At 52.3% G+C, this 265,571-nt stretch overlaps 21 protein-coding genes and 5 non-coding genes across 31 annotated transcripts; 14 read left to right on the top strand and 12 right to left on the bottom strand.

Annotated features, from left to right (window-relative positions):
• Nucleotides 1–2,346: 2,346 nt before the first annotated feature.
• On the bottom strand, nt 2,347–6,032 carry PLP1 (proteolipid protein 1). The gene is made up of 7 exons (XM_054388847.1): nt 6,018–6,032; nt 4,993–5,210; nt 4,368–4,524; nt 3,317–3,485; nt 3,050–3,123; nt 2,879–2,944; nt 2,347–2,418 (listed from the first exon to the last, which is right to left on the bottom strand). The coding sequence occupies exons 1-7, from the start codon at nt 6,030–6,032 to the stop codon at nt 2,347–2,349; spliced, it is 771 nt and encodes a 256-aa protein (XP_054244822.1).
• Nucleotides 6,033–25,191: 19,159 nt separating this feature from the next.
• LOC128972684 (glycine receptor subunit alpha-4) lies at nt 25,192–31,742 on the top strand. The gene is made up of 8 exons (XM_054388780.1): nt 25,192–25,306; nt 25,641–25,708; nt 26,419–26,642; nt 26,775–26,857; nt 27,026–27,166; nt 27,252–27,466; nt 27,753–27,902; nt 31,455–31,742. The coding sequence occupies exons 1-8, from the start codon at nt 25,228–25,230 to the stop codon at nt 31,740–31,742; spliced, it is 1,248 nt and encodes a 415-aa protein (XP_054244755.1). The 5' UTR covers nt 25,192–25,227.
• A 7,497-nt stretch (nt 31,743–39,239) lies between these two features.
• GLA (galactosidase alpha) lies at nt 39,240–44,347 on the top strand. The gene is made up of 7 exons (XM_054388846.1): nt 39,240–39,409; nt 39,734–39,908; nt 40,129–40,306; nt 41,646–41,737; nt 42,627–42,788; nt 43,382–43,579; nt 43,793–44,347. Exons 1-7 carry the CDS (start codon nt 39,240–39,242, stop codon nt 44,054–44,056), a joined length of 1,239 nt encoding a protein of 412 aa, XP_054244821.1. The 3' UTR covers nt 44,057–44,347.
• Nucleotides 44,348–45,582: 1,235 nt separating this feature from the next.
• Nucleotides 45,583–48,249, bottom strand: RPL36A (ribosomal protein L36a). Its single transcript, XM_054388712.1, has 5 exons — nt 48,206–48,249; nt 47,793–47,898; nt 47,511–47,578; nt 45,727–45,849; nt 45,583–45,646 (listed from the first exon to the last, which is right to left on the bottom strand). The coding sequence occupies exons 1-5, from the start codon at nt 48,206–48,208 to the stop codon at nt 45,626–45,628; spliced, it is 321 nt and encodes a 106-aa protein (XP_054244687.1). The 5' UTR covers nt 48,209–48,249; the 3' UTR covers nt 45,583–45,625.
• A 4,281-nt stretch (nt 48,250–52,530) lies between these two features.
• On the top strand, nt 52,531–60,707 carry BTK (Bruton tyrosine kinase). Its single transcript, XM_054388710.1, has 18 exons — nt 52,531–52,707; nt 52,912–53,010; nt 53,252–53,320; nt 53,888–53,969; nt 55,473–55,601; nt 55,691–55,758; nt 56,302–56,483; nt 56,782–56,844; nt 57,100–57,154; nt 57,416–57,498; nt 57,607–57,734; nt 57,871–57,945; nt 58,266–58,437; nt 58,711–58,927; nt 59,563–59,627; nt 60,082–60,200; nt 60,332–60,489; nt 60,636–60,707. Exons 1-18 carry the CDS (start codon nt 52,567–52,569, stop codon nt 60,705–60,707), a joined length of 1,977 nt encoding a protein of 658 aa, XP_054244685.1. The 5' UTR covers nt 52,531–52,566.
• Nucleotides 60,708–61,171: 464 nt separating this feature from the next.
• TIMM8A (translocase of inner mitochondrial membrane 8A) lies at nt 61,172–62,545 on the top strand. The gene is made up of 2 exons (XM_054388683.1): nt 61,172–61,294; nt 61,719–62,545. Exons 1-2 carry the CDS (start codon nt 61,172–61,174, stop codon nt 61,878–61,880), a joined length of 285 nt encoding a protein of 94 aa, XP_054244658.1. The 3' UTR covers nt 61,881–62,545.
• A 1,535-nt stretch (nt 62,546–64,080) lies between these two features.
• Nucleotides 64,081–67,697, bottom strand: LOC128972562 (magnesium transporter NIPA2-like). The gene is made up of 5 exons (XM_054388609.1): nt 67,559–67,697; nt 66,955–67,011; nt 66,180–66,270; nt 65,856–66,016; nt 64,081–64,712 (listed from the first exon to the last, which is right to left on the bottom strand). Exons 1-5 carry the CDS (start codon nt 67,695–67,697, stop codon nt 64,081–64,083), a joined length of 1,080 nt encoding a protein of 359 aa, XP_054244584.1.
• Nucleotides 67,698–68,029: 332 nt separating this feature from the next.
• On the top strand, nt 68,030–73,424 carry TAF7L (TATA-box binding protein associated factor 7 like). Its single transcript, XM_054388610.1, has 11 exons — nt 68,030–68,147; nt 68,846–68,924; nt 69,061–69,194; nt 69,534–69,660; nt 69,868–69,926; nt 70,930–71,002; nt 71,395–71,508; nt 71,639–71,827; nt 71,929–72,041; nt 72,353–72,412; nt 73,016–73,424. The coding sequence occupies exons 1-11, from the start codon at nt 68,082–68,084 to the stop codon at nt 73,058–73,060; spliced, it is 1,059 nt and encodes a 352-aa protein (XP_054244585.1). The 5' UTR covers nt 68,030–68,081; the 3' UTR covers nt 73,061–73,424.
• A 572-nt stretch (nt 73,425–73,996) lies between these two features.
• Nucleotides 73,997–79,750, top strand: LOC128972738 (aryl-hydrocarbon-interacting protein-like 1). Its single transcript, XM_054388845.1, has 7 exons — nt 73,997–74,092; nt 74,775–74,954; nt 75,118–75,306; nt 75,386–75,562; nt 75,688–75,829; nt 76,295–76,578; nt 79,715–79,750. The coding sequence occupies exons 1-7, from the start codon at nt 73,997–73,999 to the stop codon at nt 79,748–79,750; spliced, it is 1,104 nt and encodes a 367-aa protein (XP_054244820.1).
• A 959-nt stretch (nt 79,751–80,709) lies between these two features.
• On the bottom strand, nt 80,710–100,578 carry DRP2 (dystrophin related protein 2). 2 transcript variants are annotated; one of them, XM_054388411.1, is made up of 23 exons: nt 100,471–100,578; nt 96,666–96,799; nt 95,744–95,900; nt 94,921–95,041; nt 93,242–93,510; nt 92,606–92,752; nt 92,038–92,116; nt 90,795–90,855; nt 90,386–90,447; nt 90,020–90,094; nt 87,224–87,425; nt 86,951–87,036; nt 85,888–86,045; nt 85,566–85,732; nt 85,133–85,244; nt 84,616–84,752; nt 84,276–84,341; nt 83,404–83,469; nt 82,963–83,106; nt 82,059–82,296; nt 81,796–81,916; nt 81,551–81,637; nt 80,710–80,729 (listed from the first exon to the last, which is right to left on the bottom strand). In XM_054388411.1, exons 1-23 carry the CDS (start codon nt 100,576–100,578, stop codon nt 80,710–80,712), a joined length of 2,817 nt encoding a protein of 938 aa, XP_054244386.1. The 2 variants fall into 2 exon arrangements, with proteins under 2 accessions (XP_054244386.1, XP_054244385.1); XM_054388410.1 differs by lacking the exon at nt 80,710–80,729 and having other exon boundaries at nt 81,501–81,637.
• Nucleotides 100,579–108,290: 7,712 nt separating this feature from the next.
• On the bottom strand, nt 108,291–143,110 carry CENPI (centromere protein I). The gene is made up of 27 exons (XM_054388844.1): nt 142,915–143,110; nt 142,107–142,244; nt 140,239–140,357; nt 139,030–139,137; nt 137,108–137,156; nt 136,761–136,807; nt 135,992–136,081; nt 134,612–134,731; nt 134,194–134,355; nt 133,859–133,979; nt 133,584–133,675; nt 133,144–133,261; nt 132,981–133,045; nt 132,414–132,511; nt 131,691–131,826; nt 131,024–131,148; nt 129,489–129,537; nt 129,093–129,326; nt 127,417–127,458; nt 126,556–126,660; nt 125,409–125,416; nt 123,317–124,071; nt 122,046–122,509; nt 120,854–120,925; nt 120,381–120,656; nt 108,548–108,620; nt 108,291–108,418 (listed from the first exon to the last, which is right to left on the bottom strand). The coding sequence occupies exons 1-27, from the start codon at nt 143,108–143,110 to the stop codon at nt 108,291–108,293; spliced, it is 3,990 nt and encodes a 1,329-aa protein (XP_054244819.1).
• Nucleotides 143,111–146,514: 3,404 nt separating this feature from the next.
• Nucleotides 146,515–149,798, bottom strand: TMEM35A (transmembrane protein 35A). The gene is made up of 2 exons (XM_054388783.1): nt 149,679–149,798; nt 146,515–146,901 (listed from the first exon to the last, which is right to left on the bottom strand). The coding sequence occupies exons 1-2, from the start codon at nt 149,796–149,798 to the stop codon at nt 146,515–146,517; spliced, it is 507 nt and encodes a 168-aa protein (XP_054244758.1).
• Nucleotides 149,799–152,339: 2,541 nt separating this feature from the next.
• On the bottom strand, nt 152,340–160,505 carry TRMT2B (tRNA methyltransferase 2 homolog B). The gene is made up of 12 exons (XM_054388842.1): nt 160,072–160,505; nt 158,555–158,609; nt 157,946–158,065; nt 157,445–157,544; nt 156,410–156,480; nt 155,804–155,950; nt 155,566–155,660; nt 154,801–155,015; nt 154,594–154,695; nt 154,293–154,412; nt 153,275–153,374; nt 152,340–152,519 (listed from the first exon to the last, which is right to left on the bottom strand). Exons 1-12 carry the CDS (start codon nt 160,503–160,505, stop codon nt 152,393–152,395), a joined length of 1,686 nt encoding a protein of 561 aa, XP_054244817.1. The 3' UTR covers nt 152,340–152,392.
• A 521-nt stretch (nt 160,506–161,026) lies between these two features.
• On the bottom strand, nt 161,027–162,238 carry F8A1 (coagulation factor VIII associated 1). Its single transcript, XM_054388737.1, has one exon. The coding sequence runs from the start codon at nt 162,236–162,238 to the stop codon at nt 161,177–161,179; it is 1,062 nt and encodes a 353-aa protein (XP_054244712.1). The 3' UTR covers nt 161,027–161,176.
• A 1,029-nt stretch (nt 162,239–163,267) lies between these two features.
• Nucleotides 163,268–173,424, top strand: DKC1 (dyskerin pseudouridine synthase 1). The gene is made up of 15 exons (XM_054388597.1): nt 163,268–163,300; nt 163,531–163,592; nt 163,902–163,988; nt 164,546–164,637; nt 165,153–165,337; nt 165,810–165,874; nt 166,438–166,564; nt 166,942–167,072; nt 168,304–168,447; nt 168,861–168,981; nt 170,206–170,324; nt 171,262–171,365; nt 171,804–171,870; nt 172,494–172,652; nt 173,101–173,424. Exons 1-15 carry the CDS (start codon nt 163,285–163,287, stop codon nt 173,167–173,169), a joined length of 1,548 nt encoding a protein of 515 aa, XP_054244572.1. The 5' UTR covers nt 163,268–163,284; the 3' UTR covers nt 173,170–173,424.
• LOC128972778 (small nucleolar RNA SNORD17) lies at nt 165,973–166,220 on the top strand. Its single transcript, XR_008489275.1, has one exon. It is a non-coding gene; the product is annotated as a small nucleolar RNA SNORD17 (small nucleolar RNA).
• LOC128972781 (small nucleolar RNA SNORD83) lies at nt 166,779–166,854 on the top strand. Its single transcript, XR_008489278.1, has one exon. It is a non-coding gene; the product is annotated as a small nucleolar RNA SNORD83 (small nucleolar RNA).
• Nucleotides 167,245–167,379, top strand: LOC128972784 (small nucleolar RNA SNORA36 family). The gene has a single exon (XR_008489281.1). It is a non-coding gene; the product is annotated as a small nucleolar RNA SNORA36 family (small nucleolar RNA).
• On the top strand, nt 169,196–169,444 carry LOC128972779 (small nucleolar RNA SNORD17). Its single transcript, XR_008489276.1, has one exon. It is a non-coding gene; the product is annotated as a small nucleolar RNA SNORD17 (small nucleolar RNA).
• LOC128972777 (small nucleolar RNA SNORD83) lies at nt 170,787–170,862 on the top strand. Its single transcript, XR_008489274.1, has one exon. It is a non-coding gene; the product is annotated as a small nucleolar RNA SNORD83 (small nucleolar RNA).
• Nucleotides 173,425–175,728: 2,304 nt separating the features above from the next.
• Nucleotides 175,729–197,123, bottom strand: MPP1 (MAGUK p55 scaffold protein 1). 3 transcript variants are annotated; one of them, XM_054388504.1, is made up of 12 exons: nt 197,022–197,123; nt 191,090–191,233; nt 190,714–190,792; nt 189,707–189,792; nt 188,483–188,551; nt 184,603–184,799; nt 184,253–184,359; nt 183,328–183,408; nt 182,741–182,821; nt 178,369–178,571; nt 177,680–177,754; nt 175,729–176,047 (listed from the first exon to the last, which is right to left on the bottom strand). In XM_054388504.1, the coding sequence occupies exons 1-12, from the start codon at nt 197,121–197,123 to the stop codon at nt 175,871–175,873; spliced, it is 1,401 nt and encodes a 466-aa protein (XP_054244479.1). In that variant the 3' UTR covers nt 175,729–175,870. The 3 variants fall into 3 exon arrangements, with proteins under 3 accessions (XP_054244479.1, XP_054244482.1, XP_054244480.1); XM_054388507.1 differs by having other exon boundaries at nt 184,603–184,739; XM_054388505.1 differs by having other exon boundaries at nt 191,141–191,233.
• A 3,291-nt stretch (nt 197,124–200,414) lies between these two features.
• F8 (coagulation factor VIII) lies at nt 200,415–230,197 on the bottom strand. Of its 3 annotated transcripts, none has more exons than XM_054388802.1 (27): nt 229,854–230,197; nt 225,917–226,041; nt 225,286–225,408; nt 224,713–224,925; nt 223,660–223,731; nt 222,339–222,446; nt 218,850–219,071; nt 218,370–218,604; nt 216,697–216,871; nt 215,653–215,746; nt 214,562–214,773; nt 213,948–214,098; nt 213,601–213,810; nt 210,991–212,605; nt 209,878–210,711; nt 209,442–209,607; nt 208,430–208,636; nt 207,584–207,812; nt 207,119–207,301; nt 206,829–206,945; nt 205,634–205,705; nt 205,241–205,326; nt 204,652–204,807; nt 203,065–203,209; nt 201,901–202,049; nt 201,003–201,179; nt 200,415–200,794 (listed from the first exon to the last, which is right to left on the bottom strand). In XM_054388802.1, the coding sequence occupies exons 1-27, from the start codon at nt 230,003–230,005 to the stop codon at nt 200,639–200,641; spliced, it is 6,384 nt and encodes a 2,127-aa protein (XP_054244777.1). In that variant the 5' UTR covers nt 230,006–230,197; the 3' UTR covers nt 200,415–200,638. The 3 variants fall into 3 exon arrangements, with proteins under 3 accessions (XP_054244777.1, XP_054244775.1, XP_054244776.1); XM_054388800.1 differs by having other exon boundaries at nt 209,442–209,610; nt 209,878–212,605; nt 229,854–230,030; nt 230,151–230,197; XM_054388801.1 differs by having other exon boundaries at nt 209,878–212,605.
• A 6,415-nt stretch (nt 230,198–236,612) lies between these two features.
• FUNDC2 (FUN14 domain containing 2) lies at nt 236,613–243,089 on the top strand. Its single transcript, XM_054388814.1, has 5 exons — nt 236,613–236,643; nt 237,116–237,266; nt 238,623–238,698; nt 239,820–239,954; nt 240,462–243,089. The coding sequence occupies exons 1-5, from the start codon at nt 236,625–236,627 to the stop codon at nt 240,537–240,539; spliced, it is 459 nt and encodes a 152-aa protein (XP_054244789.1). The 5' UTR covers nt 236,613–236,624; the 3' UTR covers nt 240,540–243,089.
• Nucleotides 243,090–244,148: 1,059 nt separating this feature from the next.
• On the bottom strand, nt 244,149–248,436 carry CMC4 (C-X9-C motif containing 4). Its single transcript, XM_054388525.1, has 2 exons — nt 248,379–248,436; nt 244,149–245,200 (listed from the first exon to the last, which is right to left on the bottom strand). The coding sequence occupies exons 1-2, from the start codon at nt 248,434–248,436 to the stop codon at nt 245,031–245,033; spliced, it is 228 nt and encodes a 75-aa protein (XP_054244500.1). The 3' UTR covers nt 244,149–245,030.
• A 1,110-nt stretch (nt 248,437–249,546) lies between these two features.
• MTCP1 (mature T cell proliferation 1) lies at nt 249,547–250,361 on the bottom strand. Its single transcript, XM_054388755.1, has 4 exons — nt 250,142–250,361; nt 249,865–250,035; nt 249,659–249,710; nt 249,547–249,577 (listed from the first exon to the last, which is right to left on the bottom strand). Exons 1-3 carry the CDS (start codon nt 250,247–250,249, stop codon nt 249,663–249,665), a joined length of 327 nt encoding a protein of 108 aa, XP_054244730.1. The 5' UTR covers nt 250,250–250,361; the 3' UTR covers nt 249,547–249,577; nt 249,659–249,662.
• Nucleotides 250,362–254,458: 4,097 nt separating this feature from the next.
• Nucleotides 254,459–260,403, top strand: BRCC3 (BRCA1/BRCA2-containing complex subunit 3). The gene is made up of 8 exons (XM_054388493.1): nt 254,459–254,563; nt 254,910–255,029; nt 255,630–255,717; nt 256,776–256,864; nt 257,570–257,625; nt 258,101–258,232; nt 258,791–258,834; nt 259,612–260,403. The coding sequence occupies exons 1-8, from the start codon at nt 254,459–254,461 to the stop codon at nt 259,761–259,763; spliced, it is 786 nt and encodes a 261-aa protein (XP_054244468.1). The 3' UTR covers nt 259,764–260,403.
• Nucleotides 260,404–265,571: the final 5,168 nt, after the last annotated feature.

Raw genomic sequence — 265,571 nt, 5'->3', positions numbered from 1 at the left:
AGCAAGTGGCTCCTACAAGACTCTAGCTTTCCTCTGAGTGGCTGGAGGAGAAATAGAGATTTTAAGAGCTGCCCAGCTAAGACCAAAGATTTTGAAGTCAGAGGTCTGAGCCTCATGGGGAAAAGGGATGGGCAGAACCCTGGAGGGGCTACTGGCCCCCAGATGGGGCTGCTCCTTTAGGACTTTCTCCTCTTCAGCCCCCTCCCCTCCACCCCACTCTTCCCCCACCCCGAGTTCTCTACCCTTTATTTTTTGTTTTTGGCTCGGGCAGCTTGAGTGGCAAAGCCAGCAAAACAAACGGACAGCTAGACAGCCAGCCAGACAGATACCTTGTTCAGAATGTTCTTAATTTTAATTTATTTTCTTTAATTTTTATAAAATACATCTTGTAAGATAAGTCTTTAAAAACTTGCTCCTTTTTATTTGCTTGTTAACAAGTTGAAATTCTAGATCAGAAACGAAGGAAACACTTTCAGTTGATTAACTCTCTTTGTGTATGTGTGTGTGTGTGTGTGTGTGCAGAGGGGGATGTGTGTGCACAGGTGTGTGTGTGTGCAGAGGGGTGTGTGTGGGGGTCTGGGGACAAGGGTGGGAAGGAGGATCTGGTTATTTTTTGTTAAATGGATACAAAAAAACCCCCAAACAAAACCAAACCCCCCAAGAGAGATGGCATTGATGTGAATTTCCAGCTCTTGACTGGTTTCTCCCTACCCTGCCACCCCTCCTGGCATGTCCCCCTCCCCAGCCTGTGTGCGTTGGTAGCCTGGCCAACCCATTTCAGCATTCCCAGCGGCAAGGATCCTTCAAATGCTCTGCTCAGCAGATCTGCTCCTTTATCCTTGCCTCTGCTGAAACAGGCACTTAAAAAAAATAGTAATACAGACCCAAATTAAAAAAAAAATCCATGCAAGATGGAGCTACAGTAGTTTCTTCAATAAATAAACAAAAAGATTAGCATTAAGGAGAGGCAGGGAAAACTAAAATACCAGTTGGTGGGGAGGACTGGAAACAGCATTTTGGCAGATCTGGCTGGACCCATGCTACCCAGCCAGAGGGCATTCCTCCAGCTGCCATGGAAAGCACTCATAAGGGAGAGGTTGTCTCTACCAAACCCCTTGCCCCACTCCTCCTCTCCCTCCATGGAAAAAGGCTGAACTGGCACCAGAAAGAATCTAGTTTGCAGAGATGGGCTGTGTTTCTGCCCTGTGACCCCCAAACCACAACTGTTCCTTCCCTCCTCAATTCCCTCATGGGTTTCAGCTGGAAGCAAGATGCTGCCAGTCCTTCCCACCTTGGCAGATACAAGACAGTTGTCCTGACTTGCAGGAAACATGGGGGGGGGGGAGAAGGGGGGCAGGAAAAAGTGAGGGAAAGAGTGGGACAGAACAAGGGAAGGTTACATTTGACATGAGTGAGAAACAAATGAAGCTCTCTGACACAGTGGAGGTTAGAGAAGCAGACGTCACCCCAGAGAAGAGCACCATTACGAAGGGACAAGAGCATGTGGTGAACACGGCGCTTGCAGGGCAGGGCTGGGCAAAGGGGCACAGTCCAGAGAGTCATCCCCTGCCCATGGAGGGATGGCTCTGGCTTTACACTCCCAGGGCATGGCACAGAGATGTCCCCTTTTGGTCAAATCTATCTGATGCCTGGAGGGTAAAGCTGAGAGTCCCCTTTGCCTACAGAGACACCAAACTCCTTTAGGCTTTAATAGGAGCAGCTGGGTTAGGGCTTTATCAGCAATGGGGTCAGCACTCTCTTCTCCACAACGGGAAGATCCTTGCCCTGAACTCCCTTTGCCTTGGCTGCAGCAGGCAGTTTAGGGTAAATTCATCTTTCTTTGCTATGGGGAAAAAAAAAAAATCCTTCTCTTATTCTCCATCCACAGGTGGTGACAGCAGACAGCTCCAGGAGAGTCTCTAGCAATGGTACCAGGGCTGGGCCAACTTCCTTTTCTCTCTATGTAGCCTCCTGCTACTCATGGAGCAACCTACATGGATTTCCTCTTTCCAGAAGCATGAAGGCCTCTGCTCATCCCTAGGCAGCACCGGGACACTGGAGTAAATCCCTCCTCTTCTCTGGCTGGTTTTTGATGACCTTGGCCCTAGAGTGAACCAGTTATGGATGAGCAGAGAGAGAAAAGTGCATGCAGAGGTGTCCATTGGTGGGAAGCTCTCCTTCCTGGTCACGCTCAGCTTGATGACGGATGCGAGGGAGGAAGAGGAGGGGAGTCAGCGGCGAAGGCAGAGTTAACGCAGGAGACCTGGTGTCAGGTGGCTGCAGTGTTAAAGCCTCAGGGTTAGAGCAAAGAAGGGCACTTGGTCTGACTGGGCTGGACTCAGTAGGCTAGAACTTGGTGCCTCGGCCCATCAGCTTGAGCACGGCAAAGTTGTACGTGGCGGCGATGATGAAGGTGAGCTGTGGGTGGGAAGAGAGTGAGCAAGAGGAGAAACAAAGTTCCTATGGATGAGGAGGGCAAGCAGAGTGGGACTCCTTGCTGAGCTATGCCCAAGGTGGCATCTCCCCAACCCAGCATCCCAAAGGGGCAGTTGCCCTGCAGAGCCCCATGGCTGCACTGCACTAGCAGGACACTGCAGTGTCTCATCATTGGTGTAAAGCAAGAAGAGAACCAGGGAAAGGCAAGGGACTCAGTGCATGGGCAGCAGAACCTTTCCCTGGTGGGTTCCTAAAGCTTCTCCAGATCCCCTCCAGCACCCACCCCTACCTTCTTATGGCCTGAATTCGCCATCTGCACCTATGTGCCAGAAAATGCCACGAGCACAGGTTCTGTCACATCCATGCCCACCACCTCCGTTGTCCTCTGCCCCCACTTCCTCGCCGGGCGTAGCACTGCCGGGCAGAGGGAGCACCAACTCACCAGTGACACCAGTGTGGCGGCTGCCCCGACGAAGGCCGCGATGAAGAGGTGGAAAGTCATCTGGAACTGTAAGGGAAAAGGGGATTGAGCACCCAGGCTCCTGCGTGCCCAGCTGGGGAGGCTATGGCCAAGGCTGAGGGGAGCGCGTGGGAGGTGACAGGAGGTGCTCACCTCACTGGTCTTGCAGATGGAGAGCAGGTTGGAGCCGCACACTTTGCCAGGAAAAGCATTCCAGGGTAGAACACCTGGTGAGACACAGGGAGCTGGGTGAGCCAGCCACAGACTGCCAAGCCAGCTCAGCCTCGTGTGTCACACACGCCGCAGTGTTCTGGGACTCTTCAGCACTTGCCCCTACTTCAGCCCAGCCTTATCTGCCTGGGCCCCTCTTCCATCCCTTCTCATCTGCCCTGACTTCTGGTCAGTGAATCTGGCACTCACCATACATCCTGGCATCTGCACACAGGGTGCCAATGCTGGCCGAGGTCTTGCTGGGGTTGGCAATGGACTGGCAGGTGGTCCAAGTGTTAAAGTAGATGTAGACAGGCACCGCAGAGCAGGCGAAGACAAGGAGCCAGATGATGGTCAGGACGTAGGTAATGCCCACAAACTGCAAGGGGCAGGACAAGCCAGGGCAGAGCCGTGGTTAGCAAACAGCCAGGGACATGGACAGGGGAGCGCGAGGGTCCCCAGGCAGGAGAGGGTGTGGGGCAGGCATGGGACTGAGATGCACCTGGCTCCCCACCTCCCACCAAAGCCAGCATATCCCCAAGGAGCCAGCACAGAGCAGCAGCCCGAACTGGGTGCCTGCGTGGCTCACAGGGCCAGCGCCGGCTTTGTGACCAGCTGTGTGTGCCTGGGAGCGACCAGCGGTGGCAGCAGGATGGCTGCCACCTTCCGTGTGGGGAGGGATGACCCTGGCCATGGCCAAGCAGGGTTTGGTCTCTGCGTGAGGGCAGCTGCCAAACCTGCCTCGGCATGCAAATGCAGCGCTCTTGCCCTCCCACTGCGGAGCCACCCCAACAGTCCCCCAAGGGAACCGCAGCCGCCCCCCTCTGCTCCCCCTGGCCACAGGCTCCCCTTGTCAGCACTTTGTCACGGTCCCCAAGCTCAGCAGCAGGGAGGACAGCCCTGGGGGCAGCAGGCACCGGAGAGCCTCAGGCTGCCAGCACTGTGGGGACGCTCATGGATCTCCATGCTCAGACATGAAGCAGTTTTGTTAAATGTGGCCATTTGGGCTGCTTTGGTCCCCAGGGGCCACGGCGGGCCTGGGGGAGGGCGTCTGGGCTGCGCTTCCCTTCGGGACGCCCCCAAAACCCGGACAGCCACCGTCTCCTGCCCTTCATCCACCCCGAGCGAAGGGGTGCCAAACCCCGGTTAAGATCACCTTGTCAGGATGTCCTAGCCACTTTCCCAAACACTGACACACCCGCTGCAAGGAGTGAGCTCGCTGGGGGCCTCGCGCTCCCCTCCCTTTCGGGCCCCCAGTTACCGTTGCGCTGAGGCCCTTGCCGCAGATGGTGGTCCTGTAGTCCCCGAAGATTTGCCGGACGGCGCCGGTGGTATAGAAGCCTTCAGCTAGCAGCAGGGCTCCGTAGAGGAAGAAGAAAGAGGCCGTGCCGTAGATGACGTACTGAAAAGCATGGATGCTGCCGAGAAGAGGAGAGGGCAGGGATGCTCAGATGCTGGGGCAGTGCCAGGGAGCTCAGCCCCATGTGTCACATGGCCAGGGCAGCCTGGCTGTGGGTGACTTATCTTCCCCATACCACCTCGGAGGGCCAAAACGGAAGGTGAAGCTGTGAGAGGAGCAAGCAGGGGCAAAGCCACGGCAAGCAAGGCTGTGAGCTGCTGCCAACTTCCCTGTGCCCTCTACACCTACCCAGTGCAGAGCTCCAGCATTAGACAGGGTCATGCAAAACAGGCATGACATGAAAACAAGCAGCCCCTGGGCCCTGCCATGCAGTCACAACACCGCACATGGCAGAGGTAGCTGGGATTCTGCCTAGGTGAGGGCATTGCCCTGGCCAGCCTGGCCAGCCACCTCCTCCTGGCACAGAGCAAGACAGAGATGCCAGGGGCCCTGGTGTGAGGGCAATACACCACAGCAGAGTACTTACACGTCGATGAGATACTCGTAGTCCTGGTAGTTTTTGGAGAAGTAGGTCTCAATGAGCTGCTCTGTGCCTGTGAGGGCTTCGTGCCCACAGCCACAAAACAGTGCCACCCCGAAGAAGCACAAGCCAGTGGCAACCAGCGAAGCAAAGGGTGCCCCGATGAGACATCTGGCACAGCACTCAAGCAAACCTAGGGAGAAGAGAGGTGAGGTGGAATGGGACTGCCAGGACCAGGAACTCTCAGAGCCTGCAGCTCAGGAGCAGGCAAGCATGGGGGAAGGAAGGTGCTGGGCAGGAGGAGGGAAGGAGGTGGAAGGGAAGCCTGGAAACGATTCTTTGCAATGCTGGAGAGGCAAACCCAGCAGCTTCCCTGAGAGCTCTCTAAGCAGTCGGAGAGGATTGCACCCAAGTGCCCAGGGACAGGGGGCACTAGCAGCAGGGGCCAGCAGGGTTGGGAGGCAGCCCCTGGGTGTGAGGCAGATGGGGAGCCGAGGAGAGGCAGCCGTGCCAGGCCATGCGAGACAGGATGGGAACACAGAGCGACGTAGCGTAATGCCAGTGGGATCTGGCAAACAGGCTGCTAATGGCTTCCCTGCTGCTGGCACAGCCCAGCTGCGGGCCGCAGCGATGCCAGCTGCCTGCAGTTTAGTGTTGCCATCAGAGAGGGAGGACAAACCAGCATGTCCACAGAGACAAACCCCAGCGGAGATCCAGCAACGTGGGGTACAGTCCTGGGACAGTTTGGGAGGAGGTGGCACACATCCTGAGCACCCCAGGCTGCCAGGGGGCATGCTGGGTCACACTCCTCTCCCAGCTGTCCAGGCTGCAGCAGTCCCATTATGTGGGCAGCTGTGCTTATGGAGTGGAGCCATTTAGTGCCCTGAACCTTAGTGCTTGAGTTAAAGACAGAGTCCTCCAGGACAGGTATTTGGCACAAGGCCATGTGTACCTGTTTGTGGGTAGGGACAGAGAGGGCATATGCCAGTGTGCTGCTTGGATTGCCACTTCAGCAGTGGGGTCATGGGCACCTGCTCCTTCTGCATGTTGGGGCTCTAACATGCAGGATCATTAGCTCAGGTTGCTGATGGGTTGCTGCACTCCTGTCTAATTTGGGGGCAAGCAGCCAGGTGGGTTTGCACACACTGACATCTGGCTCCAGAGAATCAGTTTAGCCTCAGCAAAACTGCAATAACCTGCTGCCCTGGTTGCAACAGCCCTGCACAGCAAAGCTACTCAATTTCCTCAGGCTCCAGCATCCTGCTCTGGGCATAGCAGTTGCCTGGGCACATCCCATCTGGGCATAGCATTTGTGCCTCGAATGCCAAAGAGGCACTCGTGGGAAGTGTTCCCAAACCCACGCTCCCTCCGCAGATCCCACAGTGCTTATCTCCTCCCTCAAAGGACAAGAAAGCCACGGGGTCTTGGCCAGCAGCGCCCTCCCCTCCACACTGGGAGCAAGGTCGTGGTGGCACCGAGGACAATGGGGGATTGTCCTGGCACTGACGCCCCGGCTGCTACCCCGTGCTGAGAGCAAACAGGGAACAAAGGCAGCGCTATAGGAGAGCATGGAGCCCCCTCCCACTTGTTTGCCTTGGACATGGCAGGTCCAGGGGACGTCCTGCTCCTCCTGGCCAGTGCTATTCCCTGAGCTTTGCTGGGACCCATGGGGATGGCCCTGTGCACCCAGTGGGGCGCTGGACTAAATGCCTTTCTTTGAAAAAAAAAATTCATTTTTGGTCACCTGGGAAGTGGCCTGGCAGTGCTTGGGACTGGGGCATGCTGGATGGACCCATTCCTGGGGCAGGAGGGTGGGATTAGGGTCCTGAGGAGCAACAGGGCCTGGTGGGCTCCTGCCACAGTTCCATCCCCTTGCGGCTTTGGGAAGCCACGCTGGGGAAGCCTGGGAGGGGATGGGAGGAGGGAAAGAGCCCATATGCCATACAGTCCTGGGCCTTGTACCCAGGCTCAGCTGCTGCTGGAGCCAAAAGACAGAAGGAGGAGGAAGGGTGCCAGCACCCCACAGCACCCTTGAGAACAGAGCACCCCTGATGCCCTGGGGGGGTTGCTGGTAAAGCATTGGCTCTGTTGTAGCAACAGGGAAACACGGGCACAAGCCATGCCCCCGGTTTCCCATGGCTGCTGGCAGATAGGTGGCAGGAGCTGTGGCAGGTCTCATTCCCCTGCCTGGACCTTCCAGTTCTTGCCAGCCCTGGGCAAGAGGTCTCCACTCTCCAGCCTCTGTGGAGAGGACTGAGGTGGGGCTGAGTGTGGGGACAGCAAACTGTTTTGGGAAAGAAAATGCCATCCCTGGGATGCTGAGGCATCCTCCTCTGAGTTCTCATGGCTGGCATGGCCATACTGTGGCCACTGGGACCTGACTGGTGCCAGAAAAAAGTTTCAGGATGCTCTGATCTGGGACAAGGTCTCCGGAGCCACCAGTGACACCTCTCTAAGTGTCCACCACCCTCAGCCCATACTCACCCATGATGCTGGACTTCGTCTGCTCCCCCGACCGCCTGCTCGGCTGCTTTGGCGCTGTCTGCGGGAGCCTTTGCCTGCCTGGCACTCCCTCGCCCTGTATTTCCCCCTCTGGGTGCCTGTCCCGCTCTCCAGCAAAGAAAAGGGCTCTCTGAGTGACAGCCACCCCCCTTAAAGGGACAGGACCCCGCCCCTCCCCTCTAGCCCCACCAGCAGCACCCCTTGGCTGCCAGCTCCTGGGTGCCTGGTGGCTGTGTGGGCAGAACCACCCCACGGCCCTGCTCAGGGCTTCTGGGGGAAAAGGCTCTCCTAAAAGAAAGAGAACAGCTTTGTGGGAGTGGGGGATAGTGGAGTGTCACCTCATTGGTGACTCTGGGGACACCCCGGGCGCAGCTGAGCTGTGTTTGCCCCAGGCTGCCCGCCCTGATAGTGTGGGAGACCAGCCCCACAGGACAGTAGTGATGCCCCTCTGTCACTTCCCCGGTATGGGAGGGGGATTTCAGCTCTCACACTGTAACAGTCCCCAGAACCCATCACCAGAGATTGGGAGACCCCCATCCCAGGGACCTGCTTTCAGCCTCTGGGGCTCCAAAACGGGAGGTTTTTTTGGTGGAAATCCTTCAGCTGCTTCCCTTAGCCCTTTGGCTCCCATGAAGGAAAGGTGGTCAGGTAGGCACAGTCATTGGGTCCCCAGGTGAGGAGTATGGCTCCAGGGCTGCACAGATGGAGCCAGCTCCCTCGGGTGCCCCATGTTCCATCAGTGCTTCAGCTCCCCTGGGTGCTGCAGCTGCAGAGCCAGTACAGGGCCCTGGAAGCCTGCAGAGGGCAACCGGCCCCTTCCCGGCAGGCACAGGCTGGACAAAGCCTCGCTGTGTGCCTCAATGCCCTGCTTTGTGCCAGGCAGCGAGGTAGCAGGGCCTGGCTGTCCCTGGGGCTAGGGAGGCTGGCAGGCTAGGGGGTTCCTGGGCTGTGGCAGACCAGGAGCAGGGTAGGTTACCTTGTGGGGACTCCTTCCCATTCCTCTCTCGCCCAAACAGCCACCCCTTGGCTTGCCTGCTGTTGTGTTAGGGGAAGCATCACTTGGGCAGCTGTGCAAACGCTTGCCAGGGCTTCATGGTGGCCAGCTGCACCCTACATCAGTGGGATCCAGCTGCTGCCCCCTTGGCACCTCTTCCTACCTTTGTTTCCTACTGTGAGGCAGGGTGGCAGAGGGCTGTCCAGTGCCCCCAGCCACCTGTGTGATGGGCTGGGAAGGGACAACAGAGCAGGAAGCCTCTGCCTCCACTGTGGACTGCATCCTTGGGCACCTTTCTTTCCCATCCAGGTGTCACCCATGTGGCCTGGCAGTGATGTCACCCAACCACAGTCACCTTGGGCCATGGGAGGGTGACAGCCTTGCAACGTCCTTTTGGAGGTAACCCATGACTCTTATGGCCACTGGAAATCAGCAGAGCCCAGCCTGCACCCCAGGGCAGTGAAGAGAGACCCCTGGACACCAGGAGGAAAAAAAAATGTGACATAAATAAACCCTGTAAATAGAGCATATAAAATATAAGAGAGAGAGATTGGTTGATATGATATTGGGGGGGAAATGTAAGTCCTTCTTTTTCTTTCCATAGAAATCCCAATATTGCCAACTCTGCAATTTCTGAACACCCTGAGGGGAAGCTTTACCTCATCAGGGAGAAGGAGGGCAACCAGGAGAGACTAATGTCTGCACAAAGTGGCTTGGTGATCAGGCAGTTTGTCAGTGAGGGTTCCTCTCCTGGGATGGCATCTCCTCATCACTGCAGCTAGCATCACCCTCTGGCAGTAGGGACCAGCCTGTCCCCCAGCAGTGAGATGAGAAAAAGGGGGAAATCCTCCCCCTGGATTTCTGAGGCTTGAGGGAGAAGAAAGCATGCAGGGAAGTGGTTGGAGATGCCTTTCCTTTGCCAGCCCAGCATGCAGCCTGCGCTGAACAGCTGGGTGGGCAGCCAACAGTGCACCCCAAACACTGCACCCTGTGCCTGCACTGAGGAGAGCAGAGCCCCAGGGGTATGTGTGGCCATGGAAATGCTTGCTGAGATCTTCTTGCATCCCTTTGTCTTTGCATTTTAGTTGGAGAGGTCCTGAGAGGATCTCCTGAAAATCCTCAGTGTGTAACCACACGCTTGGAGCAATCCTGCAGCTCAGCCTCTTCCTGGGTGAGGCCCCGAGGTCAGCCTTGTGGCTGCAGGGAGCCTGCCAGCCCACATAAAAGTTTCCTTGTCTGCTCATCCCTGCCAGAGAAAATGCTGCTAGCTCTCATGAGGGGAAGGGGAGATGCACTCCTGTTTGCCAGCCAGGAGAGGGCCGTGACAGGCTGGCAAAAATAAACATCTTTATAAATCAGCCTGGAGCACCTTGCAATTTGTTCTGACTCTTGGGACAGTTACACCCAAAGCCACCCCCCATGAGGACAGTTAAGGGTTTAGCTACTGGTGCTCATTAACAGAGCCTGGGAACTGCCATGCTGCCCCCTGCAAGGTACGCCAGGGCTGGGATCAGAGAAGGCCACCCACCTCTTCCTCAGCCACCCACCTCTTCCTCAGCCACCCACCTCTTCCATGGCCACCCACCTCTTCAATGGCCACCCACCTCTTCTTCAGCCACCCACCTCTTCAATGGCCACCCACCTCTTCCTCAGCCACCCACCTCTTCCTCAGCCACCCACCTCTTCAATGGCCACCCACCTCTTCAATGGTCACCCACCTCTTCAATGGTCACCCACCTCTTCCACGGCCACCCACCTCTTCCACGGCCACCCACCTCTTCAATGGCCACCCACCTCTTCCTCAGCCACCCACCTCTTCCACGGCCACCCACCTCTTCCATGGCCACCCACCTCTTCAATGGCCACCCACCTCTTCCTCAGCCACCCACCTCTTCCATGGCCACCCACCTCTTCAATAGCCACCCACCTCTTCCTCAGCCACCCACCTCTTCCTCAGCCACCCACCTCTTCCTCAGCCACCCACCTCTTCCATGGCCACCCACCTCTTCAATGGCCACCCACCTCTTCCTCAGCCACCCACCTCTTCCACGGCCACCCACCTCTTCCATGGCCACCCACCTCTTCAATGGCCACCCACCTCTTCCTCAGCCACCCACCTCTTCAATGGCCACCCACCTCTTCAATGGCCACCCACCTCTTCCTCAGCCACCCACCTCTTCCACGGCCACCCACCTCTTCCATGGCCACCCACCTCTTCAATGGCCACCCACCTCTTCCTCAGCCACCCACCTCTTCCATGGCCACCCACCTCTTCAATGGCCACCCACCTCTTCCTCAGCCACCCACCTCTTCCACGGCCACCCACCTCTTCCATGGCCACCCACCTCTTCAATGGCCACCCACCTCTTCCTCAGCCACCCACCTCTTCCATGGCCACCCACCTCTTCCTCAGCCACCCACCTCTTCAATGGCCACCCACCTCTTCCTCAGCCACCCACCTCTTCCTCGGCCACCCACCTCTTCCTCAGCCACCCACCTCTTCCTCAGCCACCCATTCTCTTCCTCAGCCACCCACCTCTTCCACGGCCACCCACCTCTTCCTCAGCCACCCACCTCTTCAATGGCCACCCACCTCTTCCTCAGCCACCCACCTCTTCCATGGCCACCCACCTCTTCCTCAGCCACCCACCTCTTCCTCAGCCACCCACCTCTTCCATGGCCACCCACCTCTTCCTCAGCCACCCACCTCTTCCATAGCCACCCACCTCTTCCATGGCCACCCACCTCTTCCTCAGCCACCCACCTCTTCCTCAGCCACCCACCTCTTCCTCAGCCACCCACCTCTTCAATGGCCACCCACCTCTTCCTCATCCACCCACCTCTTCCTCAGCCACCCACCTCTTCCTCAGCCACCCACCTCTTCCTCAGCCACCCACCTCTTCCATGGCCACCCACCTCTTCCATGGCCACCCACCTCTTCCTCAGCCAACCACCTGCATGAAGACACTAGAATGGGCTCCTCCAAAATGAAGTCTTTGGAGGAAAGCACACATGTACACCTCTGAACACAGCTGCATGGTAAGGCCTCTCTGGGGTGCTCATGGGGTCTTCAGTCCTTGGTGCTTTGCACCTGTGACTCAGACTCAGGCTTTCCCCAGGCCATGGGGAAGGCAAATCTGGGACTGAGGTGACAAGCAGGTGACAGCAAGGGTAGAGCCTCATGGGCACCACTGATCTCCACTGCTCCACCACATGCACAAAGAAAAGAGATGGGGAAGCAAGCAGGAGCATATGGGGCAGAGGACCAAAGCCTCCTCCCTGTGCCCATGCCCATATGCAGCCTCCTCATCCCTAATCCCTGCAGACAGCCTGTCACACTCGCTCCCATCATGCTGATGCCACAGGACAGCCTTCTGCTCACCCTGCTCCCCCTGGCACACATCAAGCACACTGGGCAGCCCTCCCCGGGGTGAGCTCAGGGGCAGCATGGAGGCCAGGCACAGTGGGGGCCACCTGGGAGGTTTTCTGGTCTCTAAGAGTAGCCACAACCCTGCAGTTTCAGGGAGGACTTTCTTTCCCCCTAATTGATCGTGTCCCCACAGGCTCATTTTCTGCAGTGCCCCGGGCACGGGGCTGGATTTTCAAAGCTGCATGGTGTCCAAAATCACACACTTTAGAGGCTGCCAACCCTGCAAAACACAGCAAGCCCCTCCACTGTGCACCCCCAAAATGCAGGCACAGCCCTGGCACACCCAAGAGGAGCCGGCACTGGCACAGGCAGTGCCCTTCTCCATTATACATGGGGCAGCAGCAGAAATCCCAGTGTATCTTGTCACAGCTGAGAACCCTGCTGCTATTTTTAGGCAGCCACTTCTCTGGCCAGGCTGAATTTCTCATTACCTGCTGCTGGTTTTAGCTGTCCTTGCTCACCAGCTCGCTGCCTCGGTTCAGCCATCAGCGAGGCAAAACCACCCCAGCCAGGGAGCTTGAGATGCGTCCTGCTGTGGAGTGCCCAAGGGCAGTTCCGTGGCCAGGGTAAGCCAGGCAGCTGCCTGTGGCACCCAGGGATGCCTAGGGATGCTCCTGCTCTGCGAGGCAGCCCCATCCAAGTGGATGGAAGACAGCAACTGTGGGAAGGTCGCAGTGGCACCGGCAGCATCTGTCCAGCTGCCTCTTCCTGCGGTGCCAAGGATGCCCGCGGAGCCATCCCAGCTCCCTGCTGCCCAGGCCTGGCTGCACTCTCTGTCCTATTTGTATTCCTGGGTTGCTGCAAGGCTGCAAAATGTGCTAATAAAAAATTGAATTAAAAATAAAAATAATTAAAAAAAAAAAAAAGAAGTTGGCAGAGGCTGTCAGAGGACGAATGGAGGCATGCTGAAGGACAGATGGACAGGCCAGTGCTGTGGGATGACAGAGGAAGGGCAGGGACTGTTCAGGAGAGGAGTGAGATGGAATCAGAGCCAGGCTCAGCCAAGGGCTGGGCAATAGGCACGAGCTTTGGGCATGGGAGTTGGTAGCAGCAAGACCCCACACCCTCAGCCCCCTCAGAAATGCTCCAAAGCTCTCCAGAGCTCCCCAGCATGCAGGGCTGCAGGCAGTGCCACAAAGCCCTGCAGGATAACCCTGGGCAGAGCCCTCCTCCCAGGTACCAGCACCCATTTCCTGCCTGCATCAGCTGCTGGACATATCTGAGACCACAGAGGCAGCCACAGAGGTACCAGGAAGCTGAGATTACACCCAAGGTGAGTTCACCTTCCCACCTAGCCACCTTCAGAGAAGATGAGCAGTTGCCCACACCTCTTTTTTGATGTGCCTGGCCGATGTTTCCCTCTGCAAGGGCCTGATATGCCTTTAAATATTAAGCTTTAAAATTGGGAAGGTCTTTTGTCCAGCCATGCACCATGCCTGGGCTGGCTGGTGTGGAAGGAGCCACTAGCCCAGGGGTCAGAGGAGGTCACTAGCCTGGGTGGCAGAGGAAGCCACTAGCATGGGTGGCAGAGGAGGGCACCAGCTATGCTCAGGGCAAGGTGTCTGGCATGCCAGAGGCAACGTGTGCACAAACCCTGCTGCCACCCTGCTGTCCCCACATCTGCCACGGGCTGTGAAGTCAAGGGTAGCAGGGTCACACAGTGCAGGGGAATCAAGGATGCTGGCAACTCAGTGCCCAGGTGATGTGAGAGGCAGCCCAGGCACCCTTTGCTGCTCCTTTTACCCACCCAACAGCCCTGTTCCTCACTGCACAAACTGGCCTGCTGAGCCAAACTGCTTCCTTAGTCTACTTTCTAATTTCATCCCCAAATTCTCACCGAGCTCCTCGTTCAGTGCAGCCAGTCCCCTGGGTTAATTACATGCTTGGGGAAAAGGTGATTCCTTTTTTTTTTTTTTCCCCATGTCTGATTTTCCAGCAGATTTGCCTTTCACATCCACTGTCTTTCTCCTTGATTTTTTTCTTCCTAAAGGAGCATAAACAAACGCCTCATGCTGATGTTCTCGGGGCTGTTCATTAGTCTCTTGCTCTGCTGTTCATGGGGTCACATTCTTGAACTGTTCTCATTTACCTTGCAGAAAATCCTGAAGGGGAAAGACAAATATTGTTCTGTCTTCTTGGATCTGAAGAGCAAATACAGCCCAGGATCATTGTTTCTCTCTGTGGCTTCAAAGCCAGAGCAGGCTCTGTAAAGGGAGAGTGCAGGTAGCACTGGGGACAGGCTCTGCTCCAGGGCAACCCCATTCTTGCTGCTCATTTTGAAATGCTCAGGTGGATTTGTGGGCCTCCAAAGAGGCAAGGAGCTGCTCACTTGTCTTACACCCTCCCTGAGCCCAGAGGAGGGAGAGTGATGTTGAGGAAGGTCCTGGGTTAGCCAGGATGGTCTTTGGGAAGCAGAGGTTGTGCCCACAAGGTTTTGCCTTGGATTTCTATTGAGAGAGGAAGGTTTCCCCCCGTATTGCCCTGAGGAGCCTGGGAAAGTCCTTCTCTTCCTGCATGCCTCCATGCTAGCCACAGCCCCAGCTCACCCATGTGTGCCAGGGGTGATGCCCCTCCCATGGATGAGGGGACATGGTCTGACCTGGGTGCTCCAAGCCCTGTCCCTGGGCTGGTAAAACCCTTCTCACAGCCAGTGGGTGCCAGCTGTGGCTGGCAAGTGAGATGAACAAGTGGGCATCAGGAAGGTGACAGCTGGGATGAGCAGCAAAAGGACAGCAGTGAGAGCCCCTGTGTGGCATTACTGTCACAGCACCTGTCACAGCACCTTGTGCCCAAAGCACAGAGAGCATGCTCTAGTGCTTCCTGGAGAGCAAACCCAATGGCAGGAACAAGAGGTGGGTGTGAGAGATGGAAATATTTCCAACCCAGCACCCACTGCCTCTTCCCAGAGCTGCAGACACAGGCAGCTCTCAGAGAGCTGGCTGGAGAGCAGCAGCCACACAACAACCCTCCTGCAACCCTCTGCAGCTGAGCTGAGCAAAACCAAGCCATGACCACCACGCAGGCTCCTTTCTCCAGGTGGCTCTGGGGACAGGGGACTCATTTGCTTCTCCAGTTGGCACATTCACATAGGTGATGCCACTGTGCAGCCCCTACGTGCCAGCAGCTCACAGGGAGAATCAGCCTCATCCCCTGGGGATGGCAAGGTGATGGCATGGGGACAGATGAGAAGCTTTTGCCAGGATTCCACTCGCAGCAGGGATCCCTGCACAGCCACCTCAGAGCCCATAACAGCTTATGAGGCAGCGAGTGGCATTGGGGAGTGAAACCAGGAGTCACCTAGGCTCCTTACAACACAATCCTCTGCAGCCACATCACCACCACCAGGTAGCATCTAGCACCCACCTTAGACACGGCTTTGTTGGCACAGTGGCACCCACCAGCTCCATGGCATCCAAGTGCCATCATGGCAGCCCCACAGCCAAGATTCCCGAAGGAAGCAGCTGCTGCCTGAGCTGCTGCTGGCATCTGTGCAGCAGCAGGAGGATTTGCTGCCTAATTACACAAATCCTTCCTCTCCACCACGGTGGCCATGCCAGGGGGAAAGCAGCCCAGGAAGGTTGCTTCCTTATTCCTTCTCCTCCCTGCATGCTGCTGGATTTTGCAGAGGGGTAATGCTCCATTTTCCAAACTTGTCCCTCTTGGTGGGGGTGGGGGTCTCTAGTGGGAGAAAAAAAAATAAAACCCAACAATTTGCCATCCAGTGAGGAGGAGGCAGGCAGCCTGCAGTCAGCGCCATGCAGCGCTGCCGCACATTCTGCTCCTGCTGATCTCCTCCTGCTTTCATGCCTGGAGTCCGCTGGGGCCCAGGGCAGGACAGCTGCAGAGGCAAGAACAGCAAACTGAGCTACCCAAACCAAGCAAGCCCTCCTGCTGCAGCCAGGGATAAGCATCACCATGGCAACCATGGCCAAGGATGCACAGTGCTGGGTACCCTGAGTGGAGAGGAGACTGAGGGACCACACTGACCCTGTCCCACGATCTGCCACCACCAACCCAGCACTGCCTGAGGCACCAGTTTTGTACAGCAGCTCCTCTCCTTCCCAGGCTCTGGCAGGGAGTAGAGCTGTGGTGGGGGGCTAGAGGAGGCAGAGGTTAGGAGCTGGGGGGTACCCCAGTGTCAAAAATAGAGTAGAATCTCCCCAGAGTAATTGGAAATGCCAAAGGCAACTGAAGCAGGCTTCAGGTCAGTGCTTCACCCCAGCACCACTCCCCACAGCTCCCCAGCAGTTCCCAATCCTATCCAACTGCTGTTCTCACCAAAGCAGTGCCCTTTCTGGGAGCATCTTCAGCCAAGAGACAGCTCTGTTCCATTCCAAGCTTCCTCCCTGGAACTCCCATCCTGCACCCCCGGCCTCAAGAGGAAACCAGCTTGTACTGCAGGGCAATGGGGGAACAAGGCAGGCAGCAAAGGGGTGACACATGGGAAAGCTGGGAAAGAGCCAGGTCACCCTGGGAGAGAGAGGTGCCCACTGAGGGTTTTGGAATCTGTGCCAGGCTTTGCTGCTGGCCCCAAGAGTCATGCTTGACACTTATCTAAATTAAATCTCCCCATTCATCGTGCCCAGCTTGCCAAGGTCACAGGATCAGCCTGTATTGTTGCTCCAGCCTTCCCTCTGTCTGCAGTTCCCTCTGCACTTCTTCTCTCTGCAAATATGATCCATGGAGCTTACCCAAAGCAGAGCACCACTGGTCCTGGGAGGCACAAGGTCTGCAGGAGGAGGGGAAAAGGTAAGTTAGGACCATCTAAGCCTTGTCTCCAGACTATGATGGGACTTCCCTGCTCAGACATGGTAAATGTACATGAAACATTTCCTTGAGAACCTGCCATGAAATATCAGAAACATGTCAGATGCATGAGGATATGTGCCTGTTAGATGAGGGTTGGTTTTGAAGGACAAGCACTGGACTCTCTTTTCTTTGAGAGCTTTCAGGAGAGCAGCATCCAAAACCTGCATAGAGGATGCCCAAGGGCAGTGACCAACACAACAGAGCACAGAAGAGCTGCAACATGCCCTGGCCCTCCCTCAGCTGCCCAGCTGGCTCCCATCCAGCACAGCATCCAGCCCCGATGACAGCTACACTCTGCCCATGTGGCCTCCATCACAGCTGCCCTCAGGGTAGCATGACATACTCCAAGGCTGCACAATGGCACAGGGGACTGAATCCCTGTGGATGACACTGAGAAGTCCCATCATGGAAGCAGACATGGGCCCAGGGCCAGATCCTGCATTTCTCATTGCCCAGCTCTAAGCAACCTGCTTGTGATAGTTGAGTGGTGCAAGGGCTGAGTTGCCCCACATGGCCAGGAGGGTGATGAAGGTGGATAAGGCTGGCCCAGACAGATCCTGGCATGCTGGGTCTGCCCTCCAATCCTGGGAGATTGCCCTCCAACCCTGTCTCTTCAGTCACCTCTTCATGTGTCTCAAACTCAGCTTCCCAGGAGGGACAGATGAGGTCCCTTGGCCCAGTGCCACCTGGGGCACATTTCTTTAGCACATGCAGCAGCCCCACAGCCACACTGACGGACTGAGCCCCTCAGGCTTCACTGCCCCTCACTGGGGAAATGAGCCCTGCTGCAGCATCCCTCTCCCAGGCTGGCTCATATGAGCCAGACACACCCTGAGGAGCACCCAGAGGAGTCAGTGTGTCCTAACCACAGCTCCCAAGGTGCACCCCAGATGAGCCAGTGTGACCACTCAAGATCAGCAAAGGACACAATGTTGGGCTGAAGCACAGCTCAGAGGTCACTGAGGACACTCTCTCCACACAGACTGCTTTTGGGGACTTCTGGCTGAGTGGTTCCATCTGGCACAGCCCTGCAGAGAGGTGTCAGGTCACCTCGGACCGGGAGAAGAGGTGACCTCTGTGCCTGGCTGCTCAGGGAGCACCAAGGGCCAGCCCCGTGGCCACTGCAGGGCAACCCAGCCCCAGCAGCCAGCTGCCCTCGGCAGCACAGAGCATGCCTCTGCAAGCTGCTGCATGCAGCACCCGCACCACACCACCAGCAGGGGTATTTTTAGCCTGGAAATGTGCCACAAAAATCATAGAGTGACATTCGCTGGAGTTGGGACCAATGTCTTTGTTCCCCTTGCAGTCTCCTCTGGGTCACCCTGCCTGGCTTGGCAAGGCACCACCGTATAAGCACCAAGCACCTGCTGGCCTCCCCAGCACCGCTGCCATCCTGTTCCCTCCTCCCAAGCCATGGTGATACATTGCCCTAGGAGCAGCCACAAACCCCCTGGCACCCCATGACCTCCCTGGGCCAGTGGCAGGGAAGTCCTGCCCTGTCCTGAACTGTTGGTAACTACATCCAAACCCAGAGCCCACTCGCCCTGCTAAGACATGGTGGAGATTGGGCTCTCAGCTCATGCTCTGGTGTCAGCAGGGCCCCAGTTTCCCCACCAAAGAACCATCATAGTTATTCATCTCTTAGCCATGCATTTATTGCCCTGAGATGATTTTTGCTCCTGCTGGGAAAGGAAAGCACTCTGGGGAAAGATGGAGACCAGCATGAGATTAAGGAAGCAGAGGAATGTGCCATTAAATGAGAAGGAAGTGCCCAAGCTGGGCACACACCAGACAGCCAGGGAGAGCTGCAGGCTAGCAGCAATGCACAGCCACCCTCGAGAGTGTGCTTTCTCCAGCATTCATTTTACACTCAATTAGACAGCTCAAAATGTTTGCTTCAGGGGAGTCTTCCACCACCCACCCTGGGGCAGAGGGGCTGTCCTGTCCCCAGATGCAGGCTCACAGGGGTTTCCTATTTGTTTTGCTGCTTTCCTTAGGAAACAGTGACAAGGCTGAGTCTGTGCTCCCTTGCTTTGGTTGGAGGATTAAAAAACAGACAGGGGAGCTGGCATAGCCCTAAGCTGAAGGCACAGAGGCCTTCGATCTTTCACAAGGAGCACTTTGGTCCCCAGTGCTCATCACACATTTAGGCAGTCAGTAAGGAGCAGAAGCACACATCAGCCCTTGCACACTGGCTGGCAGAGCCCTCTGCACTCAGTGTCTCTGTTTCATGCTTTGGCTTCTGAAAACAAAACAAAACAAAACAAACAAACAAACAAAAAAACCAACAAAAACAAACATCCTAGACCTGGGGCAAAAGCGAAGCTGAGCTGGTGGAGCCTTGGGAGGAGGGAAGGAAAGCAGGAGGAGATTAGGAAACACGGAATGAAGGTGCCTGCTGTGTGGCACTCTCTGATTAAAATAAGAATCTCCTGGAATGTTTCTCTCTGCTTAATCACAGAGTTCTTTAGTGGAAGGCTGGCCACCTGATGGTGCCTCACTGGGGGTGTGGGTATGAGATGCAGAGCAAGCAATGCTCTCCAGAAAGGGAGCTGCCTCTAAACTGCTACCAGTCCCCACCCCTGGAGACCTCTCCCTGCAAGCCTACTGGAGGGTAGCTGAAACAAGTTGCTTAAAGCCCACTGTAAACCTATGCGTACCTGAAGCTTCCACTCCTCCTGGTGCTGCAGGTTCTCCTGGCTCCAGAGCAAAGGCAAAGCTTGGTGGTGACTCCAAAAGACAGACCAAGGAGCAGCATGAGCTGCCACATCCCAGTCCCTCACACAGGGCTGCTAGCAGGGGAGCCCAGAGGGGTTTTGTGCCCCCCTAAGAAGAGCAAAGTGCACTCCTTCACCTGCTGCCCTATCCCAACACAGATAGCATAAAACTGATCTTACAACTCTTCATCTTGAGATTGATCTTAAGCACCTCCCAGCCTTCCTCTGGAAAAAAAAAACCAAAAAGAACCAAGCCTGTTTTCAAACCCTTCAGAATTATGTTGTCTGCAAACGTGCTAGAGGGTTTATCAAGGGGGATTAAATACGTCATGAGGCAATGAGGGGTCTGAGCAGCAGAGAGAGGTCAGGACCTAGATACTGTGGACTGGCACAGCCCTCCTCCAGGTTCTAAACCCAGGCAGATTTGTGGTGCTTAAGTCTCCGGCTCCAGGAGAGCAGTCTGATATGGGTTCAGAGATAGTGGAGGAAAGAGAATAAAAGATAGTGCACTTTCCTTCTCATCTTAGTAACCCCAGCTTCTGCTGCCTGCATCTCTCCTATTAGCAGAGCCTGGCACCATGATGGGGATGGCTTTGGGGCAGGGATAGAGGGATCCCCAGAAAGGGCCATGCCAGTGTCATCCCTGGGGACTTTTCTGCCCACAAACCAGGTCAGAGTGTGGTCCTTGCCCCCTCTGGGCCTCCTGCCCCCGGGGAGAGCAGCTGCAGGGCAGCCTGGCAGCAGATGCCTGTCTCCATGAGCTCTTCACTAGCAGCTGCCTGCTGGCTGGCATCTTTGCTCCTTACAGAAAAACACCTCATGCTCTGATCTGAGGAACGTGGGGGAGAAATCTGTTCTTGTCACTCCCAAAAATCCCCTGGCCAGGATGCAGAGCAGTGCCTGGGGTCCCCCAGGGAACGGCTGGGCTCTGCTTTTGCAGCTCCTCCTCCACCCCCTTGACCCAGCTGGCAACAAATCAGTGCTGCCTTCGCCTTCCCAATGGGATGCTCACTGCCTTCATTTTCTCCGTTTATTTTCAGCACTGCTTTGCTCCTCATTGTGCTGGCTGCCTGCAGAGCTTCAAGGCAGGCAGGGGGGCTATGGCTGCACAGATCCCTACAGCTCTGCCTGTCAGGTATCTGTGTGGCCACATTGGCTTCACTGGCCTCTCCAAGGGCCTTGATAGCTTGGCCCCAGTGCCCTGCTGACCACAGCATGTGCAGCCATTGAGAGCTCATGCTCATGGCCACCTGCAGAAACAGAGAACCAGCTCCACAGTTGCCCCAACCATTCCCAGACCCTTTTTTAGAGGCAGGCACGGATACAGGTGAGGACACAGGCATGGATGCAGGCACAGTGTGAGAGTGCCTCAGTTTCCCTGGAGTGCCGAGAGGATGTGGCTGGCTCCTCTCCTCCCGACAGTGTCAGATCCACTTAGGTCGGACAATCTCTGGAAGAGAAGCTGTCACACAGCGTGCGTTTGCTGTGTGCCCCGGGGCTGCAGATCCTGCCTTGTGCCTCCCAGCACGGCGGCACCGTAAACATTAATGGCAACGGTAATCGGAGGAGACTTCTCCCAGCTCCTGGTCCTGGGAGAGATGATGAATGACGGCGAGGACTTCTGCACACTGCCTTGCAGCTAAGCGCCCACTGCCTACAGTCCCCTGTCCTCTCCCCTGCATTGGATAAGGCTCCCCGGGCTCGGCTCCACACAGCCTGCCCTCACTCACGTTGCCTCCCTACAGCAAACTCAATGGGGAACTCTCAAAATCCTGCTCTGGCTTTCTGCCGAGGAGAAGCCGCTGCAGAAGCCTCGATATGGCCTGGGGAGAGCAGGGGCAGGGGGTCTCTTCCTCTTCCGCTGAGATCCTGCTCTACGAACCCCTGCAGCAGTGGCTTTGTGGCTCCTAGCCACTTCCAAACTGCAAATAAACGACATGAGCTGGCCACAGTAGGATGCATGATAACCTGAATAACATATCCGCCGGGAATCATTTATTCTGCGCTTTTCTCTCTTTTTAATACTATTCACTTCCTTGAAAATTAATCACAGATTGTCTAGGACCAGATGTGACTGCGGCTTGGCAGTGTGGTCTCAAGGGACTGAGCAGAGGCAGCCGAGCAACCCGAGCCTCAGCTCTGCCTATGGCACCCCGGCTAATAAGCAGCTCCCCTCGCTCTGCCTCGGTTTCCCTCTGCCTGGCAGGCACTGCAGCTCTCCACATAGCGCAGCCATGCCTGGCCATCCTGCCTTCTCCGAGTTTACTTGCTGCTGAGGACAGGGAGATCCTGAGGGACAAGATCACCCACCCCTCCCCTGAGCCTCTGGCAAAGACGAGTACAGGGGTCCCAACAGCAGGGCTGAGCCCACCTGGATCTATGCCCCTGCTTGCCAGCGGGATGGCCATGAGCTGCGGCCCAGGGCAGGCGGCCCCGGGCCAGGCAGAGGGAGGAAGGACACCTTCTGTGCCCAGCCGCCCCCTCCCACTCAGACGGGCAGTATCACCAGGGCACCCCCCAGCCCCTGTACAGCCCTCCATCCCAGCACGTCTCGTCCCCGGAGCACCCCTCAGCTCTGCTCATCCTCTAATCTCAGCACAGCCGTCAGACCCGCACACTCCAGACCCCCACACATCTCTCGGTCCCAGGGCTACATCGCTTCCGTCAGCCCCGGCGCCCACGGACCCTCGCACACTCCGCAGGGAGCAGCCTCCCTCCCCAGCACCGGGGCAAGGCCCTGACGCCCCTTGCCGAGGAGCCCGCACGGCGATCGTGGGCTCCGGGACAGCCCCGACGGGGCAGCAGAGGTCCCCGAGGCGGCGGGGAGGAGGCGGGGAGCTCCCCGCCGCCGTGCCCGCCTCCTCCCCACCGCGACAGGCGAGGCTCCGCCCGGCTCCCGGGGCCCGCAGCCGGCCGGCGCCCACCCCGCGGCGGGCTCCCGCTCGCCCGGACTATGAGGAGCAGGACCCGGCGGGGGGCGGCGGCAGCGGCCCCGGTGAGGCGGGAGTGGGAGCGGGGGCGCCGCCGCCGCCGGCCGGGTCATGCCCGTGCGCCCGGGGCGGCGGGGCTGCGGGCTGCGGCGGAATGGGCGAGCTCCGGGCCGGCGCCCTCGCCTTCCTCCTCCTCCTCCTCCTCGGCTGCCTCCTGCCCCGGCGCGGCCCGCTCAGGTGAGCGCACGGTGCGGGTCTACTCGCGGGACAGGGGCTGCGGGGGCCGCCGCTCTCCGCACCGTTCCCCCGGACCCTCTTCTTCCTGTACCCGGACCCCCCTTCCTCCGGTACCCGGCCCCCAGTCCTCCGGGAGCCACATTTCCCCTTCTGGACTCCTGGCATCACCCTCTCTCGGAGACAAATCTCTCCTTCGAGACCAATGCATCCCCCTTCCAGACCCGGCGGGACCCGTACCCTCAGCCCCTATCCGGACCTCTCCAGGGATTGCTTTACCCGTCCAGAACCCCGATCCGGAGCTTCTCCAAACCTGGCCTCACCCTTCTTACCCCAGGACCCTGACCGAGCACCCCAGAGACCCACCCGAGCTTCCCCCTCCAGCCCCAGCCATGCAGAGACGGTGTCTGCCCGCTGGGGATCCTTGCCTCGGTTGGAGTAAGGGTGATCTGAGGCAGATGATGGCCCAGGTAGCTCCTTCTCCAGGGCTGCAAAGACCTTCTCCTGGCTTAGGGTGTTTGGGGGGGACTCAGGACAGACCCTGACCCCGGGTCCCATCCGTGCAGGAACAATTCTTGACCCACTTGGGTGGAAAATCCAAAGCCCCCAGGTGCCCCTTTGCCTCTGGCCACTTTGGGTGCAATCAGGACAAAATGGGATGCAGGTGAGTGGACCAGGCAGAGATCGGCTGAGGGGCTGTAGTGCCCCTGGACTGAGCTTGCTCCCTGCCCCTCCTCCCCCCACTCGACCAGTAGGGCTGGAGCAGCTCGGGTGGGAACCGCAGGGTTTGTGGCAGGGAGGGGGGAAACTGTATCAAAATGTCATCGCTTTACATGCCGGAACTGCTTGTCTCGGGGTGGTGTTTTCAGAGGGACGTGACCCTTTTCCAGCCCCACCACTCAATTGCTCCATGGAGGTGCTGAGCTCCAGGGCCCCGCAGTGCCTGGGCCAGGTTAGTGGAATATTCCCCCAGGGCAGGCAGTGCCTGGACTGGGGAGCTGCAGCCAAACCTTGAGAAGAGCCAGGTCCCAGGGGCTGTGCCCAGGGGCTGTGTGCCAGCATGGCCCTGTCAGCGATGCTGCTGGAGGTGGCTGCACCTGGGGCGTTTCCACACCTCCCGCAGTCCCCAAGGTCCAAGAATCTCTGGGGCTGCAGATCCACCGCTGCTCAGCCAGTTAGCTGAGCCTCCCTCTTCAAGGAGCTAGCTGCTGAGCACCAAGGGAGCCTTCCTCCCACACACTCCAAGGGAGAAAACCCTCAACCTCCTCTCCAAAGGAGGAGGATGTGGCTAATACCTATGTGGCAGGAAGAGACCTGATTTAACTCTTTGTTACCCTGGCCTTTTGCAGCCCTCCTCTCAAAGACACACCTTTCTAATGCAGCTCCTGGAGGGAGTTTTTTGCTCTTGACCAGGGTACTGAGTATTTTCTGCTGCTCATCTCCAATTAAGGAAAAATCTGCCAGGCTGGATCATTTTGGGATGGCTGTAGTGGCTATCCTAGCTGGCAAAGATGCACATAGGCTACTCCAGGACGGATCTCACTTCTCTGAGAGGAGATAGGAACAAGGACCCCAGAAGGTCCCAGCTCCCACCATCATCCTCTGTTTTTGATAATAGGGTTGTAGCTCCAAGCAGGGATCTACCTGGGCATGGCCCTTGCAGAGTTAGAAGGCAGCATGCAGCAAGACCGGCTGTGTGCTCAAAGCTCCCTTTGTGTCCAGAGGTCTCCAGCTAATTCCTCTCCATCACAGCCACATGCCTGGCAGTCTGGTGAGCAAACGTCTCACATTGTTCCTTGAAGTGATCATTATAGACTGATGGGGAGAGAGAAACTCATGGGCTAGGATGCATTCACAGAAATACCCCCTCCAAGGTCACTTTAAATAAGTCTCCATCACGGTTGGGAGCGCTGCGTGGGAGAGCTCCTGTCATCTCCATACCACAGCCACTACCGAGGTGGGCTTTGCTGCTTCTCTCCTGCCATGTGGTCTTGACCTCTGGCAAAGCGTCACAGCCCCAGCTGTGCTCCTCAGCACCTCCTCACTCACCCCAGGCCAGCCCATGGCTCAGGATAGGGTGTTGTGTCTCCCAGTTCCACCCCAAGCCATGAGTCTGTGCCAGGTATGGATAACTGCTGAGCAACTCAAGTTGGGGATGGTGATTGGACCCAGGAGGGACCCTCTTCATTTTCCTCCTCCAGCACTGGCACAAAGCCTGGTTGCTGTGCACAGGGCCATCATCTGCTGTGTCCCATGCCCACTACAGCCCTGGAGCCAGGAGGCATGTGGCTCTGAATGCCATGACAGGGGACAAGGCACGCAGGGGCTTTGCTGGCAGAAGACATGCAGAACACAGGCACTCAGGCTGAGGCAGGAAAGGGGACAAACTGCTGGGATCACAGCAGGAGAAAGATGTATTGGGGTCAGTGCATTAACTTGAAGCTGGAATCAATGCAGAGTGGGCACAGCCCCCTGCCCTGGCAGCTGGCAGTACCTGTGGGATGCCAACACGGGGATGCCTACAGACCCCTGGTACCAGCAGACAGTTAACTTGCCTCTCTGCCCAACAGGCTGGTCTCAGGGCGGGAGGAGATTAAAGCTGCTTCCAGGAGCTTGCCGCAGCCCATGTCACCCTCTGATTTCCTGGATAAGCTTATGGGAAGAACATCAGGCTATGATGCCCGGATTCGACCCAACTTTAAAGGTAAGGGGCGGATGTGAGGCTCCCAAAACCTGACAGCAACCCATGCCTAGGGTTGCTCAAAGCCGGGGAACAGGCGGGTGTGGGCTTGAGGGCAGGACCCTGATCCAAGCCCCTCCCTCCCTACACCTTCCCCAGAGTCCCGACTGCTCCTGCAGTCCCAGCTGCGCTGCCTGTGCCTGCTTTACCTGACAGTGCGGGCAGCTGCCGTGCTTGCAGGCTGTGCTGGGGTTCACCCCGACACACTATGGGGGTGACCTCAGCGGGAAGAGGGTGCCTGTGCAGTGCCTGTGTCTCCCCAGCCGGCAGTGAGGGGAGACTTCATGCTGTTTTCCAGGTCCTCCTGTCAACGTGACCTGCAACATCTTCATCAACAGCTTTGGCTCCGTCACTGAGACCACCATGGTGAGGGTTTTGCCAGCAAGACAGGCTCCTCTCCCCCTGCCTCAGGGCTGGTAGTCACTCTGCTGGAGAGCACACAGGTTCCATTGCCTGAGCCCACAGTCCTGTGGGCCTTTATTCCAGAGCTGAAGCTGGCACCATGCTGGGATCATGCCAAGCCATAGCAAATGGCTGTGGAATTTCTGGGGTTGAGCTTGGCTGTGTGGGCCACATTCCCTGTGCCTGAGCTAGAAAGAACACCTTGAAGGGTTGGAGCAAGGCAGCTGGCAGTAGCCCTCTGCTGTTTGCAGGTTCAGCAGATGCCTCACAATGCAAGCAAGCTCTGTGTACCTGCCATCCCCAGCCTCCTCAGGTGCATGAGGAATTCCTCTGAGGAAACCCCAGAGATAAAAATTCCCAATTTGTGCTGCTCCAAAGCTTTAATATCATCAACCATCACATCAACCCCCTACAGGGCCACATAGCCCTGCAAGAAACATTATAGGCAGCAGTTACTAGTCCTCCTCCTCCTCTTGGCTGCTGTCGCTTTGGCTTTTTAATTTCCCTTGGCTGCTGAAAGCGTGGGAAGGCTCCTCAGCTGTCCCTGCCCCAAGTGAGGTTACTGGCAGGGCTGAGTCTCGACCAAGAGACCCCCTTCCACTTTCTCCTCCATCTCTTCCCTTTCCTTGAGCACCGTGGGTTGCTCCCAGCTGACACGGTGCCCCCTGCCCCAGGACTACCGGGTGAACGTCTTCCTACGGCAGCAGTGGAATGACCCCCGTCTGGCTTACCATGAGTACCCTGATGACTCCCTCGACCTTGACCCCTCCATGCTTGACTCCATCTGGAAGCCAGACTTGTTCTTTGCCAATGAGAAAGGGGCCAATTTCCACGAGGTCACCACTGACAACAAGCTGCTGCGCATCTTCAAGAACGGCAATGTGCTCTACAGCATTAGGTAGAAGCCTTCTCCTCTGGTGCAGTGCCCAAGTGAGGAGGCAAAGATTTCCTCTTGCCTCACATGGGGCAGCTTTCCCCCACTGACTGCTCCAGCCCTCAGCATCTCCAACCTTTTCTCTGCCTCCTTCAGGCTGACATTGATCCTGTCCTGCCCTATGGACCTCAAGAACTTCCCCATGGACATCCAGACATGCACCATGCAGCTGGAGAGCTGTGAGTACCTAGGAGGGGTTCAAGCTGTGCTTTGTCCTCCCCCATCCTATCCCAAAGGCTGGCATCTCCCTGCTTCTGAGAGGGGTGAACAGGAAGGATCAATCTTTCAGAGTGGGGATGAATGAGCTGCATGCCCCCCAGTCCCATGACTTCCTCTGTCCTCTGCAGTTGGCTACACCATGAATGACCTCATCTTCGAGTGGCTAGAGGAGCAAGAAGCTGTGCAGGTGGCAGAGGGCTTGACACTCCCACAATTCATCCTCAGAGATGAGAAGGACCTGGGCTATTGCACCAAGTACTACAACACAGGTGAGCAACCCAGGGACATGCTGCCAACCCCTCCCACTGTGGCCTGGGGGTCCCTCTTGCCCATTGGGGCTCTTTTTCCCCACAGGCAAGTTCACCTGCATCGAGGTGAAGTTCCATCTGGAGAGGCAGATGGGTTATTACCTGATCCAGATGTACATACCCAGCCTGTTGATCGTCATCCTCTCCTGGGTCTCCTTCTGGATCAACATGGATGCAGCACCAGCCCGAGTGGGCTTGGGCATCACCACCGTGCTCACCATGACCACACAGAGTGCTGGCTCCCGTGCCTCCCTGCCCAAGGTCAGTGCTGGCTCCATCTCAGGCTTCCACACTTCAGCCTACCTGGGGCACTTAGGGTGCCCACTGCTGCCCCTAGTGCCCCAGGGGCAGGAGCAGCCTTGCCATGGGATTGGTTGGGTCCATAGCCTTGCTCTCCAGAGCACCATGTGTGCTGAGGGGGCACATGGCACTGCTTGGCTGGGCAAGCTCTGGCCCACGTGTCCCAGCCCAGAGGGCAAAGTTGGCAGTGAGGAGGATGAGCGAGGTAGGGGGCAGCAGGTCTCTGAGCTCCCTCTCCTCCTCACAGGTCTCCTACGTGAAGGCCATCGACATCTGGATGGCCGTGTGCCTGCTGTTCGTCTTCGCCGCCTTGCTGGAGTACGCAGCGGTTAACTTTGTCTCGCGCCAGCACAAGGAGTTCATGCGCCTGCGCCGGCGCCAGCGGCGCCAGAGGATGGTGAGTCCCTCCTGCCACTGCTCTGACAACATCTGCCCGTCCTCAGCCACAAAGGAGAACCTTTGGTGCTGCAGGGCCAGCTTCTCAGGGCTCAGCGCTGGGTTGTGTCCCACAGCCTGGCCCCTCGAGCACACCAGGGATAGCCTAACCCTGCCTGAGCAGCACAGTGCACGGCACTTATGGGTGCCCCAGGTCCTGCTGGCACAAACATGCCCAGCATGCCATTCTCGGGCTCTCCCTCCTCTAGAATAGCAGAAAAACAAACAAGAAGCCCAGGGGAAGCAGCCTTTCCCCTTACCTGCAGCCCCAAACTCAGGCTCCTCACTGTGCCAATGGATTGGGGCCCACTGCTGCATCAGGGTGGTGAAGCACCAAGGGGACTTGGTGGCACCAATGGACAGAGTCTGGGCTGCAGATGGGAGTGCAGCAGAGCCTGGAGAGGAAGGGTCCCTTGCTGGTGGGACAGCTCTCCCCTCTGTCAGCTCAGCAGCACCAGGCCTGCGAGATGCTCAGGGAAGGCACATAGCTGCCCCACTCTCATGATCTTGCCACAAGCACACCACAGGGCACCAGACCACCATGGAAAACACAAACACACACCCCCACACACAGCCGACAGGGACCTGTGCTTGAGCCAAATCCCTTTGGCACATGCTGAAGACAGATCCTGGCACCTGGGCATTACTGGGGGAGGTTTCCCCCAATGCAGAGCCCGTGCCCCTCCACTGTCCCCATCCTGGCCCCCAGAGCCGCCGTCCCCAGGGCCAGGGCAGAGCCGTGGGTCACCCGCTGTCCTATTTCTGTTTGGTGCGTGCTGTCAAAGGGCCTGAGCAGCGGGACGGCCAGCCTGGAGTCCCTGCGGCAGCCGAGCGGCCGGCACGGCGGCGAGCACACCTACGCGACGCTCTGCAGCTCCCGGGTAACGCACGGCCCCCGGCGGCCCCCGCGCCCTGCGGCGCAGCGCACCCCCAGCCGGCCGCACGCTCCCCGCTCCCCGAACGAGCCCCGCAGGGAGCCGGCCCCACCGGCCAGCACGGGCACAGACTTTGTGCCCGTGAGGATGGAGCTGCTGCTGCTCCCTGGGCTGAAAACGGATATGAGAGAGGGATGGGAATGGAGCAGATTTCCCTAGAGATACCCTTGCTCCGTGCCTCAGTTTCCCTTTCTGTAAAGCAGGATACCAGTGCAGCCCCCTTTGCAGAGGGGTGAATGATGCAGGGGCAGACCAGTGTGTGCTCCTGGGCTGCTGCCCAGCTCCCCAGGCTGTGCCCACACCTCTGGCAGGGTGAGGGCTCTGCCTGCCCAGCTTTCCTGATGCAAGCAGGTTTTGAGGCACTTGAGGCTGTCTTCAGGGGCAGTTGCTCAGGGTACTCAGGCACTGTGCAGCTCGAGGTGTAGGGAGGAGTGGTGGGACTGGGCAGGCTCCCAGGCTGTGCTGGGAAATGACCACAGCTCCAGGGAGGTGATGAGGTCTGGTACATACTTGCCTCCCAGCCCAGGCAGCCTTGAACCTCCCTTGTGCTAATATCAGCCCTTGGGTGCTGGGAGAAGCTTCCTTGCTCCCTGCCCTTCACAACCCCTGAGCTCCAACTCCTGGAGATGAACACCCACCCAGCTGGGGCACAGAAGGCAGGATACTGCTGAACCTAGGAACCATCTGCCAGCTTAAAACAGACCAAAGTGCAGCTGCACAGAGGTGGAGGTTGTAGAGCCACCCAAGGGTGCTGCTGACAAGGCACTGGCTGCAGGCAGAAGCAGCCCTTGCTGTTGCTGGGTCAGAGAGGGACCGGAACTCTGCTGCCCACAGCTCCTGTGCCAGCAGTGCCTGACACAGCATTGCCCAGATGCTGCAGCCCGACAGTAAATCCCTCCAACAGACCCTGCACAGCCATGCCCAGGGAGCTCTCTGAACCCAGCCTCAGGTCCCAATAAGTGCCCTGGGGCTGCTCCAGCCCAGAGGGAGCCAGCTGGGATGACCACACTCCCACTCTGCCATGTCCCCCAAACACCCTGGCTGTGGACCTGCTGGAGATGGATGGAGAAGGGCTGCTGACCCCCAGGGCACTCCAGCATTCCACCGCATCCCCCGGGCCAGCGGCGAGCGCTCGGCCTGGGCCAGGGCAATAAAGCTGCTGCAAATGAGAGCTCAGCAATCTGAGCCGCGGCTGCTCCTCCCGCTGAGGGATCTCGCTTAGCCGGCGGATTGCTGAGTTAAATCAAGATGCTAGAACAAACGCGCTCCGCATGAGAGCCCCCTGCCCGCTCAGCGCTGACCTCAGCGGGCAGGCTGCTCTCTGCAGTCTGGAGGGCAGTGCCGGTCACAGCTGGCGTTTGGGATCCGGTATCCAGGCTTCACGTGGGCACGGGGCGAGCCTGCAGCACGCCCTAGCAGAAGAGACCCACTACAGACAGAGGTGGCACTGCAAAGGGCAAAGGTGGGATGAGCCACAGAGATGAAGTGGCCCAGGGGCTCAAAGAGAAGCCAGATGTGCAGCCCGGGCTTGCATGTGCTGCTCCTTTGACAAATCTTTGCACACACAACCCTCCCCAAGAATAAAAGAACAGGAGGAGGCAAGTTGCAGTGGTGTGCTGATTGGGAGGAGCACGGGCACCAGAGCTGGCACCCAAAGGGCTGCAAGGCGAGCAAGGCTGTGCCATGAACAACAGCAGCTGGCTGCTACCTGGGGGTGAGGTCAGAGAACTCACTCTCATGGCACTCTTGCAGGCTTGGTCATGGGCATCTGGCCCCATGGGCACACTGCCCTCCCTGCAGCCCCCACCAGCATGGAGGGAGATGTGATAAGCAAGGGCAGAGAGACCCGCAAGGAGTCCAACTCTCTCAGACTCCCTTCTCTGCTGCACTGAGCAACCCCTGCCAAGAAGCCATAGGGAGAAATGGAGGTCTGGGCCCTAGGAAGGACTGGAAGGTCCTGCAAGCCCTGGTGGTAGCCAGGCTCCTGCATCCCTGCCCCAGACTGCCCCAGCAAGCTGCCTGCCCCCTCCTGTTCACTGGCACTGGCACATTTCCACCATCCAGCAAACGTGGTTGCCACAACAGTGCCTGTACCCCTAAACTCCCTGCACCCCAATGCAACCTGCAACCCCCAGTGCACCTACACCCCTATGCAACCCACATCCCCTGCATCCTCATGTGTCCATTTCTCCCCCCCCACATCCAGGTCAGCTGTTGTCCTCCCAGCTGCTGGAGAGCTGGGCTTCCCGAGCCCTAGAGCTGGAGCTGGGAGGAGGCCAGGGGTGGATTAGTGTCAGGCTTCAAAGCTTGGGGTTGCCCCTGGATGCACCCTTAAAACACAGGCAAGGCAGTTGGTCAGGGCTCTCCCACACACACCACACACAAGCACTCTGCCACCTGCCCCTGCCCGCAGCCCGCCGGGCACCACGCTTTTGCCTGCATGCTTTGGGCTCTGTGGAAGGGCAGCCAGCCTTGCAGTGGGCACTCACACAGCCACATTGCCCAGCAGGAGGGTTTGTGCAGCCCTGCAGTACTGGTGCCCACCAGCTGCCCTGGCTGACAGCCTTTGCTTTCTCCAGGAGGAAGAGCTTGTCCGCGAGAGCCGCTTCTACTTGCGAGGCTATGGGCTGGGCCACTGCCTGCAGCCCAAGGATGGGGCTGGAGAAGGCCCTGGCATCAACAGCCCCATGCCAGCCAGCACGCTGCTGCGGGAAGGGGAGAGCCTCCACAGGCGCTACATCAACCGGGCCAAGCGCATCGACACCATCTCCAGAGCCATCTTCCCCTTCACCTTCCTGGTCTTCAATATCTTCTACTGGGTCGTCTACAAAGTGCTGCGCTCAGAGGACATCCACTCGATGCCCTGAGGACAGGACAAGCATGACTGCCTCCCAGTCTGACCCCTCAGAGTGCACCCTGGCACCACGAGCTCAGCCAGAACCATGTTTTCCTCTGGCCTGGAGCAGTGGCGCAGCTTGGGGGGAAACTTTGGAACCTGGACGTGTGGCAGCCCCCACATCCCTTTGGATGCTGGAGCACCGAGGGAGGTGGGGATTAGCAACCCCAGGTCCCCATGGTCAGCTGGAGAGAGACCCTTCCTTCCTCCTGCATGGTGTCACCCCCAATTACCCAGGGAAGCCCCAGGTATGCAGGGATGCTTCATTGCTGTGGCACAAGGGAGCCCCCAGTACTTTGGGATGCTGCACAGCTGGTGGCCAGGGAACACCACCTTCCAGCCAAACACTCTGCATCTTCCATGTCAGGCTGCTGCTTCTCCAGGCTGACTGCATCACTGAGCTGTGGGCCATGAGCTGCCAGGTGAGAGGCTGCAATTCTCTCTCCTTCCCCGGTGCAGAGCTTAGTTGCAGGGAACAGCAGGTAGCACCCTTGCCTGCACCCAGACTGTGGGGAGTGCTGCCTATGACCCCATAGCCCCCAGCCCAGGAACAGACAGGGCCTCTTCAGCCCCCAGCCAGCTCCAATGCACAGCAAAGCAGCAGGTCAGGGAAGCTTCCCTCCCTGCAGAGACCAGAGCTGCTCATGATGCCCCCAGTACCATGGCAGGGACACCAGGCAGGTGGCTCCATCTCCTCTGAGGCTACACCAGCCCTGAGGCAGACAGCAGGTGAGTCTGGATCCACTGATGGTGAAGGAGTGCAGGTGGCCATTGCAGCTGCAGAGAGGAGCTGCTTGGCACTGGGGATTGGCACTGCCACCACTTGTCCACAGCTCATCTTCAAAGGGAGATTTTTTGGGGATGAAATTAGTGGGGGCAGCTTGGCCAGTCCTTTTGTAGGAGCAGTGGCATCCCCAGACTGCTGCATTTCCACGGCACCACAGTGCCAGCAAAGAGCCAGGGGTAACAACTGCCCTGTTCTGTAGCTTTTTGTTCACCCTAGCCCCAGGTGCAGTGTCCCTCAGGCAGGATCAGCCCTGCTGCTCCTCCACCAGAGAAGAGAGCATCCAAAATCTCAACAGGACAAACTCAGCAAGGCTTCCAGCTCTCCAGACCTGGATATCCTCTGTGCTTAGCAGGAAATAAAAGCAGTAGGAGATGTTTATGTAGGTCCTACAGAGAGAAATGCGTTGATGCTCTCTTTTCCCTCTGCTCACAGCCAGCCCAAAGGGCTGGCAGGCCAGTGGGGTCTGTCCCCCCATGACTCTGGGTGCAAAAGAGAGCACAGGATCTTCCAGACAGGGCAGGAATGAAATGGGATCTACCCCTTTCCTTGGAGGCTGTGGTACCTCTATGGCATGGTGAGAGCCCCAGTGACCCACCTGTCATGGCAAGAGGGACCCTGCAGGACAGGGGCACATAGATGGGAGGCTGTCACTGCCTGCTGAAGCCACATCCAGGCAGAAACCCCCACCATGGCCCTTGGCTGTGCCCCTCGGGCAGGCATCACCCACTCCCTCACACCTCACCAGAAGCAAAGCCCTGCACCCCCTGCCCCAGCACCACAAATCCTGCAGAACACTCAGCTGCATGCATCCATTTCACAAATGGGGCAGGTGGAGACCCAGCCCCACGTCATGCCCAGGACCCAGCAGGACAGGCTCCATCCCGCTACCATGCATGCCTTCCCCACTGCAGAGGGTCCCCACAGGGCCCCACCACTTGCCTAGGCCAGGCTTCTGAGACTTCTTTTGGGATGCCCCATTTGGAGGCAAAGGAAGGGGTGCACCTCTTCTCCTTGGCTTGCCTGGCACCTACATCCTCTAGGTGGCACTGAACAGGGAGGTGCCAGCACCTGGGAGCATTCATAGGTGCTGGCTGGCCAAGCCACCCTCTAACAGTGATGGGTTTTTAAACAGCATCAATCTTCCTACACAAATAAAGCTTTTCTTGGATTTTCAGTGGTGTGCTGGGGGTTTGTTTCTGCCAGGGACCCTGTGGTGGTGACTGTCAGGTTTTATCTCCTGCACAGGAGATGCCAGCAGGGCTAGGCAGGAGCCTCCACCTCTGTGAGCTCCCAGCCCCAAACTCTTCTCCTCCTCCCAGCTTTGTGGGGTGCTCCCTGAGGTCACCCCAGCTCCTTTCCACCACATCCAGGCTTGGCCAGGGGACAGGACCCAAGGTAGGGCAGACACGGGCCTGGGGGGGCTCCAGCTCCGTGGTGGAGCTCAGACATCCACACATGGGTGAGCACCCTGGCAGGAGAGCCTCCCTGCACAGCCCCTTCGTGCCAGTTGCTGGGTGGGCGCCAGCCTCACAGAGCTGTCAGCTGTCCCAAGGGCACTTACGCCAGCCCTGCGGTGCCATCCAGGGCCGGCGCTTTTGTCCCCAGCTGGCACAGAGGCAGGCAGAGCCTGCAGCTGAAGGCCAAGCACCCAAGCCAGCATCAATCTCCCTCTGTCCTCCTGGCCAAGTTTCACAGACTGGCTCTGTTGGTACCTCGCAGCCCCATCACCCACCCAGCCCCATCAGGGTTTTCTGCAGTGGGGAGAAGAGAAAGTGTGGTACACCCATGTTAGTTTGGTGCTCTTGGGGTTGTTCCTTAGATGGGACAAACCAAACTACCTGAGGTCTTGCTCCTGTCCCCAGCCTAGGCCTAGAGAGGATGCAGCCAAGGGGACAGCCAGGAGCCACTTCACATCAGGGTGATGTGCCCAGTTTCTTCACTTTCGCTGCCTGCTCTCCTCTCCCTCCCTTGCGAGGTCTGGGCACCTGGCATTTGTTGGGAGATCAGTGTTACAGTCAGCCCTAAGGCACCTGGCACGGGGAACTGGCAGCTCCCATTAAAACAGTAAAAATACAACACATCTTCCTCAGCTAAAGCTCCCAGGTCTCGTGCTGGTCGCAGCAAGGAGGGGGAGCCTCAGTGCTGAGGACCACATGGCACTACAGACTCTCGTGGCTTGGGTGTCCCTGGGAATGGGATTAGGGGCAGAACAGCACTCAGCCCCTGCTCCTGGCCCTCCCACCAGCCTAGTTTGGACTGGGAGCTGCTAGGATTCCCACACACCCACAGGGCTGTCACTGCCCTCCAGCACACATCTCCAGTGAGTGCCTCGCATCCAGTAGCAGCACCCAGACTTGGGGTGCTGATCCCCATGCTCTCCCACAGGTCACAGTGTGACCAGGGGCCAGCCAAGGTGACTTCATCCCCCAGCAAAGCCTTCAGAGAGTCAGTTTTCCATTTTCTGCCTGAGGGTGTGCATTGGGGGGATGCATCTCAGCCACCATGGGAAGCAGCTGTGGGCATGGGACCAACAGCTGTGGCCAAGTTAATTGCTGCTTCAAACAGAAGTTAACGGAGTTACACCATGTTAAGAGGACTCCCAGATAGTAAAATGAGCATCACCAGCACTGGCAGCTTCCTGACAGACTGCCAACAGCACACCTAGGGCTGGGCAGCCATGGGCACACACAGGTGAGGGGCAGCACGGCCCTGGGTTTGGAATCAGGCTAGTTCGATGCAGCAAGAATAAGCAACAGCTCTGCTGGGGCTCTGGGCACTCAGCACCCTTCAGATAATGCCTGGACACAGATTTTTTAATAGAAAATATCAGGCTCCAAAGTCAGCCAGACAGTCCTGAGCGGGCCAGGGCTGCCCCTTACAGATGAGGAAACCAAGGCACAAGGAAGGCAGCAGGAGCTGGACTGGCAGTGTGCCCATGTTGGGAACCAGCCATAGAAACATAGAATAATAGAATGGTAGGTATTAGAAGGGACATCTGGAGATCATCCAGTCCAACCCCCCTGCTAACACAGGGTCACCTAGATCAGGTTGCACAGAAAGCATCCAGGTGGGTTCTGAAAGTCTCCAGAGCAGACTCCACAATCTCTCTGGGCAGGCTGTTCCAGTGCTCCTGCACCCTACAAGTAAAGAAATCTCTCAAGAATCAAGAATCAAGAAGGTTGGAAGAGACCTCAAAGATCATCAAGTCCAACCTGTCACCCTAAACCTCATGACTATCTAAACCATGGCACCAAGTGCCACGTCCAATCCCCTCTTGAACACCTCCAGGGATGGTGACTCCACCACCTCCCTGGGCAGCCCATTCCAATGGCCAACCACTCTCTCTGGGAAGAACTTTCTCCTCACCTCCAGCCTAAACCTCCCCTGGTGCAGCTTGAGACTGTGTCCTCTTGTTCTGGTGCTGGTTGCCTGGGAGAAGAGACCAACCCCCTCCTGGCTACAAACTCCCTTCAGGTCATTGTAGACAGCAATGAGGTCTGCCCTGAGCCTCCTCTTCTCCAGGCTAAACAGTCCCAGCTCCCTCAGCCTCTCCTCACAGGGCTTGTGCTTAAGGCCTCTCCCCAGCCTCGTTGCCCTTCTCTGGACATGCTCCAGCAATTCAACATCTTTCCTAAACTGAGGGGCCCAGAACTGGACACAGTACTCAAGGTGTGGCCTAACCAGTGCTGTGTACAGGGGTACAATGACCTCCCTGCTCCTGCTGGCCACACTATTCCTGATGCAGGCCAGGATGCCATTGGCTCTCTTGGCCACCTGGGCACACTGCTGGCTCATGTTCAGGTGGCTGTCAACCAGCACCCCCAGGTCCCTTTCCACCTGGCTGCTCTCCAGCCACTCCGACCCTAGCCTGTAGCTCTGCATGGGGTTGTTGTGGCCAAAGTGCAGCACCTGGCACTTGGATTTGTTGAATGCCATCCTGTTGGACTCTGCCCATCTGTCCAGCCTGTCAAGGTCCCTCTGCAGAGCCTTCTACCTTCTAACAGATCAACACCTGCTCCCAGCTTGGTGTCATCTGCAAATTTACTGATGATGGACTCAATCCCCTCATCCAGATCATCAATAAAGATATTGAACAGGATGGGGCGAAGCGAAACCTCCTGTGTTGTAGTTTGTACCATCACTGGTCACCACTGAAAAGAACCCAGCCCCAACCTCATGACCTTCACCCTTCAGATATTTATATGCTTTTATAAGATCCCCTCTCAGTCTTCTCTTTTCTAAGCTAAAGAGTCCCAGGTCTCCCAGCCTCTCCTCATAAGAGAAATGCTCCACTCCCCTCATCATCCTCATGGCCCCCCATTGGACTCTCTCCAGTGGTGTGTCGGTGTGAGCTGAAATTCCCCCCCCCCACCAACAAGTGGTTCCCTGTCCCTCTTGAATTGGGGAGCCCAAAACTGGACACAATACTCCGTGCCACGCCACGATGCACAGGGCCCTTACAAGACTGCAGACCTGCTTTGATTGGCCCCACAGGGGCAGGATCCTTCCACCATAGGGAAGGTCAAGGTGCAGGGTGCTCAAGCAGCATGGCTATGCCAACAGCCACAGCTGTGCCAGTGGTGCCCCTTAGACAGGAGTCCCTGGACCCAAAAGACACTTTGGCCCCCATCACACCACAGCCTATCACCTCCACCCATTCAGAGGGACTTCACCAGTGCCCCACCGAGCCTCACGCCCCCGCCAGTCACATCCACACCCCCACCCCCAGCAGCAATCTGGGACCTGTCTGTGTTGCTCAGGGGAAACCAGGAGTACATGCAGGCTGTGGGGCACCCCACATACTCCCAGTCCAATCAGTGTGCCAGGTACTCCTGGAGGCTGGTAGGACAGCTGGCAAGGGGCAGCAAGGGAACCTAGAGCCAAGCAGGGATCAGCTCCACAGTGCTCCCAAGCCCTGGGAATGGAGGATAGCTGCCTGGCTCTGGCCTGTGGTTTTACACAGGCAAAAACAAAGCGAGGCTTTCCACCTCCCAGAGTGGCTTGTTTTGTCCAACTTTGAGAAGCCTCTGCGCTTCAGCCCCTCAAGGGGCAGAGAGAGGACCCTGGCACTGAAACAAGCAGCAATTATCACATTGCTGGCTCTGAAGACCTTTTGTTCCTTGGAAGCCCAGAGCAGGGATCGGAGGACACCTAGCGAGATGCCTCAGTGGCCCTGCGCTCCAGCAGCAGCCAGAGACCAGAGCCATGGCAGCCCCAGCCCTGCAGCGGCCCCATCCAGCTCCCCTCCTCCTGCTATGGCAGGGACCACGGTGAGAGCTCCAGTGGGGCTGCAGGGGCTGGTCCAGCCCTGGGGGAGATGCACAGCAGGGAAGAATTGGCTCCTTGTTTCCCATTTCCCACTGCTCTCACTATTGCCTTGGCAGCGAGAGCCTCCATGCCTCCCCGACAGCCACATGTGCTGCCAATGCTGATACCTTCAGCGGGGTGAGGCTCAGCACTGCCCACAGCTGTCTGACTCCTGCAAAAAAAAGGGACTACATTTAGGGTTAATTTCCACACTGACTGGAATGCAGGTGCCCCTTAAAGCTGTCTCCTGTATTCCCAGATGTTCCTGTCTCAACCTCCAGAGAAGATGATTTTATTGGTGCAAATGGGGCAATACTCAGTGAGTATGATTTATTCTTGTGGCTGAACTTGTTTGAAGAGAGTCTTTGAGTGCAAAGATCTGTATGGGCAAAGGCACCCAGGCAGAGACACACTGGATCCAGCCCATTAGGGATCTCCACAAGCAGGCAGAGCAGCAATTAACCTGCTGTCTATTAGCCTGGCCATACCCCACCTCCGAATAGGCCTCTTGCCATAACTGGATACAGCTCTAGGCTTCACTCTAATCCTTGGACCCCTGCAAGAGGAGAGCAAACTCTGCAGAAATCCAATAACCCTTCCTTACCTCCCAACCTACAGCACCACACAACATCCTGAACTCACAGCAGAGACCCTGCCGGCTTCGAAGCACTGCAGAGCGCTAAAGAGACCTTATGCCCTAAACAGCCCCAGGCAGTCAGGACAGGCAGAACAGCAGACGGCCTGAAGAAATGCTGGCACACCAAACCCCTCCTCTTCCACTGATGTCGGACAAGCTGTCACGGTTAAGGTAAGGCGAGGAAGATAAATCTGGCAGGGGGTCTCAGAGGGGTGAAAGAACCCAGATTGGTTAAAAGGGCAGTGGTGACACAGGAGGAAAGAAGAAGGGAAAAGAAAGCACTCCGAAAAGGAAAGCTCTCTCAGAAGGTTCATTCAGGACCCGCTCACAGGACCTTTTTAGGCGGGGCTGAAGAATGGACTCAAACCCCGCTTCCACGGGACCCGTGCTCACACGGTGAGCGCTGATCAGCACCACGGAGCACGCACAACCACCCAGCCTCTGTGCTCACATCAGCCCCAGACCGGCCCCTCGGGGCCTCACTACAGCAGCCGGGAAAAAGCAGCCGCAGCCTGGTCCCGATCTCGGTCTCGGTCCCGGTCCCGGTCCCGTTCCCGCTCCCCCCGCAGGTCCCCGCACGGCCGCCACCCGCCCTTCCGCCTCGCTCATGTGACCACGACCGCCGTGACCGCGCGGGGAGAGGGCGGGCTGAGGCGCGCCCGCTACCGGGATTGGCGGAGGCGTAGCGGGCAAGGCGCAGTGATTGGCCGCTCGGACACCCCTTCGGCGCGGCGGCTATGGCGGCGGTGCGGCGGGCGCAGCTCTCGGCCCTGGCGGCGCTGGCAACGCTGGCGGCGGCGCTGGCACTGGACAATGGGCTGGCACGGACGCCGCCGATGGGCTGGCTGCACTGGGAGCGCTTCCTCTGCGCCACCGACTGCGCCACCGACCCGCATCGCTGTGTCAGGTATCGCCACCGGCGGGCGGGGATGACCCGGGAGCGAGGTGGGACCGGGGATACTGGCCCCAGGGGAGTCCATGTGCCGGCAACTCAACCGAGTGCCAGGGCTGGGGACAGCCGGCCCGGCACGATGCCCTGTCCGCTGGCGCCCCAGTGTGCCATCCCTGTGTCACGGCGGACAGAAAGGCTGGTCCCGGAGCCGGCGCCTTCCTCGCACCCCTTTGCTGTTTGGGTGCTCGCTGGACAGGCCGCACCGGTTGCCGTGTCTGTGCTAGAGATCAGACTGCCACGTTCCCCGCGTTTTTCCTGATCCTGCCTCTCCGTCCCCAGCGAGCAGCTCTTCGTGGAGATGGCCGATGTGATGGCTACCGAGGGATGGAGGGACGCAGGCTACGAGTTCGTCTGCATCGACGACTGCTGGATGGCCCCGACCCGGGACAAGCAAGGCAGGCTGCAGGCTGACCCAAAACGGTTCCCCAGCGGGATCCGCAAGCTGGCTGACTACGTGAGTTCTGCCTGCTGCGGTGCAGAGGAGGGACGGCTGTCAGCAACCCAGCCTGCCTCCGTGCTGGGAGCAGAGGGGAGGCTGGGTGGGGAGCAGAGAGTGGGGCTGAGCTAAAGCCCAGCCTGCCAGAGCAGTATTTTGCTTCCCTTGCTGGCCTAGCTACTCTTCCTCCTGCCCCACAGCTGCCCTGTTCCCATTTTTTTCCTGTCTATAAGCACAGGTTCACTCCAAGGGGCTGAAACTGGGAATCTATGGTGATGTTGGGAACAAGACATGTGCTGGCTTCCCTGGCAGTTACAATCACTATGACCTGGATGCCCAAACGTTTGCCTCCTGGGGTGTGGACCTGCTGAAGTTTGATGGCTGCAACTCTGGTTCGCTGGAGCTACTGGCAGAAGGTAGCTGTGGCTTCAAGGCAGCCCTGTGCCACAGGGTGGGAATACTCTGTAGGCAGCAGCAATTCTAGGCCCAAGGTGGGATCCAGGGGTTTGCTTTTCCCTGAGCATACTCATGTAAGGGATTTGCTTACAAAAGCAAGTATGAGACACTGCTCCCCAGCCCAGCATCAGCATTGTACTCTGGGGGCTCTCTGCACAGACTGCTGCCCCAGCAATTAATGAGGCAGAGGCTTTGCCCTTCTGCACTGCCTTTACTGGAGAACTCAAAGCATTTCACACACTTCAGTCTTACTCCCTTTGGTGAACCCATGTCAACACAGATCAGCTTGAAGCTAGAACAGCTTGTGTCAGCCATAAAAAGGGAGGTTATCAGGGCTTTTAACAGGAGAAAAAAAAAGGGGAATTCTGGCATGAAAATCCTGCTGGGGGTTTCATTTTAAAACACACCAGTGTAAGTCTCAGTTCAGGAGCGATTTGCACTCAGGCTAGCAAGTCAGCAGCTGAAAGCTCAGTCATTCACCGTGCCAACGGGCCTTGGCTGCAGACTCTGTGCAAGATGAGCAAATCCCAGTGCCACAGGAGCAGATTTGTGGGAAGAACGATGCAACTCTCAGGGCCATTTTCTCTCGACCGAGTTCTCGCTGCTGGCACAGTCAGTGTTTGGCAGCAGGAATCCTGGCTCTGCCTGGCAGGAAGAACCTACCCAAGTGACAGTCCCACTGAAGCCAGTTGGTGGGGCATATGTCAGCTGCCACAGCCAGGAACACAGCACTGTAAGTGACAGCTGAGCCAAAAGCTCTTGTTGGATCTTATGTATAACCCAGATACAATCCAGTTGTATTGAAGCAGTTCCAGGGGAGACAGCAAACTTCATTCCCTCTCTGCTGATTTAAATGGACTTAGCAGGGCTGACTGAGGACAAGGACAGGAAAAATCTAGTGCTTTTGCATTCCTGCCCACTCCATATGGTGCAAGTGTCTCATAAGAACATACTCCTGCAGCATTACCCAGCAAAGCTGTACTGAGCAGCTTTGAGAGCTACCAACTTGTATTTCCCTAGGGAAAAAATGCCATAGAGCAAACTGCAGCCTCTTCCCATGGCTCTGTGTACAAAGAGATCAGCAGTCTCAGAGCAGTGAGCGTGCCCATGACCTGTAGCAAAGCTGCAAAGAACTCACCTGTCCTTGGAAGGCAGGTACCTGGCTGCAGTCTGTGCACTTCCCTGTCCTCCCTGTGCCATCTCAGCCATGATTTTGCAAGAGTTGAACTGAAACCTGAACCTGAGACACTAGGTGTGAGCTAGGAGATTTTGTAACCTGCATCTGTCCTCTTCCTTTAGGGTACAGGCGCATGTCTGTGGCCCTGAACAAGACTGGAAGGAGCATTGTGTACTCCTGTGAGTGGCCTTTCTACCTGAGGCCTGTGCAGCAGGTAGGGAGTGTTTCTCAAGCCTTACCCTGGGGCTAAAATTGGGAAGAACAGAAAAGCGTTAAAACTGCAAAACAGCCTCTTGAGAAACTCGCTGCTCACGGATCTGATAGAAAAAACAAGACTAAGGTGGAGGAAAACCACTTTTTCCTCTAGAGCCCTGAAATATACCTGAGCTGAGTCATGACTCTGCTGGAAAGAATTCAGTAGGATCCTGCAGGATGAAAGCATAGCCAACATCTATCTGCTTTGTCTCCAAGGAACCAAGCAAATAATCACTGGCAATGCAGACACAGCTGAAGGATAGCTCAGTGTTATTCCTCCTGGATACAGAGTGCTGCAGACTCAGCCTTACTGTCACCTCTGGGGACCAGAAGAGAGACTTTAAGACAGCCTATTTAATAGGAATTCTCCTCATTGTTTACCAACAGATTTCTGCCAGCCAGGGCCATGCCCAACATGTTGCTCTCCACCCATAGCTGGCTTCCCCTGTGCCACCAAGACAGGATGGTGCCATTCCCTCCCACTGGGAGTTAAACGCATTAATCACCAAAGGGTGTAACCCAAGAAATGGTAGCACACACTGGGATGTCCAGTTTAATCCCACTGGCCCCCATGGCACCTTCAGTAAAATAGCACTCCAAGGAATTTTCCCACAGAGCTGATGGCCACAGCTTTCTCCTGAGAGAAGCAAGAGTGTTGTCTGGAGTGTGGCAGACAGGATGCCTTATGTGCAGTAACTCCAAAGGAACCAACATGCACAGATCAGCTGGGAATGGAAGATGTTACCATAGTTCTTCCTCGTATTATCCCTAATCCAGTCTAGCCTTGTGAATGACCTTGTTGTTGTACAGCCAAGTGCTCTGGCTAATCACACTCATTGTTTTGGCAGCCCAATTACACAGAGATCAAACAGTACTGCAATCACTGGAGGAACTTTTTTGATGTCTATGATTCTTGGAGCAGCATCAAGAGTATCTTGGACTGGACAGCTCTTCATCAGGACAGCATTGTGAAGATAGCTGGGCCAGGGGGTTGGAATGATCCTGACATGGTAAGTAGAGCAACATCTACCTTCATTCAGCACCAGCAAAAAATCCTCTCTTTAGCTATTAAGCTAAGAATGGGAAGGGAGAAAACTGGGGGTGAAACATTGAGGGGAAGGGCTCTGATGGGGCCTTAGATCAGGAGCCTGAGAGGATCTCTGACTGGAAAGAGAGTGAGAACTACAACTACAGGCAGCACCAAGAAAGCACTGTCTCTGTAGAATGCAGCCTTTACCAGTAATGCCAGTTCTGAACCCAAGCATGGCAGTGGGAGTCTCCAAAATGCTCATCTCCCACCAGAGGGAAAACCCCTGGGTGGCAGCATTGCAACAAACAGCTGCATCCAAAAGTAGATTCCTAAATGCTGCCCAGCTCGCGAAGGATCCCTTCTTTACCTCCACCAGTGGTTCATCCTGAATTGCCACACCAGTCATCCCTGCCCTTCCCAACCAGCTGGTCCTGCTCTTAGCACTCAGCTTATCTAAACCAGTCCCCCAACAGGGGTCCCACCCTCAGCATCCTGTCATTTACCTCTGCTCAGGCTGGCCCAATTTCCCCTTGGCAGGCAGTGCTAGCAGGCATCTTTGTTTTCTTGTCACAGCTAGTGATTGGAAACTTTGGGCTGAGCTGGGACCAGGCAGTGACTCAGATGGCAATGTGGGCTATCATGGCAGCTCCCCTCTTCATGTCCAATGACCTGAGGCACATCAGTCCCGAGGCCAAGTGGCTGCTCCAGAACAAAGAGGTCATCGCCATCAACCAAGATGCGCTGGGCAAGCAGGGATACCGAATCACCAAGGTATGGCAGTACAGGCTGGGGCTGCAGTGTGGGGCACAGCCAGACAGCCTCCTCAAAAAGGGGGAACGTGGGGGTATGGAGGAGCGCTCAGGGTTTGGGAACAAGAGCCCAGTGAGCCCACTTGTTCCTGAAGCTTGCTTAAGCAGACAGGCATGAAGACTGTCAGTCCTGTCTCCCCTAACACAAGCCTTGGATTTGTTTTCTTCTTGGCAGGACAAGAACTTTGAGCTGTGGGAACGGCCCTTGTCTGGCCAAGCCTATGCCGTGGCAGTGCTGAACCAGCAGGAGATTGGGGGACCTCAGAACTTCACCTTCTCTCTCTCCTTCCTGGGCAATGGGCTGGCCTGCAACCCAGCATGCTCAGTCCAGCAGGTCCTGCCAGCCAGCAGGGAGTGGGGGGTTTACAGCTGGGTCTCCTCCCTAAGCGTGGAGGTGAACCCAACAGGGACTGTACTGCTGAAAATAGTGGCACTATAGGAGAAAAACTTTGTGAGCCTCAGCCTGCCTAAGCTTATCTCAAGGAGCCTATCTCCTCCCTCCAAGCAGGGTGCCTTTGTTCTCTCTTGGGCATTCACTATTCAAGTGCTTCTGCATGGACTTCAAACCTTCAGCCTAACATGACACCCATCACTCCATCACCAAGAGGTAACAGAGAGAGGGATGCTACTTCTCCTCTTTGCCCTTTCTCTGGCACTTCACCTAAGTTGTTCTCCAAGGGGCTGCAAGGGCCCCAGCAGGACAGCAACTCCTGTTAACACCCACTACCAACCAAAGAAATGCAAAGGATGTATGCAGCATCTTACAGCCCTGCTTGAACATTTCAGGGACAACAGGGAAGCATCCAGGCTGCCTTGCTCTTGCTTTTCCAGGCTGGGGCACACAGTTCCAAGACCAAGAAAAGCTGCTCCACCCAATGCTCTCCTCAGAGCATGGACCTCTTATTTCTGTCTTCTGACACCTCAGGGACTGGACAAAATCACTTCTTAGCAACTGCTTTCTTTATAGCTGTCTGATTACTATAAATGTTATTAAGTATCAGGACTCAGCTTTTGAGAATTTCTTATCTCAGAAGTCTGTCTCAGCAGTGTGTCACTTCCCTTTACAAGACAATTCTCTTTCCAGCCTTCATAGGGCCACTGGAGTCCCCTTCCTCAGTGAACTGCCTTCCAGAAATACTTGTGTGCTTTGTTTTCCAGGCAGTAGCCTTTGTGTCTGAGGGACCACACAGTCACAGCCACTACACATGTGAGCACCTGCTGGTGCAGCACTTAATGCACTGCCTAATGGTGCAGGTGATACTTCATCAGATGAAGCCCCTGGTACTAAGCTCACTAGCTGCTCCAGGGCCTTTGCTCACCTTTTGCCCCTTAGGAGTGCAACTGTTTGTAAAAAGGGGCCAATAGCCAAGTCCAGAGGCTGTTTGGGGAGTCTGGATTACTCTGGTCCCTGCTGCCTTGAAACCACAGCTAGGTGAGAGGACTCCTACCTACCTCTCCTCTTTAGCAAGGGCCTGGAGAGCAAAAAGGCCTACTCAGGTAGCTCTGCTTTTTTTTCTGAATCACTGCCTCATCTAACAACAATTCAGATACACCACAGCATTCCGGAAATGGAACCACTATGAGAGAGACATGTTTTAAATTTTTTAAACTGTTTTAAATTTTAAAAGCTGCAGAACTTTAGAGGAGGCTCTTCTGAAGACAACCTTCTACCACAGAAGCTCATAAAGAAGCCTGGGGAAGAACAGCAGCAGCACAATGCTCACAGATACACCACTGGTGCAAAAGCCATCAGAGTCTCAGCCTCTAAGTATATTCTAAATCACCTCTTGGTAGCACAGTAAGGAGCTCTTAACCTTCAGCAGGTCCTTTTCAAAAGCCTTCAGATCACAAACTGTTCACTTACCAAACAGCTTTGCAAGCAACCCCTTCCTGTTGGGCCGATGTACTTTCAAGTCCCACTCCACCACCAAGGCAAAACACAGAAAACCAAGCAAGGGATCACTTACAGATACTTTAATACAGATCATAACAACACATAGGATGGACCTCAGAACTGGATCACCTGGCCCTGTAAGAAGGAAGGAGTGAGTTTATTCACCACTCAATCTCACCACCATTTCTCAGCCACTCCCACTACACAAAACCTACCTTTCTCTTCTTGTCTCCACCCAGTTCAAAGTGCTTGCACCTCTTAATGGCCAGCATCCTCTTAGACCTGCAGTTAGGTTCCACACACTCCAGCCTCAGCACAATCTTCTTTGTGGTCTTAGCCTGGGAGGAGAGGATCAAATGTTCATTTGTATCAATGAACAAAATGTTCAGAAGCAGACAAATTACTGCTCAGAAAAACCTTGTTGTATGTACTCATGAAGATTCAAAGTGTAAAGAAAAAGATGACCAACACAGTTGGGCTCACTCCATTGGAAACAAGAAGGCACCTTAAGGACGAGTACAGGAGCACAGTGATCTGTACCTTCATGACAAAGGACACCAGCAAAAGCCCTCAGTGGGGCTGGGCTGGTTCCCTGCAGAGATCAGCCACGCTGGAATAAGGTCTGTACCAGGGAGCACACCAAGGAAGCAGTGCTTCAGCAGTGTGGGATAACACTGACAGTGCTCAGGATAAGTTCAGCAGAAAGCTGGACAGAAGAAATACCTGAAAACAGCACAACTGATGAACTTCGCCCAGGAGCAGCGTCATTAACATGCTCGATCTAGACTTGCAGCTACTCAGAAGTTAGATGAAACCCAGAACAATAGAGGGAAGAATTCAAAGGTGCAAGGCTCCTGTAGCAGCTAAAGAGCTGTAAGCACCAGTTGTAAACCTCAGCCAATCACACATACAACGCTGACTAGGAAGAAAGAGAAATGAGCATGGTAATCTCCAGGTGGAGAGTGCCAAACCGCAGAACAATACAGCTGCTTTGTGCACCCTGCTTGCAGAAGCACTTTTGCAAGGTCTCCCCACTTACTGGCAAAAAGTCAACTTGAGAGACTGCAATCTCTTTTTTTTTTTTTTTCTTCCTGCTGGAAGACTTCCTGAACATCTCCAGCAGAATACCAAGGCTTTCCAGCCAAAAGCCAAGGAGCACTATAAGCAGCGTAACTAAACAGTTCACACAGAAACTGTAACAAATCAGCTCCTTGGGTTTTGTGTCCTTTTTGTAAGCACAACATATTTCCCCCCCTGCCCCCTCCCAGCTCTTTGGCAGAGGGTACACAGAGACATAGAGAGTAAAAGTGCTGTAAGACTAGTTCCAGGTACCCAGACTGAAGGGGAAGAATGACAGCAGCAGGTTTCTGCAGCTCATCTGTAACAGATTACATTGCTGCTCTGAGGCTCTCGGGAAAGACCTAACACAGCAGCTCTCATTTACTGGCTCAGCGATATGGATTTCCCTGGAGACAGCAGGCTGTAGGAAAATGATGTCTACCCACAGGAGCAGTTCTATCATACCCATCAGTGAAGACACCCTCACCATGCAGAGGGCCTCACAAATCTGGCAAAAAGGTCCAGTCACTAACTGCCACTTCAAGAACATAAGCAATGCAAGCATCAACCTCCCTTTCCCTTTGATGTTCACTCAGCATTTGACAAGCAATAAGGAAAACTCCTTCCATTGAAAGGATCACTTCTAATGAGGCACTGTTCCCCTAAAGCATCACAGCTCCCTGCAGAGCATGCTCTGCAAACAAATCTTCCATTACTCCTCCGAAAAAAAGGAGCATTTCCATGACTCTGGAGCAGCAGGGACGATGAGCAGACCGGGAACTTAGAACCACCCCCCGAGCACTACCTGCACAGAGCTGCCATGACATGGCTTGAGCGCAAGGAGCACGGCAAAGCAGCAGGAGGCTGATGTGCTGATCTTCAACTAGACATGCGGGTTGCTAAGGAACTGTCAGGTCCTTCTTCCAGGAACAGCACTCACCTTCTTACGGAAGATGGGCTTTGTCTGGCCCCCATAGCCACTTTGCTTCCTATCGTAGCGTCTTTTTCCTGTGGGAAGAAACGGTTCTTTTTAAGTAAGCGACTCAAGGCGTGCTACAAGCACAGCTGACGCCCTTTCTAAACCCTAACAGGCCTGCAGCAATCCCACCTTCTCCCACAACCACATACTCATCCCACGACCGTGACCCTGGCGCAAGGTATGACCACCCGAAGCCCTTCCTGCGGGCCGTGTCCCAGGCTCCTGCCGCGCACCCATTCCTACCCTGGGCGTAGAGGGAGTCCTTCCCCTTCTTGTACTGCGTGACTTTGTGCGGCTGGTGCTTGCCGCATTTCTTGCAGTAGGTCCGACGGGTTTTTGGGACGTTCACCTGGAGGGGCAGGAACAAGTCGGTCAGCACAGCCGCACAAGTAGCTAAAGAGACGCCACGCCATGCTCCAGGGGCACCCTCGCCCCGACGCTGCGGAACGCAGCCCGGCCGCCCTTCCCTCCCCCTCTCCCCTCCGGGAGGCCCTGCGCCACCATCCCGGGCTTGTGGCCTACACCCCCGCCTCCCCGACCCGGCCAAGCCGCCGGACAAGCATCCACCGCAGCGGCCGGCGCCTCAGGGGGGCAGAGGGAACCGCCGCTGGCGCGGATGTCAACAGATGGACGCAGCCCGCTACGCCAGCACTCACCATCTTGTCGGCGGCGGCCGGAAGAGAAGGGGCAGCCTGGAAACGGAAGCAGATGGGAGCGGGGACACCACAGAGAGGAGGAGCGCAGGGAGGGCGAGCGTCGCGCCAGGCACTGCAGCTCCCTCTATCGACGCCAGGGCGAGGCGGGGGGCCCCGGCGGGGTGTGCTGCGGGGTGTGCTGCGGAGTGCGGGTTTGCATAGAAATAAAGAGTCATTGCGGCTGCAAAAGACCTTTAAGATCATCAGGTCCAACCGTCAGCCTAACACCACCATGGCCACTAAACCCTGTCCCGAAGTGCCATGGCCACGTATTTTTTGAACACCTCCAGAGAAAGGGACTCCACCACCCCCCTGGGCAAGCCCGTTCTGATGCCTGACCACTCTTGCAGCTAATATCCAATCTAAACCTCCCCTGGTGCAACCTGAGGCCATTTCCTCTCACCCTGTCACTGTTACCTGGGAGAAGAGACCGAAACCCACCTCTTTACAAACTCCTTTCAGGTAGTTGTAGAGAGCAATGAGGTCTCCCCTAAATCTACGTTTCTCCAGACTAAACAACCCCAGGTCTCTCAGCTGCTCCCAGACCCTTCACCAGCTTTGTTGCCCTTCTCTGGACCCACTCCAGCACTTCAGTGCCCTTCTTGTAGTGAGGCACCCAAATCTGAACCCAGTATTTGAGGTGCAGCCTCACCTGTGCTGAATAAAGGGGGATGATCACTGCCCTGGTCCTGCTGGTCACACTATGGCTGACACAAGCCAGGATGCTGTTGGCCTTCTTGTCAGTGTGGGGAGCTGCAGAGGAGTGGGGGTGCCGGGGTAAAGGGTGGGGGTTTGTGACTGCAGGGGTGCCAAGAGGTGACTGCAATGAAGGGTCTGTGGGATGTGCAGTGTGAGACATGGGGCAGGCAGCCATCAGGGACATGGCACTGCCCCCCACCCAGCCTCTTTCCTGTATTCCAGTCTCCAAGTCCTGGCCTAGCACCCCTGGACCCATGTCCAGGCTCCCCATGCCCTCCATGATGGGCAAGCCCTGGCCACAGCCAGAGCCACGGCAGCCTCATGGAGGTGGTCCGACTGCCTCCAGGAGGAAACACAGCTGCTGCTTTTGAGTCAGAAGCCAAAAAAAGGAGAACTGAAAGGGTGGGGTTGGCTGGCCCTGTCCTTCCTCCCTGCTCGGCGGGCTCTGCTCTGCCTCTCTGCTCCCCGACCCGCCAGGCTGGGCCGCACGGGACAAGCAGGGGGCAGCGGGCGCCCAGCTGGCTGGAGCAGCACCGGGAGGGCTGGGTGAGTACAGCAGGGTCTGCAGGGCCAGGGGAGTTGTGTCCCAGCACTGTGTGGCACAGGGAGAGGCACAGTGGGAAGGTGGCAGTACCCCGGGTGTCAGCATGGCCCCATTAGCTTCGCTGGGAGGGAGCCATGGCAGCGGGAGGCAGGAGCATCCATGTGGCATCCCTGTGGAGCCTTGCATCTCTGCTCACCTGCTCGGTGGTGCCAGGGACCATGGCATCTGGTGGGGGGCCAGGAGAGCCATCCTGGGTGCAGGCCACATGCTGCCAAGCTGGGAAAGCTCGGCCCTGTCCCACAGCCTAGCCAGCCCTGAGCAGGCAGCATCTGACTGGGGTGGGACAGCTGCCATGGGGGCACAGCAGAGCAGGGCAGTGTGGGCGTGCCAGGGGCTGCAAGGGTGGACTCTAGGGTCACACAGGAGCAGGAGTGTGGGGTGTTGGGTGGATGTTGAGGTTCTGGGGCTGCAGCAGGGCATGGGGCAAGGCTGCACCCAAAACACGGTGGGGCTGCAGAGTTTGTCACCCTTCCCACTCGCCCTGAGCTTGCTAGCCCCCCACCACCCCCATCAGCCAGCAGTGGCAGACAGGCTCGACTCCTTATCAGGACTTGTGCAGGGGCCAGGCAGTCTGTGGGGGAGACCATATGGGGCACAGTGTCTGGTGGCACAGGGCCAGTGGTGTGTGCTGGGCCTGGTGATGGTGTCAGAACACACTTGGCTGAGGTGTGACAGAGGCAGGAAATCACGTTAGCTGTGAGGGACACACAGGACATGCTTTCACCCACCCACTTGCCACCTCTGCTGTCACAGCAGCGATGACTGGCTGAGGGGTCGAGTCCTGTGGATCACCCCCTGCCCCAAAGACAGGCAGGGCCAGGAGGGGCCAGTGGCAGTTCCAAGAGAGAGGGTGTGACCTGCTGGGGACAACGTGGCAATGCTGGTGACAGGACAGTTGTGCCATGCCCCCTGAGAACAGCCCTTCAAGATACTCGAAATTTCTGGTGGCAGAGTGAGGACGTGTCCCATCTGCCTGACATTGCTGGCAGTGACCCTGCTGCTGCCACTCAAGGTCAAGGTTCTGGGGAGCAAGCACTGCAGCTGGGGTGGGCTAGAGCCCAGGGCCACTCTGCTTAGCCTCTGTGTCTGTGCCAGGGAGGGCAATGGAAGCCCTCCTGCTCCTGGGACACAGGACCAGTAGCCACGTTTTATAGCTAAGGATATAGAGGCATAGGGCTACATGGAGATGCTGGGGTCACTCTGGGCTCATCCACCACCCCACCAGCAGTCCAAGGTCAGTGGTCACTCCAGTCACCTGCTCTGTCTCCAGCAGAGACCCCAGGTCCTTCCTCCCCAGCCAACAGAGGCTGTTTTTTTTTCTGAAAGACTCATGGCTCATTTTAAAGTGTCTTTTTTTTTTCAATCACCCAAACAAGCAGGAAAGGTCTGAGCCATGGGGCCCACAAGAGGAGGGAAGGGTGGACCTTGGGATAGAGGGAGCCCTGCTTGTCCCTAGCCTAGCTAAAGGCACCACAGTGGGGCAGGGTCAGGACTACACCAGCAGTATCTGTGCTGGGAGGCTGAGGGCATCATCAGGGCTGGGGTATGCCCTGGAGAGAGGCACAGAAGGTGGGAGCAGCTTCTGGCATCTTTGGTCCTCACCTGGTTCCTGTTGCAAGTGAGCCAATGCAGAGCAGGAGTGGATGGTCTGTCTAGACAGATTTCAGGGTGGGCTCAGACCCTGATTCTGGCCCACTTCTGAGCTTCCTCCAGAGGAGATGGGCTGTGAGCAACAGGAGAGGGATGCAGCTTCTCCCAGATTGCCCTCCAAAGCTGTGTTTATAGGAGAAAAAAAGGGAACAACATGGAGGTGAGAGGGGAGAAGGGCATGTAGGTACTGGGGAAGGAGACACAGATCACAGTTCAGCAGTGGCTCCACATAGCTCCATCAGCTAGGTCCAGGCTGGAGTCAAGTATTGGTTACAGCCCTCAGAGGAGGAGGTGCCCGCAGCTGCAGCCACATGGCCCTGTGGGTTGCTGGAACTGTCTGGGTGTCACAAGTGCCTGGGTGCAGCATACAGGGACACCAGGCAAGATGGACAAGCTGCTTCAAGAGATGGGCCAGGGCAGATATCCAACCCTCTGAAGGCAGGGCAGCAGTGGGACAAGGGGCTCTCACCTCAGCCCTTTCCTGATGGACCATCCCTGGAGAAGCTCATCAGGAAAGCTTCACTGAGAAGGGCTAGGGGAGGACTTAACCCCTCTAGTTGCTGGCTGGAGGCAGCCCTATGAGCCTGGCCTCCAGCAAGTGCTGTTCACAGGGCAGGTAAGGGCATTGAGCATCGTTCCTGCTGCAGGCAGAGGGAAGGGAAGACTTTATGGCTACTGTGTGCTCAGCAGCACAGCACTGCAGCTATTCAGGGTCATGACCTACCCAGAAACTTTTAGGGACTGGCCTCCCATGGCTGTCCCTTGCATGCTGCCAAGTCAGCCTGTGCCTGGCACAAAGCCTCTGCGGTGTGGCAGGAGGAAATGGCCCCCACAAACACACAGCAGTGTTGGAGGGGAGGAGGGAGCCTGCTGGGTGTTGCTGCTCAGGCTCTGTGCTCCACCCCAGGGCTACGCTTCTCACAGCCTCCCTGGCTTCCTCCCTCTCTATCTGTGGTGTGTGTCCATCTATCTGTCTGTCCTGTGTGTCTATCTATCTATCTGTGGTGTGTGTCCATCTGTCTGTCTGCGGTGTGTGTCCATCTATCCGTTCACACATCCGGGGAGCCTCTCCAGCATCCGTTGGGAGCTGATGCTGGCTGGGTGGTCACTTGGTCCACAGTCTGGTGTCGGAGTGGGGACAGGAAGGTCACACCACAAACACCCTGCACTGACCTGCCCATGCACTTCTGCAGCTGACTCCCCCTGTGGTGGTCCCAGCTCCCCCTGGCTGCCCTTCAGGCTGGGGACAGAGCGTACCTGAGCAAGGTCCAGTGGTGGGCAGGTTTTCAGCCGAGCCAGTGGAGCATCAGTGCTGCCCTGTCCACAGCAGCCCGGCGAGCGTGGCGCGGAGGCAGCCGGGAGGACCACCATGGCCAGCGTCATCCTGGAAAGCATCTTCCTGAAGCGCTCACAGCAGAAGAAGAAAACCTCTCCCCTCAACTTCAAGAAGCGCCTGTTCCTGTTGACAGAGAGCAAGCTGTCTTACTATGAGTACGACTTTGAGAGAGGGGTGAGTCGGTGCCCACAGAGGCTGTGCCATGGCAATGCCTATGGGCCACCAGTTGGCCCTTGCCCAGCCTGAAGGCTGGTTGAATGAGAATGGTGGTTGGATGGGGATGGTGGTTGGATGGGGATGGTGGTTGGATGGGGATGGCTTGAGTCTCCTCAGGTGTCCACCTTGGGCAGTCATTTGAACTAACTTCATCTCTTGTAGCGCCGTGGCAGTAAGAAGGGCTCAGTGGACATTGAGAAGATCACCTGTGTGGAGACAGTAGTGCCTGAGCACAACCCTCCCCCTGAGCGGCAGGTCCCGGTAAGGAAGATCCTGGAGTCCCCACTTGTGTCCTTGCTGGGCACTTAGGGAGTGTAACCCTTCCTTGGTGTGGTGAGAACGGAGGACAGCCTGGCTTGGCATGGAGGGCTCTGCACCCACAGCCTGTACCATACCAGTTTGATGCAGGGCAGGGGGGAATGCCAAAAGCTGTGGGTTCCAGGGGAGATGCCAGGAGCTGAGCAGCAGGATGCCAGCATCCATCTCTGCCTCTCTCTTCCAGAGGAAAGGAGAAGATTACAACAACATGGAGCAGATCTCAATCATCGAACGCTTCCCCTACCCTTTCCAGGTGAGTCCTTGCTGTACCCCTTCTGCCAGTCTGCCTCTGCTCAGCTTGCAGGGTGCTGGTGGGAAAACTCCAGAGGAACCTGGGGCCAAGCATGGCATTGCTGCCCCCAGGTGTCACTCAGCCATTTGGGGACACCCTGCTGCTGTCTGCACTGAGTGAGGCAGGCAAGTGAGCCTCTGTGAGCTCCAAGGAACTGGGCAGCTCTGTTTAAGGAGGCTGCTTAGACAGAAACCCTCTTCTGAGCTCTGCCCCTTTTGGTCCCCTGACCAGTGCTGGAGGGATGCCCTGTGCCAACTGCCCGCTCAGCTCCCAGCCCAGCTGCCTACCCCTGCTGGCACCCAGCATGGCCCCTGACACACCGAAAGCCAGAGAAGGAAGTGGAAAGTCTTGGGGGAGGGAGTTATTTATAACCTCTCCGTTATGGTCCTGCGAGCACCACGCAGGGCCAGCACGCACTGGCATGGTTGCTGCTCTGCACTGGCTGTTTGGGTTAGCCATAAGGCTCAGGTGCCCCCATTCCCCCCGGGAGACTCCCCGGGCAGGACAGTGAGGTGTGTGGTCCCGCAGGTGGTGTATGACGAAGGGCCCCTCTACGTCTTCTCCCCGACAGAGGAGCTGCGCAAACGCTGGATCCATCAGCTGAAGAGTGGTGAGTGTGGGGGCCCCGTGGCTCCCTCAGACAGCAAACTCACCAGCTGTGTGTGCAGCACAGCCCAGAGCCCCAGGTTTCCGGGGACTGCTATCTCACGGTTACAGTAACCCATGTCTACAGAAGAGAGCAAGCTGCTCAGAAACTTCTCCCTTGAAAAGTTTCCCCTGTCCCTACGTGTGTGTACTAACATCCCTGAGATGACACCAGCCACTCCTACCTAGGAGAGAGGGACACCTCTGTCACCTTCTGACTTCTGCAGCACCACAGCCACCTCATCTGAGGCTTCTCACCCTCTTTCAAGCCTGCTCTAAATTAGCTCAGAAGTTATTGAGGACAAGAGGAAATTGCAGATGTGGCCATGCAGCTGTACTTGCTATGCAAGGCGAGGGCTGGGCCCCCAAGGCTTTATGAAGCACTGACAAAAAACTTTCTGGAAGCCAGGGAGCATCTCTCCCAACCCATCCCAGGCCTCACTCAGTGCTATGGAGCTAGCACTAGGTACCACCTCCTCGAGCAGAGAGCATGTGGCAGAAGCACTGTGCAGAGACGCTTGGGTGCTTGCAGTTGGCCCAAATCTGCTGTGGCTACCTGTGCCTCTTGGTGCCTGAGTCTCTTGGTGCCTGTGTCTCTTGGTGCCTGTGGCTTTGTGCTGGTGATTAGATTAGCTGCTCAAGTGACACAGGGAAGTTTGCCCGAGCGAGGCGGAAGCAGAGCAGGCTGATAACAGGGGAAGTCAGTTCTTTCACCAGGGCCCCGCTGCTCTGTTCCAGCAGGCAGCCAGCCCTCTCCCCACTTCCCTGCTACAAGAGGGGGGTTGTTATGGCAGCTGAAGCAGTGTAGAAGCCACAGGGAAAAGGAGAGAGAAAATGCTAGCCTTTTGCTGCTGGGATGCCCTCAGTCCTGCTTCTCCAAAGAGGAGGAGTCCCTGCACCCTGTGGAGCTGCTGTGGGCCAGCGCCATGCTGGTGGTGTTTAGGTACAGTTTAGGCACATCCGGTTGTTCCTTTAGCTTGTGGAGAAGTATGAGGAAACTGGCTGACACCTGCCTGGCAAGGAAGCAGTCTGCCAGCAGGCCAAGTCTCTGAGCAGAAAGGGAATGGGAGCAGTGCTCTGCTCTCTCCATGGGCCAGCCAGGCACAGAGCTGGCCTCCCTCCCTGCTTCTGAAAGAAAAGGGTTTAAAAGGGCTGTGAACCCTGGGCCTCAGCAACCTGGCAGGTGTTGGATGTTTCAGCTGGCGGGAGGGCTGTTCACAGCAGGACTTGGTCCTCCAAGCATGCTTGTGTCCCTTTGCAGAGCTGCTGAAGAGGAGAGGCCTGGCCCTCCAGGAGCTTGGGGGTGTATGGTACAGGGTTTGCATAGCCCCAGCACTGAGACAGGAGCAGTGAGCTGAGCAGCAGCAGGGCCACATGGATGAAATGATTTAGTGAGACTGATCATCCAAGGAGCAGAGGGCTTTCTGCAGCGGGCTGGGTGACAGACGCCTGCCCTCCTCTGCCGCAGTGATCCGGTACAACAGCGACCTGGTACAGAAGTACCACCCCTGCTTCTGGATCGACGGACAGTACCTGTGCTGCTCCCAGACAGCCAAGAACGCCATGGGCTGCCACATCCTGGAGAGCAGGAATGGCAGTAAGACACTGGGCACCCTCCCCTTGCCTTGTCCCCAGCCCCTGGAGACTACCATGGCAAGGCACATTAATGCCTTCTCTCTCCTGAAGGTTTAAAAGTTGGGCGGTCGCATCGCAAGACAAAGAAGCCTCTTCCCCCAACTCCTGAGGAGGACCAGGTAGGGGCCAGGGTCAGCATCTGGGTTTGCTCCAAGGTGTTTAAGAAAGGTCTTCCTGGAAGTTGACATGTTCAGTGACTGACAGGGCATTGCTCAGAGGTGTACAGGCCAGGGCTCGTCTCTGGAGAGGAATGTCAAGGTGGTGTCCCAAGGGAGAAGGAGCTTAAATCGGGATGGAGACCAAAGGCCTGGAGAAAAGTCAAAGGATCTCACCCTTGAGGTTCCCCAGGGGCAACTGGGAGGATAACGAAGCCCTGATGTAGGATGGAGGAATCATGGGTTAAGCCAAAAGGCAGACAGAAAAAGCCTTATCTTTTGTGAGGATGGGTCCTCAATGGGAGGTCTCCAATGTGAGGAAATGTTGCAACAAAAAGCACTGGAGGGGACTGGTCCCCTGGTGGAGATGCATGGGGGAGCTGAGACGAATGCTGCAGTGACCTGGCCTGAGCCTACTGCTCTGCCAGGCCTGGGGAAGGTCTTGCCTGGGAAACAGTGTGCCTGCCAGCCTCACGGTGTCCCACACTCTCCCTTGCTCTGGGGAAGATGGTGATGAAGCCCCTGCCTCCTGAGCCTGCCCCCAGCACAGCAGGTGAGATGAAGAAGGTGGTGGCCCTCTACAACTACCTGCCAATGAATGCACAGGACCTGCAGCTGCAGAAGGGTGAGGAGTACTTCATCCTGGAGGAGAGCCACCTGCCCTGGTGGAAAGGCCGTGACAAGAACGGGTGAGATCTCCCCTGCCCACAGCACTTGCCCTGCAACGGCGCCATCTCCTGGTGCCAGAGCACTGTGGGCAAACACCCCCCAGCAGCACCGTGGGGTTAGGAGAGGCTGTGGGCTCCTGTCTGGGATGGCCCATGAGGGGACTGAAGCAGGCTGTGGTATCAGCCCCCCCCAAGTGTGGACACCAATGGGCTTGCACCAAGGATTTTGAGCTCACTTCTGCACAGGCTTTGGGGACAGGAACCTGCTTTCTCCTTGGCCTTCTCCATTAATGTGTGACCAGCCCCTTTTCCTCTGCAGGAGGGAAGGATACATCCCCAGCAACTACGTCACTGAAACCAGCAATTCCCTGGAGATCTTTGAGTGAGTAGGAGAAGGCACAGGGACATGGCAAGTTGTGCTTGGTCAGAGAATTGTTGCATCCAGTTCTGTTTACCTGTACAGGCTGTGAGCCCAGCCTGGCCGGGCCACTCTCCCTCTTGCACACCCTTGGAGAGCCTCTGGCCCCATGACAGCCATCCCTGCCCTGCTCCCTGTACCACCTGCCCTGGCTGGGGCGGGTGGCTGGTGACTGCAGTGGCTGTGGGCATTGCCCTGATGGCTGTGTCCCGCTTCCAGGTGGTACTCAAAGAATATCACTCGGAGCCAAGCAGAGCAGCTGTTGAAACAGGAGGTAAGCTTTGACTCCTGAGGCTGACTCCCCTCCACTCTCCCACCCCCCACGGGCTGCTGCCACATTGTGTCCAGCACAGGACCAACCCTGGCTTGCACCAGGAGGGGAGTGTCACTTTACTAGCCCTGGGGACTGGAAGTGGGACTTCTCTGATTCACCACACCCTCTCCAGCCCTGCTGTGAACTTCACTCACTTAAGTCTTTCCTGTTACACTCATGCCTCCCCACACCCACCGTGTTCCTCCTCCCTTTCTGTCTTAGGGCAAGGAAGGAGGCTTCATTGTCCGGGACTCCACCAGCAAGACAGGCAAATACACTGTCTCTGTCTACTCCAAGTCTTCTGCGTAAGTGGATCTGAGAAATCTGGTTCTTGCCTCAGAGAGCCCCTCCAGGCACCCATCACCTTCTGCCCCTTCTCCCCATGGCACTGATGCCCTGTAATGTGTCTGCAGAGACCCTCAAGGCACGATCCGCCACTACGTCGTGTGCTGCACGCCCCAGCACCAGTATTACCTGGCAGAAAAGCACCTGTTCAACACCATCCCTGAGCTCATCACCTACCATCAGCACAACTCTGCTGGTCAGTGTGGGCAGACAGAGCGAGGCCAGGGCTCTCTGCACTGACACAACGCTGCCTTCACCTTCCTCTGCTGAAGGCAGGCGGCTTGTGTTCCCTGCTGGAGCCTGCAGTGCCACTCTCCCTTTCTGTGTTTCAGGGCTCATATCCAGACTGAAGTACCCTGTGTCTCAGCGCCAGAAAAGTGCCCCTTCCACAGCTGGCCTCGGCTATGGTAAGCTGGCCTCAGCTACCTCAAGGCTCCCTGCTTGCAGGGCCTGTCTACACCAGCAGGAACTCTCCAGAGCTGAGATCCTAGCTGTCCCATGGCAGCAGGGCTCACAGCCTTCTCAGCAATCACGTCCCAACACTCACCAGCCTTCTAGAGATACCACAAGCTACTTTGCTCCCCATCCCCTGGTGGAAACAGCCTCAGATTCTGTAGATTTGGGGAGGTTTTTACAGGCAGCACATGGTTGTGAGCTCTTCTTGGACTTGCTAGATCAGATGACTGGGAGCACCCTGCAGTGATGATACTTGCACTCTCTGTCCTAGGGTCGTGGGAGATTGACCCAAAGGACCTGACCTTCCTGAAAGAGCTGGGGACAGGGCAGTTTGGTGTGGTGAAGTATGGGAAATGGAGAGGCCAGTACGACGTGGCTGTCAAGATGATCAGGGAGGGCTCCATGTCTGAGGAGGAGTTTATCGACGAAGCCAAAGTCATGATGTAAGTGGTGAGCAGCCTGAAGCTCAGTGCTGGATATGCCTTACCAGAATGGCTGCACTCCTATGTGACATGGAGGCACAGTCTCAGATAGCCTCACGCTCTGCAAAACACTTCTGAGAGCCCACTGCCATCGTGCTGACTACCCAGTGAGCTGTGCCACTCTTACCTGGGCCAGAAGTACTTTTTCTTCCCAAACTCTCTTTATTCATGAATGCTTCTATTGCTTCTTGGCCTTCTAGATGCTCAGAATTGCACTTCTTGTCCCCAACACAGGAACCTGTCTCATGAGAAGCTGGTGCAGCTCTATGGAGTCTGCACCAAGCAACGTCCCATCTTCATCATCACTGAGTACATGGCCAATGGCTGCCTCCTGAACTTCCTGAGGGAAACTCGGCAGCGGTTCCAGCCTGCTGAGCTGCTGGAGATGTGCAAGGATGTCTGTGAGGCTATGGAGTACCTGGAATCCAAGCAGTTCCTGCACCGAGACCTGGTAGGGCTGTGGCTGAAGGACACAACTCCAGCTCAGTGGAGAGCCACAGCATGTCCTAGAGAGAGTCCAGCTAGTTCATCAATGTGCTGAGAGGCAGCTCTGCAGCCTTCCCTGCAGAACATCCCTAAGGTTCCCTGCTCACCTGAGCATGGGCAGGATGCTCTGAAGTCACTGCTCTGCAGCCAGTTAGCAGAGCTTGCAGAAAGGGCAGGACTGGGTAGCTTCCCACGGCATGGGAAATGCATCTGTGGCTAGGGCAGCATCACTAGTTCAGACATGAAAAGGGACTTCCTGACCACCATGAAAAGTTGAGCCTACAGTTTCTCAGGCCTTAGGATGGTATTGCCAGCTTGCAGTCCTGTTGGGTGCCATGCCTGAACTCCCAGTGCTGCTTTGTTTAGGCAAAATCCCACCAGGGAAGTTGCCCCTCCATAGATAAACAGGATGCCTGGAGTCCTTCCTCTCTTGCTGTCTTTGCTGAGGACTTTGTAGCGGGCCTCAAGTCCAGGTGAATCTGCAGGACTAAGTAAGGCAAAGTCTTAAGTGCATAGGAGCAAGAAAAGTTCCAGATGGTACCAGGGGATGGGAGAGGCAGGAGCAGGTAGAAGTGACTGCCTCCATCTCTCCACCCACAGGCTGCTCGCAACTGTTTGGTGAACGACCAAGGAATTGTGAAAGTATCAGATTTTGGGCTTTCCAGGTCTGGTAGATATGTCTGTGTCATCTTCCTGTCTCAATCTCTCTTCTCTTCCTTCAGTCTCTTCTACATTTGAATCTTTCTCTCCACCATTCTCCAGCTGTTTTTCCTCCATCTTCTCCTGTCTTTCTGGAAAGGCTCATCTGGCCCAACATTCTGCTTCTCCAATATCCACCATCCCTGCCTTACTTCCCTAGTCTCTTTTCCCTCTCTTTGCTTCTTCCTTCCCCCACCTCTAGTCTCCTGGCTGCAGCTTTCTCTTTACATCCCCTTTTTGCTGTGCTTCTGTGTCACCCTATCCCTTCCCCAGTCTTGACTAATGTAAACTTTGCACAGGGACCTCTCTGCCTGTTGAACCTCTGGTCACTCTGAGAGCTGTCAGTTCCTTTTGGGGCTTGGTCAATCTGGTGCAATGTGAAATCCAGGAGAGGCACCCTGATCTGTTCCTCTGCTGTAGGTATGTTCTAGATGATGAGTATACAAGCTCCATGGGGTCCAAGTTTCCAGTGCGGTGGTCTCCCCCCGAAGTGCTTCTGTACAGCAAGTTCAGCAGCAAGTCCGACGTCTGGGCTTTTGGTAAGAGCACAGCATCAATGCCTCAGAGCTCAGGAAGAGAGGGTGCCCCACCAACAATGAGCTCCTCTGCAATCCAGCTTCAGGCAGAGGTGCTCCCACGCCATGCACTGTCCCTGCCCTGTCTGTCACAGGCGTTCTGATGTGGGAAGTTTACTCTCTGGGAAAGATGCCCTACGAGCGGTTTAACAACAGCGAAACAACTGAGCACGTCATCCAAGGCCTGCGCCTCTACCGCCCACAGCAGGCCTCGGAGCGGGTCTATGCCATCATGTACAGCTGCTGGCATGAGGTAAGCTGCTCTCTCCCGCGGTGAGCCCCCGCGGTTACCCTGCGTGGGGCTGGCACGGCTCTGCGGCGCCTGCAGCGCACGGGAGCGGCGGCAGGGCGGCAGGCTCCAGGGCCGGCAGGCTCCAGCGCGGCTCCGCTGTCTCGCAGAAGGCCGAGGAGCGCCCCACCTTCACTGCGCTGCTGGGCAGCATCCTGGACATCATGGACGACGAGCCCTGACTCCGAGCCGGGACGGTCTGGCCTGCGACACCTGCCTGGCCTGTGACACCTGCCTGGTGCCGGCGGCTGGCACTACGGGGCCGGTGCTGCCCCGCTGCCCGCCAGGATGGACCTGCGCACCGGACCTCGACACCGCTGTCATGAACACGGCATCAGCCACCCCGCGGGCAAGCAGGGACCTCGCAGGGTGCTCACGGCTGCCATCGCAGCTCCCGTGACCGGACAGAGCCTCTCACAGCCAAGGACAGAGGCAGAGACCCTTACGGCCCCGCTGGGCCCCGCACCACACCCGTGCGCAATAAACGGTTCCCGACACCGGCTGCCGGTCCGCCCGTCCGGCAGGGGGCTCCCGATCAGCGGGGACTGAGCGAGCGTGCGCCGCGCACGCGGAAGGGGCGGGGGCGGCGCGTGCGCGGCGGCGGCGCAGCGCGGCACGTGAAGGTCGCGGCGGCACCGGTACCGCGATGGACGCGCCGTCCGCCGCCGGGCTGGGCGGCGCCGACCCCCAGCTCCAGCGCTTCATCGAGGTGGAGACGCAGAAGCAGCGCTTCCAGCAGCTAGTGCACCAGATGACTGAGCTGTGCTGGGTACGGGCGGCCCGCGGGAGGCGGACGGGGGCTGCCGGCTCCGGTGACCGCGGCGGCGGGAGAGAGCGAGGGAGGCGTAGTCGCGGTGGTGGTGCAGGCAGATACGTCGCGCTGACCCTTGTCCCCAGGGGAAAGAGGGAGGACAAAATGGAGCTGCCGTGGCAGCGTTCCCGGCCCCATTGAGCCTCGGGGGAGGGCTCTCAGGAAGGGGGAGAGGGGGGAGGAAAGCGGAGGGTAGGGGGGGACCAGCTGCCGACAGCCCCGGGCGGGTGGGGCTAGGTGCGCCCAAGAGGGTGAGGTTACCGACGGAGGATGTTGCCCGAGGGCTGGAGGAACCCATGAAGCACAGTCTCGATGCGCGGGGTGGGACGGGGGTGTTGGGCTGCGGTGGTCCCGGGACCAACGGGTCCCCCGCTGTGTGCAGGAGAAGTGCATGGACAAGCCGGGTCCGAAGCTGGACAGCCGGGCCGAGACGTGCTTCGTGAACTGCGTGGAGCGCTTCATCGACACCAGCCAGTTCATCCTGAACCGGCTGGAGCAGACACAGAAGTCCAAGTCAGCATTCTCGGAGAGCCTATCCGACTGAGCAGGACCCGCGCCCCGGGGGACACCAGCCAGCCCCCCACGAGGCCGGACCCTCTGCCGTGCTGGCTTCTGGTCACTCTGCTGTCTGAATGAGCCAGGATCAGGTCTGGGGTTTAGGATTTAATTGAAATGCCAGTCTCTAGGAAGTTGCAGTCAGATGAGAGCCCATAACAGAGACACAGTCGCTCCTTGTCATGGTGGCATGCTGGGACCTCCTGGCTCTAGCAGCTGTTTTTGTGCTGGGACTCCAGGGCCGCCGCTGCTCTGCAGGGGGTGTTTGAAACGTGCCTGCTCAGCTGCAGAGGGCTGGTGATGCTCGGTCAGGCTGCTCCCAGCGCTGATGTGAATCTCAGCCCTGGGTAGGGCCGGCCTGCAACCACTGCCTTAAACGATGCTGCACGACGTGAACCCTCCTGGGTGGATGCTGACAAGCCCTGCAGGTGCCATCGCTCTGCAGTCCAGTCCAGGTACGAGGAAGAGTTTCTTGGGCACAGTGATCAATCCCAGGCAGTGTCACTACTGGAAAATACTTTCAGGCTTCCATAGGTAAATCATTCATGTGGCCAAGTGACAAAACATTCAAGTTGCAGCACAACTCTGTCAATACTGACTTGCTCCATTAACTGCTTTCCCCTGGTCAATGTAATAAATGTTAACTGGGTCAATTTTTAACATGACATTCTCATTTGTACAGGGAGATGACCACTGAGAATTGACAATCTGGCTACCTTGTCACTCCCCTTCCTTCCCAGTGGTCCTGTTTATTACCAGATTAGTAAGGATGGGGCATAGTTGCCTTCTGATTAGAAGGTCTGATCTGAACTCTGATTTGTTGCTCAATTAATTTGGTCCCATTAATCAAACTTATTTGTGGGAGAGGCTGTGGCCTTTTCCTTCTCTTCCCTAAAGAGTTAACAGCTCACGTTGTCCTGTGTAAAGAGTAGTTTCTTTAGGGAGACTAAACACAGGGAATAAGTAACCAGCTACTTTACAACCTTGTGGAGATCACTGGAGGGACACCTGGGGCTGTGTCTTCTGGACCTCTGCCCCCAGGGCACAGAGATAAAGTTCTAATTGGAAAACCAACAAACTACTGATCTGCCCTCTGGAAAGGCAACACAGCATTTCAGCATGGTTCTGGGAAGCCTGGAGTGACCCACTGGTGCTGGCTTGTCGCTCTGCAGAGGAACCTGGTAAAGCAGTTCTGCACATGTCCATTTGCTGTGGGTGGCTGGATGGGGTCTGTGGGTTCCCATATGGGTGGCCTGTAGCCAGCAGCCTTCCTGAGAACAAATTCACGATGTGTCAAAGCAGAGCCATGCAGATACAAACCCATGTAAGTGACACACAGGTGCCTGGTTATCTTTCAGAAACTTGCCTCAAGAGCTAAGGTCACTTCTGTTCCTAGAGAAAGCAATACCCTCTCCTGGCATGCTCTTGAGTTTCTCTTGAGCAGCCACACAACTCCTACCCATTCGCACCATTCAGTGCTGGCCCAGCTCTGGTACAAATCTATCAGTAGCCACTCAGTAACTGAACAGATTGGGCTTTAATAGAATGCAGTGAGCAGGCACTTCATCAACCTGCACAGCAGACACTGCATGAAGAGTTTGGTCCCTCTGAAAGCCACAGCAACATGTGTCAGCACCACTGAAGTTTTCCAGTTTTGGTTGTATGCTGTTCTTGGGTGTGAATCTGAAAATAAATCCTAGCAGAGTGAGCAAAACAAGTACTTGACAGGAATTTTTAAGTTAATGCTCTGGGTATGTCATCTTTAAAGCCAGACATCTGTCTTCTCTCCATATAATCCTAGCACCATGTTAGATTATTATCTTGTAACTTCTACGTTTTTCAAGTGCTGTGAGGCCTCCCCCCAATGCATGGCCCTCACATGCAGCAAGGGTTAGAACTGTGTTAGTGCTGCAGGCCTCTGTGCAGCTGGAGCTTGTGTTCCAATGAGGGGGGATCAGTTCTTCATGGAAAACAACAGTGAAGAGGCACCAGATCTCAGGAACTGGATGGGTCCTAGAGCACCTGTCTGTAGCCACAGGAGATTGCTGTCTTTGTCAGCCTCCTGGCAGTGGCAGGTTACTCTTCTCCCACCTGGGGCAGGTAGCCACCAACTGCCAACTGCTAGTGCAGCAGTAGCAGGACAGCTGCTCAAGAAGTGGGAACAGAAAGCTACCAGTTCAGAGGCTTCCTCACACACTTTCACCTTCCATTTCTTCCTCCTCTGTGCTCTGACAGCCATTGTCCTCTGAGGGCAGAAGAGGCTGGTGCTGATGTGACTGATGTCTGTCTGCACTCCTCCACGAAGACTGCAAGTCTGCCCTGCCTTGCTGCAGGAAGAGGGGCAGGAGGTCAAGGGTGAAGGGCACATCCCTGAAGGCATGCAGGAGAAAGATGCCAGCCACGATGGTGAGGAAGCCACTGATGGTGCCAATGATGTTGTCTAGCACCATGTGTTGCCACTCCCTGAAGAGGATGGCAGAGCACGTCATGACTGCTGTGGTGAAGAGCACATAGTATATGGGTGTGACCAAAGAGGTGTTGAAGATGTCCAAGGCTTTGTTCAGATAGTTGATCTGAATACTGATGCAGATCACCAGGCACACCAGAAGCACCCAGCCCAGTGGTTTTTTCAGGACTGGCTTCCCAGAGAACAGTTCTTTCAGGGCAATCCCTAAGCCTTTGACACAGGACACAGAAAGTGAGCCGATGGCAGAGCAGACCAAAACATAAACCAGGACGTTCCTCTGCCCGTAACGGGGTCCAGCCACGAAGACGAGCAGGAGAGAGCTCACCAGGACACACACAGCAAATGCAATGAATCCTTGGGAACAGGAATTAAAGAGCTCTGTCAGGGAACAGCAGCACCATTGACAGATGTAACTGAACAGCAAGTAGGGGTGGAGGAGAGGCAGGTAACTGCTCCATCAGTCTCTCTTTTTACCCTCTACCTGTAGGGATCAGAATTGGTCTCCAGCCTGAGCCAAGGTGTAGAGACAACAGCAGCTCTTTACAGTGCTGATCACAGCACTGCCTCACAAGTCAACCTGTCAGGGGATACTGCTTGTGCTGGAGTGGGTAGGGGCACAGCCAGGCTCTATGGTACAAGTGGAGCCAAAGGGGCACAGCTCTGCAGAAGGCCCAGGAAGGACTCTGCCACACCACTCCCTCTAAGGAGCAGCAGTTCTACTTTGCTTTTTCCCTCATGCTTCCTTCCTCTACCTTCTGTGGCTTATTTTGTCCAAATCACATCCTTGCAACCTGATTAACCCTCTAACATAAATGCCAGGATTACTTCAGCTTAAGTGTAACTCCCTGAACCGCTCATTCATCTGTGTCTGAAGTTCCTCTGTCTTCCCTCAGACACACCACTGCCACCCTCATGTACAGGAATTCCCTCTCCTATCCTGGCACTGCCACAGCCCGACCCCTTCTGATGACAGCTACAGCTAATTCCCATGCTCTTCCCTTTTTGCATCTATATCTCACAGTACCAAGAAACCACACTTGGGAACTCTTAATGCCCCTAGTTCTCATCCCTGCTTTGGCACAGCCCCAGTGACTTGGGAGTATTACCCAGACTCCATTTCTTTGAAGCAGGTTCCCATCTGCTTCTTTCATCTGGAGTCAAGAGGACTTGACTGTCCTAAAAAGCCATTCTGAAGCTGTCCCTGTGTATTCTGAGCTTTTCAATAAGGTGTAAATCCTCTGAGCATGTGCATTAAATGTTGTTTAACTGTCTCCACTTTTTCATGTTTAGAACATGAAGACCTCAGCCTTTTCCCACCACAGCAGGAAAGCCACAAGCTGTCCTGGACACAGGGGAACATTTCTTCCACTAGTGCACAGAACAAGAAACAGCTCAATTACTCTTTAGGTCAGTCCTTCCCAATCTAGCCAAGTTGTATCCCATCTTCTGCTGTCATTTCTAAGCCTGAAGTTGTCAGGACTCCTTTTATTGAAGTACCTGGATCTTTCAGCTTCTCTGCCATTGACTCCAGGCTGTTAACCTCTTCCTCCTGTGGAGCATGGATCACCATCACTGTGGAGCCCAGCATACTCAGGATGCAGCCAATCTTCCCATGAACATTCAACTGCTCATTCAGAAAGGTGGAAGACAGAACTGCACTGAAAGATAGTAAAACAAAACAAAAACCAAAACACCAAACAACCCCAAACCGATTAGGTCAAGAGATGGAGTACTTGAGGGAAGAGACAGAGGAGAGCAGAGTGACTGCTTGCACCACTAAGGGGTAGTAGGTGAGGGAAGGGTGTTTCTGAGGCTGCATACCTGACAAGGACACTTAGAGCACCCAGTGGAGTTACCAACATTGCAGGGGCAAAAGCATAGGCAGCAAAATTTGCTGCTTCTCCAACTCCCACTGCAAGAGAAAGTGTCAGTTGAGCATCAAAGTGGGAGCATTCCAGCATAATACAAGTTTGAGTGCAGTCAGAAGAGTGCCTTGGTTTCCATCTGAGCATTCTTGTTTCTCCCAGGCATACTGTGCAACCAGGAAAGAAAACCACCAGCAAAGAGTAGAAGCCCACTATAGGTTCTCTTGGGAAGAAAGGTCCCAAGGTTATGCATGATGATCCTTAGTCACACATGGCTATGCAGCTGAGCAGTAGGCACAGAGAATTATTTTCATAATGTCCTCAAAGCTGCAAGGAGTTTTGACTGGTTTTGTATTTCTAAGTCAACGTTCTCCTGCAACAGATTTTACAGCTTTTAAAGGGTAAATCAAGTTCAATTGGTTATTAATGTTAAAAAGTGTAAACTAGGTCTGCTGCAGTTGCTGTAGTACTAAAGGCATGATGCAGGATGTGCTGTTAACTACATTTTCTGGGCAAGCCATCCCAGTTAGACCAGCTCCTCAACTCCTGTTTAGCAGGGAAACTGGTAATGCACAAGACTTTAGAGTAATTTTAGGAGTTGCAAGTAGATCAACAGCATCCTCAGATACAAACCAAGCAGTCAAACAACGAAGATAATAATAAAACACAAAAGCAACTGGAAACAATGACAGTCGCAAGCACATCTTGCTAGTTTCTGAGCAGGTACTTACTGCACAGCAGCCCTGCCCACCAAAGCCATTCTTTCAGGTACCCGTGGCCTCCTTGCCCTGAGCATGGAAAAAAGAGTAAGGAGACAGCTCAGGTGAAGCTACACAAAAGGCTCATTATCCTCCCAGAGCTACCACGTAGGAGCAAGCAGGAGCAGCCTATACATGCCTTGGGGCTCCCTGCCTTGTAACGCATTGGCCTGACCCAGACACGGACAAGCACCAGTTCTTGCACACTGAGATTTAATCGCTTGGTTCTCCTTCGTTTGAAAGAGTACTTTCAAGAACATGTGTGCAGTTCTAGAAACAGGTCTCTTTTGTCCGCGATGGGCAGTGGCTGGCTAACCTTGTGGGAAAAGTCTGTCTTAAGACCCAAACGCCCCACAAGCACGGAGCGGGGCAGCCAAGGCCCAGCGCTGGCCGGACTGGGAGGTGTCTGACGCGGCCTGCGGTGCCCGGGCAACACACCTCCGGGGCTGCAGCGACAGCCCGGGGGCTCTGCCCACGGGCCAGAAGCGGGAGGGACAAGCCGCTGGCAGGGGAGGCACCGGGGCGCCCTGCGCTCCCCGCCGCCCCGCTCCGCCCCCCAGCCTGGAGGCGGCGGTACCTGCCCTGGCGCGGCCGCGGCGGCACAGCCGGAGCAGCCCCTTTTTCTTTAGGATGAAGCTGCTGCCGATGAAGACGCTGGAGGCCAGGGCTAGGCCCAGCCCCACGTAGAAGCCGGCCCGCCCGGCCGCGGCCCCCATCGCAGCGCAGCCGCCGCTTCCGGTGAGCGGCCAACACCTTCCCTGCTCCGGAACGGGCGGGACGGAGCGGACGGGCACGGGGAGGTTTTGTCGGCGCACCAGGCCTGGCTTCCGGGCGGGGTGGCTGCGCGAAGCGGCTGAGCGCTGCCGGGGCAGGCTCTGGCAACGGGAGTCGGGGCCGGTGGCGCCCTGAGCGCCGGACAGGTCCTCCCGGGGGTGGCATCCCGGCCCGCCGGCAGGCCCCGATTCCCCGCGCCGTCCCCTCCGCGCATGGGCGAGAGCCTGGCCCTGGCGGGAGGGGGTTGGGTCGGGTCGGGGTTACCTGTGGGAGCCTTCTTGAGGCCAAGGTAGTTGTCTCTTGTTTTCCCAGCTGAAGAAGAGAGGATGAGTAAGAGCAAAGACGATGCTCCGCATGAGCTGGAGAGCCAGTTTGTGCTGCGACTGCCACCGGTAAGAGCCCTTTCCGCCGGGTGCGGCGGAGGTAGCTGCCAGCGCACGGCTCTGTCCCGCTTGCTTGGCGGGCACCGGGCGTGGGAAGAGGGATTAGCAAGGCGTGGGAATTCAGTGCGAGATCTGCAAACTTGGCAAGGGGTGTGGAAAGCAGGTTGCTTGCTTTTGGTCTCGTATAGTCCGTTTCCATTCACTTGAGCAGATCTTCCACGTCCTCCTCTTGAACAGATGCTGCAGCAACGCAGAGCAAGAGGCTCGGAAGACAGCTTGGAGGATTAAGGAGAAAGTTTCTGTGAGGGTAGACCTTTAGCAAGTGCTGGGTCTTCAGCTGCTATGGGTGTCAGTGCATTCGATACTATTTGTTAGATGCTAAAAGCTGAGACTGTATCCTGCTGAGAACGTAAGAGCTTGGTGTGGGGAGCTGTAAATTCCCCAGGGCTGTGGTCTTCTGGAAGGGTCTCTCTGTCAGGAGTCTCACACCACTGTCACAGCTGCATTATGGGGTATGAAGGGCACTGGCAATAGCAGAACCACATGGTTAGTGTGTGGTGTTGAGAGAAGGGTGCAGTTGCATTGCAGCTCTTGCTGTTTCTTTTATTGAGATGGCAGGGGTAGGTTGGGTAGGATGGACAGAAGCCTTTGGTAATTCTTGGAGGAAGCACTCCCAGTCTTGACATAAGTCTGTCCAACCTTCCCAGGAATATGCCTCCACTGTGCGGCGGGCAGTGCAGTCTGGGAATGTCAACTTGAAGGACAGGCTTACTATTGAGCTGCATGGTGAGTGAGCACGGTCAGAGCAAGTGAAGCCCTGCAACTTGCATGTGTTTTCCTGTGAAACTTCTGCTGTCCATTCCTGTGTTGCTCAGTTTAGCTGTTGAGCAACAGCACTGACCTGTGCCATGGCTTTCCACAGCGGACGGGCGCCACGGCATTGTCCGCGTTGACCGGGTGCCGCTAGCAGCCAAGCTGGTGGATCTGCCCTGCATCATCGAGAGCTTAAAAACCATTGACAAGAAAACCTTCTACAAGACAGCTGATATTTGCCAGGTATGGGCTGACCTCCTTTCCTGCCCAGCAGTTTCATTCCTTGTTCCCCTCTGCAGCTGGACGCCCAGTATAATGCCACCAGTTTCTGTGTTCTCACATTAGCAGTTCATAATTCCCCACCATTTCTGAAGCATGCAATGTGATTGTCCTGGGAGCAGCTTGACTGCTGCTGTGTTTAGATATGAACTGAGCTGGGTGTGAGACAAGATGTTCCTCATAGCCCATGCCTGTGATTCCCTCTGGCTCCCAACATGCAGTGGCAGTCAATATTTGTTTCCAGAAAAGCTTTTTGTCCTTGAGTTACAAGAAGCATCCTCTCCGTTTATGTGGGGATTCCAGATGCTTGTTTGCACTGTGGATGGTGATCTCTATCCCCCTTTGGAAGAGCAAACTGTGAGCACTGACCCCAAGGCAAACAAGAAGAAGGACAAGGACAGAGAGAAGAAGTTCATCTGGAACCATGGCAGTGAGTAGAGGCTGTGCCAAACCTTCCATCCCACCACCCCGGTGTCCTCACAGCCATGCGGGGGCTCACCCACTGCCATATCCTGGCTGTGCTGCTGCTCTGTTTTTCATGTTTTCTCTGTTCCTGAAGGGATCTTCTCCCTTTGGGCACACAGCTCTCCCATCAGGCCATCTGCCTGACTCATGAAATCTGTTTCCTCTGTCACAGTCACTCTTCCCCTGAAAAATGTACGGAAGAGACGATTCCGGAAGACAGCTAAGAAGAAAGTGAGTTTCTTCTCATGCAGATGCAGTAATCAGAGGATAGGGAGGTAGAGACCTTAGAGCTGGAGCTGTCTGTTAGTTCAAAAGATGTGATTTCCTAATATTGTTTCACATGTTTCCTTGCCCAAGGTGCACGTGAAGGGAGTGTGATAGATTTAAACGTTTCTTTGGGTGCTTCCTCTATGTTTTACGAGATGCTCTTGAGGGGAAGATCCTCTGTGCAGAGATCTGCTGGACTCCAGTCTTGTGGCTATGTTTCCATAGCCTATCTCTTCCTGCTTATAGAGAAGAAAGGAAGATTTGCAAGGAAATGAGGCTTCACTCATTGCTTCTTTTCTCAACCAAAATCTCCCTATGCATGGCTTGTTCACTTCCCCAGCAAGCAGTGCCACAAATAGAATAACTCATTTCAGCTGGGGGAGTGACAACAGATGGAACTCAGAGACTCTGTGCATATAGAGAAGCCAAGCAAGGTACTGGGGAGATGCAGCACTGAAAGGCTGGGAAGGCTTCATCTCTGCTTTGCAGTTTCTGAGAACAGAATGAAAGTGCTATTTTGCATGACATTTGGGAAACAAATTGCTTGCAACATTCTTATAGTCCGCAGGAGGGATTTGTTGTCACTGCATTAAGGTTCCTGGTTAACTTAAAAGTGAAAAATAAAACCTTTTGAGTGAGATAGGGAGGAGTTGATTTAATGATACATCAGGAAACAACACCTGAGGGACTTCCTGCATACACACAGTCTTATTTCATAAGTAGTATAAGTAGGAAAGTGAGAGCATACAACTCACCAAGGAGCTCTGCACAAAATAGGTGGAATGCTTTTGGAGGTGCATAAATTATGTTTAGGTTGAGCATGAGCAAAGGCTGAGCAGAAAGCACAAGAGAAGAAAAGCTTGACAGAGGGTTCTGTCTGGGGGCGAAGGGTTGGAGTTGAGCAGCTCCAGCAGGATGCACAAAGAATTTAACAGTGTCTCTCTTCTCTTTCCTCTCTCTGGCCCAGTATATTGAGTCTCCTGATGTAGAAAAAGAGGTGAAGCGTCTCCTGAGCACAGACGCTGAAGCTGTCAGTGTCCGTATCCTTTTAAGACTGGAAAAAAAAAAGCTATGCATGGACCTGGGAATTGTGAAAAGGGGAGACAAGTTCACCTTTGTGTGGGTGTGAGACTGGGACATAAGCACACAAGAGGCACTGAAGTTTTAGGTCTTCATCTTTGCCTTGTTCGAGGCTCACTGTTTCTTCATGGTGGCCTTCCTTGCAAGACTGTAGAGCTGTACTGAGCAGGAACTTCAGTAAAAGCAGAGGGGAAGCCACAAAAAGGGGGTTGGGGTGGTTTGTGCTGGATATCCATAGCTGCAAAGCCAGACTTGTTGGAGGGCCAGTGATCTGCAGTTTTTGGCATTCTTTTATCCTGTTGCATCTTTCATGTTCCTCTTTTTCCCTTGACTTGTCTGATCCTGCTCTCAGGCTGGGAAGTCATTGCTGAAGATGAAACAAAAGAAGTAGACAACCATGGCTCTCTCACCAGCCTGGACATCTCCTCCCCAGGGATGTCAGGACATAAGCAAGGCCATGGCTCAGGTGCAGTGGGGAAGGCTGTTGTTTTCTGTCTAGCCTCTGAGTAATCAGTTGGGTCAGGGAAGCTGTCCCTGGCAGACAAAGGGTGCTGGGAGGTCATCAGCTGTGTTTTAACTCTTTGCATCCCCTCTAGAACATGATGAGCTGCGGGAGATATTTAATGACATCAGCAGCAGCAGTGAAGATGAAGATGAGAGAGATCATCATGATGACGAGGACCTGAACATCATGGACACTGAGGAGGACTTGGAGAGGCAGCTGCAGGACAAATTGAATGAGTCTGATGGGCAGCAACAGGAGAATGAGGGATCCAACCAGATAGGTGAGTGGGTGGCAGAGTGCAGCAGAATCACTGAGGTGCCAGGCAGGCGCTACAGCCCAGTTCTGCTACTGCTCTGGGTTTGAACTCACTCTCCCTTCCAGTCATGGGGATCCAGAAACAGATTGACAACCTGAAAAGTAAACTCCAGGAGACTCAAGACAGAAGGAAGCGTCAGGAAGATCTCATCATGAAAGTGGAGAACCTAGCTCTCAAGGTAAGAGCTCTCCTGGAATCTCTGAAAGTCCTCTGCTTAGCACTGACTTCCCATTAGATCCAGCAGGGAATTCCACTGCTGTCCCAGAGAAGCCAGGGTCCTTTCTCTGCAGGGTTGAGAGCCATTGTGGTGTTATCATATGTACTCCAGCATTTCCCCATGGAGGCAAAGCAATCCCTGAAACTGCAGGGAACAAGGGGGCTGGTTGTCAGTGCAGCTTGGGGCTTGCTGCACTATTTGGCATGCTGTGCCTGCACCCATTCACTTGAGAACACCTTGGTAACTGTGGCCTGGCATGTTTGTCTCTGCAGACCCGTCTCCAGGCTGTGTTGGATGAGTTCAAGCAGCAGGAAGAGCGAGAGAAGCAGCAGGTGAGGAAACTCCCATAGTGGAGTGGGAAGTACTGGGGCACAACACGGTTCTAGGCCTGGCCTCTGGCAGTTTCTGAATCCTGGACCACCCCAGCTGCTTTGCACTCCAGTGTTACAGGGCAGGTGTGGTTGTCCCTCCGCTGCAGTTGCATGGAGCATCCTAAGGCCCAAGGAGATATAGGAAATGGGGTTGATTGCAGCCTTCCTTCTGGAGAAGCAGTGAGCCAAAACATGTCTGATCAGCAGTCCAAGGCTGCTAGGACTGCTGCCTGGGATGAAACATGACACAGGAACCCCTTAACACCCATGCAGAAGCAAGCCAGTAGCTGTAGGACCTTGGCAGATTTCCTGCCTGGGCACCTCTGCTGAGTTTCAACCAGGTGCCAAGGCAGGAGGTTCCCACTCCCAGGTTCCTGTTGTGCAGGTTCACGTTGTGGGCAGCACCAAGTTCTGCCCCTGAGGAGCCCAGGCACAGATTCCTGCCATGTACAGGCAAAGTAGCCACTGGCACAGGTAGAAGATCTGCAGAAACACAGAAGTGCTTGGGCTAGAGCTGCCAGGAGTCCCAGCCATGCCTTATTGTAATTTCTCACTCCTTCCCAGATGATGTCCCTGCAGGAGCAGCTGGAGTCCCTCATGGAGAAGTGAGGAGCAGGCCTGGGTCTTTGTATCTGTGTACAGAGCTGGAAGTGGTGTTCATCTGCCCTGCTGAAGTCTCTGCTCTAGTCACACACCTCTGCTGCCTCAGGTGCTGCTGGGCAGTGCCAGAGGCTCTCACATTGTGCTGGGCTTGGCTGGTGGAGCTAAAGCATTGGCCTATGCCTGTGAGAGCAGCCAAAACACTGAATTTACTGTAAATACTCAGCACCATTCTCCCAGAGGGGTTTAGTTCTCCCTGGGCTAGTGCAGTGCAGCCTCCTGCATCTTGCTGAGTCTTGGACGTGATGGGCTGTGGCCTGGTAGGAGCTTGTTCTTGTCTCTGCGGGATGCTCATGTCTGCAAACCAGGCTCAATAAAGTACCATTTCTAACCACAGTCTGTTCCTCTTCAGTCTCCAGAGCCAGACTGGCACTACCTCTTGCCAGCTTGTGCCTGACCACACCCAGCCCCTAGCTGATGCTGGCCCCAGCATTGCTGGGCTCTTTCTCTGAAATGTTTCTTGCAGGGCTGGGTCAAAGGGGGACTGTGTGACAGGACCCCCAAGAGCTGTCACTTTGGAAGGAACAAGCTTTGGCCCCAGCCCCAGAGAGCTTCTTTAATTCCTCACAGAATAGGCAGGCAAATCCCAGATTAACCTGGCAGAGTGGAAAGAGGATTAGAAAGGCAGTTCCAGAATGCAGCAAAGGGCACTGGGGGCTTCAGCAAGGGTGCACCACAGCAGGACCTTCCTCTTGCAACTTAAAGGGGAAGGGAAGAAGGCTTCCGAGCTCTGTCCCCAGCACAGAAAGCAAGAGGCCAGCAGCAGCCCTGGGAGATGACCTGTGTGTTCAGATAGTCACTGAAGGTTGATAGCCTGAGGAAGACACAGCTCAGGGAAGGCCCTGCGTGCATGCGACCTGCTTCTGGGGGCCAGCAAGAGTGGCAATGGAGGAAACCTACCTGCTGAACGTTGAAGGGGTCAAAAAGAAGATTCTGCATGGAGGCCAAGGGGAGCTGCCAAAGCTGCAGGATGGAAGCAAGGTAAATCATCTTGATTGTCTCCCTAAAGCCCTAGGAGAGCAAAGTGGGTCTGACACCTCCACCCCTGTTCAGCATTAGATTCCCTCCTCATAAGCTGAGGTACAGGGAGATGCCGTCTCTAGGAGGTCCCTTGCAAGTGGGAGGCAGGCAGCCACATTACCCTCACAGTGGCTAGTGACACCACCCACAGTCTTCACCTTGCCTTAGTGCTGTCACCTGCCTCCTCCCTCTGTCCTGGCATCATTGGAGTTCAACAGCCACAATGGGTAGCTGGAAATCTGCCTTTCCTGATGTGTGTCGAACAGGAGTGCAGGGGTGCCAACAGGGAGCTGCTGGGGGGTTCCAAGACTTCCCATCCTGTGGGTATGGGCTGATCAGTGTTGTTCCACCAAGTCCTGGTGCATGCTGTTGGGAGCACTCTCTACTGGTTTATAAAGGGGGATCCAGAGAGTGCAGCAAGATCCAGCACTGATGGGTGCTAAGACACTCCACCATCTGCTTGCTGCCTAAGACAAGGGGATAGGAGGCACAGTCTCCTGCTGCAGATGGAGAGCTGCCAATCAAACCAGCACCAGTGGGAGCAGGCTTGGCCTCACAGCACTGGGATTGGGGGCCAGTGAGGGGATGGAGGTGTCTCACTGCAGTGCCTGTCCATCTTAACCCAGAGTTTTTTCTGTGGCAGATCACCTTCCACTTCCAGACGCTGAAGGATGACTTTGAGCGGACGGTGATCGATGACAGCAGAGAAGTTGGCATCCCCATGGAGATCATCGTGGGCAAGATGTTCAAGCTGGAGATCTGGGAGACACTGCTCAGCTCTATGAGAGCTGGGGAGGTGGCCGAGTTCTGGTGTGATACCATTGTGAGTGAGGTGCCAGGGAGCACCCCACAGATGCTCCAGCCTTGCCTGGCACGTGCAGAGCAGGCACAGGTGTCACTCAGCGTTGGCACCAGGGGGACTGCCCCAGAGGAGGGGGTACAGGGTGGCCCAGCGTGGCTGAGCAGCATGCTCCCCATCCTTGCAGCACACAGGCATGTATGCCCTGGTCTCCAGGGGCATGAGGAGGATCGCAGAGGGCCGGGACCCCCTGGAAGGGCAGAAGCACCGCTGTGGCATGGGCAACATGTTTGACTACCACAGCACAGGCTACCCCGACCTGGATGAGCTGCAGCGGACACCCCAGCCTCTCATCTTCATCATGGAGTTGTTCCGGGTAAGGGAGACGGAGGGAGGGAGGGCTGCCAGCGGGGGGAGGGCCAGGGCTGGCAGCTCAGCTCCCGCTGCCCTTGCAGGTGGAGGAGCCCTCGGCCTACAAACGAGACACCTGGGCCATGAGCAAGGAGGAGAAGCTGGCAGCAGTGCCCGTGCTGCACAGTGAGGGCAACCGCCTCGTCCTCCGCAAGGAGTTCGCACAGGCGGCGGCCAAGTACCAGGAGGCTGTCATCTGCCTAAGGAACCTCCAGGCCAAGGTGGGCAGGGCTCGGCCACCCCCCTCCTGTCAGCCCTGCCTGGGTTATCTCAGCAGAACACACGCCTGTGGGCCCTGGGTGCCCAGCTCACAGCTGTGAATTGCTCACTGTGGCTCTCTGGACAGGAGAAGCCATGGGAGGATGGCTGGCTGAAGCTGGAGAGGCTGGTGACACCACTGGTGCTCAACTACTGCCAGTGCCAGCTGGAGCTGGGCGAGTACTATGAGGTGCTGGAACACACAACAGAGCTCCTCCAGAAACACAATGGTACCTGTGCCCTCTGTCCCACCCCTGCTGCTGTGCCCATGGCCCCTGAGGCCTCTGTCTTCTGGATCCCCCAGTCGTGGCCATGCTCATCCCATGTCCTTCTGCCTGCGATGATACCTGTGTCCTCTAGATCTCCATGCCCGCTGCAGAACCCATGTCCTCTGCCCATGACAGTGCCTATGTCCCTGGTTTCCCCTGCACCCACTGTCCCCTAGGACCCCCTGCCCATGATGTTGTTTTATCCAAATGTTTTCCACTTGCCTGTGTTGCTCCCTGCACCCCATGTTCCCTGGTGGTAGATGCGAGGCCCAGGTCTCTCTGCTGCTCTGCCTGCAAGAAATGTGTCCACTCCATGTTCCCCTGCCTATGATGGCACTTGTTCTCCTTGAGCCCTGGGTTCCCAGCTCCTGTGGCTGGTGGCCCTGGGCTGCAGGACCCCTGCCAGGGGCTTTCCTCTCCCGGCAGACAACGCCAAGGCCTATTTCAAGCGGGCAAAGGCTCACGCTGCTGTGTGGAATGAGCGGGAGGCACGGGAGGACTTCCTGCGGGTGGCTCACCTCGACCCTTCCATGGCAGCTGCTGTGAAGAAGGAGCTGAAGCAGCTGGGGGAGAGGATGAGGAAGAAGCACGTGGAGGATCGGAAGCGCTACCAGGGGCTCTTCCAGACACCCCGAGGACCACGGGCTAGTGAGGGGCAGGAGAAGGAGGGCAATGAGCCAGTGCAGCAGAAAGAGGCACTCCAGGATGAGGTTGGGGTCCTAAAGACCCCTGAGCAGGGGAAGTGTGGTGCAGGGACTGAAGAAGCAGAAAAGCAAGGGGTTGAGCAAGCAGAACAGGGAATGCCCAGGGCCAGGTTTGAAGGGGCAGGAGAAGCAGCAGCCCAGGGGCAGACTGTTGGGACAGAAGTGAGAGTGAGTGATGGGACAGGACTGGGAGAAGTAAACCTGGATACCTCTGATGCAAAGCCAGGTTGCTGGGGAGCAGCAAGAGGGGCAGAGGAGGAAAATAAGAAAGAGGAGGAGGAGGCGGCGGCGGCAGGAAAAGAGGAGGAGGCGGCGGCAGGAAAAGAGGAGGAGGAGGGGGCAAGAAAAGAGGAGGAGGAGGGGCAAGAAAAGAGGAGGAGGGGGCAGGAAAAGAGGAGGAGGCGGCGGCAGGAAAAGAGGAGGAGGAGGGGGCAGGAAAAGAGGAGGAGGCGGCGGCAGGAAAAGAGGAGGAGGAGGGGGCAGGAAAAGAGGAGGAGGAGGAAGGAAAAGAGGAGAAGGAGCAGGAAGCTGAAGAGGAAGAGAACCCAGCAGCAGACATGGAAAAGCAGGCTGTAGGGCAATGCAAGGCAGCAGGGTGGACAGAGGCAACAGGCCTTAGGGAAGGGCTAGAGGGGGAAGCCAGTGGGTCAGAGAGTGCTGGCACAGGGAACGGGACTAGGACTGAGCTAGGCAGAGCCCCACAGCCAGAGCCCCCCAGCAAGGGGCTGGGACTATCTAAGGGGCCCCTGAAGCTGGAGGATGAAACACTCAGAAAGGCAGTGGAAGAGGGGAGCTGTAGGGAGCTGCAAGCAGGCAACATGCCCCCTGGCAGCTTCACCCCTGGGGCAGTGCTCCAGGCTGGGCATTTGGGGGCAGATGAGGAGCTGTGTGGAGGGGCAGAAGTACCCCTTTTCCCCACAGCATCCAGGGAAGGGGGTGATGCATGCCCAGGGAAGAGCTGACAGCTCAAGGCTACAACCTGGAGCACAGCCAGCCCTGAGCAGGGCCCATTACCCCTCGATGAAGGAAAGGCTGCTGGACCACAGCACAGGCAGTAGGGCTGCTGTATGCTGAAGGAGAGCCCTAGAACTGGGGACTGCAGTGACACAGGAACAAAGCTGTCCTCATGCTGCCGCTGCCGTGCAGCCCTGCCTGCTGCCTCCCTGCCCCGACTCATCGGCTCCAGCGCCTTTCAGCTGGGTCCTGCTGAGCTTTGCTGGCTGAGAAATAAAAGCTCTTCCCTGGCACCATGTGCTGGATTTGTTCCTGGACGTGACGAGCTTCCCTGATCACAGCCTGAACCTCCTGCCTCACCCTGGAGCCTGTGGCACAGGGCTTGGGTGTTTTGCTCTCCCCGTGAGAGAGGGAGTTGCAGAGGCTGCATTTCACCCCTGTTGAAGCTCCTGAATCGCTCCTGTGTGAGAGCTGCCCACACTCTGCCCTGCAGTGGCACCCTGTCAGGCCTTTGTCCAGCACTGCCAGCCCTCCCAGGCAGGGCTGAGAGCAAGGCCAGCCCTAACACTATCAGTTCTGAGCAGGCTTCACCATCAGCCGAAGCTGGGCTTGCACTCCGTGCAGGGGGGAGGGCATGAAAGCCCCCAGCCTTACCCTGGGCTAGTCCTAAACTGAAGCCCTCACTGTGACATGGGCAGCAGCACCCAAACACCTCTGGGCACTGGAGACCTAATTGGGGCTCCAGGGAGAAGGCACAGAGGGAGAGGACTGCCTACTCAGCATCCCACTACTGCCTAAGTCCTTCCTGAGGCTGATGGATGTCCTACAGCAGAAGCCCCTAATGGAGGAAGAGACATTATCCCCACAGAGCTCCTGTCCCAGCCCCAGGGCTGTCATAGGGCAGAACTTGCTGGAAGAGCATGAAGGAATGTGGTGGCTGGGACACAGACCTGTGTCTGGGGAGCCCAGAGCTCTGCTCACAGCTTCTGCTCTGCCTCAACCGGTGTGGACAGCCAGGGTGACACCGAGCACAGAGCCATCTGTGTCCTAGCAGCTCTGCAGGAGCAGTGCTAGGGTGGCATAGCCCTGGGAGGTACCCCTGCCTCAGCTGAGGTGTGTGGACAGAAGAGGACAGAGCACTGATCGGGGGCTCAGTATAAATACAAATTTATTTTCTTTCCAGAGCAGAGATGGTGCAAAGCAGTGAGGACAGCAGCACCTCAGTGCATGGTTACCAGAGCATTAGCCAGTCTGCTCCCCTCCCTGCTGCATCCCAGCTCCCAAGCACAGTCCAAGCACCCAGCCTGGTCACCACTGCTCCTTGCACCCAGTGCTTGGCCCAGCAGCTCTGTCGTTATCCTACCTTTTCTTTCCTCCAGCTCCCACCAGGCTGGGTACTCCAGCCCCCATCCTCAGGCCAAAGCCTTGCTCCTCCCCATGTTCCCCCCCTCCTGCCACAGGGATAACAGCCACAGACTGGCATGTGGTCCCTCAGCATGATCAAATAAGAAGCCTGACACAGAATACTCACAGCAGCCACAGTGCCACTGCTACTGCACTCCTGCCACTCACCCAAGTGTGAGAGGGAACAACCAGGACAGCAACTGGCACTGCTGCTGGTGGATACAAGGCCATAAGGCTCACACAACCCACTGCCCATTGCTGGCACTGCTCCACACCTCTGCCAGCACCCTGAAGCAACTGCACAGCCCTGTGCCCCTACACACTGCCTTGGTCCCAAGCTCCCCAAGGAGCTCACACCACTGCATCCCACCCCAGCCACCCTAACCCTAACCCTGTCCCTGTCCTCACAGCAAGCCCTGTTTTGGGCAGGATGCTTTGCAGCAGCACGAAGCCCTGCCCTCCACAGCCTGTAGCCCCAGAGCATCAGGGTTAGCTCAGCCTCTGCCCTGGGGCACCCCACAGCACCTGACTCTGCCTCTTTCTCGACATAACACAGCACGAGACAGCCAGCTTGAGGGAGCCTTTGGGACCAGGAGCCACCACCACTGAGGTGCCCTCCCAGCTTGCAGAACAGCCTCCTCCACTGCCTAGTGGGACTTGTCTGATTCCAACAAGTGCCTCCAGCCCCTCAGCCCAGCTCAAATTTGGGGTCAGCAGTGGGGCAGATGTTCCTTGGGGGCAATAAGGAGGTGCCTGCCTGCCCTGCTATGCTCCTGCTTCACAGCTGAATGTCCTGGTGGTCCCAGGGCTGGAGCTGTGACTGGGCAAACCCCTTCCTGCAGTGCTGTGGGGATGGGCAACTGCAGGAGCTGAGGCTCCCCAGGGAATGGAGCTGGGTCCAGGCAGGACAGGCTGTCTATGCTATGGTGCTCCCCAGAAAACCAGGCAGAGCAGAGTACTGCTGGTCCAGTCCTCTTTTGAGGTCCCCTTGCAGCAGCCTTTCCCCAAGGCAAGATGGGGAAGGTCCTCAGGGGAGCAGATGTTGAGCTGGCCTGAAAGTGAAGGGCAGCTACACTTAAGAGTATTAGAATTTAATGGAGTGAGTCCAGGAGAGTATTTAAGTACAGAACATGTATATAACATAGAGAAATAAATGCAAATTAAAGGATAAGGCTCTGTTATAAAGACCCTCTCAAGATAAGGCTACTAGCTGGGCTGAAGCTCTACCATGGACTCATCCCTACTCCCTAAACCTTGCAGACTCTCTGTATGTGCCTGGCTGGCTGCAGAGCCCTAGGTAGCAGAGACTGTTCCATCTGTAAGGCTGGCAGCTGGGTGCTGTTAGAAAGAGTTCTTATAAAAACTAGTTGGCTCCAGGAGGTTTTTGGTGCCTAGAGACCTGGATGTGTCTGGGCAAAACTGAAGAGGCTGGAATGCTGAGCTCTGCCTCCCCCAAGAGCTGCAGTCAAAGGCAGCAGCCCATGAGTGCTGGGAGAGACAGGCAGCTTTCACAGCTCCAGTTCTGTCTTCTGAACCTTTCCACTCAGGCTTAGGCACTGTAGCCAAGTGGCTGAGACAGCCTCCTAGGGAGCCCATGGTCCCACTCCTGCATGGCCTATGTTCCCCTGAGATCTTCTGGAACTGCCAAGCATCCTGCACGACCAGCTTGGAAGGAGTCTGTGCGAGGTCTGCTGCAGCACAGGGAGCATGGCAGGGAGAGGAGGGGGAGGAAAGCAGCCAGGTAGCTGGTTAGGAAAAGCCTCTGGCTCACAGGAGGTGTTAGATAAGGGAGGTCATACCTGAAAGAGAAATGGAGAGGTCAGGAAAACAGGACCCAGAGCCACCTGGTTAGAATGAGGGTGCTGCAGACTCAGGAGGGTCTTGCTCAGGGAAGGCAGAAACTGGGTGAGGGTCTGCATGGGCAAAGAGGGCAGCTCTGCACTGTGTCATGTTAGTGATGGCACCAAGCAACGTCTCCCCCCAGCACATGCATGGGCAGCCTGGGCAGGGGGCCAAGTGCTGCCTCTGGGCTGGAGCACGGGGGTAGCAGAAAGACCAACACCAAACCCCACCAGCTGAGTGGAGCACCATCCACACATGCATCCCCTAGTCCCCATTCCTGCTGGAAAGAGCTGTCCATGAGCAGTTAGGAGAGTTGGCACCATTGCTTCCATCTTGCACCATTGCTTCCATCTTGCCAGGTAACTGGGACCTTGACCTCTCCTGAACAGGGGTCTGGACAGGGATGAAATGAGGAGGTTGCTCAAGGTGATCACTGCAGACTTGATGCTGGCAGGTCTGTCCATCTTCACAGTGGAAAACCCTGCAGCGTGTGGGGTCCTGAGCAGGGCAGGAGGCTGCCTTGCAGCTCATCTAAGGGGATCTAGTTGGTCTGTGCTCTTGGCAGCTCTGATTGCCTCTCCTTGCAAATGTGAAACCTCATCCTTTGAGCCCAGGCCACACACCAGTCCCAGCAGTGCAGTGGCAGCAGAGCTCTTGGCTGCAGGTGCTGTGGGGGATCATCCGTGGCAGGGAAGCTGGGATTGGGGCAGGGGTCTGTGGGGAAAACCTCATCTGAGGGAGCAGTAGGAGGCCATGGAGGGGGATTTCACTCGAGTACCTCGAGAGCTGGGGAAGGCGCTCCGCAGCTTCTCCATGATGTCTTCCAGGCACACGCTGACTTCCTGGGTTTTGGCTTCCACCTCATCTGCAGCAGGAAAGAGGGTGGGTGGGGGTGAGCAGGCTCTCTGGGCATCTGCCTCGCCAGCCAGCATCTCTGCAAGATGGCAGGGCACAGGCAGCAGCTTTCCTCAACAATGAGCCAAGGGACCAGGACCCAGAACTCAGGTGAACCCCAATCCTCACCTGCAGCTTCGGTGTCAGGGGTGTTGTGCTCTTTCTCCTTTGCCTGGCTGTCTTCAGACTGATGCAGAGTTGAGGCCAAGGAGGAGCCTGCTGAGCCATTGCCATCTGACTCTGCTGGAGGCTGGAGAGAGAAGGGGCTTGTCACAATCTTCTGTCCTTGTCCTCCCCACTTTTTGACCATCCCTTTCCACCACTGCCCCAACTCTGTTATGGCAAAGTCCAGCCCAAGGACAGGCTTGCCTGAATCCTTGCTCTGAGAGTACCTGCAGCAGGAGCTCCCTCAGTCGGTGCAGCTGGGACTCCAGCTGCTTGTTGTGGTCCTCCAGGATCTGCATGCGAGTCTCCAGGCGGCTCTTGTGCTGCCGGAGGATTCGTGCTTCTGCCAGGAGCTCATCGTTATGTGGGTCTTGCACTGATTCAGGGGAACCTGTAGCCAAGGTTGGAGACTCCACTGCCTCATCATGCTGCCATTTCAAACGTCTCAGCTCTCCCTGGAGGATTCTGCAAGACAGCCTAGGTCAGCATCACTGCTTTCCTCTCTAGAGACTGCTGGAAACAGCTGCAGCTGTGCACTGGGGATGGCCCTTGGCTCAAAGACACAACGTCATGGCTTTGCCAGATGTGAAGCTTGAGGACTAGCACACTCCTAGACGTCGTCCCTGCACCACATGGTGGCCTGCCTGCAGCTCTACTCCACTCCAGTGGTTTAAAATAGACATGCAGCTCTTTCCTAAGAAGACGAGGACAGGGGCAGGGAAAGCATCACCTCCTAAGCTGATCTGCTCTGCCTAGACTCTCACCACCTGTGGTCCAGAGCAGTGCCACCACTGCTTGTGAGGTGCTCAGGAACAAAAGGGTCAGCCAAGGTCTGGGCTCATTTCAACCAGTTTAGAGTTCAGGAGGGTAACAGGTTCTGGGGAGGAGTGCAGAGCATTTTGGGGAACAAATTCTTGTCCTTTCCTTAGAGACCGTGCCCTCCCCCAGCGTACACATGAGGGTTTATGGCTCAGCCTAGACACCCTCCAAACCAGCCCACTCAGCTCTTCTGATCCCCCTTCTCCAGCCTCAGCCAGCTACTCCCTGGTTCCACTCTGAGCTCTGCCAGGCTTCTCCAGCTACTTCCCCTTCAACTATAAACCCCACTTTCAGAGTTGTCCATATCTCTACCTGTTTTCATCCTCTAAGTGGGCCAGGATTCTCTCCAGATCTCCCTTGTCATCCATGTTGAGGCTTCCTGGGACCTGCTGGTTGCCCCCAGGCTCTCTGTCCGTGATGGGGCTGGAATGACGTAGCAGGTACTGGTCCTCATCCCTGTTGCAGCAAGTGAAGAAACGCTTTAGTGAGGAACATCATTCCCATGGGATTTAGCTGCCCTTGGGGAAGGACAGCCTGGAGGGAGGTGATTTCTTATGGGATCTCATTCTGGCTGCTCCAGGTCTAGAGTTCAGAACTGCCTCAGCACTCCTGGGTAGGCAGGGATGCCCAAGAGCCTCAGACTCAAAAGAGCTGTGAAGGAAAGCATTTCTGTGCCCTGGCTAGGCAGGGATTGAGCCACAGAAGCCCTGACTCAGCAGGAGTTGAGGAGAAGGGAAAGGAAGTAGAACTCACAGGCTATCATCAGGGGACAGGCTGTCACTGAAGAAGGAACAGTTCTGGCTTTCCATCTCTGCAAGCCTGGAAGAAAGAGAAATAGATTGAAATATGGTCAGAGACATCCTGAGTGTCTGCTCAGTGCACCTTACTTACAGCAGCCCCTGCAAGCCCCTGTCTGGCCAGGTCTTCCATCTGGCCTGCACCAGTTTATCTTTATAGTCTCTGGAGAGTTCGTTTTTTATAGAAAACAAGACACTGCTGCTCTGTGTGACAGTCTCTGAAATAAAGGGCTGCTGCCATGCAGCTGGCTCAGCCTCCTCTTGCAGAAGCACAGGAAAGAGGTGAAAGCCTACCAGCTCCACCCCAGAGCCTGAGTCACAGACTCCCTGTGCTCCTTCAGGTCCCCAACTCTGCCTGGACCCATGGTGAGGACAGAGGCATTAAAAACCCAGTGCTGTTGAGGCAGCAGCACTGGGAAAGGCAAAAGCAACACTGGTGAGCACATGGGCAGGCATTGAGGGATCTACCCGGTGAGAATCCAACCAGCAGCTCATACTGGGAAGAGCAGGAAGGTACACAGAGGCTATTTCATCACTAAGACATTGGCTGTCAAATGCATGGTGCTTGCTGCCATCTCACGTGGCATCAGCTGTGTCCCAGGCAGGAGCAAAGCTGTTGAGGAAGGTTTGCCAGGCCCTGAAGCTGCCTCTTCCCAACAGCACTGCAGCCTGAGCCACCACAGCTGGCTTCTGCTTGCCTGGCAGCATGCTGGGAAGCATGGAGGGGGCTGCAGGCAGGAGATCAGCATGCATCTTCCCAAAACCCCCTCCACCCCCATCAGAGTCATGCCCCATGCCCTGTGGTGGCAGCAGTGCCAGTGGTGATACCTGCTAGCAAAGTGCTCGATCCGGGAGTGGGTGTCAGCATGTGGTAACATCGGGGAGGAGGCTGGGCTGCAAGAGAGGCACACTGGTCAGCACGGCTAGGCAGCTCTCACTCAGAGCTAGGGCTTGGAGAGGCTGCCCTGCTCTCACCCCAGCTGAGAAAAACCAGGGCTGAAGAGGCAGACTGAAATCTCCTCCTAGGTGCTGCACCATCCTTAGATCAAGTGCCCCATCCAGCCCTCCCTTGGGAGCCTTTCTCTCACAGCTGAGGTACAGCTTCCATCTGTGGAACTCACACATCAGGCAGGATCAAAAGACACAGCCTGGGGTACAGCTAACTCACGTTTCAGAGAAGTCAGCCTCAAGCACAGACTGGACAGGCAGGTAACCTCTCTGTGGGTGCTTGCTGAAGTACTGCTTGGACCGGAACTTGTTCTTCAGCGTTGTAGCAAAATCTCTCACGTTCTCGCTGGATGTAGTCTGTGAAGACACAAACACGACCAAGGTGGTGCTTAATGCAAAGTTGGGGACCACAGGTCAGCATCTGCAGGAAAAAAAAAAGAAATCTCTTCTGGGCATGAGGAAGAGACAGACAAAACTGAGGACAAAAGGAGGGCACACAGCAGCTCTGTCAGCCTGTCCTGGGGTCTCACACAAGCCAAGCTGGGCGTCAGTGGGAGCCATGCATCCCCCTCATCAGGAGTCCTAGAACAGCAGGGTCAACCTCCAGCATGTGGAAGGAACAAAACCATACAAAGGATCCACTTAGGGGATGCACCACCCTAAACATCACAAGGCTGCTGCCATTGCTGGGGACCTGACGTGAGGTGGGACCCTTCCAGCCCAGCGCAGCTCCATACCGGGGTGTAGTACTCCATGATGGGGTAGTGCAGCTTGTTGCCCTTGCTGGCTCGCCCGGTGAGGAAGCAAGTCTGGCAAATATCCACATTGAACTGCTTCAGGCTCCGGTACCTGGAGAGACCAAGAGGCCACAGAGAAGCAGTGAGGGTCAGCAAAACACCCCACAGCATTCTGGAGCCCAGGAAGAGCTCTGCCTTGGACAGAGGTGGTCTGTGCTGCTCTCGCATCCCACTGATCCCATACTGCTGGTGGCTGAAATCCCCAGAAAAGCCTCTTTCTCCTCCCCCTCTGCTGGCACATGGTCTGACTTGCCCGAAGCATTGCTGCTGCAGAGGTCTAGGCTGCCCCAACAGCACAGAGCAAATTCAGATCTCTCCTGAAGGGCATCATGCCCTTCTCCTGGGGACCAAGGCCCCATATCACAACCCCTACCTGAAGCCCTTGATGGGGCACTGCCGGCAGACGGAGCACTTGGTCTGATGCTTCACCTGCTCGGCCATGGTCACCCGGTGCAGCACGGCCAGCCACACCATGGACTGTGGCTCCAGGTTGGCCCACTCCAGGAACTGGGATGCCTCAATGGTGGACTTCCCATTGCTCTGGGGAGGGGAGAGAAAGGAGCTGCTCAGAGCTGAGATCCATCTGCGATGGGATGCAAGCTCTTTGCCATCTCCGGGAGCCTCTGCCCAGCAGGGCTGCTGCAGAGGGCAGGGCGCAGGCCATGGCACCCCACAGACCATGGCACCCCACTCACAAAGCGGAAGCAGCTGCGGATGCTGGGCTCCACGTTGCTGCCTCCAAAAGCTGCCACCTCCCCCAGCTGGCGTGGGACCTGGATGGCCTCGTGGAGCAGGACGCCGAGGTGCCTCTGGTCACACAGTCCCCCAGCGTTCGCCACTTGGCTGAAGAGATCTGCAGCAGGACAGACAGAGCCTCATTAGAGACACAGCTGATGCCCTGGCACACCGAGGAGGATGTGGGCACATGGGAGCCATGTGCAGATCACACCAGGGGCCCCACTGCCTGTCTCCAGCAGGGAGCTTGAATAAAGCCTGTAGTGATAGGACGAGGGGCAATGGCTTCAAACTAGAGAAAGGGAGATTTAGATTGGATGTTAGGAAGAAGTTCTGCACCATGAGGGTGGTGGAACACTGGAGCATGTTGCTCAGGGAGGTAGTTGAGGCCCCATCCCTGGAGATATTCAAGGTCAGGCTCGACATGGCTTTGGACAACCTGCTCTAGTGGAGGATGTCCCTGCTGACTGCAGGGGGGTTGGATTAGATGACCTTTGGAGGTCCCTTCCAACCCAAACCATTCTATGATTCTTGAGAAGAGGTTCCATACATCACTTCTTGAACAGCCACGGCTCACCTCTGCCCAATCCCTTTATTTAACCCCTTGGTGCTTCCTATGCTAACCCCTCCACAGCATCCCATGGCAGAGATGACCACAGTTAAAACACAGCAAGGAAAGAGGCTTCCTTTAACTTGTCTGAAACCTTCTTCCCAGCCACACATCCTCAGGTTTTATTTCCTTCTGGGAAGCACTGGGTAACTGTTGCTTGTTAGCTTCTCCTTACAGTGCCACGGAAGCAAGGTCACCACAGCACCAGTTAGTCTGCAAAAACACCTCCTGATTTAGGCAGCATAGGCCTGGGGAGGGAGGGAGGGAGGTGATGTAAGCACATTAGTCACTGCAGGAAAGCTGTTTCTCTGCTCTTTCTGGGCAAAGAAGAGCTAAGCCAGAGAACAAAAGCACTTCCCCTTTCCCTAGTTTACACCACACCAGGCCCTGGAGGAGGGAGAAGGGGCACTCACACTGAAACTTCTCCTTGACCTCTGTCCCACACAGACATGCAATGCCTGTCTTGAAGGAGAGAGCTCTCATCTTCCCGCTGCGGCCACTGCAAGGGGAAGACATTGCACAGGTTTGCAAACGTTCTGGAGGGGCTTTATGCAGAGGGGTCACCAGGCACCCCCTCGCCAGTGGCCAGGGCCTCTTTGCAGCACTGCCAGCTGGAACAGCATCATGGAGGCTTCCTTCCAGGCACGGCAGCCCCACAGCTCAAGAAGATGCCAAGAGATCAGTACCTGTCAAAGACATTCAGCAGCCAGTTGAGGCTCATGTCCACACAGAGTGGGACATTCACCAGGATGCCCCTCTCCTCCTCCAGCCTCTCGTAGAGGGCAGTCAGGCAGTGGATGACCTCTACCACGTCCATTGCCCGGTCGCTGGGCTGCAGATTGTGCTCGTTGAAGATTTCCAAGGCTGTGGTCAGGGTCACCATGTCCACTGTGCAGAAAGCCCAGGAGGGTGGATCAGAGGCAGAGAGGAAAATGGAAGACGTTAAGAATCAAAAGAAGGGAGAGGCAGCCTTACCTTGACCTGGGGCATCTCAGCCCCACTGTGATATGGAAAAGGCTGACAGGATGGACACAGCTCCCAGGGTTACTCTCTCACCCATAAACCCCTCCCAGAACATCCACATCTCCACCTATAGTCATTCTGTGTGACCTTCCTCCCCTGTTGCTGTGGCCAGCCATGGTCACAAAACTGCTCCCCATGAAAGGCACTGCTCAGAGTCCCAGACACCCAGGGTGTGCCAGGTCCCTGCAGGGCTGGCCTGGGGAGGTGAGGGAGCACAGAGCCACACAGACCCCTATCAGCAGCTGCCCAGAGGTGGAGCAGTCCTGTCTCAGCTCTGACCTGCAGCAGGTGTCAAGGCACAAACCTGAAATGGAGCTAGGACAGTGTGAGCTACCCTGCTTTCAGGTTCCTTTACAGGCTTTATGTGTGGCTGTGTTTAGCACCTAGCAGTCTGTCTTTCCTGAAAGTCTTTCCCCGTTCTGAAAACATTCCTGTTCTCAGTGCCCAGGGGATCATGTACCACTTCCACACTGTAACTTCATTCTATGGAAAAGTCCTCCCTTCTTCTGTCAAAGCTGCTGAGTTGCTCTGGGGACACTCAATTCACATGCCAGTGAGTGTTGCTCCTGCTCACCCTTGCATCCACACTGCCCACGACTGCATATGGTTCTGACATGTCCCACACTGCTCTTTCCTCTTTTTTTGCCACTCACTCTGTCAAAACTCTCATGAGGAAGCCTCGGCAGCCTCCTTGCCCTTCTCAAGTAAGTCTTGAACAAGAAGCACTTATTCACGTTCTTCCACCTCCTTTCTGGGCTTAGAAGAAGCTGCCAGCACAGCATATGAGATGCAAGAGAGGAGCAACCAAAGATGCACAAGCAGCACATGGAAAGCCTCTGCTTTGCTCTACCTTCTTCCTCACCATGTCTGGTCTTTCTGCAGCTGCTGCTGCGTGGAGGAAAGTGGCTAAAGCTAACTGCTGTGTTCCCCCATTTGCACTATATTGTCCCTGAATGCCCACAGGTATAGGACAGCCTGGTCATGAGTCAGGGTTCAACTCTCCTAAGTACCAAGCCTCTTCTCACCTTCACTCATTGCCTTCAAGGCCTTTCACAAGATGTCAAAGAGCATAGGTGTCCCTGGGACCCCTCTGCTGTCTGGCTGTATCTCATCCCCTTCAAGAACAACTAGTTCAGGAGGAGGATTTCCCTCATCCTGATGCTGTTTTATTTTGGCAGGGCCTTGGATGAGAGAAGTCTTGCAGAAATGTTTCCAGCAGCTGAGGGGGCCCCATCTCTCAGATTGCCATTTGCCTGCTCACCAGTTCCCCTAAAGCAGCTGCCTCTTCAGAGAGCCACACATGGTGTTGAACTCTGTTGCATTAGCTTCACCTGGCTATTAAAGCTCCTGTCAACTGGAGTCAGTTCTACTGATTCTCCTTCTCCTCTTAAAGCAGTGGAGCCCTCTCTGCCCCTGCTTGCAAGGCTGGTTGCTGCTCTAGGTTAGATCCACAGCTTCTCCAGGCTCACTTGGAGCTCCCAGGAGAGCCCCTGCCTGATCCCACAGCTTTGTAACTCTGAGCCAGATCACTTTGTTCTCAAATCCCTTTGACTTGATATCAGCCCTTGAGGCATCCTCACCTAAAGCCTGCTGTGGTAGTTTTAGGCTGTGCCTAGAAAATTTTCCACAGATCTTGAGTAGAAAAGTGGTAGAATGTAAACAAATTACCACTGGATGTAAAAAGGAAAATAATGATTAAGGTCTACATCATAGAATCCTAGAATCAGTCAGGGTGGGAAGGGACCTCAAGGATCACCTAGTTCCAACCCCCTGCCGTGGGCAGGGACACCCCACACTAGATCAGGCTGGCCACAGCCTCATCCAGCCTGGCCTGAAACACCTCCAGGGGCTGATTGCCAACATAAAGTTAGTTTGGTAAATGAACTTTCTCTCTTTTCAACTTCCTTTGCTCAAGCAGATACTAGCTCTGGCTTCTGCTGGCTTGCTAACCTTGGCTGTGGTTAACCTTTCTTGTGGTTAAGTACTAACAGCAACTCTCTCCTCTTTCTTTTACCTTGCTCAGTGGGGAAGGGAGCAGGGAGGGAGAAGCTGTCGGTAGCCCCCCTGGTTTTGTCCAGGGGGGTTCTTGTGTTGTTTACAAATTGTAAATACATGTAAATATTGCACATTTTGTACATATTCATTGCATTCCATGTTTTAGATTGTAGCTTTGCTTGTGAATACAGCTTCATTTGCTTTCCAACTGAGCTGGTCTGGCAATTTTGTGCTGGGGGGGGTTAATTTCAAACCACCACACCTGCAAAGAAAGGAGCTGACACAGACCCCTCGCTGGTGGATTTGCTCAGTTTCCAGCCACATGCTTATCTTCCTAGCGCTTCTCCCCTCGGCTACCTGTCCCCTGGTGGGCTCCTGCCTTTGATGTGCTGACAAAAGCTTGTGTTAGTTTAATGCCTTTCTCGGGAGAGGCTCAGCAGGAGGGCAACGCTTCCGGCACTCACATCGCAGGGCTTTTTGCACTCGCCGCAGTTTCATAGCCGTCCGATAAGCTGAGAACTTGATGTTGTTCAAATCCGCTGCAATAACACAGGAAAAGGAGAATAAACCCGCAGCTTGACAGCCATTTATCTCCAGGGCAGGAAGCAGCAGTTGCAGCTCCCAGACACCAGCCCCACCAGCAGAAGCAGAACGCGTGGGGCAGGGGCGGGGGGAGGAGAAGAAGGGGCAGAGCCTGGCAGGGGGTTGCACCCTTTGCAGCCCTTTGCTGGGGCTGAGAGCCACGGAGGGAAGCAGGTGGGTGGAGGAATCTCACACAGCGCCCCACGCTGCACGAAGGTGCTGGAACGGTTTTGTGGCAGCCTCCTTACCCAGCGTCTGGTACAACTCTGTCATCTTCGGGTGGTCCCAGCATGTCGTCTGGGCCTGGTGGCTGGAAGGAAACCAAGGATCAGCCTGGGAGTTGAGCAACTTGCCATGAGAGATTTAAAAAAGGACCCATCCAGCCCTGGTACTGAGTCTGCAGATGCTGGAGCTGCCGCACCCCAGCCAGCACACTCCTCAGCCACAGCAGCATTGAGGATGCCCCCAGCTTGCTGCCAGCGCATTCCCTCCTTCCAGCTAGCATCCCTCTTCATCTGGAACATCTCAGCAGGCAGGGAGAGCCTGGCTCTGGCAGGCTGAGAGTGACACACTTTGCTGGAGGTCAGCTCACTGCCTCCCAGTCCCTGTCCCACTGGGCCAGAGCAGACGAGGGGCTGCAGGTGGGAACACACTCACTTGATGTAGTATGGCACTTTGTTGGGGGAAATGGCTCGCTCCCAGGGGACCTGGACAGAGGCTGCAAGGAGAAAGACACAGATGTCAGAGCAGCTGCAAGCATCCCTCTATGTTGATGAAAGCCCAGTGGGACTGTGCCAGCAGGTGGGTACCTCTGAAGAAGCTGTGCCTGCCCAAATTACCAGCTGTGGGTGTTGGAGCAGGCAGGCAGATGCTGCCTATAAGAGAAACAAGTCTGCTGGGCTTGTCAGAAGTATCCTGCCTCCCTTGAGACAGGGGATCTGAATCTGGATGAGCTCAGAAAGAGACACTTACTGATGATTTTGATGAGGCCCAAGGCAACGCTGTGGTCAGCAGTGGGCAGGGCTCACAGCAGCTGCATTTGGGCACGCACAGAGCGCTGTCTGATATGGCCAGGCTTGGGCACCCATAGCATCTGCTGTTCTCATTACTCATGCTCTGTGTATCAGCTGCAGGACTGCAGATGAGGACACATCCCATACCAGTTGCCTGCCACCTTATGTTTGTGGTCTAGAGGATCAAAGTCCTCTTATGACCCTCAGCTATTTTCCCTTGTCATAGGCAGCTTATCAATTCCAGCAACTGGAAAAGTTGTTCCTCCTTTCAGATGGGAGGACATGGTCTGCAGAGAAACACAGGCCCACAAGCCCCACTGATCTCTGGAGATCCTGCAGGGCTCAGCATCTCTGAGGATGGATCCCAGATGCTGAAACACAACCTGCTTTTCGTCCTTTGCAGGTCTGAGAGCCAGCAGCCAGCAGCAGCTCAGCTCTACAGGAACAGCATCCCTCTGCCTCACCACGAGAAAGTCTCCTTAAAGCATACATTTCTGGCCTTCAAATGACTAATATGGGATACAGGACACTGCCTTTTTCTGCCATCTGTTTTCTTGCCCACTCAGTCTCTGGGGCTGGCACAGTCTCAGCATCACCTGGAAGCTGCTGCCACAAGTGTCACAGCTCTATGCTCTGAAGGGGAACCACACTCGTGTCCCACTCTTAGTTCCAGAAGGTGAGGTAGCACAAATCTAACTTAGGGAGATGCCTCCTGCTCTGGTTCCTGTGCACCAGGCACTGACCTGAGTGTCAGTGTCTATTTGTGTGTGGTTCTAGGAGCTCTGGGTACAGCAGTAGAACTCTGCACTCCATTTTCCCATATCACAGCCCATGCTAAGCCACTCTGCAGTCTCATGGCAGGAGGCCAGGAGGACACAACCACGTACAGGAGAGGAAGTGCTGGGAGCCTGGTCCAAAGTCCCGGTGGGCATCTTGGAGCTGCTTCAGGCGTTCGTTTATGGAGGCCTGGAGAACAGGACAGGAGAATTCAATGGTAGCCCATCAGGCATTTCAAACTGAAGCCCCATTCAGGAGGGTTTGTGGAGGGACTCAGACATGCTCCAGCATGCAAGTCTGCTTTTGTCCTTGCTTGCTTTGGTATTTGCCCCAATCTCTTCAGCCCTCTACACCTCCTCCCACAGGCTGAGGTGGCACAGGCTGCATCTCCAGCTCCCATATATCCATATCCAAAGTCACAGCTGGTACTGACCCCTCCATCAGATCCTGGGTCTCCTCAGACAGCTTCCTCTGCTCCCCCCATTGCCTTTTCTTGCTTAAGACCTCCACAGATTTACCAGCCACTTTCCTCACACTGCACTGGTGCTCTCCTCCTCCAGGAACACCAGCTGTGCCAAGCCTTACTTTATCATCCTTGGAGCTCAAAAGTGACAGCCCTTCCCCAGTGTGCCCCTGCCTGTGATATATTCGCAGTGCTTGATTCTGCCTCCTTCCCACCTGCAGCTGCTTCCAGCGCGTGTTGATCTGCTCCAGGGTGCGGGAGTTCTCCATGGACAGGTGGACATCTGAGATGGCAAGCTGGTGTGCAAGATCATTGACCACTTTCACCCCATCCTTCATGGGGGAGAGCTCCTCTTTGAACAGCTGAAGTCCCACACCCGGGGGGGAAGAGACACAGGGCAAGGGAAGAAGAAAAAGAAGTAGGCAAGTAGTCAGAACTTGCATCTGATTCCTCTGCTGCAAGCTAGGGCAGGCTAGTGGCTGGCAAGATGCTGCTGACTAACCCTCTAGCGTGGTACCTTAGCAGGCAAAAAACCCCCACAGAACAAAGCAGTCAGGCTGGAGATTACTCAAACCTCCTAAGAAGTGAGACATGGACAATAGCTCATCTCTGCTGAGCCACTGTGCCTGTGAAGCTCTGTGCAACGACACAGTGCTCAGCAGAGCAGTTGCTCAAGACTCTGTGAGCCAAACCCTCCCTCACAAAGCCAGAAGGCTGTCAGAGGGAGGACCTGGCCCCTGAGACCCCAAGTGACAAGGCTACCTCTGACTGAGCAGTCAGGAGGAGCAGCAGTGCCCCCCTGGAAAGCGACATCTCATCACCTCAGGGGTCAAGGCTGGAGCCAGAAGTACCTTTGTCGACTGGATGTGTTCTGGCAAGGAGTCAATGAAGAGGTCCCCAATGGGCTCCCAGGTTTCACGCACGCTTTCAGCCTGGTCTAGCGTTGTGCTGAGCTCCTCCATGGCCCCTTTAATCTCCAGCAGCTGCTCCAGAGTCCGCTCGATGTGACGGTGCTGGTCCACGCAGCGGGCGGTGAGCTTCTCCCAGAGCTCGCTGGCCACGTTCGCCTGCTTCCAGACGAAGCGGCTGAGGTTCTGGATCCGGTGCCGGGGAGAGACATCTGCGAAGGCGAAGCAGGGGAGCAATGGAGAGCAAACATGAGAGCCCAGAGGAGAGTGGGCAAGTGGTAGTTTTAGGCTATGCCTTCAAAACTCGTCACAGATCTTGAACAGAAAGTAGTAAAACGTAAATAAATCACTACTGGGTGTAAAAAAGGAAAATAATGATCATTCTAAGCAATCCCACTGGAGAGAGAGCTACCATGAGATGTGGTTCCCAAAACAATCTCTTCTCACTTCCTTGGGCTGGGAGAGACTAACTTTGTGCTTCTGCTGGCTCCTGCTTGACCTTGGCTGCATTGCTTTGGCTAAGTCTAACATCTCTCTGCTCCTTTCTCTTGTTTCTCTTGTACAGGGGGCTAAGGGGGAGGCAGGGAGGGAGAAGCTGTTGCAGCTGTCCTGGTCTTTGACCAGGGAGGTCCTTGTGCTGTTCATTAATTGTAAATATCTGTAAATATTGTAAATATTTGTACATATTCATTGCATCCCATTGTAGATTGTATTTTTGCTTGTAAATACAGCTTTCATTTGGTTCCAGCTGAGGTGGTCTGGCAAATTTAATGTTGAGGGGGAATTTTCAACCCACCACAGTAAGAGATGGAGGGAGAGCAGGGGAAAGGGAAATTTTTTTTAAAATCTAGGGGAAGCTGTGAAGAGGAAGGGAAGCCAGGTGACATCCATCTGCACACCAGCTCCTCTAAGCATCCAACCTGCCCACAGACCTCTGCTCTGTCCCCTGCTGCCATTTAAAAAACCTACCCTAGAGCACATCTGATACTGCCATATGAGATGAACCCCATCATGTTCTGCACCAACAGCCTCTGCCTTCACCCGGGACCCCTATGAAGAGAGACTGAGAGCCCTGGGGCTATTTAGTCTGGAGAAGAGAAGACTGAGAGGGGATCTGATCAATGTCGATAAATATCTGAGGGGTGGGTGTCAAGTGGAGGGGACCAGGCTCTTTTGGGTGGTTCACAGTGATAAGCCAAGGAACAATGGGTTCAAACTTGAACCTCAACATGAGGAGAAACTTCTTTACAATGAGGATGACAGAGCACTGGAACAGGCTCCCCAGGGGGGTTGTGGAGTCTCCTTCTCTGGAGATTTTCCAAACCCACCTGGATGCATTCCTGTGCAAACTACCCTAAGTGATCCTGCTCTGGCAGGGGGGTTGGTCCTGATGATCTCTTGAGGTCCCTTCCAACCTCTGATATACTGTGAGACTGTGAAGCACTGCCCTGCACTGCTCTGATCTTTGGCCAAAGGACTGGAAACAGCCTGGTGCACGATGGCACGAGGCAGAGCACTGACACGCTGCCTGGTGCCACACCAACCACCTTCATTTCATCTTCTCTGGTCCAGCCCAGCAGGAGCTGTGCTGTGAAACACAAGGAAGGGGGAGCTCCATGGACCTTTGCTTTCTGAAGTTGGTTCTTCTAATTCCTCAAACGGATGCTGGGAAAGGAAAGCCTGTGCCGACTCCAGGACAGAGTAAATGTACGGTCCCCGAGACTTCACTTCTTCCATGAAAGCCTAGAGCAGAGCACAGAGATAAGAAAGCAGGCTGAGCTGGACAATTGTGCCCCTGTTGCCCCCTCACCAAGGGCTGCAGTGATTTATTCACTCAAGACCCAAACCTCATTGGAGATACAGAGAGAAATTAAGAGAGAAAGCAACACTTCAGTTTTGTTTTCCTGTTAAAAACAACTAAAGCCCAACAGCCTCAAACTACCACACAGCAAGAACAAAATGCTGTGATCAGGGAAGCAGGAAGCTCTGATCTGTCTGGGTTTACCCCAGTTTCAGATGTGGTGATAATGTGTGCTACTGCAGGAATCACTCGTGTCCTGACCACCAGGTCATCTTCAGGCAAAATGGCCCCAGGATCCCAAAAGCAGAGGAGAGTGAGAGGCACCTCCCCCTGTTGAAGAGGTAGGGCATAAGGAGGAAACTAGGAGAGAAGGGATGTGGCCCACTACCAGCTACAGCACCTGCAGATGACTTGAGAGTGTAATGTGGATTTGTTGTCTGAACAACAGATCTGGGGCGTACCATGGATATTTGCATGGGACTGAGGCTCTGCCTTTCTGTGGGAAGCAGAGGTGGAGACAGGCAAGGACTGGGACACTCACAAGCTGTGGGCATGAGACCCCTCAGTGGGGTCCCAGGCAGGGCTGCCCAACTGCAGCTCATAGTAGCACAGAAGAGCAGCAGGGGAGGTGTGAGGAAACCTACCGCATGCATCTCCTTCTCCTGCTGCACCAGAAGGACATCACCCCGCAGGGGCAGCTGTGCTGAGAGCTCCTCATCCTTCTGCCCCAGCCAGTCTATGATTTCCTGGAGAGGCACCTGCAGCTTCCCACTGTGGTCAGAAAAGGCCTCCAGCCGAGCCCTGGGAGGAGAGCAGGGACAGCAGGATGGTGGTCAGGTGGACAGCAGAGGAGCAGACTCTGCAGGGAGGGGAGGCACAGCACCATAGTTGGGGTGGTGACTCCCAGGCAGCCCCAGGACCTCACTCATGACTGTGCACAACCTTCAGCCAGCACAGACACTGTACTGCTAGGTGGGGTGAAGCGTGGAGTGTAAACTTTGAGGCTGTTCATCACCCTGGAACCCAGAGCAGAGGACAGTTGCTCCACATTTGCCTGTAGGTCAGGACTGTGCTCTGCTTAGCAGAGGGGGCTTGGCTCAGCATCTACATGACTGAGTAGCTTCCAGAAGCCTTGCATTGAGGCAAGAGACAATTAACACGCCCCAGTTAAGCTCTCTGTCACGCTGGCTCTGGAGCTGCAACCTCTGATGGTCTGGAAGGTGGTGCCCCCCATGAGGTGGAAAGGGCTCCCAGGGAAGGGACAAGCTAGAAGAGTTGGCAGCAAGGTGGTGAGGTGAAAAGAGACCTGCTGTGGGCACAGCAGCAGTAGAGGATGGAGAAAGCAGCAGAAAGCAAGCAGAAGAGGAGGGGGTGGGAGACAAGGATGGGATGGGTGGAAATGGAGGCAATGCTTTTCAGCATAGGGAGAAAGACTCAGAGGTCTGTGGACAAGAGGGGAAAGCTGAGTCAAGGGCAGCATGAAGTCATGTGGCTCATCAAGCAAAAGTTGAAAAAGCAGCAGGCAAGGCTGGAAGGGCAGAGCTGGCTGCAGGCAGGGACCCTTACCGAAGGCTGTGGGATTTCTTTTTTATCTCGTTCCAGCAAAGATTCATCTCCAGAGGGGCCTGGGGCCCAGCAGCACTGCTCAGAGCCCGGGGGGTTATGCACGAAGGTCCTGCACCATCCTGTGAGACATCAACCTAGGCAGAAAGAGAACCACACTACAGCCAGAGATCACTGCCTGGTGCTTATGGCACCAGACTGTGGATACCTACCCTACTTTGTCCTGACCCTGCCTGGCTCCTCAGCTCACAAGGGAGGTGTCCTGTCCTCAGAGAGGTCTGCCAGCAGCTCCAGGGAAGCTCATGGCTAAGCCTGGAAGAAGGATGCAGTGCCAGCTTCAGCAGTAAAGGCTAAAGGAAGGCCTTACCCCACATCTGCTCTGCACATTCTCTGTATGCCTCAGTTGTCCAGCAATGACCTTATCTCACTGACAGGTATTAAATCAGAGCTGCCCTTGTGTGTCACAGTCCCTGCAGGGCTAACAGCCATTCCTTTCCATGCCATATGGAGCTGCTGTCCTTTGAGAGGAGGTAGCACTGTGGGTCCTGCTGCTTCTAGGGACCAAGGGGACCTGTGAACCTCTTTTATGTCATCTCCAATACTGAGAACTAACACTCCAAAGCACAAGGATATTCCCAACCTGCACAGCAAACCTGAAATGCTACTTCTCCTGCACACCTCTCCAGAATGAGGTGCAGTGGGAAGGGTGCTCTGAGAGGCCATGGAGCAGATGACAGCAAATCCTAACCCAACCACACAAAGGAAGCTCTCCTTGTACCACACCACTGGAAAACCAAATGCTGGTTCCTGGACAACAAATCCTCAGTAGATGAGGAAAGGAATCCTCTCATAAGCCTTTAGCACTGCACCAAAGACAGCAACAGGACTTAGAGGCATCTCATTCAGGACTGAGTGGGTGACAGGGGATTTCCTCTCCACAAACCAGTTTGTTGTGCAAAGCAGGGTGTCACGTTGCATTTCCACAATGTGCTTTCCACTGATGTGCTTTGCTGTGGGAATGGCAGCATTTCAGTCTCATGCTACTTTGATAGCAGAGCTTAGTCGGGATAATTATCCCCAGGTGATTAATCAACCATAATTAAACACATTAGCACTTCCTGAAGAGGACATACAACAGGCACCTCTTTGCCAGAGAAGGGAAGCCACTTCTGGGGAAAAGCAGCAGCTTTTCTAAGGGGAACTTGTCACTGGTCCCTGTCCAAGGGCTCCCAGGAGTCCAGTGGACAGATCCAGCCAAGGAGAACAACAAGTAAGAGGAAACCACCAAACAAGGAATTTGGCCACACAGCTAAAACGATACCCTCCCCACACCACACCTCTCAGAGAGAAATCAAATGGTTGCTGCCATTGGTGCTGAGCTTTCTTCATCTAAAGACATCTAACATTTGCCTCCTCACCCTGTCATTCCAGGGCATCAAGAAAACAGAAAAAAAAACATCACCCACAGTTCACAGGAATCTTAGAGCCATGAATAATAAACTGCTCAAGCTAAAACTGCTGCTTGCAGGTAGGAAAATCAATACTCTCCATGTGCACATCCCCATGATGCTGAAGTAGGTTAGCCCCACAGTGCAGCCAGGGAACACTCCAGCCCAGCCCACCCATCCATCCATCCCAGAGGATACCAAAGGAGGAGATCAGCTCTGAGTGCAACTGCAGCACAGCTCAGCAGGCAACACAATCTTCCCAGCTTTAAAAAGTTAAAAGCCCATCAAGCCTTTGCAGACCGTGCCCAGTATATGAGCCAGGAGCAGTGGCTAAGCAGGGGCCAGGTGTTGAACGTCTGTTCCCTGTGGACAAAAGCCCTGCAAGCCAACAGAGGGGAAAAGCAGAGCTTTGCCTCTAAGCATCCCCTTCCCCAGAGCCCCAGCCTGGATCTGCACTGCCCCTCCACCCCTGAGCAGTTTGACGTTCAGGCACAGAACACTCACACCAGCTCTGGAGCACACCTCTACCTGTGCTTAGCCACAGATCCGCCGCAGGGCTGCCCAGCTTGGCCAGAGGAGCGGGCATCGCCCGCCCGCCCCTCCGAGCGCCGCGGGCATCGCTTCCCGTCCCTCCGAGCGCCGCGGGCAGCACCGGCAGAGAAGCAGCCGAGCGCTGTGTGCTTAGCGGAGCGGGGACACCCTGACCACTGACCCCCCAGGAATCTTCAGGGAGGCGGCATTGCCTCAATCCCAGCTTTGTCCGACGGCATTCCAGCAGCCTCCAACCTGCCTTAACCCCGATGGTACCATTGTGGCAAAGCACAAAGGGATCTGCCCGCCGCAGGACATCCCGGCGTGGGAAAGCCCCTGGCGGGAAGTCGGCTGTGCAGAGAGGGATTGCTCCAGGAAGATCCGTCTCTGCCAGGGCATGGCAAAGGTGATAGTGGGTTGAGATGGGGTCACCAGCAGAGACCTTGCCCTCAGATGCTGGAGCACATGCAGGGCACCCAGGAGTATTTGCCAGGCAAAAGATTTAAGCAGGTAATAACCTCAGCAAGCTTTGGCTTACTGGAAGGTAAACAGTCAGGTCCTTGAGACCTAACCCTCAAGAAGTCAAAGACACCCTCCTTGCCCACCACATGCCCCAGCACTGGGTGCCAACACAGATGTTCCTGCCTGGACTGGGTGCAAATATTTGTTTTTGCCAGAAGGCTCTGGGCTGGCTCCCTGTGCCCCCCGCAGTCCTGCTGCCCGGCATTGTTTACGTGCTCTCCTCCACCTACAGGGAGGCGATGAAAAGCTCCCTGTATCTCTCCCTCTCTTCCTTGCCTTCCCTGCCTGCACATCTGACTCCTGCTGTTCCTCCCTCTGGCACCAGCAGGGTGAGCCTCCTCTCCCCACCACCTCCCAGGCAGAACAGACGCAGGACCAGCTCCCAGACTGGAGGAGGAGGCTTCGGCAAGGCCAGGGCACAACTAAAGATGTGTTGTCTGCAGCCTGTCGAGAGCTTTCAGGACAAGTGAGGAAAGCTGTTTCCTAGGTGACAACACCTACACCTGTGAAGAGGACATGGCAGACCCTTTGAACAAGGCAGGTTGCCATTACACTGCAGGAGCCAGCAGCCAGCTGGTGCATGGAACCCACCACACTGACAGCCACACAGCAGAAAGCTAGGATCAGGAAGCACTGGGGGAAACCCGTGGTGCCTGTGACCCAAGCAGGTGATGTTTGCTCCCTCCTCAAGTGCTGCCTCCTCTACTTTACCCTGGGGATCCCACCAACCTTCACCTCCCTGCCCAGCTTTGGTGAGGAATCTGGCCTGCTGGCTCAGAGATCCTGAGTGAAGGAGGAGGAAGACCAGCAGTGTGAGCACCCACACTCTGTTCTTCAAGATAACTAGACTGGAAAGAGGTCAGACTCCTCCTCTGCCTTCCAGCTTTTTCCAGGGGCTTGTTTCCAAGCTCTTCTAACCAGGAAGCTTAGAAACCTACATTTTCAGCAAAAGCTGATGTTCTTCCAAGTTCTTGGGGAAAAAAAGGAAACCCAACCAGATACACAAGAGCTGTTAATGGTGGCATCTTGCTCTTTTGCTTGAAGGAAGCTTGAAATCCAGCTCTGCAGGTTGTCTCTCTTGCTCTGCTTTGGGAAACACTTTGCAGCCAAAACGCTGAAGGAGAGCTAGCACTCATTAAGTGCAAGCTGATGGGGAAAGGGGGGAGGGCAGTGCTGATGGGGGAGGGCAGTGCTGGAGCTAACAGCTTTCCTTGCCACCAGGAACAGAGGTCCTGGCTTGCTCCACGCATGCTTACAACTACTGCAAGGGAAGGGCCACGAGAAAGGCTGCCAGAGCCAGCTCTTACCTGAGACAGCGGGTGGGCAGTGCTGTTGTGCTGCACCAGCTCTGGGGCATGCCACTCAGGACACCGTGGGAGGACATAAGGCCATTCCTGCATCACCAGGGGCTGCATCAGAACCGATGTTCATGGGGATGGAGGCAGCTCTGGGCACCAGCACCTGAAAAGCAGCAGGAAAGTCCCTAGGTCGCCTTGTAACTCCTGCTGGAGTTGAGCCCCTTCCTAGCTGCCTGGTGCACTGCCTTCACCCAGGCTGGAGACTAAAATGATGCAGGTTTGGTTTTTCTTTCAATAAATTTGTGCTAATGTTGCAATTTAAGTCAAACTCTTTCCACCCCCCCCCCCGCTTCCATCTAGTTATACTATTTGCTGTAATGATTTCCTGTCCTCATAAATTCCACAGATTGTGTTGTAGTTTTAACAAGGGGTTGGATTTCTTGAAGTCCAGGAGACACCCTTATGCTTAGACATACTAGACATAATTTTCAAACATACTATTTTTTCCTGTTATGTTCAGAAGGAAAATTGCCTAGAGCCTCAATCCCCCATACATGCATCTCATACTATCAGCTACTTTTTAATGAGTTTTTAGTCATTATGGGTTATAAAATTCACCTTTTTTTATCCCATTTTTAAAACTGTATGGCCCATAAAGTCATTTAGCAATGGGCCCTTGTCCATTCTATAGACCTGAATCACAATCTCAGGTCACAATGCAGCTCTGGACTCTGAATAAGCTAAAATCCTGATTTGCCTCACTCCCAGCATCATCTTGCTTTACACAAAGCCATGAGCAGGTAAAGCCCAGAGAAATCAGTGCATCATTTGCCTGTACCTGGCAAATTTCTAGAACTGAGGCACAATCCTACAACTCTACCTTTGGCCTGTGGTGGTGCCATGAAAGCAGCTGAGCACTCAGAAGTTCACAGCAGGATAGAGAGCTAAGGTACAAGAGCTGTGAATGCTACACAGGGCTTTGCCCAGGCCAGACTCCACATGTCTGAGATCAGAAGAGCAAATCAAGAGTACTGCTTGAGAATGCTGCCTGTGATGGGTGAGGCACTCTGCTGTCTCCTGTCCAACCCACTGCCTACCTTAGTGATTGTTTTCCTACTTTTAGAAGTCAATTATCACCTGGCTCCAGCAGCCAGACATCATGTCCAAGTGGAGATGGGGCTGCTTCCAATGTACAGATGGAGCAGTGCTGCTGGAAGAAGGTCATTGGCTCCTTTATACCCAGCTCACTTGGACCAGCTGAGAAAATACCTGCTTGGTCCTGGCAAGGCAGGAGCAGTCAGCATATCCTGCATAGCCAACAGTCCCACTGGACAGCCAGGGTGAGGAGAAAGCCCCCAGGTCCTGGTACACACTGCCCACCTCTCAGGCTGTCGCGTCCCTCACTCCCCTGCTTGAGCTTTCACTGCTTCTCCCTCCTCCATTATACACATTAAGAGCACAGCTTATCACATTATGATTCTTTTAATCCCTTAGCAATTTCTACAGTCATAATTCTCTCCCTCTCCAGCAGAACAGCCTGTGCTGAGCTCTCCAACATGCAGATAATCCAAGGTCCTGGCCTCTGCCCCTCCTGCCCATTTGCACAACTGAACACTGTGCACAGAGCAGTGCAGCGCTCTTGCCCTGCTCCTTTTCCACACAGGTAGGGTCAATCAGGACACATTAATAGTTGTAAATTCCAGGGTCTTAAGTAACTCCAAGGGTACCATCCAAGGAATGATTTCTGTCTTTGACAGCAGGTAAACCAAATCCTCCAATCCTTGTGCTACACTGAGCTGTCTCCGATCCCCTGAATGAGGCTCAGGCTATCAGAGATGCAGTTTTTAGGGCATGGAAAGTCATTTTACCTCAAAGCCTCCATCAGAGGAATGCCATTGAGCTCTACTGCATGGCTAGGAAATCCATGGCTCCTACTGATGAGCTTCTGTGATGTCTCACTGCAGCTGCCATCCTGAGGTTTCCCTTTTCCTGTGCTGCAGGGCAATATAACTGCAGTGGTGTGTGCTGGCCCGGCAGGTTCAGCCAGACCTCCAACACCACACACACAGGCTCCCTGCTCCCAGTCCTCCCAGCATAGTCTGGTCTCTTGTTCCTCCCACCAGTGCTGCAGAATGGAAGCAATACTGGGGAGGTCACTAGCTCTGATCTTACTGCATTTTGCTCAAGGCTAAGTCTCCATGCACAGGGTGAGTGCAATTCTGGAGGCAGAGGTGGGTAAAACACATCCACCTGTAGGACACTGTGTGTTTCCATGCTCTCTGCCAGCATTGTGGAATGAAGAACAGCTCTGGGCTCACCTCTGGAGTGCTGGGCTCATGAACTCCTTCAGCTATGACAGAGTCTATCAGGACATGGAGCCCTGGCATGAACTGAGAAGCTAAGTGCCAGCAAAGGCCACTGTCCCAAGCACATCCTGTGCCACACTTTGCTGACACAGAAATCTTATTGCAGGCTTGACAGAAGCAGCTCAGCTGCTCTTTGCCTCTATGCAATAGCAAAGGCAAAGCCCAGATATGGAGAACCCAAGATAATGTGGAAATAACTCAGCTACACAGCAGCCAGCCCAAAGGAGGACATTCAGTGGCAGAGAGAGACACTACCAGACGGTGAGGCATGACTGCAAGCAAACCAACAGCTACACATGGTGTCTTGCCAAATCCCCTGCTATTATAGGAACCAGGCAAGGAGAAATGCTCTTGATCTTCCCTGCTCCTCTGTTGTGGCACATGAAATAGCTCTGACTCTCGCTCTTTTACTTTATTGCTTCATTGTGGTGCTGTGTCTGGGCACTGCAGCATGTGGAGCAGTTTATTTGTGGATGCTTTTCAGCTACATGTTTACTGCCTGCTGCCTACACCTGTCAAGAACAGAACCTGTGATCCACCTAGTCTCTCCCACACCAGCCCTCGCCCTCTGCACTCGGCTTTGGGTTGGTGCTGGAGACCCAACATGCTACAGCCAAGGGACAACATCAACCAGTTTTAAAGCAAGCTTGGTCCCCCAGGCACATTTCTGTGCAAGAAGGAAAACCAGGAAGGCCTGTGTGAGCAGAAGCAAGTGAGGACTTCCACAGGAGGACATCACAAGAAGCAGTTCTTACAGGAAAAAACAAGGAGTGAAACCTTTCACCTGGTGTCTCTCACCTGGTCTTTGTTGGAGGTGCCCAAAGGTGATCAGACCCCCCTCAGAAGGAACAGGTACAACCTCATTACATGATGCTGGTTTGCACCCTCCAGCATTTAAAGCACCCAGCACTTGCCTCTGCTCTTAATACACCTCAGGAAATGAAGCTTTGGATGTTTCATGGTGCTGCATTGCAGCTTCCAAACACTTTAGTAACCAAGCCACTACCTTTTAGTCTAGATGGAGACCATGATGATCCCCTGATTGAAAAATAAGACAGCCAAAAGCTTTGATGTTGCATTTCACCTTTGAGTGCTTGGACATTAGGGTGCATTCAAAATGAAGTAGAAGTGTTTTTCCTCCTCCTCCTCCTCCTCCATGAGCTGTCCCTGTTGCTAATTCAGCATTGGAGAGCCTGGCTCACCACACTGTGTCTGCCAAAGGCAGCTGGAATGGTCTTTGCTCAGCCAGTTCTGCTTTCAGCTCTACCACACAACTTACTGCTCCACTCGGTGACCTCTGCACCCTTGCTGCTGACAGATCTGTTGCAGCAGCAGAAGGAGCTGGCTGGAAAAGCAGTGCTTGGGTGCACAGCCTGTGCCCCATCTTCTGCAGCAGCTCTTCTCCATCCCAGGCAGCAGGAAGGTGACAGCCTGCCACCAGTGCACATGCTGCACAGCACGTCCCTGACATTTTGCTGCACTTGTTCAAAACCCTCCCCATGCAAACCCTCCCTCAACTCTCCCAAACATCGAGGGAACTACCACCACAGCTGATCTGCAGTGCTGAAGGTAACTCCCAGGATCAGGGACTTGCCACAGAAGCTAGAGTGCAATGTCAGATGTTGAATTTCCAGCTCTTTACCACTTCTATCAGCAGCAAATGCAGCATATAGGTCAAGAGATCTCTTGATCACAAGGCTTGTGCTTTGAATTGCTAATTTCCTCCAAAATGTTCTTTCTGGGCTGAAACTTTCCACTTCAGATCTTGGCCTATCAGGAAAAAAAAATGGCAACATTTTGAGGCAAGGCATCTCAAGCCTTTATCCCACGAGGGGAATGGAAATCCAAACACATTCCCTGCTGCTGGAGATGTTAATGGCTTCCTTGTTGTTTAACTTACTGTACAAGAGAAGTAATAACATCCTAGCTCAGCATGCTCAGTGTCCTTTAAGGGGAAAGGTGGGAGGCTTGTGGCTAGTTCAAAGTTCAGCTCCCATGTAGATGCTAACAAAGGGAACATTCCCAAGCTGTCAGACAGCAGGACTCCCTTGGCAGTGCACGAGCACATCCTGTTTCAGCAAAAATTGTTTTCTGCAATGGAAGTAAATAGTTGAAGCCTGAGATAGAGGGGCCAGCAGACCTACTTCCCATGCCCCTGCTAGGTCAAGGTTTGATGAGAGAGAGGGAAGAGAAGTCTTTGTCCCGCTAGGACCGAGTGTACAGGCAACATAACTCTTTCTTAGAGCATGGACCCTTAGTCTCCATCTCTTTACTAACCAGGAAGAGATACCCAAACAGGCTCCTTACAAGAAAACCCACCCCACCAGTCTCCTGGTTCTCACTTGCTCCTGTGTACAAGGAAAGGGGGAAAGGACTGTCAGCAATCTTCCACACTTGGCAGGTGTTCAACCCTGTCATCCAAGAGCTGAACAATCCAGGTGCCAAAGCTTCAGCTGGGCTGCACACTGCACTTTCACCTAAGTACCAGGTCCCCTTTGTTAATTAGAATGAAGAGTCCTTCAATTAAGCAGCTGTCCTTAAGAGTAACATCAAACCTTTGCTGTGCCTGGCAGTGAGCAAGTGGCACCCTGTCTGAGGGTGGCTGAAGTGGGGCACTCCTGCTTCTAATCAGCTGCCTTCTTAAATGACCACTTAGACTTCCAGCTCATAGCCAAAATGTTACTTCAATTCAGTGGATAAAGAGGTGCCAGAGATCATAATAAAGAAGCAACATCACTTGTGCTTGCTCCCCATTTTCCCAAGCCAAAGGACATACATGTGCACACAAAAGCTCCAGCTGAGAAATGGCACCAGTGAGTCTTGCACCCAGAAACTGGGACAGTGATGTCCCCAACTAACCAGGCCCACAACATGGCCATGCAGAACTGACTGCTCCTCTCTCTGTTTAAAAATAACTTACAGAAATTTATTTAGGAAGACTGAAATCTAAATTCCTTCCACACACTCTTCCAGACTGCCAGCTGGGTTTTCAGCTGCTCTCTCCAAAACTCACTTTGCCTAGCAATTCTTCCCATCTCTTCACCTTCCATTAAACAAGGACTACAAATAACTACCTGAGCAGCTTGAGGACCCAAGCTGTAAACACACAGCCCAACCATGCTGGACACAGAGAAATTGCTATCTGATAGACCTGACAGACAGAAGGAGCAGGGGAAGCAGCAAACATCCTTCAAGTCTCCCAAAAGGGACAGCAAAGGCAGCAGTAACTTGCCTAATGATTGCACCAGCCATAAAAATCAAACCCAGTTCTTCAGAGACTTGGCTGTGTCCTGCAGCCTTGAAATCAACCTTCTTAAACATGCTCAAAATCCTGAGTGTTCTGTCTTTGCTTTTCTCCTCCAAGAACCTGAGCTTTCCCTTCCCTGCTGTTACAGGCAGGAAACAAACCTTGCTGCATGGTGCAAAACACCCATTTGCCACACCATATAACTGAGCAGCAAGAGTGGGAAGAGCACATCCACCACACAGAGACAGCCAAGGTAACTGTGCTAACTTCCAGCTTCCTTGGTATTTTCTCTCAGTGTCAACCTAGCATCTGTTTCTCTGTGCTGAATATTCTGCCTGGCCCCCCAAAATGCTTGGGTTTATCACAAACTCCCAGCCAAAGCATGGGGCTCTCTAGCCCTCTGAGGCCATGCATTTCATAAGCAGGCTGTGTGCCACATGAAGTCACATTTCCTTTCTTTCTTGGGAGGTGTAAGAGCAGTCTTATTCTTATGCTAAGGGAAGTTGCAAAGGAAAATGGCATGGAGCTATTTTGGTTGAATTCTGAAAAGTTCAGTTTCATCTTTATACACCCTGTGAAAATGAGGGGTTGTTGGAAAGTTGAGTTCTTTATGATCAGTCTTGTTCCTTGAGCCTTACAATTCCTTTTTTTTTTTTTTTTTTTAATGCTTTTATCACAGGCATCCAGCCTCGGGTGGAAGCCTTGGATAATATTTCTCACAACAGCATTATAATCAGAAATTCCTCACACAGCTCCAGAACTCAGGGCTTTTGTTTGAACCAATTCATTTAATCCTTTCTCTATCTCACTTTGTTTAGTTTTGAAAAGAGTCACTCCAGCCTGAGCAACCCCCTTCGTGGTTACAGTGGCCAGTTTGAGCCAGGAGGATTGATCTCTATCTCAGGTATTCATCCAGAGAGAGATGGTCCTTGTCTTCATTTCCACAGTTAACAGTGAGGACCTGAACACAGCATCACATCACAGCACCCACTCCAACACCTTCCCACTCCAGCCCTCTAGGCACCCATATTCCTGGGCACAGAGCTGTGAAACAAGATAGTTGGAAATAGCACATCCATAGTGTGATCCCTTTCCAGAGTGCCATCACAAGCTTGTCACCAGAGCCCTGCCTGGCCAATTCCTGCAGCAGCACAGAAAGTAGCTTTTAGCATGGGGAACTGGCAGGGGAGAATGTGAGGTGGCACCAGAGCTACAGCAGGCACATGTGCTACACATGGCTGCCAGAAAAACAGAAACCCTCTTAGCACAACTGAGCCTTGGGGCTGGGACTCAGCAGAGTGTTTCTGTAGGGTGCTGTGGTCAGGCAACAAAGGCCACCAAAGAGAATAATCATGCAAGAACTCCCATGGCTCCAGAGAGATCGATGAGCAGTGGAGAAGGTGTGAAGGACCTTGGATTAGGGCGCAGGTAAAACACAGACTGACAAAGATTTGCTTAGAGATTTTTTTTTTTCCTTCCCAACACTAAAACCCCAAACCCAAACAAACATCAGTTTCTCCCACAGCATTTGAAAGCGTGGGAGTAATTGCTCCTCATCTCTGTCTCTGCACACCGGCAATCTCAGCACTGAGACCCCATGAATGTGAGGCTAACAATTGTACCAGTGCAGCTCTACACCTGCAGTGCTGTGCAGGAAGGCTGAAGGAAACTGGCTGAAGTGGGCACTGGTAATAACCTTGTGCAAACTGGCAGTAAATCTTGCAGGGCCACTGCCCAGACTTCCCTATCTGGCATGGAGAGGAGAGCAGAGACTGAGCCCTGGGGAACAGGAAAGGTCCTCCTGCAGGCACTTCTACAGCCAGCTGAGGCTGCTCACATCAAAAGGAAGGTCAGTGGAGGCAACACAAGGCCTTGAGAGAGGAGGAGGAATGGGTGAAACGGGGGAAGCTGAGGGGGGGAGGCTGGACACATAAAAACGCAAGGCTGGACTGGGCAAGATAGTGAATGAAACAGGCAGAGCTAGGACTAGAGCCTAATCCCCGCTTACTACTCGAGAAATATTTAGGTCCCTTCCTTGCTCTGCTGTCCAATCCTCCCAGGAGGATGCCTGAAGGCCACCATGCACCCTGCCCGGAGCAGTCCTTTGGGTCAGGCCAAAAGACTGTCAGTGTAAATAAGCCTTCACTGTGCAAAGACCCAAAGCTGGGGAAATCGGGGTGCTAGCTACTATTGTTTGCCACGGGAACCTGCATCGTTTACTGTTTCCCAGCCTCTCCCTTGTGCAAATGGGTCTTGGCCACCTCTCTTGTTCCCGCTGTGTCCTCCCTGACAGCCGTCCTTTCGCCTCTGTGAGTCCTCACGGACACATCCACGGGCAGCGCTGCTGTGAAGGAGCACAGCCATGCACACACACGCCCAGGGAGTGCATTTCCGAGGTGAACCGGCCGACCATTTCCCCCTTTTTCCAGCCCAGCTAGGATCTGAGTGGGAAACAAATTTTGTCATGGCCTACCTTCCAAGTCCACCAGGTCTGAGATGCGGGGGCAGTGGCCGCCGGGCTTCGGAAGCAAGGCTTGGGGCTGCCTCTGTGAATCAGCAAAGGAGACCCTGTGACAGGGATGCATGCTGAGGCTGAGCGCTGCTGGCTGCACGCTGCCTGCCTCTCCTCCTCCACCGCCCCGCACTGCTGTGTTGCTATGCAATCACATCACCAGGAGTAACAGCATCTCTCCGAGGCGGCAAGGAGCTACCCTTGACTCGGCAAACGCCGAAGAACAAGGACGATTCCACAGCCTGGCTGGCTCTTTGGAGGTCTCCTCGGCCAGCGGGCGAGCGATCGATCCGGAGGAGGGGAGGGAGATGAGTGGAGATGCAAAGAAAGACATGAACGGGAGGAGGAGACAAAATACACATGGAGAGGGAGAAAGAGAAGGGAGGGGAGGAGAAATACGAACGCACAAAGGCTCTGGGGTCTGACCTCCGGAGACCTGACACAGACTGCCGGGCTCAGACATGCTTCCTGCTGTTCGCCGACATCTCCCCACCCCCTTTCAGGACTGGTTGCTCTCCTTTCAGGTTAGATATGGCCAAGCATGTGCTGGAAAAGCCCAGACACGGTCATCAACCTCTCTTAACCACAGGACTGGTTGCTCTCATTTTAGATTAGATACAGCCATGAAATGTGGTGGAAAACCCCAGACACATTCATCACCTTTCTTAACCACGGTTTTGGTGTCTGGCATAAGATGCCATAACTTTAAAATATCCCAATTTAAAATTGCAGAGCAAAAAAAACCAGCAAAAAAAAACGACTTAATTTTGGATATGCTTCCTAATCTTCTATGAAAAAAAAAAATAAAGGAAGAGCTAATTCTCCAAGCCAGCAAGAAATCCTGATCCAAGGTTTTTAAAATGTCAGGATATCTTCAGAAGAAACAGAAAGATTTGAGTTGCTGCTTTGGCTGAGGGCAGAAGCAGAGCTGGATTTGGGATTTCAGTCTGTACATAACAGTTAGCAGTTCTGCAGACTGTTCCACCCAAGGATTTCAAGCTGCTCGAGGTGCCAGGGATGTTATTCCCATATTACACAAACAGAAACACTTAATTAACTTGGTCAGAAAGAGGATTCAAATCTGATCACAGCCCCATGCTTTAGCCATTAGTCTGTCTTGGCCTCTCCCTGGGAAAATTAAAGCTTGGTCCTTTTCAGAACAACCTTTAATGAGCCCTAGCCCTTATTCTGCCAGAGCTGACAGAATAAAGATGTTAATTTTGTACTCACACAGTCAAATTCTGCAGAAATAATCACTGCTGTTTGTAAAGGTTGCCCATTTTCATTCCATTTATTCCTCACAAAGGGTAGCTTGGGTTTACCTCAAAATGCAGGTTCACCTGGCTCACTCAGACCCAGGGAATGGAGATGCAACAACAGCTTCACAACTCCACTGTGCTTCTGAAAGTAATTTCTGGGCAAGACACTTCTCACAGCAATGGAAAATGAGGCTGGCAAACTGCTCATGGTGCCACAGGGCTTCCCACAGGCCCTACCTTGAGGAACATGGCTCAGGAAATGTTGTTGCATAGAGCAACAGTGCCCAACCCACCTCATGTTGCTGACTGCTGTGGCCAGCACAGTGGGGAGGCCAAGCCTACCCTTTCAGCCACTTTTGAGACTCTGAGAACAAAAGTTTCTAGTGTCACACCATTGTTAGAAGGTGGACATGAACAGATGCAAAGCTTTTCTAGGGCACTGCTGTGAGCTCAGAGAAGGCAGTCAAAACACAACTGATCTTCAGTAAAGTACATTTTAGAGAGAGTCCTCAAAAATCAGCATGTTCCTCAGGTAGTGCCTGCTAGAACCTGCAGCAGGTGAATGGCTGAGCCCAAGGTAGCTCTTTTTCCATCCTAGGTAGGTGAAGCAGGAGCCAGGAGCAGAGTTGATCAGCACCCAGTGAGAAGGATGCAAAGAAACCTCATGTAACTAACTACACTGAGAGGAGATTTCTAACTAGCAACCTCTTTGCAGTTGGCTCCAGTAGGAGCAACACCAAATATTTGGAGTACCAGCTCAACAATATGTACCCATTCCACACACCTTCTGCCTTTAAAAGCTTCCTCAATAGCTTCTGCTTCCACAAGAGCTGTGCTGATGTAGCAAAACTCATTCTGAAATGCTGTATTTGGACCCCAAAAACCAGGGATGGATAGGAAGAGAGACATGAAGGAGTCAGGTTGTTCTTGGTGATGCCCAGTGACAGGACAAGGGGCAATGGGTGGAAGTTGAGGCATAGAAAGCTCCAGGTAAGCATGAGGACAATTTTTTTTTCCCTGTGAGGGTGATGGAACACTGGAACAGGCTGCCCAGGGGGTTGTGGAGTCTCCCTCTCTGGAGATATTCATGACCCACCTGGATGCACTCCTGTGTGATCTGCTCTAGGTGATCCTGCTCTGGCAGGGGGGTTGGACTGGATGAGCTTTCTAGGTCCCTTCCAGCCCCTGGCATTCTGTGAAGTCCTGGGTTAAGTAAGAACACTGAGGGAAACCACAACAGAGTGCTGGAGGGGCTGTTCAGGCAACTCCAAACACACCATTCTGGAGAGATACTTGGCCAAACCCAGCTGCACTGTGCCTCTGTCACCAAGAGTATCTCTAAGGGACAGGACAACATGGATAACCAAAGTGAGTGGATACCAAGCCAAGTTACACACCCACACGAGCCAGACATCAGCACAGAGACATTAACAGCACAAACCAGTCTGAAACCACAAAACCACTTTGCAGTGCATCCATCTTAACTTATTGATAATTGAGGGGCAGCAAAACACAGCAGGAAGAAAAATCTCGTGTCAGTGTAGCTTACATTTTGAGACAAGCCAGAATCTCTGGTGAAAGAGCTGGTTCCATGGCTGGGAGCATCTTCCTTGTGGCCCAGTACCTTTTGCTTTCAGGATCTAACAAACAGCTGAGCAACTCAGAATTCAAAAGCAGTCAGGGAGGCAAACTCAGATTTGTCATAAGTGCAGCCTTCCATGAAAGCACTACAACTTTTTAAAGTGTATGGGAGGGTTTCTGAGATGCTAAATTTGCCTTCTGAGGAGAATTTAATAAATAATAATAACAAAACCCCCTGAAACTTCCCAAGGAATTCAAAAAATCTTGCTTTGGGAAGACACAGAGGTACCTACTGTATGCCTTTCTCTGACATTTCAGACATTTTATGTTTTACTCAGTGGCAAAGATGTAGCTTGTCAGCAAAATTAAAAATCTCCACCTACCCAACAGGGACATCTCAGTGTGAAGAATGCTAAACAGAGTGTACAAATATGTGATAGATAAAAATCTAGACAGGTTTCATAAAGCATGAACACGGAGCTGAAATGAAATTAGAGTCTTGATTTACATCAGAATCACTCCCTCTAAACCGGTGGAGTTTAAGTCAGTTGAAATAACTGAAAGAGATTCCAGTTTAGGCTTGTGAAATCAGAATCAGCCACACTGACTACCCAGAGAAGGTGACAAAATGCAGAATATCCTGAATGCAATTGGATGTGCTGGAAAATGGCTGGTGAGAACTGTGCTCTGGGGAGATACAAGTGACAGCCCAGTCCTCTGTTGTCTCAAAACAACGCCTGTGGCAGGGCAGAGCTGATAGCCCTCTTGTACAGAAGTGCTGTTACCACCCTTTGGAAGCTTCATTAGCTCCTTTCCATTTCTCAGTAAAACATTTTAGGGAATAATGCTTTACCTAAGACCCTAAAATGCAGACTGTGCAAGAAAATGAATTTCCCAGTGTGGAATAAATTCCCCCAAACCCCTCTGAGAAAGCACTACCAAGGAGCACACCAGGAATGCAAAGTGAAGAAAGACTTCAGGGAGCATGATGCAGCAGCTGCAAGGAAGGCAGTAGGTTAAGGCATGTTCACACACCTGCATTCAACTGCTCTTTGCCCTGTGCAGAGTGATGTGGCAACCCCTGAGGAGGAACCCCTGAGGCATTTCAACTGGAGAAGCAGCTGGTGGAGCCTTATGAGCCTAATTTCCAAACTAGTGCTGGAGAAGCAGTTAAGGTTGTGAAGTTCCTACACACAGAAACAAGGCATGGATAACCTAATGGCTTCCAAACCCCAAACACCTAATCCAGAAAACAGAGCTGAACACTGACGGGGACTATCTATGCTAAAAAGAGAGTGAGAAGAGAGAAAAAAAAAGCACTTTCCTCAGAGCTGTACATTGATCCTTTTGGAACCAGCTGCTGAAAAAGAGTTTGGTGAAAGGTTTGTGGGCCAGGACAAGATCCCTTATGGTTAGAAGAAATCCTATTTCTCCCCAAAAGCACACAAATCCCTGTTTTCCCAGGATAAAGGGCTCACTCATCTGGGTCTCCTCCTAACTGAAGAGATGAGACTAAGTTCTCAGACAGCCATCCACATCAAAACAGCAGACATTCACTCCTGATGCAGGATCACTGACCTCAGTGGCTGGGCTGTGCCTACCTGTGAAAGCAAAGCCAAAAGAAACAAATCCAAAAGAAACAAATCCCACCCAAAGGGACAGACCTGCCCATCAATTCCAGTACATCATCTGGGCAAGCATGCTTGTGAGTAGAGCACAATGAGCCTCTTTTCAACAAGGAATAAAAGCAGAATTAGGGGCCCCACATTCACCCTGAGAAGAATCTAAGAATAGTTGCACTGATATTGTACCATCCTGTTCCTTCTTTTGTTTAGATAAATGATGTCAGATAAATAACTGCACCTCCTCTGCTAGCATCAAAAGGCACAAAAAAAATCTTCCATGTACAGATTCTACCCTGCCAGAAGCAGTTAGGAAAGCAGTGGGATACTTTCTAAAAGCCAATACCTGGGGTGAGAGAGAAGAATGGGTGGAGAACTGATACAAGCAGACAGCTGATGAGCACTCAAACAGAATGAAGCTTCCTTTTTTCATTTCTCCCTGCAGAGAGATTGAAACGAGTCCCCTGAATGAGAAATGAGGACTGGAGGGGAGAGAAGGAGTCTTTTCAGAGCAGAGAGCACCCAAAGATGAGGGGTGGGTGTCAAAAAGAGTGTAAATGAATATGGGCCAAGGATGGAAGAAAAAAAGAAGAGAAAAAAAGGAAAGAAAAAGAAAAGGAAAAAAAAAGAGGAGAAAATTAATAGAAATGGGGGGTGGGGGGAGGGGGAAGGGGAACCCAACCAACCAAAAAACATGCAGGAGAGGAGAAGAAGGCAGCCAGGTGGTTTTCAGGGGCTGTTTTGTTCTTCAAAAGCTGTCAACACATTTACAATGTGCTTTCCATCCCCCTCCTTATTTTCCTGGGCTGTGCACACAAAGGAGCAGGAAAGCAATTGCCTTGGAGCTGCAGAAGATTCACTTCAACACAGAACAGCAGTGCCCTAAGAGAAAGAAAACTGCTTAGTGATCCGTGTACAACAAACCATGATGGGAACGTTACAGGCTTCGGCTCTGGAGAGAGGGTTGGGAGAAAAACCTGCAGAGAGCAGCCTCTTCCTGCAGAGCTCACACTCAGGGACTTGGAGGCAGCACAGATACTGGAGGAGGAAGTCAAACTGCACGGGCAAATAGAACTGCCCACAAACACTGCATATAGGAATGCACATAAACACAAAGGGCTTAGCACTGAATTCTTCAAAGGAAAAGCCCAAGTGATTTGAGGCAGAGAATTAAACGTTCACAAGTGTCTGCTGCAACTTGCTGAGGCACAGGAGCTGAGCCATGTTAGGCTGACTCAATACCCCATCCCTTAGCCTGGAGCAGAGCATTCCATTTGGTGTCACAGCTCTGGCAGGTACCAAAGCTTGCCCTGATGCATGCTCACTCAGTTGAGCTGCAGAATGGGATCCCACCTGAGCCTGCAGATCTCTAAATGCTGTCAAGGTTCTAAGAGCATTTAGAGCCTGGGTAAGGTACCTGCAGCTTTTTTTGAAGACCAACTGTTTTGTTTTCTACATTTGTGCAAGACTGCACCGAGCCTGAAAAGGGAAATGACTTGCCAAAATAATTAAAGCATTAAAAAAAGAAATTTACCTTCTGCTATGCAGGTTTTTTACTCCTACAAGACAGGAAACTGAGAAGCAAAGAAGTTAAGCAGCACCACAAGATATGCACTTTACCAAACATTATTTATGTGCTTCCTCCTCTTGCCAACTCTACCTACTTGGGAGTGACTCAGGCAGGCGTAACAATTAGATACAGCTCTCAGGAATCCTGTGCTGAAAACCACATCACCATATGCTAAGAAGGTTATAAAAGACCTTCATAGTCAAACCCAAAGTCTGGTGAAATCAAACCATCATCAGATCCAAACCATTACTTTTATTGAAGAAAAAAAAAAAAAAAAAAAAGCAGAACCATAGAGGGAAAGGTTTTAGTGCAACATAAATAATCTTTTCTGGAAGCAATGTGTCCTTGTGGCCAAGAATGCCAAGGTCATCCTGGGGTGTACCAGAAGGGATGTGGTTGAGAGAGGTTCTCCTCCCCCCCCCCCCCTTTACTCTGCCCTCGTGAGGCTGCACCTTGAATGTGTCCAGTTCTGGGCACCTCAGCTCAAGAAGGACCTCAGGAAACTGCTTGAAAGAGTCCAACACAGAGCTACAAAGATGCTGAAGGGAGTGGAACATCCCTGGGGCTCTTCAGCTTGGAGCAGAGGAGCCTGAAGGGTGCCCTCCTTCATGTTTATTAAGATGTGCAGGGCAGTGTTGGGAGGATGGAGCCAGGCTCTGCTCAGGGATGTCCAGTGATAGGACAAGGGGCACTGGGTGCAAGCTGGAGCAGAGGAGGTTCCATAGGAACATAAGGGAAAACTTTTTCACTGTGAGGATGACAGAGCCCTGGAACAGGCTGCCCAGAGACGTCGTGGAGTCTCCTTTTCTGGAGACATTCAAACTCCACCTGGATGCATTCTTGTGTGACCTACTCCATGTGATCCTGCTCTGGCAGGAGGAGTGGACTGGGTGATCTCCAGCGGTCCCTTCCAACCCCCAACATTCTGTGACAGTACTTTGAGACTTTGTTCTTTCAAGGTATTCATCCTCCAGAGCAAGCTCATTACCAATGCCTGTTGTTCTTCACCCAGACTGGATGTATCCTCTAGCTGAAGAGCACATAAAGAGCTCCCTCATCTACTCTCCCAGGAGTCACAGCATTATAAACACAAGCAGTCCAGTGTGCATTATTAATGACAAGATATCAGAGCATCTAGCACCACAGCCAGACAGGAGTTTCACTGTGCTGAGAGGCTGTAAACAAGATGAACCCTTAAGCTAGGTCAGAGCCCTCAGTTTCCCTTATTCCTCTCTCCTCTGTGCTAAGATTTGTACTAAGCCATTTTGTCACAGCAGCCAGGAGGCAACTGCATGGCCCTAAAGGGCTTGCAACTGAGTTTAACTAAAAGACAAAGGGAGTCGAGTGAGGAGATCCTGGGGAGAGACATAAAAACCTTAAATGTTACACTGAAAAAGGAAAAAAAAAAAGAAAAGGCGAAGTGAATTTGATTTTGGTAGCAGTTAAGTGTTATTAGGAGTGTTCAGAAGCACACATATTGACAGTTGTTAGGGCTGCTCTACAAGCCTCAGAGGTTCAATTTGCTGAGTGGCTACAGCTGTACCACACCTTCTAAATCCTTGGGTCCTGATTTATTCATGGCATTAGGAATGCAAAATGCAAGCAGAGGGAAGTAGGCCAAGAAGAGAATAGAAAACAGGGACACAGAGGAACCAGTTTCTTCATTCCAGCTGAAAACAGGTTGAAAATTATTAACTCTTTCAGAGCAAGCTCTCTCTGGAAGGGCAACACAGCCTGGTGCATAAAAATACACAGATGAGCCTCTCCCCACAAAACAAAGTCATGATTAACAGCAACAAAGCAAACATGGCTTCAGAAAAAAAGAAACAAAACAAAACAAACCCCCACCAAAAAAAAAAAAAACACCCACAAAAAAACCCACAACAAAAATCCCCCAAAAGAATCCAGCTTAGCTCTGGCCTTTTCAGCTGCAGAATGCTCAGGGCCAAGGTGCCTGACAGGGGAGGGGTTGATGGCTTTGGTTCTGTGGACTGTGGACCAGATGTTCAGCTGGTGCAACTCAACATAGATCCATTAGGTACCAGTCAAGCTGTGCCTGCTTACCCTAGACAGGGTTCTGGCCCTGTACATTGAAATCCTACCTAATACCCACTCAGATTTTTCTGAAGGGAGGAGCCTCAATTTTTAGAGGCATCTAAACAGGCTACCAGACAAGCTGCAGCATGTGCTTAAGTTGCAGTGACCACTTCCCTGACCTGCTTGTAGTAGTACAAAACCCCCTGCATCAGAGGCATATAGAAGCCTCCTGAGAAGTGAGGCCAGACAGGAACTGGAGTAAGCCACCAACATGTGCTCCTGGGGAGACAGGACCCAAATCAGCATTTCCAGAGATCAGCTGGTAGTAAAAACTCGGATCTTGAAACAGCATCCTCCAGGAAGGGAAAAAAAAAAAAAAAATCCAGAACCACACTCCAGAGCCAACACAAGTGACAAAACCATGCACTCTCTTCCAGTTGAATTGTAGATTCATGGAATGGTTTAGGTTAGAAGGGACCTTAAAGATCATCTAGTTCCAACCCCTCTGCCATGGGCAAGGACACCTTCCACTAGCCCAGGTTGCTCCAGGCCTCATTCAAACTGGTCTTGAACACCTCCAGGACAGGGGCATTCATGACCTCCCTGGGCAACCTGTTCCAGTGTCTCACCACCCTCACTGGAAAGAACTTCTTCCTAACCTCCAGTCTCAAGGTGCCCTCCTCAAGCATCAACCCATCCCCTCTCTTCCTATCACTGCAAGCCCTTGTGAAAAATCCCTTCTCAGTTTTCTTGTAGCCCCCTTCAGGTACTGGAAGGCTGATTTAAAGTCTTCCCAGAGCCTTCTTTACTCCAGGCTGAACAGCTCCAACGTTGTCAGCCTGTCCCCATAGGGGAGGTGCCTTAGCCCCCTGATCATCTTCATGCCCTCCTCTGGATCTGCTCCAGTGGCTCCATGCCCCTTGTATGCTGGGGGGCACCAGAGCTGGAAGCAGTACGGCAGGTGGGGTCTCACCAGAGCAGAAGGGCAGAATCCCCTCCCTCATCCTGCTGTTCATACTGCTTTTGACACAGCCCCGCACCTTCTGGGCTGCAAGTGACCATTTCCAGCTCATGCTGAGTTTTTTTACCAACTGACACCCCCAAGTCCTTCCCCTGGACACTGCTCTCAAGCCTCCCCTCACCCAGCCTAGATTTGTGCTTGGGATTGCCCTGACCCAGGACAAGAGGCAACAGGTGCAAGCTGGAGCCTAGGAAGTTCCACATGAACATAAGGAAAAACTCTTTCCCTGTGAGGGTGACAGGTGGCTTACCTTGATGCAGCTTATCCTGACTGTATTATTATTTTTCTTGTTCTTCTGCTGTTTTATAAATAAAGTAAGAGAAGTTTGTTTATTTATCTGGGTGTCTGTGTCCCTTGTGCTGACCTCATCAACTGGCAATACACCACTCTTCTATTCCAGTGGGATGTTTGTGTAGGCAGGTGTTTGGAGAAAAAGAAACAATATCCAGCTGTGAAAGACAACAAGAACTTCCAAGGCAGACAGAGAAGCTAAAAGGAATTTCAAGTGCCCAGGAATGCTAGGCAACATCACTGCTGTATAAGAAGGATTTTAAGCAGCCATCTTGACCAATAAAGTTGAAATTGAAGGAAATTTACTGCCCTGTTGCTTGATTTCTGCACCTGCAAGGATCCAGCCTGTGGACATGAATGACAAAACTGTGCATGACCTGCTCAAAGACCTTTGCAACACAAGGGATAAGAGACCTGTGATGCTGCAACAACGATCTGCCACAATATGATTTGGTTTTCTCAACCAAACACCAACCTCAAGGGAAAGCTGCTCCCAGGGACCAACAACTATACAACATTCAGTGGATCCCAAAGGATTCTGCTATGAAACTATACAACGTTCAGTGGATCCCAAAGGATTCTGCTACGAAACTATACAACGTTCAGTGGATCCCAAAGGATTCTGCTACGAAACTATACAACATTCAGTGGATCCCAAAGGATTCTGCTATGAAACTATACCTCATTTAGTGGATCCTAAAGGATTCTGCTGTAAGACGTTGTGGTGGTTTGGCCCTGGCCTGGAGGCCAGATGCCCACCAAAGCCGCTCTATTACTCCCCCTCTTAAATGGACAGGGGGAGAGGGGAGGAAGAAAAAAAAAATTGACCAAAGCTAATAATAAGATAGAAGCTAATTTAATAACAATAATAGTCAAAAGCAATAGACCGCGCGGAAGCAAGAGAGAGATGTTAGTCTCTACTTCCCATCAGCAGGACGATGGTCGGTCTCGGGAAGCAGGGCTCTCTAAGCTTGATAGTTGCTTGGGAGGATAGACGCCATGGACCGATCCCCCTCACTTCCTTCTTTTACTTCATTCTTATATCTGAGCTGACGTCATATGGCATGGAATACTTCTTTGGCCAGTCCAGGTATGCCAGCTCAGCCATGTCCCCTCCCAAGATCCTGCCCATCCCTCAATGTACTCTTGGGGCAGGGAAACATTGAAAAGACATAGCCTGGGTACTTATTCAACAGTAGCCAAAACATTGCTATGTTATCAACTGCTGCTGCAAAACACAGCACTGGAGAATTAACTCCAGCTTGGCCAAACCCAATACAATCTCCACCCCTTATTCCATACCATTTGCGTCACGCTCAGGTTCTACACAATTCAGTACCTTTCATCATCTCATTTGATTCTCATGCTTAAATCCTTTCTTACTCGTACTCGTGATTCAATCTACATACTTAAACCATCTCAATATTTCACACAAAGAGACCCATATAAAAATATAAAAAAAAAGTTCTTCTGCTCCTCCAGATGTTACTTAGGAGTGTTCAGGATAGGAGAAGCAGGATATTCCACTCTTGGACACCAACACCAGCTTGGTCTCAGCCATTGGGTCGCTCTTGTTCTTTGCAGGCCTTCATCAGTTTGAATCCTTCTCACTTTCTGACTTTCTGCAACATACAACTCACATTACTCACGTCTCAAATTACCTTTCCCCCAATGTCATATCTCCTTGAGGCACACACTGGGTTTCCCCATCTTTTCTCATTACCCACCAAGTACATCCAGGCCCCTGAGCAAAGACAATCCCACGAATGGGTTTGCCTTTCCCCATAGGAGGAGCAACCCACACTGCCTTTCCCAGCCACTTTCCCATGTGCACTACAGGGACTTTATCTCCCCCCACAGTGTGCAAGGGTTCTGTTTGGGCAGAGCCAGGACGGTTAACAGATCCTCGGGAATTAACCAGCCAAGTAGCTTCTGCTAAATTTGCCTCCCAGTGCCTCCATGCCCCATTACCCAATGCCTTCAACCTAGTCTTTAACAGTCCGTTATATCTTTCAATCTTCCCAGAGGCTTGTGGGTGGTAGGGAATGTGATACACCCATTCAATGCCATGTTTTCTGGCCCAGGAACTGATGGCATTGTTCCTGAAATGAGTCCCATTGTCAGATTCGATTCGCTCAGGTGTACCATGTCGCCACAGGATTTGCCTTTCAAGGCCTAAGATGGTGTTCCGGGCAGTGGCATGGTTTACAGGATATGTTTCCAGCCAGCCTGTAGTTGCTTCTACCATGGTGAGGATGTAGCGCTTGCCCTGGCGTGTTCATGGCAGTGGTCCGATATAGTCAATCTGCCAGGCCTCACCGTAGCGAAAGCCCAGCCACCGCCCTCTGTTCCAGGGAGACTTAGCTCTGGTGGCTCTCTTGATGGCAGCACAGGTTTCACAGTCATGTGTGACCTGCGTGATGGCTTCCATGGTCAAGTCCACCCCTCGGTCTCGAGCCCATCTGTACGTAGCATCTCTTCCTAGATGTCCCGATGTTTCATGGGCCCATCGAGCTACAAACAGTTCACCTTTACGTTCCCAGTCCAGATCCACTTGGGCTACATCGATTCTGGCAGCCTTGTCTACATGCTCATTGTTTTGATGTTCTTCATTAGCACGGCTCCTAGGTACATGAGCATCAACATGGCGTACCTTCAGAGTCATGTTCTCTATTCGAGTGGCAATATCCTGCCACAATGGAGCAGCCCAAATAGGCTTGCCCCTGCGTTGCCAGTTGGTCTTCTTCCACTGTTGTAACCATCCCCACAAGGCATTAGCCACCATCCAAGAATCTGTGTAAAGATAAAGTATTGGCCATTTCTCTCTCTCGGCAATCTCTAGAGCCAGTTGGATGGCTTTCACTTCTGCATACTGACTCGATTCACCTTCTCCTTCAGCAGCTTCAACAACTTGTCGTGTAGGACTCCATACAGCAGCCTTCCACTTTCGATGGTTTCCTACCACACGACAGGATCCATCAGTAAACAGAGCGTAAGGCCTTTCATCTTCGGGTAACTCGTTGTATGGTGGTGCCTCCTGGGCACGAGCCACCTCCTCAGGTGATGCTCCGAAGTCTCTGCCTGCTGGCCAGTCCATAATCTCTTCCAGAATTCCTGGGTGGTTGGGTTTCCCTAGTCGAGCTCGCTGCGTAATCAGTGCTACCCACTTACTCCATGTAGCACTAGTCGCATGATGCGTAGAAGGGACGTTCCCTCTGAACATCCAGTGCAGCACAGGTAACCTGGGTGCTAAGAGGAGAGGTGCTTCTGTACCCACTACTTCTGAAGCAGCTCGAACTCCTTCATAGGCTGCTAGAATCTCCTTCTCAGTTGGTGTATAGTGGGCTTCTGATCCTCGATATCCTCTACTCCAAAATCCCAATGGCCGACCTCGGGTTTCACCTGCTGTCTTCTGCCAGAGGCTCCAAGTAAGACCATGTTCCCCGGCCGCGGTGTAAAGGATATTTTGCACCGATGGTCCTGTGCGGATGGGCCCAAGTGCCACTGCACGAGCTATCTCTTGCTTGATCTGTTCAAAGGCTTGTTGTTGCTCACTGCCCCATTCAAATTGATTTTTCTTCCGAGTTACTCGATAGAGAGGGCTCACAAGCTGACTATATCCTGGGACATGCATTTTCCAGAACCCCACAAGGCCTAGGAAAGACTGTGTCTCTTTCTTGTTGGATGGTGGAGACATGGTTGCTATCTTGTTGACCACGTCCATAGGTACATGACGGCGTCCATCCTGCCATTTTATTCCCAGGAACTGAATTTCTTGTGCAGGTCCTTTGACCTTGCTCTTCTTTATAGCAAATCCAGCCTTCAGAAGTATCTGAATAATTTTTTCTCCCTTTTCAAACACTTCTTTTGCCTCGTCACCCCATACAATGATGTCATCAATATATTGTAGATGTTCAGGGGCATCACCCTTTTCCAGTTCACTGTGGATCAGTCCATGACAAATGGTGGAGCTATGTTTCCACCCCTGGGGCAATCGATTCCAGGTGTATTGTACACCCCTCCAGGTGAAGGCAAATTGGGGCCTGCACTCTGCTGCCAATGGAATTGAGAAGGCGGCATTGGCGATATCGATGGTAGCGTACCATTTGGCTGCCTTCGACTCCAGCTCATACTGGAGCTCTAGCATATCTGGTACAGCAGCACTCAGTGGTGGCGTCACTTCATTCAGGCCACGATAGTCAACCGTTAATCTCCACCCTCCATCAGACTTCCGCACTGGCCAAATGGGACTGTTGAAAGGTGAATGTGTTTTACTGATCACTCCCTGGATCTCCAGCTGGTGGATCAGTTCATGAATGGGAGCCAGGGAATCTCGGTTTGTGCGATACTGCCTCCGGTGCACTGTTCTGGTAGCAATTGGCACCTGTTGTTCTTCAATACGAAGCAATCCCACAACAAAAGGATTTTCTGAAAGGCCAGGCAGGGTAGAGAGCTGCCTGATTTTCTCTGTGTTCACTGTGGCCACACCAAAAGCCCATCGATAACCCTTTGGGTCCTTGAAGTACCCCCTCTTGAGGTAATCTATACCAAGAATGCAAGGGGCCTCTGGGCCAGTCACAATGGGATGTTTCTCCCACTTGCTCCCTGTTAGACTCACATCAGCTTCTAATACAGACAGCTCCTGGCAGCCTCCTGTCACTCCAGAAATCCAAATGGATTCAGCACCTTTGTGCCCAGATGGCATCAGCGTGCATTGTGCCCCCGTGTCTACCAATGCCTTATATTTCTGTGGCTTTGATGTGCCAGGCCATCGAATCCACACAGTCCAATATACTCTGTCATCCCTTTCCTTCTCCTGGCCAAAGGCAGGGACCCTCTACTCTTGGTCTTCATCAGAATATTCAATGTCTGATCCAGGTGGTACGTGGCCAGAGGTCCCCTCATCAGGATCAAGGGGTGTAACCTCAGTTCTTTTCCTCCTGGAAGATCGTTTATTACTCTCCTGGCTTTCTACAGCAGATACCTTTGCTGCCTTCTTAGATGATCCCTTTTTAACCGCCGTCTTCCCTCTTAGTTCACGAACACGAGTTTCCAGTTTATAAGTGGGTTCACCATCCCACTTCCTCATGTCCTCTCCCTGGTCACGCAGGAAGAACCAGAGTACTCCACGTGGCGTGCGCCTGGGTCTCCCCTTCCCTCCAACTGGGGCAGAAGGGGACTGTTTTCTTGGGGTACACCTAATAGGTGAGGCACTGGTTCATGGGAATGAGTTGGTGCAGAGGTTATCTTCAAAATTCTGGAGCCAGGCTGACACTACCTCCACAGGCCGTGTGTCCTCATCTAGATAGTACATCAACGCTAGGCTGCTTGAGTACAATGCTGGAGCACCTTGGATCACTTTCCTCCACATGGCCCGCGTGCATGGGACATCCTCTGGGTCTGTGGAGACACTTTGATCATCTAAGTCACCATAGATAACTTCCAGCACCGCTAATTCTCTTAGGTACTGGATGCCTTCATCTGCAGTGTTCCATTTCCCTGGAGAGCTCATAAGGTCCTCCTTGCATGGGTACCTTGCCCTCACACTTAACAAGAGTCGTCTCCAGAGGCTACATATGCCTGTCTCCTTTGCAATCCCTTTTTCAATACCTCTGTTTCTGGCAATGGGACCCAGTTGTTGGGCCTCTTTCCCTTCTAGCAGTTGACTATCAGCCCCATTGTCCCAGCACCGGAGCAGCCAAGCAGCAATCCGCTCTCCTGGCTGGCGGCTGTAATCCTTGCGCAAGTCTCTCAGCTCTGCCGAGGTTAAGGACTGAGTAGTTTCTGCTTCTTGTTTGATCTCGCTCACTGCCTCTGATCTGCCAGTTGATGGACCAGCCTCTTGATCATAATCTTCCTCATCCCTTATCAATCGATGAGAGGGACCTGTTGACTTCCTTGTCCACTGTTTCTTTTTCACTACTGGGGCAACCTCTTTGGCTGTCATTTGGGTCCCCATCTCAACCATGATATCCTCAGGTAATGTTTGAGTACCTGCCTCAGCCACAGTTTTCTTAGAGCACTGAACTGTGGCTCGGTAAGCACAGGCCAGGCCCCAGTAGAGTGCAAGAAGTTGTTGGTTCTCATTGGGATAGGCAAGGCACCTTTGTATCAGATGGTGAGTCAGCTTAGTGGGATTGCTCAGCTCTTCTGGGGTAAAGTCCCAGGCTATGGGAGGTGATAACCGTCCTAGGAATCTGCCCAAATCCTTCCACACTCCCTGCCACCCAGGGACCGACCACCTCAGGGCACGTTTCAATATATCCCCACCCAAGGGCTGTTTCCTGTCATACCATGATGGAACCAAACTCCACAAAACCCGTAACATGCCAGTGACGTTGATTAGCAGTACTAGAGAGCTCACGTAAGGATGGATCAAAATCTTGGGGGCCTGCATAATAAAATTCTCTATATTCATTTCAGGCGGGGAGAAAGAAATGATAACCTCTCCAGCATAGCTCCCACAGAACAGTAGCCCTACAAGTAGGAGAAACAAACACATAGCCATTATCTGCCTCGGCATGTTCCCAAACAACCGAAACGTTTCCAAAACAAAGCAAATATTATCAAGAAGCCACGTGACCAGCACAGAAGCTTGTATCTTCAGCAGGCTTATAGAAAAACTGCAGAGTTTACAGCTATATTATGTATATATGTATTTTATTTTTCTTCTTCCCGGGTTTCGGCACCAAAATAGACTGTGGTGGTTTGGCCCTGGCCTGGAGGCCAGATGCCCACCAAAGCCGCTCTATCACTCCCCCTCTTAAATGGACAGGGGGAGAGGGGAGGAAGAAAAAAAAAAATTGACCAAAGCTAATAATAAGATAGAAGCGAATTTAATAACAATAATAGTCAAAAGCAATAGACCGCGCGGAAGCAAGAGAGAGATGTTAGTCTCTACTTCCCATCAGCAGGACGATGGTCGGTCTCGGGAAGTAGGGCTCTCTAAGCTTGATAGTTGCTTGGGAGGATAGACGCCATGGACCGATCCCCCTCACTTCCTTCTTTTACTTCATTCTTATATCTGAGCTGACGTCATATGGCATGGAATACTTCTTTGGCCAGTCCAGGTATGCCAGCTCAGCCATGTCCCCTCCCAAGATCCTGCCCATCCCTCAATGTACTCTTGGGGCAGGGAAACATTGAAAAGACATAGCCTGGGTACTTATTCAACAGTAGCCAAAACATTGCTATGTTATCAACTGCTGCTGCAAAACACAGCACTGGAGAATTAACTCCAGCTTGGCCAAACCCAATACAGACGTTTCCATACAGCACACTCAAACTAGAAATTAGCAAGCAGCACTGATAGTAGCTGCAATAACCCAGCCAGATGAGAAGGGATGACACTTCAGTCTCAGATCTCTCTTGCAAACCTCTCTCTTCCCAAGTCTTTAGTGCAAATACATACACACATATAAATAGAGACACACATACTAACCAGATCACCTATGGGAGACAAGAAGTATGGTACTCAACCTAAAGGCAGTCTGATTTGGAGAGGATGTAGAGACCAAACTTATCTTTGGTGGCTTTAGAGTCACTCTCAGGACTGATTCCTCCACTGGGTTGGAGTAAATATTCACAATGCAAAATCCATTTTCATACTCTGAGCTATCTTTAAGTGGTTCCAACCTCATTTTAGAGCAGTGAAATAAAGTCCACTCCAATTCTGGAGTCTTAAGTTCTGTTTCTCCTAACTTCTAACTCAGCATTAAAAATGAAATGACAGAAGATAAATTTTTTAGCAGAGTTCCTTCAGAACAGCAGGCTGGAAACATTTTACAGAATATAATTTATTGATCTATGTGCATGGATAACATACAACACTTAAAGAGCTAAAAAACCCCAAGACACAGAAAGGAACATCCCCATCCAACCCCATTTACACTTATCAATAGAAAATGGTGACCTGCTGGCTATGTTGTTCCAAGTGCTCAGATCATCAACAATTTATCAGCTGAGCACCAATTTCCCGGGTACTTTAGAAGAAGAATTAAAAACAATGGTAGCACAAAGTCTCTTTTGGAAGCTTCATAATGAAACTGAAGTTCAGGAGGGTCAGTTTGGTCAGCCTGTTTAAAAACCAATATATACACAATGCAAGAGGGAATTGAGAGAGTCACAGTGCTCCAGTCCAGTACAGACACAGTCCCCCTGAAAAGTTCATTAAGTTGTTTCTTATTACCCACTGTAATGAGCAAGACAAAGCAGGTCAGGGATCAGCATTGCTTATAGATGAAGCAGCGTTGCTCATTGCAGCTTTGAGAAGAAAAATGTTGTTGTTGGGGGCTTTTTTTGCCCCTCAAAGCAGATACTCCAACAGAAAAGTGAGGCTAAAAAGTGTAGATGATACAAAACATCTGAGCTCAGGCAGCTTCAGACCAATTAATTTCAGCAAGGACAAGAGGGGGTTCAGCGTTAGTGAACCAAGCCAGCCCAAGCAGTCCAGGTCTTCACTTCCCTAAAATAAGTATCAGTACAAAAATGCAGATGAGGGTAATTGCTCTGCTTCTGTCCTCTGAGTAAGGAAGAATTAGTGGCACAGTTCAATGCACTGTCTTCTCAGTCATGCTCCTCTGCTTTACCATGTTGGCCTGGGACACACGATTGACGCTGCTTTCGATGAAGACCTTCAGGCCCTTTAAGCCTTGTGCATAAAGATATTCCAGATACTGGTTCCACTTCTTTCCCTACAAAAACACACAGAAAAGAGGCAGATGTGCAGGACATTCTATCAATCTATGACATATCTTTGTCACTTTCTTCAGCCAATCCAAGAAGGTCTTCAAGTATTCCCTTGCACGGTTTGCCAGCATGCAGCCTAGGTATTAAACACCCACAGACACACAGGGTATCTGTGTGCCCAAATGCCCAAACACTGCACTTCTGTGTTCCACATTCTTAGCTTGGGCATGACAAGCAGCACAGAAGGCCAATGGCAGCCTAGGCTGCATCAAAAGAAGCGTGGACAGCAGACGAAGAGGTGATTCTGCCACTTGGCTCTGGTGAGACCTCACCTGCAGAACTGTGTCCAGCTTTGGAGCCCTCAACACAGGAAGGACATGGACCTGATGGAAAGGGTCCAGAGGAGAGCCATAAAAATGATCATGGGTCTGGAATACCTCTGCTATGAACACAGGCTGAGAGAGCTGGGGTTATTCAGCCTGGAGAAGAGAAGGCTCTGGGGAGACCTAAGAGCAGCCTGCCAGTACCTGAAGGCAAAGGCCTGCAGTGACAGGACAGAGGGCAATGGTTTGTAATTAGAGGAGAGGAGATTTAGATTGGATGTTAGGAACAAGTTCTGCACCATAAGGGTGGTAGAACATTGCAACAGGTTGCCCATGGAGGTAGTTAATGTCCCATCCCTGGAGCTATTCAAGTCAGGCACAACAAGGCTCTGAGCAACCTGCTCTAGTGGAAGATGTCCCTGAAACAAGAAATCTTACCTTAATTAAACTGAAATTGAAGGTGGCATCATCTGGGAAAGCCTTAAGCAGAGGGAAAAAAACAACAACAGTCTCAAGTCAGATAAAAAGTATGTCCAGAGTAGATGTGCCTCTGCTTCCTTCTAAATCAGGAACTGCAGCTGTGCAAAGAAACTTTTAATCATGCCTCAGAATGGGACTTCAGGCATGGGACTGTATCCACAAGTGGTTTAGGTAATGTGGAAATCATCTTGCTCTGTTGCAGCATTACTGGACAGCAACAGAGATACAGAAATATCTTGAACCACTGCCTTTCTACAGCGTAAAAGTTAACCCCTTCAAAACATTGTAACTTCCAACAACGAGAAAGAAAGCAAGAGGAAAGAACCTCCTGCCACCTACATTACTGTGGTGGAAACCCCAACCCTGAAGTTTTTAAGGCCAGGCTGGATGTGGCTCTGGGCAACCTGATCTAGTGTGAGGTGTCCCTGCCCATGGCAGGGGGGTTGGAACTGCCTGATCCTTGAGGTCCTTTCCAACCCTGACAAATCTGTGCTTACTGTTTGTGTTCTGAGTGTGCTGCAGAGCAGTGCCCTCTGGTGCTCAGCACTCAAGGGTTGAAGAAAAGATGCCATTGCAGCTAAATATATTTTTTTCCTGTCTTAAGACACATCAATCATAGCTGCTAAGCAAATTTGGGGGTTTTGGGGTTTTTTTTTGGTGCTGGTTTGTTTCAGGTTTTTTATTATTATTGAGGTTTGTTGTTTTTTTTTGTTTGGGTTTTTTTTTTTTGGGGGTGGGGTTTTGACTTACAAAAGCTACAAAGAAGAATCAGAAAAATTCAGAAAAGCTCTAGACAAAATATATGAAAAAGTAATCCTGCTACACCAGGAAAAAGATCAAGGAAAAGCAGTTTCTATATCATAAAAATAAAACAGCCTTCTCTGGCAAAGAGAAGATATGGATTTAAGAGACAAAGTACCTAGATTCAGGACTTCAAGTGTATCAATGAAGGTAAATTATATAAAATATGAAGATAAATTTATGAAGAGCTCCTAATCAGCAGTCTTTGCTTAAAGCTGAACCTCGGGTATCACTTCCTTCATTCCAGCAGCCACATTTACACATCCCTTCAGCCTGCCAGTGTTCCTGCCATCTTTGTGCACCCCTTGCCCTACAAAAGCTGATCCCTCAGAGCAGCAACAACTCAGGCAAGCTGCATTGAACACCCAGAACTGAAGACAGCTCCTAACAGAACTCATGCAAGACTGCACCTTACTGCTGCACTTGAAGTAACTATTTCTTTAATAAACCATTCTCAAAAGCTTCTGCAAGAGCCAGAAAGTTCTGCTAACAAGTTCCACTGTGCACATCTGTACACAATTTAACTCCTCATTTCTTGTTTTTCTGGAGTTTTAAATGTTAAGGTCAGTCTATATTTTGTGGGGCAGGATGAACTATTGGGAAGTTTTTACTGAGTGATTTCTTTCATTATTCAGCTACTTTAGGGACCATAAGCACAAATTCACATTTAAAATGTACATTTATGCTTTTGGATTGTGCAAACAAAGACTCTGACACTGATCTGAGAATCCCATACCAGCTTTTGAAAGCCCAGTTGCCTCTCCAAGTCAGCCTATATATTGAGAGACACATCTGGTGCTGCCAAAGGCCCAGCTGGTGGTCTGCACCATTACCTGCTGCAGGAATGAGACAGCATAGCCAATCATGGCTGGGTGGTAGACAATGTTAAAGCCGGTTTTGAATTCCTGCACTCCAGTTGTCTTCAGCAGTTCATCATCCATCCGAAGACCTTGAGGATGAGAATCCATCTGGAATACATTGGATGTCCACAGACAACCTACCATAGCTATTACATACTGGTTGTACTCTTGGTATGTCTGGCTACTGATCTTGAACTGCAGTGTTTTCTGAGGGACAAGAAAAATCAAAATCATTAAAACCATCCTCAAAGCAGCTGGGTGTGCTCCTTCCAGTCCTTAAAAGAATGCCATCAGAACCCCTTTCCCCTCCATCCAGCCCAGCTCCTCACTAAGGTCTGCTCCAGCACCTAGCAGGTTTGCCCCCAGTACCTTTTCACTCAGCTCATTTTCTTTTGCAGCCACCAAGTTGGTTCGATATCTGAAAATAAAATCAACAAGACATAAATTTAGGGGGCTGTAATTTTTTTTTTCTACCTACAAGAGCTGAAAAAAATCTGGAGAAGAAAGCATGAAGAAAGATTATTTTCCTCCATGAGAGAGATCAAAACCATATCAGTGAAAAGCAAGATGGAAAAGAATTCAAAGGGACTTTATCACTTGGCATAGACCCATCCTTTCCAGGAAGAGTAGGGGGACACAATACTAATCCCTTGAATGTTTAAGACACAACTGATTTGCCAGGCACAGTCACCTTCATGAAGGCAACATGTAAGATTTGACAGGCAGCCTTAAAATCAGCAAAGCATGCAGTGTATTTTTGAGGGAGGCTTTCATTCACTAAGCAGAGAAACAGAAGCCACTGGAAGTAACGCAACTTGACAGTTGTTCTACATAATAAGCATTAGCTCCTCTTATTTCCCAGAGACCATCCTGTCACATTAATTACCCTGCAGACTCCTTAGAGAAAAAGCCACATGGAGAGCCCTGCACCAGCTGTCAGCAGTTGGCTACTCTTCTTCTCAAATGCAACCACTGGAACTAACAAGGCCCAGAACAGCAGCCATGATGGTGGATCCTGCAGAGAGCTAAACACTGCTGTCTTTTGACCTGCAGGCACCACAACATTCCCTTCTCTCACAGAATCTGGAGGTGGCAGAAGTGCTTCCTACTCAGCACTCCACAGAATTTGCAAAGAAAAGTCTAGTGGTCAAAGCATACAAATGAGAACCTCTGCTGTGGGGACAGGCAGAAGGAGCTGGGGCTGTTCAGCCTGGAGAAGAGGGGGCTCCAGGGAGACCTAATAGCAGCCTGCCAGTACCTGAAGGGGGCCTACAAGAAGGCTGCAGAGGGACTGTTTATATATGCCTGCAGCGATAGGAAGAGGGCCAATGGTTTGAAATTAGAGAGGAGTAGATCTAGGTTGGACGTTAGGAACAAGTTCTTTACCATGAGGATGGTAGAACAGTGGAACAGGTTGCCCAGGGAGGCAGTTGAGGCCCCATCCTTGAAAATATTCAAGGTCAGGCTTGACAGGGCTCTGGGCAACCTGATCTAGTGGAGGATGTCCTTGGTGACTGCAGGGGAGTTGGACTGGATGAGCTTTGGAGATGCCTTCCAACCCAAACCATTCTATGATTCTATACGTTTTATAACTAACTACTGTTCATTCCAGCTGGCTGACTTGAGTTCTCTCAAAACAATAAGGGAACTCCTTTCTTCACATATCAAAGATATGTAACTAACACAGGAAACAGATCAGAATCCTGCTATTTTGGGTAAGAGCCTGAAAACAGAGAGTGTGAACTACATCTATAAAATCCTGCACCGTGAAAAATGGACACAGCTGGAAGGTTCACTTTTGTTTTGCATGGCAAGAGAAAGTAGACTTCAGATTTTACAAAGTAATTTCCAAAAGGCTGAAAGAGAAGACAAGGAGTCCCTACAGCCCACAGGGTTTGTAGTACCTGTACATAACGTAGCAGAGCTGATTCAAGCTGACAGGACTCATGCTGACAAGCGCTGGGTAGAAAACTCCAGCAGGAGGCAATATCAACAAAGGCAGATGGTACCTCAGGTACATGTCACACACCTGCAGGAATGAAGCAAATCCTGGTGGATTATTACTGCCATTAACAAACCCTGAAGCATCTAAGAGCAAAACAGAGCATGATACTGCATGTCAGTCAGCTCTATCAACTTCACCTAGGAGGGAAGATCAGGGTGAAGCAATTCCATTTGTTTCCTCTGCAGGATGAGGCATATTCATCAGTTCACATCTCAGTGACTGCCTAAACCATTGAGGTATATACCACATGTCCCTGCTGACTGCAGGGGGGTTGGACTAGATGACCTTTGCAGGTCCCTTCCTACCCCAACCCGTCTATGATCCTATGACTTAAGATCAACCACTTTCAGGCAGTGTATTTAATTCTGGCTATGGCTGCAACAGCAACAGCTACCACCTGTAGATGGAGCAATAATTTGGAACATCCTCGAATCACACAGTTCTGTCTCATGCAATGAGGAAGGCATTTTCATGCTCCAGCTTCAAACTTAAAAAAGGAAAAAAATCATGCAAACAGCCTTAGAGCGTCGGGATCTTTGTAAGACAAAATGAATGGGATGCATTACAGTTTCATAGAAACTCAGGATGAAGTGCAGCAGGAAGCAAGAGTTGTTTTCCAAATGTAAAGCATCTGTAGAAATCCGTCCAACAAAGCGGACCAGCTCAGCCACCGCGTTCAGCAGTCCAGACAGGGTGGTATTCCTGCAGCAATGACAGGGTACAATGTTAGGACAGACAGCTCTTTGCAAACAGGAAAAAGGAAAAGTGATAAAAAAAAAGTTTATCCATCTGCCCCCCCACTGAGCATTCAGCAACATATATTTCCTCTTCCATAGACCCAGTGAAATATTGTTACCAACATTATTACAAACATTTCTTTACCATGAGGGTGGTGGAATACTGCAACAGGTTGCCCAGGGAGGTGTTTGAGGACCCATCCCTGGAGATATTCAAGGTCAGGCTCAAAAACACTGAGCAACCTGCTCCAATGGAGGATTGTCCCTGATGACTGCAGGGGTTGGACTAGATGGAAGTCCTTTCCAACCCAAACCATTCTATGATTCTATGATGAGGCAGCTGTCAGTGTTACAAGGATTTTGACTTCTGGACATTGCCATTTTCAGTGCCAATAGAAACACTTTTAAGGAAATAGAACAGGATTGATGAAGTAGCTTACAACACAGCAGATGTTAACTTTGCAGTCAGTCATTATGCTGGGTAACGGGGCTGGAATACACATTTAAACCCACTAATGAAGACTGCATTGCATTTCTTTCAGACAAACTTACAAAGCATGGGCTTGAGATTCAGACTCTGAATCTAGATGAAACAGATAGGAATTTAAGCAGTTCTGCAGCAGCTCTGTCAGGCTCTCCAGAAAACTGCACTGCAAGGGGCAAAAAGAAAACAGGTTGGTGGCAATTTACAGAAGTGAATAATACTAAGAAAAAAGAAAGAAAAAGCATGAGAATTGATATGTACAGAAGAAAGATAAAGAGTTTCTCCAGCTGACAGAGTGCCTGTTCCATTGAACTGAAGGTATGTGTTAAATAGTTTGTCCTGGAGAATGCAAGTTTCAAATACTAAGTTAAAATGGCAGTAAAACAACCCAGCTGTTGCCTGCTGTACTATCAGCTCTTTTTAATTCCACTGCTCCAGTTTAATTACAGTCTACAAAAGAAAATCTCTTACAAGGCACTCAAACTCCCAATGTTTTGTGAGTACATGTTTTGCCCTCATGTGGGCACAGGCTTCCCCAAAAGAAGTTCCCTATAGGAATCCCTCAGCTGTTAGACCTGACAGAAGTGCAGACAGCAATATCACCCAGAAGTAAACAGCCACTGTACTCAAATTACCTTAAAATAAAGTGATGATGTGAAAAAGAGCTGTGCCAGGGGATCATAGAGCTGTGACTTCATTTCTGAAACAAATGGAAAAACGTTGTGGTACCTGTGCACAAACTCTATCCCTCAAGATCAGACACTGTCTAGCCTCACCCAAAGGACCTGCAGCACATACCAGAGAAGCTGCTCAGGGGGATCCAACTCACAAGTCTGAGGATTTGTGACTGGCAGCAGACACCATCCCAGAGAGGAAGGCTCTTATACAGGAACTCTTCACAGGAAAGAAATCCCTCCTACAAAGTAGAAAATGAACATGCAAAAACTCATCTCCTATGCCTGCACCTTTTCATTCTCACTTCACCCTGGAGAAAGAAAGAGGCTTGGACTTTCTTCCTGCCATACAATTCACCAGGATATTTAAATCATCCTTCTCAGGTTCTCTTTTCTGTAGAAAACAAGGCCATCTCCAGAATATTGACTTGCTCTAAGAGTCTGGATTTTTATTACTTGAGACACTGTCACTTCTCAGAGACACTACTGGAAACAGGCAAGTCCCAGAAGTACTTTAAGGTAAGACTTTATCAAACCCTGTGCTTCCACAAAGCAGGCACTTACCTGCAAGAAACACTCTGCCTTATAGATAGTTTCCAGGAAGTTCTTGAACTCTTCTTCATTTTGGTGATTATCAGCCACACACCAGGTGCATTCTAAACAGGACAGAACACTGTATTTGAACATGAGTCCAGCAAGAATAAGTTCTTTTCCAGTAGTTGTTTTAACACTGTGTGACTATCACTATAAATCTGAACAGCGAAGTGCCACTCTTGAAAAGTGGAAAGCCTCAGACATCCTTTACTTCCCTAACATCCAAGGCAACCCTAAATACCTACCTTCCTGAAGAGCCTGGCTCATCCAAAAGTAAAACCTCAGGTAAACTGACTCATCTTTGACACAATTCATGTAGTGAAGCAGTAAAGGGTTTGTTAGCACTGAAGCCATCTGGGAAGGAAACTGCAAGAGAAATCAGACAAAGTTAAGTATCTACATCAGCAAATTGCCAGATAACCTCATTCTATGAGCTGCCCAATCCTTTTACCAGCACCAAGCATCCTCAGATAGGGCTGGATGCTTTGTTAGAACTGGGTAGTCCACACACTATGCACATGAACAGGACACAGAGGAACACCTTTTGATCTCTCAAAACAGGAACAGAACAGAAACTCACCTCTAGATGGTGGATATTTTGTAGAAGCTGAGGAAAAGTCTGCAGCTGCTCCACTGGAAAAGACTGACTTGTACTGTACAAATCAACATTGTTTCCCCTGCTCTCTTCTAAATTGTTTTTGTTTGTACTGCTTGCAGGTACAATCAGCTGAGCATTCCATTTCTGTAGAAAACCATAAATGAACAGCAATGACTGTTTGCAATGCAATCAAGTGCACTTCTTATCAGTGCTCCCATGAAGACCTTGTTTGCAAAAAAAAGGTCTCCAGGCTTTTAATATAATGGAAATGCTGTTCCTGTATAGCTACTCCACCCTTCCCAGTGCTTAAACAAAGCCTGGCTTCCATTGTTTGTCAATATTCATCATAAAAAACAGCTGCTTGGCACTGTCTGGGGTTTGCCCTAGGCCTATAACCTACCCTTTTTCGTGACTGAGGTGGAGCTGTGCCTAAAACCAGTGGTTGGTGCACTGGGAAGTTTTTTCGCCCCACAGTGTTGATTGCTGCTTTCCAAGGGCCCTCTGCACTCCTGAAGAAATTCTGAAAACATCAATCAGACATCAAGGCAAGATGCTAAACTCAGACAAATTGACAGAAAGATTAGTTTCTATTCTGATGTCACCACAGGGATGCACATGCAGTCCTCTGTGCTTGACAGACCATGAGGCTAGATTTGCACACCACAGAACTCTCATTCATCAGGTTCTTTACCTTTCGACTGTAGTTCAATAGTTGTAGAAACATAGAATGGTTTGGGTTGGAAGGGGCCTCCAAAGGTCATCTAGTCCAACTCCCCTGCAGTCAGCAAGGACATCCTCCACTAGAGCAGGTTGCTCAGAGCCTTGTTGAGCCTCACCTTGAAGAGCTCCAGGGATGGGAGCCCTCCCTGGGCAACCTGTTGCAGTGTTCCACCATCCTCATGGTGCAGAACTTGTTCTTAACAATCTCCTCTAATTTCAAACCACTGCCTCTCATCCTGTCACTGCAGGCCTTTGCAAACAGTCCCTCTGCAGCCTTCTTGTAAGCTCCCTTCAGGTACTGGAAGGCCTCAATAAGATCTCCCCAGGGCCTTCTCCAGGCTGAACAACCCCACCTTAACAGCAAGACTGCCAGGAGGAACACTAAAGTAATCCACATAAGGACAAAGGTAGAGGTCATTCCATTCCAAATCATTGCATTGTGCTGAAGAGGGAACAGAACCCAAGGCAAAGAATCCTCTTCTAAGTCTCATTTTAACTTACAGCAAATAAGAAATAGAATTAATTCTTCACTGCTAAATTCTGCTATAGCTTAACTGGAATGGGTCCAGAAGCAGGCACAAAGATGATCAGAGGGCTGGAGCACCTCCCCTGTGGGGACAGGCTGAGAAAGTTGGGGGTGATCAGTCTGGAAAAGAAAAGGCTCTGGGGAGACCTTAGAGCAGCCTTCCAGTACCTGAAGGGGGCTACAAGAAAACTGAGAAGGGACTTTTTACAAGGGCTTGCAGTGATAGGATGAGGGTGAATGTCTTCAAGCTTGAGGAGGGCAGACTAAGACTGGAGATTAGGAATAAATTCTTTCCAGTGAGGGTGGTGAGACACTGGAACAGGTTGCCCAGGGAGGTTGTGGATGTCCCCTCCCTGGAGACGTTCAAGGCCAGGCTGGATGAGGCCTTGAGCAAGCAGGGCTAGTGGAAGGTGATCCTGCCCATGGCAGGGGGAGATTTGAACTAGATGATCCTCAAGGTCCCTTCCAGCCCAAACCATTCTGTGAATGCTCTCATAAATACTGGTTCCAAACAGATTAAGTCTAATTCCCTACCTTCATTTTCCCAGGAAGGGTTATGGTGACCAGCTCAGGACAGAAGAGTTTGTAAAGTGATAGTAGAGCCTGTAGATGAGACTGCATTCCCTGTCAAATAGCAGAAGAAGAGGAACAAATACGTGGGGTGTGCTTTTAGATTAGAAAGTGATTAAGGCTTTCCAGAAGCTAAAACCCCACAGTGATTACTAAAAGCTTTCTAAAGTTACATATCAGTAAGTAACCACAGAATAACACCTAAAAAAAAGAAAAGTCAAACCAAACAACAGAAAATGTGTCAATGAGACATAGGAAGGGGATTGAAGAAGGCACTTTCTGTAGTCATAACTGTAATAAACAGGGAATTTCACAATTAAAACTATGGAAAAAAAAAAGTCTTCTGCTCTCTAAATGCTCCAAAAACATTATAGCTACAAATTTTTTCTTACAAAAAAAAAAAATCTTCTGCAATTGTATATTTCTCATTTTTGAGCCCATTTGAAAAAGATTAATATAAAATTAAAAATGGTAATAGAAAAAAAAAAAAGAAACTTTTGCCTCAGAGTTTTTACCACACCTTGGCATAAACCATATAGCATGTGCTCATAAAACACAAATGAAATTTAGGCACACACATTCAAGACAGACAAGGCAAGACTACAACCTGCAATTGTGAGCCTAATCCTGTCCTGGGACACTAGCCACTCTTTTCCATCCTGCAAGGACACTAGGCTCACAGACTGCATTTATAACCACTGTTCAAACTCTACATGATGTGCAATCAACTCACCATTTTTGCTTGGAGGTCAAGCAGTCTCCTAACCCGAAAAGGCTTGACTGGAAATACAATTAAGAGCATAATGTATTTAAAAAAACCACTGTCTCAGGCATTTAAGCAAAAAGGCAATAGCACTTTCATGACAGACAGCCATGACGATGCAAGCAGAACCCCTCCTGTTTGTGGATGAGTTTCCAATTTACCAAGTCCCACAGCTCAAGGTGAACTACCACTCATGTTTCCTTGCCTTGAAAGCAATGTGTTAGTTAGCCATTGCATTAGCTCCACTGGAAGGAAAGGCAGTGCCAGCAAACAGAAGAAGAAACAAAATGGTCTGAATGGAATACAATTGGACTCACCATTTTCTTTCTTGGTCAGCAGATAGAGCAGGTGGCAGACATAGGGGCACTGCAAAGAAAATGCAGCAATGAAGCACCTTGTCAGTGCAGGCTGCTAACCAGGATGCACTAAAGCAACAAAGAAGCTTCACAAGCCAACAGTTTCTTCTGCTAGCTGTCTCAAGTCATCACTGTACTCCCACTGGGGCAGAGCATGCCTTCTGCCCCTAGGAAGTAGCATGCTTTTCACAAGATACATGTCATTGGCACAGTGAGAAGGGTTATTGACCTGGCTAATACTACAAATTAAACTTTTGGATTTAAAAACAAAACCAACCAAGTAAACTTTCATTTGAACATTGCTAGAGATCAGTGAGGAACTGGGAGTTTCTTTTCTGCTCATGCAAATATTGTTACAAGAAAACAAACAATCAGTGGCTTTTTTCCATGCTTGAACTATTTTGTCCTAGCAAGAAGACTTTTTTTCCATGTGTGCTTCAGGCAGGGCTAAAGGCTGCTTGGGCATCTCATTTAAACCTAGATTTAAACCGTGACCTACAAAGGTTGAACCAGATGATGCCTGAGGTCACTTCCAACCTGGCATTCTGTGATTATTTGCACTATGATCAGTCCTATAGTAACCACTCTTCTATGAGCTTGGATCTTGGGACACAGTCTGGATATTTCAGGAGTCAACAATGACATTAAAACTACATTTTCAAGAAGAAAAATATCTTTGAATCAAAATAATTTATTTGAGCTTCTGACTACAGCTGAGATTGTAAGGGTCTTAGCTTCACAGTAACTCAGGTACACTCCCCAGTTGGCCCATCATGCCTGAAAATGCTCTTTTAAACACTAAGAAGCTCAGTTTTATGAAAAGATTACATCTCCATTATGAGAAAAGGCTGAGGGAGCTGCATCTCTTCAGCTTGCAGCAGAGGAGCCTGAAGGGTGCCCTCAATCATGTTTATTAAGATATGAAGGGCAGTGTTGGGAGATGGAGCCAGGCTCTGCTCAGGGATGTCCAATGACAGGATAAGGGGCAGTGGGTGCAAGCTGGAGCAGAGGAGGTTCCATGTGAACAGAAGGAAAAACTCTTTCACTGTGAGGGTGACAGAGCCCTGGAGCAGGCTGCCCAGTGGAGTCTCCTTCTCTGGAGACATTCACAACCCACCTGGATGTGTTCCTGTGTGACCTACTCTGGGTGATCCTGCTCTAGCAGGGAGGTTGGACTGGAGGATCTTTCAAGGTCCCTTCCAACCTCTAACATTCTGGAATTCTGTAATGTTAATCTAAAACTGCAAGAAATGTAACTCTCAACTCTTGGAACTTTAAAAACTACAAAACATTATAAACTGAATGGATATTCACAGTTTCATATCTAACATTATTGTCAAGCTCATCTTAATATTAGCTGAATCCAAACACTTCAATATTCCACCACTTGGATTTCACAGTTGCCACTCAGCCAAAAATCTCCTGGTTGCTTGTTCTCATTTAAGCTACACTTCAAGTCAATTAAGTAGAACAGCATTTGGAATTTCTCACCTTTAAATAAGTAATGCTCTAAAAGGTTTTTCTGGTTTTGCCCAAGGTATACAAGTCAGTTTCTCCCCAGGAAGGGGAGACTTCACCTGCTGATGCCTGACATCAAACACAATCCCAGAGATTGCAGCATCATAGTTACTCTTGGGAATTCAGACAAAAGATACTGTAACTCTGTGTGATGCAGAGTAACAATCCTTGGAAACATTTTTAAACATCTAGACCACAGCATTGAAACTAGAATAATCAAACAGTACTTCCTTGTTTAAGGTAAATGATCCAGCCACCTCAGAATGCAAAATAAAATGAAATAAATTCCAGCCATCAGAAAATGGTCCCTATGGATTGATACACATACTGCTAATGAACATTTCAGTTTATTCAGCTCTTCTTACCATCTTCTCATCTTGCAATAAGTAAAAGAAGACACCATAGAGGGCACGAAGTTGTTCCTTGCAATTGATGAAGTCAAACATTGTGATCAGCCATCTGATAAAAAGCAACTGCAGATAGGGGAAAAAGTCACATTACAGCAAGTGATGGGCAACAGAAAGGCAGAACAGTCACCAGCCAGTCTAAGAGGCTGCCACTCTCATACGTGCCACTCTCAAGGACAACCAGACAGCTACAGATGGACAGTACAGGGATAATCCAGAAGAAAGTCTGTGAAGAGCACCAGCTGCCATATCAGAATGGAAAAAGCTCAGTTTGGAACTTGTGTTAACACTCAAATCTGATCTGACAACTCCTCACTACAAGACACACATTGAGGTGCTGGAGTGGGTCCAGAGAACAGAAATGAAGCTGGTGAAGGGTCTAGAACACAAGGCTTGTGAGGAATAGCTGAAGGAACTGGAGTTGTTTAGTATGGAGAAAAGAAGGCTCAGGGAATACCTCATTGCTCTCTACAACTACTTGAAAGGAGCTTGAAGCAAGGCAGGTCTCAATCTCTTTTCTCAATTAGCAAATGAGAGGGCAAGAAGAAACAGCTTTAAGCTGCACCAGGAGAAGTTTAAATCAGAAATTGGGAAAGTTTTTCATCCAAAGATTTGTCAAGCACTGGAACAGGCTGCCCAGGGAATTGGTCGAGTCACTATCCTTGGAGGTGTTTAGTGTAGATGTGGCACTTACGAACATGGTTTAGTGGTGGATTTGTCAGGGCCAAGTTAATGGTTGGGCTGGATGATCTTAAAAGCCTTTTCCAACTGAAATGATTCCATGATGTAAACCTTTGAGCAGATTACAGGAAGATGACAAAAGACTGCTTTGCTAACATTAAGTCACACTGCCATGGCCCAAGTTACCCAGAACCCAAGGGATACCTTGCTGAAGTTGGTAATGAACAGTAACTTACAGAAAGATTGCTGGAGAAAGGATCCCTATGGAATTCAGACATATGAGAGAAGTAGGAACTGTGGACATTTCCACTCACACTTCAGAAGTTCCCACTGCTGTTCCAGCAATGGGTCTGCCAACCTTTCTAAATGGCAGTGTCTTATTTAAGAACCTTGGACATGAAAAATTCAGGATTTTTGTTTCCTGAAAGCAATCTCTCCTCAGTCCTGTGCAGCAGCAATAACTAATGTAAATATTTATTAAGTTACCTGGATGTTGCTTGAACATTTGCTGACACAGAGCCAAGACACAGCTGAAACCACAGAATCTTCTGGTATTGCTGAGGCTGGAATCAGGCTCTTCAGTAAACGAGTATTCACTGTATCAGCTGGAAAACAAACAATTCCAAATAAGATGGTGCTTATGTAACAGGTTCCTTAATATGGTTCTGCAGCTTAAGCCAAAATTCCCTCTAGACAAGACTTTTCAGAGCTTCACTGCTTAAAGTAACAGTGCAGAGGAGTGGACTCATCTATATTACAAAAAAATATCAGAAATATTTCTTTTCTGCCTGGGAAAAAAAAATAGTGCAAGGTCCTGCACCTAAACCAGTGCAATCCCAGATATCAATCCAGCCTGGGGGATGATGAAATTGAGAGCAGCCCTGCAGAAAAGGACTTGGGGGTGCTGGTAGATGAGAGGCTGGACATGAGTCAACAGTGCATACTTGCAGCCCAGAAGGCAAATCTCATCCTAGGCTGCATCAAAAGCAGTGTGGCCAGCAGATGGAGAGAGGTGATTCTGTCACTTTGCTCTGGTGAGACCTCACCTAGAGTACTGTGTCCAAATCTGGAGCCCTCAACACAGGAAGGACATGGACCTGATGGAGCAGGTCCAGAGGGGGGCCATGAAAACGATCAGGGAGCTGGAACACCTCTGCTGCAGGGACAGGCTGAGGGAGCTGGGGGTGTTCAGCCTGGAGAAGAGAAGGCTCTACAGAGATCTAAGAGCAGCCTGCCAGTACCTGAAGAGGGCTACAAGAAGGCTGCAGAGGGATTGTTTCCAAAGGCCTGCAGTGATAGGATGAGGAGCAATGTTTTGAAATCAGAGGAAAGCAGATTTAGATTGGATGTTAAGAACAAGTTGTTTACCATGAGGGTGGTGGAACACTGCAACAGGTTTCCTGGAGAGGTAGTTGAGGTCCCATTCCTGGAGCTATTCAAGGTCAGGCTCACAAGGCTCTGAGCAACCTGCTCTAGTGGAGGATGTCCCTGCTGACTGCAGGGGGTTGGACTACATCACCTTTGGAGGCCCATTCCAACCCAAACCATTCTGTGACTATAGAGTGGTTTTATTGAATTAGACTTTGGTCTCTTGGCAAGACAACCGAAAGTAACAAAAAAATTCTTGTAATATTAAAGAACCAAATTCCTTCAGCAAAAGCATACAGGACTGCCAGCAACACACCAGCAGGTTACTGTTCTGAAGATCAGATGGCAAGTTTAAAGCAAGAGCACTAAACTACTTGCATAGAGGGGAAAGAATTCCGTGTACTCCTCTTGGGTTAGAGGGTTGGTCAGGATGATCTTTGAGGTCTCTTCCAACTAGATCTATTCTGTGATTCTGTGACAGTTTAGAAGTCTAAATGCATTTATACTTTCTATTTCCTAAGAAAGCAGAATGAGGGCTGCACTGACCCTGCTGCATTGGTTGTTAGGATGATTTTTTTTTTAGTTTTAGTAAGTTTCAGTAATACAGCTACATCAGTTTCTTCAATTGTTTTGATCTTGGGGAAACAGGAACCTACACAAACTGTTACAAGAAGGAAAAGATACAATGGTTGCTAAGGACACATTTTAAGCCTTTCAGAGAACTGCAATTACAAAGGAAATCAGCTTTTCAACAAATATTTGTAACAAGCCATAATATTTTTCCTGGCTGTAACTCCCCCACAGCAAGAGATGAGGTTAATTTTAGGATGAAGTCAGAAATTACACTGAATTATGCCAGAAAGAATAACTTTACCCTACAGTATCTAACAATATAGTCACCATAAACTCCTTATCTCAAGCAAGTTTGATTAGAAGGGAAAGAGACATTCACAGAAGACACAAAAGGCAGCATGTAAACATTTTACCAAGTTTGCCACTGAGTGCTGCATTTAGCAAGACATGAAATCCTTCATGAGGTAACCCTCTTTGCAGGGCAATGGTTTCCACAGTAGCCAAGTGCTTCCGTAGAACAAGGTTCTTTCTCAGTGAGACATGATCTTGAACTAGGGAAAAAGAAAATATACATTAGAAACACAAGGATGAAACAACTTCTGAACTGAAAATTAACTCTTTTAAACTTATCTGCACTGCCCTTATATATTCCTTTCTGTTGTTTTTTTTTACATAATAGAGAAAGTGAGAATAGTGCTGGAGGCTCCCTGGCTGCAGGATGGCTCCAGGGGGGATGAAGCAAGGGGAGGGGGCAGATTCCCAGTACCGAAGGGGCTACAGGAGAGCTGGGGAGGGACTTCTGGCAAGGGCTTGGAGTGCCAGGACGAGGGGCAATGGCTTTGAGCTGGGAGAGGAGAGACTGAGATTGGAAATGAGAAAAAAAATTCTTCAGAATGAGGGTGGGTTGACACTGGAACAAGTTAACCAGCAAGATTGTGGATGACCCCTCCCTGGAGGTGTTTAAGGCCAGGTTGGATGAGGCCTGCAGCAGCATGGGCTAGTGGAAGTTGTTCCTGCCCATAGCAGGAGGTTGGAACTAGATGATCTTTAAGGTCCCTTCCAACCCAACCCATTCTATGAAAACCTTTCAAGACATCAAGGAAATATTACAAATTTCAGGTATTAAAGAAAGAAAACAGCAGGCAACATTAGACTTTTATTATTAAGAATTTACTTATTATCTTTTCTATCTTAAGTGGCTAACCTTAGAACTGCTTTTACCTGTCTCAAAGTAGCTCAAAGCTTGCCCGAGGGAGTCTTGCTCACTGTCATTTTTTTGAACATCAGGAGACTGATGATTCTGGACACTTTTTTCACCATTAGTTGTCCTTCCTTTTTGACATGCAGAGAGATCAGTTTGACTTTTCTGAACTTGCAGAGGCTCCTTTGGGGTCTTAGAACTCTGTCTTTTGAACATCTTTTCAAACTCCCAGCTGAGACTGGAAAATGTTATCTATCTGTAATGGGGGTTCCAATTCTTCATTCCAAAGAGGAAAGAAAATAAACCAGTCTCCAACAGACAAACAGCATCAGAGCTGGTTCCTTGCAAGAAAAGAAAAATGCATTTTCATGGCAAAGATTTTAGAGAGATCCTAAAAAACCTAACAGACTAATTTGTCACTGGTCTCCATTTGGACATTGAGCACAACCCTGAGTGCAGCCATCCAGCCAATTCCTTACCCAGACCTGAGTTCCATACTTTTCCCATTGGGTGACCAGGATATCATGCAGGACAATATCCAACATTTTACACAACTCCAGGTAGATGACAGTTCTTCCCTTCTTCACACTTTGGAGTACTATAGTTTTCCGATTGATTAGCACTTGCTCTGCCTGGGTTTTCTCTTTGTTTTGCAGGCATTCGACGAAAACGATTTGGAGGGGAAGCCAGCAGCCATAAAGCAGGCCTAACAAACAGGCGGGAACCCCGCTTCTTACAAAGAGCGAGCCCACTGCGGCACAGCTCTTCAGTACGAGACACTTCCACGGGGATACTCGGCAGGAAGAGCCCTTCCCCTCCGCCCCCGCCGAAGCATGCACACCCTTCTCCCCACAGCGGCTCCCCCCTGCCTGCCCCACACGGGGAGAGGAGGCCCTCCCGGCCCGGCGCAGCCACACCGCCGCGCTCAGGCACATAGGCTCCGGAGTCCCAAGAACGGCAACGAGGGCCCTGCACCACAAGGGGAGAGGCTGCTCTTGGAGGACCCAGTGCCCAAAGCTCCCCACCGTAACGCCCCCCGCAGTTACTCCACCAGCGCCGCTTTCCTACCGCCCGCAGTTCAAATCTCGGCGCGGCCGCCCGCGCATGCGCAGCTCGCCCCCAGGCAAGGCCGCGCAACCGCCCCTCAAGCTCTCTGCGCATGAGCTGCGCTCGTTGCGGGCGGTCGGAGCCCGCCCACGCAGAGGTCTCGGCCCGCGTGGGGCCGCGGCGGGGCGCACGCAGGGCTGAGGAGGGTGGGAGTAGGGTAGAGTCGGCTTGGTAGTACGGGGTGAGGGGCTTCATCTCTCTGCTAACGCAGGGGCTGGACTGCCGAGCCCTCAGGTGGGGCCCAGCTGGGGGCACTTCTCGGACAGTGCGCCGCCCGAGCTCCGCAGCGATCTGCAGCTGGGAAAACGCTGGCTCTGGAAGAGGCCTGCCGTTGCCATCCCTCAGGGGATGAAGCTGGCGGGAGTTAAATGAGGGGCTTGGAGATGAAAGAAAAGCGCAGGGAGATAAAAGATGGAAAGAGCAAATTAGCATCGTGGTTTTACAAAAGGACTGAAATAGTTCTTGGCGCCTTATCACCTGTAACAAGCAAAGATGACTGGCAGCTTCCAAAAATAGTTTGCTAATGCTGAGAGGGGCAATGATGGAGGTCAACCCAATATAGATAAATACAGAATTCTTTGTTACTGGGCTCCCAAGAAACGTCTTAGCTTCCCCTATAATGACGAACATGTAGCAGCTACTGTGGATCAGGAATTCCTACTTGGAAACGTGAAAAGAATGGAACAGTTTTCAGACTTCAGCCTGAAGGTTTTGCAGGGCTAAGCTTTGCTGTGCGAAATATTCTACATCTATTATTTTGGTGTCTCTGCAGTCTCCATCACAGAAGACCAAACACTTGTTTCCAAAGTTTACTAAGTTAGATGCACATGTAAGGGGGAGCTGGCCAAAAAAGGTTGCCGCAGTTCAGCTATGAGCTCTTTGTGTAAGAATACATGACGTGGAGTTTCAGCTGCTGGTATTTTTATTTGCTTTTGAATTAAAAAGTGATTAATAACTCCAGCTGGGGCATGGTAAATGAAGCATTTTTCAGGATGTAAAGCAAATTCTATGTAATTTGGGGTGAGCTTGAGGTAGTCTGTAAAGATGAGAGATTGTCTTAACAACAGTGCCTTTTTTTTTTTCCTCAGAGTGCATATCTGCTAAGAGATAATTAGTCTTTTGGGGCTCTAGGAGGATGATTCTGCAGCATTTATGTATTCAGCATATAGCCATCTGTTTCAGCAGCAAATTTAACATAGGAAAACTATACACTGCATATGAACATCCATCATCAATTTTTATAGAGATAATACTGACATTTTATTGGAGTTTTCATAGCTTTTCTTGCTGCCACATTGTACTGAAGCAGAAATTTATCTGTTTCGTGAAAATGTCTAAATGTCTTTTAAATGTCTGTGCAGCAGTGTCCAGATGGCTTCCATCCTGCATTGCCTTGCCTTTCTCTGAAATTCCCCTGACAAGATTTTTGCCTGGCTTAGGTGCAGTGTTCGAGCACAGGAAAAAATATTTTCAGGTGTGCCTCTCAATTAAAAAAAAAAAAAAGAAATCTGCTTCTGTCAAGACATTTTTCTCCAAATTTCAAAAAGTTTATTTTCATGAATAATTAAGAAAATAAAGGAAAACTGAAAACAGACAAACATCAAGGAGAAACAAACAAACTCAGAGGTAACACATGCTTCCTATGACACTCTCTAAGATTTTCAGATACAACACACAGGGATTCAGGCTCTAGTGATAGGACTTCCCCCCACCCCTGCTCACCAAAGCTCTATGTGGGATGAACAGTGAGGTACCTGGACATTTTAAGATCCTCGTCTATCACCAATAACTGACAGCTCTATGAAGTAGTTGTGCAAAAGGGGGATTCTTTTTCGTACAAGGAAATAGGGAGCAGAATGGTATTTGCCACTGAGTGTTTCCCTGGATAACCAGTCCAAAGTAAGGACTGGACACAGAAGAAGCAAGGGCTAAGGGATCTGTCTCAAACACAACAAACAGCACTTTAATGCTCAGTAGGGTTCTTTCCGCCCTTGGCTATGGGAAAGGAAATGGTGGATTTGTGGATGGGGCTGCATAAGCTGGCACAGGGACACTCTGGTTATGCTCTACTCAGCCGCTGTTGTCAACACTGCCATGGTGGACAAGTGCATCCAGGCTCGGTTTCAGCTGCCATGGGGCTCAGGGATGATGTTCAGAGGTGAATCTCCTCACTGCAGCAGTACCAAATTAGCATGACTACCTGCCCAATGCTCTCAGGCTGGTTTTGCAGCGCCTGCTGAGGCCAGCACTACTCCAGCCAGGCTGCCAACTGCCTTCATGCTGTCCTGGTGAAAGCTAGCTTGTATTTTTCTGAATTACAGGGCAGCAGCAAAAGCACGACTACAGTGTAGACATACCATGTGTCTTACAGACCCCAAGAGCAACTTTATTTAGACCCCAAAAAATTATATATATATATATATATATCTATAAATAAGTAAATAAAAACCAAATTTTCTGGGTGACTTTAGAGAGAGCTGCCTCGAGGGTCCGTATTTTGCACCTGCCCTCTACTAGGATACCTTCATTTTGCCTTTCTCAGAAGCTGCTTCATGGATGAGTGGCTGCTCATCCCCATTCACTGACAGGATCCTCTTTTCTGGTGGCTGTTCCTCAGGCTGGCGGGCGATCAGCAGGCGACAGGTAAGCAGAATCCCAAAGACTAGGGCATGGGCGTAACGCTTGAGTGGATCCCCCACTAGCTGGTGGAAAAAGAGCACAGCCAGCACAAGGAGGAGGAGGAGAAAGTTGGCCACGTCTTTGGGGCGACCAGGCACCAGTGTCATGACAATGCCACATGCCACTTCTAGGGCACCAATGCTCTTGCGGAGAAGGATGGAGCTGACTCCCATCTTCTTTAGCATGGGGAGGGCCCGCACGTAGCTTTTGTATGCTCGTTTCTGAAATCAAGCAGTGATAGTGTAGAACACCAGAATGTGAGAAAGTAAAGGCAAAGGTGAGTTCCATATTGAGATATATTGATGTGCAATCAGACCCAGAGATCACTTCGGTCATCTCTGACACAATATCCAATCTGCATCTGATGGAGGGATATTAACACTATCAGTGGTGTAGTCTCCTCTCTGGAAAACAGTTCTGCAACCTAGCACCCATATTTGGAGTTAGGACTGGACCAGGTGCACCTTTTCCTGAAATTTGAAGTTACAATTGCTAGAATTAGCAATGTAGAACCACGCTGGTACAAACAAGTACCTCCCTCCAAGAGCAGCTCATCCCTTAGGATTAATTAACACACCTACTCCCTGCAAAGCCAAGGCAGAGCAAGACAGAAGTCTCTTTCTACCTCAAATCAGCTTACAATATCCCAGTGTTTATGGGCAGTACAATCAGAGCATGAGACCAAACATCAAAGCTGAGACTCACCAACTCTACCCTGTGCTTACACACTTCTATGATACTTTCTTTCCTAGGAGGAAAGCACGCTGACATTTGACATCCTTTGCTCCCTGCTTTATGATGGATTTAAAAAGCACTGTAAGTTGCAAGACCCAACCTCCTTACATGGCCTCCTCACTGTTTCAGGGAAGAAAACCTTTATCCTTACACATATTCAAGTTTTTTCATCTGAACATTAGGTGCTTGTGGGTTTATTGGTTTTGTTTGGGTTTTTCCTTTTTTCCAATCAAGTATTTAATTTATTTAATACATTTTCATAAAGCTCCTAGTTATTGGAGGCACTGAAATTGTTTCCACTTGCACTTGAGCATACTGTCCCTATTGTGTTTTCTGCTTCTCTCCTCAGGGAGAGGGAAATTAAAGCTGAATTTCAGCTCTTATAGGCACTGATCACGTTGTAGATTTACTTCCATCTGATTTTGGAAACCTGCACTACAGACACGCAGAACTTCCCCACTCCTCTGTAAATTTTGCTGCTTCCTTCTAAGAAGACCTGAAACACTTCATGTGTGGTTAAAAATATACAGCATTGTCATTTTTGCTACTGAATCGAAGATCTCATGACACATTAAGTGTATGCACTCTAAGGATGCATTTTAAAACTTCATCGAAGAAAACCTCTACTCAGAGCAAAGTATTTTTAAACAATTAGGGGGAAAAATAACAGCTTTTAAAAGAAAGGTACTATTAGCATGTCCTGAAGCACTCTGATATTTTAAGTATTTTGGTAGAGAAACTAGTGTGTCTGGTTTTTGATGAATGAAAAACTGCAAGTTTGGTGCCGTAGGGAGATTACAGAGGTTCTGTATTTGCTCAGGGCAAGAAGCCATGCTTACTGATTGGCAAGATCATGTTTTCACTAACTGTCTCCATTACATGACAGGCCACCCTGGCATGCAGCACAGCAAAGAGCATGAAAGCCTAATGAGCCCTGAACGTGATACAATATGGGCTATTAAGAATGATGGGGGCTGTGTAATACCCAAGTACCTCTGCTTTCTCTGTGTAAAAACAGAAATCGTTCTTTCCTGTAGGCTTGACTCTTGGTAAAGCAGAAAGGGACAGAGAAACAAAATATTTTACAGAGCAAGGATTTTTCAGTGCTTCTAAACTCTCAATGCCTTTTTTTCCCCCCTGTCCCTTATATAGCAGAATCTAAGAGCTTTGTTTTCTGGGCATTTTATCTTAGTGTCTTGCTCTTGAGTTACTTGGTGATTTTTCTCTGTGACATCCCTGTGCTGGGCTGCAGACAGGCACTGTGATTCAGATGTTATTTGAGAGCTAAGGAAAAGCAGCTGAGCAGGTGGAGCAAAGGGATAGAACAGAATGTGCTGGAAACTTCCAGCACTATTTTTTTAGGGGCACAAAAATTATACCAATGCTTTTCAGTCCCTGCAATAAATGCAACGGGGAGGGGAGGTGTGGGCAACGGGAGAACACAAACAAGGAAGCAAAACCTGACAGCCAGTCCCTTGCCTGCCGGCACCTCGCAGCCGCCAAAGCTCTGCAGCAGGGTTGGCCCCAGGCAGAGAGGAGAACAAACTAGCTCACCAGCTGGGAAATGCACACACTTACTTCTTCCTCTCCTCATCCCTTTCCCATTAGGCAAGAGGAGGAGAGGTTCATTTCCCAGGCTAATGAGAATAATAAGGTTACTTTTAATAATATCTTCTTCTGCCAGCTAAGACTCGCAAAGCATTTAATGGTCATGAATTAATCCCTACACAAGTCTGGTGAGGTAGGGAAAGCCAGTGTCATTATCCTTGCTTTAAAGCACAGAATTTTGACTAGGACCATCTGGCTGCCGAAGCAGGCATCTGCCTATCCTGCCTTCCGTCCGGGGATAGGCATTCTTCCAGGGCTCAGCTGTACCTGCCTGCTACATGCCTGGCACTTCTTCAGCCCTTGTGTTTCAGAGACCCTTGTGTCCCCATCTTTTGCAGGCATCGGTCTGCTGTCCCCCTGCCTTGTTCGTTTGCCTCCCCCTCCTCGTCCGTATCCACAAGAGGTTTCTCCGTGGATCGGCTCAGACGTAGCCCAGGTTAGGGCTGCCAGGATATTCTCGGCACTATGCATTATTTGTGTCTCTCTGTGTCCATTAAATAAGGAGACAGATAAGCTTCTTCCCACTCCCACCCACCGGTCAGGGCTCCGTAGCAGTCACCCTCTGCGCATCCCACCGCAAAGGCTGCTCCTGCGGCAAGGTTGAGGGCAGGGAACCCCAGCGCCTCTCCCTCCATGCTGCCGCCGCTGCACTCACCATCTCGTTGTAAGCATCTCTGCTCAGCCGCGGGGTCAGCTTGATGGTCCCCATAAAGACAAAGAAGAGCCCCAGGGCCACCGAGAGGGCGATGATGGTGATAGTCCTGGGCGATGCCATAGAGCCGGCCAGGAACCGCTCCTGGGAACTAGTCGTAGAGAGGCCTTGTCGCTCCGGCTGCCAGTCCGGGCGGGAGGTAGTCAGTCACCATTGAAGGAGATGAGGAATAAAGCTGCAGAGGCAGCGAGGATGACAGCAGGAGGGAGCTTCAGCCTCCTCCACTGAGCAACCTCCGGGTCCTAATGCCCGGCAGCCACGCAGCCGGAGCCAAGCAGCTCCAGCACCTGCTGAGCAATGATCGTTCCCACCGCCGCTACCATTAAATAATCCTCTATTGCCTTGCACTTTCCATAAATTACCCACAGAAACCCGAAACGGAGCCAGTTCTGGGGATGTGGGATGGCAAACGCACAGCACAAATGCTCACTAGTGGAAAACGAGGACACGTTAGCAGATGTCACAGGAGTAACCTGCTATGGAGGAAAAGTGGCCAGAGATCTCTTGTACAGAGGCAGCTTTTAGATGCTCTACACACTAATACACAGCAAACAACATAGTCCTTAATATATTTGCCCTATAAAAGCAAAAAAAAAAAAAAAAAAAAAAAAAGGCAAAAAAAAAGATGTCTTGCCCCTGTGGATCTCCTGAAACCTCATGCCAAAAAGGGACAGTGAGGTCACTGTGCCACCTTCCCCCACTGCAGATAAAACCTGTCCTGTATGTTCAATTCTCCACAGACTCCACAGCAGAGAGGCTTCTCGATCCTCTATTACTTTCTGATAGGAAATCATTCTCTCTCCCCCTCTAATCTGCCACAAATTTCCTTTTGACAAACGCACAGCCAGGCTAAGGAGAAATCCATTCAGATCTCACAGTGAGAATCCAAATACAAAACAGAACTTCTGGAAAACTGCATCCCAACCTATTAACTGAAAACAAGAGCCTGCGACAGTCTACAAAAATCTTACACTCATAGGATATTACAGGAGTGACACTTCCTATGTCAGGAATCTCCCCATCACCTCTTCTGGTGCAGCAAATCTCAAGTCTTAAACTCATCTCTTTCAAACCCCCATGGCTTGAGAATTGGTGGTGGTTGTTATTATTCCAAGCTCAGAGTTCCTTAGAACTGCAGAGTTTGAAAACTACAGGCAGTTCTCCCTGTTTCCTTAGGAGTTTATCAAACTTAACTCACTCAAACTGGATCTCTGCTGCGATGTGAGAGACGGGACGAGGCCTGATGCAAGGCAAGTGTCGATTTATTGTACAAAGCTTTTTCTTTATATAGGTTAACATAATATCAGAAGGCAGCTTGTAATTGGTCATTGGTATGTCCATACTACAGTTGTAAATTCATGATTGGCTACAAAGTATCACAGGGACGCATATATTTTTCAGAAGGCTTAAGCATACGTCAGGCAAGAGATAAAGGGATTCCATAATTCTGTCCTAAGTTTTGCTTTGTTCTTGTTATTAGGTCCCTGCATAACTCCCTTAGGTCACAGTGGCCTCTAGGGAGCTGACCTGTCTGTGTTTTCCTTCTAGCTGCGCTCTGTTCCCAGGGTTTGCCACCCATCAGGGTTAAAGCATCTCCTTCTATCAGTAAGACAGTGTCTGGGGTTCTGGTCCCTAAATCAATTCCTTCAGATCTCCTCTTTTGGAGGAGAGTTGAATTTAACAGCCTGATTGTAGAAACGTGTTCTGCTGCTGTTCTGGCCTAGGTGACCAGGATAACCCAAAAGTTAACATCAAAACAACTAAGTAAAAATTAAAAGAAACCCTCAAAAGAACATGCAATTCACAAATTACAAGGGAACTCTGCTCACTCAGACCCACCTCCAGGTTGTAGCAGCTCCATCTGTTCACGAGCTGGAGAGAGATTCATCCAACATTAGTGTTCACAACCTGCCACTTAGAGAGCATGGCAGCACAGGCACAAAACACACCACAGTTTTGAGCTAGCTGTGGCAGAGCAACCTGATGTGGAAATCACTTGGTGCTGCTGACATTCTCACAGGACACTTCCTACATAGGTATCAGCAAGCACCAGCAGAGAGGAGGGAGGCAAGTGTGGAAGGAGAGACTTGGATATGTGTCCTCCCTTGATTTTGTTTTATAGGAAAATCTTTCTCTTTGCCTCCACATGACTGATGACAACTCCATATTGTTCTGGAAGTTTACGCAGGAAATATTTCCCTGATTCCAAAAGTCAGCGTTTTCCCAGTGAAACACAAGGATTTCTAGTTCCTACAATTTCTGCAGAGCAAGTTCACCATAAGCTTATTAAACACCTGGAATGTCCTTGAAGCGTGCAGAGAGCTAATGGATCTTAGCACTTTGTATTCACGTGGTGAAAACCCACACCAGGGAGAGGGCATTTCCCAAGCTGCTCTAACCAAGAGCCCAAGAAGAGGTTTGCAGGGGAGGAAAGGGTGATGAAATGCTACAGAGAACCTTTTCACCCTGGAAATCCACATCTTTCCTTAGAGCAGTATAGATCAGCACCCCAAAGCAAGAACAAAAGCAAAGTTATTTATTTTTGGACAACTTAAAAAAAAAAAAAAAAGTTAAAAGCATAGCCACAGCAACTCCAGTCTTCAGGAACGTAGGAGGTGGCTTCCCAAACTCTCAGAGCTGGTACCCCTGCCTCCTTGTCAGCGGGTGAACAGCAACACCAGCTCACAATGAACAGTATGAGGAAACATGTCAAAAGGTAGAGCCAGCCTGGGGACAAATGGCTCTCCTGACAGCTTCTTCTTTGGGTCAGGTGGGCAGCACAGCCTATGGAAAGCAAAGAAGAGCATCTTTTAGACCAGCAGCACACTAGCACAGAGGATGCACTAAGGAGGTATAGTGACTGACATTCCTCAGAGTCTGCAGCTGGCACTGGCTGGGGTCTGGAACCATCAATACTGAATCCCGAACCAGCTCTGAAAACCTGATGGCCAAGCTGAAGACTCAGTGACAGGTTTAAAGCTCCCTTTCTCACAAGCCACCCCAGAGGACAGACACTCAATACCCTTAGGAAACAACCCTTGGTTTTGCACTAACTTCACTAACCTGCAGATTTATCACCTGCAGCAGGGCCTGCCACAGACACTCAGCTATGTGATTAGCCCTAAGCAGGTGTCCCATCCCCTTGGCTTTCTTTTGTTGGCTAGGAGGGGCCAACCTTCCTGCAGGGAACCCAGCAGACTCTATATCCCACACCCAGATGTGCTGTTTTTTGGGGAGAAGGATGCACAGTGCCATTGTAGCATATTTGCATTGTTTTCTATTCCTTACTGATGCACTAAAGAATCTTGCTGGAAACCCAAAGAATACCTGAGTGCAGCTTGCAGGTAACCTCATGGTAACATAGAAGGATAAACCACTTCTGACCATGCACTGACTAATCCTGGAGCACATCTGCAGAACTCACCCAGTGAAAACTCAGTCACAACAAAAATCTTGCTAAGCTAAGGTCAGTGTCCTTTTCTGGACATAAGAGGGTCTGTCTCTAATGCCAGTGGAAAGGAAGGGAGGAGGGTGCTTACTCAACAAAGTTCCTCATGGCTTCACCCTCTGGCTTGCAGGAGATGTAGAGCAGCCTTCGGATGGACGTGCAGTTTCGAATGGCTCGCACAACCCTGTAATCTGTAAACACAGACACTGTGCTTCCCCAGTGACCCACCACCACTCTGAGCTCTCCAGAATGATTGCATAGCAGCACAGAACCACACTCAACTGTCAAAAGTGTAGGGGGGGAAAAAAAAGAATATGAACTTTTTGCTATGTCCTATCTCAGGTGCAGGCTGTTAGGAGGCTGCAGATGAGACTGACACTGCTAACAGCCTAGCTGGTTTGGCAGGGCAGAGCAGTGGGAGAAATCTGTGTCCCAGGGGGGTGAAGGATGAGAGAAAAAGTGTTACTTAAGCAGAGGCATGTAAAACCATCTGCACACTTGTGAGACTGCATCTGGGCTTCAGGACCAGTGTGGGACTTCCCAGTACACATTAGAGCAAGTCCGAGACAGTTGGAGAGCTGGGGCACTGCATGCATGGGAAGAGTGTGAGGGCTGGGATTATTCAGCTTGGGAAAGAGACGGTGGGCAGGGATCCATTTGCTATCTTCAGGGGCCTCATGGGAGGTCACCAAGAAGATGGAGCCAGAATCTCCTCAGGAAGGGCACAAGAAGAAGATCAGAGGCAACAGAGCCACTACGGCAAGGGGAAATTCTGATTAAATATGTTAAGGAAAACATTTTCAGGAGATAGTATCCACCCTAAAACCTCAGCTGGGCTTTATAGCCCTGTGCAACCTTTTACAACTCTCCAGATCTCCTTCGCTCCTAAATAATTCAGTGAGCCTATGAATTATGGAAAAAAAGAGTAGAGCTGTTTGCTTTAAAGAGAAAGCATGATATAGGCACTGAAAACAGTAGACTCCATGGGATTCTAGCTGCTGTCAGCAACAAGGTAAGAAACTAGAGACTAAGCCACTGATAACAGGTCTAACAGAACTTATTCAAAATTCTCTGTTTTCAAGATGAAAATAAACAGCAGATTCTCTCACGGAGCCCAGCCCGGGATGGGTTCACCACAGCAACAAGAGGTCGGCCATCCTCCCACGATGACAGCAGTTGTGGTAACACAGCCTCTGCCTTTCCACTGTGAAACTCACAGTTTGAAATTCCTGTGAAGCAAAAGGCAATCACATGAAGTGAGCAGAGTCAAGCCCATCAGACATTAGGTGTAACATGAAGTACCACCTCTTGCTGGGTGGAAGTAACTTGTTAGGATCCTTCCGCTCGCTTCTGCTTCTGATTTTTCAGCAGTTAGTTCGAAACCTTCTGCCATGGAGAGTTTGAACTCACCATTGAATGCTGCATTCCACCTGGCATCCTCTGTTGCCTTCTCCATCACCTCAATACCAATAACCTTGGACACTTGGTGAGCCAGACAGAGACTAATTGTGCCTGGAAATGAGGGAAACAAAAATATTCCAAACCTCTGTGATGAAGATAATTTTTGGCACACAAAGCACGAGCCCTGGGAGGCAGGCTCACAAAGCCACTGCTCACCAGTTCCACAGCAGATGTCAAGGAAGATGGTGTCCCCACCAGCCTGACTCAGCTCCCTGACTGCCTGGTACAGAACTTCTGCTCCACCTGTGTTTACTTGGAAAAAGGCATCTGGAGAGATGCGAAACTTCAGGCCAAGCACTTCTTCAAAGATGTGTGGTTCTCCATGAAGGAGCTGGAAGGGAGATTGCTCATGGGAGCAGCGCGTCATGGTGCTGGCAGAGCACACAAGAAAACAGCTGTTAAAAGGCAGCAGAGAGAGTGGGGTTTTATTTCCCATCCCAAAGTGTTCATGTGCAGGGAAGGATAGTTCTCCCCCCTCCCGCCCCCAGATTTTATTTCACGTGAGTCTTTCAACAGGATCAAAGAATTTTGATTCTTTGTAAAGGATTTATAACTTGCATGGCCTAAAATTCATTAGAGGGATCAAAATGATGTTGCAGAAGGCAGTAATCCTAGGATCAATTCCCAAGTTTTGTTGCTAATGTGATTTACTGTCTGGGAAGGTCACTGCAGGTTTTTTTTTTCTTTTAGTTTCTCAGGGTCATAATTCCCATGAGGTAAAGCCGTAATGTATTTAAATATTTCTGGTCTGGAAAAACAAAAGCTGTGGCCATCTTAAAACCATGTCTGCAAGAAGCATCCAAACATCTGCTGTTCTTTTCAAGAAGTCCCTGAACTGGTAGAATTTGAATTTGATCAGAGATGGGGGAGAAAAAGAAGGTGACTTTGTTTCCACTCTTTCCCTGTGTCAAGACAGAATACCTCTCTTGGAAATAAAGTGAAGTCAAGTCACAGACTGTTCCAGGTCCACAGGTGAAGAACTCCTTCAGCAATGCTTTCTGAGTAGCCAATTCCTCCTATCAAGAGTGAGAAAGGAAAAAGCTGAGTGTTTGGGTGATCTGACTGGACACCTCTCCTCAGCAATACAGCCAGCAAGCTCAGGTCAGCCAGATGCTGATGTGCCTCTTGCTAGGGGTCCTGTCCTCCTCCATGCACTCACCTGGCCCAGCTCCTGGGGGTGGAAGGTGACAATAGCCATGGTGTCACCACGGCTGGTGGTGCGTACCACCAGCTCCCGCCAGTGTCCACCTTCGTGGAAGAGGAGACAGGGATCCAGGGGGGAGCCACGGATGAACTCCTCGTAGCACTGAGCAGAGGGGAAATGGCACAGTGAAGGCAACTGCCCTGGCCTTAGCATAACTCAGTGCACCCCAAATTGGTGGCCCTTCCATCAGTTCCATCTCTTTTTTTCCCTGCTTGATTCACCGAGTGAAAGCCCTTCCCAGCTCGATGGAAGACATCTACAATTTGTGATTCTTACATATTTTAATAGATTGGAAGGAATTTGTTGTCCCTTGATTAATTTCATTCGTTGGGGCAGTTTAGAAGCTGCAACATTAACACACAAGTTTAAAATACACACACACCTATATATATATATATAAAAATATATTTTTATCCATCAAACAGAGTCAGGCCTGAAACTTTTCAGAACACGAAAATGGATTTTTAGTATAACTAAAATTACAATGTTCCCCCAAATACAGAGTTATGGCAGCCTCCCTATTCCACAGTCTAGGCACAGACATGACTTGATTAATTTTACCTGGGCTACTTGTTTGTGTTTTGGGGGTATGTTCTCCATGTGGTTGGCTTTCACACAGACAATGTTTCTAGCTGGAGAGAGACAGACAGGTTGTTTAATTGTTGTTTCAGGGCATGCAAACCCCTGTAGCAGCTGACATGATAAACCGTGGAGATGCCTTTCTCCTGGATCCCAGTGCCCCACTAAATCCTGTGATGGTCTAGGTTCACACAGTCTGCAGGACTCAACAGAATTCCCTTTGCCTGTGATCACTGTCATTGACTTCCATGTAGAGTCTGGAGCTCTGTCAGCTTTTCTGATGTCCTCTAGCAACTCCCAAAGGAGTCACTGCACTGTTCTTAAACTAAGGCAGCCAGAGCAGAGCAAGCTGGTTTTCTACTGGGAGAACAACAGTGTGGGCTTACAGCAGCAAAGCAGTTTGAGTTGCCTGGAAGACAGCATTCTCACTTCAGCTTAAATGTTTTAGCATTCTGCTCTCAGAGGTCAAATGCAGCCACAGAATTATTTCTTCAATGAAAGAAGTAAGCATTGACCACCCCAGCACCTCTTGCTATGGACATGGACAAGCAAAATCTGGTATCGATGGTGGCAATGAGTTCACCACTGAACAGCCTGCAAGGAGCACACAGCTCACATCTTAGTCACACAAAACCAAACTGCCTCGTGCACCCGCAGTGCTCCAAACATGCACGTGCAAATGCCTGTGGATGCGCAGACTCCACCATGCTCTCCCTGCTCAGCACAGGCACCAAAAACTTGGGAACAGGGTAATTTAAGAACAGCAAAGCTAAATCCCAGAGGGGCTTCTACTGCAGCTCTTGTCCTTTCTGCTGTGTTTAGCAAATTAGAAGCTGCTGTTTCTTAAGAAACTGATGAACTGAGGTTTTAAAATTGCTGCCCCAGACTTAGTGGTGTTTCTATTAGCATCCCCTGGGATTCAGGCTCCTAACTTGGGTGTAGGTTGTCACAGCAAAGCCTTGCCCCAACCCAGCCCACACCAGCAGTTTTCTACTCCGCTCCTTGTCCCGTACAGACCTCTGCCAGTTCCCACATACAACCCCACAGTTTTGGGGTTCCCATCTGGTCCTCGGTTCACAGAGAAAGTAGATTTGTTTCGGTAGCCGTTAATGATAGGCTGAGGGAGAAAAGGAGGAAAAGTAAAGCCTTGGATTAAAAGAAAAGGTAATAGAGAAAAGCCAAAGCCCAGCCTGGTTGTTCTGTTGGCAGCATGAGAACACATGCGAATGTGCAAGATGCAGAAATGGAGCTTGTGTGTGAGACCCCCAATACAACATCTTGGGAGGAAAAAATGGCCACCTGTGACAGGTTTATTAGGGAAAGCTTGGGCACGAAAAAGGGTTCCTAATCACTGGGCTTATTTCACTCTCTAGCAGTCACTGGCTGCAAAGCAGAATCTAGCAAGGACTGCCACAAGCACATTCTCTGCAACCAAGTAATCCCCACCATAAAGCTTTGAGAGTTGAGTGGATGACTCTTAGTGGTTCAGAGTGGACAGTGTTCCCATGGGATACTCACTGAAGGGACTACAGGCTGGACAGGACAGCAGAGTCCACCACCTTTCCGCACATCTATACCCAGCTCCTCAAGATGAGATGCCAGTGTCTGCAAAATCTTCCTCTGGTTTTCATACTTCACCTACAGAGAAGTCTTAAGCCAGACACACTCTCACAGACCACATGATGGTGGGCAGCTCTTCATCACCCACCTCTGAGAAGGAGGAAATACTGCACGTGGGATATTGCCCAGAAGAGCTCAATCTTTCGCATCACCCCAGCTGCTTAGAACAACAGGGAGAGAGAGAAATCTTGTGTCCATGGTCCCCAAGCACTGACATGGAGCACATGGTCCATCCTGAAGCCCCAGTGAACCACCCGTCCCACACTGGACAGGATCACTGTGCAAGTGCCCATCCACTTGTGTTGGTGACCTCACACACCACCCACAGAGCACATCCCAGTCCTATCCTTCACAATAACTTAAGATTTAAAGCAGCAGTAAATGGAGTCTGAAGAGTTTACAGCATTAAGCAACAAAGTTGCTTGGGGTTGTTGCTCAAGGGGGACAGAAGGGAGGACAACAGTTGGGGCAACAGGACAAAGCAAAGTCCAGGTAAGCACACCTTACCTGCAGCTGCTCTTGATAGGGAAGTCTCCACAGTGGAGTAACTGCATTTGCTAACCTGCAAAGCACAACAATGCTCAGAGCTGCTCTCTGCCTGATACAGTGAAACATCCCCACCAGCTGCTTCATGGGCAAGAGCCTTCTGGTATGGTCCCTGCACCAGAACTAGCTGTGAATATCCAAATTTGTGGTACCATGCTGGTGCAGAGTGCTTGTGGCTGGAAAAGGGAGCTAAGGAATCACAACCACCAGATCTCCAGAGGACAGGCTGAGCCTTGGGTAGAAAACTGACCAGCAATGCCTGCGTGTCCTGGGTAACCCAGCTATTCTTTCTGATCCCTCTTTAGAGGACAGGGCCAGAAATAGCAATTTCCCTGCACAGGGACCCAGAGAGGCACTGACTCCAGACTGGCAATGCCAGAGGAATGAGCATTCACGTGTTAGTGAGGTCAGAAGGGAAACAAACAAACAAACAAACAAATGAACAAAACCAACCAACCAAAACCAGTACAAAACCAAGTGCAGGCAGAGAAAGGGGAAAAAAAAGAGAGGTCATGTTTTAGCTTCAGATGTGCTCTGTTGCTTTCTGAATCAGAGGCTATGACCATCCCTTGCTGCTCCAAGGACAGCCAAAGTCCCATCTCCCTGGAGTTTTCCTGAAAAGAGCAAGATGCTTCTCTCATCACTCAATGTACCCCATCCTGCATCTTCTACCTGCTTGCATTTCCAGTCATTACTACATCTTTTCTTGCTGATGCTGTCCCAGATGAAATTTACCACAGTGAATGCAGAGTTTGTGTAGCAGGCAAGGAATTACAAGATGCACACTCTCATTATCCCAGCTGTGCAGCAGCAGTTTAGAGATAAACCTTGGAACTTGTCACTACTTGCATCTGAGGTAGGATGAGCCAACCCAAAACACATAAAAGCTGATTAAACAACCCAAACAAACAGAGAGTAGAGGTGAGGTGGATATGGCCCAAACTATCCCAACTATTTATCAACCACTGCCTCAACTGAGCCCATGGACAACCTCACCCCACGGCTGGTTAAGCTGCTGTTACTGCTTACTGGGATACCTGAAGCTGCTTCCAAAGCACCCAGTGTCAACTCCTTTCAGGCACAGAACTGCAAATCAAATGGAATGTTACTTTTTGCTTGCTACTGTTCCAAATGCTCTGCTCCTGATCATTTCCTCTCCTCTTTTGCATTATTCCTATCCCCAGGTGGAGCTTCACGAAAACCAGCTGGCTCTTTTTACTGGGGAGAGCTGGTTTGAGGTGAAACCCTCAACACGTTGTTCTAACCGCTTCAGGCACTTGCGGCTTTGGAAGATCGTTCATTTCCAAAAAGCCATACCTCTCCTCCCAGGAGGAACCTGGCGGACTGCATCCCTCCCTGGCTTTTCTCTTCTCCTTCCACTTTATTGCTGTCTTCTCCGTCAGCAGGCTGCGGTCCCGACCTGCCTGGCTGCTCAGGAGAACCCTCCAAGGGCAGAGGTGCCGGCGGGGCAGCCTCACCGCGCAGCACAGAGCCATGGCGGGCAGGAGAGGAGCTGCAGCCCGGCGTGCAGCGGGGCCAGCCCGCCCTCAGCTGCGCTTCGCGACACAGCTTGAGAAAGGCAGCGTGCGGCTGGCCAGCTCCGGGAGCTAAACCACTTGAAATTCCCCGCGGCCGGTATGGACCCAGCGGGAGCGCTTTCACCGAACTCAGAGCTGCCGAAAGGCGCCCGCAGGGCAGCCAAGGCCCCTGCCCTGGGCCGGCCGGAAAGCGGCGGGGTACCGATAGCGAAAAGCAGCTTTTCCTCCTTCGGCCGCAGGTGACTGCCCCCCGGCAGCCAGCGCTGTGGAGCGGCAGGAGCGGCCGCTGCCACCCTGCCTGACCCGGGCCCTGCCGCTGCTCGCAGCCACCAGCTCCGCTCTCGCGTGATGAGGAACTCGCTCCTCCCGCCCATCGCCGCCCCGGCCCTTCGAGGTTCCGGTATCTGGATGAGAAGGGCTGGGTTTCCACCGCCCTCTGCAAGTGCTTACAGCTGAGAAATCTCTCCCTACTAGGGGACTCCCTGGGAGGGAGCCAGGGCCAGCTCCCGCTTTTGTTCCAAACCCGCAGTCTCTAGGAAACAGCTGTCCTACAGAAAATGTACTCAGGCTACCACCAACGGTACCCTGGCAACGATTTGCAGGTCAGTGATAACACCTTTTGTCCTCCACTACAGCCAAATACACGGTCTCATTATTTGTTGCACTGACTTGTTTTGGGGAGGAGAGAGAAAAAAACCCAAAACATTATAACCTGTGATTTTTTTTTGTGGTTGGGTTTGTTCTTTGTTTAATCCATCCTCAAGATGCTCAGCCTGGTTCTGCCGTGAATTGCCCCACTGGTTTTGGGATTACACTTTTTCAAGCATGACAACTTTCAATATGTACCACGAGTAGTTTACTACGACTCAAAGGAGTAGATGAACACATTCACTCATCAATTATTATTTGCTTCTGTTACAGAATTCGTATGAAAAATAAATAAGGAAATAGAGTATATGCCCACAGAGACCGTGGCTGAAGTAACCAGTCCAACCCCGGCCCTGCCGCCCCGCGGGAGCAAAGCAAGAGCCATTCGCGCCGACACTCAGAGTCCCTGTCCGGCGGGGCTCAGCATCTCCTGCAGCACCAGGTGCAGCAGATGGTTCTGTTCGGCGCTCAGCAGCGGCCACAGCTCAGCCTGCAGGGCCTTCAGCGCCTCTGCGTCCTTCTCCTGGCACGCCAGCACGGCCGACTGCAGCAGCAGGAAAAGCTCGGCCGGTAAGTAGCTCGCCGCCGGCGGCAGCCCTCCGCTGGCCCCGGGGCCACCGCCGAGCCCGGGCCCCGGACTGCCCTCGGGTGCCTCCCAGCAGTACTGTTCCAGTGTCCGGGCGTGCTCAGGCAGCAGTTTGGCGGGGGGTGGCTGCAGCAGGAGCAGCAGCAGCACCCGAGACACCTCGCAACGCGCCAGCACATCCAGGCACGCACCACCGGGTACCCCGCCAGCACCCAGTCCGGCCCCGGCTAGCGCCTGTGCCCGGGTCAACGCCGCCAGCGCGCCGGCGTAGTCGCGGCCCAACAGCAAACAGGAGGCGCGTTCAGCCAAGCAGCGCAGGGCCTCCAGGGGAAGCCGTGCCGCTGTCAGCAGCTCGGACGCCCGCTGTAGAGGCGCGGCGGCTCGGGTGGGCTGTCCCGTGTCGCGCAGCGCCGCCGCCAGCTCCAGGCACAGCCCAGCCGCCAGCGCCGGCTGCCCCCGCTCCAGGTGCAAGCGGGCCGCGAAGGCGCCGCAACTCTGCGCCGCTGCCACATGTTCTCCGAAGCCGCCGCGCAGCCCCAGGCGTTGCCGTAGGTCCCGCTCCTGCCGCAGGAAGAGCCGCGCCGCCTCGGCCAGGGCGGCCGCCTCGGCGGGCCCGTGGAAGAGGCTCTGGGCGCAGCGCGCTACGGCTAGCTGGCACCAGGCCGCGTAAGGCAGGCTCTCCTGGGCGCGCAGCTCCCGCGCCAGCGCCGCGAACTGCTCTGCCGCCTCCGCAACGTTCGGCTTCCGCAAGAACCGCCGCCGTAGCTTAGCCGACACCAGCCGGTACCGCGATAGGAAGTCCCCGTCCCCACCGAGGCCCTGCCCGGCGCCGCCCGCCGCGCCGGAGCCCGAGCCGCCTGCTGCCGCCAGCATCGCGCACCGCCCGGAACTGACGCACACCGCCGCGCTCTACGCCACCTCGCGTGCCGCTGACAAATCGGGGCCCCGTCCGGGGTCACGCGGGCGGCTGGGCGGTGCCACGTCGTGGGCACGGCCAGTGCCGGGCTGGGTGGGCAGTAGCAGCGCGTCCGTGTCGGGGCCCAGGCTGCCCCCTACCGGTCCCCCGCTGGCCCCATGCAGCCCTGTGCTGTTCCGTCTCCTCCCGGCGCGCTCCAGAGAGACACCGCTCGGTACACTGCAAGAACGTTGGCCCCTCCGAGCCAGCGGAAGGAATCCAAGGGGATGGGATACCTGCTTAGAGCAAATCACACAGCAGAATCTCTGTCTGCAGCAGGCTTGGCTGCAGGTGATAGATCTGTCTGTAGGTAACCAGCGAAGTCAGTGCAAACCGAGGATTGTTTCCTGAAGGTGGTGTCTGTCCTCTGGGGTGGCTTGTGAAAAAGGGAGCTTTACACCTGTCACTGACTCTTCAGCTTGGCCATCAGATTTTCAGAACTGGTTTGGGATTCAGTATTGATGGTTCCAGACCCAAGCCAGTGTCAGCTGCAGATTCTGAGGAATGTCAGGAACAAAATCAATCAACAAACACGTTTCCGAGTCTCTCCTTCCACACTCGCCTCCCTCCTCTCTGCTGGTGCTTGCTGATACCTAAGTAGGAAGTGTCCTATGAGAATGTCAGCAGCACCAAGTGATTTCCTCATCAAGTTGCTCTGCCACAGCCAACTCAAAACTACAGTGTGTTTCCTACGTGTGCTGCCACGCTCCCATCAGTGAACCCCAATGCTGGTTGACTCTCCAGCTCGTGAACAGATGGAGCTGCTACAGGCTGGAGATGCATCCGTGCGAGCAGCTCTCCGCGTTCCGCGAACCCGCGGTTACCGCAGGGGCAGCCCGGGGCGGGCGGCGCTGTGAGCGGGTTGGTCACGCAGGGACGCGGGGCGTGTCGGGAAGGGCAGGGCTTGCCGAGGGGCGTCCCTTCCGGTCCTTGCGCGGCGGCGGCGCTACCACGCGGGGCGGTCATGGCGGACGGGGATGGTGCGTAGCGGCGGGAACCGCCGGGATGGCGTCTTGCCCCGCTGGGCGCGGTGTACAGAGGCGGGAGAGGGCTCGGGGGGCCCGGTGAGAGGCGTTCGCGCCGGGCTCGGGACCACCACGGTGCCACGTGGGGGAGGGTTGGCGGCGAACGCTTTCCCGGGCCTGTCCCGTTCCCGGCGCGGTGGGGCCGGCACATAGTCGGCGGGACGCTTAGCGTGTCGCTTCCGCAGGTTCCAGCGTAAAGAAGCGGCGGAAGAAGGAGAAGCGCGTGCTGCTTGATGAGGATGTAGCGGTGAGTGCGGGGCCGACGGCCCTGACGGGAGACTTGCTCGGAGCCAGGCTTGGGGGCCGTGGGGGCTTCCCCAGCTCCATGTGCGGCGGCACGGTCCGTGGGGCTTGGAAGGAGGTCTGGGTGTAGCGGAGCCCACCTAGCGTCGTGACACCGGGCCTCACCAGAGGCAGCGTGGCCGCTCCGCGCCTAGAAGCCGCACCCGCGTGGCGGGCAGCAGAGCCGCGTGGTGGCGGGGGGTAGGGCAGCGGAACGGAGCGCGGGCCGCCAAGTTTCTCTTCTCTGATCTGGAGTAATTTAATCTGCCCTTAGGAGATTCAGCACACCGAGGAATTTTTTATCAAGCCCGAGTCCCGGATCCCCCAGCTGGACACTTCTCAGTGGCCTTTGCTGCTGAAGGTAGAGCAACTTAGTGGCTTCTTCCTGTGCCTGTTTCTTCTTTTGTTCTCTTGATGCAGGGCAGTGGAGGTCCACAGCTCGCTCTTTGTGTCACCATTCTCCTAAGAACTAGCACGTGTGACACTCAAAGCAGAAGCAAACCCTCTGCATGCAGAAAACATGCTACAAAGTTTGTTCAGCAATCTCATTTGTATACCTGCTCTCTAGATTTACCATTTTCTATGAAGACCCCACCAGATTTTTTAAGCTGTTCATTTCTATCTAACAGTGGCTTGTGGCCCATTTAGACTTAGGAATTGTTTGTGTTGAGTTTCTGTGGCACTGGATTTATCCTGCATTTTAAATGTTGGCATTCTCCTTCTTTTCCATCTCTTTCAGTGCAGGTCTGCTTCTCTTTCTGGAAAACGTGATTTCATTGTTAGGTCACTTTCATTTTGGAAGAGACTCTTGCTTAAATGTACAAGTGATTTTGTAACTGGGCAGATATATTGGGGCAAAGCAATCCTGAAACCAAGGTGAGCTCAACACAATGTCTAATTTTTCCTTGGATCTTGCAGAACTTCAACAAGTTAAATGTGTTGACGGCACACTACACACCTCTTCCTTCTGGTGCTAATCCCCTGAAGAGGGAGATTGCTGACTATGTTAGGTGAGTATAGTGAGGGCCAGAGAGATTGATATTTACTGCACTGTAAATCTTCAAACTGGATTCCCCTTGTACCTTTCTGCTTGACTCAGGTGCTTTGCTGCTAACTAGTAAAGGTCTAAATAGAGGACCCCCTGATTATTTCCTGTAAAGTTGTCTTGTGCTGGGGTTGTGGCTGGCTTGTGAAGGGCCATGCAAACACTTGAGGAGTTCTGTGGGGTCTTACAAGAAGGCTTTTGGCCTTCTGGGCTTTGAGACTGCTTGTAGTTTGTAACATTTGGTTTAGTTTAGTGATTAGCAGTCTGGGGAGAGGAGAAATCTTTGACCATGGAATATCTCACCTGCACACAGCAGCTTTTGAAGTGTGCTTGCTGAGAGCAGCTGTGAAGCTCATCTCCTATTTAGCAGTGCAGAGATGCATTTCTTTCCAGCCATGGCAAATACTGTCAAAACTGTTGTGCTCTTGCTCTGTTAGCTCTGAAGCTTAGCCCCTACTCTCCTGTCACCATGCACTGTAGGTCTGGCTTTATTAACCTCGACAAACCTTCCAATCCATCTTCCCACGAGGTGGTGGCGTGGATCCGACGTATCCTTCGAGTAGAGAAGACAGGACACAGTGGAACTCTGGATCCTAAGGTGACTGGGTGCCTCATTGTGTGCATTGAGAGGGCAACACGGCTGGTCAAATCTCAGCAGAGTGCAGGTATGTTTGCTGCCTGGGACCATTGGTAGTCTGACTGGGGAGAGGAGGAGTTTTGTTGAAGACACAGTGGAGATTCCTAGCCTTTGGAAGGACTACCCTCAGTACCTTGAGCCTAAGGGTTGCTTATTCTTCTCATTTCAAGACTGAGGGCACCTTCATGCTTTCATAGGATTTTTTTTTTTTTTAATTGTCTTACTGGGTCAGTTAACAAATTGGTTTCATTTACTAACAGAGCTTACAGCCTCAGCCTCTGCCAGTCCAGTGAAATAACACTTGGTGAAGAAATAAATATATCTTAGATTAATTCTGTTGGAAGAATAATCAACTCCATAATAAACTATGTGCACTTCCTAGGAGAGGTGGTTGTGAAAACGTCAGGGCTGTGTGGATGTGTGGCTGTGAGGCAGTGTGGACCTTGAAGTCGACAGTAAATGCAAGTGGCCAGTCCTGACTGCTCTTGTCGTTCTTTCAGGCAAAGAGTATGTGGGAATTGTTCGGCTGCACAATGCAATTGAAAGTGAGGCTCAGCTTGCCAGGGTAAGTCTGGGCACACTGAACCGTGCTGGTGCTTCCCATGCAGTGTTCAGCATTGACAGGAGATGAGGGTAGGGGCAGACCCAAGGTGTGCTCTGTGTGTGAGGTGATGATGAAGTTTATCCATTCTCTGAGTGCAGTGGTGCTGTCCTCCTGCAGCACGCAGATTCCTGTTCTAGGGTCTGGGTGCTGTGCAGCCTCCAGAGACACTCCAGTCTTCCAGTGTCCTACTGGGGGCTGCTGTGGGCTGTGGCTGGCTGCCTGCAGGAGTGAAGTGGTGCCGGCAGGGTTGGAGACCCTCTTTTGAGGGGCTTCATCCTGACTGAGATGAAGGATGATGTCTGATCACATACTGCTACCTAATGAAAAAGCTCAGCTGTGCTCACTGGCAGCTGGGGTGGCATTTTGACCACATTGCTGGTTGAGATTTGCATTGTTAAACATGACCTCAACCAAATTGTGCTGAACCTTGTAGTTTCTTACTATGGAAGTGGTTGTTGCTGCTGGTGACCGCGGGGTGCTCTTGTGCTGGGGCACAAGATGTGAGCTCTTACTTCTGCCCTCAGGCGATAGAAACTCTGACAGGCGCCCTGTTTCAGCGACCACCCCTCATTGCTGCTGTCAAAAGACAACTGAGAGTCAGAACCATCTATGAGAGCAAGCTGGTGGAGTATGATCCTGAAAGAAGATTAGGTAAAACAAGGTTTTCCTCCTTTCTTCCTTTTAAGCTGACAGTCGATGCTATTGTTTTTTTTCTGGGACATGGGCTGCTTCCCAGTTTTGGCAGATATCTTGAGACCTAAGTCCTCACCCCACCACCAAGCAGTAGTTGCTTCATGCATGACTTTGGTGTTCTGAGGAGCACATCCCACCTATTTTTTTGTAGTGCTGCACCCTTCACCAAGGAGCCAAATGATGTCAATCGGATGGCATTAGCACTCGGTGCAAAGATGACCTTCATCTATCACCCTAGGCTGATGGCTCTCTGAAGGGTTGGATATATAGTTTCCTTTGGAGGGAGCTTCATTTCTAGATAGGTGTTTAAAATATTCTTGTGTCGTGTGTTTCAGGTATCTTCTGGGTGAGCTGTGAAGCTGGCACATACATCAGAACACTCTGTGTTCACCTTGGTTTGCTGCTCGGCGTGGGTGGCCAGATGCAGGAGCTCCGCAGAGTGCGCTCTGGCGTCCTGGGAGAGATGGTAGAGTGCTAGCTTTAACTATAGCCAGCAACTTTGAAATTGTCCCAACTGCAAGACTTCCTTGAAATGTGCTCTTCTGGCAGTGTTAGGAGGAGGTACAGGTGTGTGGCACTTGGGAGGAGTTTTGTGGATAGCCCCAAAAGTGTGAGAGCCCTTGCTGTAGATGTTCTGTAACCAAAGCGTTGAGTTCAGTTCATGGTGTTGCCCTTGTTCTGGTAATTAAGCTTTGGGACAAAGAGTGACTGGGAAGTGCTCCATGGTGGCTGAAAGTCTGTTTTATGCCACCTCTGTTTCTCAGCCTACAAACCATGCATTATGCTAGAGGTTTGGATGTGTGATGCCTGCTTAGCAATCTGTGACCACTTGGTGTCAGGGCACACTGCAGGAAACCTGCTTCATTGACGTGAGCCTGGGATGTGCAGTCTTGTGTGACCTTGTACAGTCTTCAGTCTGGTCATAGCTGGATCCTGCTGCTGGCCCAAACTCCAGAACTGATTTCCTTGCAAAGCAGGAGTATTGGAATGCAAGTGTTCCCCCATGCACCTGTGCTGAGATGTAATCACTGCCAGTCAACTATTTCTGAATTCCAGATGTTGGGTGCTTCAAGAATTTATTCCATATCATAGGTGGAAAAGCTGTTTGATAGTACAGGGGCAATGGTTTCAAACTAGAGAAGAGTGGATTTAGATTGGATGTTAGGAACAGGTTCTTTACCAATGAGAGTAGTGGAACACTGGATCAGGTTGCCCAGGGAGGTAATTGAGGTTCCATCCCTGGAGATATTCAAGATGAGGCTCAACAGGGCTGTGGGCAGCCTGATCTAGCTGAGGATGCCCCTGCTGACTGCAGAGAGGGTTGGACTAGATGACCTCCAGAGGTCCCTTCCAGCCCAAACCATTCTATGATGCCATGATTCAGATTTCCGCTCACTAATCTTTGTCTAGAAGTCTCAGGGTTTTTTTACATTTGTTTGGTCGTATTTCAAAGTTAAAGGTGGGCAGTCTGTATGCTAGGTCCAAATGCTGCCTGAGAGCAGGAAGGCTGAAGTTTGTGGTGGCGCCTTGAGCTGTTGTTGGAAAGTATTCTTGTCTCTTTCAGGTTGCTTTCTCGATGCTGCTGAGTTGGGCGCCCGCCTTTTGCTCCCTTGCAGCACGCTGTTTGCCGTTGGACTTCAGCTGTTTTCATTTGGTGGCTGGTATTTGAGTTCAGAGGGGCTGTGGTGTCTTTGCAGGACAACATGGTGACGATGCACGATGTGCTGGATGCACAGTGGCAGTATGACAACAACAAGGACGACAGCTACCTGCGGAGAGTCATCCTGCCCCTGGAGAAGCTGCTGACCTCGCACAAGCGGCTGGTCATGAAGGACAGCGCGGTGAGTCCTCAGGTGTTGCCAGCGTCTTGCATGATAAATGGGGGGTCAGGATCTACATGCTCAGCACTGTCCTGATGGTGAGCTGTGTAGGACCTTGTGTGGGCCACTGCCAGGTCAGTGGTAAGATGTAAAAGCCAAGAACTGGGTGGCAGAGAAGCTGCTCTCCACACCTTAGGAGGATGCTGATGGTTATAAGAGATCTCCACCCGTGTTGTTTGCTGTGGTGGATGCTTTGTTTTGCTTGCTTCTTCCAAAGCCCTCAAGTTTTATATAGTGGGCAATAAGAGAGAGAGATTTAGGGATGTTATTGCTGGGACAGTGATGGCAATGGGAAGCTAAAACATTGCAGGCGCTTCTCACCTTTCTTTTATTCTCTAACAGTTTATAAGCTCTCCTGTTCCTTACATTTTCAGGTTAATGCTATTTGTTATGGAGCCAAGATTATGCTGCCTGGTGTCCTGAGGTATGAAGATGGTATTGAGCTTAACCAGGAGATTGTTGTTATCACCACGAAAGGAGAAGCTATCTGCCTAGGTATGGAACTCCCTGTGCCCAGCTAACTGCATTCCAGCCAGTGACCCACAAATGAGCCGCCATGTGCAGAAGGTTTGAAGGGTGCTTCTTCCTGGAGACCATGGGTTAGCACACCTTGTCATGTTAAGGAACAGTGGCTGCATCAGTCCTTGGCAAGGTGTGAAGAGCACCTCAGTCTGGTTTCATCTGTGTGATGCTCAGGTGTGCTCTGTGTGTGAGGTGATGACAAAGTTTATCCATTCTCTGAGTGCAGTGGTGCTGTCCTCCTGCAGTACCCCGATTCCTGTTCTAGGGTCTGGGTGCTGTGCAGCCTCCAGAGATCCTTCCAGTCTCCCAGTGTCCTACTGGGGGCTGCTGTGGGCTGTGGCTGGCTGCCTGCAGGAGTGAAGTGGTGCCAGCAGGGTTGGAGACCCTCTCTGGGGGACCTCCATCCTGACTGAGATGAAGGATGATGTCTGATCACATGCTGACACATCACACTGAGCAGATCATTATAAGAGGACTTGATCAACTACCAGCTTCTCTGAAGTGACTCAAAAGGCTGCTTAGTTCTAACCAGGCTCTGTAAAGAAGCTGTGTGGGTGACAGGTGCTGACATACTGTACAGATGGGTTGTCACAGTGCTCAGTGCTGCATGGCCTCATGCTCTGTCCAGACCTATTGGACTGAGAAGCCTTAGAAGTGGAACAGAGCCAAGCTTTCTGTGGTTTGCACTGCCTGTGCTCTGGTCATCTTGGGGACCTGGCAAACAGGCCATAATTTATTGGTAGGATTAATCTCCTCTAGTTTGGCTCTTTAGTGTTTTAGGAGATGATAAAGAGCAGCACTGCTCCCTTCTGTGGTGGTGTGGTTCCTTGTGCTGCTTGGAAGTGCTCCAACAGCTGCCCACAGTGCTCTTCCCTATCCAGTGCAGCTGCTGCTGCTCTGGGGAATGGTTAGTCCTGCTGTGTTCACTGATCCAGCACTGGTCTGGTTTAAGCTGGAGAGGCCTGTGCTAGGCAGGCAGGGTTAATGACTGGTGCACGTGCTGCCTTTGATCAGGGCAACAACTCTGAGGTTAGTTCAGAACTTGCCTCCAGTGAGGTTTTAGGGTGAAACGGCACTGGTGTGTGGAGGGGAGTTGCTCATTGCTCTGCTGGCAGGGTAAGAACAGGCTGAATGCAGCAGGTTCCTGCGTCACTGTTGCAGTCTGTTACAGTTACTGAACTCTGCTTCCTCCTGCAGCTGTTGCCTTGATGACCACAGCAGTGATTTCTACCTGTGACCATGGCATTGTGGCCAAGATCAAGAGAGTGATCATGGAGAGAGACACCTATCCCCGCAAGTGGGGTCTTGGGCCCAAGGTGAGTGGCTTGGGGGTGCACCAGGATGGTGATGGGAACCCAGCTCGTAGGCATGTCAGTTTCCAGACCCTTCAGCAGAGCTGCACCCATATCTTAATCATAGAATCAGTCAGGGTTGGAAGGGACCACAAGGATCATCCAGTTTCAATTCCCCTGCCATGGGCAGGGACACCTCACACTACATCAGGCTGGCTAGAGCCTCATCCAGCCTGGCCTTAAACACCTCCAGGGATGAGGCCTCAACCACCTCCCTGAGCAACACATTCCAGGACTTTGGTGTAATTCTGCTGTGCTTTCCTGGAGTCACTGGTGGCACTTCCAACTGCTGGGACCATGCCAGCCCAGTGCTTTTCCCCACAGTGGAGCCTGGGCAGCTCTACCTGATGGCCAGCTGAGGCTGTCACTGGTGCTTAGATGTGAGCTCCTCTGGTCTATGCAGCACCAGCCCTCCTCTGGTAAAGAGCCAAATGATGTGAAGTGGATGGCATGAGCACTCTGTGCAAAGATGACCTTTATCTATCACCCTATACTGATGGCTCTAGAGGGGTTGGGCAAGAAGCTGCTTTTCCTTCTGGTGCAACTGCAAGAGTGCCAAAGCGCACATTGACTTAGGAGACACGAAGTGGTGCCTGAAGGACCGGAGCAGTGGGAACAGCTGTTGTTGGGTTCCTCTCCCATCTCAAGCATGGGGTGTTCATGGAAATCAGCAGGTCAGCAGTGCTGCCTTAACTGCAGTCAGGCTTGAAGCTCAGTGTCAAGTTGCTGTGGCTTCTTGCATTCTTGTGGTTCATGAGAAATGCAGAAAGCTGCGGGGATGCATGCACATCGTTGGTTTGGCCTTGTTCCTGGGTTGTCTCCTCTTAGGCTGGGTGGCTGAAGCCCCAGGGAGGATTCCTTCTCTGGAGCTTCAGTCTGACTTGTTGCACATTGCTCTCAGGCCAGTCAGAAGAAGATGATGATCCAGAAGGGTCTGTTGGACAAGCATGGAAAGCCCAACGAGAACACACCAGATTCCTGGAAGGAGGAGTATGTGGATTATAGGTGGGTGCAAGGCACGGGGAGCCCCCTGTGCAGTGAGGGCTGGGCTGAGTGCTGCCATTTGTGCTTGGAGCTTGCTGGGCATGGCCCAAGGCTGTCAGCTGTCTGGACTCATGGGGTGTGGTGGCATTTCTTCCAGTCCCAGGGAATGTGCTGCTGGTGGACACTGCTGGAGAGAGAGGCCCTGAGCAGATGGTTATCCCTTTCTAGCCTGTGCTTGTGGTTTTAGAGGGAGTCAATCTGCTACATTAAAGAGGGGAGGCCTTGCTGTTACCCAGCCAGCTGGCCCTGGTGCAGGCTGCAGGTCTTCCCCACACCAACTTCCCCACCCAGTCCTGGCACTGGTTACAGAGCCCTTGAGAGGGGGACAGAGCTTTGTACTTGTAGAGAGCAGCGTGAGGCAGCAGCTGTCCTGCTCAGCCTGGGGATCTTCTCTTTCAGGGATGCTTCCAAGCAAGAGGCAGCTGCCATTCCTCGAGCTGTTTCAGAGGTGGAGAGGACTCCAAAAGTGAGTATCATGAGCACCCTCTGGCTGTAGGGTTGTTTGGGCCCTGGTGAAGAGTGGATACACACCTGGATATTCTGGGGACCTAGTGTCCCCATGTGGTGTGGTTGTGTGGCCAAGAGCTAGCTCTAGGGTGACCTGTTTAGGGCCTTATCCTGAGTCTCTGGGACACTGTGCTTTGGGTATGAGTCCTGTGGCACCATAAGAATGAGGAGGTCTGACCTGTGGTGTACAAGTTGCAGTATCTAAGGAAATACTTTGTATGGAGCCACAGTGGAGCTTTGTTGGACCAGAGAACCTCTCTGGAGTCTACAGACAGTTGCAGAAATGCCCATGCAAGAGTTGTATCTAAAAAGTCAGGGTTTGTGCAGTGATCTAAGTCAGGGCTTGTGCCTGCATTTGGAAAGGTGCAGCAGCGTTTCACACTCTGGAGCATTTTGGGAAGGGGGTGCAGTTCTGGCAGAAGCCAATCCTAGGCAGTGTGTGCCGGAGGGGACCACTGGTAGTCAACAACTCACTTTCCCACTCAGAGCATTGTTGACTGCAAAGTTTAAATCAGGCAAAATAGTTGCAGTGGGCTTGCAAAATGAGGTGCTGGGGCAGCTGACAATGTGCTCCCCTGACAGAGGAAGCGAGAGCCGGAGAGCGAAAGTGAGGAGGCCGTGACCCCACCGTCCCCTGCCACCCCACCACCAGAGGAGCTGAGCAAAAAGGAAAAGAAGAAAAAGAAGAAGGAGAAGAAGGCCAAAGAGGCAGCTGAGAGTGGGGAAGAGCAAATGGAAGTGGTAGGTGATTGGGTGCTGCCATGGTACCGTTCCAGGCGTGGGAGAGGTTTCAGTCTCTTGCCAATACCTCTGGGAGAAGTGCATCAGCACCCTGCTGTGCATGTCCCCAGGGTGCCAGGCTCCCCACAGGCAAAAGCAAGGTGGCTGTGTGGGGACATTTGTAATCTGAGCTGGTTGAAGGTGCTGGGAGATGAGGCAGGAGACTTGTTGGGGTGCATCTGCAGTGGCACAGCCATCTGTGCTTCGGGGCAGTTGCTAGGTACATGTTCCTGGCAGGCCACCTCTGTGCTCTGCTGCCCTGTAAGTGCCCTGGTGTGGTGCTGGTGTTCAGTCAGCATGCTTGAGTGCCTGTATGGCATGAGGGAGGCTTGTGGCCAGGGAGAGCCTGCATTGCATCTGGAACGGGCAGTGAGGGATTTCTTTTTGACTCCTTCCCACCTTTTCACAGATCTGTGAGACCAGCACCAAGAAAAAGAAGAAGAAGAAGAAACAAAAGGAGGTAGAGAGCTCAGAGTAAGCCACTGGACCTGTCTACAGCAGAGGACCTCACTGGCCGAGAGGGAGGAGTCCTAGGCCTTAGGAAGAAGAGGACTGGCTGTACAGCAGAGGGGCCAGCACCTTCCAAGTCCCTTTCCTGCTGTGCATAGGAATGAGCAGGAGTGTTTGGCCACAATACCCCTTGCTCAGATACCCCTCCTCATCCTGTTTTAAGGGTTGCCAGAGGAGCGGGGTGCCTGGCTGCCCCTGCACTGTATTGCTCCCTGAAGCTGAATGCTGTGATGCTCATAGAAGTGGTATCAGGGAAGCTGTAACTCCTGGCTCTTACTTGGTGTCTCTGTTTTCACCCTGAGAGGGAGGAATGTTTTTTTCCCCCTTATGTCCTGCCTCTTTCTTCCTTTTCTTCCAAGATTGGAATTGTTACCTGACAGCTGCAGAATGTGTTGGCGTCTGTGGGACTAGCCCTGGCATGAATTTTGATGAGGACAGTCACATGAGTTATTTGAAGGGCCCTGCCCTGGTTTTAATCTCGCTACATGTTGGCTTGAGGCTCAGCTAGATAAGATCAAATAGTCCACCCCACATACTCCTTTTTTAATAAATGAATTAGAACATTAAATTCCTCTCACTTTATAGTATAGGAACTGACTTGCTAGTTGTCAGAAGGTGGCCAGCAGGCTTTTCTAAAGGGCTGCTGAGACTGGAGTCCTTCTGAGGAAGAACTTGGCCAGAGGCAGCTCTAAAGGACACTGGGTGGGGGCTTGAATGGTTTCAGAAAGCCTTGTCCCAATTTCCTTATCTGAGGTGGGTTGCTGAGGGAGGGTGGTCTCTCCTCTGTCACAGGGCTAGTGCTGAGCCAGGATTTAGCCTCTTTTTAGCAGAGGACCCAGGCTGCTGCTTTTTTTAGCTTCATCCCTGTAGAGATGTCTTGGCCTTGTGTTTATCTTACCCACCTGACCTTTCTCCTCTTGAGTGCTAGAGATGCATGCAGGCAGTGGGGCCTGCAGCTGGTGACTGTCAAAACCTGAGCAGGAAAAAAAAAAGTCAATTTTTTATTCTTTTTGACATAAAAATAAAAGCCTTATTTTTAAATGGGTGATTTTCTTGCTTATTTAGGTTCTGTAAGAGGTTGGTGATTGAGGAGGCAGCTTAACACACAGGCAGGGTGTAGCTGGGAGGGTAAATAGCTGCCCCTTCCCCTTCTACCCAGCACCCTGCTCTCCTGAGGAAGCTGCTGGTGCAGAAAAGTGGTCATGTTGACTGGAACATCACTAGAGGGGCCTTGGTTGCTGGTCAGGACTTCTCAGCTACTTAAGGGCCACTCTCCAGTAAAGGCCTCTGCAGTGTGCCTGGAAGCTGGGCACTCTCTTTCCCTCTTTGCCATTGGGAGCTGCTGGACAGCTATGATGGTGGCTGCAGGGCTTGTCTGGTCCTGACCTGCCTAACCTTGAGTACGTTAGGATCAGGGAGGTGGGAAGAGACTTGGAGCTGCCAGCGAAGTGCTCATCCTAAGAAGCAAAACCACCTTTTACAGCAGTGTTTCAGCACATGTTTATTGCTGCTTATTGATTCCCTGCAGTGGATCAGAACAAAGGTCCCTATTGCACATCAACTGATAGTATTTTTGGCATCCTTAAAAAAAAAAGTTGCACAAGCCTTCTTTCCTCTTTGCCCTAGCTGACTGCTGAACACACCAATGAGATTCTTTCACCTAAATGATGGCTATGGTTTGCCCAGGAGCCATGGTGATGCTTCCTGGACATGGTCATGGTGTAGTAGGGCTTGTGTAGAAGGAACCCCTTGGAGTGGGTGGGGTTGATGTTTGCATACAGTGTGGGAGACACCCTAGACTCTGGAAAACATGCCTGGATGATCTTTGTAGAGACACTGTTTCTACTGCATGCAACAGATAACTTGTGGCTGGGTCAAATTCCCCCCCCCCTGAAGTGGCCCCTCTGGGGTTTGGTCTGTGGGGCTTCCTCAGCTGCTCTGAGTTTCTCCAGCCAGGCAGTAACAATCTAAGCTGCACGGTGAGAATTTCAATACAACTACAGTTGCACAGGGTGAATCAGAAAACTCCAACCACGTTATGCAGGGTGAGACTTGCCTGGGGGTGGCATGCTCCACACCACCTTTGTCAAATCCACACCTGGCTTTTTCTGCTCTTCCCCAGCTGTGAGGAGAAACTTGGATGTAGGAGCTCAGGGGTGATCGTATGAAGCTTCCAAAGCTCTGGGCTTGTTGAAGCCTCATGGACACCAGCCAGGCTTCTGAGGTGGTTGTGGCAAGGTGTGTGCTCCTGTGAAGGCAGGGGGCAGCTGCCCAGAAAGGCTCCCTGCTCTGCCACTTCCCTTGGGACTGGTGCAGAGGTCAGCCAGGTGTTACAGCAGGTCTGTGCTTTTCCTTGCCCAGGGAGGTGGGCAGCTGTGCTCTGAGCTAAGGGAGTGCCCTGGGCTCTGCTGTAGCCCCTAACTCAGCACTGCATTACACCATGCCAGGGGAAGTGGACATCCCCTGGGCAGCCCCTGTCCTCTGCTCCCCTAGGAGAGGAGATCCAAAGACCCTGTCTGTGTGTGTGTGTGTCAACCAAGACCATGTCCATGAGCAGCAGAGGAAGGGAGTTGTGCTGGGCTGTGTGTGGGTCAGGGGAAGCTAAAGAGAAGGTTTCTCCCCATGGCTGCAGGATGGTTGATGGGAAGCGGTTGGGGTCGGATGCCCTCTCAGTAGACCCAGGAGATGGGCACCCACTGTGGAGAGCTGCAGGCTTGCTCAAAGGCTTCCTGCAGCAGCTGGAGGCTTTCCTCTACCCCATTGTTGACCAGTGAGAGGTCAAAGTAGTGTGCGTATCGGCTCCGGATGCTCTCCGAATCCTTCTGGAGCTGCTGCAGAGCCTCTGACTGCAAGAAATGGGAGAGTGGTGAGAGGGCAAATCTCACAGTCCACCCCAAAAAAGCAAACTCCCTCCCCTCACCCAAAACAACTCAAATGGTTGCCAAGTATTAGAGCACAGAGCATCCCTGCAGCTTGCTGGGAGCTGTTGTGCACTCTCTGGGACTCTGCAGGACTTGTGGCCCATGCTGGGAGCATCAGGTTGCCTGCTAGGGTCAGGCCAGATGTGCCTGGTCTCATTTTTATCTTTAAAATGCTTTGTGGCAGCTTCCTGGGAGGAGGTTTACCAGGCAGCAGGCTGCTCATGACTATGCTATGCAGTGTAGTCAGTTCAAGGCCTAATGCTGGTTTCAAGGTAGGATCCCTGCTGAATGATTCCTCCTCACTCACTTTTAACCAGAACAGCACTGCCTGGCAGAGCTTTACACCCTCCCTCTATTGGTTTTGGCTAGGATAGAGTTAAATTTCTTCACAGCTGCCAGGCCCCTCCTGCTGGTGTCTGCACAGCTCCCCAGCTAGCAGGAACATCCCAGGAGTGTGCCCCTGTGGACAGCTGTGCCCTCAATAGCAAAACCCAGACCAACTTCCACAGATTTCCCTAACGGACCTTGAAATGCAGGTGGCTCCCTGCTTCTGTGCTTGTAGGGGGATGAGTCTGGGGTGCTGCACTTGTTGCAGCTCTGCTCTGCCCAGCAACTCTTAGAGAGGGGAGAGCAATAAGCAGTTTGCCTGAGTCATGGTAGCTCTGTTGGGTCCCATTTTAGCTCTCCTGTATCCATTCATGTAAACCTGAGCTGTGGCAGCTGGCTGTGCATAGTGCCTGCAGCAGCAGGGCTGGCCCTGCCCACTGTGGCAGTTCTCTGGAGGCAGTGGTGGGGCATGGAGGTGGGGGCAGCAAGGTGCCTAATTGCCCTTTCTGCCCTGGCTCTTTCCCCCCTTGCCCAGCCTGCTGTATCTGGCTCTGCAATACTCTGCTGGTTGTCACGCCCCTGAAGGCTGCATAAACCCCCTCCCTGCAAGCTACCTGTGTCTTAAGCTTCACAAACCCCAGATTAATAGGTTGGGAGAAGTGGCCTTGGCTGGCCATGAGTCCAGGAACTGCAGAGCTCTGTAGGTTTTCAGGGTCTTTCAGTCTCCCTACTCAGCTTGGCCCTCTGGGAAGCTGCTGCACGCTGCAGTGGGGCAGGGCAGGCAGCACTGCTGTGACATGGCAGCATGTGACATGGCAGCATGTGGCTGTCAGCCTGATGGTGCTTGGCCCTGCAGGAGTTAACTGCAGCAGCAGTGCTGCTTTCGGCCTCATCTTGGAGAGATGAGCAGCTTAATGAGGCAAAGAATGAAAGGAGCTGCTGTTCCTGTGTCTCATTTTCATAGCTGATGGCAGGAGAAACGCTTCTGCTGCAGCTGGAGACAGCCCTGGGTGCCAGTGGCTGATGGTGCTGCATGGGGATGATGGCTGCTGGGGGGTCAGGCTCAGAGAGTCTACAGCTGGGCTGCAGGAATCATCAAATTCCTGTTTCTCAGGTCCGGGCTGAGGAAGTTGCCCTGATCTTGTGGACCACAAAAATCAATGCAGACATGAAGAAGCTGATGTGGAACAAGGAGAGAGCCCTGAGCTGCCCTGCTGCCATGCTACCCACCTGCTCAGCTTTGTCTGTTGGGGCAATGAAGACTATGAAGGGGGAGAGCTCAGCTGTGCGGATGATCTTCAGGGTCTGTGGAGAGAGGAGTGCAGTTACCAGCACGTGGCCAGTCCTCAGGGTGGGAGCAAGCACTGCCTGCTGGCTCCCCCCCAACCCACACTGTCCCCAGCCTGGGTGTGATGCTGCCCTGTGATGCAGTGGTGGCTTAAAAGGGCCACCCCTAGTCTGAGGCCAGGGGTGGCCTCCTGAGTCTAGGGCTAGCTGTATGATGTGGGAGCAGTTAGAGGAAGCTGGAGCAGGGGTCCCAGCATGGCTTCCTCTGCAGCTCAGGTGGGAGGATATAAAGGTGTCCCCAGCCCTGCTCTGGGCTGGCTGCTGGACACAGCTGCCACTTAGCAGAGCAGCAGCCACACACTTGGTGTTGGAGAGAGGAAAGGGTCTCTGTCCAGGGCCCCTGCTGGCCTTGCTCCTGAATCCCACAGCATCCTGGCCCTGGCCTTGCTGCTGTCACAGCCAGGTGCATGCAGTGATGGGGAACACCCTCACTGCACACAGGTCTTGGGAATGCAAATCCGACCCCAGCACTCCCTGGCTTTTTTCTTTGGGACGGGCAGGTGGGCAGTGCCCTGGGGAAGGCAGGGACACTCACAACCCCTCCCCTGCCCACCCCTTCCCCTGCTCCCTACCTGGGGCTCAATGTCCAAAATAGCAACTTTGTCCTGCTGGTGGATCTTGTGAACTGTTTCAAACTTGGTTCCAAACATGTTTCCCTGGTAGCTTCCAAACTCCAGGAACTCGTTGGCCAGGATGTCCCGAGTCATCTCCTCAGTGGACACAAAGTAGTAATCCTTCCCATCCACCTCGTTCTTCTTCTGGGGGCGTGTGGTGTCTGGGAAGGGAAGGAGAGGTTGAGTTCTGGCCCCCAGGACTGGGGAGTGGAGCTGGCAGCCCTTGCTCTGTGGGACCTGGGAATCCTGCCTTCACTTCCTGAGTGTGAGGGCTAGGGCATGGGGGACCTGGGAATCCTGCCTTCCCTTTCTGAGCATGGGAGACCTGGGAATCCTGCCTTCCCTTTCTGAGCATGGGGCTAGGGCATGGGAGACCTGGGAATCCTGCCTCCCCTTCCTGAGCATGGGGGACCTGGGAATCCTGCCTTCCCTGTCTGAGCATGGGGCTAGGGCATGGGGGATCTGGGAATCCTGCCTTCCCTGTCTGAGCATGGGGCTAGGGCATGGGGGATCTGGGAATCCTGCCTTCCCTTCCTGAGCATGGGGCTAGGGCATGGGAGACCTGGGAATCCTGCCTTCCCTTCCTGAGCATGGGGCTAGGGCATGGGGGATCTGGGAATCCTGCCTTCCCTTCCTGAGCATGGGGCTAGGGCATGGGAGACCTGGGAATCCTGCCTTCCCTTCCTGAGCATGGGGCTAGGGCATGGGAGACCTGGGAATCCTGCCTTCCCTTCCTGAGCATGGGGCTAGGGCATGGGGGACCTGGGAATCCTGCCTTCCCTTCCTGAGCATGGGGCTAGGGCATGGGGGACCTGGGAATCCTGCCTTCCCTTCCTGAGCATGGGGCTAGGGCATGGGGGACCTGTGTACCTCAAGGCCAGGATGTACTAATCCCCTTTCAACTCCTTCCTGCTTGGGACAAGTAGGGAACTCAGTGAGCCTGAGGACAGCCCCTGGGATGTGAAATGTGATGCAGACAGTAGCAGCCCTGCAGACATCTGCTCAGCCCATGGGACAGCAGGCAGGGAGGCCCTACAGTGCCCTCTGTGATGGCCTTTGACATCGTGGGCTTGGTGGTGCCGGAGGATCATCTCCCTGCCTCCCATTTGCTGTCAGGAGATCCTGGCTCAAGGAAGTGAAGGTGCCCTCCACCCTGGCTGGATACTTACACGGAGGGGGGTACTTACACGGAGGGGGGTATTACACGGAGCGGGGTATTACACGGAGGGGGTACTTACACGGAGCGGGGTACTTACACGGAGCGGGGTATTACACGGAGGGGGTACTTACACGGAGCGGGGTATTACACGGAGGGGGTACTTACACGGAGTGGGGTACTTACACGGAGGGGGTATTACACGGAGGGGGTATTACACGGAGGGGGTACTTACACGGAGCGGGGTATTACACGGAGGGGGTACTTACACGGAGTGGGGTACTTACACGGAGGGGGTACTTACACGGAGGGGGTACTTACACGGAGCGGGGTATTACACGGAGGGGGGTACTTACACGGAGGGGGGTACTTACACGGAGGGGGGTACTTACACGGAGGGGGTACTTACACGGAGCGGGGTATTACACGGAGCGGGGTATTACACGGAGGGGGGTATCACACGGAGGGGGGTATCACACGGAGGGGTACTTACACGGAGGGGGTATTACACGGAGGGGGTATTACACGGAGGGGGTATTACACGGAGGGAGTACTTACACGGAGTGGGGTACTTACACGGAGGGGGTACTTACACGGAGGGGGTACTTACACGGAGCGGGGAATTACACGGAGCGGGGAATTACACGGAGGGGGTATTTACACGGAGCGGGGTACTTACACGGAGCGGGGTATAACACGAAGCGGGGTATTACACGGAGCGGGGTATTACACGGAGCGGGGTATTTACACGGAGGGGGGTACTTACACGGAGGGGGGTATTACACTGAGCGGGGTATTACACGGAGCGGGGTATTACACGGAGCGGGGTATTTACACGGAGGGGGGTACTTACACGGAGGGGGGTACTTACACGGAGCGGGGTATTACACTGAGCGGGGTATTACACGGAGCGGGGTATTACACGGAGCGGGGTATTTACACGGAGGGGGGTACTTACACGGAGGGGGGTACTTACACGGAGGGGGGTACTTACACGGAGGGGGTTATTACACGGAGCGGGGTATTACACGGAGGGGGGTACTTACACGGAGCGGGGTATTACACTGAGCGGGGTATTACACGGAGCGGGGTATTACACGGAGCGGGGTATTTACACGGAGGGGGGTACTTACACGGAGGGGGGTACTTACACGGAGGGGGGTACTTACACGGAGGGGGTTATTACACGGAGCGGGGTATTACACGGAGGGGGGTACTTACACGGAGCGGGGTATTACACGGAGGGGGGTACTTACACGGAGGGGGTACTTACACGGAGGGGGTACTTACACGGAGGGGGTACTTACACGGAGCGGGGAATTACACGGAGGGGGTATTTACACGGAGGGGGTATTTACACGGAGGGGGGTACTTACACGGAGGGGGTACTTACACGGAGCGGGGTACTTACACGGAGGGGGGTATTACACGGAGGGGGGTACTTACACGAAGCGGGGTATTACACGAAGCGGGGTATTACACGGAGCAGGGTATTACACGGAGGGGGGTACTTACACAGAGGGGGGTACTTACACGGAGGGGGTTATTACACGGAGCGGGGTATTACACGGAGGGGGTACTTACACGGAGGGGGGTATTACACGGAGGGGGTACTTACACGGAGGGGGTACTTACACGGAGGGGGTACTTACACGGAGCGGGGTATTACACGGAGCGGGGTATTACACGGAGGGGGGTACTTACACGGAGGGGGGTACTTACACGGAGCGGGGTATTACACGGAGGGGGTACTTACACGGAGGGGGTACTTACACGGAGGGGGTACTTACACGGAGGGGTACTTACACGGAGGGGTACTTACACGGAGGGGTACTTACACGGAGGGGGTACTCACACGGAGAGGGGTACTCACACGGAGAGGGGTATTACACGGAGGGGGGTATTACACGGAGCGGGGTACTTACACGGAGGAGGGTACTTACACGGAGGAGGCACTTACACGGAGGGGGGTATTACACGGAGGGGGGTACTTACACGGAGGGGGGTACTTACACGGAGGGGGTACTTACATGGAGCGGGGTACTTACACGGAGGGGGGTACTTACACGGAGGGGGGTATTACACGGAGGGGGGTAGTAACACGGAGGGGGGTAATTACACGGAGGGGGTATTACACGGAGGGGGTACTTACACGGAGCGGGGTACTTACACGGAGGGGGGTATTACACGGAGGGGGGTAGTAACACGGAAGGGGGTAATTACACGGAGGGGGGTATTACACGGAGGGGGGTAGTAACACGGAAGGGGGTAATTACACGGAGGGGGGTATTACACGGAGGGGGGTAGTAACACGGAAGGGGGTAATTACACGGAGGGGGGTATCACACGGAGGGGTACTTACACGGAGGGGGTACTTACACGGAGCGGGGTACTTACATGGAGAGGGTACTTACACGGAGGGGGGTATTACACGGAGGGGGGTACTTACACGGAGGGGGGTATTACACGGAGGGGGGTAGTAACACGGAAGGGGGTAATTACACGGAGGGGGGTATTACACGGAGGGGGGTAGTAACACGGAAGGGGGTAATTACACGGAGGGGGGTATTACACGGAGGGGGGTAATTACACGGAGGGGGGTATTACACGGAGGGGGGTAATTACACGGAGGGGGGTATTACACGGAGGGGGGTAGTAACACGGAAGGGGGTAATTACACGGAGGGGGGTATTACACGGAGGGGGGTAGTAACACGGAAGGGGGTAATTACACGGAGGGGGGTATCACACGGAGGGGGGTATCACACGGAGGGGTACTTACACGGAGGGGGTACTTACACAGAGGGGGGTATTACACGGAGGGGGTACTTACATGGAGGGGGTACTTACACGGAGGGGGGTATTACACGGAGGGGGTACTTACATGGAGGGGGTACTTACACGGAGGGGGTACTTACACGGAGGGGGGTATTACACGGAGGGGGTACTTACACGGAGGGGGTACTTACATGGAGGGGGTACTTACATGGAGGGGGTACTTACACCGAGGGGGGTACTTACACCGAGGGGGTACTTACACGGAGGGGGGTAATTACACGGAGGGGGGTATTACACGGAGGGGGGTATTACACGGAGGGGGTACTTACATGGAGGGGGTACTTACACGGAGGGGGGTATTACACGGAGGGGGTACTTACATGGAGGGGGTACTTACACGGAGGGGGGTACATGAACTTCTCTGGGTTGCTGCTGAGCAGAGCATTCTTGATGTGGCTCCGACCGACGCCACTGGCCCCTGCAGAGAGAGAGGGATGGACATAGGAGATGCTGGGGCTCCTCTGCAGCCCTGAGAAAAGGTGCAGTGCTCCTGAAGCCTTTTCTGAGCTCATCTGTGGTGTCTTTCAGCCCTGGAAAAGGTGCTCTCTGCTCTGGGCACACCTTGAGCCCCAGCTGGAGATGGGACTGAGCAGTCAGCACAGAAGGGCACAGCACCTGCAGTGTGGGAGTCCTTGCTCTGGTGCAGCTGCATAGACCAGAGCTGCTTTTCACAAAAATTATCCTTAAGGATATTTAGGAGCTATAAATTCCTGGATCAACTCTAGCTCAGCATCACAGTGTGGGTGCCAGGCCATGCACAATGCCACACAGAGGTCAACCTCCTTGGTGACTGCTATAGGCAGAAGAAATCTTACTAGGTTTTAAAGGGCAGCACTGCCCCAGCCCCTGTCCAGTCCTGGTTTCCCTCCAGGACCCAGCACACCCAACCCCTGCACTGTAGAGGATGCCTGGAGCAGGACTTACCAATGAGCACCAGAGTCTTCCTCTTGAAAGCAGGCAGCCTCACTACCTCTTCATATGAAACCACATCCAGCTGGTCAAAAACTGAGATGGAGACACAATGACACAGCAAATGGTCACAGCTGGCTCCTCTGCAGCAGCAGGACCACTTGTGTGTGAAGCCAGGACTTGGGAAAAATGGAGGGAGCCATTTGGACTGTCCTGGGAGCTCAGCCCTGTTTGGCTGCTCAGGGAAAAGAGCAGCAGCCTCAGCAGCAAGCAGCATGTGAGGTGCAGAGGGGGTGCTGGGGAGCTGGACCAGCAGCCACTGAAGGAGAAGCTGGGAGTACTTAATTCTGCTCAGGACAGTAGGACCTTGGAGCCGAGTGGGGAGGTGGCAGGACACTGCAGGGAGCTTTATTTATCTTGCTGATTTATGACCTTGTTTGTTGCTGGTTGGAGCTGCAGGCTGAGCTAGGAGCCAGCATGTCCTCAGGCACCTGCTGTCCCAGGGCACGCTTAGCAGGGGGCGTGTGCAGGGGTGGCTGAGGGGCGGACTCCCTGCCCCACCACGGACATGGTCTGGCTGCTGGGGGGAGTAGTTTGGGCTGCTCCCCAATTGCTGAGCAGCAGCAAGGCCATTGCCTGCCCTGTGTTCAGCAGCCTGTGGGGTTTGAGGCTTTGGAGCTTGGGGCCAGGAGTGCCAGGGACTGTCACAACAGGAGAGCACACAGGAGCTGGGTGTGCTGCAGAGCTGCGTGGGGACACAAGTGTGGCCACCTGAGGGGTATGAGGACTTTGGAGAAGGGACTCAAAAAAGCTGAGGCCACACTGCCCACACCGCAGGGCTGTTTGGTCTGGCTCCCATGGAAGACAGATCCAGCCCTGCCCAGAGGCAGCAGGGATGGCCAGGGCTGGGGAGGGAGCCCACTGCCCTGCTCACACTTACTCGAGCTGTGCTTGGCCAGGTATTTATCTTTGCACTTCTTCTTCTTCCCAAAGGGGCTACAGCTGGGAGATTCGCTCTGAGTGGGCTGGGTGACGCTCGCCACACGCCTGCCGAGACAGGAGGACACCACCATGCTCCTGCTGTCACCCCCAGCTCAGGGGGAGCAGCAGGATTCTTCCTCAAACATGCAAGCAGGGTGGCTGCTGGGACTGGTAAAGGCTCTCCCTGCAGCAGGTGAAGGAGAGATTTGCCTCCTTTTCCCCGCAGTCATGCTAGTTTTACCCAGCACAGTCACACCCAGTCACCATTCCCACCTCCATTCCCAGATCCGGCCCGATGCAGGGACCTACCACTCCTGCAGCTCTGGAGAAGGGATGAGCCCTGCTGACTCGGTGCAGGAGCCCTCCACCCGGCCCTGCCACCAGTTGCTGTCGTCCTTGTTTATGATCTGAATCACGTCACCGATCTGGAACTTCAGCCCTGCTTCCTTGCAGGGGATCAGGTTGTCCTTTTTGGGGTCGTAGTCAAACTGTGCTCTCATGAACATCTGCAGAAGAGAGAGCAGGCAGCGTCAGCACGGCCATGCAAGGTGGCTGAAACTGCTTCTGTCCAGCTCCCAGCCCCACAAAGCAAGCCTGGCACTGACTGCTGAGCTGGCTCCAGGCATAGGGTCCCTGCTCCAGGAGGAATCACAGAATCAACCAGGTTGGAAAAGACCTCAGACATCATCAAGTCCAACCTATTACCTAACACTTAACCCCTCCTGACAACTAATCCATGGCTCCAAGTGCCACATCCAAGCTTTTTTTGAACACCTCCAGGGACAGTGACTCCACCACCTCCCTGGGCAGCACATTCCAAGGGCAAATTACTCTTTCTGGGAAGAACTTTCTCCTCACCTCCAGCCTGAACTTGCCCTGGGACAGCCTGAGACTGTGTCCTCTTTTTCTGGGTGCCTGGGAGAAGAGACCAATCCCCACCTGGCTACAACCTCCCTCCAGGTAGTTGTAGAGAGCAATGAGGTCTCCCCTGAGTCTCCTCTTCTCCAGGCTAAACACCCCCATCTCCCTCAAGCTCTCCTCACAGGGCTGTGCTCCAGACCTCTCCCCAGCCTCGTTGCCCTTCTCTGGACATGCTCAAGTATCTCAATGTCCTTCTTAAACCGAGGAGCCCAGAACTGGACACAGCACTCAAGGTGTGGCCTAAGCAGTGCTGAGCACAAGGCAGAATGACTTCCCTGCTCCTGCTGGCCACACTATTGCTGATGCAGGCCAGGATGCCATTGGCCTTCTTGGAAACCCCAGCCCCTGCTGCTTTCCAGGCTCCAGGAGTCTGAGTGGGGAGAAAAGATGTGTACAAATCCTTAGGGCAAGCTCTTGGGCACGGAGCTGCAGTGGGACATGCTGATGGGGAAGGGAGGGATGAGGATGGTATCTTGGCACTGCTGGGGGCCAGTGCAATGGCTGCTGCCCTGCAGCACCCACAGCTGGTGCTTGAACCCTGACGTGTAGCCCCCCTGGGTGCTTGCACAGTGCTGATGTGCAGAGCCAGCTGGAGGTGAGCCCTACCACCCGGATTGTTTTGGTTGGAAATGACCTTTAAGATTGAGTCCAACCATTCTCTAACTCTACCAAAGTCTGCTGCTAAAATATGTCCCCTCCACACCATGTCTCTGTATCTTTTAAACACCTCCAGGGATGGGGATTCAACCATCTCCCTGGGGAGCCAGTGTTTGAGAACCCTTTCAGTGAAGAAGTTTCTTCTAATATCCAACCTAAGCCTCCCCTGCTATAACTTGAGGCCATTTCCTCTCATTTTATCACTTGCTGCTACAGAGAAGAGGCTGACACCCACCTGGTTACAAGTTCCTTTCAGGTAGTGGTAGAGGGCTGTAAGGTCTCTCCTCAGCCTCCCTTTCTCCAGACCAAACAATCCCAGTGCCCTCAGCCACTCCATCCCTGTTCTCTACCCCTGCAGTAGGGCTCACCCTGCAATCCCATGTCCTGGGGACCCCAGAGAGGGCCATGTCTCAATTCTCAGCTGCTGGTCCTTGGCATCTCCCCAGCACTGGGCATTCCCCTGCATGGCACAGGGGCTCTGGGGAGCCAAGGCTGTGGTTCCTGCCCATCCCTGCCTGGCTCTGTCCTGGCCTCTTCAGCATCAGCTACTCTTGCAACATTACACCACCTTCGCTGCAACTGCAAACAAACCTCCTTCTGCTTCCCACTGTGCCACACTCCTGGGGAAGCCCTGGGGACCAAGGCAGCATGAGAAAGTTGCCTTTCCCTGTCCCTTTCCTCCCTCATCTCTTGGGCAGGAGTCTACATTGTCTGTCCCACTGGGGCACACCACTCTGGTGCCTCCCCTCCTGGCCTCAAGCCCTCCTTAATCCAGCAAGCACCTGGGTGCCCCTGGGCTCTCACTGCCCCCAGGCATCTTTGCAAAGTCAGCATAGAAATGGCTTTTACACACAGAGCTTGTTTTCCAGGAAGGGTGTTCAGGAAGAACAGCCTAGCAGAGAGCAACAGGATGGATGAGATTCACCTCTCCCTGGGAGGAGGGCAGACCACATGTATGCAGCCAGTGTTTCCTCCACTGCTGCTTGCTCTCAGTGCCTGGAGGAATGGTTCCTTGTCTGAAATGCTGCAGCAGCTGAAACCTGCCTCTGGCCAGTGCAGCCAGCAAGATCAGGACTAGGGTGAGGGGAAAGTCAGGACGGGGAATTGGAGGGCAGGGAGTGAAAGGCAGGGTTTAGGGAACAAAATAGGGCTGTGGCCAAGCACAGACCTCATATTGCCCTTGTTCCCCTCCTGGGTTGCTGCTTTTCCTGTGGGCCTGGGAGCTCCTGCTGGGAGCTCCCAGTCATGGTGTGAAGTCCTGCAGGCCCTCTCAGAAGTCATGGGTGCTGCTGGGCCCCAAGCTGGCAGCATGCCTGCGGCTGCCCAGCAGTTGTGCCACCAGCAAGAGGTCTTTCTGGGATGATGCCCATGTCCTGTCCTCAGCTGTGTTAAGCAGGGCCTGGAACACCATCCTCCCTGAGCAGGACAGACCATGCTGTCCTTGTTCCACATTAAACCATTTTCCCACAGCATGTCTTCCTTCAGCAGTGCTGCTTGAGGCACAAGGCCAGCAGGACACAAACACCATTCCCTTCCACTGCCAGAAAAGCAGAACATACAAGATCAAGCTGTGACATGAGATCCCTCAGAATGGAAGACAAGAGTGGAATTTCCTTTCAGGATGAGGACTGATGCTTGCTTTGAAAGCAGTCTCTGGCAGAAGGAAGCTGGTCAGCAGCACAAACACACAGGGACATGCAGCAAGCACTGCCTGGAGCTCTCTGCTCTTATAGCCAGACATAGGCCACTTTTGGGAAGCCCCTCCTGCACACCAGTGAGGAGTCAGCATCAGACAGTTCCAGGCATCACCCACGGACTGCAAAGAGCCAGCTCCAAATGCAGGCTGTTTGCCTGCCAACTGCCAGCCCCTTCTCTGAGGCTAAAAGCCCAGGTGCTGAGCAGGCTCCAGCATGAGAAGCCCTGGTCTTTAAAGTCCACAGGCTGTGACTTGCACCTGGGAACAGACTGGAGATGACCTCGAGAACCCTGAGTGCTGCTTCTCCTCAGGATCCCCCTGAGCAGGAGGATTCCTGAGCACTTCAGTCACAGCAGGGCAGTAGGTGTCACCTCCTGCTACAGCACATCACCCCCACCCTGCCAGTGGCAGCAGGCACAAGAGCTGCCTTCCTCTCCCTCACCACTTCCTTCCTCCCACTCACTGCTCACAAGCCTGCTGGTGGTATCCAGGCCTAGGTCCCCCTCCTTGCAGCTGATGCACCTGGGCATCAGTGACAGCAGGCAGCAGCCACAGCCCAGTGCTGCACCTGGAGGTGCTGCTGTCAACCCCTAACAGGGATGTGGCTCTGAAGGTGGCAGGAAGCTCCTGGTGTGCTCAGGCTGCTGCTTTCCCTGGGCTCAGGCATCAGAGGCCCAAGCTCCTGTGCACAGATGTGGTAACTGCATCCTGCCTGCTTGTTTGCAGTGAGGTGAGCACAGGACAGGGTCCTTCAGCCCCCAGCAGCTCAGGCAAAGTGACTAGGCAGCTGTCCCCTTGTCCTTCCCTGGCTCAGCACAGCTCTCTCCCCAGCACTGGTCCCCTGTGGTTTGCTCTGGTCCCACCCAGCCCTCCCCAGCCAGGTCCTGTTCCCTGCAGCCCTGCAGCTGCACTTACCTGGAGAGCAGGGAGGCGACTTTGCTGGTTGGGAATGACTTTTATTGAGACCATCCCCTTGGTTTCTTTCTAGTGAACAAAGGAAGGGGAGAAAGAAGTGTTGGAGGCGGTGGAGGCTGGACAGCAGCAACCTGTGCAGGGAGCTGCTGAGTGCCAAGACTCACAAAGGCAAGGCTCCTGGGTGCTCCCAGCCATGCTGTGATGCCTAGGGACACCACAGCCTGGCCAGAAACAGCTCTACTGGGGCTAAGAGCCATGGCTGCATGGCTTTGCAGTGCTTGTCCCATTCTCATGGCAGGACACAAGGGGCTGGTTGTAGGCACTGCTAAGCCTCACCAGAATGAACATGAAGATCTGTATCATCATGGCTGCCCCAGTGAGGAGCCTGGGGGGAGAGGATGGTTCTGCCAGCTCCCTTCCATGCTGGCCTCTCACTCCTGCCCTCCTGGTGATAGCAGAGGCACAACACTCCTTTGCCTGCCACGGGCCAGATGCACTTTTGCCCCATGTGCTTCACAACACCTACATGGTCCCATGGGTGCAACCACACTTGGAGCCCTGGAGGGGCCTCCTGGGACAACTACCCTCCTAGGTCCCACTGTCTGGAGCAGGGACATCCTGCCACCAGGCAGAAGAGGATTATGGCACTGCAGCAGGGCCAGGCACCCTACTTAAGCTGCTGGTGGGCATCCTCAGCCCCACCACCACCTCCCTCTTGCCAGGTCCCACATGTTGGGCATCAATCAGGATGACCTCAGTGTCAACCCAAGGCGGGTCTGAGATCCTGTCCAAAGCTGTCTCTAGCAGGGACCTGGCAGGATCACTGTGATCTCAGCAGCAGAAAAATGGCAGCAAGATGACCTGCAGGAGTAGCTCAGGTTTGCAAGAGCTGGAGCTGCACACCAGCCTTGGCAAGCAGAGGAGGTTTCCAAGCCCCACACACATTAGTACGTCAGGAACTTGGCCAACAGCCTTCTCTCTTGCTCTCAGGAGGTCAGAAACAAGCAGCAAACATGAACCACCAAGGCTGCACACAGAGACCATCCCTTAGCTGTGCTACAGCACCTCAGCACAGCAGCCCTGGCTCCTGCTGCATCACACTGCTGCACACAGCTGTGTGCTGGCTCTGGGCCTTAGGAGGGGCTGAAGGTTCATGCAGCAAGCACATCTGCAGGCCAAAGAAGTCCTTCCTGGGAAACACCCCTACCAAACAAAAATACCTACCAGCATCTTCTGCAGCTGGTCAACTGAGTGGTTGCTCACACTCTGCCCATTGATTTCTATGATTTCATCACCCACATGAAGGGAGCCTGCCAGCAAGGGAAGAAACATGAAAATGCAGGACAGAGCCAGGCACTGAACCCAAACTACAGAGGCCCATTGGCTTCCCTACCCCCTGGGAGTGTCCTTCAGGACACTGTGGGTTAATTCTTGTGCAGCCACATATGTCACAGGGGACTAAATCACAATAGACACTTCACCAGTCTGAAGGCCATCAGGTTTCTTTCCACCACGTGTCCTTCAGTGCTTCAGACTGGTTCAGAGTCATTCACCCCAACTCCAAGCACCTCACCTGAAGCCATATGGCAGCCTCCTTACATAGCCCTTAGCACAAGCATTCCTGACTGTGTGTGTTTTCAGCTTACACACCCAGCCAGATGACAGCCTCAGACAGACTGCTGCAAATCAAGCTCCACTAACTTTGCTGGAATGCCTCCTGGATCATTTTGGCAGGGGTAAGCTCATGCTTCCCACTTGGATCCAAGGCTGGAAAAGGGGCCTCATCTTCTAAGCACAGAGCATCTCATTTCCATGACCCCCTGCCAAAACTGAAACCCAGAAAACAGCACCTAATTAATTATTTAGGCATCTTTTGGTCTCCAGAGCCAATCCACAGCAAGCCTGTCCACCTGTGCACTTTAGGAATGGGAAGAGCTTCCCACCCAGTCTCTGGGGTATGATCCATCTTGTTACAGTGACCCCATCACGAGCCAGAGACAGATGGTCTCTGGTTCATTTCTGGGAGAGCTCTTCCCCCAGCCCTTCATTTCTCCCTAAAGCCTCCAATGCAGAGAGACCAGCCAGTTCCTGACATCTTCCTAGTGAAGGACTGGACACAGACATCCATATCCCAGGGGAAGGACAGCAGTCCTGGGGAGCTGCCTCATCCCTGCACTGAAAGCCTCTGCAGATGCACACCCCACAGCCTGCCTGTGCGAGGGCCTCGTTACCTTGCCTGTGAATCATGCCCCCGTGGAAGATCCTGGCTACCATGCAGCTCTGCTTGTCGTTGAGCTTCAGCGTGATTCCCTGGAAGACAGGAAAATCCGTGACTGCTTGCTGGAGGGCAGAGCTCCTGCGCTCTCAGCAAAGTCCTCTCCAGACCCATGCCCACGGAGGGTGGCCTCCTGCAGCTGCCCTTGGCACAAGCATCACTACCCTTTGATGAGGCTGGCTATGGCTCCCCAGGCAGGAGGCAGCATCTCATCCCCACGGCCAAGGCCTCCTGCGATCTTCTGCTTGCCCCAAGGCCAGGCTGTTGGCACAGATCGATCTTCCCCTCCGCCCCTGGGTGCTACCAGGCTTTGGGCTCTCGCCAGCTCTCACCATGGGCTCCTCTGTGACCTTCTCAAACTGGATGAGGCGAATCTTCCGCACCTCGCGGCCACTGCCGTGGGAGGGGCTGCCCGGAGTCGCGGAGCCGTTGGTGTAAATGTCCTCAGTCAGGGCATTCTGGGACTGAGTGATGGCCTGTCAGGGCAAAACAAAGACTGGGCTTTAGGGGCTCCACCTGAACAGGGCCTGGGATGCCAGCTCCTCGCTGTGGCGCTGAGCTGCTTCAGCGTGTTAGGGTGCCTGGGGTGCTGGTGAGGCACAGGGGGAGGTGAGAACCATGGGAGAGGATACTATGAGCAAGAGAAGACAAAGAGTTTCACCCTTGGAGATGTGGATGTGGACTTGATCTGCAGCTTTCCAGCGTGGGAATCACATGAGATAAGAAAACCTTGGAAAAGCTTCAGGTAGAAGAAGCCCAAACTGTTTACAGCTAATCATCTGCAGCAGCAAGTCCCAAAGCACCACCTGTGTGCTGCAGCAGCACTCAGCCTGCAGCTGGCTTGTGGCAGAGCATGAAGCCCAGGACAGCTTCACTGAGGGAACAGAGCTGTTTGGGACTCAGCTGTGAGAACCGGGACCAGGGTCTGCTCTTGCTCAGTCTGAAAGTTCAGCCTTTCCTCATCTGCACCAATGGGCAACTGACAGAGTGCAGTCCATGCTGGCCAGCACTGGAAAGACAAGCTAGGCAAAGCAAACCCTCCCAGCTGCCCCACTCGATGCCAAGCTGCTGGCTTTGATGCCCAGTTTGCACTTGGCCTGGAGTGGAGAAAAAGCTGCCAAGGGGCAAGATCCAGCCAGGCCATGGGAAGGTTTGTGTGGCTGCAACTGGGATGAAGAGCATTTGCTGCTGGGGTGCAGCTGTGGCTCTAAACAACAACAAACTTGGCTTTGGTAGGGATGTGCCAGAGCACTGCCAGGCCCAGACAGAGACCAAAAGCAGGGAGGGAGCCGAAGGCAGCAGAGCCAGCACCAGGCAGGTCAGTGGGAGAGGCGCAGGCAGAGGGATGAAGCAGAGTGTGATGGACACAGTGCAGAGCCAGGGTGGGAAGGATGCAGGGAACTGTGCACCCATGCTGCAGTGGCAGGCAAGACGTGTGGTTTATTTTTAAGCCAACTACTTGCAGAAGAGCCAATCAGCCTCCTCCTCAGAGGAAAAAGGCAACTGCGTGGGCTCCAGCTGCCAACAGCTTAAATATGGAGAAGGCTGAATCTCAGCCTAGAGCAGCAACCAGACCAAGGACTTACAGGGTGGAAGGAAGAGTGACCTGCAGCCCCTCAGCCTGGCTTGCCAGTGCCTGCAGGGTACCATGCCATTCTTAGGGCATAAGGACAGAGCCAGCACTGTGGTTGTCCAGTGCTTGGCCCTTTCTGCCAGTGGTCCTGGCTCTACTGAGCCAGCAAGTAGGAGAAGAGGAGGACCAGGAACAACTTCAGCCCTGCCTGAGGCCAAAGTGCCCACGAGGTAGTCTGAGTCAGCAGAGATCACACTTATCTTGGTTGTGCCTTGGGAAAGTCCTTTCCCCTCAGCTCCAAACCTCTAGGCTCAGCAGAGACTGATGACCCAGGACAGTGTGCTCCCAGGGCTAGGAGTTCCCGTCCCTTCCATCCTCACCAGCCCTACCAACGAGCCTCCTGGCCCTGACCTTTACTTTTTGCTGAGAGATGGAGAAAACACCCAGCTCTCAGTGCTGACACAGCACCAGTGTCACCCTGGTGACTCCCAGGGAGCAAGCCCTGCTACAGGAGACTGGCTGCTGTACCTGAGGATAGCCACCAGTCACTTGATGGCAGCTCTGAACCCAGTAGGGTCCTTCAGCAACTCCTTATGCCCCAAACAGAGCCACTCTAGGATGGCGTGGGCTTTTGCTGACCACACTGCAGCCAGTGGATGGCAATGGGAAAATGCCTGGCTCCTAAGGAGGACCAGACCCTAATGGCTGGCAAATTCCAGCCCCAGTGCTGGGCATCCAGAAGGCAGAGACAGGAGACATGCATGACTCTCACACTCCATGCAAGTGAGCATGCTGCCCAGATCACCTGCCCTGCACTCTCCTGGCAGCCACCACACTCTCAGCTGCTTCACTCCATCCTAGCCTATGTCTTCTAGAGCCTTTCAAGTCGTGCTGGCAGCAGGCCAGACCCTGCTGCTTATGCACTGCTCTGCAGGGAACATCTGCAAGGGCTGCCAAGAGCTGGCTCCATGGTCACTAGCCACAGCTGGTTCTGCACAGCCCCAGGCTTGGTCATAGCTGAGGACAGCTTCGGGGCAGGCAAGGGGTGAGGAGCTTTGAGGGGCTGAGCTGTGCAATAGGGCTGCCCAGCACCCAGCAGCCCTATGGGTGCCTTGCAGCTGGCTGCAAGGTGAGGGTACAAATCCTCACGCACAAATCCTGCTCCAGGTGGCAATGCACAGAGAACCCATGAGCACCCCAGCTGCCTGCCTGCCTTCTCCTCAAGACTCCAGATTTCTGCCCCATGTCCCAGGTCAGAGGGAAGGACACCACATTCCCAGGCAGTGTTTGCCAACAAGGAATTTGCTGAGTGTGGAGCAATCCTCAGAGAGGAGCCCAGGGCTTGGTATCCTGTGCCCCAGCAGGGTCACAGTCATCTGCCAGGGTTGCTTCTGCTGCTGCTCCGGCTCAGTCAGGCTGCATGCCACTGGGCAAATCAAACATTAACTGGGCAGCTTGTTTGCAGGAGGCTGAAGCAGCACTTGAGAAAAGCAGCAGTGTAGTGTTGTTTGGTGGTTTGGGTCCTGGGCTCTCCTTGCTGCTTTGCCCAAGACACTTCAACATCATGTAGCCTTAGAAGAGCAGAGCTTGCTGGTGAGCATATGGAGAAAGGTCAGAATGCTGCCAGCTTTACCAAGAGGGCCTCCAAAGTACAGCAGCTCAGATGGAGGAAGGAACCCTGGAGCTGGGATCCCCTGGGACTGGTGTCTGGCCTGGCAGGGAGATGTGCTCTGCTGCCCACGGTGAGCAACATAATTGCAGCTTCCTCCAGGAATCATCACCCATCACATTCTAATCACTGTGGGTGTGTGCAGGGAGGCTGGAGCATGTTGGTGCAGAGATGTCCTGGCTCAGCAATGCATCCTCCTGCCCTCTAGGACTCCAACCTCACCTCCCCACTGTTCAGCAGATGTGTGCACATGGTCTCAGTACAGCTTACAAATCACAGCAGTGTGTAAAATAAAAGAACAAACACACATACAAACCCCACCAAAAAACACACACAAAAACCCCACCAAAAGATCCCCCACCTATACCAACCAACCAACAAAAAATTTCCTCCCCCAGATTAAAAAAGGAAAAGGAAAACAAAAGGAAAAGGGGGGGGGGGCGGAAGAGCTTGAGAGCTTCTCAAGCAGCCTGGAGAAGAGCTAAGTAGGCACTTAGAAGTAATTCATCCTGGCAAGACCCCTTCTGGCAGTATGATCCAGGTTGAAACCAAAAAAAGCAACATTTAAAAATCAAATAGGATTACATTGCTGACACTGGGGAAAGGCCTGGCAACACCAACAGGTCGCAGTGGGAAGGGGAAGAGAGAAATAGGAGGGGTACAAGCTGTCGTGGAGGCCAGAAGACACCGCCGGCTCTGTGTGCCCTCAGGCTGACTCCAGATCGTGGAGTGCTGCCATGGAGAAGGGTCAGATTTTCAAGGGAACACAAGCCAGTTTTGCTGAGGCATGATCTTCCCACCAGGAAAGGCTGATGCAGCCTTTCAGATGTGTTTGTGAAACCAGTCACCTCCAAGGGAGAGTCGGTACAACCACACAACACTTAAAGAAGAAATCTTGAGGAGCCACCCAGGCTCTCCATCCTCACCTTCCAAAACAAGCCCTGCAAAACAGCTTTCCCCCTGCAGCTGTTACAGACTGAAACATGGCAAAATACACTGGAGATTAAAAAGTTGGAACCAGTCTTCCCCACTTCATTTTGGTCAAGCCCAGGAGTTTTACTTGGCATTCAACCAGGATGTGGTCCCTGAGGACTGTGGCCTCAGTCTGCTCTGGAACTGGTAATGGCTGGCTGCTGGGAACCACTGCCCACAGGGAAATGCAGTGTCCCCTACACATCCTAGGGCTCAGCTCTCTCCAGAAGTACCCTCATTTCTCTACTGGACTCCCAAAGGTCACATTTGCTGCCCATTTTACAGCTGGGGAACTGAATCACAGCTGATAAAGAGTCATGCCTAAGGTCACCCTGCCAACCAGGTGCACAGCTGGAAAGATAGCCCACACCTCTTTAGCAAATCTGTGTTTGCCAGTTAGGAGATAAGGAAAAGATATGCAGGCATGTGATGGGGCTGAAGGCAAGAGAGCATGAGGCTTCCTCCACTTTGGTTTGTTTTCTAGCAATGGCTTCCATTTGGTGAGGGTTTGCACACCCTGCTGTCACGGGATGAAGGCAGGGTGACACTTTCCAGCACGTGGATCTGAGAGAGGAAATGGGGAAGAGAAACTTCCCAGCCACCCTGTTTGACTCCAGCCAAGGAGTAGCCAGCTGGGCCCAGCATCCTCCCAAGAGCTGCTGCTAGCTGATATCCCACTGTGACTGACAAGCCCAGGACACATTACCCCAGCTGAGTGCCTGCCCTCTACAGAGTTCCTCTTAAAAAGGCCAGGGCAGAACCCAGCTCCCCAACTCTCTCTTTATCCCTACTGGAATAAATATACCATAATGTCAGGGAGCTGTAGGCCAGCTCCTACATTTTCCAAGCCCTACTGCCATTGACAATTTATCCCTGTTCTGCCAGAGTCCAGGCAGACTCTCTGCCTGCATCCTGAAGCCAAAGGGATGGGAGAGCTCCTCTCTACAGCTTTAAAAGCCTTTGTAATGTTTTTTTAAAGGACTCTGCCAGGGTTGAGCCATAAAAATGGCACGAACCACTGGTGTGGGATATATCTGACAAGCCTCTTTTGGATGCTGCAGTGTCCAACAAGATCAGCCAAGGGCAGCACTTCTAGGAAAGTTCCTCCCTGCTCTCAGAAGCTCCTGACGGCTGCAAGGAAATCTCAGCCTAGACATGCTATGCGATGGCTGTGCCAGCGACTCCTGCTCAAAGTTGAAACCCTCTGCTGGGAGAAAAGCACCAGCTGCTCAGCACTGGGAACTCTTGACCTCCTCCCAGCTGTACCCAAGATACCCCAAATGACACTGTCTGGGGAAGGAGCCCTCCCAGCAGGACAGGCTGGCACAGCCTGCTTTCCTTCCATTGGAGATGAGGTGCATGTGCCCCCCCAGCCCACTCCCTGCCCCGCAGTAGATATGAGGAGGGCTGGTTGCATTCTCCCTCTCTGGGGCTGAGACCCACCACCCCTCCAGCCCATGCTGTGAACCTGGAGGTTGCTCAGCAGCTGAATCAGCTCATGTGACAAGCAGTTCCAGTTCAGACCAGCTACAACTTCGCAGCAAAACAAGCACAAGCTCCTCTATGGCAGGACGCTGAAGCTTCGTCCCGTGCACCCAGCTCCTTCTTCCCTGCCCGGCCATGCTGTGCCAGCCACACTCGCTGACCATTCGTCCTGGGCGTCCCCCGGCCCCCAGCGTGCAGCCCCGCTCCGGCGGTGTTGAGGATCAGCGGTGCCACATACAGGGCACACGCCTGGATGGCCACACTCTGCCCTCCGCGGGGTCTCTGCCTTAGCGGCCCTGCTCCTCACTGAGCCTGCGGGGGGGTCCGGGATGGAGGAGGACCCTCGGCACCCTGTGCGGGCCCGAGCTGGGCGGTGGGTGCGGGACTAAGGGCCCGCGGGCAAGGTGGGGCACAAGGGATGCAGGATGGAGGAAGGCACCGCGGGGGACTATGCTCCTCGGCAGGGAAGGGGACCGGGAGGGGGGTGGCCGGGGAGCGCTCTCACTGGGGGTGCCGGAGGCGCATCGGGGCTGGAGGCCGGCGCTGCCCTGCAGCCGCTGCTCACCTCGGGCTTGGGCCGGTTCTGCAATAGGTGCTCCAGGTAGAGGTCGGAGAGCGCCGTCCGCATGCTGCCGGCGCTGGCGCTGCGCCCCGACTTGAGGGTCATGCTGCCGCTCCGCCGCCGCCGCCGCTCCACCGCCGCCGCCAGCAGCTGCAGCCGGTTGCGCTGGCTCCAGCAGAGCGGCCCGGTCCCGCCTGCGCCGCACGGCCCCGGCTCCAGCAGCGCCGCGGGGCCCGACCGCTCTGCCCGAGTGGCAGCGGGGAGAGGCCTGCAGGCGGGCGGGCGGCGCGGCGCCGGGCGGAGCCAGGCAGCCGGGGGAGGGCCGGGGCCGACCCTGCGGGCAGCGCCGCCTCAGGGGAGCCGCGGCCGCGCCGCCGCTACCGGCTTGGTGCTGAGCGGGCGGTGCTCGGGAAGGGGCGCGGGGCAGGGTCCCAGAAGCGGCAGGGAGGAGGCAGACGGCCCCACACCGCCGGCACATCAGCACCGCCAGCTGCTCCCCACAGCTGAGCCGCGCTGCCCGCCTCGGAGCTTTCCAGCAGTGTCCTCCCCGTAACGGCTCTGCTGGCAACAGCCCTGGCCCGCGCCAGCCCCTGGACGTGCCCAAGCACCGGCAGACCTGTGCACGATAATGTGCTGCCAGTTTGTTTGCTCGTGCGACCCTGGTGGGAGGCACTGGCCGCGCCCCTTGAACCCACTCATGTAGCTCCCAAAACCAGGGCAGGACGCTGCACCTGAGAAAGGCTTGGTGCCCTCACAGCCAGAGCAGAACCCGGCAGTGACACAGGGAGCATCTCCCCGAAGCAGCATTGATGCATAGCTGCTCTCACCAGCTGATGGTCATTCCCAGTTTGCACTGGTGTGCAGTGCAGGGCGTGCTGTGCCCCGGGGTGAGGAGATCCAGGGGTTTCTCTGTGCTGCGGCAGGCCTGGCCCTGCACTGCTTGGGCTATTATGGGTCATCCACCTCTTTGTGTGCCTGTGACTTGCAAGGCTAGGGTGGGATGCCAGATCTCTGCATCTGTGAGCTCTGCATGGTGGGAAGGGCCCTTATCAAACTGTTTTCTCCCTGCAAGCCTTGCTGCCAGAGCCCAGGTGAAGTTTGAGCTTTATTCAAGGATGAGAAATTAATTCCGATGGAATCTTCAAGCTAATCACTGGGAAAGGGATATGAGCCAGAGCTTGTGCTCCCAGGAGGTCTTTGTGGGACAGACAGTAGTCAGGACTGACTGGCTCTGGGGCTTTGCTGGTGGCAGAACTGACTCAGATTTCACACACCTGATGCTGCCAGAATGAATTCCTCCGATCCCAGAAGCTGTTTGAATCTTGTAGCAAAACTCCTAATGGGGAGAGCAGAGAGGCACTAGAAACTCTTCTTTTGCTGGGATCTGAGTGTTTTTTGAGACAGAATCAGGGCTTCTTCCCTGTGCTGATGTGCAGCATCTGGCCCCTTTCACTCCACTCATGCACATATGCCACTTCCCTTCTCTGGAGCCACTATAAGGAACTTCAGGCCCAGGACAAAGTCTCTGTGTAAACTGGTTTCACTTGTGTGCAGAGCAACTGGAAGAGCAAGTCTGGAGGGCACAGAGGTGATGAGACGGCCATTTGAAGCCGTACAGAGAGCATTCTTGACTGGGGCTGCTGAGTGCCTTGTCTACTGCAGTCTGAGGCCATCAGGGGTGTGTGTACATTTCCTTCTTGCCCTTTATTTTGCATGCTGGTCTCTTCCCTTTGTTGCCTGACTCCTTACTCCTGGCACTTGTGCTGTATGGAAAGCATTGTTAAGATCTGCCAGCTCTGTTCTTCTCCTGTGCCTGGGACATTCCTCTGCACTGCTAGTCCAGAGACTGCAACCAGCTGTCATAGATTCATAGAATGGTTTAGGTTGGAAGGGACCTTAAAGATCACCTAGTTCCAACCCCTTCCACTAGATCAGGTTGCTCAAGACCTCGGTTGCCCTTGTTCATTATTGGCCAGTGTGCTCAGGAGAGATGTAGTTGCTTTGGAGCTGAGGAAGGTTGCCTTGAGAAGGGCCCAAGGTGGCAGGTTTTGTCTTCCCTGCTGAAGGCTACCCTGCTTATGGCTCCAATCCTTCTCTTCAGGCCAGTCTTGCTTCACATCTGTGCTTGGTAATTGTCAGGATGCAATTAAGCCAAAGGGTGATTGCATCTCCTGCTTGGGGCTCTGATGTGATCACTGCTGGTGTCATAGCAAAGGCTCCTTCTACAGCAATGTGGAGCCTGACAGCTGCATGAGGCTTTTTCAGCCCTGCTTCATTTGAGACACCAGCTTCTGATCTCTGCTGGGTGTGTGTTCCTGGACAGGCCATGCCACCAGGCTGATCTGCATTATGTCCCTGCTTCCTCTGGACACAGGCCATGCAGGGCTCTCTCTGTATGTACTACAGCCATCCCAGTGCACCTGAGGGTGGGCAGGACCTGGGTGACTCAAGAACAGCTGTTGCTCACACAACCACTCTGTCCCTTGGCAGGGCCCTGGGATCCCCACCATGGCCATCCCCTGGTGCTGCTGGCAGAGCTTTCCTCAGAGCTGTCCCCAGCTGCATCTTTTACAGGTGTGAGTGAAAACTGACTCCAGGAGGATGCCATGGGAATTCACAAGGCAATTGCTGGCTGTTATCAAACTGGTGCACCTACCATGGCCATGTTGGAGAGGCATGCTGCCTGGCAGGCATGACCCTGCTCCAGCTCCACAACTTTATGAGGTCACCATTGTTCTACAAGGCCCTCACCCTTGGCAGGAGGCAGGAGACAGTGTCACCCTGCTTGTTGCCATTCCTGAGAGAAGAATAATCTGCCACTGAGTGGGGCATGTGTCAGGGACAGGGAGAGAGCCACATGTGGCAGAAGGATGGCTCCAGCACCTCACACATCTTTCTGGGGTTTATGGCAAGGCAGCAGCTCATCCAGTGGTCAGTGTCCCACCAAGGCCTCTGGAAGCCAAAGGCACCTCCTCCAGTGAGTGAGCCAGGAGGGCAGCCATGGAAGGCAGGATGACGGCACCCAGCCATGGCAGCAGGAACATTATGGGAAAGAGAAGAAGGGAAGTGGAGGGCCAAAGACCAGAGCTGATTCAGGTTGAGCAAGTGCTGCCTCCCCCCAGCCACAGTTCACCACTGATTGTGAAATCGATGCTGGGGCCTGGAGCAGGGCTTCCTCTCTAGTCCTTATCTTTGTTGCTTCCTCCTCCTTTAGGACTGTGCCTGGGCAATGGGAGCTTGTGCAAAATAAAACCGAGAAGCCCTAGGGCTAATTAATTAGTAGATGCTGGTAATGGTGACTGAGCCCTTGGGGCCTCCAAGGCTGTGGCAGAGGAGAAAGTGCAGAGAGAGATACTGGAAAATTACTGTTTAATTCTTCAGCAGTACACTGGAAAATTACTGTTTAATTCTTCAGCATTATGTCTGACTATGGCATCTGGTGGATGAGGGGCAGGAAGAGGCTGATAACGAGCCAGCCACTGTGACAGCTCTCCCTTCCCCTCCCTAGCAGCAGGAGCAGCCAGGACCACGGAGGACTGGCTCCAGCCCCGGTGAGAGTTCAGTGTGTGGTTGGATGTGGGTCCTCGGGAGGGCTCTGCCCGCAGCTGGCCCCACAGCCGTCAGTACTCCTGCTGAGTGTCGCAGCCAAGCAGCTCCACCCGCAGGGCGATGTGGTTGTGCCACTGCCGGGGATGTATCCTCACGTAGCGGGCAAAGAGTGGGGGCTCCAGGGTGTTCATCACTGTGCCAGTGTGGTCTTGGTTTGCCTTGAAAATCTGAAGAGGAGTGAAGAATCAGGGGGTGTGTTCTCCTCTGCTGGTACAGGGAGCCCATTGACTTGAGGACATGATCAGCCCAGAGGAAGAAGGGAGGATAAAGCACAGCCTGGCCAGCTCACTACTCTTCAAGCAATCCTGTGAGCAGGTTTGCTGCCAAGGGCTGTGCTTGCTGGCTGTGGGGTGGCCATGGGCTGCCTCTGCCTACCTTCTCCTTGCCATCCTGCAGGACCAGGTTCCAGTGCACACCATCCTGGCTGCTGGAGACTGCAAACTCCTTCACAAACATGTGGGTGAAGACAGCTTTTGCTCCCTGGGTTATGATTGCAGTCACTTTCTTGGTTACTTCAAAGTCCACTTGCAACCACTCGTTGAGGCTGTCTGTCTGGGGAAGGACAGACTGCCTTCAGCCCTTCAGCAGCAATGAGAAAGACACCTTCACTGCAGCTGAAGGGCACAGTGCACGTGGCTGTACACACTCCCCATACAGCCCTGGTTGGAAGAGGCTGTGATCACCCAGCCTGCCTGCTGGGATCATAGGATCATAGGATGTTAAGGGACAGAAAGGACCTTTGAAGATCAAGTCCAACACCCCTGCCAGAGCAGGACCATAGAATCCAGCACAGGTCACATAGGAACACATCCAAATAGGTCTTGAAAGTCTCCAGAGAAGGAGACTCCACAACCTATCTGGGGAGCCTGTTCCAGTGCCCTGTGACCCTCACAGTGAGGAAGTTCCTCCTCGTGTTGAGGTGGAACCTCCTGTGCTGTAGTTTATATCCATTGCCCCTTGTCCTACCACAGGGTGCAACTGAGCAGAGCCTGTCCCCTCCCTCTTGACACCCAGCCATCAGATATCTATAAACATTTATTAAATCCCCTCTCAGCCTCCTCTTCTCCAGACTAAACAGCCCCAGGGCTCTCAGCCTCTCCTCAGAAGGCACATGCTGCAGTCCCTTCATCATCCTGGTAGCTCTCCATTGGACTCTCTCCAGCAGATCCTTGTCCCTCTTTAACTGGGGAGCCCAAACCTGGATGCAATATTCCAGGTGAGGATCCCACCCATGCCCTAGCTGCCTGCCTGAGGATCTCCTTGCATGGGCTACCTTTGGCCTCCATGCATTGGTCCTCCCCTGCAGATTCAGGCGGCCATGGGAGGGTGACCAGCTGGAGAGTACATTGGTGCTGTAGGAGGAGGCGGAGATGCGCTCGTCAGGGATCCCTCTGTTCTCCATTCCTAAGGGCATGGAACAGCCTGGAAGAGAGGAGTGATGCTTGTCAGACAGGGGAAACACCCATCGTGGAGATGCTTTCTGGCTGCTCACTGCTCCAGCCACTCCCCATGCACTTTTCCTTGGTTGCAGCTTCTCCTGTGCTTTGCTGCAGCATCATCGTCCCTACACTGCTCAGGGGCTCTGGGTGCAGCATAGGGGAGTGCCAAACTGCACCTGCCACTAGTCCCACCTTCTTGGCTCCCTGGGGGTCTTATCTAGGAGGAATGTGAAGAATTTGTGCCTCTATCAGGACATAAGGAGAGCCTGTGTCCATGGGAAGGATAAGAATACCTCCAGTCAGACACTCTACACATGGTGTGATCAGGTGCACGTGTGCACAGCTGCCTCAGAGCTGGTTTCAGGCTTATGGCATGGGGTGATAGCACAGCCTCTGCTGCTTGTAGCTGCTGAAGAGTCCACTCTGGAACAGATAAGTTGTGGAGTCTCCTTCTCTGGAGACTTCCAAGGTCCATCCAGATGCATCCCTCTGTGACCTGAGCTAGATTGTATGGTCCTGCTCTGGCAGGGGGGTTGGACTTGAAGATCTCTTTGGGTCTCTTCCAACCCCTGACGTCCTGTGATCCTGTCATCTGCTGCTGTGCAAGACTAAAGAAAGGATCCCAAAGCACCACTGCCGTAGGCAAGAGCAATCTCACCTTGGAGTAGCAAAAACCAGAGGAAAAGCCAGGACTGTCTGTCTCTGCTTGTTCCCTGCACCCCTAGACCAAGGCAGTAGCTCCCCAGCTATCAGCTTGGCTACTGCTAGAGGTTTCTGGTGATGAGAGCTGGTCCCATGGTCTCCTTCTGGTATTGCTATCTCTAAAACCCCAACACAATTTCCCAGTTTTGTCCCTCCAACATCTCAATGCTACCTCCAGCCTCCTCCTCGCCCCTACACAATTGCCTGGGGAGTCCCAAAGCACGTGGAGCTGTTGCTCAGCACCCCACTGGGTCAGGCCTTGGCTCTGGTGCTTGGTGTGTGGAGGTGAGACGTACTGTTGAGGTCACAGCCCAGGAGCTCCATGCGCAGCGTGGTGCGGATGCTGTAGTGGGTGGGGTTGATGCGGATGTACCGGGCTATGAGCGGGGGGTTGAAGCGATTTTCTCTCACTCCTGTTGCATCCACGTTTCCAAAGAACAGCTGCAGGGAAAGGGAGAAAAAAAAGGCGTTGTTGTAGCAGTGGGGAAAAAAAAAAAAAAAAAGAGAGATACAGGTCAAGGAGTAGTGGGGAGAAAACTTTTGTCTGACATTTCTGTATCTTATCACCGTCCTTACAAAGAGAACAGCAGCCCAGGGAAATTATCTGAGCTGTGAGGGACTTCTTAGGGTGTTGGGTAATGAGAGGACTAGGGGGAAGGGAGCAAGACTAGAAATGGGTAGATTCAGATGTTAGGAAGAAGTTCTTCCCCATGAGGGTGGTGAGACACTGGAACAAGTTTCCCATGGAGGTGATAGAAGCCTCATCCCTGGAGGTTTTTAAGGCCAGTCTGGATGTGGCTCTGAGCAACCTGATCTAGTGTGAGGTGTCCCTGCCCATGGTAGGGTGTTGGAACTAGATGATCCTTGAGGTCCCTTCCAACCTTAACAATTCTATGATTCTATGATTCAGAGCAAAGAAGCGTGAATGGGCAAATTCAGGGTGAACCACTGAGAAACAGGAGGAGGAGAAACCAATGGGGTTTATATTTATTTTCACAGAACAGAGGAAAGAAAAAGGAAGAAAAAATGAGGGAAAGGAGGGAAAGGAGGGAAAGGAGGGAAAGGAGGGAAAGGAGGGAAAGGAGGGAAAGGAGGGAAAAAAAGTCAGTCCTGGGACTTTTGAACCTAGGAAAAGTTTTGGCCACAACACATGTACATGATGGAGGCTTTTCTGGATACTTTTCTTCTGCTGGAATGATCAGCTTATGCATATTTAGGGTGTGGGTTCTTCTAATGAGTAGAGACCTCCCAAATCATCTACATCTGTGCAATGTTTTTGGAAAGCCAGATTAGCTTTTGGGGTCAAAAAAAGGATGCAGGCAGAATCTTACAGCTAGCTCTAAGAAACATGTACCATAACATCAAGCAGTGGATGTCACAGCCACCTGGGATTGTGGAAGGAAATAGCTCAGTCAATTTAACATGAAACAGATGGACACAGACAGCAAGTCCCTCATAGATCTGTGATTCAGTCATCCTGGCAGTGAATGCTCACTGTTCCTATGCTAATCAAATATCTCAGGAGCCAAGGAGAGTTCTGCCTTCTGTACAGCACTCCCTAGAATCATAGAATGGTCTGGATTGGAAGGGTCCTCCAAAGGTCATCTAGTCCAACCTCCTCTGCAGTCAGCAGGGGCATCCTCAGCTAGGTCAGGCTGCCCAGAGCCCTGTCAAACCTCACCTTGTGTGTCTCCAGAGATGGGGTCTCAACAACCTGTTCCAGTGTTCCCCCACCCTCACGGTGCAGAACTTGCTCCTAACATCCAATCTAAATCTACTCTTCTGTGAGTTCAAACCATTGCCCCTCGTCCTATCACTACAGGCCTCACCCCAAGAGACCCCATTCTGGGAAGACACTCTTCTCAAGATCCTGTTCACCTTACCATCTGGGTGCTGGTGGCATTCCCCTTGTATTTCCTCCACCTGTGCCCATCAAGGCTGTAGAAGACGACAAACTGGGAGACATAAAGGCTGGAGAACTTTTGTCGGGCCCCTTGGGTTTTTATGCCATGAATAATCATGAGATGCAGCAGGTCCACCTGAGAACAGAAGTCAGGGATTCATTTCTGATGAAAACCCAAGCCACATTCAGGCAGTGCACTGTAAACCTTGGGAACTCACTTCCTCATAGCATAGCTGAGCAGAGGTTGTGAAACGAGTTAAGGACACAGTGAGCCAACAGCTGGCAGAGCTGTTTGGAGAGCTTGGCTTGGTCTTTGAGGGATTTTAGCACAATCTGATGCTGCTGCCAGATTACCAGATGATTGCTGCACTGAGGTTGGATGCAGGGATCAGGCCAGCAACAGCCGTGGGGAAGAGGGGAAAAAGTAGGATGTAGCAGGGAGACACTGGCCATCTGTGGGGGCCATCCATGTGGGTCCTTAAGCACAGTGCTTCAGCCATGAGCATGCACACTTGCAGTGCCCCCAGCTGTACCTTCAGCTGGGTACCCTGTCACAGGGTCCCTCTCACCTGGATCCAGGCGTTGCTCTGGTCCGTGCTCCAAGCATTGATGGAACCAGCGTTATCCAGCCTGGCCAGGTGAGGAGCCCACTGCCCTGTGAGAGGAGCACACAGAGGTGAGGCTGCTGCTGGCTCCAGGCACTGCCCAGCCCACCCTGGTGAGAAGCCCATCTGCAGGACGGGGCCTGAGCATCACCCTGGGGTTTAGTAGCCCATACAGCGTGGGAGGGCACTGACATGGTGGGATAGAGGAGTGGGATGCTGACGTGGGCACGGATGGAGGAAGGACTCTGCCAGGGACACAGTGAAGTGTCCTGCCTTGGGCAGGCAAGCATGTGAATTGTGTTGGCTGAAGCTGCCCCAGCTTCATCTGCCTTTCTTGCAGCAGCTTCCCCTACTCACCATACTTCCCTGATGCTGTGATCTGAGAGTCTGCAATGTGACCCGAGGCCAGACCGAGGGCATTTTGGCAATCTGCAGCCAGACAGGAAGAAGGAGGACAAAACCCAGGGAGAGCTGATTAGATAACAAGGCTTTTGAAGGAGGAGCAGCCTCCAGGATCAGGGAGGTCATCTCAAGCCTCCAGGAGCTCCCAGACTTCTTTGTCTCACACAAAGTGGTGGGTTTCAGATGTTTCCACCTCCATCCTGAATTTTAGTGGTGCTGGAAGTTCTTGCTGCTGACCCAGATGTCAGCAGCAGAGTTCCCAGCATCAACCAACTCATGCCCCTGGCTTCTCATTCCCATGTCCTGATCTCCCAGCAATGTTGACAAGTGTCTCTTCTTTACACCCATGCCTTACTCGTGGGCCTTTTTGTTGCTAGGCAGCATCTTTTAAAAACAAGTATCACATAGCTAAGGGGAAGTCTGCCTGACACCCCTGTCTCTCTGCATCTCTCTTCTGGCCTGCTGAGCACAGGGCTGTGTGTCCCTTAAAATAACTGCTGCCGTTAGCCACTTGTCACATCTTGGTGTCTCCCCTGCATGGCAAATGTTTCTGGGGATAATGTGAATTCGTAATCTTAAACAGATTTTTAACTTAAGGAAAGATCTTCTGGATGACATTAAATACTCATTTATGAAGAGGAAAGGTACTGTTGCTGTGAGATCAAAACCCATTTTTCCCTAGTGCTTAATTAAGGTGAGGCAGAAATACGCTGTTCTGGGATGGAGTCAGAGGTTTCCTGTGGATTTTGCAGTTGCTGTTAGGGCTGTTTACATCAGAGCAACCTGTAGTCAGGCAGGGTTGTTAGCTGCCTCCTGCCATCACTCAGTTTTACCTCTTGACATGTACTTAGGCAGCTGGGCATTGCACTTTCCTGAAGGTGCAGGCAGGCAGCAGCCTGTGCATGCAGTGCTGGGGTAAATGCAGTTTACAGGAGGTCTGAGGAGAAAGACCTCTGGAAGCAACTTTCACCCCAGCCAAGTCACTGTGCTCTCTGCTGGGCTGTGTAGGGTGACAAGGGCTGAAATCATAACTTTCTTGCAGCGTGAAAACCTAGGAGATCCTATTTGGGGAAACACTGAGATCCCTGGAGGAGGATGCTGGCTGTGGCCATGGCAGCAGGTGGGACAAGGTGCAAAGAGTATGACTCACTTGGGTTGTACACAAGGAAGAGGGCACTCATCCCAGCTTGCTGGTGCTCTCCCACTTTGCACTCCACCCGCCAGATCCCAGCGTGCGAGGGCCACATCTCCACCGTCCCAAAGACACCTGGCCAAGAATGGAAAGCAGAGCAGGGAGGAGTTATGGCTGTAACAGGATGGCACAGTGCCAAGTGCTGTGCAAACGCAGAGCCAAACTCCTCCAGATCCATTTCCTCTCACTGCTATCCCCTTGCAGGCTTGGTTTCTCCTAATGACCATGGGGTCACAGCAGCATCTCACCTGGATAAAGATTGTAGACTCCCATGCGGTACTCCTGGCTAGTCCTCATGCTGAACAGCTGCCCATGGAAGTGGATGGAGTGGATATCCTCAGTGCTGCCCATGTTCAGGAGGTGCCACCTGACCCGTTGCTGCTCAGCCATCACCAGCCCGGGCAATGTGTCACTTGTGTAGCCATTGATGGCTGGGGGAAGGCAGCAGTCAGGAGCAGCTCAAGGCTCCAGAGTTTTTCCATCCCAATATAGACGGAAGGGGAAGGGGAAGGGGAAGGGGAAGGGGAAGGGGAAGGGGAAGGGGAAGGGGAAGGGGAAGGGGAAGGGGAAGGGGAAGGGGAAGGGGAAGGGGAAGGGGAAGGGGAAGGGGAAGGGGAAGGGGAAGGGGAAGGGGGAAGGGGAAGGGGAAGGGGAAGGGGAAGGGGAAGGGGAAGGGGAAGGGGAAGGGGACGGGGAAGGGGAAGGGTGCTCACCGTGGAAGGAGTGTTTTTTCTTGAAGTCAGGGCTGTCCTGCTGGACGTGGCAGGGCGGGCGGCAGTTCCTTTCCATGTTCTCCTGGAAGTACCAGCTTTTGGTCTCATCGAAGATGGTGAAGAGCAAGGAGAACTCCTGCACAGCCAGCTGCCGCCGGAAAACCAAGCTCAGCACCCTCTGGCGGCAGATGATCAGCGGCCCGATGAGACCTGAGTGCAGGTCCTTTTCCTGCCGGGGAGCCAGGAAGGAAGGTTTAGCCTCAGAGGAGGAGGCAGCAGTGATGCCTATAAGCAGCACAGCACGAGGAAGCTGGTGGCCTTGTCTGCATCCCTGGCCTGGCTCCCACTCATGCACAGGGCACAGCACATGCATGGTGGGAAGGACACACGGGGTTCACTGGGGGACCCTCGCTCTGCTCCGAGCGAAGGAAGGCTGTGCAGCAAGTGGGCTTCCAAGAGAAGTGGTGCCTGTCTGGCAAACTGCCCAGCAGTCCCTGTCCCACTAGCACTGGCACCCAAATTCAGGCAGATTTGGCAGAGGGGTAGGGAAGTGCAGAATACTGGTGCCTTACAGGTGTCATCAGCTGGTACAGCTGAGGAAAGGGGGGGAACCCAGCTGAGGAAAGGGGGGGAACCCAGCTGAGGAAAGGGTGGGAACCCAGCTGAGGAAAGGGAAGGGAAAGCACCAGCATGCATTCAGCACTGTAGCAGACACCTGAGAACCTACACAGCTACAGGCAGCTTTCAGCACACCATACCAGGAAAAGCCTTGACTTCAAAGCCAGGACCCAGGCATGCTGCTTGTCTCTCCTTCCTGGGATGCACTTGGAGCAGGCTTCCACCTACCAGGTCCACATTGGAGAAGTAAGCCCAGGCCTTGCAGTCAAACTCCTGTGTGGTGGGTGCCATCTGGGGCAGGACTTTCCAGGAGTACTTCCGGAGCTCACCAGGCCACACTGCCTCTCCACCCGGCATTGCATCCTGCGTCTCCTCATAGGCTTGCAGCGTGGAGTGGAAGGAGAAGGGACGTGAGGCCAGATTCTTGAATGTGACCTGCAGCAGAAGGAAGGCAAAGCAAAGGCAGTGTGGGAGAAGCTTGGTGCAGTGCCAAGAGTGCCCTGGGGACTGGGGCTGGATCCAGACAGCTGATGGGACAGACGCAGCTATGTCCTCAGCGCTCGCACCTCCAGCTGGGCCCCCTGCAGTGGCCAACCCCTGCTGAACCACAAGGTGTGGCCGTGCAGTGTGATCTCCAGTGGAAAGCAGGATGAGGCCCTCTCCCTGCTCCATGGGAGCAAGGTCAGCTGCACTACTGTCTCTGGAGCCCAGAGGTGCTGAATCCATCCTGGTGGAGATTTCAGTGCAAGCTGGGCAACTTCTCCTAGCATACAAATCCTGAGCCTAGTGAACAGCCCTTCACCACTTCCTTTTAGATGGATGCTGAAGGACCTCTGGTGGTGAGGGAAGCCCAAGCCTCCCCTCATACAGAGACCCATAGAAACTGTACTGGACTCTGCTTAGCTCACACCCTTTTTATAATCCCCTCACCCAACAGGCTCCCCATGGAGCCCAGAAGATGCTTTGGCTGTGCAATTGACAGGGTTTGGGTCTATCTTGGGCACAGAACTTTGCATCTGAACATTCTGAGGTTCGTCCCAGCCTCTGAATGGTGGCCCTGCCTCCTGGTGCCATCCACAGAGCACACGGGGTGCCAGCAGGGAAACTCCTGCCCCCGAGCCCTGGAGCTGAACCCATGGAGCCGAATCCATGGAGCCCACCTCAGCACTCCCTCTGGCTGAGCACAGTGAGCAACGGAGGAGATTTCAGGTTTTATAGGAAACAGGAACTTGCAATTCACCATGATGACATCTTCAACTTCTGCCCGGATGTATGGCCCGAGGATGCCCAAGTGCTCGTCCAGCTCTCCGCGCAGCAGGGGCTGTGTGAAGGAGTCATCCATGTACTCTCGGAAAACCACCTTGCGGTACTGCTGGAAAGCCTTCCTCCGGCCTCTCCAGGGGTCCCTGCTGGGGTGAGGGCAGTTAGCAGCTCAGATGACACTGTCCCAGGGCAGGGGTGAGGCAGAGCCCAGAGCATCCTTGATCTACTTGCAAGGAAGCTCAATGCTGCTGGAGTTACCAAACTCCCCAGGTGACAGGGAAGGCACTGGGAGCATCTTTAAGCTGGGCTGCCTGGCAGGATCATACAGTCAGAGACCTGTGATCCTGCCTGCCAGAAGAGGCCAGCTGCACACCTCAGTGCTGGAGGAATACATGAGGACCAGTCCTACTTACGCGGCTTTCAGGAAGTGCCGTGGCCTCTGGTTCCCATAGTCCCACATCACCTCCACCGCTGCAATGAAGTATTGCCGGACCTCCCCTTGGAAGGAGCGAGGGTCCTGCTCCTCTTCTCCATAGATATCAAAATCCTCCATGGTCTGCTCTGGGTCACCATACTCATCGTAGTCTGACTTGTCAGCCTTTGGCCTTGAGGGGCTGGAATGGGTCCTGTTGTTCGGAGCTGGTCTCTCCCTAGGTCCTGGGGCACGGTTCCTCTTCCCAACTGTGTTTTCCTCATCCTTTTTGGGCTCTCCTAGACTCTGTTCTTCTCTTTTCCCAGTTTCTTTGAGGACATGTCCCTTGCTGAGCATCTGCCATCCATCTGGACTGGCTTGCTCATATTTGTCTGGGGTTTGGGGAATGCTGTGGTTGTGAGCAGGGCTGTTTGGAGTCAGGGAATAATTCTCTTTGGAGACTGCTTTCATAGGGGTTTCTTCTGGACTTTGCCTAGATGTGCTCTCAGGTGTGTAGTCCTCTGTGGCATTGACCTTGAGCTGCTGAGACTGTGGACTGAACTGACCCAGGTGCTCCACAGAGTTTGTCTCCTCCTCCATCTGTCTTCTCTCCTGCTCTTGCTCGCTCCCAGGAGCTCCCCAGACAGCACCTCTGCCTGGATGCAGCTCAGCCAAAGGTGGGCTCTGCAAGCCCCCAGTGTGTTTCTCTGTCCCCAGGGAGACTTGGTTCCAATTTGAGGTCAGGTCAGCAGCCACAGCAGCAGCCAGCATTTCTGAGCTGCTTGCTGCCATCCCTGCCTTGCTCCCTGGTGCTCCCTGCAGGGCCCCCTCACTGCTACCTCCTACACCCCCATCTGTGTTTGGCCTCCCTTTAAGATGCATCTCATCAGCACTATCTCCAAACAGAGCCTGTGGAGCATCCCCACTCAGGGGTGGTCTTCCCTCAACCATGTTTGGTTTTTCTTCCAGGTTTTGCTGGGCCACCATCACCTCAGGCAAAGTGTCATTTGATATTAGGGACCTCTTTTTGAGGAGAGTGCTGCAAAAAGGGGAATGAGGTCCACATGTCTTGGGGACTTCCTTATTCGTTGCTGTCTCAGGGGTCTGGGTGGACAGATCCTGCTCTGCTCTGTTACCCTCAGAGAGGGGGTCTCTGCTGCCCAGCCATCTGGTGCTGAGAAGACCCAAACCATGTCTCAAGCCTGTGTTCTGCAGTGACCTGGCTTCTCGAGGCCTCCAGCTGGAGCTTCCCATGCTTGGGGCTGTATCTCTGTGTCTCAAAAACTGTTCAGGGCTGTTTAAGAAAGCATTTGGCAACTGCCTTTCGTCAGAGGCCACAAGGTTGGTTTCAGGAAAGGCAAGACTGTCCATTTCTGGCAATTCCTTAGTGGCTGTAGCCTCCTGAGGCACTGCCTCCAAGACTAATTCGTCCCTCTCTTCTGTCACTACATAGTTGGAAGGCTCAAGTTCATTGGTGTGTGCCAAGGTGGTTTCTAGAAGGCTTGTGCCTTTGGCAAGTTCACCGTCTTCTTGTTCTGTGTCAGGCTTTTCAGGCAAGGAGTTACTCACATCTGTGGGGATTTGTTCTTGTGCAGGTTTGCTGGGTCCCACGTCTGACAGAGAAATATTTTTCCCTTCAAAAGTTTTGTAAAAGCCTTGGGAAGCCACTTTGTGAGGTCTTCTCCTCAGCCTAGCATCTAGCTCATTTGATGAATAATTGCTGTCTCTGGTGTGACTGTGAGTTCTGTTGCCTTCTTTCTCATCTGAAGGTGCAGGATTGTCCAGTGCAGAGGAAGAGTTATGATCAGCACTTAAAGCTGGTTCTGTATTAATTGTCTCCTTTGAGTCATACAGGTTTAAGGATATTTTATCAGTCCCTCTTAGCAACTGGTCCTTGGCACCCTGAGAAGATATGTCTTGAAGCCCCAGATTGTGCTCCAGGGAATTCTGATGAAATGAGCTCCTGTTGTCTTCAAGAGGAGCCTTGCCAGCAGCAGAAGCAATTGAGTCCCACAAGTTTGTTGTATGAGTAGTGCCCTTTTGAGGCTCTGTTTCCAGGGTCTCTAATGCACCACCACGTTGAACCATAGTCTTATTCACTGGCTCCTGCACATCTGGGATTTTTGTCACCTTCCCTGCCAAAACATCTTCTGGAGCTGGTGTGGCTCGGTGCAACCATTGCTGACCTGCTTCTGAGCTCACAGTAGGATGGATTCTTCCACTGACACTCTCCAAGTATTCTCCAGGTGGGAGAGTACCAAACCCTTCATCCTGGGTGGTGCTTTTTGACAATTCTTCTTCATCTTCCAGGAAGGATTCGTAGGACACTGGCTCATAGTTTGTCTCTGGCAGAGAAGACATGGAAATATCAGATGGGTGTGGGATTGTTCCTTGAGGTGTTGATGTGCCGTTGGAAGTGGGATCCAAATTCCTGCCATTGCTCAGGAGGGCCCCATGGCTGAGTTCTGTCAAGCAGAGTTTTGGGTTCTCTGTCTCATTTCTGGAAGAGGTGCCATTGTTCAGCTGCTCATTCACACATGGCCTTTGCCATCTCTTTCTCTTAGAGAAGCTCCTCGGTTGGAAGTCAAAGGTGTCCTGGCCCTCCTCCTCGTAATCCACATAATCTTCCCCATCAGGGTATTGTTCCTGCTGGCACTGCAAGACTGTGAACTTGGCTTGCATCCCTCGGTCTCTAAAATCAGGATTCAGGCATCCTAGTGTCCAGATGCCTGTTTCAAGAGAGGACAAGAGGACAGCATCAGCCCATCACAGTCGGAAGTCAGAGGAGCTGCCACCCCTATGCTGCTCTCTTGCTAGTGCAATCCATATTTTCTGGCAGTCTCTGGTTCATCATAGTGTTTTCTTGTTTTCCCAGTCTCTGGAGTACCTTACAGCAGGGTTCACAACATCAGACCCAGTCCTGACAAGCACCATTAGCAGGGCCAGTGTTCCCTGCCAGAGCTTAGGGAGCTACACACACCTGTGAGGCCCCAGGGTAGCTGGTGAGAACATTTAACAAACTAAGAACCCACTGAGACTCCAGGATTATTGCCAGCAGTGATCACCAGTACCCACTGGTGCTGTCAGGCACACCTCTCTCCCACAACTGTCACTCTCTCCCACTCAAGGAGAGAGGCATGAAAAGGCTGCCACTTGCTCACATCCCTGGCCAAGGTGTTTGCTCCCTGCAGGGATTGCCTCTTTAGCACCAAGGAGTGTATGTGGAGGTGTGTGACCAGGCTGTGACCCCAGAGAGAGCTGCCACCTGCAGCTGGCCAAGCTGCTTCAGAGGAGCAAGCAAAAACTCAAGAGCTTGAGCAGATGCAGTGTTTGGCTGGGTTTAAAGAATGCTTCCTGGGACATATAGAAACCCTGTCAGCTTTGCTCAGGGTGCAGCACTCCTGGCCAGCAGATGAGTGCTTGCAATGGCATGGGAAATCCTGGGGTTCCTCTGGGTGAGGAAATGGCTAACAGCACTGGTTTTGCAAGTGCTGTGGACAAAATGCTGAGCAGGGGGGGAATAAGACTGAACTCTGAAGCAAATCCTTCCTAAAACTTCTCTGTGGCTCCAATTTCTGTCCTTGCAAAGGTGTGGAGATAAATAGGAGGCTGTGATCAGTGCCTGAACCTGCAGCAGGGGCAGCACTGATGCTCCCCTTGACTTCTGAGCATGGAGCCAAGGGTGGAGATACATGTCCATGGGGCTTACATTATTGCAACAAACCTGGCTTCTCCAAACTCATGAAGACCGTTTCTCCAGAAAATGGAAAAAGGGTGAGCACGTCCTCAAAGACCATGTTGTGCTTGAATGTGTTTCCAGAGAAGAAGATGGAGAGGAAATCTGTTTGGGCCCCAACACTCAGGACATACCAGTACACAACATCATGCAGGCAGAGATTTGATTGGAAGTTGTCAAACACAAAGCCATTAATAGCTGGAAGAGAGCAAGGGTGGAATGTGTCGTTAGTATCTGATTCTACCATGGCTGTGGAGTTGCTGCTTGTTCCCTGGGGCAGGGATCAGCTTGTGTCTGCTGGGGCTTTGCAGGGAGCCCCTTGGCTGAGCACTCACTGTGCATCACATTGGAGGCATAAAACTGGGGGTCCTGGGTATCCACATGGGCTGCATCAGTGCAGAATCTCCTGATGTTCTCCTCCAGGTACCAGCTGCGGTTCTCATCAAAGACTGAAAAGAGCAGCAGCCTTGTCTTGTCTGACATTATCTGGAAGGTGGAGAGAGAAGCAGTTGTTCCTTGTCAGAACACTGGAACAGGCTGCCCGGGGAGGTTGTGGAGTCTCCTTCTCTGGAGGCATTCAAAACCTGCCTTTCCTGTGCAGACTGCCCTTAGGTGATCCTGCTTTGGCAGGGAGGGTTGGACTCGATCTTTGGAGGTCCCTTCCAACCTCTAACATTCTGTGATTCTGTGACTCTGTCTGATCAGAGTGCCCACAGGACCCAGTGCAGCTGCCAGGTCCTAGCCTGGGTGCATGGGGAAGGGTTCAGTGCTAATGCACAGGAGTTAGGGTCCAGGTTTGGAGAGAAGGGAGGGTGGGGAACACAGGGGTGTTGGGACAGATGGTAGGGTTGAAAAGAGCAGGCAAATTCGGTTCGACCAAAATATTTCATCCACCACACTTATCCCAGCCTTTCAGCCTGGCAGTTGAGGCAGCGAAGGAAGCTCCCACCTGATTTCCCCTTTGATCCATGGACTTCCTAAAGCAGATCAGGAGAGGCCCAATCAGGCCTGAGGCTGTGTCTCGGACTGGGTCAACAGAGCTGTAGTAGAAGCGGGTGAGGCAGCGAGGATCTGCATGTGTTGGCCCATCCTCGGTGGTGATCTTCCAGCTGTAGGTGAATGACTGGCCAGGGGGGATAGGAATGTCCTTCACATTCTTATCTGGCAATACACAGCCCAAGGGCAGATCAGTTAGCTTGAAGCTGCTCCTGCAAGGGGTGGATCCCACTTTTTAAAATCTCAGGAAGGAGGTTTCCTGCTCACACAAACTGCATAGAAAACTACCCAAACCCATGCCCACCCCAGGATGGCACACTGGCTGCTAGCATGCACTTGCATGGAAAGTTGATCTGGACAAAAGGAGTCCCTGGGAGCAAGAGAGGGTGGAGAGGCATATGCTTAATTCTGATAGCCCTTGAAACTCCTGCAAACTGGAAAATTTGCCCCATCTCAGCTGTGTCTGGCTGCTGGGCAGTCTAGAGGAGTTTACTGATGAAGTTACAGAGCTGGACAGGGCTCAAGTGGGGGAAAAACAAAGCAAGGAAAGAGATTTTTTTTCAAGAAAATGCACCTAGACAATGAGAAAAGCAAGGAGGAGATGCAGAAGGAAAACTCAAATGCTAATAAATCCTCTGAGCATTTAGCATGGTCTTGCACTGACATATCCCCTGATTTAAAGCAGCATTCCCTTTAACCCCAGGGAATGAGCACTGTAAGCAAAATGTCAAACACAGGCAGGATCACCAGAGTGGTTCCTGCCTCATCAGAAACTAGAGGCCTCCAGGATGGACCAAACATGGCCCCAGCTCCCTAACAGTTCCCTGTCTTCCAGCCATCATCCAAGCCATCCTTACAGACAGGATTACACAGCACTAATGGGGACGTGAACCAAGAATCATCATCATCATCATTTCTGGGACTGCAGGGCTAAGGCACTTGGATGGATGCGTTGCACAACCAGTCTCACCATGGGCTGCAGGAATCTCTCCTGGCCCAGAAGAAAGGCAGTAGGGTGTCCCAAATTCTCCTGGCCTGTCTTACCTTGAGAGGCTTTGATGGCATGGTATGGACTGACACTGGTGAGGCCATGAGGGTAGATGTTGTACGGTCGGCTTGCCAGGTTCCTGAACACAATCTGAAATGAGGACATCCAACAGCAATGTTTGATGCTTCCTGAATGTCTTGAGCTCTTGAGGCTGCCTTCAGTGTCCTCAGGGAAGGAAACGCTGGGTGGTGGCACTCTGGGATTGGCTACCTGCCAGTGCCCAGCGGGGAGGAACCCAGACACAGCTGGGACCACAAAGCAGGAGTCAGAACAGAAGAAATGATTGTGGTCCTTCTCTGTCCACCTTTCCAGGAGATGCTCATTTTAGGGAAGGCATGAAAATGAGACTTATGAAAGGGAAAGTTGTTGTTTTTAGTCTCACTGCATATGGACAGAAGAGGTCTGTCAACCAGGAGGGCTCACAGAACCAAGGCACTAGGTATGCACAGTAGTTAACAGCTTTAAAGTGCTTCCCACCTCACTGTATGAAGCCCTTCATTTTTTTCTCTAAATAGCTCTGTTGGGGCTTTGTCAGAGACATTACCTTCAGCTCCATGCCCACAACTGCACAGGGATGCCCAGGTAGGGAGCAGAAATGTGAAGCTCCTGGAAACCATCCCATTCCTTCTAGCAGCAAACAAGTCAAGTGGCCAGTAGAGGCACTTGGGGAGACACAAACAACAGTTCCCAACACTGCATGGGAAGAGCACACAGGTGGAGAAGAGTGGAAGATGAGAGGACACTCCTGCCTCAGAGGAAGGTGCTGATGCCACATGTCATGGATCAATTCACACGAGTCCTAGGGTGTCTGCAATCAAGCCAAATCAAGGACACAGGGCCATATGTTGTCCATCTCCACTGATCCCACCAAGACTATTTTCACTTTCAGCAACATATGCCTCTCTGGTGACCTTTGGACATCACCAAACATTACAGAGTGCCAGACTTCTGCCAGATCTTAACCACAAGCCAAGAACTATCAGGAGGAAGAGCATCAAGCTTGGAAGTTTCCCTTTCCAGTCCCAATCCCTCTCTCTCACCTTAAACTGATCTCCGATCTCCCCCTTGATGACAGGTCCCAGAATTCCCTTGTCCGTTTGATCTGGCACCTTGCGCTTCTTGAAGCTTGCATCCTCGTACTCCACAAACATCACCTTCTTGTACTTGGAACCAATCCTCTGAGGGCCAGCTTCCAGCAACAGGCTCGTGGTGTTTCTGCAGGCAAGGCAGAGAAAGAGCAAATCATTCTGCCAGAACCAGAGCAAGACCTTCCATCACCTAGGGACAGGGAATCACTTGAAACAGTCCAGCACAGAGCCACAAAGCTGCTGAGGGGAGTGGAACATCTCCTTGCTGAGGAAGGGCTGAGGGAGCTGGGGTGCTCTAGCTGGGAGGAGGAAGACTGAGAGGTGACCTCATTCATGTTTGTAAGGATGTGCAGGGCAGTGTCAGGAGGATGGAGCCAGGCTCTGTTCAGTGATATCCAGCAATAGGACAAGGGGCAGTGGGTACAAGCTGGAGCAGAAGAGGTTCCACAGGAACATAAGGAAAAACTTTTTCCCTGTGAGGGTGACAGAGCTCCAGAACAGGCTGCCCAGAAAGGTTGTGGAGTCTCCTTCACTGGAGACATTTAAAACCCTCCTGGATATGTTCCTGTGTGACCTACTCCAGGTGATCCTGCTCTGGCAGGGGCGTTGGACTGGGTGATCTTTGGAGGTCCCTCTCAACCCCTAAGGCTCTGTGATGTTGTGATTCTGTGACCTACACAGATGACCACGAACTACCAGTGCACAGAGGGGACATTGATGCCTGCAATCACAGTATGCATCCTGGGGAATAAAGCTTCAAGTGATTCAGTGCTTCTTTGATGGAGAAATCTTCAACTAGGTTGCAGAGCAGCAGCCTTGGGCTGACACTGGGCCTTGTCTTAGAAGGAAGAGGTGACTGTGACAGCTGAGAGCATGGCAGGTTGTCCTATGTCAGGGACACCTCCAGTATGTGAATGTAAGACAACAGAGCAAATTGCCTTTTCTTGATCATCAAAGCTCCTTCCCAGGAGCAAGGCCAGCCCTAAGCTGGAGAGGACACTTCCTTTGGCTTACCCTGTGAAGGGGTGCAGGTTGGGATTTCAGTCCTGCCTGCCTTGCTCCAGCAGCTGCTGGCTGGGATCTCCATCTGCTCACACAGCCTGCACCAGCAGGGGGACTGGTGACAAGTGTCATCACCACCACTTAGGTACTTCTGCTGAGGTATCACGCTTGCATCACCTCTCCCTCCAAGACATGGGTCAGCAGCAGGGACTAATCACCTCTGACACCTAGGTCCTTCCAGACATGGCAAGAACACCCACACCCTGGGGCTGTGGGCACATGCCCTCACTGCGCAGGGCTTCCTGGGAGAAGGTGGAGAAGGTTCACCAAGCCTTGCTAGCTGCTCAGAAGGGGCTGCCCCTGGAGTCCTGCCCTGCCCAACAGGGAGACAAATGGCCCAAAGACAAATACCTCTGCAGAGCATTTGGTGAAACAGAGAAAAACCAGGTCCTGCCTTACCCACAGCCTCCCCAGGACCATTTCTGTCCACAGTGTTAGCATTAAGAAGGAAGAGCAAAACTATCCAAGCTGGGCAGAAGGAAAATAAATTGCTAGGGAAAAGGGGGAAAGCTGGCAGGTGTGCCTCAAGAAGCAGCCTCCTGGACACACATGCTCACTCTCACCTGTCCAGAGAGAGTGGCTTCACAGGGGCATAGTCCCAGTCCATCTCCTCAGCTGCGATGTAGTGTGTCCAGGTCACAGGCTTCTCCTTGACAAAGGAGCGCACTTGGATCACGTGAAAAGCTTCCTCTTCTTCTTCAGGGTAATCCACGTACTCTGGCTCGTCTGACACCACCCCCATCTTCACCAGGCGCTCCTCCATACACTCCTCCACCTTCACCATGGCCTCCATGCCAGCTGGGTTTGGACAAGCCGGGCAGAAAGGATCACATTGATCAGCCAGCACAGACACACGTTCCCCCAGGCTCTGCTTGGGAGATGGCATCTCCACTACTGTCCCCATCAAATGGGCCATCCTGGTTGCACATGGATGGAACACTGTGGAGCAGGAGGGGGCTTGGAGCTGCAGCACTACATAGAACTCTGAGCCCAGACCATCCCTTGAACTTCTTTCCCCCCAGGCTCTTGCAGTAGAAGGTTACCTTGCTGGTGAGACAGTAACTGGCAGAACATCCGAAACCAGCCAGCTGTTCCTGGCATGGTCTGGGCTGTGAGATACGTGGCAGGGGAAATTTCTAGGCTGCTGAGACGGTGGCTTCTCACCACGAATGTGTGGCCTTCAAAGAAGATGGAGTGGACTTCTGGCCCCGTGCCCAACCCAATCACGTGCCAGTGGACCTGCTTCTTGAGGCACAGTGTGAGACCTGGCAGGAGAAAAGGAAAGCACTTAGGAGCCAGCACTGTGTCCATCCCTTTTGCCCACGCTTGGTGTCATTGACTCAGAGCCTGACAAGTGCTGGTGGAGTCCCCACAAGGTGTTGGCTTCAAGCAGAAGAAGTTGCCTGTGAACGTGGGTTGTCTAAGCAAAATAGAGGCGCAGACCACAAGATTCCCTCTGAGATAAGACTAGATTTACAGATTGGGAGACTTTGGCAAGGGCTTTGGGAAGCTTGCTGGTGGGAGCTCAGAGCAGAATGCAGGGGCAAAAGAAGAAGACGTGCTCTTTGACTCTATGAAAAGGTGAAGTGGGCACCAAAAAGGGAGAATATTTTGTCCGTTCACAACACTGATACTAAAACATTGCATCTGGGGCAGGCTCTGTCAGGTCCTCAGCAGTAGTTGAAACACCCCAAAAAGGGCAGAGAGAGGTCACCAGGATTATTTGAAGGCTGGAGAAAATTCCTTTCTTGGAGAGGCTCAAGTGTGCTTAGGAAATGGGAGAGGACTAGACTGCATTGTCGAAATACTTCTCCTGGGGAGAAATGAACCTGCACTGAAGGGCTCTGTAATCTATCCGGGAAGTGAATAACAAGGACAAGTTCCTGGAAGCTGAAGACAAACAATGTCAAGCACTTGGTTTTGGCACTGTGCGTGATAGGTGATGATGGAACAGATCCCAAGAGCCCAGGGAAGGTAGGGTGGAGGCTTTGCCTCAGCTTTCCATTGCCACCTCTCCATCAGATACCTCTCAGGCCAGATCCCACAGCCAGACAGGGGATTGCTGGGCAGAAGTGAATACCTTTTTGAGGAGAAATCCACTGTGAAGACACAGCAGCTGGCCAAGAGGTCTACTCAGCTCTTAAACTCCATGGATCCACCAGGACAGGGAATTCAGGGAGTTTTCTTTTGCCATTTATTGGTGACTGGCCACACCAAGGTGAGATGTTTCAGAGCCTGGTTCACTGAGGTTGCTGATGGTGACAATGCTCCTGACAGTGTTTCCCAGTTTGCCTTGGAGAGTCTTCACTCTCAGGCAGTTCTGAACCTTCTTCCAGAAGAATATAAGAAAATTCCAACTTTTGGCTTCAATGAGACCACAAGTGGCCACTTCTTTTGCTTTTCTGGATAAAAAGGATGCTGAGGGAAACCTTGTCACTCTCAACTGCCTGAAAGGAGGTTGCAATGAGGTGGATCTCAGCCTCTTCTCACAAGGAGCAAGAGATAGGACGAAAGGAAATGGCCTCAAGTCGCAGCATGGAAGATTTAAGTTGGATATTAGGAAAAATTTCTTCACTGAAAGAGTTCTCAACCACTGGAACAGGCTGCCCAGGGAAGTGGTTGAGCCACTGTCCCTGGAGGTATTTAAAAGAGGTGTAGATGTGACAATTAGGGACATAGCTGTGTGGTAGACTTAGCAGTGTTAGGTTTATGATTGCATTTGATGGTCTTAAAAGTCTTTTTTTAAACTAAACCATCCCATCATCCTATTCCTCAAACCCTACAGAGGTGTGTTGTCAGAGCCAGAGCTGAATTTTCCCCTCAACACTCCCTCCAGCCTCATTCACAGGGCTACAAGAGAAACAGAAACAGAGAGAACTGAAACAGAGAGAACTGAAACAGAGAGAACTGAAACAGAGAGAACTGAAACAGAGAGAACTGAAACAGAGAGAACTGAAACAGAGAGAACTGAAACAGAGAGAACTGAAACAGAGAGAACTGAAACAGAAACAACCAGAACCAGAACCAGAACCAGAACCAGAACCAGAACAGAAACAGAACCAGAACAGAAACAGAACCAGAAATAGAAAGAGAAACATCAACAGAAAGAGAAAGAGAAACATCAACAGAAAGATAAAGAGAAAGAGAAACATCAACAGAAAGATAAAGAGAAAGAGAAACATCAACAGAAAGATAAAGAGAAACATAGAGAGAGAGAAAGAGAAACATCAACAGAAAGAGAAAGAGAAACATCAACAGAAAGATAAAGAGAAAGAGAAACATCAACAGAAAGATAAAGAGAAACATAGAGAGAGAGAAAGAGAAACATCAACAGAAAGATAAAGAGAAACATAGAGAGAGAGAAAGAGAAACATCAACAGAAAGATAAAGAGAAACATAGAGAGAGAGAAAAGAGAAACATCAACAGAAAAGATAAAGAGAAACATAGAGAGAGAGAAAGAGAAACATCAACAGAAAGATAAAGAGAAACATAGAGAGAGAGAAAGAGAAAAAACAAAGAAAGAGAAAGAGAAAAAAAGAGAAGAGAGAAAGAGAAAAGAAAGAGAAGAGAAAGAGAAAGAAAGAAAGAAAGAGAAAAAGAGAAAGAGAAAGAGAAAGAGAAAGAGAAAGAAAGAGAAAAGAAAAGAAAGAAAAGAGAAAGAGAAAAGAAAGAGAAAGAGAAAGAGAAAAGAGAAAAAAGAGAAAAGAAGAAAAGAGAAAGAAAGAAAAGAGAAAGAGAAAGAAAAGAAAGAGAAAAGAGAAAGAGAAAGAGAAAGAGAAAGAGAAAAGAAAGAAAAGAGAAAGAGAAAAGAGAAAGAAAAAGAGAAAGAGAAAGAGAAAAGAGAAAGAGAAAAGAGAAAGAGAAAAGAAAGAAAAGAGAAAGAGAAAAGAAAGAGAAAGAGAAAGAGAAAGAGAAAGAGAAAGAGAAAGAGAAAGAGAAAGAGAAAGAGAAAGAGAAACAGAAACAGAAAGAGAAACAGAAACAGAAAGAGAAACAGAAACAGAAAGAGAAACAGAAACAGAAACAGAAACAGAAACAGAAACAGAAACAGAAACAGAAAGAGTTGGAAAAGACCCTTGGGATCACCAAGTCCAACCCAGAAGCCTACTCTACAAAGTTCACCCCAAAAGCACCATGTCTAAACGACCTTTAAACACAGCCAGGGTTGGTGACTCAACCACCTCCCTGGGCAGCACATTCCAATCCCTGACCACTCTTGCTGGGAAAAAGAGATGGAACTCTTTGCTGCCAGCGTTGCTCCTGGAGTCCAAGGAGGAGGTGGTGAGCTGTCCTTGGTAACACAGCCAGCCAAACACAGGTCCTGTTCCACTGTAAATGGGCAAGGCAGATCAAGGAGTTGGGTTTGTGATAGTTCCTCTGAAGTGAACACAGCTTAGCAGATCCATCACCTGGAAACTTCTCTTGATGTTTCTTCTCACATCCTTTCACAACCTGCCTTGAGTTTCCAGACCTGGCTACACCACTGTTGCTCACACCTCCCATGACCTCCACCTGTGTTCCCAGCACTCACCAGGCAGTGAGCCATTGATGTAGCCATTGATGGTGTGCAGCTCTGTTCTGTTGTGAGGTAGGGGCTGAGGAGCTGCCAAGGAGCCAGGCTCAGAGTACCAGCTTTTCCCTGTGCAGAAAGGAGGATGCAGTCAGCTTTCACTTCAGAGCATTTCAAAGCAAAAGGAAATGTTCCCATTGAGGGGAAACAATATGGAAGCAAAACCCAGGGAGCTGTAGTAGTTGTAGGCTATGCCTTTAAAATTTTTTTCACAGATCTTGAACAGAAAGTGGTAAAAGTGTAAATAAATCACTGTTGGGTGTAGAAAGGAAAATAATGAGAGTTCTAAACAAATCCCATTGGAGAAATAAGGGACTTAAACTAGTTGTACCAAAACAATCTCTCTCTCTTCTCACTTCATCAGTGCCTCTGTTGGCTTCTGCTTGACCTCAGCTACCTTGTTTTGGCTAAGTCTAACATCTCTCTGCTCCTTTCTCTTGTTCTTTTTGTAAAGGAGGGCAAGGAGGAGGCAGGGAAGGAGAAGCTGTTGCAGCTCCCCTTGTCTTTGGCCAGGGGGCTCCTTGTGCTGTTTATTAATTGTAAATCCCTATAAATATTGTGAATCATAGAATCAACCAGGTTGGAAGAAACCTCCAAGATCATCCAGTCCAACCTATCACCCAGCCCTATCCAATCAACCAGACCATGGCACTAAGTGCCTCATCCAGGCTTTTCTTGAACATCTCCAGGGACAGGGACTGGGCAACATATTCCAATGGCAAATCTCTCTCTGTGAAGAACTTCCTCCTAATATCCAGCGTAGACCTCCCCTGGCACAATGGTGTATTTGTACATATTCATTGCATCCCATTGTAGGTTGTAGTTTTGCTTGTAAATACAGCTTTCTTTTGCTTCCAATTGAGCTGGTCTGGAAAATTTGATGTTGAGGAGGAAATTTTCAACCTGCCACAGGAGCTCAGATGTGTGGTGGCTGTTGGAAATCCACATCTACAGCTTTGCACGAATGTGGTGGTGGCCATTTGCACATGCCAGAACATTACTCCCTCACAGCCTTTGTAGTGGGAGGAAGGCCTGGGCACGGGATGGGAGAGCTGGAGGGGGCTGGAAGCTCCCTGCACCCAGGGAACAGAAGCAGTGGCAGTGCTGCACCAGGAACACAGTGGCTGGGGGCAGCTGTACGAGGCTCAAACTGCTGGGAGGCAGTGTGGGAGCTGAGCAGCTGCACTCACACCATGGCCAAAGCATGCACCCTGGGCCAGGCTGAATTGAGGGTCTGACACCCTCATCATCAGGGTACTTACATCATCAACAGGGTACTTACCTTCATCAAACACTGCGAAGAGCATCACAAACTCTTGCTGCCTGTACCCATTCCCATCGCTCACCAGAGTCCCTGCAAGATGCCATGGGATGGATCACTTCAAAGGTTAGCAAGGACCATGCCCTTCTCCCCAGCAAATCCCCTTTATGCCCTCCAAGAGCTGGTAAATCAGGGCCAGGCTGTGGGTTGCTTTTGTCACAGCCCTGTTTCCAGCATTGTCAACCCCAAAAGCCCCTGGTTGAGGGGCAGAGGCCCCTAGAAGGCATCACAAGGTCAGTTTGTGCTGCCTTGCCCCCTGCAGGCTCTCAGGACCCATTTAGTCACCTGGATGAGCCCAATGTATTTAGCTCCCTCATCAGCACCATCGTCTAGACATGGCCCAGGGTAGGAACTGCTCATGGTGAATCACTGGAGCCTGCAGACAGTGGCCTGGAAGGAGGTGACTCCTACCCATTCCTCTCCAGTGACTACAGATGGACAACTACATCCAGGAGATGGCTGAGCCAGGGATGCCCAGTCTCACCCCAGGTACACTCCTTAGTGCCTGTTAAGTCAGCATTCCATCACCTCCACGTTTACTGAAGGAAGGAGGGCAGGCACAGGTACTGTGGAGCAGGCAGTGTTCCAGGGGTCCTGCCTCTTCCCTTTCTGATACAAACTCCCTTTGAGTTCTTCTGACAAAACCCTGTTTGGCAATCACCCTTGGCTGGCTCTGAGCAATCACAGCTTGGTGAAGCTCTGAAGGCAAGACAAACATGATTTGTGTGCCCATTCACCTTATTATGGCTAGGTAAGGTTCGGATACAAGGGAGATTTCATCTGTGGTCTTAAATGTTACAAAGAAAAGAAGCAATCATTTCCCTCCAGCAGGGAAATCCAAAGTGCATTTGGCTCCTGCACTGGGAAAAGGCTCTTCAAGGGAAGTGTCAAAGCACAAAAGTGCTGTTGGTGACCACAGCTTACTGCTGCCCACTGCCTCTGTAAGGTGTCTGATTTTTCTTCTCTGTAGTTCACCATTGTATGTGACCTGTCCCCATCCTGTGCTCCCCTTACCAGGTCGGCACACGAGCAGGGCTCCAATCAAACCAGAGTTGATGTCCTTCACACTGTCTGTGTTGGAGGAGTAGGAGTGGGTCAGGCATGGTGAATCACCATCTGTTGGGCCCTGGTTTTGCTGGATTTCCCAGATGTATGTGTGTGTCTTCCCTGGATCCACCCTGTCACCTTCCTTCTCTGGCTGGCTGGTCTCATCCTCATAACCTGCCCCTAAAGGTAAAGGAACAACCAGATGTCACCAAGAGCTCATCCCCAAGGCACCACAGCTACAGAAATGCCTCTTCTCCCAACCCAGAGCACAGCCTTTCTCCACCCCAGCCTCCAGAACACTGATGGATGACCTCCATAACTGCTATAGGTTTGCTCTGGGCTGTTGGCTCAGCTCAGGTCATTTCTGAGCTGGACATGGCTTTGTTATTCCCTCAGGCCAAGCCATCCCTGTGATCATCTGTCCTCATAGAGGGACATGAGTAGCAAGGTCAGGGAGGGACATGTTCCATCCTGGCAGCAGGCAGCAGAGCAGGAGGTGCTGCACAAGGGTCTGCAACACCTGGCTCTTGCCTGGCTCACCTTCTGATGCCTTCCAGTAGGATACCCCCACAGCATGGAGGTTGTATGGGCGAGAGGCCAGGTTTTTAAAGGTGATGACCACCTTGTCATAGACCTCTGCTCGGATGGTGGGGCCCAGGAGACCTGAAAGGGAAAACAAACAGAGACAGGCATCTCACAGCTCAGCTGGCTCATCACAGATGGGTGAGAATTGCTGTTTCTCCGGCTAAATTTCCAGCTCTGTGTTCTGTGGGGGGAGATGGGACCTGGCATCTGCCCTCTGCCCTCCCATAGAGACCTGAGCTGGGAGGTGCTCCAGTGCCTCCCTTTCCATGTCAGTGCTGCCTCCCCGTGAGCAGCTCAGATTGCCAGTTTTTGGGGTTGGAACCATCACTACCTTCCTGCCAATGTGGTTCCATCCAGCATCAAACAGGTGTCTGTGAAGTCTGCAGACACTTCTCTTGGGTGCATCTCCCAAGGAAAATGCCACAGCTGCTCCAGCACCAGCAAGGCTCCCTGCATCCCCAGCAGCTCTGCCATACTGGGACCCTACCCAGGTGCTTCACCATTCCTGACTGAGGAGCTGCCAGCACCCAGCTCAGGGTGAATTTGGTCACTGACAAGGAGAGTTAATGCTGAGGGTTCATCTTACCCATCCATGCTGGCTTGGGCTTGGGCTGTGTGAATGAGCCATCAGGGTACTCCACAAACACAGCCTTCCTGTACCGGGGGACAACACCAGGAACGGGGGGCCGTGGGTCTGGGTGCCACGATGTGCTGCAGGAGGAACACACAAACAGAAGGAAAAGCTTTTTCACTGTGAAGGTGGCAGGGCCCTGGAACAAGCTGCCCAGAGAGGCTGGATTCTCCTTCTCTGGAGACATTCAAATTCCACCTGGATGAGTTCCTGTGTGACCTGCTCTAGGTGACCCTGCTCTGGCAGGGGGGTTGGACTTGATGATTTTTCAAGGTCCCTTCCAACCCCTAATGTGATTCTGTGAAAACCAGAGGTGATTGTGCATCCCCATCCCCTCCCAACCAGCTTGCAAGTGCTGTGCCAGCCCCAGGGATCACCCACCCTGCTGTGTCCTTTGGGTTTCCTGACAACCCCCAGGGAACTGTCTTGCTTAGCTCACAGATGACAGTGTAGCAGTGATTAACGTCACCATGTTAGCCATGATGGAAGAAGATGCAGGAGCAGGAGGCACAGTGCTGTACTCAGCTGCAGCTAGCATCACTGCCAGCCTCCTGCCTTGCCTGGCTTCGTGCTTCCCTGCCAGCAGAGACCTGGGGCACTGGGAGTGCTGAGAGAGCAGTGCCACAGTGGCCTCTGCCCTGCAGCCACACCCTGCCCCATGCCCAGCACTGTCATGTGTGGCAGACACATCACATCATGTATAACCTTGAGCATCCTCCCCAGCTGCTCCTGAGAGAGGGACTCTCTTGAGCTGCAAGGCAGGTCACAGCAGCGTGCTCTGTGGTCTGAGCAGCATCCACAAGTTCATTCCTTTTCTGACCAAACTGGGATTAACAGCCAGCACCTAAAAAATGCTTCCTGCAGCAGGGGAGTAAAGGAGCCTTGAATGTATTTCACACCCCATTTATCTCTGCTGGCCACTCTCTGTCTGTAACTAACTTACCAAAATCATTTTCCAAAAGGAATCCAGCAGGTTTATCAGGACAACAAAACTATTAATTTCTCCAGGGGTTTCAGAGGCTGACTTGTCAGCCCCAGGACCGAGACCATTTCCAGTAACCATACAGACTCCTTCCAGCCTTGTTTTGGAGCAAAAGCCAGGTGGTATTTTCTTCCCTGTGAAGAAGTGGGGAGGATTGCTCTCCCCTTCTGACTAAGCCTTAATTCAAGGTTCCTTTTGTGACTCTTCCTCAAAAGGAAGAGGAAGGAGCCAGAGTGACTCAAATTTAGGAAAGAGCGATGGACATTCATCCCCTTGCTGCTGGCTGGAGGCCACCTGCACCTGGACTGTGCCGTGGGTAGAGGGGGGTTCACCCTCTCTGGGACTGAGCAGGACAGGCAGCTATGAAAACCCCATGTGTGCCTTTCCCACCACAGCTATAAACCCACACTCAGGCTGGCAGGAAGCCCCCAGCAGACACAGCCCCAGTGAACAGGGCCACTGTGTTCAGATGACTTTGCCCATGAGTTGTTGCCATTCCTGGCTCCTTGGCAGAAGGTCTGGACCAAGCTTTGCTCTCTGGGGTGACCCCATGCTGGGGAGTGGCACTGCTGCAGGGTCACTGGCACTGGGCTCTCCACTGTTGGCAAGCTGCACTTTAACCTCTAATTGTCAACCTCCTCCAGCTTTCAAAAAACATCCCTGAGATAGGAGGGTCTGGTCCTGCTAGTTCTGCAGTAAACAAAGCAGAAATCCTCTGGAGCCAGGGGATTTTCCTGGCATGCAGAGGCATGGCTGGGAGAAGGCTTAGTGACACTGGGGCTCAGCACTTGCTTCCAGCTGGCATGGAAGAGCCTGACAGCCTTTGCAGAGGGTGAGGAGGCAGACTTTGGCACATGGACATCTAATTCAAGTGCTTCTGGCCTCTGCACTTGGGGTCCCTGTGAACTTCCTACCCCGAGCTGAAGCCGAGGCAGGGAGATAAGCTCCTGGCGCCTTCACTCAGCATTGTTAGCAGCACTATCGTCTCATCTCTCTGCCGGGAGGCAGCCAAGGTAAACACCCTGTGCTGCTGCAGCTCTCACACACAGCCTGCTGCTACGTGGCCACCAGCTCCAAGCCGGAGCAGAGCTCACTATGGCCACAGCAGGACGTGCTTGACCTGGCTCCCACAGTGTCAGCAGGGCTGTGTTTGGGAGGTGGAGAGACTGAACTCGTGGGAAAGGTGTAAGCAGCTCTGCCTGGTGTGCCACAGCCCCTTAATTTGGCAGAGCTTGCCACACACGTGCCAGAGATACCACTGGATACAAGGAGGGGAGTTGGAGGTCCTGCCTGGAGGAGCACCCCTGTGGGCTGCCATTAAGATGCTGGTACCACAAGGTTAAAAGAGATGGAGCTGAAACACTCTACACACAGCTCAGAGGCACCCCAGCTCTGGCAACAGCTCTGCTCCTGCCACACTCTCCTGGCTTGCTCTTTCATGCCACTTGTCCCCAGCCCAGCAGAAGGGGAATCAAAGGGAACCAAGCCAAGGCTGCAGTGCCAGGAAAGAGGCACAATTATCCATCTGGCAACAGCCAGGCTGAGCAAGAGTGCCCAGGCATGCTCTGCCTTTCTAGGATGGAGCATGCCACAAAGTCCCTCTGAGAAAGCCAAAGTTCCCTTTCCCCATTTTAAGGAAGGACAAGGGACCTCAGAATGCCTGCTGATGCCATGCCCGTCCCCAGGGCACAGCCTGGTCCCTGAGTCACTCCCAGGTCAGAAATGTTGTTCAAGTGTGTCAGTAAAGGCAATGCTGAAACGGAAAGCCACAGACTTGAATTAACAGCATGAGTGACTCTGCCTTCACCACAGCTGAATGGATCAGACTGCAACATTAGTACAAGAGTGTGTGTGTGGGAGGGGGCATTAGTAATATTAGGGATTGCTGGATGCAGTTTTCCTACTGAAATAACCAAAGGGAGGAAAACTCAGCAGTAGCTGTGATACAGTAACCACAGCAGTATTTGAGCTGACCTGGTTCATCACCAGAGCCTGGCTGCCAGGGCCCAACCACAGCTCTTTGCTGCTCAGCCAGCGTGGGTCTGAGATGGAGATTGCCCCAGCACAGAGCCTGGGGAAGGGCACGTGAAAGCAAGGCAGAGGGAAGCAAGGCAGGGGATGTAGCTGTCCAGCTCTGCTCCCCATGCTGGGCTCAGAAGAGCCCAGCCACTGCCGTGTGTGTCCAAGCCAGCTGAGCTTCCAGACACCATCCTGATATCTGAGCAATGAAACTGCCACTTTCCCTTCCAACTCCCAAGTATTTTGACAAATCCACCATGCCTTCCTCTCTTTTGCACTGCAAAAGGTGCAAGCACCTTTCTTTGCCCAAACACTAAACATTGTTATAATGCCCTAAATGAAAAAGTTCAGCCCCAGCAACCTAACATACACAAAGACAGAAATAACTAAAGCTGGATTTTACCTGGGGCAGACAGTGGAGAGCCTTTGCTGCTCTGAGTTATGTCAGGGGGGCACAGCCAACCTCCTTCTGCAGTCCCCAGGCAGAGAGGCACAGGAGCCCATACTTCCCTTGCATTTCCCCGAAGCTTCCAGGATGAAGAGCAGAAGAAAAAGCAGAGGCTGGAGAACCAGTTCTTGGTGCTGGGCACAGCCTTTCAAGCATCCCAGGCAAACAGCATTAAGATAAAGCAGCGCAGAGCAGTGGAGCAGAGCAGGTCTGCATCTCTCTCTGCAGATTTATTCCACCTGTGCTTTACCAGGGGCTGCCTTTAACGACTCCTCACTGCACTGAACCTTCCCATTACCAGCTGTACCAGCAGCTCAGTGCACCTACTCTGTCAGGCTGTCCCCATGCACCTGCCTGCCTGCACCCGAGCTCGCAGTGCTGTGATGCCAGGGTGGGAGAACACCCACAGCAAGATGCTAGAATTGCAATAGAAAGAGCTTTACCCTGCAGGTGCTTGCAGCATGGGAAGCAGGTCACTGTGCATGTAGTCCCAGGTGGTTTCCACTGCACCAATGTAGTATCTTCTGACTTTGCTGATGCTCTCCTCAACCAGGCAGAAGAGCAGCAGGCTGTGCAAGACTCCCAGTAGCACCATGCCTGCCAGCTTGGAACCACTCTGGCTTCAGAAGGAAAAATGAAAAGGAAGGAATGGGAAAGGAAAGAGGAGGGAAAAAAAGCCTTTATCTTCTCATCCAGCTGTTGTAATCCGCAGGAGATGATGATTTAAAGGCAGTACCCACAGGCTCCGTCAGACTGCTGGAGAATTCCTCAGAACATCAGGAGAGGAACTGCTTGAGCAGATTAATGCAAACAATGGACTCTCCCTCTCTTCCTCTGGGGTGGCAGTGACAAGAGGAGAGGAAAAAACAAAAGGAAAGGGAGGGCAAGCACAGTAGTAAGCTCTGCTGCAGGACTCAGCTGGCTCCGTGTTCTGGCCCCTGTCCGGGAGTGAGGTGGGGAAAGGGAGGGTTGCAGAGGAAGGGGAATTTAGGTGCGGTCTCTGCCTGGTCCCACCTTCCCTCTCACTGCAGAAGGGAAGGAGGAGAGTGAGTTGCAGGCCAGCACCCTGTTGCTGCTCTGGCTACAGCAGCTTTTCTTTTCCCAGCAGGTCAGTCTGTCCTTGTACCTGGGGCTGAAGCCCACCAAGGAGCCAGCAGCTGCCTTCGGTACCTGCTAGCCCTGCGTAGCGTGTGGAAATAGTGATTTAGTGGAATATTTGCCTCCAGGACACAGATGGATAGTTGCTACAAAGCAGGAGCCCCCACTGCTAGGAGCCTGCAGAGTGCTTTCCATCTGTAGGGACAGGGCTGGAGGTGAGCAAATAGCCAGGGATGCCCACATACATGTACACAGGTGAGGTGTATCCTTGTTCCCCGGGTGCCTACACCCCAAGCAGTGATGATTTAGACATACAGCATTGCTTTGAGCCACAGCGGAGGAAGGGGGTTGGAGTAATCCCTGGGAGTCCCCTTCCCACCAGATCTTCTGCTCACTCTTCTGCTCCCAGGGTCCTGCAGAACAGCTTGGAGAAGGTGCACCAAAACGTTTTTACATATTTATTTCTTCCATTTTAAACCCACAGATTTTCAATATCTCTTTCTGAAAAGGCCAGGAAATCCTGCTCCCCTCTGCCCCAAAGGCACACATGTGCTCACACATGCGTGCCAGCAAGTGGCTGTCCCTCAGCTCAAGAAGGCAGGAAGATGAGGAGGAATGGTTTGCATGATCCTAGCATCCACTAGACAAGGAAGATGGGGAAATGTCCTATCAATGCTGCTGCAGGGCAGCAAGAGTGCAGGGGGGTGGTGACCCCTGAGGTGACAGTCCCAGTGTGTGTGACAGCTCTTGGTGCCTGGGCAACAGAGGCAGACGGTGGGGGCAGTGGAGAGAGAGGTGTTGTGGGGTCCCAGACATGACTCCTTAGTGTGGGGCAGATGGGACTGGTAGGGGATGGGACAGAAAATAGGAGCTGAGCCCCCTGGGTAGGAGCAATCCCAGAGATGCAGGAAGCCAATGTTTCACTGCCCTGTGTAGCCCAGCACAGCCTGGGAATGACCTTGTGAGCATTCCAGCACCATGGGCTCACTGTGCAGGAGCACCCCATGTCTGTGGGGCTGGTGATGGCTCTCTTTTGCATTCCCTCAGAGAGGGGCTGGTTCTCACCACCCACTCTTTTCCCAGCCCTCCCCTTATGGCAGCCCCAAGCCAGAGGGGGAAAACCATCTTGGGCTGTATCTGGCCAGGGCTCCCACAACAGCAGCAAGGAGCACCCAGTGGAACTCCTCTGTAAAACCCCAACACTCTGAGGGGCTTCCCACTCCTTCCCACACTCCCTGAGGGGCTGGCTGGCAGAGCAGGAGCCAGGGCAGAAAGTGCTGCCCTCATACCACCAGCCTGCTCCTGAAGAGGCAAGAAGCTACTGAGAAACATTTCCTCCAGCTCGTGTGCTTGTGGCTGGCTCCATGCACTGCTTGGGGCTCCTTTTCATTGCAAGGAAGATGAGCAACAACCTGCCCCACATTTCCCAGCAAGTATTTTGGGGCAAAATGAGTAGCATGAGAAAATTGGGGATGTCCTGAGTGCTTTGTACCATTTGCCCTGATGCAGTGAAGTAAAAGGTTCAGTGCTGAAGAGGAAAGGTTTATCTGGAGATCTGGGCTGTGCTTCTGGCACCAGTGTCCCCTGCAGTATGGATGTGACTTTATTCCAGTCATCCTGTCTGGGAGTCTCCTGGTGCTGAGACTTTGCTCATCCAGAAAGGTTGGAAAAGGGAAAGAAACAAACAGGTGGGGAAAATGTCCCAAGCAGACAACATGATCAGGAAGAGGGGATTCAGGGTGGCAGCATGGGACAGGCATGTGGGAGGGCAGGGACTGGCTTTCAGGAGGGGTGCTCCAGCTCTGGGTGCTGGAGGTCTCATGGGGTGACACAATGTCCTCTTGCCTCCAACCCCGGCAGGGATGCTCCAGGCGCTGTGGGATGACAACATCTAAGGATCATGGAGGGGAATCAGGCAAAGCTTTCCTTGGGGGCTGCAGTGGCAGGAGCCTAGAGACAATCAGAAATGAATGGTTGTGGCACTGGCAGGTGCTGAAGTGCTGGCTTTCACCATTTTCAGCTGCCAGGAGAAAGAAATAGGTTCTTTACCCAGAGACATAAGAGTAAACTAGAGAGACTGGGTCTAAACAGAGGGAGCAGAAAGGAAATTACATTATCAAGATATTTGAGGCTGTGGGATGGGGAATCCATCTTGGATTATACTGAAGAAGAGGGCTCAGATTCTGGTGCTCCCTGCACACAGCAGGTAGCATTTTTGCAGGCATGCAGGAGGTAGTGCAGAGCAAAGGCACCCACAGGGAGCCCAGCTCCCTCCTGGCACAGCCTGCTAAGGTGGAGCCCATGTACCACAGCACAAGCATGTGTGTCCCAGCAAGGGGGGTGGCTCTGGCATTTCTGAGGGATGTGCAAACCTATGTGTGTGCCACTGCAAGGCATCAGCAGTGCCCATGCGTGGCTGGGCCAGGATGGGCTGGGGAGTAGCAGACAGCTGCACCTTTGAGAAAACTGCTGAGACACATTGGCATTCCAGTCCTGCCTGGAGCAAGGCACAGAGTGAGCACATCCAGCCAGGAAGACAGTGCCAGCACTCTGTCCTCCTGTGCAGATGTGATGGGGGCACCAGGACAGGCTCCTGACGCTGACAGTCTCAGAGAAACCTACTTGGCCAGGGTCAAGGACCCAGGTGCATGCAGAAAGTGCTGGCTGTTCCCCTAAATTGTGCATTCCTCAGCTCAATATGTGTCTGTGGCTGATAAAAATGACTCAGAGCAAAGTGAGCCATGTCTAATCTCTCCTGGGACTTTTTTGTGTGTTTATATGAAAGAGCAAGTGACTCATAGCAGCCTCTCAGGAAAGCAGAGTAGCTCAGAAGCAGCAGCCACCCACGATGCACTCTCTCTTCCTAGCACTCACATGGATAGGGGGCACCGAGTCACTGGCCGTGGCACATGGCACTGGCAGTTTGGCATGGCTCCTTTCACCAGCACTTCTGAGCTGGAGTATCTCCTGCTGCTGCCTGTATCACACCTGGACCCTGTCTCCCCTGGGTGGCATGGAAGTGGAGGAGGCTGGGGCAGAGCTGTCCTGAAATGGAAAGTCCCTAGGGTGTCTGGGGAGACATGGGCTGCTGCCCCCACCTGTAGAGACAGAGTGACATGCAGGGCAGGAGCTTGAGTTTGCTTCATTACCAGAAAATGAGAAAAGAGAAAGAAGAAAGAGATATGGTGGCAGAGAGAGAAACCCTGCTGAAAAACTCTTTGAAAAGGCCGAGCTGTGAATTTCCTTTCTGCAGGCTACAGTGTGCCCCAGTCAGCTGCGGAGACGGGGCTGTCCCTGCTCGGCTGAGTGACACCAACGCGAATGTCCCAGCCGGGGGAAGGGGAATTCAGACCTCCCTTCTTGCCCTACTAAAAGCGGCAACGCGGTGGCAGCCTGGGCAGAGCACTGCGTGGCCAGGACCATGAGGTTTGCAGCGTCAGGGCCACATCACACTGAGCCACCAGAGCAGCAGCTTGGGAGCCCCAGGATACAGCAGCCCTTCAGGTCCCCACACATCAGCAACACTTTTCCTGTCAGCAGACTTTAGCAGCTGGTGGAGATGTGCAGGTATGGTGCCTCACTGAGCTGCCCAGAAGGGCATTGTGGGTTCATTTACAGGGCATTTGGGGGCGGGGGGCGGGGGGGGTGGTGTTTGCAAATATGTGGGATGTGGTTTGCTAGGGGACACAGTTTTGCTGACTGGGTTATTGCCCAGTACTGCTCACCTTGACCATGCATGGCTGCTGGAAGCCCACGTGGGCTGGTAAGCTGTGGCTCAGCTCGGCTGTGCAGCTTGGGAAGTGGTGGTGGTGCTGGGAGTGAGGGGAAGCCTTCAGGGGGGCAATGGCTTTTTGTGCATCTGTCTCCTGAGCTGAACAGAGCTGATTTCCAGGAAGGTGCCTTGTAGAGAGCCCCAATGGTTGCAGGGTGCTGAGATGCTAGTGCTGGACTCCATAGCTTTGCCTGCTGGCCCCTGTGCCACCCTCTGTACCAAGCTGGGCTTGATCCCATTGCACAGGAGCTGCCAACCCAGCAGCACTTCCAGCCCCCTATCAGCCCAGCTCCTTCCCTGCTGCAGGAGGAAGATGAGTGCCTGCCCCAGGGCACAGTGCACATACTTTGGGAGAAAGTGGGCCGTGCTGCAGATTCTCAGTCCAGTGGGTGCCCCTGGGATCATGCAGGGGACCTCCCAGCTGGCAGTGGGGAAGAGGCACAAGAGGAACTCTGCATAGATCCAGAGCACAGGGTCTTTGCTCAGGTCAGGGAGATAAAACCAGAGACACATGCTGCACAGTGATGGGAGCCCACCATATACATCCAGAAGACCCCAGCGTCCCATAGCACCAGTGTTCAGATGGGACTTCCAAGATCAAACACTGCTGCCAGGCACCCAGTTGCCTCCAGCCCTTTCTCCTCACTGGCCATTCCCTCCCCAGCCACCACATCCTCCTTTCCCAGGGGAAGCTGCTCTGCACACTGCCAGCCCTGTCTAGAGCCAAGGTGGAGACCCTGGAGAGAAATGGTGCTCTTGGCTGCTCAGTAGTCAGTGTAGGATCTGTCTGACAGTCTCACTAACAGCTACATCTGATTACTGGGTCACCTAAGGGTGGCCACACTACACCCACAGGAGCTGCCCTCTGATCTGCTGGGGATAGGACGACCAAGGAGGCTCTCTGGGTGTGTGGTGAGGGAAAAGGGAAGCCCTGATCCTGAGCAATGCCGTGTGGCTTTGGCTGCCCAGGAGAGCAAATGCCAGAGAGTAAATATACCCTTATGGAGTGCATTCTCCTTCTCTGGGTTGTTATGAGAGCAAAAGCCCTTTGGAGCAACACTGGAGCTGGACACCTGGCTGGACACCCGGCTTCTCTCCTCCTGCATGCCCATGGCACCCACCCCTCCAGCTGTGCCTTGCCTGGCCTTCAGCACCTCGGACGGTGGAGTCTCAGGGCCCAAACTTGCTGTGGGCAGCAGCCACCAGTCCCCCCGGGATGACTGTGTGGAAGACATCACGCCTCGGTCCCCGAGGGAGGGCTGTCCCGCCACTTTTGTTTGAGTGTGCTCCGGGCAGTTCCCCCTAATCAGAGCGGCACAGGAAACACGTGCGGTGCTGCTGTGGCTCCTGACACGTCCCCACCGGCCTGAGACGGGGAAGGAGACACCAAGCTGTTTGCTAGCGGGATGTCCCGGCCGCCGCAGATGAGTGATGCTGCTAGTTCCCAGAATCTTGTGCTCCCCGACCCGACCCACGCTGCCTGCACTCCTGATCCCACTCATGCACTGGTTTCCGTTAACCCCACAGGAGGGTCAAGCCTGCTCCTCCTTCACTTACAATCTCTCCAGGAGGATATTTATTTTTTCCTTTCATGTCTCAGGTTTTCCACCTTTGTTTTCCACCCCTCCCTAGGCAGTCACGTCCCTAAGTGGGGAGTAGGAAGCTGTTATTCTGCAGGAGTTCAAGTGAGTAACGACTCAAAAATCGGAGCGATCCTTGTTAGAGGGGCAGCAACGTGTTCCTGCGTGCCCAGGCTGTCCAGACGGGCTGAGGAGCAGGCGGACGCACATCAGGGCAGAGCTGGCTGTGCTCAACGCAGCTCGGCAGACCCCCGGTGCTGCTTCAAACACGCTTGACCCCTGGCCCCTCACACATCTGCCCCGTTCCACGGTGCGACCCAGCAGCAGCAGTTGAGGCGCGGAGGTGGTTGGTGCTGAGCGGCCCGGCAAGCTCAGCCTTTGTCACCGCTTCTGCAGGGTGACAGCTCGCAGCCGCGGCACAGCCCCCACGGCAGAGGGAGCAAACCTGCGTGGGCTTTAGGGAGCTTTTATAGGGCAGCCTGGGAGCGCCCTGGTGCTGCGCCCACAGCCTGCACCGGAGCGGCTGCTGCTGGAACAGCCCCGGGCGGACCGGCACTTCGCGCGGTGCTACTGCGGTAGCGCAGGGTAGAGCCCGCGCTCGGCACAGCCCACCGGGCGCTCACGCCCGCGCCCGTGCGCGCTCCCGTCACAGCGCGCTCCCCCTCCCCGTGACGCGCCGGGGCCGGAGCGCTTCGGCGCATGCGCGGCGTTGTCACGTGCCCGCAGCGTCCCGGGGGTGGCGGCGAGTGGAGCCCAGCGGCACCATGGCGGTGCCGGGCGGAGGTGGGCTGGGCTGGGCTCGCACGGCGTGGTGGCGGCGGGGTCTCGGGCTCCCCGGGCTTGGCGCCCGCACACTATGGGGGCCGTGCCTTACGCGGCGCTGTTTCTATTGCCAGCTCGCGGCGGCCGGTACCAGGCCTGCGCCGCCTGGGGGCCCGAACCGCCGCAGAGCGCTCCGGAGGGCAGCTTCTGGGGCACCCCTTCAGCCCGCACCCGTTCCTCAGGGGTGTGACCTGCGGGAGCGTTGAGGGAGGCGAGGGGCACCGGAGATGGCTCCTGAGGGGCCCTGGGGAGGGTCTGAGGCCCCTGGGGAAGGGCGTGGCGCCTGGGGTCCCCAAAAGCCCAGGGGAAGTGCCAGGCTGCCATGGCTGTCTGACTGGGCGGGGGTCCTGCGTCCCTGGGGAGGCCCTGGACCACTGGCAGGGGGGCTGTTGGGACAGCGGTGCTGGCACTGAGCCTCTCCAGCTGCCTGCAGGTGCGAAGGAGGACTCGTTCAACGTGCTGGACCTGGCAGAGTACACCAAGAACCGGCCTTGGTGGCGCAAGATCTTCGCCCCCAGCTCAGGGTCGAGCGCTGAGAAATACAACGTGGCCACGCAGCTGGTGATCGGAGGGGTCACGGGATGGTAAGATGTACTGAGCTTCCGTTGCTGCCTGTGGCAGGCAGGATGCCTGTGGGCACTAGCCAAGCTTTGGGGAACATGCTGGCAGGGGCAGGGTGGTCATCTGGCAGTCTTGCAGAGAAGGCAGGTGTCCAGCTCACTCAGCCCACTGTGTCCTGGAACGCTCTGCTGAACTGTTGGGAGGTCTTAAAAGCTGTCTTTAACGTGGAGCTAAAGAACTGAGACTGTCTGCTAGGGAAGACAGTGCCATCAGGCTCTTATTTTTTGATCTGAGATAATTCTCTTTAACTTCTGGTCTAAAGTAATGGCATTGGATTTAGAACAGGCAAATACGAGGCTCTTGGAACAAGGATAGATTCTTCCTTGCAGATGGATGTGCTTCAGCATCTGCACAAGAACTTCCTGTGGAGGTCGCTTAATGCACCTGTGGGCATGGTTCCTGGGGTTGCTTGTAGCAAATGCTACTAGCACTTGTGGCTCTGCTTACAACTTCATTGCCACAGTAGCATTGCTTGAGTTGGAAACTTAGTGTAAGCACACTGCTTCTTGCAATGCCTGTCTTCTTCATCAGGCATGGAGGGAACCATTTACAAGTGTATGACACTTCTGATAAAAATATGAGCTGGCTGTCTCCCTGCTGTGTTTTCACTGAGTGGATGCACTCAGAAATGGGCAGGAGCAAGGTGCTGTGTTGTTGTACAGTGTTGGTAAGGAGACTGTGGTCAAAGTAAAGGCTGACTGAGCAGTGGCGTGGTGCTTGCTTGACCTGGTGTGGCTGCAGTGATGTCTTCCATGTTGAGAACATGTAATCCAGTTTGGAGACCAGTATAGCTTTAGACCACTGCTGCCTACTAGTTTCAGCATTTTTCTCTTCTGAGAAATGGAAAGGGAAAAAGTAAGCAGTTGTTTGGCCAACAGAAATCTTGCCTTGTGGTTTGCTTCCCATGCTCTACCACTAAGCAGCAGCAGATGTGCTGCCTAATTTCCCTTCAGAGAGGATGCCAAGTTAAAAAAAAAAAAAAGGAAAAAGAGAAAAAAAAAAGCTCCAATCACTTGTTGATGTTGGTGAAATCACGTGTTTCTGATTACTCTTCTGGGAGGAGGTTGCTGTTGAAGAGAGAAAGATCAGGATCAAAACTGAAACAGGCTGAAATATGATAGTGGGAGGTAAAAAACTATGAAGCATCACCTCTGGCTGGACACAAATAGTTTCTCATTGGTTGTGTGGATGTTTCTTCTGCCATTTTCAGGCTGTCTCTGAGTCTTGGGTAGTTGCTGCCTAAGGCGCCTGTTGGAAGCATGCTGAGGAGGGTGTGTTTGATTTCTCATTCTCCTGACTGGATCCTGGTTGATTTGTAGGTGTACCGGATTCATCTTCCAAAAAGTTGGAAAGCTGGCAGCAACAGCAGTGGGAGGTGGCTTTTTCCTACTTCAGGTGTGTATGAACAATGCTCAGGCTCTCCAAGAGCTACACTGCAGGGGACAAAGGGCTGTCTCATGATTGTTGTGTGTTGAGACAGGTGGGACAAGGTCCCTGCTCTGCCAGGAGCTCTGGGAGGCCATGGTTGATGTCCAGGGTGTGTGTTCCTTAAGGCACACAGATGGCAGCAGCAAGCAGGTTCAGTGTGTGTCAACTGAAGGATTACCAAGAGGTCCTACAGGCTTGGGGTCTGCTGGCAAAGGCCTAGGGTGCTGTTACTGCAGGGCACCCTTCAGATGCAGCAAACCATGGTCCTGCTGCAGGAACCACTGTTCAGAACTGGCTACTGTCTTTAGTCCTATGCCTGTTGAGTTGGTGTCCCTGGAGAAACAGCCCTGGATGTCAAGAGGGATTTGTCTAGGTCTGTGATACGCTTCCTGTCAACCTGGCTGCTTGAGGAAGTCAGACCAGCACAGAAGCATCAAGGAAGAGGAGAGAAAAGGAGATCTCTTTCTGTCCTCAACCACTCCTGGTTTCTAAGAATCTTGGCACTGAGAGGAGCTGCTTGGATGTGGACATTTATCTCATACATCCTGCAGGAGGCAGAACAGCTCTCAGGTTGCACTCAGCAATCTTGTTTGTTTGCCTCTCAGGCACTGTCCCGTGTGTGCCTTGTTCTCCATGCTCTTCTGGCTCTGCTTGTCTTGCTAAAAATCTTGTTCTGAGCAGGGAGAGTTTCACTGCTGAATCATCCTGACCAGATAAAATATTTAGAGGAGCAGGCTATTAATAGCTTTGTCCACCCACAGCAGCAGGAGAGCTGCAGAGAGTCCCACCAATATACATGGCAGTTGTGAGGGGAAGGCAGTGCCAGCTTTGCATGAGAGAATAAAGGCCAAAAGAGGCTAAGCTGCAATGAGTGCCCTGCTGCCAGGGGATTACTGTGTGAGGCAGATGTTGCAGGAGAGTTAATACAGCTACAGGGGTGGTCCTTCATCTAGTTTGTAGGCCCACTGGACCAGTGTGTGGGAAGTGGCTGTGGTCAGGGAGGGTGGGTGGGCAAGGGTATCTGTTCAGCCATGGGGTCATGCAGGACTTTACTTCACGAATTTTCTTTCCACCCCTCCAAATTCTAGATTGCAAACCACACAGGGTACATCAAAGTGGACTGGAAGCTCGTGGAGCGGGACGTGAACAAAGCCAAGCAGCAGCTGAAATTTCATAGCAGTGGTAACAAAATGTCTCCAGAAGTGAAAAGCAGAGTGGATGAGGTGAGACAGCTCTGCCAGGGCTTGTGCATGTGCTTAGCTGGAGGGACAGCAGAAAATGGGATTGACTCATGGGCTCTTAATGGATCTTCCATTGCACAAATGCAAGGAGGAAATGCTTCTATGACAGCAGAACTGGAGAGATGGCAAAGGCTGTGGATACTGTCTAGCTAGACTTCAGTAAAGCCTTTGACACAGTTTCCCACATCATTGCACAGAACCTGGCTGTTCCTAGTTTGGACAGGAGTACTTCTTGCTGGGTGGAAAAACTGGCTGGATGGTCAGGCCCAAAATGTGGTGGTGAATGGAGTTAAATCTGGTTGGTGGCTGTACATGCGGCAGGGAGATAGGGAGAAGAAGACATCAGGTAGGATGCTTTTCCAGACCTGGGCAGTGGCCTCTGTGAGCATCACTCACCTTGGAGAACAGCCTGAAGGGTGTCTTCATACAGGGAGTAGATGAGTGACCTGCTCTTGTTGAACACTGTTGGCTCTTCTCTCCCTTCTTTAGGTGATCATATTTCTGAAGAAGAACGTTATCCTGACTGGAGGATTTGCTGGAGGATTCATGCTTGGAATGGCATCCTAGAAACTGCACTCAACTTTCATGCCCAGCCTCCCCTGCCCTCCTCCTCTACTGCTCTTCTCTCTCACTTAGAAGTAAAAGGGTGTCTCTGACAGGCTCAGTTCCTTCTGCTCACAGGTTCCAGCCCTTTTTTCTTTACAGTGCTGCTTCTGATTTCCAACATTTTCCTCTCTCTGAGCTGCTGGAGTGCTGGGATCTGTCTGGAAGCTTATTACTCCCAGTGTATTATTGTGACTCTTTTCCCAACCAAGTATGGGGAGTTGCAGCCTCATAAATATGTAGTGGCAGGGACATCTCTTGAATATGTTCTTCCCAGGTGCTCAAGGCACTTATATGGACATTTGTATGCCACTCCACGGTGTACAACAGTTGTCAGCTGCTCACTGCTATTTAGCTTGCACTTTTTCTGCTCCTGTGCTTCCCTCTTCACAGAGATGTTACGTGCAACCCAAAATGTGCTTGGCTGTCCTAAGGTGGATGCAGAAGTGTCAGGGGACAGTCTGAGTTGTGTCCAGAGCAGGTGGATAAAGAGCAAGTTCATGCTATATGTGGTGCTGGGGGTTCTCCTGCCCTCTTCCTGCCATTGCACTGCACATAGATGGCTGTTTGGCTTCTCCTCTGCTGTTATTTATACTCCTTACTGGAACTGCAGCACTGCTGATGGAAACTGAGCACCATGAGTGACACTTCAGGCCCTTTCCTCATCCTGTGTTCTGAAAGTCACCGAAGCTTCCTGCACTGTAGAGCACCTTTCTTGCTTGCTAGCTGACTGCCCAGCCCTTCCAGTGTGCTGAGGGGCTCTTTTGGTGGGCAGCCTTCCAGCACGCTTGGCCTGTCTGTGCCAGGCTAGCTGGCACAAGCTCTGCCACTTACTGTAAACCACCCTGGGCCTCAGACTGGTGTTTATAGATCTACTCTATGACCTTCTCTGACCAGTTTGGTGTTGGTGATGTTTTAGAGCTGTAACTATGTGGGTTGTAATCAGGAAACCCCTCTTTAGGGTACGCTGTACTGGTCCAGGCTCTCTGTTGCCAGCTCTACTGGAGTGGCAGTGGGAGAGGATGTGAAACCTGGAGTGCTGTCCTTTACCCTCCTGCAGGTGATGAGGCAGTCCAGATACAGACCTCAGCTGGTTTTGGACAGTGCAGCTGTGTGCAGAGCAAATGATAAATCCCTTAGAGGTGTTGTGCACTGGCTGTGCTGTGCTGGCATTCCAGCTTCCCAGAGTGTGGGTGCTTGCATGATGGCATGGTGATGTCCTCCAGCAGGTACATGCAGGAACTTTACCAAGAATGTTTTGGGTGTTTTGTTTTGTTTTATCTGAAAGCTCATCCTTCAGTGGTAAACATGCTAGGGAATGATGTTGCACATGGGTGATGGGGATGCAGCACCTGGCTCAGGGCTGCACCCTGTCTCCGGTGCCATGCAGTGCTTTCTGATCTGCTGCTTCTGCTGCTCTTGGTAAGGCTAGAAACAGGAAACTTCCCCCAAGAGCTGCAGGAAGAGCTGGGACTGGGGATTATTCCACCAGAGGTTGAGTTGTTGTTTTGTTCCAGTTCTGTTGACTGAAGTGTCAGTGTAACAACACATTGGCTTAGCTGAGGTTTTCTCACCAGGATTTCAGAAGAGGCTGCAGGTGATCATGAGACAGAAGTTAGTATCTTTGCTCCTGTCCTGCTGTACATGGCCAAGGAGAGCAAAGGAGCAGCTGAGCTCATGGTCCTTTTAATCATGGTCTTGCTAAAAGGACCACAGGAATGATGTTGCAGCAAATAGGTCTAAAGTAAATGAGTGTTTGGGAGTGGAGTGACAGATGACGGTGGTGGGTTTGTTCTTTTTGTGGGTTTTGAACCCTGCAGGGCTGAATGTGCATAAATTGCTGCATTTGTACTGCAGGGTATTTCATGTTCCTGTAGGAAAACAGCATTGCTGCCTCTCTGCCTGGTGTGCTGCGTAACACAACTTCTTCTGAGATGCACTAATCCCTACAAAGCCTTCTCCAATGCTAAAGCTCAAAGAAAGTCATTAACAGACACTAGGGATGTTTTTTTTTGGGCTCAAATAAATCACTTTTTCTGCCCAGCCCCAGGGAAATGCATACTGGGTTCTGCTCCACAGCGTCCCGACTTGCTGCTATGGAGAGGAATGGCCCAGAGAGGGAGCTAAGACACCTCAATTGCTGCTGGAAAGAGAAACAAATGACAAATTCATGTTGTTTGATGGGACTGCAGGCAGGGAATGGACAAGGACATCAGGATCTGGCAAATCTTTCTGCTGTGCCAGTGTCAGGCTCATGGCTGGCACCATTTGATGCCGTGGGCCCATACTGGAAGCTTCGATGCTGAATCCACCTCTGTGGGGATGCATTTTCATTGTTGCAGGTGCCAAGATGAGATGTTCTCCCCTCCCCTCCTCTCCCCTGCTCCTTTTGTCTTGTTTTCACAACTTCTGGCATCTGTTACAGTATGAGAAGGTGTAAAACACACAAGGCTTTTCAAGTGTTTTTATATATCGTGTGTAAATGCTTGTTGAAGTGATATTTTATTAAACAAATTTGCTCTAATAGCTTCTGTCTGAAGTCTGATCTTGGGAATCCATGTGGTTTCATGTTTGACTCATGGGAGCTACCAGCCTGCTCTCTTCTCTGCAGGTAACCATGAGCTGCCTTAATAAATCCCTTCTCCCTGATGGTCCTGGTGCCAATCACCCATGTTCCCAACAGGTGGGATGCTTCTGGGACAGAAGATTCTGCTGCCAGCCTGGCTTCAGAGCCTCCCTGCTGAGCAAGTTTGCTGCACCCAAGTAGAAATGGGCATGGAGACAAGGCTTTTCTCTTTAGTGGATGCAAGAGAAACCTAAATATTTATTTTTTTATCATGTCCTGGAGACTTTCCATTGTTCCTGTTGAGGGCAAAAGGGAAAGATGAGCTGCTTGTCAAACTACTTGAGCTGCTTCACAACATTGCCAGCCATTTCCCCTGCTTTTCACGAGTATTTTATCTTAAGAGGTTTTTTGGGGAGGGAAGGGGAAAGCTAGTCCTGAATTATTCTTGTCCTGGTTGTAAAAATCTCAAGCAGCTTCTATTTAAAGGTGGTATCAGATGTGGCTCTGGACTGTGACTAGCAGCCAAGCTGCCTGCTTTGCAGCTATGCTGCGTTCTCCATAAACAACCCAAGCCAGCCTGCCGTTTGTTCCAGTCATTTATTTTTGTATCATGGCATTTCAGAGCAATGAATACAGAGGCTTTGCTCTTCTAGGTTTTAAGATGCTGAACTATTGTACCTAGACTACAGTGGTCTGTATTTCATAAGTAAGTTGTACTTGATCACAGCACAGAAGTCCTTTACGGCTAGATCTAACACCAGAGTTAGGGGCCTTGTGGGTTCAAAGTCCGGGATGTAGGTGCCTAGGCCCTGGTGTGGACTTGGCACCCACTGAGGTGCCTGGACTCCTGCTACAGGGGACAGAGAGACTTAGGCAGCACTAAAGGGTGATGCAGGAACCTGTCTACCAAGCTCTTCATACAGGTCACTGGAAATTCTGCTGCACAGGAGATCTTCTGAAAAGCCATCTCTCCCTGGGGTCCAGACACAGATGGGTTGTGAGTGAGTCTGTGTTAAAGCAAGTGTCTGCAACTGCTTGTTCTGTAAGCAACACCTAAATCAGTTCTTGGATCTAGCCCAGGGCTTTTTTGACAGGCCTCTGGGTACCAGTGGGGTTGAACCACGCTGAGTGTGTAAATATATTGCTTAGAGGTGTTCAATTATACATAAATTTATAAATTTTTATATCAACAGTCAAATCTTTCAAATGAATATTGCTTTTTTTTTAAAAAAAATCCCTATTCCTGTAGCAATCCCTGAAATAATGTTTCTGTCAACATCTTTGTCATGCAAATAGCAGCGTGTAGGCAATTCAAAAACCAAAAGCCTGTCCAGTGGGAAAGTGAGGCACTTAGGCACAGTGACTTGCAGTCACTCAGGATCTATGCAAGACCTAGGAACAATCACTAGACCTGATTCCCATGCTTGAGCTTGAACCACTGGACAGGCAAATGTCTGGGCCTACTGCATGATGGCAGCAATACCTTTGCTGTGTCAAGATGGGCTTTGTTTCATGGGTCATGCTTAAACTCACTCATTCTTCTCAGCTCATTTCCTGTACCTTTCACTCCAGAAACCAGAATAACTTGGTTCCAGTTCTCTGTTTTGAGAGCAAGGATGGATTAGAGTAAGGTAAGCATTCTAAAAACACCAAGTTGACTTTTCACAGACACAGGTGCAATGCAAAGACAATGCAGATGATGTTTTGGTACAGAAAGCAAAGTCTGTTAACCAGGGCATCTGTTGGTACTGCGTTACACTTTTTGGTGTGCCAGATGGTGTGTTCTAGGAGCAATCTGGCTCTGCTGGAAGTCTAAAGAAGGCTTAACAAAACACACACGAGCCGTGCAGGTGAGTCCGTGCTCCGGCACCTGCTGGAGCTGCATTGTGTTACTGAGGTGGTGCAGGAATTCCTTCTGAAGTCACCTTAGACTTTTCTCTCTCCCTTTCTTCTTTCTCAAACCCTGAACAGCAGATGGATCTGCCCTTGGGGTACCGGGCGCAGCACTTCCGCATCTCCTGAAGCACAGTTTCACACTTGTACTCCATGTAGTTGTTCGCTGGAAAAGAAGAAGGAGACACTGAGTCTGCAGAGAGGAACAGAGGGGACACAGCTAGCCTAGCCCTTCAGCTGCTGGGCAGCTTGTTGCTCTGAAAAAGCAAGAACTGCTTACAAGCATTTCGTCTCTTTCTCTGCTCTACAGAATTGTCTCTTTATTTTCAGCTATCTAAAGCCATGCAAAGGCATCCTTCCTGTTGTGGATGGGAGCATCTTCAGTCCCTCAGTTTTGTAGCTATCACATCTCACTACAGTAAGAATGAGGTTTCCCTTGTTGCTGCTTTTCAGTCCTTACTTTCTTTAGCTTGTGTGTTTTTAAGCTGGCTCTTGTCGTCCAGGGTCTTAAATCCAGCTGCCACGTCACTACTACTGTAAAGCTAAGAGCATCCAAAGAGGATTTGATATAAACAGGGACATGCAGACCCTTCAGCACTCTGGCATTTGTAAAAGGAAGGGGTGAGAAGCATGACTGCCCACCCCCTATCAGTGGCCCTTTGCGGCCAGGCTGTAGCTTTGCAGCATAACTGAAGCAGGCAGCACTTTACCAGACACCTGCAGCTGAATCCAGCTGCACAGAGCCAGTGACATGACTACTGTCCACACAAAGGTCCCAGCTCTAGCTCAGGAGGTCCCTTAGCCACACAACTGCTACTTGACCTCCTCGTTACTTTTCTTCCTAAGCTTTTCCTTTTGGACACTGCCAGAGCTGAGACACAGGGCTAAACGAGCTCCTAGTCTAACCTGGGATGGCCAAGCACAGCTCCACCCTGCTCTGTACTTTCTCCAGCTTGCCTTTGTCTCAGACTCAGAGCTTTCACTGCACCAGCAGCTTCAGGCACTGCAGAACACAGCTGATTTCTCCAGCATCCTTTCTGCCCTAGCGCTCTGGTGGCTGTCACTGCCAGCTGAGGAGGCAAAGCCCACAGTGCTTTGCAGGGCTGGCCAACAGGCTCTCAAAGAGCAGCCCTGTGGGTACATGAGCAGACTGAGTCTGTGGCTTGAATTAATAACCACCTGCCTGTCTGCACAGAAGAGCAGGGCATGCCCAGCTACCTGCTCTGCCTTGGATGAATCCCTACACAGCTGCACTCACCTCCACCACCCCGCCCCAGCCCTGCACTGATTCAAAAAAACTGAAAGTAACCCAGTGTGAGACAGAGACAGCACTGGAAAGCCCAGAAAGCAGCAATGAGTGCCTTCCAGTTAATGAGCAAGCCAGCTGGCTCTGATTGCTGGGCTGTAAATTCCCTCTCTGGGCTGGGGAGTGACCTCTAACACAAGCACAGAGATCCCCCCTGAGAAAAAGGTTATGGTGATGTCACTGATTCATGCAAGCTGGCATCCTAGAAGGCATGGCAGGCCCCTGGACAGGAAACTGCATCTGTCTGTGTCATAACCTACTGCTGCTGAGTGCTCCAGGGCTCTCCTAACTGCTCCTCTGCCTGTGAGGTTTGTTTCCAAACCCACACCTACACAGAGGCATGCTCTGCTATCTGTCAGGGATGAATTCCTGAAAAGCACAAAGGTTAGTTAGACAAAGGATGGCAAAACACTAAAGAGATTCCCAGTGGGCAGTCAAGCAAGATCTTTTGAAACAAGGACTCACTCCAAGAGCAGCCTTTGAAAAGCCAGCAGCTCCCACAGCCCTGCTTCCACCCTCCACCTTCTGCACTGTGCACACTTCTATTCATCTTTACAGGGAAAGATTTGCTTGGCTGCCTTCAGCTGTGCAGCTCAGACAGCTCCACAGCACTCCAAAATGACAGCTAGAGAAGTGCTGGGCAGTGGAATGTGCACTCAGCAGAGTCAAAGAGCTTCTCTGCCAGCACTTGAACATCCAGACCAAATCTGTGCACAAGCCTCTACAGGTGAAACACTTGGGATAGCATCCATGGATATCATCAAAAGAACACAGCCACAGATGGAAACAAAAGGGGGGGAGCACGAGCTTTTTAAGTGCAGTTACTATGGGGAAAGCAGCCCTTCATGGGAGAATGCTCCAGCCATGAAGACAGCAGAAGGCATGACCTAGACAAACGTTGGGGTAGAGGGAGTTGTTTGAGCTCTTACTTTGTGCTGAACACAGCTTCCAAAGAACAATCCTGGGAAAGACAGACATCTACCAATAACTGACTACTAATTTTCCCTGCTTTTTCCCAGATGTTTTCATCATTCCTATGCTCCTCCCCAGCCACTGGGGTTGTTGTATTACCTGCACAGCCTGCAATCACTGTTTGCTGCAGCCTGCCAAGCCATCTTTCTGTTCCCCAGCAGGAACCCCTCCTCCCTCCCTGCTCTATTGTAGCTAACCTGCTTATAGTCTGCAAATAAATCAAAGGCAGAAATGAGCTGCTGTGGAACTGGCCTGGCTGCTTTTAGCAGTAGCATCACCAGCCTCCTGCCTTGTTGGGCCTGGGTTAACACCAGGATGCTCAAAGCATGCTGGCTAAGGGCTCTACCAGGTGAGTTAGGAAAAACTCTTTCCCATATGGCTGAGCTGCCTTGGCACACAGGAATGTTTTCTCTTACTCACTCCATAAGGCAAAGCCCTTTCTAGGAAGCAACCAACATTTTTGGTTTTAAATACTATCCTCTGCAAGTAACAAGCCTGCTCTCCCCAACTCAGGCTCCCCAAACACAAAATCACATCACCTCCCGTGCCCCTACGAATATTTAGCTGAGCTAATACAAAACAGCTACAGAGGTCTCCAGAGGAAGGCCTCCTCACACCCTGAGGCCAGATCACATATACATAATCCACTCCTGACAGACATCAGCTCTTAAAATACCCCTGAAGCTAGAAGCTCTGCATTTTTTTCATACAACCCACCCACTACCTCCTCTACCCTCCCTGTAAAGGAGCTTATTATGATGTCTAGCTCTGGCTGCCTAAAGCTGAGTCTGAAGACTACAGATGGAATCTCACCACCAGCATAAAGAACACAGGAAATAAGCACAACACTTCTGTTCCAAGCACTCTGTATGGTGCTAATGGTGTCTTGTTAACCAAGCACAAAGGATTTCTATCAGACATTATGATTTTGTTTGCTCTGCAAGCAGGTAATGCTAACCTACTTGCTGCTTTCCTTCTCAAGGTGAAAAGAGAAAAGGGTTAAGTTAAAAGAATTCACTTCCACCAAAAAAGCAAGACACCAGAAAGACAAAATGACACTTGATACCTTGCAAGCATTTCTGTATTTCACAGGCTTGTTTCTGGCAAGGATCCTTCTGGGGCATGTTCAGAGAACTAAAATGATAGGAAAATGTTACTGTAGGAAGAATGCACTTTTCAGGGGATGGGGTGGGGCAAAAACATTATCTTAAAGTCAAGCCTATAAAGACCTCCCAATTTTACCCCCTGCCATGGACAGAAACATCTGTTTCTGCTTACAGATGGCTGCCAACATACACAAGAAGTCTCTGTGTCTGGCTAAAGGGTGATAAAGTGGACAATGAATAAAGGAAGTTTTATGTCACTAGACTTGAAGGGCTTTTTCTTTGGTCAAAATGTTTCCTTTTTCACTTCACAAAGACCCCAGCAATAATTCAAATTAATATGGCTGACTAATTTTTAACAGCTCTGTGCCTGTAGACCTTATATTAAAACATTTATAGATTCATAGAATAGCAGTAGTTGTGTAAGAGCCTTCTTCTCTCAGAGCTCTACACAACAAGGATTTGGTGGTAATTTCCTAACTGCAGTTGGAGGAGGCATTTCAAAAACACCTAAGTAAAACAACTGAGTTGTATATGTTCCACAAAGAAGACAAGGAAGGCTTTTCTCCTTTGTTCCAGGAGGAATTCTCTTGGAAATCCCCTCCCTCAAAAAATCCAGACTGGAGGACAGCTCCATCTTGTTCAAATCCCTAGAAAGCAGGATTTCAGACACTCAGTTTGACTTTCTGCCACTGAGACACCTGTCACCATGACCCTCCACGGGACACCAAAAGAGGAGCAAAAGCTGCTGGTGCTCCAAGCTGGATGGGAGACCTCTGCAGGAAAGCACTGCTGCTACCCAAAGCAGTGGTGGGACTTCAGCTCACTCCGAGACACAGGTCAGCTCCTGCCCCAGCCCAGAGCTTGGGAGGTGCTGCCTTTCACACTTCTCATCATTCACCAGCCCACAGCACTTCTCAGTATGCTAGGGCAATATTTCTGGCATCCTGGCCAAACTCCACTCGGGGCAATTACATTCTGCCTACCTAGAACTCCCTCGGATATTTCACTTGGACAGTATACTCCTCTTCACTGCCTGTCCTAAACTCTTGTGTGATGTTGCTGTGTGTTGTTTAACTGCTTCCACCCCAGAGGTGGCTGCATTTCAGTGGAGAGAGAATTGTACAAAACATACAACGACATCTTCCTAGAGCCACTGCTCCTGAAAGACAAAAATTCAGGTCAAAGAGTGACTGGGAACAAACAGAGCACAGAATAGAGCAGGGTTAATGTCTACACATACCAGATTAATCACCAGGCACAAGTTTAAGCAGCAGTTCTTCAACACCACCAAGCTGTAAGCAACAAGGAAAAGTTCAATACGTCTACAGTAACTGTGGCTGAGCTAATGGACTTCAACAATTATAACAGTCCTTTGGCGTCCCTCAGGGATCTCAAATGACTTCACAAATAGGCATGACTATGGTCTGTTGTTGCCACCATCCTTACCATGAGATGGTGCTCTATCTCCCAAACGCGAGAGTTACTATCCCTGTACTGCTCACCCTGGGACAGCTGCCACATGTGAGGCAGCCGGGATGGGGGGAGCTGGCTGGGTCGCAGCGCCTCACCCAGGGGAACCTGAACTCTTTGGATCCGAGCCCTCAGCATACCTTCCTCCTGGGGGGGGGGAAAGCAACAAAAAGAGCAGGCAGTTACTGGCAATGCAGTAGAGGCACCTGCAACAGCAAAGCTACAATCAGTGGGAAGCTCGAAGGACACTTGCCTCTTCCGCAGCCACGAGCCACGTTTTGCGGTGCTCATCACAGTACACACCCACACGCCGCACCCACAGCCGCACGGGAGGAGTGCCAGCGTGCCCTCCTTCTGCCATTCCCTCAGGCACTTCTGGATGCTCCCCTTAGGTGGATGGCATCAGCCCTCAGGGTACACACACGGCCTCTTTAGCTCGGAATACATTCACTCACGGAGGAAGCTCTCAGACCTGCAAGGCACCGCTGGGTGACTGACTTACTGTGGGAGATGCTAAGTGCTGAAAGGTCCCTACACGCCAGCTTGGGGAGCTAAGGTGGTGCCTAAGTGGCCAGGAGTTTCATGACACAGGTTGCACACTTGGACACAGGTGCTATGCGGTGTTTGTAAGGCATTCTTGGGCAAAAGGTGCTATTGGTACAAAGCTAAACCCTGTGACTATAGGCTTTGCTTATTCCACTAACAGTCCTAGTAACAGTCTTTGTGCAAAATAGGTGTGGGGGTGGGGGGGCAAAAAAGAAAAAAAGACTAAGGGAAAAAAAAGTGGTTTACACAGGAGCTCTGTGGCTAGTGATGGTCTAAATCCCAAAAAGCAAAACTTGTGGTAAGAGGTGAAAATAGCTGAACAAGAACGAAGACCAGTCCGGAGACAAAGCATGAAACTCCATCTGCAGGACTCTCATATCTGGGACTTGCAGAGCTGTCATTGTGAAGGGTCCTTCGTCTCATCTCTCAAGAGGATGGCAGCATTGTCCACTCATGTCCCAGCTTCTGGTGAACAGCTCTTGTGACCTTGCGTAGTTCAGCTTTTAGATGCTTACAGAGAGCCACCGACACCAGCAGGGACAAAGGGATTTTGGGCATTGAGGTGGTTCTTCCTACTGGGATTTTTGTTCAACAGCAAGTTTGTCTGTGTACCAGTTAGATCAAGCTGAGTCATTGGCAAATGAAGGTCAGAGGAAATGATTTTTCTCTTTGAACCCTAGAAGAGGTAATCAAAATGGTACAGACAGTCTTCATCCTTTATCTAGGTTTAAAGTAGAACAGAACTAAGCTGTAATGCATGTAACATCCTCCTGCCATGAAGCAGATGCAATATTCCTATCCCAGTGAAACACAGTGGTCTTCTGAAAACTTGGAAAGGTATAAGGCATATTTCAGACAGGAGCAAGAAAATCTGGGTACAAAATAAAGTAGGGAAAGTCAGGGAGAGAAAAAAAAATTGTTATACATTGGGATACATACATAACAGGAAATACACTTCCACGTTGTTCCACATCTCACATCAGTGCTTCTCTACCTTTTCAATCAAAGGCCCATGGAGCCTTTTTGAAAACAAAACACCAACCACAGATCAGCCTGAACAGCACAGTCACAGTATTTTCATTTCTGACAAAGAAAACTGAATGTTTTGGGATTTGTTTTTTTTTTTTTTTCTCCCACCCTGTTTGTTTCTTTGCTCAGTGTGTGGGAACGTGTGTGTGCATTACAAAAAGCACCACTGTTCTGGAAACCATTCTGGGATGTGGCACAGCTGTTCCAAGCAATGCCCCAGCAGCTGGATCACTGGCATTTAGAGGAATGTGACAAGCCTCACAAGGCCTTCAGCAATAAGATAAGAGGGTTAAAGGGACATTTCTGCAAGTTAATGTCATTCTGCTTCATCCTAAGCCACTTCACAAATTTAAGTCCAAGTGCAGAAATCACTTTGCCCAACAGTGAAATGCAGCAATTGCCACTGCTCCTGTTCAGTCAGCTGAATGTAATCACCAAGGCTGGAATTTGACCAGGATGCTCTCCTACTCTGCAGGTCCATCATGACCAAAATTGCTCAGAAACTTGCTTTCATTCCACTCAAAGCTGAAATTTCTTTAGGTCATCATCCCCAGAACCAGGAGACTCAGGACTTCAGTACTGAAAAACTATTTACTCAGTAAGTGAATGCTACTTCCTACAGCAGGCAAACTCTCCTGGAAGGTCTCCTATCCACATACTAACCTGGTCCAGTCTTGCTGAACTAAAGCACATGTGTGTTTGTGTTTATGGTGCTTGACCATGGTAGTAATGACAGCTACAGGACTGAACAAACAAGGTCTCATGCAGAGGACACTGTGCAGAATGGGCAGCAGTGAGCAGGTTTTCACCCTTTGCCCTAGTAATTTGTTCCAAACTCCTCTAGACTGCATAGCTCTGAAGTTCAATAGTTGCCAAAGTTCAAAGGCCTAGTCTGGCCTCCCTTTTCACCAGTCTCTAAGACTGTAATGAAGGTGCACCATTACTGCCACAAATAAAATCTTGAGGTCAGGCAAAACCATCAATTGGGTTTGCAGTAATCCAGGTCTGCCTTTAGCACTCAAACATATGGAAGAAACAGAAGATTTGAAAAGCACGTGCACCTAAAACTTTACAGAAGGAAATAAAACATATACAGTTCCTCTTTTTTTTTTTTTGCAGATTTTACCAGAAAGCAATGAAAAAAGCCTGAAGGAAGACGTGGGTGCAAGGAGAAGTAAGCTTACTGCTATTTAAAACAAGTTGTAAAACCTGTTCCCTATATTGCTTGCCTCATAACCTGGTCCATAAACCACATCTAACACAAAGCCAATCAGCTTAAATCTGCAGGATTGCAGTGTCATCCTTTGACACAGATTTTAATGTTCTCATTAACATGATTGCAGAAGTTGAGCTGTTTTAAGGTATTGATTTGGAGAGATTAAAGCTCAGTCCCAGCAGACAGGAACTAGACTTGCAAGTCCATCTCAGGCCTTAGAAGTTTAATGCTGTACTGGGACTGGGTGGATTTCTGAGCCATACAATATATGAATAAATGTGAGAATGGCCAGAAGGAGAAGTGCATCTTGTGGTAAAGACAATTTATTCGCTTTTAAATGGGGTACATTAAAATATTTTACAAAAACACTCAAAGAAATTGCTCCTGCTTGGACCATCCCTGGAGCCAGAGCTCTGCACGCTGAACAAACTCCACCTTCTATTACCTTCTACTTTAAAAGGGGACTGGGTCAGATTGTTAGAAGAGTTCATCTGCCTTTTAGGAGACAAGGGAAAAAAGCAATGCTGCAACTCAGGGAATTCAGCACAGGGTTGTGCTAACCCTGCTACACAGCTTCTGGACCAAAGCTGCCAGTTTGGCCTCCTGGTGGAGACTAGGGAGCTAACTGCACACCTCTGTACTCGCAGCCTCCAGGAGTTAAAGGGCACTGAGCTTTGCCGAACAACCCTGCCTGCATCTAGCAACAAGTCAGGGATCAGATGAGCTGCCTGCTGACGTAAGACCATGTTGACTCCCTCTAAAGCTTCTTCTCAGGGGTTTGTACTCTACTCTGCCTGGAGCACTCGAACCCAGCGAGCACCTCCGTGACTCCACTCTCCACTCTGCCCGACCTACTGAGGGGTAGCAGATGCTCACCGACCAGCCGGGGTTGTCCAGCAGTTTGGGGAGAGAAGGTCTAGCTTTGGTAGGATCTAAAGAAACAGAAAGACAAAAAGAGATGCACAGAGGGTGGGAGGAGCCCCGAAGTAGGAAGGGGAGGACGAGGAAAGGGTTGTGGGAGCCGGGCCTCGTGAAGAGCCGGCGGAGGAGCGGCTGTGGGGGGCGGGGCGGACAAGGGGGGCAGGGAGAACAGGTTGGGGAAGGGGTGTGGAACCAGTGCGGACGGCGGGCCGACTGTAGCGGGGAGGAGGCGGGAAGGGCCGGAGAGGCCCGGCCGCCGCGGCGAAAAGAGGGCGCAGCACGTCTCCGTAGCAACTACCTCCCACCCGGGACGGGCCTGCGGGGCTCAGCGGCCAGCCCTCGGCGTGAGACGGCACCAGGAGGCGCGGGAGGCGCCCAGCCGGGCCCCTCGGGCCGCCCACCCGCGACCTACCTGCAGCCACGCGCCAGGTGACAGCCAACACCGTGTGCACCGAACAAAACCTTCCCCCGCCCTCCCCTCTGACCCCGCAGCCTCACACCCCGGCTGCTCGCAGGCCCCAGCGGCCGGTGCGCAGCGGAGCCCCGCCCCGAGCCGGGTCGAGCCGGGCCGCCCCGCCCCGTTCCCCTCCGCTCCGCCGCCCGCCCCGTCCTGCCCTGCCCCGCCCCGCCGCGGGCAACGGCTGCAGCGCGGAACCCCGGAACGGCCGTTCGCGTGGGAGACACGGCGCTTCCACCGCGCCGCACCGCCCGCCTCTCCGGAAGCCAGGCTGCACCTCCGCTGCGCCGATTAGCTGGAAGGACTGGCGAACCTCGCTGCAATTGGCTCAGCTGCCGAGTGCGGGCGGGGTAGGTGGGGCTTCGGGAGAGGAGGGGGCAAGACGGGTGGGTGGCGGCGAGATGGCGGTGCAGGCGGTTCACCTGGAGGCCGATGCTTTCCTGGTGTGTCTCAACCATGCGCTGAGCACCGAGAAGGAGGAGGTCATGGGGCTCTGCATTGGCGAGGTACCGGGGTCGAGCGGGGCTTGTGGTTTGCGGGCCCTTGCCTTCAGAGCAGGGCTCGGTTACCGCCGCAGGGAGCGTTGTCCAGGCCTGTGTAGGACGGTTCCCCAACAGCGCTGCGCTGCCGGGCCTCGGGCCTTCCCTTCTCGCTCCTTGCTGGCGTCCACGCGGAACTGCAGTTGCCGTGAAAGTCAAAGCTTAGAGTCAGGAAAACTTCCCTTTTGCGTGCCTGGCTGTGCTCCGATGTGTCTTTTTTTTCCTTACTGAAGGTACGGGAGCCGGGCTTTGCCTTGGGGAATGGTTATTTGTTTACAGGAGGAATGATCTCGTTTTCCTTCTGTGTCATTAGGTTGACACCAGTCGAATCGTGCATATCCATTCTGTCATCATCCTGCGCCGCTCGGATAAGAGAAAAGACCGTGTGGAAATTTCACCAGAGCAGCTTTCAGCTGCTTCTACTGAAGCAGAGATATCCTTTAGAAGAGACAACAACAGACTGGCCAGTGAAGTGGTTTATGTCAGACCTCTTTTTATTTGCTTTGGTTTAGACTTACAGCAGTCAGCTTGAAATTGTCTGCTGTTTTTCTGCTAGTTTGGAATGCTGTGCTGGCAGTTGCTGTTCTTTGGAGTCTTTGCTGGTTCCAGCATTTGCAGAGGAATTGTGTTATAACTGTGTTTTATATTTTCTGTGTGCTTAGTTACAAGTAGAACTAAGTGTGTTTTGGGGAACAGTTCAGGGAGACTTAGTAGACATTGAAGGGTTGGGAAGTCTCTTTCTGAGTGTGGTGCACTGGAGAGCCTTTTCAGTACATAGGCTAAAGGATGCTATTTTGGACAGCTTGCTGCTATGTCACTTTACTGCCACAGGCACCTTAAATCCAATTTGCTTCTGCAGCAGTGGCATGCTGCCTGTGCTGCACAAGAAGCTTCCATCACCCATGTGTCTTGTCACCCCTCAAAAGGTATCTAGAATTCTGCTGACTGATGAGAAACTCTTGCTGGTGTTCCTCATGGAAAAAACCTCTTCCATTTGCTCTCTTGTTTTCAAAAAGCAACTTGACTCACACACAGGTTGGCTGAAATGACAGGACGTCCCATGAGAGTTGTGGGCTGGTATCACTCTCATCCTCATATTACTGTCTGGCCATCACATGTTGGTAAGAGCACTCTTGGTTTAGGTTCTAAATGAAATCTCACAGCTGGATAATCACATTACTAAGTGATTATTATTATTATACCCACATTACTCTGGGTGTTCAGAGCTGCACATCCCAACTAGCAAAGTTTGGTTTCTCAAATAGAATCATAGAATCGTAGACTGGTTTGGGTTGGAAGGGACTCCCAAAGCTCATCCAGTCCAACCTCCCTGCAGTCAGCAGGGACATCCTCCACTAGAGCAGATTGCTCAGAGCCTTGTCCAGCCTCACCTTGAATAGCTCCAGGGATTGGCCCTCAACTGCCTCCCTGGGCAACTTGTTCCAGTGTTCCACCACCCTCATGGTGGTGAGCTTGTTCCTAACATCCAATCTAAATCTGCTCTTCTGTAATTTCAAACCATTGCTCCTTGTCCTATCCCTACAGGCCTTTGTAAACAGTCCCTTTCCAGCCTTCTTGTAGGCCCCCTTCAGGTAGTAGGTGGGCTTCAGGAACCTTTGCCAATGCTCTTGTTCCTGTCCATGTGCTCCAGGTGCTCAAACTGCATGTGACTCTTAAGTTACTAGTACTGTTCTTCCAGACAGGAAAACTAGACTTGGGGTGTGGGGAGTAGCAAAAAACCCCAAACAAACAAACAAACAAAAAAAACCCCAAAAACAAACAAACAAAAAAAAAAAACCAACAACAAAAAAACTGTTGGAATCACAGACCTGCTGTGAAGAGTTTTGACATCATCAGAGTTAATACAAAAATGGAAGCATTTCTGAAGGTGTGTGGATACCTGTTGGAGATTATGGCTACTGTTTCACTGTGAGGGTGACAGAGCCCTGGAACAGGCTGCCCAGAGAGGTTGTGGAGTTTCCTCCTCTGGAGATACACAAAACCTGCCTGGATGCATCCCTATGTGACCTATTCTTGGTGATCCTGCTCTGGCAGGGAGTTTGGACTCGATGATCTTTTGAGGTCCCTTCCAACCCCTAAAATTCTGGGATTCTGTGTGACTTTTTACACTCCTTCAGTGACCACTGCAGTTCTCATTCTCTTACTTCTTTGTCTACAGATGTCCGCACGCAAGCTATGTATCAGATGATGGACCAAGGTTTTGTAGGGCTTATATTTTCCTGCTTCATTGAGGACAAAAACACAAAGGTAGGCAACTTAAAAATGGCATTAAACCCCCAAAATGCTCATATGAAATATCAGCCCCTGTGCAAAGATGAAGTCGTTGCATGGAGCCTGCAAGAGGGCCTGAGCTCTTGCTTGGAGCACAGTCAAAGCACAACTGGAATGGTGATGTTTGGATTGTAATGCCACTGACTGAACTATGAATTATTGATTACTCTGTGCTGTGGTGGAACACATGAACAGGTTGCCCAGGGAGACAGGTGAGGACCCATCCCTGGAGCTATTCAAGGTGAGGCTCAGCAAGGCTCTGGGCAACCTGATCTAGTGGAGGATGTCCCTGCTGACTGCAGTGGGGTTGGACTGGGTGACCTTTGGAGGTCCCTTCCAAGCCAAACCACTTTGATTCTATGAATGTGTGAGTTGCCCTTCAGCTCTTGAGTCCAGGAGATGCAGCTTATTGCACCTGTGTGCCTCTGTAGGAGATAAGCTGGCAGTGGGGTGTCTTCTCTAGGTTTTCCAGGTATCTGGCTTAAGATTTTTTTTTTTTCATAGTTAATGAGTCTGTGAGTATCTGCTTGTAAACAGTTCCAACATATCCATCAAAGCAAAAAGTGTCTACCTTTGTAACCTGTTAGAATGCTGTTCAAAAGCAGATTCTGCTTCTTGAAGGAATATGTGGCTCTAGACTTTTTTTGCTCTTGGGATCTAACTTTCTGCTGTCTTTCTTAGACAGGCAGGATTCTCTACACCTGTTTCCAATCCATTCAGGCCCAGAAGAGCTCAGAGTGAGTACAGCAGAATTATGTCCAGCATCAATTTGTGCTTCATCATGTCTGGGTTGTCTTAAATTGGGAAAAAAAAAAAAAAGTGGCTTGTAGACTTCTCATGAGAAGCAAATATTGTATAGAGATGCCTGAATGAGGTCTGCTTACTTCTCCTAATGTAGGAGACTGTAGTCTGGGTATGAATTTGTGCTGTAATCTATTGTGTAAAAGGCCAGCCTTGCTGGTTTCAACTCTAGAGGTTAAGTATTCAAGCTTGCATAGAGTTTCCCCTAGATATTATTAGTATTAGTCATCCAGTTGCTAGCATTTTATCATTAAAATCTAAGACAGGTTTGTGGCTATAAGAGGCTTCCACTTGCATATGAACTCAGGCTTGTGTTCCCAGAAGTACATTCTGCAGCAGCTTTGTAGAAGTCCTTTGGGTTTTTTTTTTTCTCTGCTGCTTTGAAGTTAACTCTGCTTGACACCTTTTTAGATATGAAAGGATCGAAATTCCTATTCATGTTGTCCCCCATGAAACCATTGGGAAAGTGTGTCTGGAATCAGCTGTAGAGCTGCCCAAAATCCTTTGCCAAGAAGAGCAAGATGCCTACAGGAGAATTCACAGGTAACAAGAGTGAAGCTGCACCCTTCTCCCAGGCTCTTTGCTAACATGTTGTACTGTTTTGCTGTGCTTAAAGTACCATAACCTCAGCAAGGGTGTAGAAAATAAGAAGCATTAGCAGCTTGTGTGCCTTTGTAGGAGAACTGATTGAATACCTTCATATTAAAAAGTAAAAATTCTGTCAGACTCACATAGAAGAGCTAAGTGTAACTTCTTTGGTACAACAAAAAAAAAGCTAGAATGTGTGTGAGCTAATGGTGACACTGTAGTCATCTGTCTGTGTGTGACAGTAATTAGTATTTAGCCCCAGTAAGAGTGCTGAGAAGTCTGAAAAACAAATAATCAGCTTTTGGAGGGGTTGTTGGTTTTCTTTTTTTCTTCTGGTGCCCAACACTGATGTTTGTGCTGTAAGCTCTTTCTTGTCTTTGTCAGTGTCCAGGGCTTCAACAAGTTTAGATATAAGTGCAGTGTCAGTGACTTGTACCCAGCTAATTCTGCTGCCTGGGTTTGCCTGATTCACTGCTCTCTTGTCACTAACCTGCATTCTGTTCATTCTGTTAGCCTCACCCATCTAGACTCTGTAACCAAGATTCACAATGGCTCAGGTAAGGATTCTCTTTTTTCCTTGCAGAGTCAAAGCAGTAGAGTCTTGAGCAGGGATTGGTTTGGCTCTAGCTTCAGGGTGCAGGAAACCACAGCTGTGTAGCATTTCTCATAAAAGACACTTGTAAATAACTATAAAAGCACAAACTTTGATCTTTTTCTTTGCCATACAGTTCATATCCAATCACACTCTGCAACCCAGAGAATTCCCTGAGACCATTATCTTGTTGCATAAAGCAATTACAATAGACTCTGGGCTGGTTGTGTTTTGGGGGGTGGGTTTGCTGTTAGGACAGCAAGGGGATTTTGGATTTGGTGAGTCTTACAGTAGTGTCTGGCTGATCTGTACACCTGCTTGCATCTCCTGGCATGTTAAGTGCACATGACATCTTTGCTTTTGCCAGTGAGAGATGAAGAATCTTAATCCTGCTTCTGTTCCAGGACAAATAACCTCATTGTCCATTTTCACCTGGCAATAAATGAGGCATTCTTTGCTTCTGAAATTAGAGATTGATTGGCATCAGTGAGGACTTACATGCAGATTTCCAGATTTGTATTGTAGGTTTGTCTTCCCTCCCCTGGATGTCTAAAGGTCAGGTTCAAACCGCTTGTTTCCCTGTTTAGCAGGCTACTGATCCTGCCTTTCCCGTGGGGTTGCTTTGTGCAGGATGTTGGAGGGTTTTCCTGGCTGTCTCTAATGCTCTTGGCTTTGGGGGCTTTGTAGCACACTGAGTCTTTTACACATTTGCATTGGCATGAAATGTTTCTGCTTTTTCCAGTGTTCACAAAGAACCTCTGCAGCCAGATGTCTGCCATCAGTGGGCCGCTCCTTCAGTGGCTGGAGGACAGACTAGAGCAGAACAAACAGCGAGTGCAGGAGCTGCAGCAGGAAAAGGAGCAGCTGCTGGAGGAACTAGCTGCTTTAGAGTGAAGGAGGAAATGCAGACCTTTCAGAAAACAGACATGGGGAATAAAAAACAACTCTACAAGACCTACTCCTGGCTGAAGGGTGGCCCAATGTTGCCTTACAGTGAAGATATCGCTGTGCTGCTTCTCTTGCCCCGTGCAGCAAAGAGCACTTCTACAGGATCAGGGCTTTATCTGCCCAAGCTTGATGGAAAGCAGTGGTATCTTTCCAGGTGCTGCATGATGCAGTGCCATTCTAGCTCAGTGATGGGGTTGGGTAGCACACAAAGAGACTTTAGTTCTGGAGGACACATGTCTAGGGAACAAGGTGGTTTGCCCTCCCCTGTATTTTGACAGAAGTCTTACTGCTTTCCATGTATTCCAGGAGCCTAGAACAGGAGGGTTAGAGGAAAAAAATTGTTTCCCTGCAGTCATATTTGATGCTGCCAGCTTCTGCCTTTTAGTAGATTCAGTTGACCATGACTTATATCTAGGAATGTTCTGGATTACTGGTTGTCCACACAGGCAGGTAGGACTTGGTGGGAGGGAAGCTTGGGAAGAGACCTGGCAGAACTTTTGGCGTAGGATCTGTGTGCAGCATACTTGAAACCAAATAAAGTATTCCAAAGCCAGAGCTGTTTGGAGTAGGAATAAAATGGATGCTACAGAATGCCAGTGGCTGCACTTCTTGAACAGTCTGTATTCTTTTATTTCATGGAACTGTTGCATGCCCAGCACTGAGATTCTCTACAAAATGAACTTTCTGCTCAGTGGGAGCAGTGTAGTTTCTTCCCAGAGGGAGAAAGGTTAAGATGCTGAGAAGAAAAGTGATAGATATGCAAGCCTGTCATTCCTACATGAACTGCATTGCATTGGGTCTAATTTCATTAGATTGAAATGGATCAAAATACCTAATTCTTCACATGTTCTTGCTGTTGCAGAGCAGAGTATCTACCATCATGTACATAGTCATTTGCATTCTGTTGTGTGAAGTCATAAAATCATTTAGGTTGGAAAAGACCTTTAAGAGCAAGCTCAGATGTTAATCCAGCACTGGCAAGTCTGTCCATGTGAAGAAAGAGACCAACAGCAAAGTTAAAACTTCTGTTTTGGCTCTTTGGTTCCTATCTAAGTCCCTGGACACTCAAGTAGATGAAAATGAGCTGTCTGCATTACTGCCATGGAGGCTGTGATATTCTGGACAACTCATTAGCTTGACTTACTTTGGGAGAATGAAGTTAACATAGCTGGGAGAGAGATACACACTCCCTTTCCAGTGAATAGCAAATACTAATTAGCAACTGTAAATTGCTGTCAGACTTTGGGAGCTCTTTAGCTGGCTTGGTTTTGTCAGACTTCACTTACTAGTCTTTGCATTGGTAATAGCAAAGCCTTGAACACCAGAACTTCTTTGAAGTAAAATGCTCATAACTTCTGTTTTTCCCCTTAAAATTGGTGTTAAGAGTATTTAATTAGTTTCCAAACTGTTAGTGTCTTTGTTCTGGTTTTGTTTTCTAGTTCGTATGCTCCTTACCTTGATCTTTGCTGGGGGTGGGGGTGTGCCTCACTGCTCCCCAGGCTGGTTGAGAACTCCTTGGAGATTGCCCAGCAACCCTAAGCCTCACAGCCATCCACTGCTATGTGCAAGGGCATTCTGCCACACATGCCCTACATGAAGCCAAAACAAGCTTGCCTGCAATTCTCTCACTTGCCTTGTTTTGCTTCTCACGTTCCTAACTGGGATCTCTGGACTGCCACCCTCTCTAGAGAGGCCAGAAGCCATTCTCACTTGAGGTTACAGGCAACACACAGTAGGGAGCAGGTTTTGAGTGTAACCACCTGCTAGCCACTCCTCAAGCAACAAGTTTTGCCCTTTCAGACTCTCAGTATTTGATGGGTTCCCATCCTAATGCTGCCATACGCGGTCTGAGCTCTAGCACGAAGTTGAGATTCAGTGTTTGCTCTGGGATGCAACCTGCAAGAAAGGCAGAGGAGCAGCAGTTAAAGCATGACTGGAACAGTGATGTTTGGATTGTAATGCCAGTGCCAAAACAATGAGTTATTGATTGCTCTGTGCTGATCCATAGCCTGGCTCTCCAGCCAGCAAAGCTGAGCTGGTACTGGGGTTCTGGGACCACATCAGGTAGCCACAGAGTATGTGTGTGCACTGCAATGTGTGAGTTACCCTTCATCAGTTCAGTCCAGGAGATAATAGCTTACTGCATCTCTGTGCCTCTGGCTTCTTCAGGCTGAGCTGACTGACCAGGGCAATCCCTGGCCTCATGCCTCACAGGGCACCATAACCCCACCCACACCCTGATCAGTAACTGTTCTCTGGCTGCCAACCTCATGGGTCTCTCTTCAGCAGTGATCAGGCAAATCCTTGTTCTGCAGAGCACGATGAGCCACAGCTTGAGACACAGAAAAACAAGGGAGAAACAGCCACATCCCACCAGGAAACCCAGGTGGCAGTAGAGTGTTGGGTTTTTTTCACAGTAAGAAAAATTGGCAAAATCCTCCTGTTAGAGCTTGGCCAAACAGAAGCTGACAAAATCACAGACTCAGAACCCTAGAATGGTTTGAGTTGGAAGGGACCTCCAAAGGTCATCTGGTCCAAAAGCCCAATAGGAAGCTCTGATGTAAAAAGCACACCACTCTCATTTACATCCCTAAAGAAGAGGCCTCATGTTTGCTGGGGATGTAAAATGCCAGCCAAGGGAATGTGAGAACCAGGAGCAGCGTTCTGAGCTGGCACTTGTCCTGGGGGAGCATCAACTTGACATCATCGATTTTGTGACGGGGATAGAAGTTAAAGCAAAGAGGTGGCAGACCCAGGGTTGCTGGGGCTGTGAAATGGCTGCCAAGGGAATGTGAAGACCAGTAACAGCCTTCAGAGGTGCCTCGAATGTGGAGCTGCAGAATCCGAAGTGAAAGCGCGGTGGCAGCAGCTGGCTCCAGGCAAAGCGCGGCGACACCGCACACGCATGAGGGACTCTGCAAGGGGCTCAGCTGCTCCTGAGCATCACGCTGGTGATCCTCGGGCCTGGGTGCCTGGGCTGCACCTTTCATCACCGCTCTTCGATCACTGCTCAGCAATCCTGTACACGCAGCAGGCTTCCCGTGCGGGGCTTGGCACTTACAGACCAGACACCGATGCCATTTGCAGACCTGGCGTATGGAAAACAGGCACGGCGGTGGGGCCTCACCTACTGACCCTAGAGCCCTGGAGGGTCCACCCTCCCTCCGTGCTGTAGCTCCGCGCTCCTCGCCGCGCCCGCCCCCGGGCGCCGTGCTGCCCGCAGGTCGCGCAGCCGCTCCGAGGGAGCCCTCTCCCAGGGGTGCGCTGCAACCCCCGCGCCCGGCGCCGCCACTGCTCCCCGCGGCACACGGCGGGACGTTCCCGGCCCTCGGCCAGAGGCTCCTGCTGCGGCAGCGCCGTTCTGCAGACGAGCAGTCTCGCCTGCGTTTCATAGAATCATAGAATCATAGAATCAAGAAGGCTGGAAGAGACCTCAAAGATCATCGAGTCCAACCTGTCACCCTAAACCTCATGACTATCTAAACCATGTCACCAAGTGCCACGTCCAATCCCCTCTTGAACACCTCCAGGGATGGTGACTCCACCACCTCCCTGGGCAGCACATTCCAATGGCCAACCACTCTCTCTGTGAAGAACTTTCTCCTCACCTCCAGCCTAAACCTCCCCTGGCGCAGCTTGAGACTGTGTCCTCTTGTTCTGGTGCTGGTTGCCTGGGAGAAGAGACCAACCCCCTCCTGGCTACAACCTCCCTTCAGGTAGTTGTAGACAGCAATGAGGTCTCCCCTGAGCCTTCTCTTCTCCAGGTTAAACAGTCCCAGCTCCCTCAGCCTCTCCTCATAGGGCTTGTGCTCAAGGCCTCTCACCAGCCTCGTTGCCCTTCTCTGGACATGCTCCAGCAATTCAACATCTTTCCTAAACTGAGGGGCCCAGAACTGGACACAGTACTCAAGGAGTGGCCTAACCAGTGCTGTGTACAGGGGTACAATGACCTCCCTGCTCCTGCTGGCCACACTATTCCTGATGCAGGCCAGGATGCCATTGGCTCTCTTGGCCACCTGGGCACACTGCTGGCTCATGTTCAGCTGCTGTCAACCAGTACCCCCAGGTCCCTTTCCACCTGGCTGCTCTCCAGCCACTCTGACCCCAGCCTGTAGCTCTGCATGGGGTTGTTGTGGCCAAAGTGCAGCACCTGGCACTTGGACTTGTTGAATGCCATCATGTTGGACTCTGTCCATCTGTCCAGCCTGTCAAGGTCCCTCTGCAGAGCCCTTCTACCTTCTAACAGATCAACACCTGCTCCCAGCTTGGTGTCATCTGCAAATTTACTGATGATGGACTCAATCCCCTCATCCAGATCATCAATAAAGATATTGAACAGGATGGGGCCCAGCACTGATCCCTGGGGGACACCACTAGTGACAGGCTGCCAGCTGGATGTGGCACCATTCACCACCACTCTCTGGGCTCGGCCCTCCAGCCAGTTCCTAACCCAGCGCAGAGTGCTGCTGTCCAAGCCACAGGCTGACAGCTTGGCCAGGAGTTTGCTGTGGGGGACAGTGTCAAAGGCCTTGCTGAAGTCCAGGTAGACTACATCCACAGCCTGCCCCACGTCCACCAGGCTGGTCACCTGATCATAGAAGGAGATCAGGTTGGTGAGGCAGGACCTGCCCTTCCTAAATCCTGTTTCGGTAACCAGGCACGACCCGAAGTGGGGCTGGGGGCAGAATCTGGACGAATGCTGTATGCAAGGTGGCTACTCAGGTGTTTTGCATTGATATTTCGTTTCTGTTACAGAGCTCAAAGAGGTTGGAGAAGAACTCAAGTGGCTGTGGTGGAACCATGAGCACCACGTTCAGAACTGTCTTGAATGTGTAGAAGATTGTAAGAGTCTAATTTAAGAGACTATGACCATCCTGGTGAAAATCACAAGGAACTGGAAGGAGCAGCTGGATGAGCAGAGATTAGTGCAGGAAGATTCAAAGTTTGAACAATTCAGAGAGCAGTAAACAAAATACAGAATGAAAAGAAGTCAAAATAATTTATCTTGTAATGGCTGTCATGGTGCAAAAGAGGATTAGGGCAGTTTTTATGTTTTGTGGTTCATGTGTACTCAGAGCTCAGGTTCTGAGCTCTGTGAGGTCTGGGACAGATATTCTCTGAATCCAGGGAGTAGATGATTTCTCAGAAGTGTTGTCATTACTCTGCAGCAGGTCACCTCCTTTGCTGGCAGTGCTGTCTTTGCTAAAGCTCATTAGAACAGATATTTCTTTGCCTATTTTTACCTCCATAAAGTTTCTATAAAGGTGTAACAGAATTGTGGCTAATTGCATCCTGTAAAATTAGACAGATGGCTGCTCCTCAGTATCATAAGCAAATAACAGATGTGAAAATACTCTGCAGGGAGAAGGTGTGACATGAATCAAACATTTATTAAAAAGGACTGTACAGACAAATGAAACAGGTAGCACACTTACTCCTACTGAGCACAGGAGTGAAATATTTAAAACACAGAAGCCAGTGAAAACACCAGATATTGCTAAGATACCTAAAATGAAAACCTACAGTGGAGGAAGCAGAAAACTGCAAAATAACGGAGAGCACTTCTGTTTATTTAAAGTGCTAGTAAAGTCTTCACTTCTTGAACAGTCTGCTGTTTAGAGTAACACATCAATGGCTACTTTGAAATTAGATCCTCTAACTTGAAGCCACTGGTGGGTTCAGCCAGGCAGTGTCCTGTTTATAAAGCTAAAGTTGCATTCAGGAAGTGCAAGTATTCGTTTGACTTAGATCTTC

The sequence above is a fragment of the Indicator indicator genome, chromosome 17, assembly GCF_027791375.1.
Source record: "Indicator indicator isolate 239-I01 chromosome 17, UM_Iind_1.1, whole genome shotgun sequence".
In the NCBI taxonomy this organism is placed as follows: domain Eukaryota; kingdom Metazoa; phylum Chordata; class Aves; order Piciformes; family Indicatoridae; genus Indicator; species Indicator indicator.
This window is presented reverse-complemented; position numbering and strand designations above follow the sequence as displayed.

Excerpts from the sequence above, each read along its gene's own strand:
- PLP1 (XM_054388847.1), bottom strand. Across the intron at positions 4,525-4,992 it reads TACGAGTATCTCATCGACGT|CATCCATGCTTTTCAGTACG; the intron begins GTAAGTACTCTG and ends TCTTCTCGGCAG. Across the intron at positions 2,419-2,878 it reads CCGCCACACTGGTGTCACTG|CTCACCTTCATCATCGCCGC; the intron begins GTGAGTTGGTGC and ends TCCCACCCACAG.
- LOC128972684 (XM_054388780.1), top strand. The coding sequence starts at position 25,228 with ATGTCACCCTCTGATTTCCTGGATAAGCTTATGGGAAGAACATCAGGC. Across the intron at positions 26,643-26,774 it reads AATGTGCTCTACAGCATTAG|GCTGACATTGATCCTGTCCT; the intron begins GTAGAAGCCTTC and ends TGCCTCCTTCAG. Across the intron at positions 27,903-31,454 it reads GCCAGCGGCGCCAGAGGATG|GAGGAAGAGCTTGTCCGCGA; the intron begins GTGAGTCCCTCC and ends TGCTTTCTCCAG.
- GLA (XM_054388846.1), top strand. The coding sequence starts at position 39,240 with ATGGCGGCGGTGCGGCGGGCGCAGCTCTCGGCCCTGGCGGCGCTGGCA. Across the intron at positions 39,909-40,128 it reads TCCGCAAGCTGGCTGACTAC|GTTCACTCCAAGGGGCTGAA; the intron begins GTGAGTTCTGCC and ends CTATAAGCACAG. Across the intron at positions 43,580-43,792 it reads AGGGATACCGAATCACCAAG|GACAAGAACTTTGAGCTGTG; the intron begins GTATGGCAGTAC and ends TCTTCTTGGCAG.
- RPL36A (XM_054388712.1), bottom strand. Across the intron at positions 47,579-47,792 it reads GGACTCCCTCTACGCCCAGG|GAAAAAGACGCTACGATAGG; the intron begins GTAGGAATGGGT and ends TTCTTCCCACAG. Across the intron at positions 45,647-45,726 it reads GTGGAGACAAGAAGAGAAAG|GGCCAGGTGATCCAGTTCTG; the intron begins GTAGGTTTTGTG and ends TCCTTCTTACAG.
- BTK (XM_054388710.1), top strand. The coding sequence starts at position 52,567 with ATGGCCAGCGTCATCCTGGAAAGCATCTTCCTGAAGCGCTCACAGCAG. Across the intron at positions 56,484-56,781 it reads AAAGGCCGTGACAAGAACGG|GAGGGAAGGATACATCCCCA; the intron begins GTGAGATCTCCC and ends TTTCCTCTGCAG. Across the intron at positions 58,928-59,562 it reads AGTTCCTGCACCGAGACCTG|GCTGCTCGCAACTGTTTGGT; the intron begins GTAGGGCTGTGG and ends CTCCACCCACAG.
- TIMM8A (XM_054388683.1), top strand. The coding sequence starts at position 61,172 with ATGGACGCGCCGTCCGCCGCCGGGCTGGGCGGCGCCGACCCCCAGCTC. Across the intron at positions 61,295-61,718 it reads AGATGACTGAGCTGTGCTGG|GAGAAGTGCATGGACAAGCC; the intron begins GTACGGGCGGCC and ends CGCTGTGTGCAG.
- LOC128972562 (XM_054388609.1), bottom strand. The coding sequence starts at position 67,697 with ATGGGGGCCGCGGCCGGGCGGGCCGGCTTCTACGTGGGGCTGGGCCTA. Across the intron at positions 66,271-66,954 it reads GTGGGCAGGGCTGCTGTGCA|TGGGAGTTGGAGAAGCAGCA; the intron begins GTAAGTACCTGC and ends TTTCTCTTGCAG. Across the intron at positions 64,713-65,855 it reads AGAGAAGCTGAAAGATCCAG|GATTCATTGCATTTGCTGTG; the intron begins GTACTTCAATAA and ends CCTGTTCCCAAG.
- TAF7L (XM_054388610.1), top strand. The coding sequence starts at position 68,082 with ATGAGTAAGAGCAAAGACGATGCTCCGCATGAGCTGGAGAGCCAGTTT. Across the intron at positions 68,148-68,845 it reads TTGTGCTGCGACTGCCACCG|GAATATGCCTCCACTGTGCG; the intron begins GTAAGAGCCCTT and ends CAACCTTCCCAG. Across the intron at positions 72,413-73,015 it reads AAGAGCGAGAGAAGCAGCAG|ATGATGTCCCTGCAGGAGCA; the intron begins GTGAGGAAACTC and ends ACTCCTTCCCAG.
- LOC128972738 (XM_054388845.1), top strand. The coding sequence starts at position 73,997 with ATGGAGGAAACCTACCTGCTGAACGTTGAAGGGGTCAAAAAGAAGATT. Across the intron at positions 75,563-75,687 it reads TAAGGAACCTCCAGGCCAAG|GAGAAGCCATGGGAGGATGG; the intron begins GTGGGCAGGGCT and ends CTCTCTGGACAG. Across the intron at positions 76,579-79,714 it reads AAGAGGCACTCCAGGATGAG|CTGAATGTCCTGGTGGTCCC; the intron begins GTTGGGGTCCTA and ends CCTGCTTCACAG.
- DRP2 (XM_054388410.1), bottom strand. The coding sequence starts at position 100,578 with ATGCAGCCCCTGGTGATGCAGGAATGGCCTTATGTCCTCCCACGGTGT. Across the intron at positions 90,856-92,037 it reads CTCCCAGCACTTCCTCTCCT|CCTCTGTCCAGGTCCCCTGG; the intron begins GTACGTGGTTGT and ends TTCTCCTTGCAG. Across the intron at positions 81,917-82,058 it reads TGAGGGAGCTCCTGCTGCAG|CCTCCAGCAGAGTCAGATGG; the intron begins GTACTCTCAGAG and ends TTCTCTCTCCAG.
- CENPI (XM_054388844.1), bottom strand. The coding sequence starts at position 143,110 with ATGTTCAAAAGACAGAGTTCTAAGACCCCAAAGGAGCCTCTGCAAGTT. Across the intron at positions 120,926-122,045 it reads CTACCATCGATATCGCCAAT|GAAACCATCGAAAGTGGAAG; the intron begins GCCGCCTTCTCA and ends GTCGTGTGGTAG. Across the intron at positions 108,419-108,547 it reads AGACCTGGTGGACTTGGAAG|CAGCGCTGCCCGTGGATGTG; the intron begins GTAGGCCATGAC and ends GCTCCTTCACAG.
- TMEM35A (XM_054388783.1), bottom strand. The coding sequence starts at position 149,798 with ATGGCATCGCCCAGGACTATCACCATCATCGCCCTCTCGGTGGCCCTG. Across the intron at positions 146,902-149,678 it reads GAGATGCTTACAACGAGATG|AAACGAGCATACAAAAGCTA; the intron begins GTGAGTGCAGCG and ends GCTTGATTTCAG.
- TRMT2B (XM_054388842.1), bottom strand. The coding sequence starts at position 160,505 with ATGGGCGGGAGGAGCGAGTTCCTCATCACGCGAGAGCGGAGCTGGTGG. Across the intron at positions 158,066-158,554 it reads CCTATCAAGAGCAGCTGCAG|GTGAAGTATGAAAACCAGAG; the intron begins GTAAGGTGTGCT and ends ACTTCTCTGTAG. Across the intron at positions 154,696-154,800 it reads TGACATCTGCTGTGGAACTG|GCACAATTAGTCTCTGTCTG; the intron begins GTGAGCAGTGGC and ends CCTCATTTCCAG.
- F8A1 (XM_054388737.1), bottom strand. The coding sequence starts at position 162,238 with ATGCTGGCGGCAGCAGGCGGCTCGGGCTCCGGCGCGGCGGGCGGCGCC.
- DKC1 (XM_054388597.1), top strand. Across the intron at positions 163,989-164,545 it reads AGTGGCCTTTGCTGCTGAAG|AACTTCAACAAGTTAAATGT; the intron begins GTAGAGCAACTT and ends TGGATCTTGCAG. Across the intron at positions 164,638-165,152 it reads GAGATTGCTGACTATGTTAG|GTCTGGCTTTATTAACCTCG; the intron begins GTGAGTATAGTG and ends CATGCACTGTAG.
- MPP1 (XM_054388504.1), bottom strand. The coding sequence starts at position 197,123 with ATGACCCTCAAGTCGGGGCGCAGCGCCAGCGCCGGCAGCATGCGGACG. Across the intron at positions 191,234-197,021 it reads AGAACCGGCCCAAGCCCGAG|GCCATCACTCAGTCCCAGAA; the intron begins GTGAGCAGCGGC and ends TTGCCCTGACAG. Across the intron at positions 188,552-189,706 it reads ACCAGCTGCAGAAGATGCTG|AAAGAAACCAAGGGGATGGT; the intron begins GTAGGTATTTTT and ends TTTGTTCACTAG.
- F8 (XM_054388800.1), bottom strand. The coding sequence starts at position 230,005 with ATGGTGCTACTGGGAGTCTTGCACAGCCTGCTGCTCTTCTGCCTGGTT. Across the intron at positions 218,605-218,849 it reads GTTACTGTCTCACCAGCAAG|CTGGCATGGAGGCCATGGTG; the intron begins GTAACCTTCTAC and ends GTCCAAACCCAG. Across the intron at positions 208,637-209,441 it reads AAGTTGAAGATGTCATCATG|GTCACATTCAAGAATCTGGC; the intron begins GTGAATTGCAAG and ends CTTCTGCTGCAG.
- FUNDC2 (XM_054388814.1), top strand. Across the intron at positions 238,699-239,819 it reads GTGGCTTTTTCCTACTTCAG|ATTGCAAACCACACAGGGTA; the intron begins GTGTGTATGAAC and ends TCCAAATTCTAG. Across the intron at positions 239,955-240,461 it reads TGAAAAGCAGAGTGGATGAG|GTGATCATATTTCTGAAGAA; the intron begins GTGAGACAGCTC and ends TCCCTTCTTTAG.
- CMC4 (XM_054388525.1), bottom strand. The coding sequence starts at position 248,436 with ATGCCCCAGAAGGATCCTTGCCAGAAACAAGCCTGTGAAATACAGAAA. Across the intron at positions 245,201-248,378 it reads AATACAGAAATGCTTGCAAG|CGAACAACTACATGGAGTAC; the intron begins GTATCAAGTGTC and ends CTTCTTTTCCAG.
- MTCP1 (XM_054388755.1), bottom strand. The coding sequence starts at position 250,249 with ATGGCAGAAGGAGGGCACGCTGGCACTCCTCCCGTGCGGCTGTGGGTG. Across the intron at positions 250,036-250,141 it reads GGCTCGTGGCTGCGGAAGAG|GAGGAAGGTATGCTGAGGGC; the intron begins GCAAGTGTCCTT and ends CCCCCCCCCCAG. Across the intron at positions 249,711-249,864 it reads AGATAGAGCACCATCTCATG|CTTGGTGGTGTTGAAGAACT; the intron begins GTAAGGATGGTG and ends TGTTGCTTACAG.
- BRCC3 (XM_054388493.1), top strand. The coding sequence starts at position 254,459 with ATGGCGGTGCAGGCGGTTCACCTGGAGGCCGATGCTTTCCTGGTGTGT. Across the intron at positions 254,564-254,909 it reads TGGGGCTCTGCATTGGCGAG|GTTGACACCAGTCGAATCGT; the intron begins GTACCGGGGTCG and ends CTGTGTCATTAG. Across the intron at positions 258,233-258,790 it reads GCCTACAGGAGAATTCACAG|CCTCACCCATCTAGACTCTG; the intron begins GTAACAAGAGTG and ends TCATTCTGTTAG.